Source organism: Emydura macquarii, unplaced genomic scaffold (assembly GCF_026122565.2).
Source record: "Emydura macquarii macquarii isolate MOO-44397 ecotype Brisbane River unplaced genomic scaffold, CSIRO-AGI_Emac_v2 contig_67, whole genome shotgun sequence".
Taxonomy (NCBI): domain Eukaryota; kingdom Metazoa; phylum Chordata; order Testudines; family Chelidae; genus Emydura; species Emydura macquarii.
In genome coordinates, this window is record NW_027130204.1 from 6,714,795 (window position 1) to 7,001,366 (window position 286,572).

Consider the following 286,572-nt stretch of genomic DNA (forward strand, 5'->3'; position numbering starts at 1 on the left):
GGAGGTATCTTTCATTGGACCAACTTCTGCTGGTGAGAGAGACAAGCTTTCAAACTTACACAAAGCTATTCTTCAGAGCCTTCTTTTCAAGCGCTGTGTATCTCGAAAGCTTCTCTCTTTCACCAGCATCACTTTTGTTGACGTTTGACTGGTAAGACAGCCCTATAAATTAACATATTTGACCCATAATCTACTTTTCCTCTGTTTGTTGCATCATGGAAACTCGCATTGCCTTAAAATTAATTCTGAGCACATTTCTGCCTATGATACAATATTCTAAATATAGCACTGCTCACCAGTCACTTTCCCAAGCCAAAATCAGCTTGTGTCAAAGGTTTGCTTTTAGCCTCTTGACATGTACAACACAGTGTGGAAAGTAATAGACAGAGTCAATGACTGATGGTTATTGCTGACAAAGCTGCTCTTTCTGCCACCTTCAGATGAATCTGTTGCACTGCAGCTTTGGAATGAACTATGGTCTTAGGTTTGGCACTCATAAGCAAAAAGAAAGCAATGTTTGCCAAGAGAACGACAATTCACAGGAGCTGAAAATCTTCCTATTGTAGAACCAGTTTATTGCATGAACGGACACATTTGGGACACATAAAAGCAACTACCTCTTCCTTGATTATGTGCGAAGTTCATATCTACAGGAGGTCAGAGAGTGAAATACTTGTGGATGTTTTCTAAAAGGGTCACATAATTTTAGGATCTATAAAACTAAAGCTGAGCCTGAACTATAAAGCTCAGATCCAAACTAGATTAGTTCATAACTGGGTCTTTGGTTTAGCTTGTCTTAGAGATAAAGCTTAGTTGTGAAGTTCCAATAGCTTCGTAAATAATGTAGAGAATGGCAAACAGAGCACACTTATAACATTTGTGGATGATACCAAGCTGGGAGAGGTTGCAAGTGCTTTGGAGGATAGGATTAAAATTCAAAATGATCTGGACAAACTGGAGACATGGTCTGAAGTAAATAGAATGAAATTCAGTAAGGACAAATGCAAAGTACTCCACTTTGGAAGGAACAGTCAACTGCACACATACAAAATGGGAAATGACTCCCTAGGAAGGAGTACTGCAGAAAAGGATCTGGGAGCCTTAGTGGATCACAAGTTAAATATGAGTCAACAGTGTAACATTGTTGCAAAAAAAAGTGAACAGCATTCTGGGATGTATTAGCAGGAGTTTTATAAGCAAGACACAAGAAGTGATTCTTTTGCTCTACTCTGTGCTGATCAGGACTCTGCTGGAGTAGTTCCAGTTCTGGGTGTCACATTTCAGGAAAGATGTGGACAAATTAGAGAAAGTCCCAAGGAGAGCAACAAAAATGATTAAAGGTCTAGAAAAGATGATCTATGAGAAAAGATTGAAAAAATTGGGTTTTTTAGTCTGGAGAAGAGACAACTGAGGGGGGACGTGAATGCACCAGACTGAGATGAGCAGTGTTGCCAAGACTTGAGCTTTAGTGTGAATCTATGACATTTGGTATGTTTCATAAAGCTCCAGCTCCTGGAGTCATGTGAATATGTGAGACGCTCTGCTTCCATTTTCTTTTAAGATGCATTCTAGCCCTGATGGTTGCACAGAAAAGCTTTAAAACATAACCCAAATGCACCCTTAAGGTTAACAGAAGATAAAAAGAACCCCAAATGATTTTAAGCCAATCTCACAATTATTAGATTCCCAACTCACGATTTTTGAACAAAGAGGTGGCCATGGTAGATGAAGGCATTCAGAGACTGGTGGGACCAGGCCCCAAATGGGTACAGGAAAAGATGATTAAATATTGAGTTTAACAGTGGATAGACAGAGATCACGTGGGTCTAGGATGCTACACAGCACTTTTCCTGCTTGGATTCAATTTGAAAATTTTTAACCACTCTCGGCACATAGGCCACACAACCTCCCATCTGTGTCATGTTCTGTTCAGAGAAAACCAGGGAGCGCCTGTAAACATCTTTGCATGGCACGTTGAAGTAGAGCTAAGTAAGGTAATGCTGTGTCAATGTGATGCTACATTACCTAGCGTCCTCTCATATCACAGAGGCAGGAGGTGTCAAAGCACAACAAGCATAACTTGATGTGACAACACAACACCGCTCAGATATTTTTGAAAGCACTATTCACTTTTTGGTACTTTGTTGTGTTTTAAATGGTGAAGAGGGAACTCTCCAGACACAAAGGAACTTTGAGTTCTCCCTGTTGTCATGGCAAATCATTTAGCTCTCTTTCTGCCATCCCCCGCACTGATCAGCCATCACCATATGAGCATGTCTCCATTGTGCACCCATAGTAAAAGATTTAAAAAGCCACCCTCCCCATAAATACTCTGCAAACATGCGACACCCTTCATTTTTCCTCGGATGGAGAGGTGGACGCTTGAAGCATGCAGGCTAATGTACAGATGGACAGGAAAAGAGATCCATGCTGACACATCCTCAGGGACGTGGGTTATTGTACTTTTTTTTACTGATTCCTGTCAGAAAGGATCCATTTTGCAACCCTGCTCTGTGGCTTGCGGGCATGCCCTCTTGCAGCAGCAGCACCACTGAAAGAAAGAAAGAAAGAAAGAAAGAAAGAAAGAAAAAGAAAATCCAAGGAAGCATCCAACCCCGGCAGGGAAAACATGTTAGTCTTTCATGTTCCATGTCATTCAGCTCACAGGTATTTTGTTCTTAATGATCTTTTTTTTCCTTTATCATAATCACAGTCTTAGCCAACTTTGTGTTCTCTTTTTTAAGTGAATGTAATGCGGGTGAAATGGGCCAGATTGCCAAACCTGGAGACTGACGTCCTCTACTGATTGACAGAGGCACTTCAATTTTCCCATCGAATGGGCTTCAATCCTGATCCGAAGGGACCACCTCTAAGGCTGACAGGTTAAGGCTACCTGCCTAGCTCTCTCTGCAAACATGGCTACGAGGGCCAGTATAGATTGGGTCAAGGAGCCAAGGAGTGAAGGAGACTGGGATTAGTTGGTAGACTGGGTGGAGGAGATTAGGCCGGGAGACTGGAAGCCAGGAACTAGGAGGACTAGAAACAAGGAGCTGGATGAGCAACAGAGGAGACAGGGACTGCCTGAATGGGAAGACCGAAAGTGGGTGCCAGGTGTAGGAGGGGAAATGGGGAAGACTGAGATCAGACAAGGAGTAGGGGAGAAACTGAGACTATCTGACCAAGGATACTGGGATGAAGAGGCTGGAAGAAAGACTGGGATGAGGTGCCCAAGGCGGAGACTTGGACTGGGGGGAAGAAGATGACTGGGATTCAGATGGGGACCTGTGAAGGGGAGATTGGGAAAAGGAGCTGAAGCTGTGGGAAGAGACAGGACTAGGACAAGGCAGGGATGAGGGGAGAGGGCAGGAAGGATCAGGCTTGGGGAAATGAACAGAAGGGGCTGTGCGCACTACAGCACACGCCCTTCCAGAGCCTCTCATGGAACCTCAGATTTTTGAGCCTCTGCCATCAACAAATACCTGTGACCCCCCGCGGCAAAGTGTGCACGTCATGCCCTGCTGGTGCCGGGCCACAATGGATCACAACCTACTATTGCTATCCGTTACAACACTAGCTCAACTGGCCAAGGTCTATGCGGTGGACCTAAAGATCCTAGCCCTGCGGATGATCCATGGGGCTGTTGATACGATTCCATATGATGGAATTTCTGTTTCTTTAGTTTTTATAAAAACCCTAAGAGATTACATGCACAAAATTACACTAAAAAAGATATTAAAGGTTGCAAAGTCAAGCACTCAAAAGTTAGGAAATGCCAGAATTAAGATTGTCTGGGCAACTTTAATTTGGCCTCTTGTGCATATGCATTATGAGACAGCCTTTAATTACATGATCATGTACTATTTTTTCCCCACAGGTCCCCCCGCCTCATTCAGTACAATTCTTTAAACGTAGTTTTTTATGTATTATTATTATTATAATAGAGATCAGGGTCCCCTTGTGCTGAATGCTGCATATACACCTAGAATGAGTCAGTCCCTGCCCTGAAGAGCTTACAAGCAAAACAGATGAGACAGACAATGGATGGGAGGGGAAATAGAAGTCCCAAGAGGTGAAATGACTTGCCTGAGGTCACATAACAGGTCAGTGGCAGCACTGGGAGCAGCAAGAAAGCCTGTTGAGACCCAGTCCAGTGCCCTATCCACTGGAGCGTACTGCCTTGGTATGAAGATGCCATGGATTTGCCCCACCTCTAAAAGCCATTGTAAGGGTTCTCCGCTGCTGCCCCTCTGCTTTGGCCACCTTCTTGGTCATGAATGACTCCAAGACCCTCTGGTTTAGCAGTCCAGTGGAGTTTATTTACAGAGTGCGCTCCCACCACCTTCTTACAACATACAGCTTGGCTAGCTGTCTCGGGGCTCCAGCAGAACCTCTACTCCCGCTTCCACTCCCCAGCTTCTACTTCTGTCACCTGGGCCTGTATATAGCCCCTGGCTAATTAGGCAGACAGCTGCTTCCCCTTCACCAATCAGGTGCAGGCATCCCTAACCAGCTCCAATCTCCCACACTCAGTTGGGGCTGGTGTGACAGAGGGCTGGCTAAGGGGTTGCTGCCCAGCACTCTGTCACAGCCATTTACAAAAAATGTACTGGAGAATCCTTAGTTACAGAGCATCCTCTTCTAAGCAATCAGTTTTTGCTCATCAATTGTTGTGCCAGCCGCTCCTGCCCCTCTGGGGTAAGAGTTTTCTGGGTCAGGCAGGGAGTCTGATTTGGTGGTCAGAACCAGCAGGGGGAGCCTTTATTCACCTGCACAATTTAGAGCAGCCTCCGGGATTGGAGAGAGGGCCAAAAGTAGCTAAAAGCTTCCTCTGCCCCTTTCCATCAGGAGTCACCGGCATTGATCTGGCTCACCCGGGCACCTTGCCATACACCATTATTTATTAATAAATTATCAGCAACAGCTTTAGCCTCATTTTGGTCCTGCCTTTGGTGAGCCAGCGGGTGCCTTTCTGAGAGTGGACTGAACTCTTACTGAAGCTGGCCCAGCCCCTGCCGAAGACAGCAACGGACGGAACATCCCGTGCTCACTGCTTTGGCCGCAGAATGTTCCTTTCTCCAGTTGCCTCCTGAGCTGGCTGCTCTGCAGGGTTGCATGGTGTTAGGGTTCTCCCGTTCTCTAGCAAATCCCAGGGGTGTCACTGCGCGTTTATGCCAGACACATCATAACCTTTCAGGAGCATTTTTTTTTTAAACGGCAGCATTCTCTATCGGTTTGGATAAACACGACGTGCCCTGAATTTCGCAAGCAAACTGAAAGCAGCACAAAAGGCTAAACTGCTTGAATCACTCTTGAGGCCTCCAGCACTCCCTTTGCTGTGGTACAGATTCGCGGTGATTAGGGCTGGCACATCTCTTGAGTGCCACTGCAGCGATTGACTCAGCCTGTGTACCGTGCGTTTTAGGGCCAGGCATCAATGGGCTGATGCTCTTGTGCAATTAGAAATCCCATTGCTTCAGGGACCAGCCACTGGGTCCACCCCCCAGTTCACTGATGGGATGAAAGCTTGGGCATGTATTGGGAGTGAATGTTACATTTAAATAGTTAAGACCCAAGAAAGGGTGAATACTGGTTTATATCAATCCACTGGGGATCTGGCTTATTGATTCCAATGGGGCAACACTGATTTACAGCAGCTGGTAAATCAGTGTAGCACTACTGAAGCTGAGGATCTGGTCCTTAGAGTTCAGGTTCAGGATGGAGAAACTTCACCAGGGCGCAGTGGCTTGTCAGTCACAACCTCTTGAGCCTGCAAAACTGAACTGTAAATTTCATAAGAACATGCTCTCTTGCAGGATTTCTGGCACACTGATTCTGTTTTTACCTAAGGTTCTGATCTGGCCCCCTTCACCATAGCTTCTGAGCACCACGCAGTCCTTAATATATTTATCCACACAACTTCTCTTTGAGGCAGGGCAGTGCTGTTATCCCCACTGTATAGGATAGGGAATTGAGGCACAGGGAGACCAAGTAATTTATCCAAGGTTACACAGGAAATCTGTGGCAGAGCAGGGAATTGACTCTGGGTCTCCCAAACTAGTGCCCAAACCACTAGACCATCCTTCCCTCCTATTGTAGGGTGACCAGATATCCCAATTTAATAGGGACAGTCCCAACATTCGGGGCTTTTTCTTGTATAAGCATTTATTACTCCAACCACACATCTTGATTTTTCACACTTGCTATCTGGGCACCCTACTCATATGTGAACAACCTCTTCATAGTATTTCAGTGTTTTCAGGTTGAATCTAGCAGCGCTGAGTCCTTAGGGGAAAAAAACAATTGGCCAAACAGTTCCAAACCTCATGTTTAGAAATGAATGCATAAGCCAAGGTTCAACAGGGAGCCAAAGTTCAAGATTCCAGTGACTGGGAGTGAAGCTAGACAAGTTCAGATTGGAAATGAGCTGTACATTTTTAACACAGAAGGTAATTAATCATCAAAACAATTTACCAAGGTGGATTCTCCATCACTGGCAATTTTTAAATCAGTATTGGAGATTTTCTAAAAGATCTGCTCTAGTTCAAAACAGAATTATTTAGGGGAAGGTCTATGGCCTGTGTTATACAAGAGGTCACACTGGACAATCGGAATGGTGACTTCTGGCCTTAGAATCTATGAATCTATTATTAGACATGGCCAAAATTCTTTTGCTGGAAAAAAAAAAGGAAAGCACAAAAGGTTCAAAAGAAATTTTCAAGACTGAAGCTCAAAAAGCTATTACCAAAAGCTGATTTTTTTTAACTGAAAACATTTTTTGTTTCAGCTTTTCATCAAAAAAACTTTCATAGGAAATTTCAACAAAAATGACAAAATTGATTTCCCCCCTCCCAAAAAAAAATTTCCTGAGAGGAAATTATTGGTATTTTTCACTTAGCTCAAGCTATTATTAGAATTGATTTTTTTTTTTAAAGGAAAAAAAAGCATGTCTAGGAAAATAATTTGCTTCTCCCCGCCCCCATCATCTTATAGAGTAGTAGAGATTTTTTGAAAATTCAAATTTGTGACCAAAAAAATCCCATGAAATATTTCTGCAATTTTCTATCACCTCTGGTTATTATATTATCTAAACTCTACCCTTTTAGCTAATTTACATTCGTGTGTGTGAAATGAGCTACATTTAGACTAGACCTACATGGAGATGCTGGAAGAAGAAGGTTCAAGGAACGGAATGCCTGCACCACTGCCTACAAAGGACACAGGCAGAATCTGAATTACTGGTGAAGCAGATTCCCAGGCCAGATCATTGTGATCATTAGTCTGAGCTTCTGTATGACATAGGCCACAGAACTTCCCCCAAAATAATTCCTGTTTGAAGTAGTGCTTTGAGGAGAGCTGGGGTTGGCTAGAAGTCAGTCATCACTCCAGGCCACGGAGGGGTCATGGCCAGTCAGGTTAGGGGCAGGACCAGAGCCCCTCCCCTATGCACCCATTGGCAATGGTAATGGGTTGATGCATATTCTTCATTTTGGAAGCTGTATGAAAAGGTTGGGGGTGAACTTGCTCCTTCTCCCTGGGCTATTCTTGCATCTGCAGCAGGGCTTGGAAAATCATCAGCCAGCCAACACTTGTCTCCAAGGTAAAGCCAGAATTTGGCCCCCTTGTGTATCTTTGTTATGTCACCCTGTAGCTCTGCCTGTTGACAGTTCAAAGGGATGTAACCACGAGACGCATCCCGCTCCTACTGATCCTCTTTCAAACTGTCAATACAATGGAATTTCAAATACACTGAAAAACAAAAGTTCTATTTTAGTGCATCAAGTCGAATGTCTCATTGGCTGGACACCGTCGCCAGACATGACCATATGTTACCCAGTGGTATTACAAGTAAATCCTAATTGAGTGCAAATTATGAAGATTAAAGTCAGCTCAGATTTAGCTGCATTATGCTGAGGCAAAAGTATTTACACAGTCCCATTCAAAATGCTGGTAATTGTCACTACTGAAATGAATGGGCAGTTATTTCTTTGGATTTAATGGGCTGTTTCCAAATGTTCTGTGTTTCTAGCTGAGACACCTTAGTTGCAGAATGTCACTACAGGCTGTTGCAGACAATGGGCTGGAAAATACCAAGGACAGAGAATTATAAATAATCACCAGGGCAAAAATATCAAATTAGCTGCTGAGCTAGACCAATTCAAAATGTTCCAGGTATTATTTTGCTACAAGTGACAGTAACAGGTTGGATTGTTGCTATTCTAATTGAGGTTCTACAGCAAATGGCTTTGCATTTCAGGGATTTGAATGCATTAAGTCTGGAGCAGTTTAAAATGGCAATGGTGTATATGCTGAAAGTAGTTAACTGTCAGAGGGAGTCCTAGGAATCTAACCGCTTGCTATAAAGGTCTCCTTGACTGAACTTGGTGACTGTTTCATAAGAGGTTTGTAAAGTGGCGTGATACTGAACTTCATCTATTGGTGCACTTTGGCTGATGCACTCCAGTTTAATGAGATTAAAGGTTTAATGCAGATAAAAGACTCAGCTATTCGGTGCTCCCAGATTTAACACTGGGCTTTCAGTGCTGATTCACAGACAGAGAGGGTCAGTGGAGAGCTAAACTCATCTAGATCTACGAGTTTCTTTGATTTATTTTCAAGGTGCAATTCATTTTCTTTCCCCTAATGATTCAAAATGAAGGGGGGACAGCTCTTCTTGGTCTCAGCTCTGGTGTTCTGCCGTGTACATGCTGAGGAACTCTTCCAGTCAACACTGGTACTGGACATGGCCAAGATCCTTCTGGATAATTACTGCTTCCCTGAAAACCTGGTGGGGATGCAAGAAGCTATCGAACAGGCCATCAAGAGTGGCGAGATCCTGGACATCTCAGATCCCAAATTGTTGGCTAATGTCTTGACGGCTGGAGTGCAAGGTGCCTTGAACGACCCACGGCTGGTGATCTCCTATGAGCCGTTAGCTCCCGCAGCTCCACAGCAAGATGCTGAAGCTGCCCCCACTCGGGAGCAGCTCCTGGATCTTATCCAGCACCTGGTCAAGTATGAACTGCTGGAGGGCAACGTGGGCTACCTGAGGATCGATTATATTATCGGCGAAGATGTCGTGCAGAAGATCGGGGCTTTCCTGGTGGACAAGGTGTGGAAGACATTGATGGGGACGTCTGCCCTGGTGCTAGACCTCCGCTACAGCAATGGGGGGCAGGTCTCCGGCATCCCCTTCATCATCTCCTACCTGTACGAAGCAGACAAGGTGCTACACGTGGACACCGTGTACAACCGGCCCTCCAACACCACCACGGAGATATGGACCCTGCCCAAGGTGCTGGGCGAGAGATACGACAAGGACAAAGACGTCATCGTGCTGATAAGCCGGCACACCTCCGGGGTGGCCGAAGACGTGGCTAATATCCTCAAGCACATGAACAGAGCCCTCATCGTGGGTGAGAGGACAGCCGGGGGTTCGCTGGACATCCAGAAGCTGCGGATCGGTGCCTCCGATTTCTACGTGACTGTGCCTGTAGCGTGGTCTGTGAGCCCTCTGAGTGGGGGTGGGCAGAGTTGGGAGGTCACAGGGGTGCAGCCATGTGTGGCCAGCCAGACGGAGCAGGCCCTGGAGAAGGCCCTGGCTATCCTGTCAGTGCGCAGAGCGGTGCCTGGCACTATACGCCGCCTTATGGACATCCTGAAGGACAATTACACCCTGGTGGAGCGGGTTCCTGCACTGCTGCAGCACCTGTCAGCCTCTGACTACTCCGCCATCCAGTCTGCGGAGGACCTGTCCGCCAAGCTCAACGTGGACCTGCAGACGGTGTCCGAGGACCCACGCCTCCTGCTCCGGGTCACCGGGCCAGGCCAGGCTGCCCCGTCACCAGGGGATAAGGTGGTCCCGGTGGCTGCTGACCTGCCTGACAATGAGGAGTTGCTGTGGGCTTTGGTGGACACCGTGTTCCAGGTGTCGGTGCTGCAGGGCAACGTGGGCTACATGCGCTTTGATGAGTTCGCGGAGGCCTCGGTGCTGGCTAAGCTGGGCCCCTATATTGTGCACAAGGTGTGGGAGCCCCTCCAGGCCACTGAGAGCCTGATCCTGGACTTGCGCTACAATCCCGGGGGCCCATCCTCCAGTGCCGTGCCCCTGCTGCTCTCCTACTTCCAGGACCCCGCCGCTGGCCCCGTCCACCTCTTCACTACCTACGACAGGCGCACCAACCGCACGCAGGAGCACAACAGCCAGGCTGAGCTACTGGGCCAGCCCTATGGGGCCCAGCGTGGTGTCTATCTGCTCACCAGTCACCGCACCGCCACCGCCGCTGAGGAATTTGCTTACCTCATGCAGTCCCTGGGCCGCGCCACGCTGATCGGCGAGATCACAGCGGGCAGCCTCTCGCACACCCGCACCTTCCCCCTGCTGCAGCCAGAGGAGGACGCCACCCCCGGCCTCATCATCACGGTGCCCATCATTACCTTCGTCGACAACAACGGGGAGTGCTGGCTGGGGGGCGGCGTGGTGCCAGATGCAATTGTGCTGGCCGATGAAGCACTGGAGAAGGCCGAGGAGGTGCTGGCTTTCCACCACGTCCTGGGGGCACTCATGGAAGGCACTGGACAGCTGCTGGAGGCTCACTATGCCATCCCAGAGGTAGCTGGGCGAGCCAGTGCCCTGTTAAGCACCAAGTGGGCCCAAGGCGGTTACCGCTCGGCTGTGGACTTTGAGACATTGGCCTCCCAGCTCACTGGTGACCTCCAGGAGGCCTCAGGGGACCACCAGCTGCACGTCTTCCACAGCCACGTGGAGCCGGCCCCCGAGGAACAGTCTCCCAACACAATCCCCACCCCAGAGGAGCTGAGCTACATCATCGAGGCCCTCTTCAAGGTCGACGTGTTGCCAGGCAACCTGGGCTACTTGCGCTTCGACATGATGGCCGAGGCAGAAACAGTGAAGGCCATCGGGCCGCAGCTAGTGCATATGGTCTGGGACAAGCTGGTGGGTACAGACGCCATGGTCATCGACATGCGGTACAACATGGGCGGCTACTCCACCGCCGTGCCCATCTTCTGCTCCTACTTCTTCGAGCCCGAGCCCCAGCAGCACCTCTACACCATCTTTGATCGCAGCTCCTCTCAGAGCACCGAGGTGTGGACCCTCCTGCAGGTCACTGGCCAGAGGTACGGCTCCCAGAAGGACATCTACATCCTAATCAGCCATGCGAGTGGCTCAGCAGCCGAAGCCTTCACCCGCTCCATGAAGGATCTGCACCGGGCCACAGTCATTGGCGAGCCCACCATGGGTGGCTCGCTCTCGGGGGGCATCTACCGGGTTGGCAATAGCTCCCTGTATGCCTCCATCCCCAGCCAGGTGGTGCTCAGCCCGGTTCCTGGCAAAGAGTGGGGCGTGTTGGGGGTGGAGCCACACATCACTGTCCAGGCGACCGAAGCCCTGGCTGTGGCCCAGCAGATCGCCGCTTTACGGGCCAAGGTGCCCCGCGTGCTGCAGACAGTAGGAAAGCTGGTGGCAGACAACTACGCCTTTGTAGACATTGGGGCCAATGTGGCAGCCAAGTTCGCCGCCTTCCCCAGCAAGGATACGTACCGTAGGATTAACTCCGAAGTGGAACTGGCCACCAAGGTGGCGGTTGACCTGCGAGCCCTGACAGGAGACGCGCACCTGAAAATAGCCCACATCCCGGAGCACTCCAAGGACCACATCCCGGGCATCGTGCCAATGCAGGTAAGACTCTCACATACTCATCTAGGGACTCACTAGCCTCTGTCACAGGGGTTCTAGGAGGGCTGTATGCGGTGAGTTAAGGACCCCAGACACATTCCCGGCCCTTATTTCTAAACCTCACAGATTTACCAGGCTCCAGCATGGAAGGCCAAGGCCCAAATGGGCTTTGGAGCTTGAATTCCCCCTCTCCTCGCTAGACAGGTCAGGGTTGAGACGCATTAGCTGGGCTTTGTAGGGGGACCTTACATGGCCACTGATTTTTCCCAGGACCAGTGAATTCACATATGAACATGGAGGGCGGCCAGCCAAGGGGGAAGTGTACCACTGATTACATGGAAGACGTCACATATCAGGTCACCTCGGTTCACCTCTGACTTCTCAGATGCTATAGTTTTGCCACATTGAATTAAGTTGGCCTCAATAAATACATTACTTGCGTGACCTACCCTGATGGCATCGATTTTCCGATCTGAGATGAAGTGGTTGGTTCAGGGGTCTTTACAAAACACATGGATGTGTCTCTTGTTAATTTCCCCTCCTGTGTGTATCAAATGACCATGCCCACCTTCTAATTTTCTGTTACTTTCAGCATTATAGGTAACTCCCTCCACTCCTCACTTGTTCTCCTACTCAACATTAGAGCATTTTGCAGTCACCGAGCATTGCCTTGGAAACAAGAATCCTGTAGAGTGTGGATAAACGCTAGATGACCTCAAAGGGAATTTGATTTTTTAATAATCCCCTTTTGCCTCTGGTGTGCAGTTTGCATAGCAGAGTATCTGCGTTGTTCTCAGCTGGGCTGTTGGTACAATGGGGTGCCCCAGCCAACCCTCATCTTTGCTGTTGTGCTGGAGGGAGCTCCCGGCAGTCGCTTGTTAAAATTCTGTCTACAGATTGCAGGGAGAATTAGGGTAAATGTCCCTGCCTCAGATGAACTCAGCCCCTCATTGGCTACAGCTATATCTCTGCCTCCGACAACTTACCCTTGGGGCTCATAGCATCACCTTTGGAAGAGCACCTTTTTTTGCTTTTGGAGTGGACCATATTGTACCAAGTTGTCAGGCGTTTTCCTGAGGAAGGAGATCCTTGGGCTTCCACCCTTCAGGGTCTTTGGCTCATATGATTTATTATGGGGTTGACCCCTGTACCATACTCTCAATCGCTGTCCACAGGGACCGAAGCTGAGAATTTCCAGGGAAGGGCACTTGTTATAGGTTTGTTCGCCCAGAGGTGCTGCCCGTTCCTTGGCTGTGGGAAAGAATTTCTGCTCAAATGGGGAAACTAATCAACGGATTCTCCATTCCATTGCTCGCCCACCTCCCAGTGACCCCAGGGCCTGGGGCACATCCCAGGTTAAAGGGAAACTTTTGTGGAAGCTACTTGCTAAAATATGGGCCACACCTCACTGGCAGTCGGCTGTCAGTTCCCTAAAACCGCCCTCCAGCAAATCAACCACACTTTGCGTGTAATAGATATTTATGATTGGCTATTCTTGCATGAGTTGACATGATGGTTGGAAGCGGATTCATGAGACAAAAAAGTCATCTGACATCACCTCTTAGGTGAAATTCTGGTCCCGGTGAAGTCAGTGGGAAAATTCTACTGACTTCAGTGGGGCGAGGATTTCACCCCATGCTCAGTAATGCTTCTGTTCAATCCTGTAGTTTGTCGAGGGCAGAGATGGGAAGAGGTGGGGTGGTTGCTCCATGAGTGAGAAGGGGGAGAATGGAAAGGGGCTGGGAGCCTCCAAGAGGGAACAACGTATCTTGGGAGCAGAGAAGGTCTGAGAGTCAACAAAGGGTGGGCCTTGCTGCAGTCTGGGAGCAGAGTCTCTCACAGTAGAGTACAAACCAGGCAAGAGCAGGGCAGGATAAGGGGAAGCTGGGCTTGGACAGTTTCTAGAGGAGGGAGCAGGAGTGGACTAAGAGCTGGAGGTGAAAGCCTCAACCTTGTGACAATAGAATCTGGGACCACGATTGTGCAGAGCCCTGGGGCAGAAAGGAGGGCCGACGACACCCCAGCGATGTCCCCTCTTTACTGTCTCCGTAGCCAACTGCAACAGCTTCCCCAGTGCCAGCCGTGAATGGGCTCAGCCCAGAGTGGTGGATTAGCATCATCACTTGCCTGCAACTCTGAGACGCCCCACCCTCTTTTCAGGATCAACATTTGCCTCTGTCTTGCGATAGCTGCCCCACGGGGGATGCTGTTTACGCATTCCTCCTGAGAACTCCAGGCCACTATCCAGAGAATACATACCTCCAGGTCGTGTTGAAGTTGCATTCTCACATGGTAGCTCCATCCATTGTTGTAGATGAATCGTTCACAGGGCAGTTTCATCCACTGACATCACAACCCCTCCAGCTTACTGTCCACATCCTTCCTAAAACCCCTCTGAGAGAGATGCTCTCTTTTGATACCAACCTTCAGAGCCATCCAATCCCTTGAAAGTGGGATTTGCTCTAGACGAACTCTGATAACAAAACAGAACAAACGCAGCTAAAGGAAAGTCATGGTGTGCGGGCGGAAGAAGGGGAAGCAGGCAGGTGACATGCACGTAGCCGCCGTGTGTCCAATACATCGGAATAGCTGCAAAAGCAGAGTTTCAAGAGTGAAGCGGTCTCCTTTGTGATAGTGGCAAGGTCAGTCCTAGATGGAGTTCCCTGATTCATAAATGCCAGTCAAGCTCCCCATATGTTCACTGATGACCGGTCAGCAACCCCTGCTCCAACTCCCCCGGCCTACCTTTGGGTCTGATTCTCCCCACTCTCTCCCATAAACCACAGGCAGTCGCAAAGGACTTTTCCCTTTGTGTCCTGAGACATCCATGTGAATGGACACCAAGGCCATGGAATTTGTAAGGGGGCTGGGGCAGACAGGACATGCTGCCTGATTTTTCCATGTGTGATGCACCAAGTTCAAATGACAATGGCCTCAGCCGGGGTCCCTGATGCTGGAGAAGCATCATGGGAATTTGGGATTTCATTTTCAGAGTATCCAGCTGAGACGGGGGCCCCCGGTTGTCTCCTCCCTGCCTGTCTCTTGCTGCTGCCCCATTTTAAACAGCAACTGTCCTTGCATCTCAAATCTTCCGTTTCCTAGGTAAGCATGATGCATGCACAGTCTCTAAGCCTGGGGTGCTTTCTGGGGTATGGTCAGTGCTTGGGGAGGAACTTTGGGGGTTTATTGACAGTAGGAGAGGAGAAAGGTGGCTTATGTCCCGAGAACCTATGTCTTTTTGCTTGGCCACACTAATGAATCAAAGCTTTGCTTAAAGAGACAGTGTCAGGCTAGGCAGGGGGGAAAAGATCAATACCTACTGTATTAACAACTGATGAAAGAATTTAACTGTGGGCCCAGTGTAATCACATTAAAGCCAACGGAGCTATGCTAGTCTGCACCATCTTAGAGTCCGGCCCCTATATAAAACTAATTGACTTTTCATGCTGTTTATTTCCTTTTTGCATTTTGCTAAGTCTGGAGAAGTGCAATGCACTGACCCTTGCTTTTGTCTCTTTCTGATCCTCACACACCAGCACCATGCAGTTACATTTGGCATTTACAACAACGCAGAAGGAGAATTTTAAAAAAGTAAAACAAAACCAAACACATTCCACTAAAAGTGCCCATCAAGTTTTGGGTTTTGCGAAACTGATTTTGGATGAAAACCTAAATTGGATGAAAACCTAAAGTGTAGTTGCAAGTTTTTCTTTCAATGACAATATGCCGCTGGGTTTGTCTGGAAATAAAAACATTGCAAACTTTAACTCCAGCCAGAATGTTAATTTACAAGATACCTGTCACACCAGGCCAGCCCAATGCTTTGGCGCTATTTTGTTTGACTGCCCCCAGCTGGGGGGGATTAGAACTGCCCAACTGTGTGTCTATCGCTATTTGTTTCTTTTACCATGGCACCCAGAAGCCAGAGTCAGATGTGGGGTGCAAACCTAGTACCTGAGCTTGCAAACACTTGCTCCTTGAGTAACTATCCTGAAGAGTCCCACTGAATTCACTTGGGACCATTATTTCAGTGTTGCCGACTGTCACGAGGCTTGCAATGTTCGGTGCTTTTCCTTCACACTCCTGCTTGCGGAGGGCTGTGTTTACATGAGAACCTCAACTTCCATTTTAAAAACAAGTAAGTTTCTAGCCCTGAGGGTTGCAGAGAAAAGCTTGAAAACACAACCTGAGTGTAACTCTCAAGGTTTAAAAGCCACATGATAGAGAAAAAGAACTCCCCAAAATTTTAAATCTCAGGACTTTTAAACCAACCTCAGGATTTCAAAGGTGTACGGCCCATCATTTTGGGGCACCTGGAGCCTGCAATCCATTTATTTTCAGTACAGAAGCACGGCAAGGCTCCAACTGAGCTCCGTTGTGCTAGGTCTACACAAACACATCTTAAAAGACAGTCCCTGCACCCAAGAGATTACAGTCTAAATAGACAAGACAGGTAAAGGGTGGGAGGGGAAACTGAGGCAGAAAGAGGCAGTGACTTGCCAGGAATTGAACCCCACTCTTTTGAGGCCAGGCCAATGTCCTAGCTCTGCATTATGCCACAGTCTCATTCAAGTACAGTTACTCTTGTGCACTCAGGGTTTTCAGGGCAGGGCCCACAGACCTTATCCAGTTAATTAATGGCGATTCTTCTGTCACCCAGGCAGCGTGGGCCTGCTCTGTTAGCACAGGAGAAATTGCTGTTCTAACCCCCAGTGCTTGCCGTGTTCTTATTAAGGCCCAAAGAGCTTGTACGTAACAATTCAATCTTTTGATATAACTATTCCACGACCCAGCAACAAGATCCTGCTGTTAGCTGCAGCCAACTACAGCCCATCCTGCCCCTACAATCCAGAGCTCCACTTTCCAAAATGGAGGTGAACTTCAGACTCTGCAGTCACGCCCCACTCTTTCCAATTGAGCAAGAGGGAAACAGCCCATTATTGACAACCACCCATGTTTAAAAAAAATGTCAGGCAGCAGGCCCCTCAAAATCATGACATTTTAACAAATAAAATCAATGAGGGAGCTTTTTTATTTCCCTTCCAACTTTGGAGCATTAGAGTACACATATTTTCATGTTTTTCTCTGCATCTGTCAAGGCAAGGTTGAGATGCTCTCCTGTTCACATGACTCCAGGAACTGGAGCTTTAGGGAAAACACTAATTAAACACAAGACTCATGATGAAATCATGAGTGCTGGCAACGCTTCTAACAAGTGCAGAGTTCCTAAGTGGGCACAGATTCATTACAGCATGTTCAGTGAGCAGGTAGGCAGATGTATCGTAAGCCCTGTAAGTGTGAACAAACACAGAGTTTATTCTTAACTAACATGTTTAGGGGCAGTAGGCCATCCCTGATACAGAGCGGGGCCCCACCCTCAGCTCCCTCTTACTTCTCCCAGATAACTTGTTTGCAGCCCGAAGTACTTATAGTGACATTCCCCTACCCAAGGTCCAATTTACAGAGTCTTTAAATAGTTTCCTCTGGCTCTTCCCCCTGGCTAAGGGACTCCACAACTTTCCTTCTCAGGACTGTGAACGGCTCAAGCCAGCTTCCTCAGTAGCCAACTTCACAAAGCTTTGCTTCCACCAAGACAGCTAATAGCTAGGTTTTGATCCTGGTCATGAGGTGATTACCACCTGGCTGGCCCCCATTCATTAACTGGTCTGTTGCTCCCTTAAACATCTATTCCTTAAAGAGGCCATGTCATGGAACAAGGTGGGCTGGCCTCAGATGGGGCCAGATCATTGTGAAGGTATATTCCAAGGATCTGTGCTTACAGATGAAGTGTTATTTATAGGTTAATTCTTACTGAGAATAAACATCAGTTTCATCCAAAGATGGGTTTTTTTTCTACCTCTCCATTGCAAGGAGGGGGTCTTTTTTCTCCCAGGGGTTTAGTATTTGTGCACCAGACAAAAGCAGCATCAGAACAAAGCAATGAACACTGGCTATTTTCTTTAAACCCGCGACTCATTCCTCAAAGTACCCTGGGAAGATCAAGTTACGTCGCTGCCCTGGGCAAGCGGATTGGAAAGGGCAAGCTCAGAAGCCTTGAACTGGTATGTCGGCAGCCCAGGTACAGCAGTTATTTTTCATAGGTTGAGGCGAGAAAGGGGCACAGAAAGGGAATCCGCAAGTCAGCTCCCGCATCCAGGTCAGTAGCTTGTACCAGCAGGGACTCGGAATCCGCAGTCAAAGTTTTGGCTTCATCAAAGGGACTGGGAACGGTGGCAGCAAATATCAACCGCAAGAGCAAAGAGGAAGCAAAGCCCGGAGGTACCATGGAGCATTGTCTAATGGGCCAGTTAGTGGGCTAGCACTTAGGAAACCGGGGTTCAGTTCCTACCTCTGGTCTTCTGGGTGACCTTGAGTGAGTTACTTCCCCTCCTGTGCGCCAGCTGTAACATGGGGATAATAATACTCACTTCCTTTGTGAAGCATGAGGCGATCTGCTGTCAAAAAGTGGGGAAGGGAGTATTTATACCTGAATAGACAAAAACTCTATCAATAATGTACATTTACTTTAAACTACTTGGCAGCATTCAGTCTGTGCAGGCTCTTCTCATCACAGTCACAGCGGCATGTCCCGTCAACATTTATAAATGGAGCTTCTCACTGCTCTGGAGGTGGGGACGGTCACGTGGACTCTGTGGCAGAGCTGGGACTTGCATCCAGAGTCTTAGCCTGAGCACGTTCTTCCGTTCTCAGATGCATGCAGGCAAAGCACTGCAGTCTGACTATAGAGCCCTGCACCCCAACCCAGCAGGACCTTACAACAAGAGTCGAGTCTGGGTTGTGTTGGCTGGGAGAGCAACGGGATCCTCTTGGACCCAGCTCGGGTCAGCTCTCCTTCTCCTGCCTGTGGGGTTCTTATGGTGGCAGCTGCATAGGCCTTACTCCTGCCAGCCATTGCCACCTAGCTGTGCTGTGTGTGCCCTGAGGAGTCTTCTAAAATTAGACCCAAGCAGACCTCTCCATGGACACATTTCTTCTATTTGTTGGTTACACGTTGGCTTTAATTATTTGCTTTATTTGTATGCCCTGTAACATCCAGAGGAACAAAATAAAGTTAATCACTGCCCAGCATGTGAGATTCCAGACACATGTCCCACATATAAGAATCTTAGCACATGGCCACCACATGGCATTCCTGACACATGGCCACCACATGACATTCCTGACACATGGCCAATGTATCAGACTCTTAACACAAGTTCCCCACATGACGTTCCTGACACATGCCCACCACATGACATTCCGGACACGTCCACCACATGACATTCTTAACGCCTGAGATTCCTAACATATGCCCAACATGGGCTAAATCTGACACATGTGATTCCTTTCCAATCTCATGCCAAGCGTGCAGTGCCAGATAATCATTGTCTGCAAACTTTTTCAGGTCCCTTCCCCGGAAGTATTTGAAGATCTGATTAAATTTTCTTTCCACACCAACGTATTTGAAAACAACATTGGCTACCTGAGATTCGATATGTTCGGAGACTGCGATCTTCTAACCCAGGTGTCTGACCTGATGGTGGAGCACGTCTGGAAGAAGATAGTTCACACAGATGCATTAATCATAGACATGAGGTAAATTCTGGACAGAAATTCACCACATATTCTATTTAAGTATCGTTTTACTTGAAACCGTGAATTCATAGACTTATAGATTCCAAGGCCAGAAGGACCTCTCCATCCTGAGATGTTTTTAAGACTCTGCTTGACAAAGCCCTGGCTGGGATGATTTAGTTGAGGTTGGCCCTGCTTTGAGCAGGGGGTTGGACTAGATGACCTCCTGAGGTCCCTTCCAACCCTCATCTTCTATGATTCCATGACCATTGAGATCATCTAGTCTGAATGCCTACATAACACAGGTCAGAGAATGTCCCTAAAATATTTTGTAGAGCAGAGCTTTTAGAAAAACATCCAATCTTGATTTAAAAATTGTCAGTGATGGAGAATCCACCAGGACCCTTGGTAAATTGTTCCAATGGTTAACTAATCTCATTGTTAAAACCTTATGCCTTAGTTCCAGTTTGAATTTTCTTCAGAACTAGATGAACTGTCATGTCATGTCAGCTAACACTGAAGGGATGAAATAAAGAAAAGGAAAATTCAGGGTGAATATCCAAGGAAAATTTCCTAACACTGAGATCTCTTCGGATGTGGGATGGTGTCTCAAGGGAAATTGTCCCATCACCTAGGACATTTAAAACTAGATAGAGAACCTAGGAAATATACCACAGGAAACAACCCAGAACTGACAAAGGGCTGGGACCCCACAGCTGTTTCCATCTCTGATTTCTACATAAGAATTGACTGCATATGCCTCTGCTTACCTGCATGTCTTGGCTAATTATATATATTTTATTATAGGTGGGCAAGTGCTTCACTAGTAGAAAAACAGATACTACTATGGGCTGCACTAATTTACGCCAGGGGATCGGAGCATGGGCGTAACTTAGAGCCACCTTTCCAAACCTCCCTCCTCTGTTAGCCCTCCAAAGCCTGGTTACAGCAAGGCACTAAATCATATGCCTAACTTTAAACAACAACTTTATTGAACCTCCCAACGTATGAAAAATGCGACATGTTCTGAGGTGCCAGCTGTTACTGCTGCTCTTTTTCTTAGCAGCCATCTACACAGACGCAAATAGTTCTCTTTTATATAGCACACTCATCCGTGGTTTTCTTGCCTCAGCCCAGAGCTACTGTTCATGAGTCCACAATGCAACAGGCAGATATTTACTTAAAAAACAAACCCAGGGTAAGAAATGGTTTCAAACGCTAAAGCAGCACACGCAGCGATCACAGTCACGAGTCTCGCAGTGTTTGGTGTTTTGCTTAAAGCCCCAGCTCCTAGAGTCTGGTGGTTATCTGAGAATCATCTCAGCTTTCATTTTTTTTAAAAAAGTCGATTTCTAGCCTTCATGGTGCAGAGAGAAGCATGAAAAGGAGAAGCAAGTGTATGGCAGGGCACAGAATCCAATACACAGGACCCAACATTTATTGTATTTTTTTAAATCTCGTGACTTTTAAGCCAATCTCATGTTTCTTTGAGGGGCCCGACTCCTGAGTTTTCAATGCTTGGGACTGGCAATCACCTCATTATCTATGTATGGCCCCCATCACGGTAGCGTCTGAACCCCTCATCATCTTTAACAGATGTGTCCTCAGAACCCCCTTTGTGAGGTCAGGCAGCGCTATTGTCACCATCGTGCAGATGAGGAATTGAGGCATGGAAAGACAAAGGCCTAGATCCTTAAAGGTATTGAGGTGCCTAACTCCCATTGATTTCAAGGGGAATTAGGCACCTCAATACCTCTGACGATTGGGATGTAAGCATCTTGCCTACAGCTCAGTCAGGAAGTCTGTGGTCAAGCAGGGACTTGCACCCAGGTCCTCAAAGTCATAGCGTGCTAACCACTGAGCCTCCTTCACTTCAAGGCTGCATTTTCCACAGCAGCTTATTTTCCTAGCAGCAGGACATATATATAGTTAGAGAGATTCTGTTGGTCAGAGAGTCAGAGGTGCTAGAAGTAAGGGTGCTGAGGGTGCTGCCCCTGGCTTGAAGTGGTTTCTATCATATACAGAGTTTACAGTTTGGTTCAGTGACGCTCAGCACCTCCTCTATACAAATTCTTCCAGCACCCCGGTGTAGAGCAGAAGAATTATTTCTCATGTCTTGCTTATAACACTCCTGCTAATACATCCCAGAATCATGTTCACTTTTTTTGCAACACTGTGACACGGCTAACTCATATTTAGCTTGTGATCCCCTGTGACCCCCAGATCCCTTCCGCAGTACTCCTTCCTAGGCAGTCATTGCCCATTTTGTGTGTGCGCAACTGATTGGTCCTTCCTAGGTGGAGCACTTAGGTGGTCTTTCGTTCCAGGTCGCCAGGGCCTGTGCCACTTTCCCAGTTGCTGGTAGGGGAACCCAGGCTCGCTCACTACTTTGGGTTGCGGCCTGGGGACCATACGGCTAGCAATCCAGGTCTGCTCAATCTCTGTCGCAGTTGCTGTTTCCCTGGGCTCTTTCGTACCCCACTTCTCTATCTCCCTGCCTAGCTCTGGCTTTACCACCAGAGCTTCCTCTACTCCCCATGGCTACTTCACCCCTCTCAGCTACTTGTCAAATTTCCCAGTCCAGGGCAGGACCCCAGGGCTTACTCTCTCCCTGGATCTTCTCCTCAGCCCTAGCCAGCTCTCATTCCCTCTAGATCAGCAGTTCTCAAACTATGGGGCGGGTCTCCCTAGGGAGGCGTGGGACTGTGTCAAGGGAGGTGTGAGCTGTGTGGGTTTTGTTTGTTTTTTTTAAGAGCTCTGGCTGTCAGCCCCGGATGAATAGGGCTGTTCACACCCGGGAGGCAGGGATAAAGGGTTCAGCTGGAGCCCCACCACCCTGGGGCTGACAGCCAGAGCCCTGAAGCCTGGGCTCTTCTTCCCTGCCCCCCTCCATTCCTTCACCAGGAGGCAGTCTGGGCTCAGCTTCTCCTCCTCCCCCATTCCTCACATGGAGGTGGTGGGGCTCTGGCAGCATGTTCAAATGCAGGGCAAAAGGGAAATACTTGTAAATAAATGCAAGGATGCAAGGCAAAAGGGAAATACTTGTGGCAGCCTCTGGTTAAATCTCTGGCACACATTACATTAAAGTGCATCTATACCTGCTGTGCATACCATCGGATAGACAGATTAGAGATGCTTCTGACTGCCCATTCGGTGGTGCTTTACACCCCAGAAGTACGGCCCCTGTGGCATTTATTCACAGGAGAGAAATGGCTGGTGTCATTAATGGCTACAGATTTAAAAGGGCTGGTGTGTCTTTGCAGTAGGAGCTGCACCTGGAGTGACACATCTATGATTTACATCTTGAGCTGATGATGTGAAATTAAAAGGAGACTCTTAGTTTAAAGATCGTGGCCAAAATTTTCAATCGTGTGTGCCCTCAGTTAGGCATCAGCATTTAGATATCCAGATATGGAGCCTGCTTTTATGTGGTGCAGAAGGCAAACAGCTCCCATTGGCTTTCGTGGGCACCTCTTGCAATCGGCCCCTTCATCTGGTGCCTAACAATGAAATCCAGCGTCTAGCTTTACCTACCAAGGTTTGAGCGTATTGGCTCATTTTTAAATGCCTTTGCCACTGTTAGTAAGAGCCTTAGGTTAATAAGCCCAGGAGAACTATTAAACTGTCATGTCCCCATTGATGATCCTTGTTTCCTTTGTGCGTTTTGGTGGGGAGGCGGGGTTGACCAGGAAAATAGGCTAGCGAGTTTCACGTTTTGTTTCTGGGTAGGTTCACTTCCGGGTTCTCAAGCGGAAGCACAGTGCTGCAGCGTTAGGGCTGCAAATACTGCGGGGCAGACTGCACGAGGTACATGTAAGCAAGGATGTCTAGGCCATATTGTTGGAGGTGTACAAACAGCTGCACTTACTGCCATATCACCCCCTGCCATCAAGTCAGGGTACTGCAGGAATCATCACTTCTCGCACACTTGCTGATCACCTCTTTGGCTACTTCTGTGCACTGCTTAGCCCTCTGGCTCAGTCACCTGTAGTACAGCCCCCTTCAGGGGCAACGGACAGTCCCAACATCCAAACAAGAGCCCCTTTCACCCCTCTGGGGCTACTCCTCAACCTGTCCTCTGGGCTCTGACCTCAGCCTCACCCTGGCCGCAAATGTCCTGGTAGAGGAACTCAGATGCACCCTCTACTTTAGGTGCCAACCCAGGGACACGGGGCTAAGCACTAGGTCTGCTCCTTCAGACATGCTGCTGCTTCTCTGAGCCACTTCCTACCTCCCAGCCTCTTGTGCTGCTTCCCAGTAGCCTGCGGTTAACACAGCCTCTCCTCTGGCCCCAGCCCTCTCGGCCGTTTCCCTAGGTCTTCTCAGCTCCATGTTCCTCCCCTGCAACTCTGATCCCCAGGACTGCCTCCTTCAGGGCTCCCCTCAAAGCCTAGCTCCATCCCTGCAGGCCTTTTCAACTTGCCTTCACCATGTCCTTCCCGGAGAAGAGAACACTCTGCCTTTTCTGCTCTGGATTTCCTCCCGCTGATGGGTTCTCTCTCTCTCTCTGTCGTGGGCCTTGACCCTGTCACAGCTGGGTCACTGATGGTAATTAAGCCACCAGATCAGGCTCAGCTATGGGGGTAGCTTAAAGGGCCAGCCGGCCGGTGAGCAGGCACTACAAAACAGATGTGCGTGGGAGGGACACAGGCAGGGCAGGCAGTTGTACGATTTGCCACAAGTTTTCAGTCACGTCCTTACATGCTCTGGATGAGTTTTTTGTTTTGAAAAGGTACAATATCGGAGGCCCCACTTCCTCCATAGCGGCTCTGTGCTCCTACTTCTTTGATGAAGGGCACCCAGTTCTCCTGGACAAAGTCTATGACAGACCCAATGACACGATAAATGAGATCTGGACCCATCCACAGCTAAAAGGTGAGATGTCAAATGCCCATTGTGAGAGCTTTTCCCTTCAGGTGTTGATGTGTACTACCTATTTCCCACCCACTTGCAATGCTGGTTTCATGGTTGGTGCAATGCCGTTTCCATATCCATCCAACACAGTGTTTCCCCTACCACTAAACGGCCAAGCCTGTATGGAGAATGGAAAAGCAAAGAGCAGAGGAAAATTATATATGCCAAACGTCTGAGCGGGTCTAACACCCAGTGCTGAGCACTTTCTACTCCCCCTGATGGCCAGGGGATGGGAGGGCTTTCAGCATTAGGTAGCACCAGCTCCCTAGTGATAGTAAAAATGCGCTTTGAGCTCTAAACAACCCTAAATACTGATCTGTCATTTTTTTCCCTTTAAAATTACAGACAGCACTGGCCAAAGATGCTGCACTGAGGGCCGTAATTACTCATGGTTATCACTCTGGCACAGTGTGAATTGGTTAGCTTTTTGAGCATGCAGCAAACTCCGTCTGTTTTCATAGGCACCTAGAGTTGGGGTGGACGACAGGGTTGTGGTTACTATTGGCCCAGTCCGACTCCCATCAAAGAGAATGGACACAATCCCATTGACTTCAATGTGAGCTGGATCCGGCCCTACACATCTGCTATGCTTCTGGGAGATGTTCATTTGTTGGTGGCATGAACAATCCAGTTCAACGTTGCTTTTAAAATGAATTCAAGAAATGCCTCTGGCATGACGTGGGCCCCTTTCTAGCTTTCACCTAATTGGTAATTCTAACACCATGGGCGCCTATGACAGACAGATACTTAAAGAAGCTTTCAAAGCTTTAAAAAGACCAGATTTTTAAAGAAGCTTAGGATCAGATTTTCAAGTGATCAGCTCCCCTTGGGGCCAGATTTTCAAAGCGCTTAGCACCCAACCAGCACTCAGTGTGCTGAGCTATTTTGAAAATCTGGCAGCAAGAGAAAAATCTCCTGCTCCCTTCTGGTTATGTAAGGGACACGGCCAGGTCAGTTCAGATCCCAGCCAGAGACTGTCTATAAAAGGGTTTGGCAAAACCTGAGATCAATAGAAATGTTTCGCCTTTTTTTTTAATTTTGGTTGAATGCCATGGGAAGCCAGGCGAATGCAAAACATGCCATTCGAGCACAGTGGCAATCCAGAGAGGGAAACGGATTCAGCAACACACGTGAAACTGACCAGCCCTTTCACCAGGGGTCATCTGAGGGCAAAAAGCAAATTCATGCCATTAAAGCTGGGGAGCAAGGGAGGGTTTCAAAATGCTCCCAGGTGCTTTAATTAACAGATGGGAAGGGAAAGAGTTAACCCTTTCACTCCAGCAAGGCGTTGCACCTCAGCTCTGCTTTGAAAGCAAAGGTGTGTAATGACACTTGTTCTTGCCTCTCGCAGGTGAACGATATGGCTCCCAGAAGGGTTTGATCATCCTCACCAGTGCTGTGACTGCTGGGGCAGCTGAGGAGTTTGTGTATATTATGAAGAGGCTGGGCAGAGCTTTCATCATCGGAGAAATGACCAGTGGCGGGTGTCACCCCCCTCAGACATATCATGTGGATGACACCAATCTCTACATCACCATCCCCACCTCCAGATCCATCCACTCTGCTGATGGCACCTCCTGGGAGGGGGCAGGAGTAGCTCCGCATATGGAGGTGCCAGCCCAGACAGCTCTCATCAAAGCGAAGGAAATGCTCAACATGCACCTGCACAGCTCCAAGTAAACGGGCTGACATAGTGAGCGCCCAGCGAAAGGGATCATCTCGATGGAGATTTTCAAAGGAGTTTAAGGGGGTTAGGTGCCCAAATCCCACTGATTCCCTAACTCCCTTAGGCCCCGTTGAAAATTGCAGCCAAGGCTCAAAGGGGGTGTGAGGCACCCAGCTATGGCAGTGTTCATGTTCGTGTGATGGTATAGAAAATGCATCTCTTGTGCTTTGGAAAATAACATATACATTCCCCCTTCTGTGTCCTGAAGAGGGGGTGTGAAATAGAGGCGGGGGCCCAATTCCCAGCTGAGTTCATCTCCCTCCTGTCTTCTTATTAACAAGCTCCAAAAGGACCCTTCTTCACCAGCCCCAGCACAGCCTCCCTGTATTTCTGGAATTGCACACCTAGTATTCGCTACCCCAACCCTCAATCAGACGGGTGGGGAGTGGGTGGAGAAAAGGCAGTGGTGTGACTCTGCGTCCCAATGTGCCGGCCAGCATTGCTAAACCAATGCGTCAAGGTAGGGTAGGGTGGGGTGGGCTTCTTCTAGTCAAGGCCAAGAGCAGATTGTGCCCCACCAGGCCCAGGAGCAAGGGGGAAAGCAGCCTACCTTGTTGAGGCATAATTCCCTCCCAGGGCCCATCCTGGGGTCACACAGCTATATGCTTCTCTGGGCACGGAGTTAGTTAAGGGACAATCAAGCCTATAGCACCCAAATATGGTAATTGACATGGGCCCTGATCAACTCAAAACATCTCTGAACTTCAGGAAAATTCTGATCTGTTTGTCTGCCAGTGTGGGGATATATAAATACACACTTCTCTCTGCAATCTGGATCTGAGCTCTACTGCTCAACCCCATCTCCACCACATACCTGATTGAAGGCCCTGTAGGAAGTAGATGAGCTAGCGTAGGCAACCACTTTTGGAAACTGGTCTCCAAAAATTTAGCTAAACATTGTCTTTCTGCAGGAGGTAGTAGTTATGCATTGGGTTTGTTGAAAGTCACTGTGAAGATTTAAAGACAAAACAAATCCTGTGTTTTAAATACTGAATCACAAAGAATATCTTAAAAGATTTACACAGAAAGAGTTTTAACAATCAAATGGATTTTGTATAATTTCTGTGATTTGTTCACCTTTTCAGCATCATTCAGTGAAACTAGATTGTTCAGACTTCGCTTTTGTGGCTGGGTTTTTCAACACTTCAGGGGTCTGTTTAAATGGCTTAAAGGTTGCAGGACTTTAGATAGTCAAAGCTATATAAATGACAAGTATTAAAAACACTAAATTGGCAATTCTCACGGTTGTCAATGAATTAATAAAAAACACCATGAAAATATTTGCAGGCATACTATGTTTTGTAAAAGCCCCTTTTAAGTCTAAATGACCTAGCTTTGCTTCTTTCTTTCCTAAGCACAAGTCTGTATTTGCATGTGAACAAAGGTCCTTATGTGTGAACACTAGTATTTGTGATTACTTACTGGCTATTTTTTAATTAATTCTGTTTTAAACATTTCAGTCATCCAGTGAAGGGTCAGAAACTGTACCATGACACTTAAAAGTGATAGCACTAATAGCAAATAGAGTTAACACCCAAGGGCCAAAGTTTGTTCCCATAAACTACATGGTGACTATTTATGACTCACAGACACATTACGGAAATGAGGATCTGTTTGGGAAAAGAAACAAAAAGTCTGAATTTTCTAAGCTAATCTATTTGCAATAGATAACTCAGCCAGCTCTGCTGAATCCCATTGGATTTGTCTTCACTAGAAAGTTAAGTCATGTTAGAACATGACTTGAAGAATTGTGTTAACTTACACAATGTTAACCATGATTTAACACTCAATGGACACAGGTACCATTGTGTTTAACACTACATCAGCTAATTATGGTTAAACTCTACAGGAACTACAGGGCTTAAGATGGACCAGCTGATGTGGTGTTAAACATGGTTTAGCCATGTCTACACTGACTACTAAGTCGTGATTATCATCATCTTAGTTAACACAACCCTCCAATGTCGGAACATGACCTAATTTCTCAACAAGAAAGATGAGGTGCATTGAAAACCTTTTGAACAAAGAGAGATTTAAATGGCTGGGGCTGTTAACCAGAAAGAGGAGATGAATAAAAGGGGATGTGATAAAAATATGTAAGATAATGAATGGGGAAGAGAAGGTAGATCAGGAGCTCCTGTTTCCCATCTCATAACCCACAAACAAGGAAACTGAGAGGAGGCACAGTCAAAACAGAGAAAAAGGAAATATTTGGAAAGAGCAGCCTGTGGAACTCATTGCCCCAAGATGTCATTGAAGCCAAGAGCTCAGCAGGATTCAGAAAGAGACTGGACACTTCTAGAAACAATTATAACATCAGGAGTTAGAATAGTAAATACTAAAATAACTTTGGCTGGGATCTAAACCCTCCATCTTCAGGGTTTACGTCAATCTCCAACTGCTGGGAGTCAGAAATAAATTTGTCCTGGGACAGATATCCCACAGTTGCCTACTGCAGGGACCTTGCACCTTCCTCTGGTGCTGGAGACAGGATACTGGGCTGGGCTGGGAAGTCCCATGTTCCGAGCGAAGAGACCTGGTGCAAAGCAAGGAGCTGAGAAAGTCCAAATAGGTTGGGACAAGCAAGCAAGAGCACCCCTGGAAATAGAGCCAGGCCATGAATGGCAGCTAAGAGGCTTTGCAGCACTGGAGAGAGATCTGTGGAGGAAGAATTGCATTGTAAGTGCAAGGTGTCCTCTGACCTAGGAGAAGAGCACTGGGTCTGCCGTCCTAGTGTCACATAACCACTCCGGTCCCTGTCCGCAGGCGCAGGCTTGTCCCCCAGGCAGTGATGGGCATCCTAGAGCAGTGCATGCCCCAGGCCAGGTTTGTACCCTGGAGGAGAGAGGGGGAGAGCAGAGAAGGGAAAGGGGCCAATAAGGCCAAAGGAGAGCAGCTGCGAGGGAAGGGATGCAACAAAGGGGGAGTGAACAGACTGAGAGACGGGCTCAGAGGGAGGCAAAGGGCGAACCACAGACAGAATGGGGTGTAGGGGGAGACAGGCTGAGGGGAACAAACGGCAGGGGATAGAGGTTTGGGGGGTGGGAAGGAAAGGCAGAGAAAGGGGGCGGGAAGGGGAACGAAAGGGGCTGCAGAGTGAGAAGGGAAAGGGCAGAGTGGGGAGGAGAGGAGATGGACCGGGGTGTGGGGGCATTTATCGCTGTCGCACTTGGGCACTGCAAGTTCCTCTCTTCCTGCACTACAAAAATCACGGCCTAGATCCCAGCTGGTGTAAATGAGAACTGCTCCCATGAAGCCCAGGCACGCCAGCCAAGGATTACAGCTAGCCAGGCACGGGGGCCAGGGCGCCACGAGCTGCCGGAGCACGGGACAGGTCACATGCCGCAGTCCCTGCCTCACGGGGCGGGGGCATCTCACAGATCTGGCAGAGATCACGGTGGCACGGTGAAGAGCCGCTCGTTTTTCCCTCTGGTCCAGCCTTCAAATTCCTCACCTCTTGGTTTCCCTTTTCTCAGCTGCATCCAACTCTTGCTGCTTGGGGAGTCTGGCCCTGGGTTCCCTTGACCAAGCACACAGGGCAGGCGACAGGAGCTGCGTTCCGTGGGCCCAGCCAGGGAGAGGTTGTGAAGAGGATCACGTGTGGACGGGCAGCCTGGGACAGTGGCCAGGGCGCCGAGCTGGAGGCAGAAGATGCAGGCTCCCTCCTCAGCTCGGCCATTGACCAGCTAGGTGATCCTGAGCGCACTTGCAGACACGTTTTCCAGGACGGCCCGATTTGGGCGGCCTCAGTTTCCCAAACGGCAGCCGTTTAACAGCTCTGAAATTGAGCCGTGAGCTAACAGTGGGAACCCCTCAGGCCTGTAGAACTCCCCTAGGGCAAACGGGGACAGCAGAGATCTCCTTCCCGCGACCCCAACCCCAACCACCAGCGCATGTTCAGAGAGCTCTGCCTGAGTCTACTGACCGCCTTCTATAGGCTCCCCTGGTGCCTCCCACTGCCAAAGAGGCTAGGATTCCTGGCATGATGCTGGGGGCCACAGATGTCCATCAAGGAATGATTGCCACTTGATTTATTAGCTGCCATGGAGAGATAGTCTCTTTCTCGGGGCAGCGACCTTGGTGCTTCCTTCCCTAACCACAGCACGAGTCAGCCCTTTGACCGCACCTCCCAGCCAAGCGCCTGCTAATTAACTCAGCCACACAATTCCCCTGCAACAAGTGTCTCCCAATTTACAGACTGGGATGGTAAGGCAGAGAGAGCGACCTGACCGAAGTCACACAGGGAGTTAGCGGCAGGGCTGGGGTGAAACTCAGATCTGCTGACCTTCTTTCACAGCCTTTCTTCTCTATCTTACACATCCCGTTCCTTTCCTCCTGCAGCCTCTCCCGCCTTCCCGCCATGAGACACACTCAGCCCTGAGGCGACTGCCCAGAGCTAGCTCTTAAGGCCCATGCTAAGTCCCTCCACCTCCCCAGCCCTCCTCTCTGCTCCCCGGGAGTGCCAGCTGGATTTCCTTTCATCTGCACCAAGTTCAGTGTTCTGACTCCTAGACATGGCATGAAAACACTTCCCAGCTGACTGAGTTGCAGGAAGTTTGGTTTTGGGGTTTTGTTTTGTTTTTTTTTGGTCTCATCTGACTTTCTCCTTCCCCAGTGACACCTAGTTCTGGAAGAAATAAAATCCCTTCCATTATTGGGTGGACGCACTGGATTTTGTAACTAGGCTGAGAGGAAACGCTCTTTAAGCATGGATGTATGAGAAAGACATGATCCTTCCCTGCACAGGAAGCTTCATGTGATAGCTCATTGTACCTACTGGGGGTTAACCCCTGCTCTCTCTTACACTGACATCAGCACAGGTTGTCAGTTACAACTGAGCTGGGATCACCACATGTCCCATTGCTCAATGGTTTGTGTGCGCTCGGCCCTCTTTCAGGAGATCACTGCTGCCTGCACTTGGAAATAAGCCCGTGATTTGGTTGATTCCAGGTCTAAGATATTGATCACCATTTGTTGCTGATGAGCAAAGGCAACACAGCAGAAATCTGCAGTCTGTGCGCTCCCTACGTCCCACTATGTCTCAACCCTCATATGCCAGCAGCCTGCTTTTACTCACCCTTGCACGGGGGAGAAGGGACAAAAGAAGTAATGTTGACCAAAAGCATGCTAGCATTTGATGGTTTTCAATTCTGGATTGCAAGCTTGTTCTGCCACCATTCAGATCTGGTTCTATTTTCTCTCTGTGTCCCTAATAGAGCGGGTTGAAGGAACTTCAACGGAGTTATATTCCATCAGACTGTGCAGTTCTGTTGAAATCTAACAGCTTCATGAAATTCGGGCGATTTCACCAGAATTTCATCGAAGGAAAAACTGGAGGGAAAAATCCCAACAATGTTGAAACATCCCGGTTCAATATCTTCAAAATGAAACGTTTCCGGTTTTTGTTCAGAAACGATTTCTCACTTCAGTTGTTTTCATTTGGTGTCATATTGCATGTTGTACTGCAACATGCAACATTTTAAAATGTTAACATTGAAATTAAATATTTTGAACGACTCCAAATGAATTTCTTTTTCCCTGGAATGTTGAAATTGTTGTTTTTCATTTTGACTTGGAACAAAGCCTAATTTCAAAATCCTTCATGAAGTGAAATTTCTATCCCATCCCCCTACGCTCCCCCACACTCACAGCTTTAGCCCGTAAGGTATTTACATGGTGCTAGTGGCTGAGTTCCTGTGGGCAAGGAATTCCCACAAAGAGGTTAGCTAAAATATGATTTTTCTCCTCAGAGAAAACAACGGCATTGCATAACCTATGAAGAAAAGTCTTCAGGGCTTCCTTTGCCTGCAGACATGCCCTTTAGTTAGGTCTCCTACATTAAGCAGAGCTTGATTGTTTAGTTATTGGATGAGAGATCTATCCACTATAGGAAAAGATATCTGTTATCCCACGGGTGTTTCTTTTCTCACTGCAGCTGATTCCCCGCTGCCCTGCACCTTGTTAATCCTTGCCACCTGGGCAAAGTGGCTGTACAATGCTACCAGCCGGATCTGATAATGTTTTGCACTGGTGTAAATGACACCCAAGATGCAGGGCCCTACAGAATCAGGCTCTTTAAGCTGGTATTGAAGACACAGAGGGAGAGGGCCGCGTGCAGCTGCAGGTGCCAACTTCTATGTGACATGCAAGACCAAAGCCCTAACTGCATGGTCATTGAAGATCCATGGCATTTTTTACAAGAGCATGCCACAACTGCACAAAAAGGCCTTTGTCTGACTTATCCCAGGCCTGACTCTGATCTCAAAGAGACAGAGGTCAATCAGTAGTAACGCCCAGGACTTCAGTGGCTATTCTGGATTTACACTGGAGTGAGAACAGAATCTGACCCCCAAAAGCCATAACCCTCAACATATATGAATGCTACTACACTACTGAGTTCTTCATCACACTTTATGGATTTTGACTTCACATTAACAGACCAGCTCCCAACTAAAGCCAGATGGAGCTAAGTTTGGCCAAGGAAACTTTGACATAAATAAATTCCTGACGTGGTAAATTTAATCGGACACAGAAATTAGAGGTGGAAAAGATGAGGGGAAAACTCACATCTTGCTCTGCTCTATGCATGATTATTTTTTGCACTGCATGTTCAGTTTTAAATGACTCCAGGAATAGAGCTTCCACCACATCCCTTGGAAGACTGCTCTACAGTCCAACAGACCTCCTGGCCTCCATTTGCTTCCACTCAGTTCTAGATGTAAGCTGCAAGCTGTCACATGTAAGAATTCCCTTGCCTTAGCCTGGTGCTGTCTAGTCTGGCTTTTGGCTTGCATTTATACTGGTGGGAAACTTCCACCCATGAATGCTGGGGAAAAGACACCCTCCTGACTCGTGGAACTCTCCCAAGAGCTGACCCGGAGTGCAATAACGCATTAGAACCAACTGCCAGACACCTGAGAAGCACAGGTGTGCTTCTGACCACTCCAAATTTCACAAGGACAATGGGGGAATCAAACACCGAGCCACCTGCCCTCCCCCATATCAGAGTTATATACCTGGGCGTCGTTGTGGAGAGCACAATGAAAGATTCTGCTCAAAAAAGCAAACCAAGCATTGGACGGACTAAGGTGCAGTGAAAATATTGTGATAGCCTAGATACATCAGTGGGACATCTTCCGTTAGGAAACCGTGTGCAATTCTGGACCCCCGGTTCAACAGGCTTTGGTGCAGACAGAAGGGGTTCAGAGACAGGCAACCAGAAGTAGTGGTCTGGAAAAGTCACCATCTGAAAAATGAGACTGAATAAGTGGGAACTGTTTGTCTTAGAGAGGAGATGAATAAAAGAGACATGATAAAGGTATTCAACATCATGCATGGTATAAAGAAGACTAAGGACTTCTTTTTACCTTTGCCATAATACAAGAAAAAGGGGCCACACAGTGAAACTGAAAGGCAACCAATGTAAAACTGATCAAAGGAAACACTTCTTTTAAAAACACAACATACCATTAGCCCTTGGAACTCACTGCCACAAGATAAAGGTCAAGAACTGAGCAGAGCTAAACATTTCCAGCCTATAATAAGACCAGCCACAGTACCACGATATAGCATTTCTTTTTGTAAGAGACATAACCCTCATGTTTCAGGGAATAACCCTGGCACTGAGTGGGGCTGGAATAATTCCCCCAGAAGCAGGTTTTTCTGTAATTGTCCATTACTGGGAGTTTAATGCGTTTTTAAGAAACAACTGGCCCATGTCGGAAATGGGCTATTGTGCTAGATGATCTGATCCAGCACGACAATTCCTACATTTCCTTATTACTTTGTGAAAGAGATGCTAGCCATAGAGGACCTGTAACTCAGAATGGAGCAGTTCTGATTCCATCTAGCAGAGGGCACTGGTGACTCATACCCCCTGGCCAGCTCATTAACATGGCCAGTATTGAACAATGGACCAAATTCTGCCTCCACTGTATCTGTGCAAACCCAGCGAAGTCACTGGGGTTTCCTGGGTATAACGGACAGCAGAATTTGGGCCTGTGTCAATTCAGTACCTGTGAGCACAAGCCATCACATAGAGATCTAGATCTTGGTTTAAAGAAAGACATTTCTTCAGAGGTTGCAGAGTATGAACAGAACCCAGATCTGCTGATGCTCATTTGCAATCTCCTGTGAGTTTGGCTTAGTCCATTGCAGAGGAGGGCTGTTTACACAACTCAGATTGGAGTTTGGATCACAACTTCCTTCCACTGCCACGGGGAGGGCCAAAATCAAGGTTTCGTTTCAAGCCAATCACTGTAATCAAGTATTGGAATATCTATTCCCTTTAGTGTGTGCACAACCCAAGTTAGGAAAGCGGCACCCTCTAGAGTCCAGTCCACATAAGTGGATAAAGAGTCTACTACATCGTTCAACAAACCGAGTTATTGCTTTAGTTTAAGCATTTGAGTCTGAAGCTTTTTAATACTGAAAGTTCCAGGTTCAAGCCTGCTGGCATCCAATCCCTATTACTAGAGCTGAGTGAAAATTTTCTGTCAAATACTAAATTTGCTGAAAAATGGAGTTTCGGTGCAAACAAAACTCTACACAAAATTGGGTTGAATTAAAAAATGAGTAAACATTTGTTCAAAAAAGTCAAAATGTCACTTCAAACCGATGTTTGAAATGTTTTGTTCAACCTGAAGAAAGCATTTTCATTTTTCTGTTTTGGTGAGAAAAACAGGGGGGGAAATCAGTTTTCTTCAGAGTATAAAAATACCCAGTTATTCGCTCACTTCTAATCGTTAGGTATGCACATAACAGCATATCTCACACACATTTACAACAGGTTGTTGTCTGTAAAGCAGCAGCTTTGATCCCACACGAATAAAACATTTTAATTCATTTCACCATTTTATTTCCTCAAAAATATATCAACAAGGGCTTGGCTGCATTTTCAAAACTGACGACCCCTTCGGTCTCTTGTAAACATTATATATTTTTTGTGAAGCATCGATTCTAAATTATCGTAAACAGCTGTTTCCTATAGGAAATTAATTTAAACACAAAAGAAAAATAATAATGATACAAACGAATGTTTCCCCTCTTCCCCGCCACCCGGTCCTGGGGTTAGATCAGTCTACGTGGCTCTAATTATGAGAGGTCATGTGTCGGGATAAATGGTGGCGTTCCTGAAAGTACTCGTGGCAGATCGGACATGTCAGCTTCTCCTCCCGTCTCCTCTTGCACTGAGACTCAGTCGAGGTGTAGTCCTTCTTGTGATGGGACCGCATGTGGAAGACTAAGTCAGAGGTCATGCGGAAGGAGAGGTTGCATTTTGCACACCAGTTCTGGGCAGCCACCCCGAACGACGTGAAGGTGGGCGGCAGGAGAGTCAAGGAGGAAGAGGAGGTGGAGGTGGCAGTTTGTAACTGCCCCCCGGTTTGTTTTGGCCACGGTTCTGAGGTATATGGGAAAGCGTTGCTCCGGCTGATGCTCGTCTGCAGTGCCTGAGAATTACGCAAGTCACTGACAAAGAACTTGGCATTCAAAACATTGCCGTAGCACATGATGTCTGCCGGGGCGATGAAGCTGGACAACTCCCCCAGGCTCTTTGGTGACTCAGTCACGGGATGACAGGAATTCCCAGCCGCCCTGTCCACTAGTGACTTTGTGGGCTTGCTGAAAGCACTTTTCTGCTCCCCCCGGGCTCGGGCAGGCCATACGAAGGAGAACGCACTGCCTGAGGAGTTCAGCACCACATCTTTGGGCATGTGTTCTTTGCCCAACGGGTCCAGGCCAGCCCCTTGCTCCAACTCCTTCACTCTCTCATTCCTCAACCGGTCCTTCATCCTCCTGACCTCAGTGAAAGCGCTTTGTTTCTGCTCCAAGGCATCCTTCTTCACCGTCAGCTTCCCTGAGCTGAGCTTCCAGACTGAGCCAACCAAGGCGTGTCCCCCCTCTGCCTCCTCCTGGCCCCCATAGCTATACGCTTCCCCCAGGTTGTTCGTTTTCTCCAGCAGCACAGTTTTCCTGCTCCGGTTGCTCTCTGCCTCTTCCAGTTTCGTTCTCTTCTCCCCTGATGGCCCATGGGTGGCTATCTTGACCTCCAGATCCCTTGCCAAGCTGTGGAAGTTCGTGACCTGCTCAGCCGAGTCGCCCTTCCCAGCCTTCTGCTCCTGGAGATATCTCCATAGCGGGGCATTCTTCTCCGGGACACAGAGGAAGCGGACGTGGGCGACATAGGAGTGCTCGCATTTAAAGGCCTGCTCGCATTCCGGGCACCTCAGCTCTGCGGAAACAGAAAACAGCCATTTTGAGTTTCGTGTAATCAGAGTCACGGCCGCTCTTGCTGACACTGGTATAAACCAGGAGCAACTCCATTGCTGGGTCACTGGGGTCCAGCTAACTGGAGGGCAGGATCAGGCATCATCTGGCTATGGGAGGCACCTCGCACACATTTCCGTCTATACGCGCCACACCCCTATGCTGTCCTTTATGCGGCTAAGTCACGTTCTCACAGCAGAGACTGGCTTGAATCAACCCTCTGAATTCTGGGGAAGTTCAAAGCCCAAAACCTGGATCTGGGCCTGATTTTGCCACCAGGAAAATCATCTTTACTATGGTCTCAATGCAAAACCAAGCTCCAAACATCCCTGTGTAGCTAGGTTCCAAATGTGGCTTGCGCTTCTCTCTACTTCATAGGTCACTAGGGAAGACCGTGTACAGAGGACAGCCCTACCAGTTATACTGACGGAGTGATACTGGTATTCTTGGAACACCCTTATTCTAAGAGGCCTTTTTTCTATTTCGCTTTCATCCCCTCCCAAGCGACATAAACTAATCTGATAAAAAGACTGTCCTAGACCGGAAGAAGAATGTCTGCATGAGAGGAGGATTATACTGATATAATGCTATTGGTTTAAATTCACACTTTAGGTTATACCAAAAGAACATTCCAGGCACACTTTGCATCGATGAATTTCCAGGCCGATATAACCCATTTTCAACTGATCTAAATGTATACACACACAAGTTGCACTGGTTTCACTAAAATCAGTTTGAAACCAGATTGGGTGCAGAATCCCATGTGGACACACTTCCATCAGTTTCAAATGGAGTATGGCAGACCAGCAAACTTACCAAGACAAGCTAAACCCCTACAAGCCAGATTTAAATCTACTTGAGAGCCTCCACTCTGGGTTTTGCACCAATTTGACAAAGTCAGTTTAAAAACCACACCATTTGTTACGCTACAGCTTTGCGTGTAGAGGTGGTGTTAAAGCTGCCAATCTTTCCTGAAGATGTGGGGTTTCTTTAAAAGATTGCCCTGCTTTGTGTGTGACTCATTTTCAAAGCACTGACTATAGGGGAATCTCTCCCAGCAAAATGTGTTCCCAAGAACCTGTGAGAATCAGGGCCACCTGCACCTACCAAGGTGTTGGCTAATTTAAGCCAACTGAGCTGTATCAAGAAGTCTTCGGACCACAAGCCGTCACTGTAGCACAGTTCAGTTCCATCATTCAAGCAAGCTCTGACCCCAGGGCACCATCAGGCTTGAGCTCAGTTGGCTAGCCAGAGCAGCAACATCCACACAGCTATACTTAGTGTGCTCGCTTAAGTCCTGTTAGGCCAGGACTGCCTACCCTGAGCTGGGAAACTCCCTCCCAGCTGTCCCACAGACATACCTTCATTGACTCCAGCTCGGTGCACCAGTAAAAAGATTTGCTTCTAACTGCCCAGCCTTGACACCCCAGCCTGGGGTCTGAGAGTCAAGCTGGGCTTTTGCATACCTTCTCCTGGAATAAAGATTTTGCAGGCCAAACTCAGGCTCAATGACGCCCACGCAACATCAGTTTTTGGAAACTTTCCCTTCCAGACTCACCATTTTGAAGAGTCCTAGCTTTAACCTCGTTGAAACCCAGGAGGCTGGAAAGCTCCTCATCGTACCAAACAAGGAGCTCCTCGTTTTTGCATATTTTCCTCGTCGGTCGATAATACAACTGGCTATTTTTTAAGTAAGCTTCCAAGTTCTGTTCCTTGCTGTGGGCAGCTGCTTGAACAAGCCTCATCCAGGGCAGCCCAGCAGGGCCATGCACTGAGGTGACATCTACCTGTTAGACGCGAGACAAAAAGGGAGACAACAGGGATTCAGGATGCACAAATTCATCAACTCTCTTGGCAAAGCCTGTCCTTTCCCGTCTTGCACGTGATCCCACACTTAAGGCAATGGCGACGCAGCAAACACTTTGACAAGGGGGGGCCTGATCTTGTATGACATCCCCACACCCAACGGATCACAGTGTCTGCAGCCTTCCTGAACGACACCACACTGTATGAGACACCCCACAGCCACGGGAGCACAGAGCCTGCAGCCATGGGAAGGCTGGAGAGACAGTGAGGCCATCTGTATCAACCCTTAGAGCAGAGCCGTGACACCAAGACATGGCAGTCTGCACCACTCCTAAATCACACAGCATCCTATGCCATCCTGATGAGTGTTCCCAGCATTTCTGGATGCCCACCGCCTCTCCCTAATCTTCCTCTGCAGCGTACATGCCCTCGGCCCTGACACAGTCATTTGGGAAATCTCACCTGCCCACTTACCTCTCCTCAGGCTGCAAAGAGAAGGAGCCTCCCCAACACATACACACGTGAGATGCTTTCCCCATCATTTCAGTATAACCTCCCCTCCCCATCTCCAACAGGCCATGTCAGGGCAACGCTATCTTCAAGGGGTTGTGACACAGTGGCCCATTTGTGGTCCACTGCTCTGTGACGGCAGCTCTTGTCAGGCCTGGCACACTCACTATACCTAACACATCATTGTCATGATATATACCCACAAGGTGGCATGTAACATTTCACTGGAAAACTAATAACTCACTGATATTCTTGCGTAGTGTCTGTAGAGGGTGGTACAAAGAGTTACGGAGACGTGCTTGGATTACGTTCTTAAAATGTATTTGACAAGCCCAGCCTGCCCTAGACAAAGAAAGGAGTATTTGCTTGTTTGACCAGCCTGGTCGCCAAGCAGAAACAATGATGGCACATTTAAACAAAGCCATCAGCCTCGCAAGTGGGGGAAATAGCCTCTGGACTACAAAGTCAGGGGGCTTGAACCTCAGATAATAAGTAATTGAATCAGCTGACTGTAGACAAGAGTCCTATATTATAAGAGTGTATCAAGTGAGATCTCTTCTGAAAGTTAATGACATACGGGTGATTAAGATCATTGTGAAATGTCTGTATTAACCCTACAGTATATGAGGAATTATGGCTAGTCACTGATATTATGCTTTAAAGTCTGTGACCAAACACAGGGAGAAACAGGTTTTCTCCGAGGCAGGAGGGAAGGCAGCTATCTATTTGTCTCCAGTGAAATTAAGCAAGCCCTGTTTCCATACGAATCAGCTGGGACATGAGAAGTTCCCGGGAAGGGAAGCACTGCATGAGGTCATCCTGAGTCTGGGGACAAAACAGGGGAGTTTGAGAAAACGTAAGGAAAGAGAAGAAGCCATCTTGGACAGGCACCAGGGGCCAGAGCTCTTGCAAGTGGAGAAAGATGGGTCCTTCAACCAAGGGGGTTGACGTCTCCATAAAAGAAAAAGCTTACTATGAAATCTACCTCAAACCAAGGCTGTATCTTGCTGTGTTAAGGCTTCGCCATAAGAGAGCATAGTTTTTACTGTGGTTTGTTTGTTACCCTTTCTAATTTTATTCCTTCTCCTTGCTATCACTATGCTGTGGCCTTCTGTTAATAAACTTGTTTTATTTTTACTGGAACGCAACTCAGTGCTGTGCTAGCAGGGAAGGGGATATTTATCCCAACCAAGGTAATCAGCTTTTGTCTCTTTAAAGGAGCAACGAACTTTGTTCATTCTCAGAGTGGTCCAGGAAGGGCCAAGGGTTTGGGGGGAATTCGGCGCTGGGGTGAAGGGAGGCGTTGCGGTCACCCATGAAGTAGTAACCCAGGCTGGCGGAGAGCAGGAGCGCGCTGAACCAGATTTGCATGCTATACAGATACTCAGACTGGTACCTTGCCTGCTGGCTGGCTGTGTGAAGGCTGTGTACCCCAGCAGCAGAGCACTGAAGGCACCCCAAGTTACAGGGCAGGCGGGGACATAACCTCTCACTGGCATGGGCTGCCCCCAGCACATTGCCCTCCAGGCCCTGTGATGTGCAAAGAGCTGCCCAGAGCAGCTGCCTGTTCCTTCCCCTTCCCTGGGAGCCTTCTCCTCTTGTGCCTGGGGCACCATTTCTGCCAGCCAGCAGCATACACAGGGAGCTCTAACACTACCTGCTGAACTGCAGCTGCTGCCCACCCCCCCAAACCAGCAACCTGACTCCTGAGGTCCCCATGCCTGCCCAGCTCCCACCTGCCTCTGTCCATCCAGCCCTCCAACCTCTCCCAGTCAGCCTCTCCTGTTTCACCCATCACTCCCTATGCTTCCTGCTCTCCACTTGGCTGCCTGCCTGTGCCCAGCCTCGGCCCTTCTCCTGCTCTCCGGCACCCATTCACCTGGCACATTCAGATCCCCACCACTACTGTTCTGTCCTATCTGCTAGTCCCCCCACTCCATGGGACTGCACGGGGGCCTGCCTGCAAAGTCACACCCTCTCGATAGCCCCTTGACTGCCACCGATTTCCCACTCCCTCCCCCCCATTCTTGAATTTTCCCCAAACATTCAGGAATGCAGAGCTACTCACACCAAGCCTATCCACTCCAAGACAGGTCAGATGGGGAAGCTGAGGCAGAGGGACATTAGGTGACTTGCCCAGGGTCACGCATCAAGTCAGTGGCAGAGCAGGGAACTCAGATTCCTGGCCTGCTCTCTAATCAATGAGCCTCGATCCTGAAAGCATGAGTATGGTACTCCAGATAGAAACCAGAAACTCCATTACACTGTTCTCCACTGTCAATTCATTCCAGATGGGAAAGTCCTAGAGAATTTAATGGAAAGAGCTAACCTCTGTTTAGGCTATAATAAATTATCCTATAGAATTTAATAAATAATTAGATCCCTGCAACTGAATTCTACAGGATAGTTCAAAGCCCTTACAGAAATGTTCTCCTTCGCCATTAAATTATGGAGAGCTTCAGAATTATTACTACAGAACCCTATTAAATATCTGTACAGCCCTTTGGATTTACTAATGCCTATAGAATGTTTCCATACAGAATGTTATTAAAGACAACTAATACGCATTTATACCTTGCTCTCCATCTTCAGAAGTAGTGCAGATTACTCATATTTTGGCATCAAGTAAAAATTTCAAATGTATTTCAAGGTATCCATAAAGGACAAGTACTCAACAACTGCAGACTCAATTATTTCTGAAATAATGTGGTATAGTGGGTAACATCTACTTGCAACCGATGTGCAACACTACTTATAACCCCCATCCCTTCTTAAAAGAATTGTATTTAGGTTACAAAGTCAAGCTCTCAAAAGTTAAGAAATGCCAGAATTTAAGACTGCCTGTGCAATCCTGACTTCGCCCCTTGCACATCTGTATTATAATACGCTCTTTAATGACACGATACCATGCTATTGTTTCCACAGGACCCCTAACTCATTCAGTGCATGAAATGGATGATGCTCTGGGAATGATACAGCTATTCAATATTTCCTTTTATCCTCATCTTTTGATGTGCAGCCCCTGCCTTCTTCACTGCCCACCCTTCTAAACTTGCACTGAATAGGGAATTATTAGTTTCCTCCTGGGATTTCCTCTGGTGCTCATCTAAATATCTAAGCCTAATGGATATTAACTTATCTTTGCAAGCTTGAAAACTGAGGCACAAAGCAATTAAGGACAAAATTTGCAAAAAAACCCCACCTCTGCTAACAACTTCAGCAGTTGTTTTGAAAGAGAGAAGTTTGGAGGGGAAACATATTTAGCAATAAGCCTGATTTTAAATTTCCCCCACAGCTATTTCTCTCTCTTTGTTTCTCCGTTAAGTGCATTGCAGCTGTGGCAGGGGGTTTGTACTACCGATGGCGTTTTGGACATCGCTGCTCTGTTTTTGCCCCTCGGAATGCATGCAAAGGCATGATCACATTAGCAGCTTGGCCAGAAGAAGGAAATGTTGAGACCATTAGTGTAAGAGTTAATTAGTGCAAGGGAGAGAATAAATTAGCACGCCCTGCAACTGGTTCCCTTTAAACTATAAGGTGATGACTGACAAATATGGAAGTCTGACCTCCTCCCCCTCCCCCCCCATTGGTTGTAGCTAATAGCTGGGACAAAGCTGTCACTAATTAGGGCCTGGTTTTCAGGAGTGCGGCACACCGACTCACTGCTCTGAGCACAGTCAAAGGATGCACAGGATCTCTGGAAATCAGACCCTAAGAGAGAGGGCTGAACATGTGGAAAGGAGACAGGAAATAAGTGAGAGCGCCGGACAGAGCAGAGGAGACTGGAGCTGTGGAAGAGCATCAAAGCCTTTCTTTGCTTAGGGTGTTTTGGTCTGGATGTGGTGGGGTCCGGCTGAGCCCAAAGCCCAGCTGTGCAGCTGATGGGTGCCTCGGACAGGGTGTAAACCTGCCCTGTGTCTACAGAGCAGGGAATGCCTCCGTGCCCAGAGGAGCTCAGTCGCAGCTCCATTAGAAAGAGGCTTGGCTTTCAGGGCCCCTTGGGGAGAGAAGAGAAGGGACCTTTCAGGAGAAGACTGCCCGCACAGGATGCGGTAAGTGGCCGGGCAAGGGCCAGGAGTGGTTTAGCAGGCCTGGCTGGTTTGCTTCAGTGGAGGGGGACATGGGCTGGCTCAGGCTGGGAGAGCCCTGTTATTTCTTTGGTCTGGGGTACAGAAAGCCTCAAGGGATCTTGTTAAATTGAGGGTCCTCAGACTCCCAAGGGGACTGTTGAATGGGGGTGACCCACTGAAAAAACAGCAAGGGGAGGAAAAAAAGAGGATGCCCTTTTGGACTCAGAGTGAAAGGCGTTGGATAGTCACTGGGCCAGAGACTGAGTGTGAGAATGCCTCTATAGCCTGGTGGTTAGGGCACTCCTTTCGGATATAGGAGACCCAGGATATAGTCTTCCTGCTCCAATGGTTATTTACTTGTTTATGCACACAGTGGAGCAGCTTCAAGAGGAGAAACTGAGGAAGCCCTCACATTGGAATATCCCATCACTCAGTGGTCAGGGCACTCACCCGAGAGATGACAGATCCGTCTCCCCAGGAAGAGGGAGACATTAAAGCCAGATCTCTTCCACCCCAGGTGAGTGCCCAAGGCACTAGGTTAAAGCTCATAACAGAGACCCCACATCCTCCTCCTCCTGTGTGGCTGTGTTGCAAATCCTTTGTTTGCCTTTGTCCAAACGGGTGACAGTGGAAATGTCTCGACTCCAGCGGTTTTGGTTTTGTAACGCTGGAGCATTTCCAGTCCGTTTGAGGCACAATTTTTCCCCCCCCATCTTTTCGCTTCGCCAAAAATTGTCATAAAACATTATTTGACCCAAAATGATTTTTTAGTTTTCAAAGCTGCCAGCGAAATGAGAAATCCATTATTTGTCCAGCGCCGGTCACAACTCCCAGCCAAAATGCCCACAGAGTGTAACCCATGCTAGCACAATGTGTCTGCGTCACCCTCTAGTAGCTGGCCTATGTAACTCAAGAGTCTACTCCAGACTGGCAGAGATCCTGGGCGAGTTTCGCCTTCCTCTGCTGCATAGGGCACAGGTCGCTTGCTGGTTTGAACTAAAGGAAATGGTGGATTCTCTGCAACTTGACGTCTTTAAATGATGATAAATAAATACACTCCGGGAGCATCTTTCTCCAGACTGCCCAGATTCTGCCAGGAGCTCTGCTGGCAAAATCCCAACAAGAAGCCTAGTGTCTAGTTTTAGAGTCCAAACACATGAAAACAGCCCTGTCTTCTCCTTCCTGGTGCTCAGGCACCCTCCAGAGATCTGGCCACTAGAGGCAAAAGCAAATGGGGGGAGACCTCCCAGAGACTGCAGCTCCCCCCGCGGTCAAGGGAGAGACAGGGTGGAGAGATGTGCTCTGTTCACGCTCCTACCCATCTGGACAGCCAGCAGCCTGGGCCCATTCCTAGACTTCAAAGCACCACCCCAGAACCACTCGCTCTCCTTCGGTGACAGGTGGAAGGGGATGGCATGACCCTAGAGACATCCCTCCTCGGCCTTAAAGGGTGAGTAAGCCCCACAACAAGCCCTCTTGGATGTTCACCTCTGAGTGAAGACGTGCCCCTCATTCCCTCCCATCCTGGATCAGTTCAGCAGCTGAGCGAGGGTGCCTCGGCATTGAACAGGACTCAGCAAGGAGGATGCTTCGGACTCTTTCCCTACACGGGAACGGTCCTTGCTGAGATCCCCTTGGGATCCAGCCTCCAGCTCAGGACTGCGCTGGGCCAGTTTCCCCTGTCGGTGGAGCTGTTAGCTACGCTGAACTGGAAATAAAACTATATCCCGTGCCACTGCCACTGGCCAAAAAGAGAAATCCAGGCAGGAGGAGGGACAGCCTTCATAGTATAATATAAAACACCAGGTTCTCCTACCTTAAATACATAATGGATATTTCTTCTCTCAGAGCATTTCAGAGCAATAAAAGCGATAGTGTCCAGTAAAGTGTTCTGCAGCATGCACGGTCCAAAACTGGCTTCCTCTGGGATGTCTTGAGTGGTATGGACAGTTGCAAATACATCTGGGAAATGATGATGCAGGAGCTTGCTGTCACTCATCCAGAAAAGTTTAGGCAAAGATGTCAGTTCCATCATAAACCTGCAACAAAGCAAGGAATCACACTTACACCGGGGATAGGAAATTGAAAGGGGTGGGGGGATGAATCTGATCATGACATATAACACAAAGGCTGTAAGGAACTAGAAGTGTAACAGGGTTGGATCTTTAAAGCTAGCTAAACAGAGCTACCGGGGACCAGTACTTTGGCATTTGTGGCACATTGGAGCTTGTGGTGTTATTAATGTCCAGCCCATAAAGAGAAGGGCTATTCTGCACTAAAGCAGAAATCTTAATCTTGTGAATAAATCAGTCAATCTTTTCCAGGGCGTTTAGTCAGCTACTCCAGCAGCTCAGTTGCACCCACAATGTGGCCGTTTATAACCAGGAACTTGAAGCTTTGGGCACGGTAGGAAAAATCGGCAGTCAATGAAAAGAAAACCAGACTAGTCCAGCATAATCTCAGTCCTGTCTATTACAGAATCGCAGGCTGCAGGACTTTCTTAAGACATAGTCATTGTCCACTTCAGCCTCCAAAATGGAAATGCTGGGATTATTCCAAACAATTGGGGCTTTTCTTCATCAACTGACGATTTCCCCCACTGTGCATGCTGCCTTTTATGTCTTGTTTGTACTTTGTAGTGGTGTTAGCCCCAGCGTCCTGGCCAAATTCCAGTCAGGGAAATTACAGTCCACTACCTAAGATGCCCCTTGTTACAATTGGACACACAGTTCTCTTTATTTCCTGGCCTGCTTTGTTGAACTTTGATGCTGTATGCTGTTAAATGGCAGCCATGTTGCACCTCTGAGGTGGCTGCATTTCAATTTACATTAGATTAGCTAGTAAATAAAGTGATTTGAGATCCTTCCTGGTTAGGGTGAAAGGCATGGCATAAATTAGAGGTAGAGAAGAAGCAGTGGGTTTTGGTTTGGCAGAACCAAACTAGGGATGGTTTGGATCCAGATTGCATTCAATCTGCATACCCAGAATCCAGGAGGGTTGGATAAAAGGTTCATTTTGGTCCCATTTTAATATCAATGTGAGTTACTATGATTCATTTGTGACCATTCTAAAGGCCAGGGCAGATTGTAACTCCTTTGCCTATGTCCCGGCATGGCAATCTCAGACACTGCTAACAGTATAGCCAGGGCGGTATGCTCTTGCAGTTCAGTTGGCTTGCAGCTATCTGTCAGTGACTAGAGAGCAGTATTATGAAATGATTCAGAGCTCAGACGCAATCACCAGCAGCTTGGGCTCGAACCTGGGAATTCCACACATGGTTAGGGTGCAGGATTCGGCCCTTTGCCATTCCAAGGCTCTACGGGTTATTTCCTGAGACACCGTTCCATCAATCTACCACTGACGGAAGTGCAAAGATCTTCATTCACTCCAGCGAAAGCTGGATCAGGTCCATAAAGCAGGGAGACGGCAAGAGAACAGTAACGACGAGCAGGGAGACGAGCTGTTGGTCTAATAAACACTGAGATGGAAGGACTGAAGAGCCAATGGAATTGTTTTGTTACAGTGTGACGTACGGCTTGAGCTAACGTGATGTAAATCACTCAGAACACCAGAGCGTGGGACTGATCTACCTCCGGTTCTACCTCGATTTAGTTAAACCAGTACAATTTTGTCACGGTGGCGAAGTCTGTGTCCCCACCCTGCCAAGATTTAAAGACATGCTGAATGAAACATGCTGGGAATAGTAAGTCTTTGGAGGGTCAGGGTCTAAACAGACAAGATGCTAAGACAAACAAAAGATGGGAGGGGAAACAAAGGTGCAAGAAGGTAAAATGCCACGAGCCCAAGGTCACAGGCAAGATGGGAAACCTAGGTTTCCTGGTTCCCAGCGCCAACTCAAACTCACACATGCTGCCTTTGGCTGCATTATACACCTCAAGGATGATGAAACTTGCTGGACAATTTTGTATTCAGTTTATCCATTTCACATCCTGGTTCGCAGGTACTACCCCATTCCCACAGCTGTTGTGTTTGTGTACACCACCACAGGCGGATACTACACAGCCCCAGAATTGTTTTAAACCATGTTTTCATTTAAATGTGGGGTGGGGGGGGGAGGGGGCTACTTAATGAAAACATTCTGTTCACATTCATTTTTACATAGCACTTCAAAAGAAAACAACAGAACATTAAAAATATGAGCCTAAACTACTAAACAAAAACCGACAGGAACAAATTATGGGCCCCAGAGCAGATGCTTTGTCTAGGAAAGTTACTCCCTTATCAAAGAAGGCAAATGCCATGAGCTGGGAACCGTGTTGTCTCCCTGGTATTATTCTATCTACCTACCTACGCTTCTAGAAAACAACTCCCCACCCAGTGACCTGCCCGCCCAAAGAACTGGTTGTTTCTCTTCCAGCCTTGCTCTAGAGTCACTTCCCTAGCAAGGGGTAGCTGCATTCCAGGGCTCCCCAGTTGAGGAATGGCACAGGCTGACTGGCCCTTTAAGGCAAGAGAGTCTCAGGCTGGCCCCAGCTGATGGTGATGTGGCAACTGAATGATATAATCAGTGAGCCTAGCTGTGAAAGGCTATTCAAGGGGAGGGAACAGCCAGCTGGGGGAAGGGGCTGCAGAGAAGGCAGGGCTCTCCTGCAGGCAGAAGCCCCCACCCCCAGGGTGCAAGTGGGTGGGAGCTCTGAGACAGGGCCTAAACAGGCAGGAAGACCCACAGATGTAGGAATTCCTGGGCAAGGGCCTGCCAGGTGCAGGGGGATCCCTGGGGAAAGGGAGGCAGTGAGGGAAGCCTAGCTAAGACAAGAAGCAAAAGAGGGAGAGCTCTGTAGGAGAGGCCCTGACACAGGCTCTGTAACAACACCTCAGTGGTGCCTGGGAAGAGGGATAAGTTATTAGCTGGATGTTGATCTTGGACTTTCGGTTGGGCCTTTTGTTTCCCTGGAAGGAGACTGGGCTTTGTGTGACTTGGCCGGAGGGCTGAGCCACAGAAGAGCTGGTGATACACAGGCGACCAGCAGGAGGCACCAGAGACAAGGACCCCTTGCAGCATCACAACCTGACACTGGGGTGCTACAGGAGGTGAGCACACTACCTTACAAGGAAAAACCAGTGAAGCTGGGTATATTTGAAGTGTAATTTGCTTACTTATACACACATACACCAGTCCTGGAACAGAGGTGGTCACAAACTGCACCCAGACACTGCCTTCTTATGGAAATCTCAGCCCACGCACCAATGCTTCATTCCCAGGATGCTTCTCTGTCCTGAGAATTGCCTGCTTCCTGCCACTTCTCTTCACTTGACCTTTTCTCCAAGGACTATATACTGCAGCACAAAACCAACAACTGCAAGCCTGTCTTCCAAAGACTGAAAACTTGCTCGTGTGCTAAGAAAAAGAGCATGTGAAGCTACGTGTAACAGTGCCCATCTGCTGATGGCTGCCATGATATATTCCCCCAAGACCCTTGTATATCTGGAGAGGTCCACAGAGGCACAAGTCATCCACATGAAGGCCCAAGGCCTTAGCAGTGCTGCCCAGCATCCTCTTTGAATCCCATTCAGCAGCCATGCTACAGGGGCACCCCACTGAGCAATACCCTCAGGACACCCCCTAGAGGGGCCTTTCCCAGCTGCATAGGGAAAGTGGGTATGCTAATACTGACAGATCCACAGAGAGAGAGGGGGAGATGCAAATTCTGCCACAGGCCCAACTCACTTCCTCTCCGACAGATCCCAACCACAGAGGGTTTCCAGAGGTTTTGGGGACAGGAGAGGGAATTATGTCACAGAGAAAAAGCAATCCCTACTTCTGTGCCCACACACTCTATAGGGAAGGTTGCTGTTGTGCTCTCCTGTAACTAATTCAATATTACTAGGTCTTCTGTTACACTCTCTCTGCATGACGGAGCAGGAGGGGATGGAGATTGATTGGGAATCTCAATTCTCAACTAGTATCTGATTAGCACATTTTCTCCCCATCCCACCCCTACTGTCTCAAATGCAACACGTCAGCTTTGTTTGCTTGTTGCTCGGTGACTGAAATATCCAAAGATCAGTGGCAGTCAAAGAAGTCCCCAAATCCTACAGGAGTGGATGCTGAAGCCTGTGACAGCTATGGCTGTGTTCATATGCTGTGCAGAAAAGCTGGTTCTGAAAAGGGGGGAGGCACATGCTGTCTGTAAGTAGGAACCAGGCTTGTTGTGGCATATCTTACACTGCCTGCTGGTGCTGAAAGCCTCTTTAGATAGAGGTTGAATTATTGAGTCAATGCACCACCTAGTGATTTGCCTCGGCATAACATAGCATTTCTGAGAACATCAGGACAGGGCAACCTTCTAGTTTCTGTGTACAGGTTCTTATCTGCCCCTCAACACTGCTGTGTCTGAGCCCCAGATCCACATGGGTGGATCCAGGAAACTGGGGAAGATAGGAGCCCCTCCACCTAGTTCACCTGTAAGACGCTCACTGGGGGGGAAGATAGGCGCTCTTTCGCCCCTCGGGGGTGTGCAGGCATAGAGTATGCAGGGTGTGCAGGCACGGAGGAAACTCTTCTGAAAATGCAGCACCGAGTGAGTTTGGTACCTGCTGGGCTAAGTGAGGGATAAAGGTAAAGGGGCCTCAGCAATGGAATTAGCAAGAGAAATGAGGGCAGGCACAGTGCTGAGTGATAGAGATGAGCTAGACAATGTGGAGAGGAGGTGGGGCTGGGTGCATCTACTGGGGAACTACAGCGAATAGAGGGGTAAACATTTTTCAAGACAAAAAGTTACTCTAATTGAAAACAGGCTTTTTTCTGAACATGCAGCTATTGAAACTTTTGCGTGGCATTTTTCATATATTAAAAAAAATGGAAACAGTTAGTGCCATTTGTCATGCACAGAAAGCCACGCGTTGCTTTTTTTTATAACCCTTCCAATCAAAATTTCTGATTTTTAAAAAAACCACGCACACAAAAATTCATAAAACCCCCAAACTGGGGCCATTTCAAACCCTGCGAAACAAAAACAACTTCAAAATGTTTCACACACTTTTGTTTCCACTATTTGAGCAGCTCCAGCGGTGAGGGAGAGAGGAAGGGGAGGAGGAGGAGGGTTAGGGTGGGAGACACTGAAGAATAGAGGAAGAAGGGCAAAACTCCAATCTAGTTGAAAGGAACTAAGCCTCTGGAGTCAATTCTGCCTTCAACTAGTCCAGTGCAACCCCAATGGAGTCAGAGCACTGAAGTCAATGGTGTGGCAGAATAATTGTCTTTAGCATATGAACGGTGGGCTGCTCAGGGCCTAATCAGCCCAACACTTTTGCTGTTCTCCAACCACTCCTTGCAAGTCCAAGAAACTACAAACAAGTGGGGAGCGGATATATCCAAGGTCAGAAATGACTGTTGTCAAATAGGGATCTGCTAAATTCTCTGAAGCGGTTTTCAGCAGGTATGTGACTAGTCTATAGCAGAGTGGGATGATATAATGCAAAAAACCTGCAGCATAAGAGATGGAATGCAATGTGACAGCTTAACATTGCAAATCCACACAGCACCTTATTTAGCATACGCTGCCCCAGAATGAAATGAGTCTAACAGTTAGGTGATAGAACAAAGTATGATCAGTTAGAGATGGGTCAAAATAGAGATCGGAAACACAAATGCCTTTGAATTCTGGGGGAAGGTTAGATTCATATTCCTGGATCAGAATCTGCATCTGTGGGTTTGATTTGAGTTTGGATCCAAAGCCAAAAGGACACCTCATCTTGCAAAATTTCTAACATACAAGATAGCAGAAATTTCTTAGACCAGCTCATGAGCTTGCAATTATCTCAAACCTAAACCTAAAGCCTGGAATTTATTCAGCCACAATCACAAATTCTGAGCCTTAGCCTAAACCTAATCTGGGTCCTGATACAAATCTATGTTTGCAGCAGTAGTCAATAGTGTTTTGAGGAAAGCCACCATCATTAAGTGAGCACCATTGCATGCAGCCATAATTAGTAAAGAAGACTTATTAGGGTACCTAACTTCTCTTGGAAACCAAAGTAGGTGTATTGTTCAGAGTACAGTGATAAGCACAGGAGAGAGAGAGAGAGATCTCCTAACCATGTTCTCCACGGTTTTGTCTAATCTAGTCTTAGATGACTCAACTGATGGGACCACCGCCCTCTTCTTTACAGAGGAGCTATTTCCTGATATTCAACCGTCACTTCTCTTAGCTCACCACTAGCCCATTATTCCCAGTCATACCTCTTTAGAATATACTAACTTCCTCCCGTTCTGGCACTTGTCAAATACTTCAGTGACTGCCTTAGGGCTAGTCTACACTTCAAACTTACAGCGGCAGCCACTGTAAGAGCGCTTGTGTAACTGCACTATGTCGAGGGGAGAGAGCTGTCCCGCCGATATAATAAAACCACCTAAATGAGCGGCGGTAGCTCTGTCAGCAAGAGAGTGCTTGAGCCAGCAAAACATATGTCTCTCCGGGGGGTGGGTTTGGTTTTTTTTGTTTGTTTTTTTTTTGTTTTTGACACACTGAACACAAAAGTTTTGCCGGCTGAAGTGCTAGTGTCGGTAAGGCATTAGTCTTTGTTTGCCCAAGGTAAACACATCTCCTTCTCATCATTTGTTTCTCAGAAGACAAAGCTGGAAAGCCCTTAAATCTGTTTGCTTGCCCTTCTGTGAAGTTACTCTACTGAGATGTCTACAGCTGGCCGCAGTTTTGTCACACTCCACTCAGTCCTAGACTCTACACTGCCAGGTGCACTGAGGGATGGGAAGGAGTTCCGAAAAGAGCAACACAAGAGAGCAGGGAGCCAGGAGGCGAGATCTATAAGGAAAGGTAACGTGGCTTGTTTAGTAAAGTGACATCCAAGAGACGGTCCGTTAAGGTTCCAAATAGCTGAAGGCCCGTCCACCAGAGAGGAAGGAGAATTATCTAGGGTAGTAACAAGGGGACACAACTAGCAGCCAGCAGAGGAAATTGAGAGATAAAATGTAATAAATAGTAGCTATCTCCTGTACAGCACGTTTCATCAGTAGAACTCCAAGCACTTTACAAAGGTCAGTATCATCATCCCCTTTTACAGATGGGGAAATTGAGGCATAGAGGGGGAGGGGACTTCCCTATCATCACCCAGCAGCAAAGCCAAGACTAGAACCTAGGTGTCCCGAGTCCCCAGCCAGCGTTCTATCCACTAGGCAACACTGCCTCCCCGTGATGGGGCAGTCTGCCCTCTTAAGAGTAGTGCTGCCTAGGGGTCAGCCCCTCTCAGTCACATGGCATGGCCCTTTCAGACTCTGGGAGGCTTGGGTGTAGGCAAAGACCTAGGAAACAAGGGTACTGGTGGAGAGTAAGCAGTCATGGGAACAAGTGGCGTTTGGAGACAGTCCGTACCTGTTGCTTTAAAGGCCCTGGGCCAGGAGCCTTGCAGAGCACTGAGCTGGGCGAAGGAGGCTGGCACATATGTTGCCTCCTGCCTCAGAACACCAAAGACACCTGCAAGAGAGGGCTTCCTGCTGAGCCTCTGACTAATTAGGGAAAGAAGCTGGCTAAGGCCCGGCAGCTGGCCTGAATCCTAACCCAGCCACCAGCAGGAGGGCTGGGGACTCCCATCTCAAGGAGAGGGACAGCTGGAAGCACAAGTTGGCTCCAGGAGGAGGGCTGGGGCCTCCTGAACAGGGGCAAGGAAACCTACAGGAGCTCTTGTTTGGACCCAGAGAGGAAGGCGGGAGCAACTCAGCAGTGATCGAAGGGCTATAGAAAAGTCAAGGAACCGGACCCGGAAAGGGGACAGACATTCTGAACTAGCCTGGTCTGGGTGAGGGTGCCAGGGGCCTGGCACCTGCAGGGCCGCAAAGGCGTGCATTTGACGGCAGCCCCCCAATGACATTCCCCCGGCAGCTGCTTAGCAGGAAAACTGGCCGACCAGGAGCGATATTAAGGCCAGGGTGTAGCCCCCCATGGGCAGGGATGGAAGGACAAGGTCCCACGTTTTGACTACCCATGCGGGCCAAAGAGACATCAGCACTAGAGCCCCTTGCGCCCCCCCCCCCTTCTCCTGCTGCAGGCACGAACTAGTCTCCCCAGCAAACCCTGTATAGCTGACCCGTGCGCCCAGCGAGTGGCGTGCAGTTACGGTCGTAGCACTTCAGCTGCAACGTGCCCCCTTGACAATGACTTGCTGCAGCCCAGATGCCACAGTTGGGGAATGCTGTCACCTCCTGAAGAGACAGCACCCTGCCAGCCCCTCTCCCCCTTCGTATCAGCAACTCCCACCCCCTAGGGCTTCTCCAGCGGTGCAATACAATGAATATCGATAAGGAATTCGTAACACATTCAATGTGGATTGCCTATTAAATGATGGGTACTCTCCGAACTCTGTCTGTCCCGGATGAGCATAGGGGCTCCTCGACTTTATGGACTCCTCGTCCCCCGAGAGTATCTGATATACCCATGTGACGTCCCTGAGCGACAGATCTGGCATCTTGATTTTGGAGATAGCCAACAGATCTGTCAAACAACCAGTACCTGTAAGCTGGCAGCTCCCGATGGAGCGTGCATCTGGGGACGTCCCTGTGAACTCTTCACTAGATGGTGCGTGAAACAGAGGGTGCGGGACCCAGACAGTGGCTTGCTCACAGTCCCAGGAGCTTCTGCCTCTTTCTTACTGAGATCTCTTTCTGGGGGGCCACTGCTTATTGGGGGCCCTGTTCTGTTCCCCTCATTCATAAGATATAGCAGCCTCACTGCAATGGGTGGGGCTATAGCAGGGTAAGTGTAAGATACTCCTCTGAGAGTAAGGGTGGCAGAGGCCAGCCCGCAGAGCAAAGCTCTGGCTGCATCTACTCAAAGGAGCTGCCTTTTGCACAGCTATGCCATCTCAATCTGCCCTGGACCTGAGCTTCCCTGAGCATCAATAGTCTGAGAAATTTGGGGTGATCTACTACAGTCATGTTTGGCATGGATAAAAACCATATCTGGCACCCATAGAACTAGTACTTTCCATCCACAGATCGCACAGTGATTTATAAAGGGGTGTCACCATTGGACACATGGGAGAGAGGGGGAGCACGCAGACCAAGTGGCTTGCTTGAGGTCGGACAGCTAGTCAGGGTGGCAGAGATGAGAACAGAGCCTGGGTCAAAGCACCTGACTGTTACCCTGTGTCTAGGCATTTAGTTGCCCTCATCACCCCAGGACTGGAGCCCCTGCACTCATCAGCTCTTTGGAAATGAATAACACTGTACATTGATAAATCATCCCAAGAGGCTTTCCAAACAAGAGCCGATGTGCAAACTACATGCAGGGATTGCTTCGTCTGCCACCAGCAGGGTGAAACCGGAGCAGCATTGCACAGCTGGGCCGGCCGAAAGTTTTCCAATGGAACAACTACATCAGAAAAGGCTGATTCAAAATGTGGCACAGGAATGTGTTGATTCCATTGACCTTTTCTATGGGAACCAGGCAGGCAGGCTGACTGGCCGAGGAACCTACCTGCCTGCTTTCCTGAATGCCAGCTCACCTGCCCACCCGCTTCCCTAGACTCTCCAGCTCCCTGGCATCCCGCTGGCAGGCTCCTGGGTTCCCAGGCTACCAAACAGCCCACCTGGCAGTCTGCCAGCCTCCCTGGGCATGCCGCTGGTTCCTCTGCAGCCCACTCTGGGCTCCGTGAGCAGCTGACTGGCCGGCTCCCTAGGCAGTCTACCAGCCAGGAACCCTGGGATCCCTGCAAGAATCCTTCATTTCGGAAACACCAAAACGTTCCCACCACCTGGGCTGCCCCTGGAAAAATTCTAAGGTGCTTTTTTAATTTATTTTTTGTCCTTATTCAAGATGCATTCCCCTCCCCCCGAACCCATGATTTTTCACAGGCTAGAACAGTACACAGCAAAACTAGCCCTTAGGAGAGCGTGTCAAGCGGTATCCCACCTCCAGCTGAAATGGCAGGGGATTTAAAGCAGATCGAATCCAATCACATACACTGGATTCTGGGTAGGACACAAAGGCTTTAATGACCACAAATAGGCTGGACTCAAGATCTTAGGTTTAACACCCCAACCAAAAGCCAGCATCTTAAGCACTAGGCCAGGGGACTGAGTGGACACACTCTGCGGAAGAGCCCCAGATTATCCAGCCAAGTACAGCAGGGTTGGGGGCTGCCAGGGAGTCATTGACATCTCCCTGATTCTCGGGGGGGGGGATTTACACTTATGGCTACTCCCCCTTGACACCCCCCATGTGCACCCTGTACCAGCGCCAAAGTGTAGGGAAAGATGGCACAAGGGCTGGGGGGTTCTCAGCAAAGAAGATGGAATGCAACCAGATGCAATGCAATCCTGAATTACCAACACCACTTCCTGCAGCACTCCAGGTTTTCCTTAGAGGGCTCACCTCTGCTTCCAGACCTGACCTCACTTCTGTTGTGAGAGATGATAACACACAGTCATGGTGGCTGGCTACGGACACTGGGCCTTTAAGTATTTCCACTCTGTAAATTTCACTCTGTGATCTAAAATCAGTCAGCCTTGTTTTATTACTTCCTTGCTGTCGCTCAACAGTGAGGGGTTGCAGGTAGCCTGCAAACCCGGGAAGGCAATGATCACAACCACGAGGCCACCATCTGTTCTCAGTTACAGTGATGGAAACAGATTAACTCCACCGAAGTCAGTGGAAATTAAACCAGTTTAAAACCAATGTATGAGAGAGGAGAATTTGGGCCCTCCAACTTGCTGCCCACTTCTGGCCTTCATGACACAGAGCACCACATGGAGTGGCTGTGGGTTACATTTGAAGTGTTCAGGGGGCTGGAAAATCTGGCAGCTAAACTTAGAGGACAGAAAAGGACAGAGAGAAGTCAAAATGTGAAGCTCACAACTAAGACAATACTTTGTGTTTCCATAGCAAACTTCATGCAAGGATCTCATTGAACTTTCCAGGCAATTACTTAAGATCCACTACAGCCCTATGAGATAAATCAGCTCTACTACCCCCATTTTACAAGTGGGGCAAATTGAGGGGAGATGTGACTTGCCCAGGATCTCCCAGTGAGTCAGTGGCAGAGCTGGGAACGGAATCCAAGATTTGACACCCAACCAGTCAATTGTTTCCCCCTGATTTCTGGCCCTTTGCACAGGTCAAAAGCCAACTCAAGCAATCTACTGGGTTTTGTTTGCTGTTGTTTTTTCTAAAGCAGGGCTCAGTTGGAGGGGAAATGATTTCATATGAAGCCCAAGAGCAATTTGTCTGTGTTAAGACATAGCCCTGTCACTGAAATATTTTAAAGGCATCATGTTTCCTGACTTATATTATGACCTTCCTCATAATTTAGAACCAAATCCAGATGGGCCTGGCCTCTCCCAAGGCAGAACTCTATTCCAGTTATTTCCTCTCTTTCCTTGAAATGTCTCCATTTCCCAGTTCTTGCATTTCCTTTATTCCCATTTGCTAGAAGATCATCTTGGGGCAGCCTGGGAATTTTTCAGGTTGTTCCCTGAGATGTGAGAGCAAATACTTTTTTTTCAGGAATGGGAAAAAACAAAACAATGAATTCATTTTCTAGATCCCTGACTTTGCAGCATTCAACCTTAAGATGTCGCTACTAGCTCATCTAAAAAGTTGTTGGAAACAGCCTGACTTTTCAGATTTATGAAATAGCAAGTTAGAGGCAATCCTAACGGGCAGTCCGGCATCCTCCTGTCTTCCTAGGACTTGTCACCATGTAAAAGAGAATAGGGGCAATGTTGAAAATATGGCACTACAGTTTACTTATTTATGATAGGCAGGCCTGGCAGCACCACCTATTAAGTTTGTTCAACACTTTTCATCATGAGACTCTGTTTTCAGTTGCTTATAACTTGACCAAACTTTAACCATTTGAGCTGAATTTTCCATGCCAGGTGTCTACCTCAGGCTGAATTGTTTTGGGTAACTTCAATCAAAACAGTTCAGCTGCGGCCAAAAATGAAGCTAAGGAAAAAGACCATGATTCCGTCCATGCTATAAACTTTTGGTGTCCTTTTCTTTGAAAAGCTCTAGGGTCCCTGTGCTTTGGAGCAGGGATTTGACATTTGGCAGAAGGTGGTTTTTGCGTCAGGGATGGGCCTTTGGCTTCACTATGAAAGGCTGCCCAAATTTGGCCAAGTTACCTGCCCTTGAAGGGGAAAAAAAACCCTGCAGTTTGCACATGCTCAATAGAGACTTATTAGTTTTTAGCAGCTAAGTTCCCTCAAGATTCCATCTGCACTGGGCATGCTCCAGCACAGGGACTGTAATTGCAATTCTGGGTCCAGGGTCATGCACGTGAACTAAGAGCAGGGAGGCTGGCTCTTCTGTGCTCTTAACGACCCCTCTGCTGGGCCCACGCAGGGCAGAGGAAGAAGCTGATTGATTTGAAAGCAGGTGGGACAAAAGTCAGATGTGCAGCAGGGTTGGAGGGAGTAGATTGGGACAATAAGCCAGGGGAGGGAGATTTGGACTGGCTGGTCAAGGAGACTGAGAGTCAGGAGGGACATTGAAGTTGGATGAGGAACTCGAGAAGGGAGATTAGAACTCAGAGCTAGTGGGGAGCAGGAATGTGGGGAGGGGAGCCACTGGAGGCCAGGGTGGGGAAGAGAGACTGATTGGAGGAGGAACCTGGATTGGAACCCAAGATTCCTGAGTCTCACCATTCCTCAGTTTCAGCAAATATCTGTGAAACTCACAAGCAAAGCGTCCCATCCTCCGTTAGTGCTGGTCCACAAAACAGATGACAACCTACTACTGCTATCAGTTACTTTACTAGCTCAAGTGGCAGAGGTCTGTGCAGTGGATTGAAAGGTCTCAACCTTGCTGATGATGCATGTGGGTGTCAATATGATGCCACATTCTGGTTTTTAAATTTGCTTTTTGAAAAATCTAGGTGATTTCATCACACACACGTCTATGTTAAAAGAGCACTATTAAAGATTGAAAAATCAGACACTGAAAAGTTAGCAAATGCCAGAATTAAAGTTGTATATACAACTTTAATTGATACCCCTTGTGCATATGCAATAGAGAAGACAGCCTTTAATTACATGATCACATACATTTTTTTCCAAATTAAGGCTGCTTGGGAAGTGCCAGAATGAATGTTGCCTAATGTTTGAATTTTTAGCTGTGTTACTTTGATAATGTTCTTTCAACTTAGGTTTTGTGTGTATATAGTATGGAACAGGCAATCTCTGCTCCACATAAACAAATATGATTCTCCTCATAATGGGCATTTATTAAACTGAACTTTAAAATAGGAAGGAAAATGTTTCTGAGAATTTGTTTTTAAATTTGTATAAAATTGTGAAAATCTGCCACCTGTTTTTTTAATTGGAATATGTTGACAGTTAGCTACATCTATTGTCTTACTCTAACCCCTAATAAAACTCTCAGAGGAAAATAGTGAAAAGAAGAGGATTTGGAAAGCTGACAAAAACAGTAAAGGTTCACTGACTGATCTAACTGGTTACTTTGTCACTGTAATAAATTAAGATTACAAATCACCAAAGCACTTAAGCACATGCTTAACTTTAAGCCCATGAGTAGTCACGCTGAAGTTCAAACAGTGCTGATCACCTGTTTAAAGCTGCTTAAGTGCTTTGCTGAAATGTTGGCCAATTAACCTGTTACAAGAAACATGCACTGTTAGTGCCCTGATGAGCCGTGGCTGTATTAAAGAACTTATTATAAATCCCTAGAACTGGTCAGAAAATGTCAAAGATTTCTGAAACTTCAGCAAAAAACAGGGAAAAAAATAGCACATTGCTAAGTTATCTCAAAAAATGTCTTTGTTTTTTCCATCCAACTGTATAGAAATTTCATTGAAATTAGAGGGAAACTCTTTTTTTTTTTTTTTTTTGGACACCAGCTGTAGGACATCCCCATGAGCCATGATCCCAACTAAAGTTGGGCAAATCCAACCACAAGTATTTGCAATTATTATTGCCAGTTACCTTTGCTGATATTCACAAATACATCACTTCACGTTCATAAACAGGTGAGCAAACTTTTGTTTGCAAGAAGGTGCAATGGAAAGCAACGTCATCCTAGATAAATTATTGCATTTACACTGGCTGTATCTCCTGCAGCCATTTTGAAAACTTGATTATTCACACAGATTCATCAAATGATTTTGATTGCAGATCATATGTGAACAAAAAAGGAACTTTTATTTATAGTGTTCCATTTTCAGGTGCAGATGCCCTAACCCAGGCTGGCTGGATTAGTTTCAAATACCTCGGGGAAATGTTATTATGCAAATAGCTATTTCATAAAAGCTGGTTGGAAAAAGGAATTTCTGTCCTATGAGAAATTTTGAAATGTTGATATTTATCTTCATCCTGAATTGGGACAAAAATTTGAAATATTAAAATCTTTCATGGAATGAAAAGTTCTGATAAATTTCTAAAATAACTGAAATAGTGAACCTTTTTAATCAAAACAAAATATTTCATTTCAAAAAGTCAATTTAAAAAAAAAGAATTCATTTTCACTGTGCACTGGTGTTGTAGCCATGTTGGTCCCAGGATGCTGTCCTACAACTGCAGAGGTGTTAACTATCCACTTTACCATCAATGGGCTCTTGCAACATGTGTTAATTGCTTGCCCTTAACAATCTGTTCACTCTTGTTTTTAGCTGTGACACTCTGGATATGACTACACTGCAGATAAAACCCCATGTCAGGTCTGTGCCAGCTGACTTGGGCTGCAAGGCTGTTTCATTGAAGTGTAGACTTCCAGGCTCCGGCTACACTTGGTTAGGCAGCAGTTCCACAGAAAAGGACCTGGGGGTTACAGTGGACTAGAAGCTGGATATGAGTCAGCAGTGTGCCCTTTTTGGCAAGAAGGCTAATGGCATATTGGGCTGCATTAGTAGGAGCATTGCCAGCAGATCGAGGGAAGTGATTATTCCCCTCTATTCGGAACTGGTGAGACCACATCTGGAGTATTGTGTCCAGCTTTGGGGCCCTCACTACAGGAAGGATGTGGACAAATTGGAGAGAGTCCTGCAGAGGGCAACAGAAATGATTAGGGGGCTGGAGCACATGACTTATGGGGAGATGCTGAGGGAACTAGGCTTGTTTAGTCTGCAGAAGAGAAAAGTGAGGGGGGATTAGATAGCAGCCTTCAGCTACCTGAAGGGGGGTTCCAAAGAGGATGGAGCTAGGCTATTCTCAGTGGTGGCAGATGACAGAACAAGGAGCAATGGTCTCAAGTTGCAGTGAGGCAGGTCTAGGTTGGCTATTAGGAAAAGGTTTTTCACTAAGAGGGTGGTGAAGCACTGGAATGGGTTACCCAGGGAAGTGGTGGAATCTCCATCCTTAGAGATTTTTAAAGCCCAGCTTGACAAAGCCCTGGCTGGGATGGTTTAGTTGGGGTTGGTCCTGCTGTGAGCAGAGGTTTGGACTAGATACCTCCTGAGGTCCCTTCCCACCCTCATCTTCTAGGATTCTATGCAGCCCGGGCTCTGGGAACTCCCCCACCTCACAGAGTTCTAGAGCCCAGGCTCAGCCCAAGCCCGGAAGTCTACACTGCAGTTACACAGCGCTACAGCCTGAATGCCACGAGCTGGAGTCAGCTGACACAGGCCAGCCACAGGTGTTTAATTGCAGTGTAGACAGACCCTCTGAGAACCTTTCTCAGACCTGAAGAAGAGCTCTGTGTAAGCTCAAAAGCTTGTCTCTCTCACCAACAGCAGTTGGTCCAATAAAAGATATTCCCCTTTTGTGTCATCAATAAACTTTTCCCTGCAGAAAATTTCAATTTCAATTAAATCACATTTTCTGACAAGAAGATTTTTTTGAACAAAAAGTTTTAAACAGCTCTGCTGTTCCCAGTAACATTTCCACATGGGGGGAGAATCTTGAAAACTTATTTACATTAGATTCTATAAAAACTTTTAACAAATCCTTACAACTTACTTGCCACGCAGTTTGCGGTAGCATGGAAGTAGGTGGGTACAGATTGTGCTAACGGTTTTCAAGCATGACTTCCCGTTAATAAAAATTAGAAGTTAGTCTTAAAACCCCTGGGCAGCACATGGCCCAAAGTAAATACAATCTCGCCATGCCACCCTAGTCATTTTTCTGTGTGCTCTGGACTTTCTCTAGAGCTTTGTTCTTTATCAGCCAAGCCCTGCACTTGATGTTCTAAGCCAGGCCAGGAAAGCCCTTTATGTAGCAGAATCCTCATTTCCTTACATTTAAGTATAGAGGAAGAAGTTAAAAAGCTATGTACCAATACATTCTATTTTGCCACCACCCAGCGAAAGACCTGTGCCCCGGCATGTTAAACCTGCAATAGAGCTAAGTAGGATTTAAATGGTGTGTCTGGCTTTTGCTAACCCCATTGCACAGGTGTGAATCCTACCCTCAGAATCCAATCTTGCAGTCTTTGGGCCTGACCCAAATCACATTAGAGTCAATGGGAGTGTTTCCATTGACTTCAGTGGGCCTCTTTTATGCCCCCATCATGGTGAGAAGTGCCCTGACAAGCAGCCAAACCGCCAGCACAGCTGTGGTGAGTGTATTGTTTGTTGCGCCCCTGTCCCCTCTTTCCCCCCACACATGTATTTGGAGCCAAGGCACGTTCCTAGTTTGCCTATGTGATAATCCCACCTGTTGGCAGGTGGGGAGCAAAATGTGACTGTACCATCCTTGCTCACGAGAACAGCTATTCCCATGGGATTGCCTCTATTCCCACCTCCCCTCATCCCAGCCTCCCCTGCTGCAGCCACCCACCATTGACTTGGCAGCTTCCCTAACAAAGGCAGTGGCGGGAGCAGCTGGCTGGCACACCCAGGAGAAGGGTGGAAGGCTTTGAGTGGGGACCCAGTTTTCACTTCTGCACCTCAGGAATGGAAACTGCTTGGATGGACATTGGCTTGTTCAGCGGGAATGGGATTCAGTCTAAAGCTCCTACTCCAGATCCAAACACCGCCAAGCCTCTAGGGGCTCACATCTGAGCTGCTTTAGAGCTACAATGTCTTCACTGTTCAGCCCTTGAGCAGCTGTGGCTTGCAGAACCCCACACCTTTTGATCTATCTCCTCACCCTGTATTCCACAGTACTCACTGTCCAGGCAGACACATTAGGATGAACCATCAGATCTTGGCTAGATTCCCAGCACAGTGACTCTGAACTGAGCTGCCAAAGCCGTTCATTAAGTGCCACCTCTCAGACTGCAGTGGTGATGCTGATGAAGAGGGCAGATCTATGGATTAGGGTTGCCACCTTTCTAATTACTGGTAACCAGACCGCCTCTGCCCCGCCCCTGCCCCGAAGCCCCGCCTCTTCCCTGAAGCCCCGCCCCTTCTCCACCTCTTCCCCCAAAACCCCACCCCCATCACTTGCTCCTCTTCTGCACCCCCATCATTTGCTGGATCATCCCAAGTAGCCTGCCTACAGATAGGAGGCAACCCCAGCTGAGCAGGTGCTGGTTCAAGTTAATGACCCGGTGCATCCCCCGCACCCCACGGTAACCGGAGTTTTGGTTTGGGTGCCACGTAGGGTTGCCAGGTTCCCGAAAACCAGGCACCTGGTGACCCTAAATGGCACCTGGACACAGAAGTCAAAAACCAGACTGTCCGGGTAAAAACCCTATCCACGGGTCTTGCTAGAAAATGGACAAATGCCTGGGGCACGATGCCTAGTTTGTATACAGGCCTTGCAAAATTCAGGAACTTTTTGGAGGTGAGGTAGGAGAAGGGATTAAAAAAACAGCTTCCAAGACCCTTCCTCTCTTTCCCTGAGATCAGTTGCAGACCAAGTGGAATCTCCCCAGGAAAGGCTGCAGGGACAGCCAACTTGGAACAGAGTACAGGGGTAGAATCTGTGTTTCAGGGGGTCCCGGCTGCAAGGAGGCAATTTCATCTTCTGAATCAGACCTGGACAACTCCCCCACCGAAGTGACGTTTCTGAGACTCAGCACCCACAGGCCCCAGGGTGAACTGCCTGTGACATTGTATAAATAGTGAGCCATACCCACAAATTAAAAAGGCTGGGATTTGAAAAAGGCCCAAGGGGCCCATTGACTTTTAAATGGAATTGGACATCTACCTTCCTTTGGCTCCTTAGGAAATCCCAGGTAGAATATGAACATTATTTAAAAGTGCAGCACATGGTACAGAATGGTTCTGTCTTCCCCTAACAGCCCACTACTGCTAGAGCTAACTGAACTATTAAATAGAAACAATGTATCCACTGGGTTTCCCCCTCTTTTAATTCCAAGGCCTATACACCACTCAAGTCTTCAAAATAGGTCTTAACTGGGATTTCCCACTGATTTTGTGCTGGCCTTGTGCCTAGGTTACCCTTTCATGAATTATCTACTAACAGAGCTTGAATTGTATGAATTGGTTTGTTATTTCTAATTGTAGGCTGAAGGCTTTTTATGCACTTATTTGAGTTTCTGGTTATTTGCAAACTGTTCCCAGCAAGTAGTCCTTAGTATCTGAAATTCAGTATTTGAGCTGTGTGCCTGGCCGCCTCTGTTGCACGGTATGGTTTCTGGTTCCCCTGTTAATCTGGGATAATCCAACCTTTATGAACACAACTGCCTGACTAAATCTTTGGGGTGCTGGATCACGCGGGGAGCAAATAGGGAGGGAAACAGCAGGTCTAAGAATTGTCTATTAGCATTTTAAATCTTTTCTGTCCTCTTTTCTGTGAAAAAGAAATTATATCTTACTAAATACATGGACCTTAGCTTTTAAAATTGCACAGAGCTCTTTTTTGGCTGTGGGAAAGAGAAAGCTATAGCCTTGATTTATTTTGTGTGTGTGTTTACAGCCAGTGCCTTATTTCGCTCATTTAATTTAAAGTCCCAGGGTTCTGGCCAGGATGGTTTGGAAAACTATGTAGAGCAACACAAATGGCTTTGTATATCTGCCAACTGCACAGAGTGAATTCACTACTATTCACTATCATCATTAGTCACTTGGGTGCTAGCACGCAGATAACTGTATGGCCCCAGAACCATCTGCATTATTCCACAGAGTGGTTTCCCTCAAACACTGATCTCTCTCTGTCTAATGTCTTATATATATATCTATGGGTAGTAACAGGAACAATCACGGAGTGCCTTCAGGCAAAGGACCTGCCTGCTGTTTGAGCATCCTGCCAACCACCCTACTCCCCCCTCTTATGGCTGCTCATGCTGAGGGATTGCTCAGTTGTTTGCGTGGAAAAAAAAATCACTGGCTCTCATTCTCCTGCTCCAAAACACACAAAACCGTATATGCAAGGTGGCCACAGTGAACGCTTCCAGTACCAAGATCCCTGTTCTCACACAGATAGGCATGTTCACTCACTAGACAAATTGAGACTGGAACTGAGATGTAAATTTTTAACAGTGAGAGTAATTAGCCGTTGGACCAATTTACCAAGGATTATTGCTGACAATTTTTAAATCAAGATTGGATGTTTTTCTAAAAGATCTAGTCTGCTCTAGGAATTGTTTTGGGGGAAGTTCTTTGGCCTGTCTGATACAGGATGTCAGATTAAATGATCACAATGGTCCCTTCTAGCCGTGGAGTCTATGAATAGCTACATGTAGCAAACATCTGTGCAAACAAAAATCAGGGTCATGAATATTCATAGAAAAATGAATAAAATGGGTGTCAACAAGGTCAGATTCAACCAAAATTTGTAACTGATGAAAATGTTCACAAATCATTTTCCTTCATTACTCTATAAACTATCAGTTTATAGTCCTCTTTTTTTTTAATACATGAAAAGGAATTTCATCCTATTGGTTTACAAGATTTTTAAGCCACATTTGTGTTAAACAATATTTTTAAAAATCAAGAACTACCAAAGATACCAGGATTATTATCGGATTGGCTGTCCCTTTTTGAAAGTTATACGCATAGCTGTGTAACCCTTCCTCAGCATACATATGTACTTTAAATATTATAAATGAGTCTCATTTTCTCATCCCGATGAGGGATAATCTGAAAGCTAACATGTACGTGCCTAACACTAAAGGAATGGTTGTAGTGAATATTACTATGTAATGTGAAGGTCTGGTGAACAAGATAAATACTGAGTTTAAATTACTACAATGAACAATTTTTATTTTCCTATGAAAGATTTCTTTACAAGAAGCTATGAATCTGACCTAAAATAACTTATGATACAATATCTGCTTTTTCCCTCATGATAGTCTAAATAACTTGTTGTAAAATAAGCGGTATTTCACTGTCATGGGGACATAATTGTACTTGTATTAACAAAAATATAATTACAAATGTAACAAAATATATACATATAATATGCTACGATTGTAGCTAGCCGTTTTCTAAAAAAAAAAAAAATTGTTTTCCTATTCTCTTGTTAAAATATATTACATTCAATTAACAGAATATAGAGTATATTTTAACTTTGCATTCATTTCATGGAAATAATGCTCCCCTCTTTTTCTATAGGATTTTGGTTCCATTTTGCAACTGCCTTGAAATACTGTAAGTCACTTAAATCCAATCTATTTTCTCTTAATGATCCAGTTTTTGACTTGATTGGGTTGCACACATAAAAAAAAAAAAAAAGACTGACCAAAAAAATCTCAGTATTATTCTCACAGTCTTCATATTGCCTAAGGAAAAATCTCTCTCCTCCTCTCTTCTTCTCTGGTACCAATTAACTTTATTAAATGGTAACAAAAGCTGTCAAGCACCATATTTAGCAATTTTTGTGAAAAAGATTGAACATAAGGGATAGTTCCTGAGTCATAGCTCACATTCAAATACTGCATTAACTGTATAATTGTACTAATTTTTTTTTGACAACTGAGCCTGTAGGAAACAACTTTAAACTCCCTCCATCAAATGTCTATTGAAATCTGTTTCAAGCAGCACATGTCTGATAACAGAAGACATTATTAAGATGTTTCAAACATCCATATCAGACTATTTTATACCCAGTAAACTCTTCCATGGAAGGATTGGCGGATCTAATGAGTTTTTTTTTTATTGACAATGGAAACATTTTCATATTTAGTCAGACAGGAGATTTTTGTGTCTAAACCATGATCCTTTTGTTGTGATATTGACCTGATATTGTTTGATGAGCTATTGTGGTTATAAAGGTGACAAGAATTTTAACCAAAAAAGCAAGGGAAAATAATTATTTAAACTGCTAGATTAGAAAACGAGGGGCGGGGGTGATACTTGGTTAAAGATTCATGGGGGGAGAGAGTTAAAATAGGTTGTTTTTGTGGATAACTTTCCCAACGTGCCATTCTTGCTGCCCTGTGAGAGGAGGGAGGGGAAAAAATCTTGTTTGCACACAGACAGATTCTATAAAAGGAGCATGAAGCTCCGAAAAACACTCCCAAGGGCTAGGGAGAGAATTAAGTTTTTATTAATAATGTGAGCTAATTTGGTCGTCCTCTGATCATTCTTCCTGATCCCCACCAGTCACATCTGCCCCTGTAGAGATCTTATCTGCGGTGAAGGGAGTCCCCCGCCCTCCCCCCATCCTTTCCCTGGCTTGATTTAAACAGGCAATTGCAAGGAAAGGCCAAGCGCACGGAAATGTCTGGGTCAAGAACTGCTGCAAGAGAGCAGCTCTCTGTGCTTTCACCTCCGCTGCTCGGTGCAGGGAGGCAGGGCTCGTCCCCACTTCCTTCCCAATCCTCCGGGAAGACTCCCGACACAGGGTCGGTCCCTCCAGGAAGAGGCACCAACTCTGTCCTGATCCAGAAGTCCCAGGCACTGGGGGAGTTGCCTTTAAATCCCACGCTGATGCCAGGCTGCTAAGCCGGGCTGCTGCCTCTGCAGCCGTTCGTGCCCTCGCCCCCCTCCAACGCCAGCAGAGGGCGAGCAGCCACAGGCGCGGCGAGAAACCAGCTCGCCAGAAAGATCAACTTTCCCCCAGGTGTCCCGGCCGGGGCAGGCTGCGCTCCCGCCTGCTGCCTTCCCCTGGGCCGGGGCTCCATCCCTGAGCTTCCCACCGTGACCCGACCCGTGGGCCCTGCCAGCCAGGGGGGCGTAGGAAGGGGCCCGGCCCCGGACACCCGGGGACCCCGCCAGGCGCAGACACACGCTGCAGCTGGGCCACTACGGGACCCACTCCAGCCCTCCGGCCGCTCGCTTACCGGCTGCCCCCGCTGCGGTTCCGAGGGGGGGCTCTCAGGGCGGCCGCTCAGCAGCGCATCCCGGCCTCACGCCCAGCCGGAGCAGGAGGCACCGCGGCCCCGGCCCGCGGCGCGCCTGGAGGAGCTGGGCGGCCGGACCAGCAGCAGGAGAGTGACAGCGCCGTGCGCTCCGGGCCAGGGCTGCAGCCTGCGGTGCCGGCTGGGCTGGGCTGGGCTGCCCCTCGCTCGCCCTGCGCCGGCCCGGCTGGCCTGGCGGCACTCAACAGCGTGACAGCACCGGCCCGGCCCGCCCCCGCGCCCGCCCCCCGCTGCACAACTCCCCCCACACTTTCTGCAACCGCCCCCCCCCACAGCACAGCCCCACCCCCTGCTCCCCCTCCCTCCCCTGCACCCGCACACCCCCACTCCCTGCACCCGCCCCGTTTCACCCCGCCCCCTGCACACACACCACTTTCCCCCTGCTCCCACCCTCCTTCCCCCGCAGATCGCCCTCCCCCCGGCTCTCCACTCTCCCCTGCCCATCTCCATCCCGCTCCCCATTCGACAGGTCCCATCTCCTGCTTCCCTACATTTCTTCTCACCCCATCTGTGGTCTCCATCGTCCCCACTCCCTATTACAGGCTTTGGGTCTCCCGTGCTCCCAGCCTCCTCCTGCCTCCGTCCACCCCACCTCCCCCCTCCCCCGACTCAGTCACTGTGCCCCCCCCCCCCCCGTCACCTGTCTCCCTCCCGTGCTCCCCGTCTACATCCCCGCTGCATCCCGCCCCCACCTCCCATCACAGCACCCTCTCCCGCGATCGCTGGAGCTGGCACCATCTTCTCAGGGAATTGGCTAAGCAACGGGGTCTCCAAGCCCCTTCTTGGCCTGGGCCCCCGGGTCTTGCCCTCCCCAACACCGCACCCCACTGGGATCCCCTCCCCCAGAAACACTTCCACGAGCAAGGAATTTCTCCGAGTCCACCAACAATTTTTCCCCCCATAAACCCCTTCCCAGGAACACTGCAGTCTTCTCTCCCAGAAACGCCTTCCCTCAGGTCCCCCCTCCCCTCCCAAGAGCCCCATCTCTTCCCCCAGGAACTAGACTTCCCTACCCGTCCCCCTCCTCCAAGGAAATTCTCCCCCCAGACCTCCCCTGCCTTTGTATATTACAGGGCGCCAGCACACCCACTCTTCCAGAGCAGCTGGCGTTTGCTCTCACCTCTCAGCTGGTGAGCCATGACCTTTCCCAGTCCTGCACTGGTTAGACTGGGTCCTAGCCACACACTTCTTGCGATCCGCAGAAGATTAATGGGGTGAAAAAGGGATTTCGTTTGGGTGTTTCTTAAAATCTTCCTGTGAATCACAGCTGACGGAATGCTTTGCTTTACGGGGCTGTTCTAGGAACTAGAGACACTTAGGGTCTAATGATAACAATTGTTTTACAATAAAAAAAAAAAATCTTGCCTTATCAGAGGCACTGACAGGAAAGAAATCATTAATCCATTGGGTACCAAACGATTTCTGAAACAGCGGGTATGTAAAATATAACCATCAGATGTCTTGTCATAGTCAACTATTCCCTAAATCTGGACTAGCAACATTGCTTTTGAAAGATGTCGTTCCATATAAATGCCTTTAACGCCTGGTAGAAAATTCTTATGAACAAGTTGACAAATGAAATAACCCGGGTTACTTGATTAACGTCCATGTAATCTAACTAGTGACTTGTTCTGAGAAAGGAAATGTCAGCTTCGTAATGCTTTTGAAAGGACGGCTTTTCGCTGCGATTCGAGAGTCATCTCATACCAACAAAGGAAGTGAAACATACACCACGCCAAATGTATTTTAAGGGATTAAAGAGAGGAGAGAGCAGGGATTTTAACTTTCTGTAAGAATTCCGATCATGCAAAACATGCTGACGTTGAAAAGGAACATAGAGAATCTGGTAACAGGTCCAAGTATTGCATAAAACTATTATTCCAGTATCTAGTCACCCATCAAGGGTGGGTTTATCTGATGCTGGGGCCTTTTAATATCTCTTTGGACACATTTTCTGAGATTGGGTGTCTGTGGCAGAGAAATTAGATCAGCAAATTCCCACTGCCAGGGCTGTTTGTTTGTATTTTGCAATCTCCATGCAAATCGGTTAATAATAGACAGGAAACTAGTTTTAAAAGATCCCGCCTTTCGCATTAGGGAGCGTGAACTATTACAAGCAAATGTGCTAAGATTATTGGTATCGATTGCCTGAAGGGAAGAGGATCTGGAGTTTACTGTCAGATCAGCTGATGGCACGGGATGCAGTTGGTTTGATTTGATTTCATGTTGAGCCATGCCTGAGCAAATGTCGTATGAGCAAATGGTCTTGTCATTTTCAGCTGTGCAGCTATCCACCCCACTCCTTGTCCTCTCCCGCCTTTGCTCCCCCCAGTTTGGTTAGACAAAAGGGATAGACGCCATCTCACTGACCCGCCAACTGAAATGAATGATGACATTAGAAGGAAAATAAATTGTGCTTTTGTAGCTGCTACAAAGAGATGGTACAGATCTATTTGTTGTAAAACAACATGGAAATTACTTATAGCTAATAAAGTTACCTGAGGAGTGTAATGCTAGTTTACTTTCTGAGTATATCTTAGCAATATATATATATATATATATTGTTTTAAAGGATTGCAATGTACTTTAACCATGCATAGCAGAACAATTGTTCAGGAAGACCTTCTGAGTTCGATAGTTATAACAGCATTGTTATTATGCGAGTCCCAATTTTATACAAGCCTTCGAGTATGCCCTCCTGATTGAGTACAGCGTCCCAATAGCTATTCATATATAGCCACTGAGCTGTTTGGGCTATTTATTGTCTCTGCACGTATGCCGGGTATATAAAAGAGCCATGCGATCGATTCTTTATTTGGGATCCAAAATGAAAAACGTTATACTCTGCAGAATCGGTAAGAAAAATAGTGACTATGCACGAGCCACTTCTTAAATGTCAAAATTCACGTCGAAATATACTGTGCTTTATTTCAGGGTGAAAATGATACCTGCCGAATTGACAAAAATCAGATCTTCGTCCAGCACAAAAGGGATCTGAAGCTGTGAGCGTTTGTATTGGATTTTAAAAAGCAACTGGATTGATTCCAATGCACTTAGGGGGGGGGGGGTGAAAATCTGTTTCTGATCAGAGGTTGGCACGTTTGCCGTAGCCCGGGAAAGATGCGTTTCCACAGGAAAGGGGGCCAGCCCTGAGCTCCAAGCCTAGGGTGGTGTGGGAATTCTCACTGCCCTGAAGTCACTTGCTCATTTTTTGTGCATGTCAACATCTAGGATGTGGGTTGCTTTTATTTCCATCTCCATGGGATTGGGGTTGAAAAGGCCAGGGCAGAAAGTCCCTTTAAAGTGGTTAAAACACAAGCAAATAAGCAATGCATTCAACTTCAGACGGTTCGTTCTGCTAAAACCAGCTGAGCCTCTTTCTTGGTGACCCGCCTACAGCCAGGGCGGTCTGATTTTCTGAACCGGGTCGAGTGAGGAAACGGGAGAGGAAATCGGAGCTGGTTGGCTCGTCGGAGCTTAACCGTTGGCTCAAGATTTTCTGCGCCAGGGGAGGTGTGTGGCTCCGCGCGTGTGTGTGAGAGTGGATGTCTCTCCGCCCACAGGTGACTGTGTGTGCTTGTGTGTTGATTTGTACTTGTTGATGTGAGTGCGAGTGTAGGCTGAATGTGTGTTTGACTGAGAGGTGAGTGTGTGTGTGTGTGTGTGTATAGGTGAGAAGGCTCTGTGGGGGGGGGCTGTGTGTGTATTTGTAGGTGTGAGAGGTGTGCGGGTTGGCTGCGTGTGTGTGTAGGTGGGAGAACTGTGTAGTGTGGGGGAGGGAGGTCTGTGTGTGTATTTGTGTGAGAGGGTTGCGTGTGTACAGTTGTGTGCTGCAGGCGGTGCTGGGAGGGGGCGGGGGATGTAAGCGGGCCGGGGCGGTGAGTTCCCGACGCCGGCCTGTATCTAGGCGCTGCGGTGACTTGCTGGCCGGGTTCCCCCTTGGCCCGGAGGGGAGGGGTGCGCGTGCTGCCAGCCCCGCCCCACCTCCGGGCAGCCCAGCCCAGCCCAGCCCAGCCCTCCCGCTCCCGGCCCCGGGCGGCAGAGCTGCCTTGTGCGGGCAGGCCCGTGCCTCTGCTGTGAGCACGCACGCTGCTACACCCCCGCCAGACACACACACACCACATATACCGCAACATGGGCACAGTCCTGCACACACACAACACACCCTTCTGCACATATGCACACAATGCAGCCACAGTCACACAACAGCCCCAAATGGCGACACAGACACACACCAGACAGTTCTGAACGCACATAGCACACACTCCTACACACACCATACACAAAACACACACCACATGCACACATAACGCCCCCTCTGTGCACATCACATGCCCTCCCAAATAGACACAACACACACTCCTACACATACACACCAAATACTTCCACCCGCACACTCCACACACTCACCCACAGCACGCACCCCTATACATACACACTAAATACACACACACACACAAACACAACACACACATATGCTCCCTAGCCATACATAGAGTCAGCCGCAAACATACACACTCCCACCCTTCTCACACAGAAATACACACTACGGTGCTTACTCCGGGCGCTCATAATTACACAAACACAACACAGCCCTACACATTCACACGCCATATTCATAGACATAGCCCAGGTTCATACACTCGCTGGCAAATCCACCACCACCAAAACCTAGAGCAGTGGTTTTCAACCCGTGATGCGGGAACCCCGGGGGTCTGCAGCCGGCTACGTCTAAGATTTCCAGTCGAACTTTTGTAGGGGTCCGCAAATGAAAAGAAGTTTGATTAGAGGAGTCTTTACAGTGGCTCCCCCAGGATTACAGGTGGGAGCACCAGACTGCTCGCCAGATCGTTTCAGCCCTAAAGAGGCATCAAGGGGTCCAGGCGGTAGCAAGAGGGATTGAATTCCACCCCAACACGCACGTCAGCTGAGAATTGTGCTTATCTGTTGTGTGACCCAGGACAGAAGATGCTGATGTGACACTGTGAAACGGTCGCTCTGGAACAGATCCAGGCTCCTCTTTGTCACTGACAGCAGGGAAACAACCGAACCCTCCTCTTCCTTCTCAGAAACCGCTTTCCTCTCTGGAGGGGGAGCGAGCGGTCTTCCTTGGGGTGGTGAAGAGAGACAGGCGAGGAGTCTTTGGGGCACTATAATTGGAGCAATTTGCTTTCCAACCCCACGGTCGCTCTGGATTCGCACCCTGGCAATGAGCCTTCTCCAAAGAAAGAGCAGTCGTCCATTCCCAACTCTCTTATCCAAAGTGACTGTACTGGCATCCCTCCCTGGGGCTCCATTCACTAGCCAGGTCATATAATCCTAGTCCCGCCTCGTGAAATTGGACTGGGGGGGGGGGGGGGAATGGGCGACTAAAAATTGCTAAGTATTCAAACGTGACATGCGACATCCAGATAAATGGGGGGGGGCTTGACCAGTTCTTTAAGGGGGATGCTTTTGTAACTCTTGTCTGTGTGGTCCAGGTGTCTGTTGTTTTGTAAAACCTCAGTTCAGTATTTCTTTGAACATTACCTACACTACCCACCCACCCACCTATATAACACACTCCCGTGTGTGTTCATTTTTTTTCTCATTAGATGAAATCATTGCCTTGTGGCATCGGGGGGGAGTAGGGGGGGACGGCAGCTGCCGGGCATTTCCCTTTGCAAGCGGGATAAATCTTCCATGGCACATCTCGACTGAAACGGTGAAACTCGATGTTTGCAAAGCGTGTTCGGTGTTACACCCGGACGGCCGATTTTCAGTGCCCTACCCCCGCCTCTTCAGGTCTACAGTTCGGGCGGGGGAGCCATTCCTCGGGCTCCATCCTTCCATTCGAATATCTGTTCACACGTACCTGGCTAGTGCTGCGCTCTGAATCCGAATCGACAAGGTGCCTGACAGTGGCCAGGTGGGTTTATAAGGGCCGTTGAAATAGGCACAGATTCGTTGTATGTGTCTTCGAAACAGCAACGCTGCCTCCCAGACGCAAAACGTTTGCGTTTACAGTCGGGCCGTTGCATCCCGGTCTTGCAAGCTAAAAGAGAGAGGAAAAATAATTTCTTAGTCTGTCCCCAGGACTTCCAATGTCGGTGCATCCTGAGGAAGAGGAGAGTTTGGCCGGGCAATCCTTTAACATTGTATTCGGGAGCATGTGGGCATATACAGCCGTGCCCCCCGCTGCCGAGTGTGAACGTGAGTGACGGGACTAAAACCCCAGTGCTTTGCAGGCCAGATGGGCGTTAATTTCAGCACCGCTCACAACACAGCCCTCATCCACCTCTCTGCGGAGGGGAAATCGCGCTGCACCGACGGTAAAGAGCAGCAGCGAGGGTGCGGCCGAGTTTATTAGGCTTGACCAGAGGTGTTTGGGTGACTTTAATCGATGTTAGGGCTATGTCGATTGTGTTACGAGCAGCGCTTTAAAACCAAGCGGTAGCTCTGTCGGGGCCCGGCCTGTTTTCATGACACTTGTGATGGTGGCAGCCGTGTAATGATTAAAATCGATTCTTCTTTAAACAAAAGGGCAGCAGCTAAATAAACCTCAGTGAAGTCAAAAGCCCCTTGCCATGAATCGGTTCCCAGTGACCGGGTCCAGACAGATCGCTGCGCTTGGCTCTCTGGGGGTCTGGACACGTGCGCTACGGTTCTTCCTCCTAGCCCTGGCTTTTCCCTGCTGCACCAGTTCAGAACTGATCCTCTGTGCCCAGCAAAGGCACTCAATGCATAGCAACGCGGTCCCTGCTTCAGGGTCCCTAAACACGGAGCGTGGCTGTCAAACCAGCTGCCTCCGACGGGAACAGGGAGGCTGCAAAAAGACCGGAGTGAGAGATTAAAAAAAATGCCAGCAAACGAATCCAGAGCCGCCTGCAAGCGAGGGAGCCCAGGCAGAGGCGAGCTGTACCTTTCCAGGGCAGGGCTCTGGTGTTTGGGGGCAGAGTGTGTGTGTGTGTGTGTGGGGGGGTGCCTCTCTTTGCAAAGCTAGTTTGCAGCTGTGCTCTCTCCTTTCCCCCTCTGCAGCCCGGAACAGGAAAGTCCCGGCTCACTTTCCCCACCATCAGATCCTGTCTCCCCCTTCCTAACAATCTCTGGTCACTTCGGATTGGAGAAGGAGGCACGCAGGAAATTGGGGCTGAGTTGCTAGAAACTCAACCCAGCCTGGTGGCGAGGGCCGGGAGGGGGGATGGGGCTTTAGGTACCATCCGTCCGGACTCCTATCCCACGCCCCCCCCCCCTTCCGCCAAAAGAGTCTCCCCCGCCCCCAGCAGCAACTCTGCCCGTGCATTGACCAGTCCTGGGGGGGCGGGGGGCAGCGGAGATCTGGTTCTTACACCCGCTTGTTTGAGCGGAGATCATCCACTTTTTCTTGGGGGGGGGGGGGGTTTGCTTCTGAACGGCCTCTGAGGGCTGCGTGGGGGGGGGGGGGGGGAGAGAAATTAAGGAAGAAAATGGCGAGTCGCGGGAGTAGCGTGGAGAGAGCGGCTTTCCTCTGCGCCTTCCTGCTGGCCGCTTGCAGCCTGGCGTCCTGCGCCCAAGCGGAGCCGGAGGAGGAAGGACGAGACGACCAGCGCGCCTGCCACGGTGCCTTCGATCTCTACTTCGTCCTGGACAAGTAAGTGACAGTCCCGCTGCAAAGCGCTTAGTCACTCTCCACTGCCTTTTCCCCGCTGCCGCTGGTCTTTTAGCGGCTGCTGCTGGGCGGATCGCCGGGGCACACGCTCCCCACACCCTGGGCACAAAGGGAGCGCTGTGCAAAGCCGGGGCACCGCCAGCAGAAGGGGAGCTGCCTCTCACACGCGCGGGCAGAGGAGTTTTCGGAGCCCCGGCGGCCCCACAAAGGCAGCCACGCTCGGGAGAGGCGTGGAGTCCGCTAACGCCTACTTAGTAGCGCACAATGCGCGCCTTGGGTTGGTTCTAGGCCCTAACCCAGGGGATCTGGGCGGGTTCTAGGCTGTCACTCAGGGGATTTGGGCGGGTTCTAGAATGTAGCCTATGCAATCTGGTTCATTTTGAAGGATCCAGCAGTTGTTTGTCGCAATTGTTTACAGGCTTGGTTTAACATATTTAAAAAGGTGTTGGCTGGTCATGGTTAACCCTGGGGGAGTTGTCCACAAAATGTTAGTTTAAAACATTTTGACTAACACATTTTTAGACAATGCCTCTTATCCTAGTTTCAACACGGCCTAAGGTATGTCTACACTTGAATTTAACACATGGTAGTCAAGCCAACGGTAAATTCTAGTGTAGACTCTGTGTAAGTGTTTGTCAGTGGGCATGGATGCTGATTCCTCATTGTGTTTAACTCTAGGGTGCAACCTAAGGCTCAACATGACAAGAAAGAAATGTTTTTGTCCCATCTACAGTAGAATTTACAGTTGTGCTAGTCAAGATGCTGTAGTTAGCGCATGTTATAACATGACTAAAGATTGGAGCTTTTTTGCAATGTGCATCTGACCAGCTGATGGCTCTTTGTGTGTGCCCATCTCTAGCTGGGGAACTGTTCACTCTATCAGGCCTTCTGCTGAATTTTGGGCCAAAAGGCACCTTTTCAAATGATGATGTTGTTTTGCTCTGAAAGTAAAAGGATGCAAAGACTTCCTAAGGCATTTGTTGTTGGTTTTTTTCTAGGAACATGCATCACAAAATACCCTAATGCCTACTGGGGTTTATTACAGGGCTTTCTGACTCTAGCATCAAATGTACTCGTAGCAAGATTTTGAATTGTTAGTGTTAACGTTATCATGCTGTTCTCCAGGCCGTAATCAAAACAAATCTCAGTAAAAATGGATATTGGTGTTTGAGATTGGGGTACTGTCTATGGCAGGATATGACCTGTATATAACTTTATACAGTGTAATTTCCTTGCCTTAAAATGTCATTGTTGGATGCCTAGTCAAATCTAAGGCTTTAGCCAAGGTACAGATCTTGGTAAAGGTACCATTGAACCTATACGTTGGAATTGTGTTGTAACTTGATCCTCTGACTTGATTGTGACTGTGGTAGGGTCTTTGTGTAGGGTCCAATCCTGCTGCCATTAAAGTCTCAAAACTCCCATTCACTTCAACCATAGCAAGATTAGGCCTTGTAAATGTGCAAGAGAATAAAAGCAGAACTGTTCAGAATGAAAAATGCAAAAGAGGTAATTTGACCATTTAAGCTGAAAAAGTTATTTAAGCTCTCAACTTGCTCCTACTGAAATCGATGGTGAAATTCCTGTTGATCTCATGGGGAGTAGGATTGTGACAATCTGCAAGGATTACACAGTTTACAATCTATGGGCTATGTGCTGCCCTTCCTCTGTAGCAGAATGTCCAGGGGTGGCAGTGGGAATTGTGCATACAAGCTGAAGTTGTATTTGGCCCTTTCTCTTTTCTACATCACTGGTGGTATGGCAGCAAGAGGGTTTCTGAGGACAGATCTCAGGGATGGATGGACTCTGGCTTTTGGAACAGTTTAGCAGGAGGGAGCCAGGTAATAATTAAGAGTTGATTGACAGTTTGGAGGGTATCTCTGGCTGTCGGAAAGCAGGGTGGCCAGTCAGAGGGAGATGGGTGAAACTGAGAATGTAATATACACATTTTTGGAATCGCATTTATACAGATGTGAATCAGGGAACATTTCAGGTTCCAACTTCTAATGGGGTAACCCCCAACAACATGCAGCACTAGAGACCGTCTGCCACAGGGTGTTGCCATCACATCCTGTACAGCACCTTGTGGATTGTCTTCCTCCATTTGTGCCTGGCCAGTTTGGAGTTAGAAACGCTCAGTCTGAATTAGATGGATAACACTGAGGTTGAAAAACAACGTTGCCTTTATGAAATGCCCAGGGTTGAGTCCTATGGTTCTGTGAGGCACACTCTGGATGAATGACAGGGCCTGTCTGAGAAGTCAGCCTGGGTGAACCAAATGACTTTAAGTCCCCTCTGTTGCTTTGCTCCCTTATGGGAAGCTGTTATCTCACATCAAAAGGAGACAGACTGGAAGAATACAACAAGTTTCTTCCCTTATTCATGCAGGCACTGTACATTACCACAATGACTTTATCAGGGCATGATTTCCTTTTTCATCTTGCCAGCTGGTGTCTGTGGGGATCAAATCCTCAAGATATCAGCCAGCAGAGGAGAAAAGATCATGTGCGGGTGAAGTTATTGGTATAATATATGGTGCCAATTAGAAAGACAAACTTGCTGAGTTCTTGCAGTTTTTCCTCCTCCTGATGGAGATTACATCTTCCTATATTAACTCTATGAGATAGGCAGCTTCAGAGGAGAGGGACTGAACTGTGGGTATATGAAGGCCTGACATGGGACAAAAGCAAAGCGCTATCTCAGACCTTCTAGACGGTGTCAGATGAAACAAAGCAGAAGGTCAGGGTAAAGCTCTCATCCCTACAGGTGCCTAACTGGGCAAACCTCTTGAAGGTGGACCCCTGTGGGATACAGGGTTTGCCCTCTGGGTTCTGTATCCTTACCATGTTGTGCTGTCATCATGTCAGCCTATACAAGCTAAACAGCAATCAGCCTGGGTTGGCCATTGGAGGGGAGGCCCGCAAGTTCTAGGCAGCAATGCTGCTGATTCAGAAGGTTACAGCTGTTCTGGTTCACACTGACCGATGCCCAGTGTGATGCCCAGGAGGAATGTTGGAAGGGGCATAGGCCACTGAGAGAGGGAGAGAGCTGCTATCCAGTTCCATGCATGTTTGTACAGTAATGCCCTGGTTTTCCAAGATGCTGACCACCCAGAGTTCCTGCAGAAGGTGAGGGGAGCTCAAGTTTACTAATTCACAGCTGTTTGGGGTCATGGCCTCCAAACTGCACAAGACTCCAGCTGCCTGTCCCTGAACCACATCCTCTGTTGAGCAGTCAGCTTGATCCCTGGGAACACATGGGGGCGGGGAGCATCCTAACGTGAGAGGCAGCCTGGTCCAGCCCATTGAGCACAGGATTGAGCAGGAAGGACTTCTGCACTCCCATCCTGGTTCTCTGGGGCCTTAGAAGTTACCCACCTCACATGGCTGCAGCAGTGATTTGGCTAATGTTTGAACCCCCACATGCGGCCTGATGTGGCACCCGTTTACCCAGACAGGAGCAGCGCACGGACCCTGGGGCTGGGGGACGCTGGGTGATGAGGGACTCCCCGGCCCCTGGTTTATTTGGACAATGGCCCCTGGCAAAATGTTTCTAAATGTTGGAAACTCCCTCCTGGACAGATGCCAGCACAAGTGACTGGGCTTCGCTTCTCCATTGGGTGGTGACCTGAGGACACTTCCCACCCCCCTGCAAACCTTTTGCATGTAAAGTGAATCAGTGAACTATGATGATGTCCCACGGCCTCATCTCGCTGACTCTCCCCCAGACCTTTGGCCGGGTCCATTGCCCAGTGAGGTGGTCATAGCACATGGGAGTCAGTCATGTTCAGTTTGGGGTGCCGGCGTGTGAAAAATTGCTTCTCGGTCCCATCCAGAACTGCTGAGGCCAGCTCTGCTCAAGAGTTTGGTCGCTTGACTCTCTTCAGATCATGTGGTGACCTCCTTCCATTGTGCTGTGTTCAAGTCCCCCTCTCCTCTGCTATGTTGCGGTTGACATCCAGATCTTGTTTGCAATTGTATTGAAATGTATTTGTACTGCAAAAAAAACAAAAAAGACTGACCTCTAGTGTTTTCTAATTATAGCCGCGCCTTGTAGCATCATTATCATTGTCTATCAGTGCAGCAATTATAAGTCCTTATTTTAAAAGGGTTTCTAATTCTGCCATGACAATCTACTCCAGGCTAGAGCTTGACATGACAGGTCGGAGCCCTGTAGCTATTTGTAATTTTATTTACCGAACACAAAGAAACCCTTTTGGTTATTTTTGATCTATGTGGCAGGAGAAAGAAGGAACTTGAGATTTTCCAGAGACATTTTTGCATTCATCGAGCTGGGACAAAGATCATTTTATATTTTAAGCACAATTGAGTTTGGCAGCTTTGAGGTTTGCAGACTTCTGTTTATCCCCAGGACAATGATTGTGCAAGCTTCCCCCGCCATGTCTTGGCCAGCCTGAATCAACTTGCTCTGGAAGAACCCCGTCTCTGAGAATGAGATAGGAGTTTAGCCTCCATAGCCCATACCCTCCTTGGCCTCTCTGCTTGCACTTCCAACATCTAGTCCTCTGTGGAAGTGCATTGAGACTAACTCATTGCATCCGGGCCACACAGTTGCCAGATGGGAAGGTCTTTCAGTAATTACTGCCCGTCCTGGGTTAGTTTTGAACTGATGACCTAAAGGTTGCTGCAAGCTCCAGTTGCCAGTCTCCAGAGTCATCCAGTCTCTACACTCTGTGCTTTATTTAAAAGGCCCAGATTGGCAAGGACATTGCGTGCGCCAGGAAAACCAAGGAAAGCATAATTTTGTTTCAAACGTTCCGAGTGAATCCAGAACTCACAGAAATGATGGACTAAAGGCACTGGTGCAAGTAAATAGGGATTGTGCAGGTTTCCATCCCCAGTCCTCTCTATCAATCTTTACCCATCTTTCAACACTCCCTCTGCTCAGTCCAAGGATTTGACTTAAGCATAGACTATTGATCTGTCTCAGGTACTTCCGCAGCCTCTCTCTCTCTGGTGTCTCAGCACTGACCACTGTTCTGCGTAATGGTTGTGTGCACTGGACTAGGGAGAAACCATTATATTTAGGTCAAAATTATTTTAAAATGGATGGCTAAATCCAGGCTTGGACGCCTAGGACAGTGGCTAATGGAGGATGCTGGGAACTCAGCATATTTGAAAATCACACCACTAAGTTAGGTCCCCCAGTATGGACTCAGCCACCTAACTTTAGCCACCCATTTTTGAAAATCTTGACCTCATTTTACTCGTGGCCTATGTCAGGATGGGAAACCCACCTGTCTAGAAGCCAGAGCATTAATTTGCTGTGCCACCTAACCCTGATTCATCAGTACATCTGGGATTTGATCTGACCTCTTGATGCAGACAAGATTCTAACTGAAATGGACAAGAAATTCTCATGTAAATAAGGCGAGCTGAGTTTGCCCCTTAAACTTAATTGATTAAAGCAGGTTTAAATTTCTGAATATGGTTGTAATCTCTCTCTGTCTGTCTCTCTCAGCATAATCTAACCTAGTCATTTATACCAAAGGTATCACTATGTCTGAGGTCAGATTAGATGATCACAGTGGTCCCGTCTGACCTTAAAATCTGTGACTCATGGAATTTTATCTGAGTGCCTGCAGGCAATATTATTTATTATTATCAAACCCTGATCTGCTGGTATTTTTCCTATATGCCTTTCATCACTGGGGGTATATTGCAGATGATGTTTTGATTCTGCGTAACCAGGTACAATAAGCTGGAATGGTCTGCAACAAATGTTTGTTCTGTTTTGGACATAGCTTCCTTATTGGAACCAGGCTGTGTTTATTTGTGTTTTGTCTGATATTACACTGCCTTTTGGCAAACAGAAAAAAAATTATATCCAAAAAAAAAAAAGTTTAAAAACAGCACAGAGCAAACCAATGAGTAGGGATTTTGTTAGATGGCATGTGCAGAGCTAAAAAGGGAAGAAAAAGGCATAGCAGCTTGTCAACATCTCATCTGCAGTATTTAAATAAAGGCATCTATATGTATGGAACTGCATTTAATACAGTAAGAACCTAAGCCGTACCCAAGGAAGTAAATTGTAAGACTTCTATTGACTTCAGTGCATTTTGGATCATGCTCCATAAGCATATAGTAGGTGGGAGTGAGCCATCACTTCTGGCTGTGAGCTTGCATGCCTGACTCTCCTATGCACCACAATGTGAGTTTGCACAAGGCATGCGAGGATCGGGCCCTTTATGCACAATTGGAGGGAAGAAGCATGACTCTTGCGAGCTACGCACAGCAGAAGTGCCTTGTTTTGATGCTTCCCAATCAGTGGTAGTGCTTCCTGAGTGACAGATAGCAGCGCGGAGTAAGGGCCTGGGCTTTGCCGAATAGAATCAGAACTGCTTAACTGTGTGTCCTATGCCCTGTACCGGTAGTAGTTAAAGCTCTAAGAAGACTGGTAGGATGTCTGGATAAATTCTGTGTCTGGCTTTGGGTTTCCTTTCCCCGTGTGCTGCCCATTTCTGTGGCTAGATGTTACAGAAGTTGCAGGAGGGAGCTGGGTTGGCTTCATGGTCAGACTGCTTGTGATCAGACCCTGTGGCAGTGTTTCAAGGGATGCCCACAGGCTAAAGAACATTGTGGAGCTGGTTAATGTGCCAGCCATTTTATTGCATGGGAGAAAAGCTATCTGCAAAGGGATAGTGTCATGGTCTGGCACTGGCCCCCCTATTAAAACCTTTTGATCACAAGTACCTTGAGAGGCAGCATGCATCAGCAGCTAGCCTGCTGGACTGGGATTTAGAAAATAGAGGTTCTAATCCTGACCCTTGACAAGTTGCTTTTCGGTGCCTTTGTTTCCACTCCTACCCTTTGTCTTGTCTGTTTACATTGTAAACTCTTTGGGGCAGGGATTGTCTCCTACCATATGTTTGGACTGTGACCAGCACAGTGCAGGCTGATCTCAGCTGTGGGGTCTAGGTGTTTTTGGAATACAAATACCAGTGCCTCTGGGTGCTCCATCCACAAAGGGTCCTTTCCAGGCCAGCGCTTGGGAGAGAAGGATCCTTGTCACTTCCAATACTCGACTAGCTCAGGGGAACGGATGAATGTGCATGTGCATGTTTGAAACCACAACAAACTGAGTGCCCTGAGGGTTGGATTTTATTACATAGCCATTGTTACCCATGTGCAGAATTCCCCTGCTGTCTAGAATGTGGTGGTGGCTGCAAATAGCTCTTGCCAAATAACAAAGCTCCAGATTTCAGAGCAACAGGCCCTATTGAAACACACATTCGTTCTTGTGACATGCTGGGCCGGCTTTAGTGCTGGGATAAGTGGGTACAGTGCCCTGGGAGTGAGATGGGAGCTGTGCATGCCCGGAAGCTGGGCATGTTTATAGAACAATGTGTTATAAAGATGGAGCCACTTCTTGCTCCGAGACCACCCTAGAATGTAGCCTTCAGCCTGGCGCACTTCCGTATCTGATATAGGCAAAGGGGCAGAAATCCAGCCAAAAACCTGGTCCTGCCCCCTCCGTTTTCAACCTCCCCACTCTTTTCCCACTGTCAGTAGCGGGGAGCAGGTCTTTGACATTACCACCTGTCTGCCCCCAGTTCACGCACCGCCGTTTCCATGTGTCTGCTGGCTGCAAATACAGCAGGAAGAGGGATCGTTAAAGGCAGCACAAGAGGGGGTGCAACTGCAATCAAAGGAAACTTCAGGCAGAATCTTCCTGGCATTGTTATCTAGTGTGCTGGGGAATGAGCTCCCCAAAGAGGTGCATTGCTTGGGACATTTAAAACTAGCCTTCATGAAGCACTGGGAAATACATGCCGGATCCTGCGTTTACTGACATCATAAGCAGATTTGCAATTGATTTTAACAGCAGCAGGATTGGGGCTGGGATAGATGATTTGGAGAAACAGTCCCTGTTCCTAAGTGTGTCCTATTAGTCGTAGATGATCAGATAGTACTGGAAATATGACAAGCTGGCAAGACCCAAGACATCCACTTTCTCCAATAAAAAATGGAGCTCATTTGTACTGTACCCTGTTGGTGTTCTTGGTTTCTTCAGGGCAGGCCCTGCCTATATCATGAGTCACATATGTTCCAGGACAGATTCTATGCTGCTTCTCCTGAGAGGCACAGACCAGAGGCAGAGGGGGAAAAGATGGCTTTATGGAGAGGTGAACGGGAGTTGGAGCAGAGATCAACCGCTCTATTTTCTGCATGTTGCTGTAAACCAGCCCTGAATGATACTACTTCTGTGCCAACTTTGCCAGCCTGGTTTCAGGGGGTATCAGCTCCCACCACCACTTGAGGAGTCGAGTTCTTATTGGGATCTCACAGTCAGCTGTGGAGTGTATCTCTAAGGACACGCCAGGCCTGACTGTAATAACAACCACCCCGGCTGTTACACGGATATCAAATTCCATTGACTTAAAAGGAGTCACTCCTGATTTACTGTGGTGGAAGCTGGAGCAGAAGCAGGCCTTGCCTGTCACAGTATTTCCTTTCCACCACCTCAAATACTGATTCATCTAAGCCCCATTGCCCCAGAATGGCATCAGTGGGAAATTCCGGCCGGCGGCAGCTGCTGCCCGGAGCTCTCAGTCCCCCATGGGACAGGGAGTGCATTCTTTGCTATGTTGTGGTTTGCTGACTTCTTTTTGTCTCGTGTGTGACAGAACAGTGCTCCCAGCGGTGGGAGATCGCTTGCAATACATGGCTTTTGTGGGTTTTTGCTTTCGTTGGGCCTGCTTCTAGTCTGGTCACAGCCCCGCCAGCCTGTGGTTTCATTGCGATCCCTCTGGGTTGACAGTAGAACCTGGCCCGGAATGTCTCCTCCGGTACGTTACTGCTACACCAGCCGTCTGCTACCTTGTCTTCTGCTCCCCTGTGAGCTTCAGGCACAAGGAGGGGCGAGGAGGGGCAAAGCGCTCCCTGCTCCTGGTAAAATGTTGTCCCGGGCTGGTCGGGCTGCTGCTGCAGGTGCTGGTGGGTCTCTTCTCTTGCCCAGAAAGGAGCGACACAGGAGCCAGGGGGTCCGTCATTGTCTGTATGAAATTTTAGTTTGTACTGACTTCCCTAGTCTTTTTACATAGCCTGTTGTAAAATTAGGCAAATATCTAGATGAGTTGACGTACCCCCTGGAAGATCTCTGCCTACCCCTAGGGGTACACATACCCCTGGTGGAGAGCCACTGCTCTTGGATCAAGCATAGAGAGGCACCCAGAATGCACACTGACCAGTGACTGACCGATGCACTGTCTGATTCCCATGTCAGGGAGTAGCAAGATTTCATGTCTGCTACTTCTTCTTGTGACTTCCACTAAGGTCTGTTTGGGGTTCAGGACTGCAATTTTCAGCCCTACCATTGTCTCTGCACAGTTAGTATTTTTCACATGGATTTGCTGCATTGCTGGCATTCAGGAACCTGACTCTTTCTCGGCTCTTTTCTGCAGGTCTCTCGGAAATGTGTCATTTCGCTGATGATCTGGCACTTGAACAGGCCAGGAGCTGTACCTTTCTGTGGGGCTATCACTGCTCAGGCATCACAGGACAATAATCTAGCCTTGTCAGTGGCAGTTATCCAGTGTTCGGTTGCTGTTCATTTAACAGCCTCTGCTACTCTCCTGTGATTTTAAGGGACTGACAAAAGCAGCCAAAAGCAACAACATTCCCATGTAGGCCCCGATGTGCAAATGTCCAATTATACCTACAATGCTTTCATAGATTCATCAATCCCAAGGCCAGAAGGGACCTTTGTGATCATCAAGTCTGACCTCCTGTAAAACACCAGCCAGAGAACTTCCCTGCAATAATTCTTAAAGCAGAATTTTTAGAAAAACACCCAATCTTGATTGTCAATGATGGAGAATCCAGAACGCTCCCTGAGAAAAACACACACCTACTTTTTGGTGCAAAGCATCATTCAACGGCTTGCCACCTTGGCTACCCACAGGCATTAAGATGGGTTCGGAATGGGTTTTGCCAACCTTATATGCTTGAGTTAAGACTTGCCTTGCAGTTGTGAGATGCTGGTAGAAAGAATCACTGATTCCGCAGCACTAAGGACCCAATCCTGGCAGCTGCTGAGTACCTCCGTGATTTCAGTTTGAGTTGAGGGTGCTCAGTTCCTCACAGGAATCACTAAGCACCTTGCAGAATGGGGCCTCAGTGCATAGTTTAGCAAACAGTTTACTGTTGTGAGCCCTGTTCTTGGTCCTATTACACCTGTTGTTGACAACAGTGATGCAGGATTAGGCCTTCAGGATAACCAGTATGGATATTTATAGATCTATATCAGGACTTATATATGAAAAAACTAACAAAAAGACACAGCAAAAACAATGACCTTGCAGGTCAGCTCTCTGCTCCAGCTGGATTTGATGTGAATGACATCACCCATGTATCCTATACTGGGGCAAGAGACGACAAATCTGGACTCGGAAGGATGGGGCGAGGAAGGGTCGTTTGATGTTAACTAGGTGCTGAGCACTCCTCAGGGTGCTATTTATTTGAAGACATCTGCCTGCTGATTTTAAAGCTGCTGGATTTCCTGACACCTATTTGCAGCTACCACGAGTGGTGCTTTCCAGGTAGCAGTAATGGAATAAGGGACACATTGTATGGAGGATGCCCCTCAATGGCAAATCACACCCGCTGCCTTTTTGAAGTGCCTGCAGCCGAAAGGTGGTAAAGCACAGGGATTGGAGCATACCCTTCAGGAGCATTGCAGATTCCCTGTGAGCGTCAAATATAAGGACTCTGGCCCACAACAGATCTCACTTGCTTTTCATGGTTAATCACGTGTAAATCTGATCACCGTCATTTCCATTTACACATACCTAGGTGTGCAAAACTCCAGTTGGCTTCAACTGGAGTCACACGCGTGTAAGAATTCCAGGATGGCGGCCTTTGTTATAGGCAGAGCGCATAGCAGTGGCTGCCTTGCTTAAGCATTTCTATTCTAAAGGGCTTTTTTCAGTATCTTAAAAATTTCTCAAGCTTTCACCTTCCAGGCTGATATTTACAGGTCTGTTCTCCGCCAGAGAGTGATTTTTTTTTTTTTTTTTAAAGTTTGAACAAAAATGCTTCAGCCATTTTTGAGTCAGCAGTGGGTGAAAAGGATACATTGTGGTTATTACAAAGAAAACCTGTTGCAACCATTTTTTCCCAATCGCCCTAGCTCCCCAACAGTCTGGGGTAGAAACTTGAAATTTACAGCTGGGAAGCTGACGCACAGAAATTTTTAAGTGACTTGCTCAACGTCATGTAAACCCGAAACAGGCTCTAAATTGGACATCATAAAAATTAATAGCAGTGATAATACCTCGCTCGTACACAGCGCTTTTCATTAGTAGATCTCAGAGCTCTTTACAGAGCAGGGCAGGATCATTATCCCCATTTTACAGATGGGGAAACCGAAGCACAGGTAGTCTTGTTTCATGCAAAGATCCATTGAAAATCTCTTTGGGGTTACCTGATCTGTAATGGCTTGAGGTAGGTTTTCAAAGGCGCCTAATGGAGTTAGAACATACTGCGCACATGTGCGCTGACTATTCTTTTAATTCACAGGAAAGGGTTCCTTTGCCAGCATCACTCCACGGTCACTGGACATGCATGTGGAAGGGGTGGAGTGGAATTTCCCTGTCAGCGTGCAAGTTCGGGTGGAGTCTGATCACTGAGCGTGCACAGAGGCAGCACTCCTAGCTTGCAACATTTATCTGTATCCCCACTGTCCAACATGGTGCCGGCTGTTTCATTTGTTACCTGGTATCCAGTTTGTGCAGTGAATGAGGCAGACCCCCCGCCAAGAAAAAAAGCATGTGATCATATGGCCCCATTACCTCAGTAATGGATTTATCTTCAGAATGCCCCTGTGAGACAGGACCAGGCTATTATCCCCATTTTACAGATGGGGAACTGAGGCATAAAGAGATTAACTGATTTGCCCAAAGTCACAAGAAAGCCTGTGGTGGAGTGGGGAATTGAACCCTAAATCTTAGGCAAGCACCCTAACCACTGGACCATGCTTTCCCTGTCATTGCCTGCTTTCCCCATGTTCTAGGGCTAAGGTAAATAAGATTGGCATGTAAAGTAAATAGAAGTTTACTGTGTCTTGGTTGGTGGTGGTTATGCTTTAGCTTTGGTTACTTCCTTGTATTTCCCCGTTGCATAGCGGAGGAATTCACATGGTCTGAGACCTCGCTCTGTGATTCTTCGGCAGATGTTGTTTGTTTATGTAACCTTCTGCCTGTGGTTTGTGTCTCCTCTGCTTGTGATTCAGTGCCTGAGACAAAGGACACACAAATCTGCCTGGCAAAGAGAGTGAATCAGCAATTATTTGCATAATCCAAGCGTGCTAGACAGAAGAGTCCAAAGGAAGACTCCAAAACACTCTGACAGCTCATCCTTCAGAGACTTTATTATGGTCTGAAAATGTTCGCTGCTACAATATAGGGGCCAAATACACCTCTCATACTCATACAGTGGAAATGTACATCTTATTTGCTTTATGGTAACACCTAGGAGTCCCTCTGTGCTAGGTGCAGGTGCTGTACATACACATAGTAAGAGACAGTCTCTGCCCCAAAGAGTTTACAGTCTAAATGGATGAGACACTGGAAGTGGTGTTATCCCCATTTTACAGATGGGAAGCTGGCGCACAGAAACTTTTAAGTGACTTGCTCAACGTCATGTAAGAAGCCGAGATTGAGCCAGGAATTGAACTCAGATCTCCTGAGATCTAGTCCTGGACATTAGCCACAATATTAGCCTTCCTCTCCATATGACTTTGAAAATCTGCTCTAGCTTAATGAGCAGTAATCCATGGATAGTTTCTCCCATACATGCTGGGAGAGCAGAAAATCAGAGCTGAGATTCTTCAGTGAGGCTCCAGGAGCAGCATTGCGTCCCATGAAAGCAAATCCTTCATTTCATCACAAGACTTAGCAAAATAAAATAAAAAGAAATTACAGTTTTAAAAAAAGGACATGAATGTTTACGCTGTAAAAACAAACAAAAACAACCAGCAGAACACTCTCTTCATATGGTTTAAAATACACTATGTACAGTAAAATATTTAGGACCCAATCCAGCTTCCCTTTAAGTCAGTGGAGCGTTTACCATTGATTTCAATGGCAACATGATTGGGCCTATTGTTAAAATGTATAATGGAGTTATGGAATAAGGGCTGTATTTTAGTGAGTTAGTTGCCCAACTCCCATTGATTTTGAATGGGAGCTGTGGACCTAACTGCCTTAGAATAGCCCAGCCGAAAAAGTCAATGTGTGGCACTGCAGGGGAAATTAACCTACCTGATTATACTTTGCATTTAGGTCTGGAAGCGTCAGAAACCACTGGACAGAGATCTACTCTTTCGTTGAGAGCCTGGCTGAGAAGTTTATAAGGTAGAGTCTGCACAAGATGAGACTTCGGTTAAAATACATTTAGTTTTTCACTTGCTGCTTTCTCAGAGGCTGCTGAATACGCTGAGACAGTCGTGTGTGTGATGTGGATTTGTTCTGTCTGTCTCTTTCAGTCCAATGCTGCGCATGTCCTTCATCGTCTTTTCCTCGCGAGGCACTACGCTCATGAAGCTAACAGAAGACAGGCAAGTACTTTACCTCCTTCATCCATGTCGAGCCAGGGGCTCCTTAACAACCGCCAGAGCTCAGGACTCTGGCTAACATCAGCCTTTAGACTCCGGTGCCTATTGAAATCAATTGCAGCGCTTCCATTGGGCGCACGATCGAAGGCCACATGCAGAACAGCGCTTTGGTCTCCCATGACTGAGCATTTTCAGCCTCATGGCAAGCAGGTCGCTCAACACGCCAGTGCTCTGTCAAGCTGCATGTCAAAGGCAAGCCCTGTAGTTGCAATCCAGAAGTCAGGTGCCCACTGTAGGTGCACCAGCGCCGCCCCCCTCATTTCAGAAGGGCAGTTCTGGTGTAAGAGCGAGCAGGCCCTGGCGCCGTGTCCACAAGACATCGTTTAATGAAGCGCGGGAGCGTTCTCCTGAAGCCGCCCACAGCATTGCTGTGATCAGTCCTGCATGGGCCTGGACCTCTGCTAATGGACACTGTAGTATATTGTTTGACAAGAGATGCTTCCTACTCCCACCATCGGCCTCCAGTGCCATGCAGCTGCAATGCCAGCCATATGAGAATTCCCTCTTGTGCTCCCGTGAGATAAAGGGGAGACTCTGAGACTGCAGCAAACCCTCTTTTTCTTCCCCCCCTTTGCAACCAAATTCAGTCTCTTTTCATTTACTTAGGGCTGAATTTTGCCCTCACTCTGCTTCCCTCTCCCCTCCACTCCATCTGTTATCTACAAATTTTTCTCTGGTGTGAACCACTCTCCTGCTAAGCCCTGTCCACTGGTCATCTCTGCCTATGTGTCAGGTGCTGGTAAGTCGCTCTGAAGCACCTCCTAAAGGGAGGGAGATTGGATGGTCTTACCGACATCCTGAGACAGTCTCCCAGTTCCTCCTCCTGCGTCTTCTAGGGCCTGACCCGAAGCCAGTCGGAGAGTTTCCGTTGACTTCCGTGGGCTTTGGACCAGGTCCCAAGTGTGTATCTAGGAAATGAAGCTAGCATGTATTTACCTTGCCCAGGTAGATTTGCCCTTTGCAAGGTGAAAGGTCGATACTAACCCTGTGGCGACATTGGAAACCAGCGTTAAAATGTTCCCTGATCTCAACCCTCCCTCGCCCCGCTGTATGCCATTTCCCGAGTGGCATTTCAGCTCATCTTACACTTTAAAAGGGCAGAATGAGTTCTTTGCCCCAAGGACATCCCTCCTCACAGCCTCAAATTTCACACCTGGCCCACAAAAACTCACACTTCCTCGCTGGTTAGTACTATGCCACCCAAAATGCCGGATCACAAAAAAGAGTCTGTCCTCAGTGTTTAAGAAATGTTTCTCCACATCATCTGAGGCTGACTTCTGCATTTCCTAGGTCCTTCCTTTCAGGTCTTACTTGCACCCTGTTGTTATTGGTTGGCTCAAGTCGGGATCAGGGCGCATTTGTGCTCAATGCTGTACATACCCATACAGCTATTATTCTGATAGCCTTATGTTGAGTGGCACCTTCCCTGAGTGGCCCTATTGACTTTGAGCGAACCGTTCCTGGAATAAGGTGCTATTCAACATGAGTGACCCAAAATAAGGAACGTTCTATGCCCAAGGAGCTTGTCAGGGGAAAGAGGGTTGATCGCTTCTCACTGGGGCAAATTAGGAAACCCGCAACATTCAGACCTTATTTTCATACACTTGCATCTATTGTTATTTGGGGTCAGACCATAACTCAAGATCCAAAAGCCCTACGAGTTGTCCGAATCATGAGTTTTGGTTTGCCCTTTATAATGATAGGGGCCGTCAGAATGAAGATTTCAACCCTGACTGAAGTTTGCCAGAATTTATATCTGTTGGGTTTGTTTGGTTTTTTTTAATTTGGTCTGATCCCTAATTACAACATACCTGCACTGCAAAAACAAAACAGGATCCTTTTTTATCATGATGTTATATCCTGGATCCATCTCTATGCTCCGTTGGGTGCCTGGCAGCTTTCAGACTGTTCGGTTGTACTTCTACTGATGCCGTTTGTGACCGACCCTTTGGCTTGTGTGTCTGTGTTGGTGCGTTGTTCTATTCTGATCAAGTGCTCTCAGGGGCTGCATATCTTGCTGGGTCTCAGGAATGTCTCAAAGCAGAAAAATGAGATTTTTTTTTTTTTAATTCTTCGTTTTTCAAGGGAAGCCATAAGACGGGGGCTTGAGACTCTTCAGTACGAAGTGCCTGGAGGAGATACATTCATGCATGAAGGATTTAAAAGGGTACACGCTGCAGAACCTTCTCGCTTTGATTTATACTTCTTAACTTCTCCTTCTCTTGCCCCTGTTGGAATTAAAAAGAGAAAATAATGTCTTACACTTTGTTGCAGGCAAATGAACAGATTTACCATGAAAACTATGGAGGTAGGAACACTTATCACTGCCATAATTGATTTTCATTGAGAAGCGGGGGATGATGGGGTTGTCAGTTTGAGCTGTAATTAACCCATGGGAGAAATAAATGGTGGGGGAGGGGCTAGTATTACACTGTTTTTACATTTCATTTTGATTAAAGCCCTGCTTTCAAATTCATAGATTCTAAGGCTAGGAGGCACCATTGTGGTCATCTATTCTTGACCTCCTGCATAACACAGGCCTGAGAATTGCAGTGTGCTCAGTAATTGCTCAGCTGATTGGATGCAGGCTAGAAGTATTAAGCTTTATATGAATCATTCCATTTTGAAGCACCCAATCCTGTCTGCCTTATACACCCAAAACTCTCATTTTTAACTTCTCCATTGCTGTGAGTGCGATCTGACACCCATTGCATTGAGTAGGAGATTCCTCATTGATTTCAATGAGCTTGGATCACGCTCTCAGTCCTTCTGAACTTAAAGGTAACTTAAAAGGGGAAGAGTATGTTTGTGTCCTTTCTTGCTTTTGTATATAAAGGTGGCCTAACATTTAAAGAATGTATTTTTCCTGCTCGTGTTTTACCTTGGATATGTCAGGGATGTCAAGACTTTTCTTCCTTGTGTTGCTGGAGATCTCCTGGAAGGATGCAGAAATATGGGTTAGGTGTTTTCTAGACCCCTAACTGAATTAGTGGTGGTTTTAACAAAAGTTCCCTTCTCGCAAGTGTTTCTCTGGTATTTGAGTTAAGTAGGTGTTTGGAAAAATAGAGTTCTGAAGAGCCTGCATAAAAATTGTCTCCCCTCTCTTTCAATCAATGAACCTATTAGTTCTTTAGTTTTCCAGGGGGGTGGCAGGTGGGGCGGAGAAAGAGTAGACACGATTTCTAAAGTAAAGTACCGAGAAGAAAAAAATAATTAAACATAAAATAACAGCAACAATCTTTCCAGCCTTCTTCAAATAGAAAAAAAAGCATGAGGTCACGGGCCATTTTTTTTCCAGTTGCAGATCACCTTTAAAGCTTCATGTCTGTGCCTATGACATGACACGGAAAGGACTATACAGCATAGGAAAGCTGTCAAAACTCATCAGTCTCTGCAATTTCAGATAACGCTGGAAAGACATTTGACACTGAAAGAAATTATTTTAAAAAACAACATCCCCTATGTCCCCTGCATCCAGAAAGCAAATGCTTGTATTTTAACCCAGGACCTAAGAAGTTACATCAAATGTGTGTAAATGATTGAACCACAGTTTAGGTACTAGTTGTGAGTAATTTTGCTACAGCTCTATATTTGGCTATACAACACCACTTCTGTATCCTGCACTGCTCACTGTGGCTAAAACTCACCTGGAACAAAGCCTACACAACATTTAAGCCCTATTGTGCTGGAGCTCCACTTGGATGACCAGACAGCAAGTGTGAAAATTAGGGACGGGGGTGAGGGAGGGTAATATGTGCCATTTTAAGAAAAAGCCCTGAATATCAGGACTATCCCTATAAAATCAAGACATCTGATCACCCTAAGCTCCACACATGGGTGAATTTTATCCCCTCAGCCTGATCCTGCGTTCTTTGTGCACCTGGAATTCCCTCTGACTTCAGTGAGCGTTCTTGCACATGGAATGCAGGAGTTCTTGCACAACCCCTGCTCACTATTCTCACCTGAGTAGCCCCTTTGTGGGGGGGGGGGTTGCCCCCCTCCAACCTGCAGGCGGAGGCCTGGGGGTGGCAGGATGTTTCCCTTAAGGAGATCACCCCAGCTTGCTCTATTATGGCGCAGGAATTGGCGTCCACTTCTCTGAAAGAACCCCCTGAACCACAAATCCCTGCTGCTTTTCTCTGCAGTGGCCACACTCATAAATGTTTGCCAAGGGGCGATTCCCCTCTCCCTTCTCCCTCTTGCCTCTCCCGACTCCCACTGATACCGTGGTGCTACTCGTGTGATGAAGACAGGCAGATTTTGTCTCATAACACACAGTTATGGGGCAAATCCTCAGCTGTTGGAGCTTGGCCTAGCTCCATTGAGGTCACTTTACATCAGCAGAACATCTGGCCCTTATAGCTCTGTATTCCTTTGTCAGCAAAGAAAGATGCATTGCCTATGCTTACTTATCCATTGCTGAAGCATCTGTCTCCTCCGTTCATAACTCCAGCCTCTTTAACTCTCGCCAATGCAGGACTCCGGACAGCTAGTGTGATTATTGCTTTGACTGATGGAGAGTTGCAAGAGGTTCAGTTTTATTACGCAGAAAAAGAAGTAAGTCCTCCCCGGGTTTACCCAAGTATCTAAGGGTGTGTCCACACTGCAATTCAACACCCTGGGCTGGCCCGTGACAGCTGACTCAGGCCTGTGGGGCTGTGTAACTGCGGCATGGACGTTTGGGCTCAGACCGCTGTCCAGAGGATCCTAGAACCCGGGCTATAGCCTGAGCCTGAACGTCTATACAGCCGTGAAACAGCCCCACAGCCTGAGTCAGCTGGCATGGGCCAGCAGCAGGCTTTTAACTGCAGTGTAGATATGCCCTGAGTGGTTTGTGTCAAACTTGTGAGCGTCTGCGCTTGGTTCAGCTGTTTACCTGGCCTTGCATTTAATGGTGTCTTTCACATAGGCCGACAGAGCCAGAAGCCTCGGAGCTATCGTTTATTGTGTCGGAGTGAAAGATTTTAATGAAACTCAGGTAATTTGGGGACTTGGTTTTGTTTCGTTTTGTTTTGTTAATTCTCCCCACCTGTTAACAGCGTCAGATGAGGTCATTTGCTTAATTACCGTTGCATAAATTCTTCCCTGTCAGAGCTCTTCCTGTCAGCAAATGTGGAGAGGCTGAGTTTTATACACTGCAATTTTGTTTTCCCCGTGCATTTATGATTGTCTTTCTTTGCAGCTGTCGACAATTGCTGACAGCATTGATCACGTTTTCCCAGTAATGGGTGGCTTTTATGCCCTAAGAGGCACTATTGATTCGGTAAGTAAGGTATTCTGAAAACAAGTGAAATGCACCCTGTCTCGTATTAATTAAGTGGCAAAACAACCCTGGTGATCAAAAAAAATCCCATTATCTTAATCTCTTAGATTCTGAAGAAATCCTGTATTGAGATTCTGGCAGCTGAACCATCGAGTGTCTGTGCGGGAGGTGAGTTTATATTGAAATCAAATGATACAGCAAATGAGAGTGAAATTACAAAATGTCTAATAGCTTCCTACAAAAGAACCTGATCCAAAGCCCATTGAAATCAATGGAAAAGCACCCAAGTGACTTAGGAGCCAAAGTCCCATTTTCCAAAGTGTCTTATGGCCAGATTTCAAAGGGAACTAGGTAACTAAAGATACAGATAGGCAGAGATTCTCGAAGGGTTTTAGGCTCTTTATTCCCCTTGACATCAATCAGAGTTGGGCCCTCAGCTTGCATATGTGCTTTTGAAAACCCCACTAGATACCTGCTTGCATCTTTAGGCACTTGTGTACCTTTGTGGTTTTGGTCCTTAGCAACCAAATTTTAATAGAAAGGCAGTGGGAGTTAGGCTTCTGGGTGCTTAAATCATTATTTAAAATGGGACCTAGACTCCTGTATCCCCCAGCCAGTTTTGAAAATGTCAGCCATTTATGACGATATTAGGATCTGCTCCTATTGCCCTCATATACATAAGCAATCTTTACTCAGGTGAGTAGTCCTGGTGACTTAAATTACACTCCTTAAATGAGTAAAGATTGCTTTGTCCAGGCTTCTTGTTCCTGCTAGCCCAGTTCTGGTTCTCTTGCATCCACAGGCCAGCCTTGCTTAGCTTGAAAATTAAGCATGGATAAAGTACCAGGTAATTTGGCTTCACATGCATCAGGAGGAGATATTTACACAAGGAAAGATTTGCAGAATCAGGTGTTTGGTCAAGTGCTACAATCATGAAAAACATTTTGGAAAGTACTTTGCATTAAATGATTGTTTTGTGTGGCCTAAATCCTACAGTCCTTACTCAGGAAAAATCTCCCTTGAAATCAATAGGCGGTATGCCTGTCTAAGGACTCCGTAGTGTGACAGTAATAACAATAAATTAAAACTATGAAGCTGGTGATGAAAGCAAAAACAAAATGGTGAACAATTTTTCAAAAATGTTTCCTGATTTGATTTGATTTTTTTCAGTTCAAAAATGTTTTGACCAGCCCTATCATTGGCCAAATAACACAGGGGAAATTTAATGGAAATTTTGTTTAAATTTTTCCTGATCTTTGCCCAACATATTGAAATACTGTCAACATTTCAAATTTCAAAAAATTGTGACCGGCTCTAAAAAGAATGAAAGTAAGAATGAAAACACCTTGTCTTGCCTTTCATCTGAAGAATGCCAAAGTTGCTTCATGTGCATTGTGTGGACATACCTGTGACTTATGCTCTGCCAAGTGTACTGTTTATTTTCTGAACAAAACACCCACTTACTGTACCAACAGATTAAAACCTGTGTCACAGTTTTCAGGAAAAATCAGAGTGTTTGGCTCCATTAGAAACGGCAAGCAATCAAAGCAATGATTTTGTAAAATGCACACGGATGATTCAGGTTTAAGAGAGAGGATTGGCACTTTACTGAAACAGACATAATGAACTGCATAGACCAAGATACCTAGCATAGTTTGTAAAGTGTTAGCATTTTGCATGTTCATAATGAAAGAACTGTTAGTGTGTACCATAAATGCAAAGACTTCCTGGGGAGCTGCTAATAATGACATGGCTTTTGTGTTTGGTATATTTAACATGTAACCCTTCTGGTTTGTGTTAGCAATTCATTTGCTGTGTTTTTGTTTGTTTAGAAGACTGTTGCAGCAGAGTAATAATGACACCATAGGCTTGCTGTAAGGTATAATTTGCAGCCTGGTTATTTAGAGCTTATGCTACTGTCTTGCAGTCATTTGCTTATGTATTATAAAAATGAGCACATGTAAAACAGCAGTGGTGCATGAAAGCTGATCCTTAGCATGCCAGACCAAAGATGTAATTTGAGGAAAATCTAGTAAATATCACAGAGAAGAGAAATTGCTCACTCTTCATTCCCACATGTCGATTGCTGGAGGATACTACATTACATATTTCATTTTAAAACATCCTTTGGTGTTTCCGCTATTCTTCTGAATATTCCCAAAGGAGAAAAGGCGGAGAAGATATTTGCTACAGGACATTATCCATGAATTATTAAAAATGGAAGCTTACTGTTTAAAAAAAAAAAATCCCGGTAGAGCTGATCAAAGAACAGGGAAACAACTTGGTGAAAAATCATGAAATTGCAAAGCTGTTTTCATTTCACAGGGTTTGAAATGAACCCATTTTTTGTTTTATTTATTTTGCAAACATTTTTAATGTAAATGTTTATGGAAATGGTTATCAAATTTGTTTGTGTACTGAAAACCTGGCTTTTGTCAAATGAAAAATTTCAATAACCACTTTAATAACATTTTTATAAAACAGTTATGAAAATTTTGTGAAAAATTAAAAATTTTGAAACTTTGACAGTTTTTCTTGAACAAGCTCCATTTTTAAAAAAAGCCATGTTTCAAGAAAAATTTCTACCAGTTCTCCTTCCTGGTTCATTAGTTCTACAATTTTCCCATTTTTGCTGATGGAAATAGGGGCCCAATATATTAAAAGATTAACTGAAATATGTATGTGACTTTTGAGGTGAGCAAAATGTTTAATTTGAGCCAAACTGATTTTTTTTTCCCACTTTTTGATTTGCTGAACATTTTGAAAAATGTTATTTTTGGGTCAATCCAAAACCCTTTTTTTTTTAAATTTCCAGAAAAAATCAGTTATTCAGATAGGGCTGGTGGGTAGTTTCACTGAAGCAAAGCCCACTGCTCATGGTACTGTGTGAACTCTGTGCATATTAATAAATGTCTGCAGGGCCAACCCTAAGCCTAGGAGATATTCTCCAAAAACCTTGATAAAGTGGCACTTTCTTACCTGCATCAATATCCCTGGACAACAGTACACAGTTGTTACTTAGTTTAAATGCAGTGTAATTCATACAGTTTATTACTTTAACTTTATTAACATCTAACTCACATACATATGCATGCACACACAGAAATATATAGACAAAAAGTCAGATACACACACACACACACACACACACACACACACACAGACAGACGTGTTTGTATAAATTCCTATCTCTAGATCTTTTGGAAGTTTCCTTAAATCAACAGAGAAGCTTGTTTGCTTTCAACTCTGAAATATGCACATCCTGGAGCCAGCTCTGCATTTCGCATGAAATTCACCAAAATGTGGGCATAATGGTTAATTGGGGGCTTATTAGTTATTCTTACTAACAATTTTAATCTTTATTCTATAATGCCAGATCCTATGTCAATGAGGCTTTTGCTTGAATAGGGACCTCAGCATGTTTGTTCATTATTAAAACTAATTCCCATTATATGTGTATTTAGCAATGATCTCAGCTTTTTGAGTTGCCAGTGGTTTTATAAATTGCTGAGGAAATGACTTCCACGTGGCGTTAGCTGAATTCTGACTAATTCCAGTCTGGGGGTTGTATGTCTGAGACGGAGCTAGCTGGTACAGCTGTTTACAAATTGATCTAGCCGGGTTATGACAGCTCTCTGATGCTTAATGCTTTTTGACCCTACAAATTTGTAGTTCCTTATCTGGGGAAATGTACTTAGGTCTTTCTGTTCCCTCTGATTTAAAGCGACCACGACATGCAGCCTGTAAACAGGCTATCAGTGTGGAATTGGAGGTGCCTGCTACACTCTTTGACAGCATCATTGCTTTGATTATGCTCACGGTACGCAGATGTGATTGAAAGGTTTTGCTGGATGTGGCATCCTACTGGCCACGTCAACTGCCAGGTGTGGATGCAAGCAGTCAGCTCCTCATCAGAGTCAGAGAAGCGAAGCAGACAGCACAGCCAGCGCGCACCAGCTTCAACCCACCATCTCGCTGCCAGCGCTGCCCAGTTATTTCACTGTTGACCTTTTTCCCTTCGCTGTCCTGTCAAAAGCTACAATCTATAATCTGACAGTAACTAAGAAAGAAAAGGACGCAGCCAGAGCCCGGGCCCAAAATTAAATAGAATTAGCCATTTCAACAGGCCATCATCCGGAATAGATTAATGCTCCACAGCATCTAAAAGGGAGATTGCTCAATAGCAACAACAAAATCCAGCCTCAGTGTTTCCATGCAAGACTGTTATTGAAACTACACTGTCCTCTTGTGCTCGTGGATAGGTTATTATGGGGAATGTGTGTTGCTTTAGCAAGTCTCCGTGCAAAGTTGCAGTGACAGTGAAAGGAAGGTCAGGAGAGAGAAACTGTCTTGACAAGATTAAACTCCCAGACATGGCCATTACTGCAAACATTTTGCATTTATAGTCCTGTGTATTCACAGTGGTGGTGGGCTTTTTTTTTTTTTTTTTAAACCACTAACATTAATAGCAATTAAACCTGGGTGGCTGCTGTATTTTCAAGCGTGTTATTTCAGAAAAGCAAGCAGCCGTTTCATTGTAACAGGTTGCTTTTATAGCAAGACAAAAAAATACCCTCTTATCCAGGTAGTGAGATCATTTTGGAGTTAGCTGGTGAAGCAATGTCAAAATGCAGACTTGGCATACAAGGATATACATGTGCAGCTGCCACGGGAGAGTTCTGTGTACTGAAAGGAGAATGTAACCCATGTTCACATTCTGAGTCCAACGTTGCTGTCCGTTACTTTCGTGTCAAAGAGAAGGTTCTTATTTTGATCAAGAGTAACTGCAGTGAAGTGAGTTGGTTTATGTCAGTGTAAACTGGTGCACAATATGAATCAGGCTTGGAGTAACTCGGTTATAGTCAGTGGAGTTACTGCAGATTTATACGGGGGCAACAGATAATTGAATTTGGTCCTCGGTCTGTTTTAATTTATTTTAAGGAGCATTTGTTGCTGATCAGAATCATGGCATAAGCCTTCCCTTAATAAACAGGCCCAGTTCTGACACTGGTCTTGTGCGTTCAGCTCCCATGGGGCGAGGTTCTCATTCACACTAGCCTTCTGCAGCAAAGCACTAAAGCACATGCTTAACCTTAGGCATGTGCTTGAACCTCTCTGACTTACACACATGTTTAAAGTTCAGCATGTATTTAAGCGGGGGAGGGAGTTTCCAAAGCACCAAAGGAATTTAGGTGCATCAGTCCCATTGGACTTGTGCATCTAAATCCTGCAGGCAGTTTACAAATCCTCTCTCTAAGTGCTTTGCTGAGTAGGGATGGGTTTAAGCACATCCTTAAATATTTTGCTGAATTGGGGCCAGACAGTACAATTTTCAAAGGCTTCTAAGTGACTTAGGAGCCTGTCTCATTGACTTTCAATGGGATTTAGCTCCAAAGTCACTTAGAAGCCTTTGAAAAATTTGCCCTTAGTGACTTTGCTGGGAGCAGAATTTGCGTAACTGATGATAGAATTTGGGCTAAACACATTAATACACCATACTGAAGCCACTGCAGATATTTCCATTGTGCAGCTCTGCTTTTGCGGATGGCCTATTCATTCCAGTAGCTTCTTTTTCTCTCTAAAATATCTTTCCAGCTCTTCACAGTTCCCCATAAACCTTGCACTGTCTCTCTAGAATACCAGAGCAGAAAACCAGTGCCCTCTTCTAGCATGCAGTTTTAGATCACGTAGTACCAATTCACACAAACTCTCAGCAGTCAGCTGAGCCACTATCTTTGCAGGTACAGATGGGACTTGCTAGTAAGCATAGGAGTATTTCTATGTCCATAAGGCAGTGTGTTTTTGGGCCTTAACATTTTGGTTGGAGGGCTAACTTGCTCACCTAGCTGATGATTGTCTGCCTCTGTAGTTCTTAAGAACTTTGTATGATACCACATTTGAAATACATTTTATGAGAGTCACCGGAGCCCCATTACAAAGCCTTGGCCTAGGACAGGAAGGCCTGATCCTGATCTTGTTTGCACTGGGGTCACTTCAGAGGAGTCACTCCTGATTTACTCCAGTGCAAGTGAGCGCAGAATCAGGATGAGACCCCTGTGAGCCTGGGCTAAGTAAGGAGAATGGCTTGGAGCTTGCGCACGGGTTTTCAGTTGCTGAAATAAATGTCCTGGGGAAATTGTTTAGTCCATTATTAAATGTGACAAACAAAGGCATGGTGGGCCTGATTCTGATCTCTCTCAGACTGGTGTAAATCTAGTACAACTCCACTGAAGTTAGTGGGCCTGATTCTCATCTCGTTTGTATTTTTCTGCCCCAGGGTGACTGTTGACTCCCATGCCTATAGCCCTGATTTACGCCGCAGTCACAGGCCCACGGATGTCAATGGAATTCTACCCTAGTGGCTACAGAGCACTCTGAGCCTAGCAGGAAGATTCCATCCTCATGCCCCCCCCCCCCCCGACACCCTGGGGGTCACACTGGGCTGTCCTGGCATGGTACCAGTTCCCCTGAGGTGGGATGAGCATATGATGGGCTGGGGGTTGCAGCTCCTGTGTCAGGCTTCACCTCTGTATAGTGCGTAGAAAAGAGTGGCAAAGGGTGGGGTCACAGTGTGACTGGTTGGAGCCTGGAGGGAACAGTGCGTCCACGTCTGTTTGGCTGTGATTGCGGCCAATCCCTAGCCCCCGTGCCGCGTGTCTTCCCCGTCATGGTGAAGGGTTCCGCAGCTCTCCAGCCAGAGCAATCCCAGCAGGAGCATCGACTAGTAAAAGGGGCGTTTCTGTCGCATCAAGGTTGACGCACGTGCTACAGAGACAGGGGAGGATAGTGTGGTGCTGGGACCTTTGGCTTGTTTGTTCTGTAGGTGTGGAGTATTTGCCATACTGAAGCTCAGTGCTGGGACCCTGCCCCTAGCAATGGTCTGTGCTGGCGGCTTCGCAGGAAGCCCAAAATCACCCATCTCCAGCCCTTGGGCCAGAACTTTAGCTGGGGTAAATCACCATCACTCCAAGTAAGTCAGAAGAGCAATGCTGACAAGTGAAATTGACAAGCTGCTGCGGAAATTGACAGATCAGCCCGAATTTTCCATGGAGGGTAAGAGACAAGGGGAAACTGAAAAGATAAATGTTGCTCTTTGCGGCTTTTCATCTCTGACTGGTTGGCCACCCCTAGTTTATGACTATGAGAGTTCTGCATGCCCAGCGAGAGCAAATCGGCCCTTTGATTGTACAGTCCATAAGCAGCTGTTATTTCTCATGAGCACACGGTAAGCCGGTCCTGTGGTCAATTGTGCTCTCCTGTCGATCGAAGGTTTAAACCCCTGAAGGGGGAGGAAACAAATTAAAAGAAAGACTCAAAAAATTCACCCTTCTTTTTCACTGCACATAGTCAAGAGCACTAAGAAGTGAAGATGGACTCATGCTACAGAACTTAGATTCAGAATTTTGGACATCCCAAGGTTGGGGAAGATTCGGCTGGAGATCTTGGGTCAGTGCAATGCCTATATAGGGTCCCCTTGCAAAATTCAGAATGGTACAGCTAGATTACAAACACCCACTGAATTCAGGGAAGCTCAGGCTCTGGGGACTGGATTTAGCCATTATAAAGACATGGGCTGTTTGCAGATCTAGCTTCCAATTTCAAACACATCAATGTCTGGGTGTGTGTCAGATCTAGGATTTCGGTTCAGGCCCTGTTAGGAACAGAGATGTGTCTTAGTCCTGTGGGATGCAGTGCTGAAGTTCTCACTGAGTCGAAACTTCCACTGACTGCCAATCTGGGTTTGCTAAGGGGAGAAAGGCCAACCATCTCGAAGAATGGCCACATCCCTCATGACCTGGAGTGTCTGAGCATCTCCCAGTCACTAATTATCTGTGCTGTGGGGGAAGGACACTCCCTGTTTTAGAGCCAGGGAACTGAGACACAGAAGAAGCTACTGACCCAAGATCTCACCAGCCGCTTGGAGCAGAGATAGAAATTCAACCCGGGCCCCCTGAGGCCCAGTGCAGTGCTCTGCCCAGTAGACCATCCTGCCTGCTTTCTTCTTGCCTACCTCCTCTGTTCTTCAGGTGAAAACAATTCAGCTGAAAAGTCTGACTAGGAATTTCCTGCCTAAATGAGCAAAGCACATTTGCTTACGAAGGAAAAATATCACAGGTTGTTTTTTTCCCCCTTCACGACAGACGCTGCATAAGTCAGAGCAGCAGCTCAGGGGCAGCTTTAGCATGTGCTGGCGCCCCAACCTGCAGAGAGCTGGAGTGGGTTTTATGTGGCTGGCCTTTTTCTGGGCCACTGTTTGTTTCTGCTGGGGATGGGGTGCAAGAGAAAGCATGAAGCAAAATGGCAGCTGCCAGTCTTTGAGCAACTATCACGTGAAACTGAGGCTCGCACGGGCTAGCCTTGGTGTGGACGGAAAGGACACGTTTCCCCAGAGCTTGTACTGAGGCAAAATTCTTCTGTCTGATCTGCACAGGGGGGGAATCTCCACTCTGCCATCTCCAGGGAATGGAGCTGCTGTTGGGATAGCAGCGTATTGGCAAGGAGATCTACCATGTAGATCTGAGAGAAGAATCACACCCTGGGTTGTCATGCACATAGGGCCTGGCGCCTCTCATTCATGTGGGCATAAACCAAAATGGAGTCACTCAGGAGGAAACCAGGACTAGTGCGTTCCGAATCAGGCCCGTGATGGTATCGTAGCACCTTTCGTCTAGACGCTTTCAAAAGTCGCTAAATGCCAAAGAGTTGGTCTTGTTACCTGGAACCTACCAAACAGGAAACTCTCCCTCACCTGCTACAGGTCTCCCGGCTCTTGAAAAGTCATTCTCCAGCCTCACTGAGGGAACTCCATTGCACAGCACTGAGATCCTGTAGCCGGACCCTCCCCATGCCAGTTGTAGTGGCTTGGAAGAGTGGCCGCTGCAGAAAAGCCAGCATCACTTCCTCTAGCACCCAACAAGGCTGTTTTCTGGGTGGTCTCCCATATAAACACTGAGCCAGGCCAGATGCTGCTTAAAGATCTGACAAGGCCACGGGGGCAAGGAGAGCCAGCTGTTTTCAAGGAGAGTACTCTCTTGTCTTCTCTGTTGGCAGGAAAGGAAATGCTACTGGGAATGGGAGACAAATAGGTGTGCGAGTTGGCTGAGTGGCAAGGCTGTGTCATGGGCATCCAGACCTAGTGGTCAGAGCCAGAGTCCACAATAAGCAGGCGAGCGTCAGGATATGTCAGAGGCAGGAGACAAACCAGAGATCAGAACTGCAGGTCAGGATGCCAGGAAATCAAGCCGGGGAAGAAGCAGGAGGCACAAGATACACAGTCCAGAGCAGGGTGAGTCCCGGTTGTTTGGATAGCTTCCTGTTGCTGACTTAAATAGGGCCAGTGGGCCAATCAGCTGTGCTGGGACTCCACTAATGGGACGTCAGGGGCAGAGCCTCAGACTGGAGCTGGGCTTCCTGCGTCGTGGGTCAGCAGTTGTCAGCAGGCTGCCAAGTGGAGGGTTGAGTTCTGGGTTCGAGGTCCATGGCTCATGACACTCAGAAAGATGAAATAGGTTGAGGCTATCCTCTAGGTCTCACCATGCATTCTGAGTCCAGTTCGCATCTGCTGGATTAGCCTCTTGGCTCCTTGGGGCTTGTCTTGTACCAGGTCACATGCACCAGCCCTGACTCCCACTGACACAAAAGCCACTCTGGCAGTATAAAGGGGCCTTAGTGTAAATAAGGCACGGGCTCTGCTGGTGCTTAGTTGATAAGGATCTAGATGCAAAGCCCACATTTTGGATGACTATATTATGGGCCAAATTCCCAGCCGGTGTAAATCAGGGTAGCTCTGTTGACCTCAATGAAGCTGTATAAATTGACACCAGTTGAAGAGCTGGTCCTGTGTTTGCATTGATAGATCATTTTGATGTTGAAATACTGGGGAGGAAAAAAAGCTTGGGGAAATGAATTCACAGGAGACAAAATATGCACAACATTAAGAACATTACAAGCAAATATAGTTGGAGCTGGTCCTGGTGTGAGCAGGAGGTTGGACTAGATGACCTGTGGTCCCTTCCATCGTTAATCTTCTATGATCCCTTAGGGTACTAAAAAAAGTCTTCTAGTATTGTACAGCATGGTCCATAAACCACTAGTTTGCACTAGTGACCGTGAAGTGTCTTGGGCTATTACTGCAGAATACTGTAGTTGTTTATCACAACATGGTCAGAGTTAATCATTTGATTCCCATAGAGCAAGAATCAACGGCTGTCATGTCATACTTCAGATCCCCCTGGGATTCGAATGAAATGCAGTCTGTGAGCGGGGAGGGGGAAAAGGTCAGCCATTTGTCGTAATTCATTCTTTTTTACCATTGCAGAATCCTTTCAAGTTGTAGTAAGAGGCAACGGCTTTTATCATGCAAGAAATATCGATCAAGTCCTCTGCAGCTTCAAGGTCAATGACACCATTACAATCAGTAAGTTGACAGGCTGGCGATTTTATGGCGTAAATTGCTCAAGGGCCCCACCCAGCTCCTCTTGGCATCTTTGCATTGACTTTGATGGGCATTCCCTAGTCCCGTGCTAAGGGTGAAGTTCGTCTCCGTGCAGTCCCAAGACCCATGACTCACTTTAAACTCTGAAGGTTTAAATAGGAGGTAGGTGGCGCACAGGCTTTGTGCTGGGTCTCTGCACAGGGCAAATTTCATTCTCACTGCAACAGTTGAGATGATTTGATTTTCTGTCCACTTACATGCAGCCCGCCTAGTGCCATGGGGGAGAGAAGTCAAATTGCCCTCTGTTCTCATGCCTGTTAATAACACAGACTGGTGCTGTCCTGACTCTGGGATGCTGATCTCAGACAACGTCACTTTCACTGGCTCAGGAAGTAGTGACCAAGGGCTGGTGCCATCTGAGGATTATTCAGTTCCTCTGTTTGATGAATTGATCTAAAGGGTCCATGCCACACAAACCCAGCACAACTGTGCTAATCTGGGCCTCTTGTTGGCAATTTCAGCACCCAGGTGAAGGACTGAATGGGCAAAGAGATGCCCCTCTCCCCACCTCCTTCAGAGGTAGCCCGTGTCCATCACGAGTGAGGCACATGAGTGGGGGAGTTTGCCCACTTCTGTTCACACCATCCCTATTGGCTGAATGCAGCAGGGGCTTTTATGTGCGGTGGCTGTCAATCAGTCAGCTGCCTTTCTCTTACTTACAAGAAAAAACACCTGCACTGCTGCTGCTTTTCCTCTTCTGGCTCTGCACCCAGACGCGGCCGTCAGCAAACGGATGTTCTCCCTCCCAGTCTGCTTTCAGATGCCCTGCACCTGAGGCTGTTCGTGTCCTGTAGGGTTCCGGGCGGCACAGATAGCCAGACAGCGGCATCTCTTGGGCTTTCTCACCATTCTCCCTATTATGAAGCACCTCAGCTGTCTATAGTTGATCTCGGCAGAACTGGTGCTGTTGTATGCACAAAGAAAAGCACCCTGATTCTGCCTCCCTGGTGTAAACTGACATAGAGATGCACTGATTTACACCAGCTGGCTCTTCATCTGCAGTCAGCCTGGCCCTATAACTTAGCACCATTATTTTCCCCGTTGCAAGACTAAAACCAGGGAGGGCCAAGGAGCGCATGGGCCGTGGAGAACACGCTCCTCTCTCAGCCCCAGATGAGTTGGGTGTGACACGCTGGCCGAGGGGCCGTGCGGGGAAACTCACAGAGCTGCTGCTGCTGTGGCTGATGCTCCCCTGTGGACAGAATTTGGCCTCCAGGATTGACATCGGCTGGCACCCCACGCTAGCCCTAAAATCACACCTGGTGGGAGCTTCCTTGGGGCTGATGATGGGCTGCTTCCTAGCCAAGCCTGGCTCCCTCTCTGGCCACACACCTCAGCTGCTTTCCCGGCCCGGCCCCGAATTCTGAACCCAGGCTGCGTCTGAGCCTGCTTTGCACCGTACATAGCAGTCCATGACTTCTGGCCTGCAACTTGGCCTTGGGTACACCAACAAAAGTTGGTCCAGTAAAAGATGTGACCTCACCCATCTTGTCACTCTAATATCTGGGGATCAGCACAACTACAACACTGCATACCAGATGCACAATCCTAAGCCAAATATGTAGGTGACCCATCCTGATGGCGCCCTTTGAATGTTTTGAGGCTGGCGATATCACAGCGGTGACGTGGGATAACAAGTAAGACAGCCCCAAAAGACGAGGATGAGCTTTGAGCCTCATCCGCATTTGGCCTGTGTGATGGGATCCCCGGGGTACAGCCTGGAACTTGAGTATTGCTTCAGCCTGGCTCTCTCTCATGATGCTTTACTAGTGACAAGCAGCAAACCCCTCCAGGTGCTGTTATCACTCAGCCACCAACTTTCAAAGACACCCCCAGCTAAATTGTATGCATGCCTCCTAAACCACTCGTGAACTATACAGAGGGAGACACCAGCAAATGCCCTCAGCCACCAGCCTTGTGCCCCCTGAAATGTACCTTCTTACGCTCCGTCACTTGACCAAAGCCAACTCATCCATTAGTTCACCCCTGCATCACAGGAGAGTGGACATGCACCAGCCTTTGTAATCTGAGCAGAATACCCAAATACTTTAGACAAACTCCCTGGTAAGGCTAAAATATCGAAATAAGTTTTTTATTTCAGAAAGATAAATTTTAAGAGAATATAGGTGGAAGACATAAAGTTCAGAGATAGTTACCTATGAAATAAAAAGTAAACATGCATTCTAAAGCCTAAACGTTCAGACTAAGAAAGATTTGAATCAAACAGCTTTTCTCACCCCCCTCGATGTTGCAGGCAGGTTATAGGTTTCAATACACGGGCTGAATTTCCTTCTCACTCTGGGACCAATTTCCCCAGTTCAAAGCCTTTGTCTTCCTAGCTTTCTTGTTGCCTTCCGAATAGGGGGGGGAGGAAAGAAGTGATCTCATGGTGCCATGGTCCTTTATTTTATACCCTCAGTCATGTGCCTGGAAAACTACTGGCCCGACATGTCATTGTGGACCTTGTTGAGTCACAGAGTTGAGCAAGCACTTGTTTGGTGCTTGTGCAACTGTTTCTTATTGAATTATAGATCTCTTGTTTACAACTCCCCTGTTGGTCAATAGTCGTTTAACGCCCGCCTTGGTGTGGGTCACCACCTTTGTTGCCCCTGGAGAGTTTGCTCTGGGCGTCTCACAACATATTTCAATAACAACAATGTAGCAAAATCTCATAACTTCATACACGCTAACAATAGACATATTTTGACAGAACAATGAGTTTCAGCAGATCGTGACCTTTCACGTGATGCCTTACGAGGCATGCTTTGTGTGAAATAGCACATCCACATGCAAATGATGAATACGGGGGTTACAGGGTGCTACTTTGAGGTACAGCATGTCACAGCCTGGTCCCGCATCTGCAGCTTTCTTTGATGTCAACAGCACCGCTCAGGGGTTAGGCCCATTCAGGCTACACAACCCTTCCTGTATATTACAGTCTTTCTTGTTTCCCTTTAGATGAAAAGCCAACCATTGTTCAAGACACCTATTTGCTTTGCCCTGCACCAGTAATAGAAGATATTGGACAGTAAGTACTGATCTTCAGCCTGTGCTGAAGGAGAAGGGGCTATGGCGGTGGAATCAGTAGGTGTTTTACCTAAAAAAGACTAAGCAAGGAACTCAGGCCTGTGCAGCTTTTAAGGACATTCATTGACAGCTGCAGCACCATCCCTTATGGGCCAGACACTGCCCTGGAGTAAAATCAGCATAGCTCCATTCTAGGCTGGGCTCAGGCAATGCAGGGTCCTGGGCACACTTCACACGGTCTTGGCCCAACCAGTGTTTGAAGTGGTGGTGGTGGGGGCTGCAGCATGCCTTTCCAACCTACATGCCATAACTTGACAGTGCACTCAGTCGTTGTGGTGCCTGCCTCCTGGAGGCCCTGGGCCCTGCACGTGTATCATGCAGAAGGGATAGGCATTGTATATGTGACTGCGCGATGTTTCACATAAACGCACAGGCAGCGCATTGCATCTGGGTCCAGTGGTAAAAAGAGAGTTGAAAACAACATACCGGGTGTCATGGATCCACAGGATTGGTGCTGCAGCCCCAGCTTTGGAACAGTCGCTGGGAGGACCCCTGCCACGTGCTACACCCTCCAGGGGTCTCACTTTTCCCCCAGAGGAAGCCACATGGCTTCACCACCTCCTTAGACTGGACCTCTGGGCCTTCTGCACTCCTGCTTCGCCGCAGGAGTGTCGATCAGCAAGTCCCCCTGAGACAGACCCCTGAGGGAGACTTGTGCAATCTTAGGGAGCAACACACCTCCTTCACCGACATCTGCAGTGACATTCAGCCAGCGTTGTCAAACAGCGGGGTTTATTAGGTGACTGGAATGCAGCATAGATCGGCCTTGGTTAGCATAGAGGGATGAAGGTGAAAGCACAGTCCATTCTGGGTAGCCAGAGCCCAGCCCAGCTGTAGCAAACCCCATTGTTCAAGCTCTGCCTCCCCGTCTGTCTGATCTCCTTTGCCCTACTTCCATGTGTGCACCCTCCTTCCCCCCCGCAGCCAACACTTCACTTGCACCTCATCCTCTGTCCTCCTAGTCCTTGTGCCCATGCTGGGGAGATTTGGTTTAGCCTCCCTACTGAGAGGCAGGGAAATCCATATCTTGTTGGTTGCTAAGTGTCCATGTCTGGGCAATTGGATTTGCCTTTTGTCTTCTCAAGAGCTCCATTGATATGGAATTTACGACCCCAGACAGGTGGGCCCCATTTTGACCTGTGTCTTAGCCTGATCTGAGAGCAAACATGCCCTGTTCACCCACATGCAGCATAGGGGGGAAACTGAGGCATCCATCTTCATCATAAAAAGTCTTGCAAATAATTCCCACTTCATCACATTGGGCTTGAAAGTTATGCCTTCCATATCAACCATTGAATAATCGCCTTGGGCACATTTCCCTCACCTCACACAAGTTCCCGCTGTTTATGGAGACACGGAATAGTATAGATGCATGAGAGGGATGAATTACTGGGCATTCTTCTGCTCTCATGTATATTGGTGTAAATCAGGAGAAACTAATGAAGTTTCACACTAGCATGAAATTAGTGCATGAGGGTGTAGAATAGTTGCATTCAGGAGTCCTGATCAATGCCTCACATCTTGTGTAGTCAGTTTCGCCGGAGGAAAAAGTGGGTGCAAAATGCAGCTATTCTCAGCTGGTAGCATTCCACGTCCAATCTGCCTAGGTGCAAAAGACTACACAAGGTGCAGGGCAGAGGGGTATTGAGCTCACTGGTTCCTTTAGTGCATCACAGTTAATAAAATTCCTACACATTCACACCAACATAACTGAGGACAGAATTGAGCCCTCTGTCTCTGCTTTGGCAAATGACCATGTTCTCAGTGCAATGCTATTGGCGTTCGTGGCACTGCACCAGGAGATGTGAGTGTAGTCCAGGCGTTTGAGCTGGGTGGAAAGCTGTGCAGATCTCGGCCGTTTGATTTGCAGGGGTCTGTACAGAACTTTCTTTCAGCTTTTCTTTGGGTTGGTTCAAATAATCACGAAATCCAAAAGCAGAAAACTCCAAGTATTACCTGGTTTGACCCTGCAACTGCAAATTACACATGGTGCCACAGGAACCACATAAATCAGCCCATGTTGTGTTTCAGCACACCCTGGGCTAGGTTTCAAATTTTCAACAAAGCTGGAGCTAGGCTAACGTCACATGGTTTCCGGTTTCATCTCACCGACCTCTAATCAGGCATCTCATCTACCTTCCGGCCTCATGGGAAGTTTAATTTAATTCTCCCTAAACAATTGCTGGTAGATGAGAGACTGCTTTGTGTGAACTAGACTACTGAATGGAGGAGGAGAATTGCTTTGAATTTTGAGTACACGTTCCATCAATTTTGAATGTCAACTAAATGCATGTGATTTCCCCTCAGTTACCCCATTTTGCATCTAACTCTGGAGTTGATTGAGATTGTATTGAATTTCAAGCAAATTTCAAAGTCTGACCCAAAAAAAAAGAGAAGGGGGATGATTTCAGGTGTATATTTATTTATTTATTTATCAAATTTTGTTTCCAGCGTTTGGATCCACTCTGCTCTCTCAAACTATGGTGATTTCTCCACCTATCTTAGCAGCTTGTTTAGTTACCCAAATCCCTCTTAACGTTAAAGAGTTGAATTGTGCCCCATCTTCCCCCCTTGCAGCCCCATTGGGTGCTCAGATACTATAGTGAGGGTGGCTAGGAAAGTATTTAAATAGCTAGGTGGGGTTTAAGCAAAGGCAGAATTAGACTTCTAGGGACAGGTGCTACACGCTGTGCTACATACTCCTAGGGACAGGTGCTACGCACTGTGCACTGTCAGATCTGCGGTGGAAATAAGACAAGCTGAGAACATGACCTCTAACCTAGGGCCAGACTCTGCTCACAGCCTCCCTGGTGTAAATCCAGAGGAAGTCTGTTAACCTCGGTGGAGTTGCTCAGGGTTCCTACCTGTGAAAAGGTGAGCCAAGTTTGGCCCCAGATTGTTCCCTGCTGCAGCTTAAACTGTAGCTTCCCATTCTATCACTGGTCTCATTGCAAATGTCTGAGCCATAGCATTTTATGTCCCGGTATTAGTGCCCTGTAGCCCCAGGTAGAATGGAGTCGCTTAATAAAGAACATATGCCCCAACTCAGTTTAGCCAACATAAAAATGTTGGCTTTTGGGCAAGTAAACAGCCAAATGTAGGTGAGCACCTGCCGTCACATAACTGCATTGACTTGGCAGGACGTGCTCTCAGAAGCCAATGGCTATAGAGTGGCCAGGAAGAAGGGGAACAGTGGGTATAAAATGACACTAAAAATAAATGTATCTGTTTGTGCTTTAGGGTGGTTTTCCTGCAAGTCAGCATGAACAGCGGGCTGACGTTCATCTCCAGCTCTGTCAGCATCACCAGCACACAGTGTGTAAGTATGTGACGGAGCAACTGGAAGCAGCTGGGAAAGACAGGGCTGCTTTCCGGGGAAGAACTCTTCTCCATTATGATTATAGGGCTGATTCCGGCCATGCATTAAAAACCAGCTCAGGGTTGGATGAGATCGGTTCATCAGCAATTGCAACCCAGGAATGGATCGCGACTTACTTACATAATAAATAACAGCAGGCACATCCTCCCCCCACCTCAGGAAAGAGAAAGGGAGAACTGCAGATATCAGACCTGGGCTGGAAGGGAACCATGGGACGCCTCCAATACTCCCAGAAAGTCTTGACGGTCCACCGCATTATCAGTTCCCCTGTGTAGCTCCTATTCAGTAGGGGTTTGTGTTTGCCATTGGTTGGGGTGAGGGTTGGTCTTCCCAGCTGTCCTGGCAAGGACCATAAAGAGGCAGCAGCCCCAAAATCTGTCACCCAGCCAAGGGAGAGCTATATGTGCCATTGATACTGATCAGAGAGGGGGAGAGGAATGGTTGGGATACATGGCTTACCCATGGCTGATGTCAGGTGGACGTCTGTCAGCCACGGGGAAGCAGGATGGGAGTCAATAGCCCCAACTGACCTGTTAGGGAAGATTAATTTTAGAATCAGTCAAATAATCCAAGCTAAGGAGCCAACTCGTGCGTGACTGAGCTGTCCACTGCACCTCAGGGGAAAGAATAGGCCAGATCCCCCGCTGACGTAAATCAGCATAGAGCCATTAGTTTGCCCCAGCTGAGGATGTGGACCCATGAGTGGAAGTGACAGGAGATTTGCCATAATAACTGAATATCAAGCATTTTATATCAAGGTCAAGCTGATCATAGTTCCGGTCAGTGTCGATAGCACCTGAAGGCTAATGGATTGGGTTGATGGGGTGCCTAAATCGACATGGCTGAGACCTCTGACTGTTTCAGCAACCAAGCTGGAAAATTTTATCCTAGAGCTGTGGGAAAGTGACCGTGTTTAGACACTTAGAATTTAGCCAGGGACATTTTTGATGTTTCCCTGATTTTACAACCACCTCCAAACTTTGCAAGAATTATGATGAGATGGGGATTTTACATACAGACAACACAGACTTTACACCTACATCCCCTTCAAAACAATCTCAGGTTGCAGCAAAATCTTTTGCAATGGTAGGCCCAGTTTTGAGTCGGTAATGGACTGTGAATTTTAACTCTCTGTACATTTAGTTACCAGTATGTCATGTGCTTCAAATGGAGATTGAACTCTTAGCCCTAGTGGGGGTCCCTCCAGGTAAGAGCTGAGACACGCTGATGGGGAAGACTTGCCTTGCCATTGCCTTGGGATAAACAGAAGATTGCAATCTCCAAGGCTGTCAATCTGGCACTTTTCACCAGCACTGCAAGTCACTTATAGCTTCAAAACAAACAAGACAAGGTTCTCAGCTGACGTACATCAGCCTAGCTCCATTGAAATGAGATTACACCAGCTGGGGATCTGGTCCACTCTTTGAAAATATGGTTTCAGGCTTATGCAGAATCTGATGCATTCAGTTCTTTCTTTATCGTTTTAGATAATCCTTCCGTTTCAGTTCTCTCCCGTTTCCTTTGCTGTGAAAGGCAATAAGATGGCCTTCTCAGCCCTCCTTCTCAGCTGGCTCCTCTGTTCTTTTCTTTATAGTAAGTGTCTTTTTCTTCACCTTCCTCCCAAGGCTTCCTGACTCCTATATGATCCCTTGCTCGCCTTTCCACTCAACCACATGACGTCTGCTCTTTCCTTCGAAAGTCTCATTTCGCTACAGTGCTTCATGTGTGTGTAAGCACTCTGTACTTGAGAGCCCCTGGAACTTAGTTGGGAGTTTTATAGTTGAGAAGATCCTGAGAGACTACAACTCCCATGATGCCTTGGGGAAAAAGGGAGAGAGACTCTTCCTCTTCCAGGGAGCTCAGAAAAAAAGCATGTGTGGAGTCTTGGACTCCATTTTCTTTTTTGGGGGCCAGGCATGGAGCACAGCCGAGGCTGGAAGCTGCTGCTGAGAGCCTGCTGGAGTTTTGATCATGCCGCCAGCTTCGGAGTTTGGTGGCATTGCCCAAGCCAGGGGCTCTCAACCTTTCCAGACGATTGTACCCTTTTCACGAGTCTGATTTGTCTTGTGTACCCCACGTTTCACTTCACTTAAAAACTATTTGCTTACAAAATCAGATATAAAAATACAAAAGGGTCACAGAACACTACTGCTGAAAAATTGCTTTCTCTCTCATTTTTACCATATAATTATAAAATAAATCAATTGGAATATAAATAGCATGCTTACATTTCAGTGTATAGTATATAGAGCAGTATAAAAAAGTCAATATCTAGATGAGTTGATGTACCTCCTAGAAGACCTCTGCGTACCCCCAGGGGTGCAGATATCCCTGGTTGAGAACCACTGGCCCAAGCCAGGGCAGGGACTGAGCCTGGAGCTGACTGAGGTGGGCCTGCAGTGAAGGTGGTGTAAGTGCCCCCCTAGTTGTTTGGGGCAGGGCTTGTAAAGGAAGGGGCACAGCAGAGAGACTTTGACTGGACCTGAGAAGAGGCAGAGAGATAGTCTCTTCGAGTCAGGGCCAGGACTGCAGACATTTGGTTGGGCCAGCACCAAATCTTCAGCTTGATGCCTTGGCTGAACTGATACACTGAACCAACAGAGTGCTGTCTCCTTCAGATCTTCAAGCACGCCCACAGAAGCAAGGGGTCAGGGCTCTAAAGTCTAGGGGAGTGTACACTCAGGAGGTGGGGTAAATAGTGGCAGTGTAAATGCCAGCTAGACCAGTTTAATTTATTACTGTATACTGTTTTTATTAATTGATTTATTCAACGGCCCCTGTGGATTTAAAATAGTAGTGATGTTTAATTTCAGTCTGTTATGCCATATTTCCTTAATTCGTTAAGTAAAGGTGTGTTAACTCTAACTTAAGTATACTGGATATTTAGTTTGCATAATTGGTATTTTTTGAGTTAGACCCATGCCTCAGATTATTATAATTATTAGACTAGGTTTAGTCCTGGAAGCTCCCAAGGCCCGCTATTGAGCATGTGCAGGGGCCAGCCAGGTGGAGGCACTGCCAATTATAAACTCCTTTAGGAGTAAAGGGACTGCAGCAGAGGGGTGGATAGAGGATTCCCACCTATCCTACATCATCACTGGGATACTCAGGATCTCCTTTGTTGTCAGCAACCTTAGGCATCTGTGCACACAGGTGAGTGTCGCCTGCTCCCAAGTAACCCAGAAAAAAAGGGGTTACATGCAGGATCCTTGAAAGGGAACATTTTAGCCTCTTGTTGCCAGGTGCCCCTGAGCTCCTGTGGGCAAGTGCATCAGTGTTTTACATTAGCCCTTAGTATTGGGAAATCCCAACTCCTGGGGACAAAAGGTTCATTCCAAGGTGCTCACGTCTGTTTGGAATAACAGCTGTGACTGTGTATGCATGTATGATGGAGGTGCAATGTCTGCTGCTCTGCTGGGACCAGCTTGCAATGAGTATAGGGACAAATCCTAACGTTCTTGCTCAGCAAACTGGCTCCATTAGGAATTGCCTGAGAAAGTACTTATCAAAATCTGAGTAAGGGCTTCAGGAGTTTGCACAACCTTTACCAGTAGTTATTAATTTCCCCTTCTGGTCTCTTCTCTGTCTGAGAGGAAAGCAAATGATACTCTAGCAAAGTAAATCCCATTCACCTGGGGCAATAAAGGAAACTCTTATTGTAAGGATGTGTCAGATGTGAGTTGGTACTTTCTAATTTAGTGAAATCAACATATAGATTTTAAGGAGATAAATCTCATGGATTTCAGCATCCAGCAAACCTGCCTTGGAATCGGTTCCTCTTCCATTCATCCCACGCTCTGTCCATGCTTGCAGAAATCTATCCTGTCTGCTCACAGTCTCTTCCAACCTGTTCATAATCTCTCCAACCCCTCCTCCAACTTATTTCTCCTCTTATTTTACCTATATTTCCTAACAATCTTATCTAACCTACTGCTAGCTCCTCCATTTCACACGCAGGTTTTGTCTTTTCAGCTGGCTGGCCCCGTTGCCCTTATGACACTGAGATCATCCAACACAGAAACTCTGATATAATATAACTGACATTGAGGTGGTTTCCATTATCACTAGGGCAGCAGGGCTAGCTTTTATCATCACCAGCAGGCCTGATGCAGCCCATGGAAACTACAGATCCCAGCATGCAACATTCCATCCTGTAGCAAGGGTTATGTTGTGTTGAAAAGGCTCTTTGTTCATTGAAGAGGTTGTATTGGGCTGCAGGCAGTACACAGGGGCCTGTGTGGTGTCAATTACGGTGAGTGCTGTATTACAGAAAATCTGCAAAGGAACACAGCTAGTGACTGGTTTTGCAAGACCTTCCAGATTAACCCACTAAGGCCAGAATTCTCAGAAGAGCTCAGAATTCACAATCCAAAGAGCTCGGCTCTACTATAGACACCAAAATAAACATCCGGTTTTTTTTTTTTTTGGAAGATCTGAGTTGTTTTGGGTGCATGTTTGCTTTGAAAGTCTGCTCAGATGTCACCTTGGGAGCCTCTGGGTGCTGGCCCCTTTTAAAATCGTGGCCCCACTTATGGGTGCTGAGCCCTTGACAATGTGGCAATAAATGCCTACCAGGCTAGAACGTTGTCTATCCCAGGAAGCCGACTGAAAACGAGGCAAGAATGTAAGCTCTTTGTTCCAAAGATTGCCACAGTGTGGATGTCAATCATGGCACCTGCACCGCATTTATAGCCCCATTAATGAGAGTATCATTAGCACAGATAAGGGATCAGAAGATACAGTTAGTCATGGCTAGCAAAACGCCCCACCAAAGACACTGGGGAATATTGTCTGCAGGATCAGATCCTTAGGTTCTGATTTAGCAAAGCACTTAAACACGTGCCTGAATCCTACTGAAGCCAATGAGACACAAGCATGTGCATAAATGTCCTTGCTGAATAGGGATGCATTCCAGTATCAGGGCTTGAAGTATGAACAAATGTCACTGGACATAGAATCCAGTCTCAACGATAATAATGATTAATCACCTATTCTTGGTACAATCTGATTAAAACCTACAGTGAAGAAAACCAGCTCCTCTTATCCAGGTCTAATAGCGTAGCCTTCGGGTCTCCTGATGTTGTTAGCCTGCCAACTTTGTGACCATTAAGACAACCTGGAAATAACTGTCTTTGTTTGCAGCTCAGTGGGACGATCCTTTTCATCGCACTCTTAATTCTATTTCTGTTGCTGGCCTTGGCGCTGCTTTGGTGGTTCTGGCCTTTGTGTTGTACAGTGGTGAGTATGGACTTCGATCTTCACGACTTAGTTTTATAGAATCATAGAAGATTAAGATCAGAAGGGACCTCAGGAGGTCATCTAGTCCAACCCCCTGCTCAAAGCAGGACCAACCCCAACTAAACCATCCCAGCCAGGGCTTTGTCAAGCCACATCTTAAAAGCCTCTCAGGATGAAGATTCCACCACTTTTCTCTGCTCACTGGCACACACTGGAGTTAAGAGCCAGAAGAGATGCTCAGTAGACAATGAGAGGAGTAGAGAGGAATCTGCATCTTCTTAGGATATAAACTGACCTATCTGTAAGGCCCTGATTCAATAAAACACGTGAATGTGTGCCTGGTTTCATTGACTTCAGTAGAACATAAGTACATGCTGAAAGTGAAGCAGGTCATTCAGAGGTTTGCTAAATCTTAAGGGAGATAGCATGGTTGGTTTATTAGAGTATGGGACTGTTACTTTCATTTGAAATGCATTCTACAATTTTTCGTATTATGGACATTTCAACTCATGGGTGAATATTTTGCTGTCATGTTAGACTCAAGTGACCTGCGCAGTTAAGAGAAAGTTTGAATAGAAAATCTGAGTCTATATTATGGGTGATTCAATATGGTGTATATGAATTGGTGACTCATCTATACCAATTTGACCCCAATGTCACTACACAGGCTTCAGTGTCATTATTCCTGACTGCTTGCCCAGGGGGAAGTAAGAAGCGAGTCAGGTCCAGTAATGTGCCAGTCTAGATGGACAGGGCTGGTGTGGGGACAGTTCAGTTCCTCAGCATGCAGGAGAATCCCTGTGACCACATCTCCACCAGCTGGCAGAGACCACCCATTCTGCACTGCATGCCAGCTGTTGTCCCAAGGAAAGGTGCCAGCTATCCTGTTCTGCCAACTGTCTCCTGCCAGCTGATCTGTTTAGTGGCACTTAAAGGCATTGTCCAGGAAGCCAACCTGGCCTGCTGAATGCTATGGCATCACTGCTGAAAAGAGTGGGATGATAGAATGGGTTAAATGGGAGAGAGAGAGGACAATCCGAGGTAAAATGATGGGCGCTCACCTAAAATTAGGCCTGGCCCAATTCAATTTTTATTTTTTTTATAATGGCAATGGATATTGATGTTTATTTTTAAGCTTTTATTTTTATCAATGTAACTTTTCACAGTTGCGGGAGATTGGGGGGGGGGCAGACAATGAGTGGGGTGCAAACAATGGGCGGGGGCCCGACAAGAATTTATTGTCGGTAGACCTTGCCGTTCAAAGGGTTAAAGCTTTATAACCATTAAAACACAAATTGTCAACATCACATGTGAAAATATACAAAGTAAACGTCCTTAAATCAAACACTACTAAGTTCTCAGGCAGCATTTTTCTTAACTTTGCCTAGCTGTACATTTCAGTTATTATCACTGGAAATGTTTTTTGCACTGGTTTGTACATGTGCGGTGAAATTGAGGTTTATCGAAAAATCTAATTCTTCTAAGCCCACCTGTAATGTGAGCCCGGGGGGACAGAGAAGGACAGAGCCAGGGGCACATAGGCAGTGACAGGGGTATACAGTGTATCTTTAACTCTGATTCTTTCCATTGCTTGCATGTCCTAGGTCATCAAAGAGCCTCCACCGCCACCACCCCCAGAGTCTGTAAGTATTTTATTTTTCAAACCATTATGCTGTCTGCAGCTATTGCAATGTAACACGTTGACTAGGAACTTCAGATCCATGGTGGGAGTCATAATGATGTCTCTGAGGTGATGAAAGAATGTTTCCCTGGCCGGAATAGGGTTATATGTGCCATCAGGTCGCTATATATGCACACAGACGTTCTTCATCCATGGAAAAATACTTGTATAACCCATAGCAAGGTGCCTACAGAATCACTGTTTCGGTCAGACCTATATTTTGTTCCATGCTGCTGCGCATCAAGCACGAATGAAAAAACTATATTCCCTGAACTGTGACGACATCATGCTCAAAGCTGCAGTCCTTGCTCGGGCAAAATGAGGAAGGAGTAGAGGCTAGAGTCCATCATTAGGTACAAGGGAGTATGAAGGCTGTTGTCTAGTGGCTAGGTCACCAGGCCAGGACTCCGGAGACCTAGATCGTCTGCCTGGTTCTGCTACTGACATCACTTCCTTTCGCGCCCTTTTGATTGGCAGCTCTTTAGTGCAAGGGTGGGCCACGCTGTATGTATGCACAATGGGGCCCTGCTCGCTGGGGAGTGTCCTGCCTGTTTCCGCTCCTTACACGCGTGCACAGAGTTAATCCGCGGAAAACATATGTGTGTAACCCACATTTGGCTGCTAACTCACTATACGTTGGCCTCCATCTGAGAGCACAGCTGCCATTTTGAGGTTGCCAAAGGTCACCATTACTGTCTTTGTCAGCCTGGGATTTGTCCCGGGGAGCAAGTCAGTGGCAATTTAACATGTATGGGGGGGCACTATGGAGATGAGCCCTTCTCTCTGTCATATGCATTCTGTGCACCACCAACTGGTGTCAGGGTGAGAGCTTCGACTGGTAGAAATGGGCCCAGTGCTACTGAAATCAGTTCAATCTCCTCAGCTGGGGTAAACGGAACTGAAGCCCCACTAATTTTCCTCAGCTGCGGATCCACCAACCCGTCTCCAGGGATGTCACTGCAGAGTCTTTCACTAGCTCGGAATTAGGCTGAGCGAGGAAAGAGCAAGGACTCTGAAATAAAACCCAGATCCGGGCCCCTGCACATGTGGGGTTTATTTAAAAAAAACAAAACAATAGGTCCGATCTTTATAATGGGCCGGATCCAGCCCCCTAGATCCAAGTTGCCCGAAAGTTTAGGGTTGTACAAAACCCTGTGCCAGATCTGAATGGTCCAGCTCGATCCCATCACTGCGAAGAGCCAAGCAGGGCAGAGAAGCCGGGTGCAGCTGCGAGGAAAGAACATTAGTGACCTCACAGGGATGGCCTTTTCCCCTGGTAGGCGACATACAGTTCTCAAAGCACAGTTAATAAAGGGTTTCATTTGGTTAAGTGATGGACATATTCTGTGTAACACAGCAGCAAGGCCAGTATAATGTCCAATTCATCTCCACTGGGCTTTCTACTCCCTTAAAAGGCAGTTGTGATTTTTGAAGCTTTATGCACATTTGACTGTAAATAAAAGCAGCCTGAAGAGATGAGAAGACGGGAATAGACAGTCGTCTTTGGCTTCCTTAGGAAAAATTGCAGCTGCAGAGACAAGGGTCTTTTGTTCGCTGTCAGGACATAAATATAACATACAAAGTCAGATAGCCAAGGATAGGGCCATAGGATGGTCGCTTGTTTACATCCCATGCTGTTTGCATGAAAACAACAGTCACCTCTCTCCTTTTTTCCTGTAGGAATCGGATGATGAAGATGGATTGCCAAAGAAAAAGTGGCCAACCGTGGATGCATCTTATTACGGAGGCAGAGGTGTTGGTGGAATTAAGAGGATGGAGGTATCGGGTGCTTTTGTTTCCTGAATTGCAATAAAAACAATCACAATGTTTAATTGAAAATCACGGCAAGACATTTTTTAAATGGTTTTTACAGTGTGATGGTGATGGAATAGAGAGGCTGGTTTTTAATTAGGACACGTCTGCCTAATCACACCTGCCAGCCCAGTCGTCAGCCATCAAGCTGCCATTATTTGCCTCATGCAATTAGTTGTGTCTGAAATTATTAGTGAGTGCAAATTTGCGGGTTGAGAAATGGGATCAGGACCAATGAGTTTTAGTTTATTGGGTCAGCTCCTCAGCTGGTGTAAATGGGTCCCACCCTATGGCTTCAATGGAGTGAAGCCAATTTATACCAGCTGAGGATCTAGCACTAATTGGCCAAATTGAATAGAAGTGACTGTTCCTTAGACCTAGGGGTTGGGATTTTACAATCCGGCTCTGAAACCCAATGCACTGTCTGTTTGCCATGGGAGATTCTGACTCTTGAAACCAAGTGGCTAAGCAGCTGCATAGGGCAAATCCTGCCCTTGAATGTATGCACACAGCTCACATTGAGGTCAGTTGGAACTCAAGGGCAGAATCATAGAGTCATAGGGGTAGAAGGGACCATAGAGGTCATCTAGTCTAACCCCCTACCAAGATGCAGGATTTGTTTGTCTAAGACAGAGGGTTGTTCAGCCTCCTTTTGAAAACCTCCCGTGAAGGAGCTTCCATGAACTCCCTAGGCCATCTGTTCCATTGTCCTACTGTTCTTACAGCTAGGAAGTTTCTCCTGAGATTTTAAAAATGTACTCTTCTATTTTTTGATCGGAATTAAGATGTATTATTAGGGGAAATCCAGCCCTCTTCTATGCAGCTATGGAGAGTCCTTTCCTGAGGAACCTATTCTAGTGAACTAGTATTAGCTGCCCACCAAGTTTGAGAGCCACTGCCCTAAAGAACCTTCAGGGTTCTTGCTCATTCATGAATACTTTTGTCACCTCTGAGTTGGAGGACTGCAATGCGCTCTGATTGGTGAACACCCTCCCAAGAACGTTAGCTCCTGCAAAGTGCAGCGGCCTACTTGTTGAATGGAGCTGGCAATGTTGAGCATGTTGTGCATGATCCATTTGGTGCACAGACTTCCCCAAATGAAATGCAAAGTGGTTGGTGTTGATTCGTCTTGGTGGCCATTGCTACCCCGCCATCAGAGACAATTCATGGCATTCTTGTTACCCGATGATGCAGCCTCTGGTGGATTGCTGCCAGGCTTTTTTTAGTGGAGGATCTTTGGTCCTGGACCCTTCATTGACCATGTCTGATGACCTTCAGGGCCTAGTGTAAGATGCATCTGATTAGCCGAGGCTTTTGCCCAAGTAAAGATTTGGATGGGAGGTGGCTGATCTCTAAACAGCTGGCTGGGAAATTGTGTGAGGAATTGATTTTTTGGAGTTTCATCTTTATTGTGATTGTTGATGATTAATTAGGGGATTTTCCTTGCTCACTAGTTGGTGGCTGCATGTCCCGATGGATTGTTCAGACAGTAATTTTGCTTTCACGGAGGTCAGTCCTGCCAGAGGCATGAGCAATAGGTGCACGTTTCATAGACATTGAGATAAATAAATAGATAAATAATAGACCTGACTAGTTCAGACATATGCCAGATGTCCTCACTGACACTTCTGCATCCACAATGTGCCCTTACAACTTCAGGTACGGTGGGGAGACAAAGGATCGACAGAGGAAGGGGCAAAATTAGAGAAGCCCAAAAACGCCATCATTAAATTGCCAGAACAGGAGTATGAGCCGTGGGAGCCGAAGCCGAAGAAACACAACATGAGAAAGCCACCTTCCCAGAGGAAATGGTACACTCCAATCAAGGTAACGCCTCTGCACGACAGCTTTAAAATGTGGGGCGTTTATGCCATGCATGTTAGCACATACAGGTTCTGGAGCACAAAATTTCTGAGGGTTGGCAGTGGGGCTGGGAGAACTGTTGTAGATATCCCTGGACCTTTGTTCATTTCTGGGGTTAGACATCTCACCAGGCAGTGAAGGCTTGGGTAGCTTCTTTCACCTATTTTCGTGCCCTCTGTACAGACTAGATTCCAGCAGGAAGTGCCCGAACTCTGTTCTCATGGCAGCCCCAGCTCAGTGATGCACACCCAAGAGGAGCAGACAACATAGAGGAGGTGGGAAGGGCAGCCATGTGGTTGTTGCCTTGGACTGGGACTTGTGGATTTCAGCTCTGTTCCCTCCCAGCTGTACCAAAGACCCAGTATGTGACCTTGGTCCACCCACTTAGGGTCAAATTTTTAAAGGTCTTCAGGCACCTAAAGATGCAGATAGATGCCTAGAAGGATTTTCAAAAGTGCCTTTGAAATCACTGGGAGTTTGTTGCCTGTCTGCATCTCTAGGTTTCTGAATACTTTTAAAATCCGGCTCTTATCACTGAGAGAGAGAGGCTGCTGCTGCTGATGATGACGAAAATGATGCATCTTTAACTCCCAGGGTTGGCTCACTGATGTTCGTGTCATACACTGAAATCCTCGACTGCAGGGCCCAGTGAATTTCAAAGTGTTGCTATTAAGACTGAATAAGCAATCCATCTTTTGGATGTTTATCTACACCAGATCTGCTCTCTTATCCTTTCTGGGACCACCCATCATTAGCCTACCCACAAACGTCTTTGGTTCTTCATCAGGTCTTTTCTTAACGCTGTCTAACCGCATTCACCTGTCTAAGTGCACCTGCTGGTCTATGTTAATTGTTCGTATGAAGCCAGATGCACCCTGGATGTAATTCCAGTCGGATGGATTTGTTCCATTGTGTGCAATGGCTGGTTCCCCGAGGCACTCAATATTACAGTGATGGGCATGCTGTAAATACACAGACAGATAATGAGTATACAAAGAGCAGGGGCCTCCGGGCTGGCCTGTGTGTGTCGACGGCTAAACATACAGTAATATTGCAGCAAGTCAACTGTCATTTAATTTCACATTGTTATCTCAAGTGCTGTTGGTCATGTCACGTATTTTTGATTCCAGGGCAAACTTGATGCGTTGTGGGCTCTGGTTCGCCGAGGCTATGATCAAGTCTCTCTCATGAGACCACAGCCAGGAGATAAGGTAAGCTGTCATGGACACACTGTCATGTCGGTTCTTTGTTGTCAGCAGTAATGCTCATTTTTTTCCTCTTATTGAGAGCTTGTCTCTCTCTGGATTACCCTGAGGCTAAAATCCATCACTATATCCTAAGGTTTAATGATGAGCTAAAATGTTTGTAGTGGCATCTATTTAAAAGTATTGCCCCCAATGGTCAATCACTGTCTCTCTGGTGCTGTCCTTTGAGCAGATGCAGGTAGAGACTGGGTTATTTGAAGATGCAGATTCATCTCTTGACTGCTGCCCATTGCTAGGGTAGAATCTGAACTACTTCTCCATGATGCTGTTTCTTGCCTTCCCTTCCATAAAGAGCAATGCCCTGGAATCAGAGGTTGTGCACAATCATAGGCTGTTGTTTTTTAGGTTCATATGTAATACTAAGTGTTAATGGATATTGTTCCCTTCATACCAATGGCTCACAAAATGTTTTACCCATTCAATAGCAGAATTAAATGACAGAGAGGAGAAATCATAAATCACACAGAGTCCCACCCTGCTGGGAAAATTCCCAGGAATTGAAGAGAGAATAACCTGTCTGTGGGATTCTAGTGAAGGGCTATAGTTCTCTGGCATAATCCACATGTGGGCTTTAAAATGCTAGAGAGAGGATCTCCTGCTTTGTTCAGTTCTATGGGCCAGCAACGCCGACATGCACCCGCGGAAGATCTGGCACTGTAGGATGTATAGAGTGTAATTTCTGAAGGATCCTGTTGGTTTCATCCCTATTACATACCGTCGGATTTTTCTGTAAGGCAAGAGCCTCTCTGCAGGAATAATCCACATAGGAGATGTTTGCGCTCATCGGTTTTCCTTCTTGTGCGGAGGTACGCCAGGGAAGTGACTGGGAGTTTCTCCCCGCCCTTGCCCCAGATCTTGCCGCCAGCCCAGATGCCCTGCACCTGCATACAACCTCCTTGGCAGCAGTTCAGTCAGGATCCAGGCACAATCAGGCACCGTCATACCTGGCAGGGTAATACCAGGACCTGGAACAGTAATGCCAGCTCTGTCAGAGCTCCTCACCTTGGCCCTTCCACATTCTGATCTGGATTTGTGCAATGGAGCTTTAGATAGGCTGCGAGGAAAAGACTTTGAAACTATTTCTCCACTTTTCTCGCCCTGGGTTTCGACACCCCAGCTATCAGAGGGAGTGTTTGGCATAGATGCCGAATCCTGTAGCAGAGTCACGTCCAGTGCAATAATAATCCTAACAGGCCTCTCTTAGGGGCTGATGTGTCTTCATGCTGGGCTTCCGCACATGGGAGAATTTCATCCTTAGTAACTGACATAAAAGATGGCTTCAGTTTTCTTTTAAGGCAAATTAGGTGCATCCGTCCTGCTCCTGGCAAGATGCTGCTGTGCTCTTGACTGGGAACAGCTGAGCACTCCCACTTCAGGATTTAGCCTTCAGTGTTCTCCATTTTTCTTTGTGCCATAAAGGAACCGAGAGATGAAACTCAGCTTCCTACGCTGCTCTGTAAAATTGCCTTTTAACTGGTTTTATCAGCCTGCGTTTCCTTAGGCAGCTGCACTAGAGGCACTTATTTACTTCTTAAGCATGGCCCTGGGCTTCTGAATCGACTATTTAGTCCCAGCTGTATTTTGATAGCAGGAACATTGTATAGTAGGATTCTGTCCTCTGCCTTTCACTTGCTTCATTGGTGGGCTTCTAGCCGTGCAGAGCACAGTCCTGCCACTGTTAGTCAGAACAGTCAAGAAACATGCAGGGGGCCAACTCAGAACAGGGGTTCTCAGTTACTTGCCTACAACTCTGCTATGTGCAGAAGGAAAAGCAACCAGCAAAGAGGCTCTTTAAAATGGAGCGAGCTGAAGGATTGTTGTATTCAAGGGAATATTAGAAAATCAACCGTGCATCTGGGGAATAGGCTGGAAAGAATCCTATTGAGCTACGATTAGTGGAAGAATAAGGGTCATCTCTGTTCTATGGTCTGCGAAATTAACTATTGCTGAAGAATATTGAAAGGGAAACAAAATGACTAAGCATGGTTCTGTTTTCCGTAAAAGGCCCTGGGAGTTTGCACACGACTGAGACGGGGTGGGGAGTCCTGTGCAAAAATACAGACCCAGACCCTGATCTGAAGAGCTCACAGAGTTGCAGGACTTTTCATGTTGATAAAAGTTGTGTAAACTTCTACCACGCAAGCTAAAGGAATGACACAATTAGCTAGGAGTCTGTAGCAGACTCTTAACCTCACCTGAGCCAACCTCTAGCGGGCGACATGGTCATTCTCTCACTTGCACACACGCTGGCAGTGCTAAACTGATTTTCTCATTTCATTCTCCCCCAGTTCATAGGATGGGCTCACCAGGAATCAGGGTTAGAACTGGTCAGGATTTTCCAAATTTGGAATTTTTTCATAAGAATTTTGACAGATCCCTCCAAAAAAGAGGGTAAAAATGTCATTGACATTTTTCCCATTCTCACTTCTCTGCCCCCATTTTGCATTGTTGCCAACTCTCATGCTTTTATCACGAGTCTCACAATATTTGGGGTTTTTTCTTCAAGCCTCAGCTCCTGGAGTCAAGTGATTATGTGAGAATTTCAGTTTTCTTATTTTAAAAAAAGAATAAATTTCTACCCCTTGTGATTGCAGAGAAAAGCTTGAAAGCATGAGTCCTAAAAGCTGAACCCCCAGAAGGCAAAAAGAACACATTTATTATTGTTGTTTTAAAATAATCTCATGATTTTTTAGCCAGTCTTGTGATTTTGGGGGATTTGGTGTTGGTAATGCTGCATTTTGTGACCAGCTTGAATCATGATATTGGGTCAATAGATTCAGTCTTGCGGGGCTTGTGCTACCACACGGAAAACAACTGTGTAGACATCGCGGCTGGGGCTGGAGCTTGAGCTCTGAAAAGTGCCGTCTACACAGCTGTTTGTAGCGCCAATGTGCGAGCCCCTTAAACCTGAGTCTTTCAACCTGGATTGGAGGCTCGCTGCTGCTGGCTGTGTAGACGTACCCTATGGAAGTGTGTTAGGCATTGTCCCCTGCTGGCCTGTTTCCCATCCCACCCACGCGGAGGCTCCCTTCCTCTCCTCCCTGTCTTGGAAACACCAGAGCCTCCAGGCAATGAGCAGCTTGCCAGGCCCGGGCATTTCAAAATCATGAGCTGGGGCCCCCCTGGGTCACGAGGTCAGCTTACAACACAGGAGATTTTTTTTAATTAATAATATATGGGGGGCGGGGGTAGGTTTATTTGCCTTGCCTTTTTTGAGGCTTCTTTGGGGAAGCTGCCTGCATCACAGCTTGTGGGAGCAGCTTAGGATCCAGTTCCAGCGGACAGCTGTTCGCAGAAGCGCAGAGCTCCTTGCTGGCTGCTGGGAGGGGTTTTGTCTCCTCCTCCACTAACCCAGCTACCTCTCCATCCTCCTCTTTCAACACCATCCGGCCCCGACAGTCACCTGCCCCCATGTTTTCCCCTCCCTTTCCCTTTCCAATATCCTAACCCTGACACTTTCCCTCTGCCTCCCCTTATTCCCCCGCACCCTCCTCAAGCAGCTGACAAGTCCCCTTCCCACCTGCACGCTCAGATCCCCTGCCAATGATCGCTGGTGAGAGGTGGGAGCCTGCCCCATTCCTTGACAGCAGCTGGTTCCAAAGTGGAGGCCCCAGCATGGTCCTGTGCTGACATAGTAACAGAGCACAGATCGTCCGTGACAACCAGCCCAGCCCTCTCTGGACTGAACAGGTGTCAGAGCATCCCATGAGCAATCAGCATTTTCTTAAGAAAAATCCTGGTCCGGGATGATCCAATGGCCCTGGCTCAAACCCATCCCTGCTGCCCCACAGACATTAGTAGAGTGAGACGGGGATGGATTTACCCCTCCTCCTCTAAGATCAGTGAGCAGAGAGGCATGGCCCGTGCTGAGTGTGCTGGCTGGGGAGATGAATGATTATAACCAATCCCTTGTGCTCCAGTAGCACCTAGAGGCGGCAGAAAGGAAGAATTATCCCCATTTCAGAGGTGGGAACCGAGGGCCCCTCTGCCTCAAGCATCTGTTGCTGAACTTGCTGCTCACCCGAGTTGTGAAACGTTCCCTGTCAGGAGTTCCTCTTCCCCAGGATGCGGACAGTGACGGGGGAAGACACCCTTGGTGTTGACCAGTAATTGCCAGGCATGCCGTTCTTTTAATGGCTTCCCTGGCTTGGGCTCATTGCAGGGCTGTCCTCAGTGGAACGGTCTCAGAGGGGCCTGGCTGCTGGGTTGGTACTTACGTTATTTTAGTGCTGGTGAAAGGTGCTGGCTTGACAGCTCTGGGGACTGAGATCCTTTCGATGCGCATGGCGAGGAGCGCCTGCTGGCCTTGTCCAAGCGGAGGCAGCATGGCACTGCGGATAGGGCGTCAGAGTCAGGACGCTTGGGTCCTGTTCCTTGCTGTCATTGATTTGCTGTGGGTAGCTCACTCTGTGTCTCAGTTTCCCCACCTACAGAATGAAGAGAAGGACAACCCCTCCCCCCTTTGGAGAGCACAAGTGGGTGGGTGTCACGTTACGATCAGCAAAGACAGGGAGCACTGTCTCCCCTGCAATCGGGCACATACTGCCCTCAGTCTGCAGGTGGAGTGTTTGGAGCAAGCCAGGAGGAGATCAGAGTGGGTGGGGCTGGAGGGGCGAGTGGTTGGAGCACAGTAACCCCCCAGCTCTCCAGCACCTGGTGCCAGCCTGCACTGGGGGTCACACCAACTCCCAGCAGCCCTTGTGTGGGGGAGGGATCAGCCATGCCCCCTTAACCCATGTAGTGCCATCACGGGCCTGAGTTGGGGACTTCATCTCCCCACCGTCCCCTTTGTGCTGGGATGAAGGCGAGGTACCCTAATCCATGGGCCGGCTTAGTTGCTGCTTTCAGCAAATCCACTCTGGTTTGCAGTTCAGCACATACTGTGTCAGGAAATTTTCCGCGGCTCGGTTTACCAAAAACCTCAGTTTAAAAAAAAAAGAGGCATTCTTTTCCTCCAGCCGAATGGCTCTGGGTTACTGGAAGCTTTTAGAAAATGATCTTATTTTTGTCTCTGAAAATGATCTGCAAGGAGGTGAGCTCTGTCATCAGACCCGCCGAATCCTGCCCTTACTTACGCCTTGGGTGATCCCCAGCTGTGAGTCAGTGACATTTTCCCAGCATTGGCTGGAGGTTTGCAGGTTCAAGGCTCATCACAGGGCAAAGGCATTAGCAACTGACTTCACAGGAGAAGCTGAATTTAGCCTGGATTTTTCTCATTCTTCAAAATTGGACAGTAGTGGGGAGCGGGGGCAAACGTTTCAAAGGCATTAAAGACTGGCTGGCTAGGAGTATTATACTGGCAGCCAGGACTCCTGGGTCCCATTCAGAGCTTAGTCCCTGACTCCCTGTGTGAGCTTGAGTAAATCACAGAGGCCAGAATTTGAAACAATGGCCTGAGATCGTGGGAGCGTCAGTTGCTGGATCCCTGACTCTGTCCACCTTGGGGCTGCGTTTCACAGGGGTTGAGCCCCACACTGACTTGGATGGAGTTGTGGGTGCTCCGTATTTCAGGGACTCAGGCCCCAGGTGTCTCTTCCTGTCTGCCGCAACTGAGCGGTTACTTTTTCAAATGTTGGCTTTAACTGCTCTGTGCCTCAGTTTCCCCATCTGTAAAATGGTTACGGGGGTGCTGGGAGGCTTATTTAATTAATGGCTGTCAGGCACTTAGGACCCCTCCAGTGAAAGATGCCATAGAGAGACAAAGGATTATTAATTGCTAATAATTATTTCCAGGCTGCTACCCACTGGGGCTCATCAGGTTGGGTCCAGCTTGTCTTGCTGGCTGCCTGCAGGACCGTGCTGTTTGGAGCTCATTCTAATTAGCCCTTTTCAAGTCCCAAGTGGCCTCTAATATGATTTGAGTCTGATTTCCTGCCACTTGCTGGGAGACGTGTTGTAGCTACCCCAGTAGTGATTGGCAGAGCTACAGGGTGGGCTGGGACTGCAGGCTTTGCCTCTTTCAGACTGCCTTCGTCTGAAATCTCTGCCTGGATCTGGTGCCTGCTTTCTGCCCTTAACCTTTGCGGAGACAATTACCTTCAGAAGCTGCTGAAACAAGAAAGACACAGGGGATGTGGCCTGCCACAATAGGTGATCTCCCGTTGACACTTCCAATGAGCGTCTGGCACCTGGGTAACTTTGTACAGTGGTGACCAGTGTCTGGAAAGCTGGGCTCAGCTGTAACAGGCACCATGGGAAACAAAGATCCGTGGCCAGTTGCCCTAGTGCTGCCACAGTTTTATAGATGTGCTGAGCACACAGCTGGAAACGTCTCGTCTGTGACCTAATGAGTTTCCTGTCCCGCAAAGCGCTCACATGCTGGCACGGCCTCTCTCATATTATTTCTGACTTGGAAAAGGAATCCACAAGTGGGCTTGGCAGCATCTATCCGTCCTGGGTATATCTAGGGACAGACATCTCCGGAAACCAAAAGCATTCTCTGTAATAACAGCTCACTCCTGAACCTGCTGCAGGCTGGAGAGTTGATAATAGGCACAGAACAAGGCCTGCATTCTAGGGACAGATGACGTCTACACTTCGAACAGCACATCCCAGGGGAAGGCAGGCTGCCTCCACACTTGTCGCTGCGGTGTGTAGCTACATGCAGCAGTGAATGGCTCTGCTGGGGAAAGGCAGCAGGGAACGGACCTGCAGCGGGACACTGCACGGCTCAAAACAGCCATGTAGATGTGGGAGGCACTGCTTGGGTGTGTACAGTGCCCCTGCAGGGGATTTATCTGGAGATTCAGACATGTAGGGCACTCTACTCACCTAAAACATGCCTCGCCGTCTACACTGCTATTTATACCCCTGCTAGCTGTGGCTGTACTCGACACCCCGCTGCAAGTGTAGCCGTACCCCTAAGCATGAGCAGTAAGTGAGGAAGGAGGAGCTTGTGGGTAAGGCATTCCTGGCTCTGCCACAGACTCCCTGTGTGACCTTGGGCGAGTCACTTCACACCTCAGTTCCCCCTGCCTAAAATGGGATAAGAAAACATCCCAGGAGGGTCAAGAAGATCATCCCATTAATAATGTTTGTGGGGCACTCGGTTACTGCGGGGAGGGGGCAAGTAAACAGCTCGGCTTGTCTTTGTAAACCTCTGCTAGCACAGGGATCGTTCTAGCACACAAGGGGGCTTACCCGCATCAAACGCGCTCCGTGAGGAGCCAGCAGGCCAGACTCTGAATGCTCCCAAGTAGCTGGGCTGTGGAGTAGGAAAATGCCATTTTTATCTAGTCCCTTATTAAACCAGAACCCCCATTTTAAATCGTCCGACATCTCATTATCTTCAGGTTCCCAGCAGGCCTGCACTGCAACTGTGCAGTCATACTCCGGCATTCTTAAGTGCAACACCCATAGGCAAGACTGATCTTGATACGTTTATGGAGGGGATGGTACAATGAGGTTGCCTACCATTGCATATGGCCCATCTGTGACTGTTATTAGCAAATATCTCCCAACGGGCAGAGATGACACGCTAAATGAGTAGGGCTCTTGAGCTACTACAGAGAATTCTTTCCCAAATGTCTGGCTGGTGGGTCTGGCCCACGTGCTCAGGGTCTAACTGACTGACATACCGTATTTGGGATCAGGAAGGAATTTTCCCCCAGGTCAGATTGGCAGAGATGCTGGGGGGGTTTTGACTTCCTCCGCAACATGGCGCACAAGTCACTTGCTGGTTTGAGCTAGAGTAAATGGTGGATTCGCTGTAACTGGAAGTCTTGAAGTCATGAGTTGAGATCTTCAGTAACTCAGCCTGAAGTTAGGGGTCTATTACAGGAGCGAGTGGGCGAGGTTCTGTAGCCTGCAACATGCAGGAGGTCAGACTAGATGATCATGATGGTCTCTTCTGCCCTTAACGTCTATAAGTCTAGATCAGAGAAACTGGGCCCGGATCTCCAGGTGATACTTAGCTATACCTGGCCCCAGTTTCACTTATTTATTTGGATTCTTCCTGGCTGTTTTGCCATTTTACTTTCATGTTTATCTCCCCTAGACAGGGAGCTCCCTTCTGGGTCTGAAAGGCCACATTGGGCACAGGAAGGAAAACCACAGCTCTTTTGATGTTACCAAGCGTAGCAGCAGCACGTGACCTCTTCTGTAGACATGAGCAAGGCATGAGGGTTCTGTGGAGTGGGCCTCCGGCGATCTGGGAGGACGCTTCTCCCACCCTTTGTCTCTTGAGTTCCTGATTCAGGGAAGCACTTAAGCATTCTACTCCAAATAGGGGGTGCGTAAGCGCTACCCCAGACAGGGGATGTGTAAGCGCTACCCCAGACAGGGGGTGTGTAAGCGCTACCCCAGACAGGAGACACTTTCCTGAACGTGGGCCCTGTGGCAAGGCAGGGATGGTTTTTACTACGAGCATATCTAGACTAGAATAACGGGTGTGTTCTGAAATGCATTAGCTGTAGCCCTGCTCTCACTCATGGCAAAGAAGTGCTGCTGTAACAGATATCGTTAATAATAACGGGGTGGGTGGACCAGCTCACATTCCCCTATGATCATCTTCAAGCTGCTCCTCATTGGGCCGTCTTTCATTTTGCTATTTGAATCGACCTTAGGTCCTTCTGGGGCTCCCACTGCTGTGATATCTGAGCTCCTCGCAATCTTTAATGTACTTCTCCTCACAGCACCCTTCTGAGACAGGCAGGTGCCATTATCCCCATCTGTGTTCTGTGAAACTAGCTCCATTTGTTTAGGAAGAGGCCCCATAAGAGAATAAACAGTTCAGAAAGGGGTGAAACGGGTTTATTTTTCAAATGCACCGGGGGCGGGGAGAAGAAGAATCACATCTTCCTTGTAAGATATCAGCAGCTCTTTTAGCTTTGGTGTTTAAATTCCCTCACTCCAGTCCACTTCTGTTGATCGTACCATTTCATAATTTGCAGATTGCGATTACCAGGAGGCACCTTACCAATCATTAAAAAATAATTACCCAGGAGAAAATGCTTCTTAAGTTAGGAGGTATTTAAAATGTCAAACCTCTGGGTGGACAGGGGGGAAAAAACCCAAACCATGTATGGTGATTATTTTTAATGCTCTGAGTTGAGACATAATAACTGAACATGCAAAAAATGATTAAAAGCACAATCCACAACCAAGCTGCAACTATTTTAAACCTCTCACATTTTTCTTTATGTTTGATAAGCTTTTCTGTCCTTTCAACACAGAATCAAAGCCCCAGCCAGCAGTTTTCTTTAGTAAGAGTTATTCCAATCCTGCCTGCAATCCAGGCATACTTGGTTTAAGTGACAAGGACTTTCATTGCTCCACTAATTTCTAACCCTTACGCTGCTATGGGGGTAATCAGTGCAATTCCAGGGAAAACGGGAAGGTTTTAATGAGCCGTGACAGGTTCAGCGCACAGTCAGCATGAAGCGATGCAAGTGCAAGGAAGCTTTTGGCAAACATTGACTCCCATAGATTGTGGCTCTTTGAAACCACACACTACCGGCCCGATCCTGATGCCATTCCTAAGCAACGTGAGCAGCCGGTGCTCAGCACCTCTTTGGATCAGCTCCTTCCTTGTGAAATGTTTACACCCAAAACTGTTTTGTTGCCTGATTCATGAATTAATCAAGTCAAAGCCACCCATTGATTTTCAATGGACTTTGGATCAGGCTCGGATATATTCTGAATTGAATTTTTAGAGAGTTAGGTTCAGGTCCTGCTAACTGGGGAGTTCTTGATACCTTCAATCGCTTGTTCACTAAAGTTTCCCAAGAATTAACTTCTTAACATTAAAGTTAAGCCCTGATGCAGACGCACTGAGGTCAAATGGCTTTGCCTTCCCATTGATTTAATTGGCCTTTGAACCAGGTTTCAGTTCAGTTAAATTGATTTTGTGACTCAGCTTATACATCCAGTCTCAAATAGCTCCTGCTTTGTAAATGGAAGTGTCATTTTATTTCTAACAGCTGCCTGTTCTCCTTTTCTTTTGGGTTGGTAGATAATATTGAGTAGCTGTTTGTATTCTTTTGACCAGCCAATCTGTGCTTTCAAATAGAAATATCAATGAGATTTTGTTTTTTAAAAAGCAGTTTATAGAGCGTGAAGATGAATGTAGACATACTGTGTATATCAGATAAATTTACCCTCAATAAAAGTCCATTGACATCAGTGAAGATAAAATAGTGATGAATTTGACCAATTTATTTACAGGTACCCAAATGAAATTGCATTATTCCCAGTTGTTAATTTCCTAAAAGTAGCATTTTGGTTGGTAGCTACGTAATGTTTATTATTTTTATTTATACAGATTATGTAGATATACTGAAATATTGTTTTATTTTATAGTGACCAAACTTTAAAGGGATGCTTTCAATTTAAATTTTACCCTAAAATGTAAAGGTAAAACACAAAGATTTTCTAAAGTCTAAGCCCATCAGAAATGTTCCCAGGGCTTAAAACAAAAATTCCAGTGGAAACAACTAAAACAAATAAGTATTCCCTTCCCTCAAGTCAAAATTGTGGTACTAAGAATCTTTAAATGAAATGGACTATAAATAAAAATGAAACTGACTTTCTTTGCTTTTCATTGTGCAAATTGAGAGAAATGCAGAAAGTATACGAAGTGGCAAATGGAGTAGACGTTTAAACTTCTTTCCCTTTTAATAATCAAAGGTGCTGTTAGTATCATAAGAAAAGACATTTGTTTGCGTACGACCCATGATTTTTAAGTTGTTGATGTCCCTTTAAATACTTCTTCCCATTTTATTGAAGACTTATGGAGTAGCAGACGAAAGAGGGTTGTGAAGCAAACACTGGGAGTCTAAACATTCTGCACTGTGGTGAAAATGACCAAGAAATAAGATTTAGTGGCTTTCCAAAGCTCCCCCTCCCCATAAACCACACACAAAAAACACTTCCTAGGTGGTCAAAGAGGCAAAAAACTACACATTGAATTGAATGTGATTGTTACACTGGGATAAAACCTGCTTTGAATAGCTCTGCTTGATCTGGCTAGAGTCAAAACGAGGGCAGATCCTGCTGCTTCAGTATTTGTACCTTTGAAAAGCTAATTTGGCGAACAGCATAACAAGAGACAGACAAGTGGATGGGCATATGGGAAGGCAAAATAATAGTGTATTAGAAATACTGTGCCGACGTGAACTGCAGTGAGGCCATAACTCCATATGGTGCATTGCTGATCTGCAGTTGCTCCACAAATGACAATAAGATTGCGGGTCAGACCATCTGAGAGATTTCAAGCCAGCAATGAGGGTGACTCCAGAGAGAACTGGATTTATTCAGATCACCTGCTTCTTAGAAAGCAACAAAGCAGCTACCAACAGCTGTCATGGTTGGGATGAATATGAGATTACCACAGCTGGCAACTCTGATATTTTACCTTAAAAGATTTAACACCGCCATACTAACGCCAAATAATGCCATTTCCACCACTTCAGTGCTTGCAGCTGTCAATCCCTATTAATCAATCAAATTGATTACACGAGCTCCGGCATAGGTGTGTGTGGGATATAAACCTGAGGAAAGAATGCAAAAGCTGTATTTAAGTTAAACTTTATTCAAATGCACTTTACAAGCTGTTGAGGGGGAAATTACTTAAATCCAGTGTAGGGCGTGAAAACAATCCTATAATTTCTGTCTCATAATAAATGTTACTTAAAGTGTATACTAACCACAGGCTGATCTGTGCTGTGTCATAGGACCGTGTGACAAATACAAGATCCTGCCAGCCTTACTCATGTGCGTAATCCTTGCACACAGAAGTAACCCTGTCAGTACCCTTTGTTTGATTACAGATTGCAGGATGTGGTCCATGGCTGATTCTGAGGCCAAATTCCTCAGTGCCTGTAAAGCAACTCGAGATCTTAGGAAGGTGCAAAGCGTGATTTATCAATAGTTACTATTTGCTCCTCCTACTCTCTCTAGACTCTGTAATTCTAATGCAAGACAGCAGTTCAGTTTGATTTATCACTGGCTGCTGCAAGTGCTCGGAACAATTTGCTTCAGTGCTGGCCGAAAACTTGTTGACATACGAGAGCAGAGTCTTGCACCGATAATCTTTTCTGAGGAAATGTCACAATAGATACGTCGATCATCCCAATCGCTCTCTGTCAGACTCCAAACCCGACCGTATTTTTCACGACACAGTGCGGTGCGTGGCCTTTAAATTACCCAGCTGTCTGACAGATCAAAAAGTGTGGCAGAACCTGGCAGCAGCTTGACGTCGCCTATCACGTTAACTGAAGTGAAAGTAATGCAAACAGATTTCTGGTATCCCCTTTGATTATAGACTATGAATACATTTGGGACTGATATTTGGGGGTGAGGAAGAGCACTGGGGCATGGAAGACTTGTAGGCAAAAATACTGCTGTGTGTTTGTAGCTTTGCACTTACAGAGGGGAAGGGCTTTTATTAATCTAGTTTTACATCTGACTTTTTCCATTGGTTGAGCAAATAGATTTCACTCCCAAAGCAATTCTTCTAAACCCCACTGTTTTTTTTTTTTTTGACCCATGGCAAATGCACGACCTTGTAAATGTCAGAGAACCGAGTTTCATTGAATACAAGGGCAGAATCATTCATGTACTAATGATTTTCAGGGCTTGCTGCGTGGATTTAGATCTTGGTGGATTTATCAGGCATCATTTACTAATCTAGCAGAGAGCAGATTTTGAATATGAAAGAAGCCAGTGGAAAAGAAGAAGACAAGTGGCCCTTGGAGACAAAGAACGGTGATGCAAGGGTTTGGGTGCTAACCTGGGACTCAGAAGATCTGCTACAGGCTTCCTGTTTGACCTTGGACTTGTCATCACTGATGAGTAAAGCCAGGCTCTTTTCTGTAGGTGGACAAGAGCAACACTCAGAACCTCTGGCACAAGTGTCGTGGTGTTTCAACCTGGACTACCTGTCTTGGTGGGCCTATAACTAAACCCTGAGTGTTGCTTTCACCAGGCCTAGGAACCTGCCCACTTTGTAGTGAGGACACAGGATAAAGCACTGGAGTGCTGATAACCCTCTAGTGCCTTCCTGCACTTCTCCCAGATGTCCAGAAGGGCAGGCAAGTTTTTTTCACGATTCCCTGGGAAAGAATCACAGAGCAGCTCAGCTCAGTGCAGCACAAACAAGCCTGGGAGGTGTCTTCTGAAATCCTAGCCCCTCACGGGGGTGAACACAGCACTGGTGTGTCTGCTCACCCCCCCAGGCAGGACTACCCCGGGTACTGATCACCTGCAGTGAAGACATACCCATAGGTTCTCTGTGCCTCAGTTCCCCATCTATACAATGGAGATAATATCCTCATTCTGCCTCACAGAGGGTTCATGAGGATAAACTCAGTGATGCTTGTGAGGTGCTCAGACACTGTAGCAGTGGAGGCCCTAGACAGAAAACTGTGTGTGTGTGTGTGTGTGTGTGTGTGTGTGTGTGTGTTTAAGTTTAAACATAGCTGCCAAGTTTTGTGCAGCTCCATATGTGATAGTCAAATATTTAATTAACTAATTGGCATATAACCATAAACTTGAGCTTCAAACGCGGAAGGCTTTAGTGCGGGTGAAAGGCATTGGTCCTTTGTCTAACTACAGGCTGGTTAGCAGCAGGGCAGGCTCCCCACATGTGCTGCTCTCAGTCCCGGTCTGGGAGCAGGGGTTCGTCTAAAGGTAACAGGTGCAGCTCAGTCTCCACGGCCCATTTGGGACGTGGCCTCTCTGTTCCCTCAACCAGTTAATGCAAAACCTGGTGCCAAGTTTGTGATACGGAAGCTGGAACTGAGACCCACCAAACTCATCTCATATAGGGGCTACCAGGCGTCCATCAGAAGGGAACAACTTAATCACTGCTGAACTGGGCTGGATTACAGGGGAAAAGCTCTGAATCTCATTAGCAAAGTCCGGAGACAGCCAATCAAGTGTAATAACGTCCCTTGGCTAGCCCTAGGACTTGGGCTAGTTTTGGGGCAAGGGGTATTGCCTTTCTGTCAGCTCAGAGCTGTCATGCTTTCTTCAGTAATATCTTGTATGCAAAGAAGATGGGTAATGTTAGTGCAGATCTAAGTGGAGAAGCAAGGCAAGGCGTGGAACTCCTCTGCGTTGAGTATCCATTGACTTGTACTGTATATATCAACGATCGTTAGACACAGCGAGGGCTAGTGGTTAGAGTAGGGCCTGAGCATCATGAAACCTGGGTCCTAGTTCCACTTCTGCCACCAAATCATTGCACGGCCTTAGACAAATCCGTCCCCACTCTGTGCCGGAGTTTTCTCAGCTGTCAAATAGAGAGAATACTGACCTACCTGTGTGAAGTGCTTTGAAATCTGTGGCTGACAAAGTTCAATGGAAGTTCCAAGTTATGTCACATTACCGTGATAGAGCCACTCACTCGGACAACCCTTTTCCAAACCCCCGCACTCCAAGCCCTGGGAGAGTTCAACTCAGGATCTGAATTACAAGGTGTGCTTTATTCGCCTTAACAGGCTCAAGCAAAACCTGTGTCAGAATCCCCCACTCTTTGGTAAAGTGAAGGTCTGAACTTTGCTGAATGTCTGTGGATGAAGATCTATAGGCATTTCTGTAGCAAAAAGCAGCATTACTGCACTGCTGCCTCAGATCCCTTTGGCACTGGGTTTGCTAGTTGCTGCAAAACACATGGAGATTTTACAAATAACCATTTTTCTTTTAACCAGGGAAGATGCATCAACTTCACCCGGGTGAAATCAGATGGAAGCACTGCCCCCTACAGTCCGCCGCCAAAGACCATCGCCAGCCCTTTCAACAACGCTCCCAGAAGCCCATCTCCTCCGGCCTCTCTGCAGCCTCCTTCCAGGCAGCCACCTCCTGGACCACCCCCATCCCGAGTCCCCCCGGGACCACCTCCATCACGCCCACCCCCACAGCCTCTGGCTTAGAGTGCAGCAAAACCAAGATTGCTCTCTGCTGAGCACGGCATATTTATTGAGTCTTGGTTTACAGTCAAAAGATGTCGAAGTTTGTTGCTGGTCAGCAAAAAAAAATTTGCCAAGTGTCAGTTTTACTGTATAAATATATTTATGCCACACGTGCTGAGTAAACATTCAGTGGATAAATCTGGAGCTACTGGATGTAGAACAAAACCAAAATGATCATCTAGACACAGTAGCAGCATTTATATATATATATACACGCACACACACACATTATTCAGATTTATCCATACATGATGTTTGTATGACTTTATATGTCCTATCATACATGAAAACCTGAGTCAGATATACATGCATCAGTCAGTCGAAAGGTGCCACCTGCAAATGAGTTGGGTAAATGTAGTGAATTGAAAGTCGCTCATTTCTCTGCAGACAGTCACGCACCACAATGCTAACAGGGAGCAGTAATTACAAGGGTGAATTCTCCTTGGTTTGTTCTGCAGGTGGAACTTCCCTAGATAATGATAACAGAGCAACGTGAGGCTGTGGACCATGCAGTTCCAGTGACTTAGGGTGTGGGATCTGCCGTGTGCTTTTTTCCTCCTGAGAAGATCACCATTGAAACCAATCTCTTTGGTTTTAGTTAGATTTGGCCTTTGTTCTTAACTTTCATCAGACACTGGCCAAAAAGGCTAGGTTTGGGTTCTAGAAACCCCAGACTGGGCAGATCTTTCCAAACTTCAGGGGAATTTGGAGAAAAGTTTCTAGTGTTTTTTCAATCTTTGATTTCCATTTACATAAAAAGGTCTCCCATATGGAACAGAAGTATATGTCCCTTATATGTGAACGCTACTGTATATAAGTAGCCTATGTTTGATACATCAGACATATATGGGATCACATAGGGACTGATCCCACTTCTATTTCCCATAGACTTCACTGCTGGCAGGATTAAGCCCTTTTGTGATGGACACAAACAAATCTGAGCCCTTTTATATACCACAGACTGCCCGTCCTCATATGGAACATTATCATCTCTCCATGTTTATAAAACACACAGGATCTGACCTGTCACTGTGGGTTTTTTCTTTTGGCTTTTCTTCTTGCCAAGCCTAATGGACTCCCAAACATTTGTAGTTTCCTCATGCCAGTGACCAAGGATGAGCCTCAGTTGTGTATGACACTAGGCAGAGACACAAGCGCATGTGGGGAATATCTGACGTGGGATTACGGGTTGCCTCATGACAGGTGCTTGCTAAATGCTAAAGCCTGAGTGGGTTGTACCCAGATCATCCCTAGGGAATCAAAATAACTCAAGGACTTACGTTGCTCACCCCATCGTGCCTTATACTGATTCAGCAAAGGTGTCAGCAGAGCCATGTGTTTTTTAGCACCACCATTGTTCGTGGTGTTAGTGTCGTTGTAGAGAGGACGTCCAAGTTGCATTATGTCTTGTTGGCATGGTATTTGTGTGGGAGAGCATATAACCTTGCACCTGTTCTTGGCCATATTATCCCAAGAGGAAACAATAGTAATGCCTTGCATTTGCTCCCTCTTTATGGCCGCTGTACTGCTGGAGCAATGTAAAAAGTAAATGAGAATCAGGCTTGTTCTTTGCAGTGGAAATGTCCAGGTGCTCTCATCCTACTATGCTGATCATCATTCCATGCCATGCCGAGCAGGAGATGCTAAATGCTCCTACAAGGCCTAACTGGTAAAGACACACAGACCTATGGCATTCTCAGCTCATGGGAATCAGTGTAACTCTATTGAAGTCAGAGTCATTTACACCAGTGGAGGATCTGGTCCCACTGACGGCACAGGAATGGCTCCTGATTTAGAGCTAAGTCAGCAAAGCACTTAAGAATCTGGTTAACTGAAGCCTGTGATTAAATTCCATTGATGTCAATAGGATTATTCATATATTCAAATTGGGGCCTCACATGGCACTGAGAGGAGAATCGGGTCCATTACTTATCGCTAGGCCCAATCCTACTTCCCTTACTCACATGAGAATGGTCTGCCAGGTTGGGCGGCAGGTGGTAGAGACCGGGGAAATGGCTTGTGGGGCTTAACATCTCCACTCTTCTGTCTGGATTGCTTCCCGCCACTTAGAGCATTTGCTTGGTGAGCAGCACTCCGGCAAATGGAAAGGTCGTCTGCAGCCCGTGTGATGTCTAAATAGTCATCGGTGGTTTGTTTTCATTGCTTTGCATTGAGATGCAAAAATCATGTGGCTTATTCTCCGTTTCAATGATGGCAAAACTCCACTGTTTTCAGTGAAGAGGACTGGATGAGCCAGGAGTTTGGGAATAGGCTATCAAGTTTTCCATGGCAAGATTTCCCCTTTAGCCCAGACTGGTAGTAACTGGAAGTTGATATTGCCTGATGGCTCTTTGGAGGCCTCTGTGAAACGAGTTTGGTAGGTCTCTGCCCAGCCCCTAATGGACAGGTGTCTACATTACAAAAAACATCATCGCAGTTGGCATTAACTGGCCCTCTTGTTGGCAGTCTCAGCGGAGGCTGATAATTAAAATGACCAAGGGTACTGAACATCCCTCCCAGCCTCAAGTGCTGTCATTGAGATCTGGCACATCGATGGGGAAGCTTGCGCTGCCACTGCCGTGTCTGCCTGTGCACATGGAAAGGACTTCAGGGCTGTCAGACCAACACTTCATTCGCCAGCATGGAGGATTGAGGTACCACTGAGACCCACAGCTGCTCCAGTGCTGGGAGCAGATAATGTGCAGGAAAAATTAGCTTATGAAAATAGGGCCTATATATAAATTTTTTTTGATGGGTCAGGACTACTTTTAGCCAATGAGAAAAGCAGGGTGCCAAATTCTGTCATCACGCCTATGTAAATCCAGAGTAGCTCCAATGACGTCTGTGGAGTCACTGCAGATGTATACCAGTGTAAATGCCAGCAGAGTTTGGCCCAGGGGTCTGTGTTACATATACCATCGATGAACAATGATGTGTTAGTATCTAGAGGTTTTTCACATGCTCTTCAAACAGCTGACTCATCTGCAGATTGACAGGTATCAGAATACTCAGCGGCACCTTTACCTTTGCAAAAAATGTGTCTAGTCTTGGCTGTGCAAGGAATCTGTCTTCAATAAACTCATGTGCACAGCTGAGTTTGCAATTGTCTGAGATTCCAGATGATGAGATCTGTTAGTAGTGCTAGATTCGCTGCTCCATTACTCTGGTTTTACACTGCTCTGACTCCAGCTCTTTTAAAACCACACCAGCATACCTTTGCAGGCGGGCAAGGTGTTTCCATGAGTATATAGAACTAGATAGCTAAATTCCTATTAAATCAGCTTTTTGTTTGCATCTCAAACCTTCCCCTGCAGTGTCTGCAACCCAAGCACTACAGCCTTGTGTGGGAGCTGGAAAGTGAAATTGGCGAGAAGCAAACGTGAAACTCACCGGTGTATTTTCATTGTTCAAGCTGAATGCAGCACTAAATGTAAACCCAGAGCACTGGCTGCAAAAAGGACATTTGGACTTGTACAAATCATTTCCACTTTAATTATTTCAGGATTTATAATAGCACAGGTGAAGAAATTTGGGCTTTATTTAGTGTATTGGGCCAGATCCTCACCTGATTTAAATTGGCATTGCTTCATTGACTTCAACAGAGCTATGCTACTTTGCACCAGCTGAGGAACTGGCCCTGGATTTTGAACCTGACAATGTCCCTTTCACTAGCCTGACAGTTGAATATGCTATTGTTGGTTTCATCTGTATGTGTGGTCACTTGTGATTACAGCGTTCCATAGCAAACACTACAAAGAAGTTTTTCAAAGGGAATCTGCCTTGGAGCCTCGGCTCTCATTTTTACCTGTGTACACTGAGTGGCTAATGCTCTCCTTGTTGTGAGTGGAGAATTTGGATTTGGTAGCCTCTGGCACACATTTAACTCTGGTGTAAACAGTAATGCAAAGTGCAAAGCAGTGGAGAATCAGACTCCAAGTGATCAGGAGTCATCCAGGACCACTGCATTGAGATCTGTGTCAGAGCTCTGCTGTGGGTCAATGTACATTTTACAGTCCTGAATGTAAAAAGGTCATCTCCTCTTATGAATGAGGGAGCTCAGTGCTGAACTGATTCATGAACTGTACCAGTTCAGATGCAAAGGCACCTGTTGCTCTCCAAGCCTTTCTATTCTTGTTAAGGCTTTTGACAATGTGGTCGGTACCATCCATCAACTTTTTCATTTTTTTAAAAAAGCATTTCACTGAGAAAACATCCCTGCTTCTGTAAATAGAGAGAGTTTAACACAGAGGAGACAGGACATTTCTCAACTTTACTGCTGGACAGTTAGAGTAATTTATTAAAAGGGGCTTAAGATGAATAAAGCAGGTGGCCAAGGATGCTATGCATGTCAGTGAGATAATGCGGTACGGCATTTTCAAACTGTGCTCTGTAGCTTTGGGAAGTAGGAATTATTGGATACTTCCTAGTATGTTTAGACATTTGTTACTGATCTGATGCTTTTGAGTAATGCGAAAATATAGTGTAATTAGGAAAACCAGGAGATTTTTAACCTTTAACAATGCTTGAACAGACATGTAGGTAATCATAGATTTACGTTTTTGGGAAGAGAGAAATTGCTTGGTTTATAAGGGAAAACAATGTACTGTACCAATATTTTCTACAAAGATGTACGGTCTCAGAAGTAGCGGGGATGTGGGCTGATGTGACAGCCATTAAACGCTGGGATGGACACAGAGGAAGTTGATGGACCATGTCGGATTTCGGATTTCTAAATTTTTGAGGGGGTTCTAGATGGGGGTTTCTTGCTGGTACATGTGGTGCAACTTTCTGTAATTAACATGCTGCTTCCATGTTATCACTGTATAACCTTTATGCATTTTGTGCGCCTGCTCCATTTCTCCGAAAATCCCGGCAGCAATAATACCTACATGCAAATGTGGGAAATGTAGCCACAGTCTCATAATCCAATGTAATGTAGTCTTAATGGATTTAAAATCAGCAATAAAAGTGCTTAATGGTTACACATTAGAGAGAATGATTTCACTTCAAGAGATACTTTAAGCAGCGGCAAGGTTATCTGACCCTTTAGTACACTGCTCCACATTAGTTCAGTCATGTTGTGGGCAGAGCAAGGAACTGGAGTCAGAGCTTCTGACTGCTATCGGCTGCTCTGCCACTGCATGAAGGAGTTTTTCTGCCTCTCAAGGGACAGCCAGGTGTTCGCAACCAAAACAGACTGGGGGCAATCAAGGCGGATTCCATGCTTCACCCTGGGACTGACTTATTTAAACAAAACCAGGGAGCTAGAAGCTACTCAGGTTGTCGGGGGATGGAGGTGATCTCCCTCTCTGTCTCCCAGGCTCCAGGAGACTAACCTGAGCAAGCAGACTTTGTCTGAAGACTCGGGTAAGGAGCTTTGAACCCGAGGCCTCTGAGCGGTGCTTACTAATGCTCCTGCCGCGAAACTTTATTAAAGGAGACATGCCTATTTTGACCGTTTGGTTTTGGTTTCCCTTGGCCCTGATCCTTTACAGCGGGAATATTTTGAGGCCCTAACTGGGGAAAGCAAGGTCAGGCTCCCCTGCAGTGCCATGCCTGATCCAGGGGCATGTGCAGGGAAGGCACAAGCCTTTAGCTGCTGGCTCAATGGACAGCTGTGTGCCAGCTGCTTGTTCTGCACCTCTCTTTTCCCTCATGCTGAATGAGCCTTACATCCCTTGCCTATCTCACAGGGCCTAATTACTTAGGAGCATAGTCTAATCTCAGGTGCATGGCAGTAAATTCAGAGTAATTCCACTGAAGTCAACAACCACGTCAGTCACACGGAGGTCATAATTTCAAAGTTATTTCTGCTACCTTGAGAGCTAAAAGCATATGAGAAAGAAAGAAAGCTGAGATTCTGGAGCGTAATCCTGCAGTGTGGAGCAAATTCTACAGATGTGGAATCACAGGACACACAGGGCTCTTCTCGTGGGCAAGATTTTGCATTCCTCACGTAAGCAAAGCTCCTGCTGATTTTAAGTGTCTTGCCTGTGTATTGATGGAGGGTTTGGCCCTGTAAGTTCCCCTCCCACACAGCCTAGGAAGCCCTTTATTTTCTTGCTGGGAGTGCTTCCTCTGAAGCTCTTTGCGTCCCAGTGGGGATAGAGACTGGGGCTTTCGCAGAGACACACCAAGAGCGGAGAGGTCACGGGGGTAAGCCACAAAACATCCCCAAGCTCGACAGGCCGCAATTACTAACAATCAAGGCTGCCTGTTGCAAAACTGCTGAGCTGCACTCTGCGTACAGGCTGCACGGCATGTCAGCCACAGCCCCGTATGGAATGAGCGGGGAAGAGTGGCCAGGAAGCTGATGCGTGCAGAATATCTGAGTGGGCAGATGCAAGCACATAGCCAGCTGGATAGGGCGGAGGCCACAGGAAGGGAAAGCTAAGGAGCACAGAGAGCCAGATTCAGCTGTATGCGGGCCTGGGAAGTGGCCTGTGCCTTCCCTATTCAGGGGCTTTAGAGGGCTGTCTTGCTTCACAGTCCACACAGGGCTTTGCCGGGGCACAAACTGGGAGCCGGCGGCGGGGGAAAATGCCCTGACCATGACCCCTCTCTGCCCCATCCACCCCTGCCACTCACTGATTCCTGCCCATCCCTGAGGCTTCTGCAGAACACCTGGGTGTAGGGGGCTCTGTGAGCCAGGGGCGGGCTGGGCACTCGACCTCCAACCCATTTGCTCTGTAAAAGGGGCTGCAGGGTCAGGGAACTGCATCTCTGACAGACAGCCGGGCCTTTCCCTAATCCTCTCCCCCAAGCTGGCACAGGACACAGTTCACCCAATTGGGCTGTGCGGCCGCCACAGTTTTGCCCAGCTCTGACTAATGTTGTTCCGTTTGGTTGCTATAGGAAAGGCAACCCAGGTCTTGAAAGAGCTCAGATGAACAAAAGCTCTCCCAGAGCCAGGGCGCTGGGCACTTTTATTCCACAGTAACAAAAACCAGCTGTTCACTGCAACTCTTGCTGGTTAGCATTATCCTAACACTAGCTACAGGGCTGAGACGCAGCATTCAGCTCTGACCTAAACTCCTTTAACCAGCAGGAATATTTGGATCCAGGGCTTTGGTCCCAGCCTCTCTATAAATAGCCTGTTATGTTGATTTAGCTCCTACCAGCCCAACACAGGAGAACAACCTATATCATATACACAAACTTACTGTCGCCCGCTGCCCCTGGAATCAATGGCAAAACCCTGACTGCAGCAGTTTGGTACGGGAAGTGAAAAAGCCGGCCCGTTCCTGATGGAACGACAGGCCAGCTGTAAACTCCCTACATCAGCACCTGGAAAAAAACCCGTGCTGTGATCTTGACTGAGAATGAGTGCTCTCACCATTGTAAATAGTAACAGCCAAAATTCACAGTGCCCCTAGCACCATGCGGAGGTATTGACTCAGCACTAATCGGTGGGAGCCTGGCAACCCATGCCATGTGCTGTTCTGACTTTCCCTTCACGTCCCACCCAAGGGTATGGCTACCCTTACAACGCTACAGCGGCACCGCTGCAGATGTGCGGCTGTAACCCATCAGTGTAGACACTCGCCACTGCAACAAGCGGGGTTCTCCCGTCGCTGTTGTGAATCCACCTCCCCAAGAGCTGCTAGTTAGGTCAACAGAAGAATTCGTCCCTCGAACTAGCCTAGCGCTACCTTAACCAGAGGTGGGGTCAACTTAACTGTGTCACTCACGGCTGTGGACGTTTCACACCCTTGTGAGATGTACTATGCTGATGTAAGGTTCTCAGGGTAGCCCAGGTGTAAGTATCAATTCAACCCTACTGACGGTAGCTTAGGAGAGCTGATGGGACCACAGATGGAGGGAGAACAGCTGAAAACATCTCAATGAAAGGATCAACAGCGCAGAAAGCCTGGGTAGAGGAATGTTTTGCTTGTGTCGCTGGTGATGAGAGGAGGGGACCATTCAGCTGTTATGAGGTTCACCCCTGATAAATACTTCATTAAAAGTGTGCTGGTGTCTCCAGGTGCATCTTCCCCACGGTGTTAACTCGAGTGATCTCCCCTCAAGTTATGTGCTTAGTGCTAGCCGATCACAAAGAACAGTCAACTTGTCATAAAGTGACTGTCCAAGCCCACCGTTATCCATAGGCTGATGATTCTCACTTTCATAGGCGTGCGCAGCACATTTCATTAGGGTGTGCACCCAGGGAATTTCCGTTAGGGTGTGCACCCAGGAGCGTCAAACTCAATTCCACCAGCAGGCCACATTTGAATTACCCACCAGCGGACTTCTCGCCACGTCCTAGACTCTGCCGCGAAATATCACGAGGAACGATATTTCAACGGCAGGTCTGCCGCAAAATCTTGCAGCTTCTTCTTCCTCCCGCCTTGCCATCCACCGAAAAATCGCGCGCCCTCCGCTCTTTCGGCAGCAGATGGAGCCGCGGGACGCAATCAAAGAGGGCTGTATATGTGACCCCCCTGCATTAGGGTGTGCCTGGGCACACCCGGCACACCCCGTGCGCACGCCTATGCTCACTTTGCCCATCTTGCCTAGGAGACCCTGCTAGATTGGTCTTCGCCTTTTAGGGAGGCAGAAGTGATATCACCAGCTGGATGCATCGGAGTTTGGAAGACAGATCTGGTCATCGGAAACGGAGTCTCTGTGTTCACTGGATACATTATCCTGGGGAATGATTTGCTCTGCTCTAGGTGCTGGGCTCCCTTGCTTGCTATTGAAGTCAATGGGTGTGGAGAACCTTCAACCCTTCACGGGCCGTGTGCAAGTCCGGGCTCTGACATGGTAACTTGTAGATCATAAGTCCAGCTCCTCACTGGGAAATGAGCCAGCGGGGTCACCACTCTGGGATGAATATCAAAGGCGGAAAGAAGGCATTAGTATTTGAGGGAGGGCTGGCTTGCTTGCTACTTCCTTTCCTGCAGCCACAGGGCGCTTGGGCTGCCACCGTCTCCCAGGAGAAGGGCAGGACTGAAAGCCCATTTGCGTACATGCTGAGGGGTTCCTGGCAAAATACAGAGCCAGCAACTGTGAAGGCAGCTTGTGTTCTGCAGACGATAAAGCCAGCATCTTCTCTCCAGTCGTTACTCAGCTCATACTGAGTGCAGGGGAATTTATTTAATTCTCTGCTCTTCGTGGTTTAATGAGACCTCAATCATTTAAGGCACATTTTGCATCAGAAGCCATTAGAAAATCCCAGTGGTGAGCCATGGATGCCCAGCCCCACTAAAGATCAGGCCTGTAAATGCTCTGTGCCTCAGTTTCCCCATCTGTGCAATGGGGATCATGGTCCTGACCTGCCTGTAGAGATCTGCAGAGGGAAGGTGCTGCCTGAGTGCTCAGTGTGAGGGCGAGTGTCACTAGTTGGGAACTGCCATCCCTCCTGGAAGTGGCCTGTTGAACACAAGAGGGAACACAAGAGGCTCTGTTACTGGGCAGCTGGCCCTTTAAGGGGAAATGGCTTTCATCCTCACCTGGGACACAGCCCACACTCCTCCCCAGGTGGGAAAAATGAAGATCATGGGACCCAATCAGACTGCAGGGGTAGATAAAGGAGAGGCTGGGGGTGGAGGGTGAGACAGGACCTGCTTTAGAAAAGTAGCTGAGAGGAAGATTTCAAACCAGTATCCAACCCCAGCAGGTGGCTGTGGAAACAATGATCTAAAAGAATGATTCTGCAAGCTATGGAGATGAGGATTTAAAGGCTGCTGTCCCAGGAAGGAGGCTTATTTTAGGAGCTGGACTAAGTTAAGTAAACTACTTCTTCCTGCCCCCCACACTTGAGAGGGGGAATATTGTTTTAAAGCCTCTTTACTCTGGGTGGATTATTTCTGTACACCTCAGAAACTGAGGCAGTGTGTTGCCCTGAAGGTGGTAACCCTGTTATAAGCCCATCTCCCTCTACACTATGCATGGGAACCAAGGGGTAGGTTGGCCCTTTGCTCCAAGACACCTGATCACATGATTAATTAAGCTCCTGGCAGGACAGTGTCCTAAGAGACCCCGGATTCAGGGGGTGCTGGTGCCCCCTGAAGGATGAGAGGCTCTGAGATGATTCTGCACTTGCTCTAGGTCCTTTGACAGATTTCCTTGTATTCTTTTATGGGAGACACTTGGTTGGGCTCTCTGCTCTGTATAGGCCTGATCCAAAGCCCATTGATGCTCCCAACAGACTGCTGCTGATGTTGGATCAGGCTCCTCTGTTCCTCTTAGTGCCCACCTGCTGCTGCCTCTGTCCTTGGGCTGGGGCAGCTCTGAGCAGCAGGGCTGGGCTCATGCCAGGCATAATGCTTGAGAAGGACCAGCTAAGGAGCCAGGGCTTTGCATGATCAAATCAGTGCACAGGCTCATCAATCTCCTCTGCCCCGCCCCCCCAGCCGCACAACTTCCACTCAAGCCAGCAGGGGCTGCGTCAGCTCAGAACCCCTTATCATTCGCTCCTTTTCATTTGGGCGTCTGGATGGGGATTTTGGGTCTTGGTGCAGTGACCGTGTTGTGAATGTTCTCAGAGGCTGGGGTGTCCCTGAGTGTTCATCCTGGTTATGCCACTAACTTACTTCATGGCTTTGGCCAAGTCAGTTGGATTTTTGTGTGTGTGCCTCAGTTTCCCCTCCTGCAAAGTGGGGCACTCCAGCCTGAACCTGTGGGCCCTGGTTCTTAGCACTGGCTGTCCCAAACAGGAGAGTTCCTAGCAGTGCTCTATGGGCATCAGCAGCTCTCCACGTTCGCTCAGTGGCAAAGAAGGGGAAGGGCTGGGTTCCCTGAGCTGCCCTGAGGGTGGCTCGTATGGTGGTCGTGCATTGCGAGCTGCCCGGAGGCTATAGCAGGAACCCAAACGAAGCTTGTAAGTGTGTTTGCAGCAAAGAAAAGAGTGGGGTGTCTGTCTGCTCTCCTGGGCTTTGCCATCTAACTCCAATGTCGCTTTCCCCCACAGGAGGCTGTAGCGGTCTGGAAAGCATGAGGATAAGATTCTGGGGGGGAAATACTACCCCCCCCCTTGATCTTGCTGCTCTGTCTTCTCTGGCTCTGATGCTGAGGGGTGAATTTCACCCTGCCATTGTGTTCCTGTGGCGCTGGCTGTGAGCTCCTGGCTGGGCATGCAGGTTTGGAACCTTGCTTTGTTACCTGGTCCAAAAGAGATGGAGGAGACTGAAATCACCCCTCACCCAGGGACTGGGGGTGGCTCTCCAGACCTACCTAGCTGCTCTTCCAGGCCCTGAGATGGAAAAGGGGCTGGAGCCTTTCACACCTCTCATGAGACTGGGTCACCGCTGGCTCAGATCAATCACTGACTCAGTGGTCGGACCCAATCTCATCTTTCCTGCCAAACCCTCTCTGCACTGGGTTCTGTGGTGCTGACGTGGCCCGGCTCTCATGGGAGCCTTCAGTGCCTTACAGTCCCACTGTCTCAGTAGCGAGGCAGGGCTTTGCCATCTGATGTGCGAAGGGAAGGATCACCCAAGCCGCAGTCTGGAAAGGGGCTGGATTAAGACCCCAGGAATTGCAGGATTGGGGCGTCTAGTCTGGTATTCTGTCTCGGATGGTCACCAGTGCTAACAACTTCAGAGAAAGGGGCAAGAAGCCCTGCAGTAGGGAGTTGTGGGATGATCTGCCCTCCCCCTGGAAAACTCCTTCCTGACCCACAATAGCTAGATGTCAACACATGCCCTGAAGCAGGTGGATTTCTCTCTTCCAAAACTCTTGGGTATATTCTAGTCCTTACTCTGGCTGTTCTTGTTATCCTTATAAATTGTTAACCTTATAAATGCTGTGGGTGGGGGGCTGTTTCAGTTGTCTCAGTGCTAGCAAGGGGTAGGGTAGAGAGGGCCCAGAACAACCCTTCTTGCCCCCATCTGAGCACACCTGTGGCGATGAACCTTTGGTCTGCCCAAAATGCTAGATCTAGCCATCAGGTGTCTTCGTGGCTTGGGCTCACTTTACAATCAAAGCTGCATGTTCCCCCTCTTCCTAACAGCATGTCTCTACCCATGTGGAATGTGCTGGGGACTTCTCCATTTCCCAGCTCAGTCCCTTTCCCTGATTTTCGGCAGACATTGACCTACACTCCAGCCTTAAACCGCCCCAGCTGCATGGCAAATTCTGCCCTCTGATAATAAATACAGTGGCCTTCAGTGGAAGTTGCAGTCCTTTAGATAGGGACAAAAAACGGGCTTCTTGTCTCTGGGACATTGACACCTTGCTATTTTTAGATTAGCCACGGGAGGCCAGTACACGACAAAATATTGACACCAAACACAGCAAAGTCCTGATGTTGAAATTAATAGATTTCAAAGCCAGAATGGGACCATGGTGATCATTTAATCTGACCTAAACACCTGCCATAGGCACCACTGGGCTCTGAACTGAGAATCTCCTGTTTATGGGGCTAGTACCTTAACCAAGTAAGCTACAGTACCCTCTAAAAGAGCTTCACTGATGTACAGAGAAACGGCACTTACCTGCATGCAGCTTGTGTCTAGGAGAAGTGTGTGCTTGCTAGAAGGGCTTGTTTCAATTTATTATTGAGTAATTTATGGAAATTACAGGAGCACCAGTCACGGACCAGGATCATTGGACTAGGTGCTGTACACATACAAAATAAACAGATGCTCCTGCCCCAAATAGCTTACAATCTAAGCAGAGTCAATATTACTTCAGCAAGGCAAATGCAACATGCTCTAGGAATAGTCCAATTACAAAGGAACAGTGCCAACTTAGCAATACGTACCACAGCCCACTGGTGACCTGCAGCATTTGGAAACACCCATACTCTTCCAGACTATCAGATGTGTTGGTATCTTGCTTGAATTAGTAGAGCTGGGTGGAAAGTTTCCAGCAATGTGTTTCTGTTGGAAAATACAGATTCACTGAAATTGACACACAATACCTGGTTTCACATTAGCTCACCTTCCTGGCTCCTCAGCAGTCCAGAAACCCCGAGAGCCTGTTCCAGAGTCCCTGAGCTGGCCAGGTCTTTGCCTAGTGGGCCACCAGGCAGCTCTCAGGAAACTTTGGAAACATTTCAATAGAGGAAAAATGAAATGTTTGGGTTTTTCTAAACAAAATTTTGGAAATCCCTTTCTTTGGATAATGTCAGAATTTCCTATTTTGTTTTGTTGCAGTTCAGAGCAGAGTGGTTTATTAGTTTGTCTTTAATTTTGGAATTTCCCACTGAACAGGATTTCCAGTTTCCAGCCACCTCTAATAATGACCTGCCCTCTTCCACCAGGCAAGCCGGTATTTTGGGGAATCCACAAACAACCGTGACTTCTTGTTGTTTTTATAACTCATGGGTGCTTGCAAATAACATATTTCTTCACCAGTACTCTCCACCTCTATGCCACCATGGTAGCATACTGGCTTGTTGTTATAGGGTCCATTGTGAGAAACAGGGATTGTATAGACTAGATTGTTGCTGTAGAGTTGCTTATGTAATGAATACTAGACATAGGTGATCAAACATCCCATTTTGGCTGGGACAGTCTCCTTTTTAAGCCCTCTCCTAAATATCCTGACTGAGGGGGGAGGGTGGGTCAGACAAGCCCTACGTGTTGTCCTGTTTTCCCTTTGGGAAATATGGTCACCCTAGCTAGACATAAGGAACAAAATTCTCTGCTGGTGCAAACTGGTGCTGTTCCACTGAAGCTAACTATCAGAGGAGTGAAGTTCTGGGACAGCCTTCCAAGGGGGCAAACAGCAGTGCGGGCAAAAGATCCAACTGGCTTCAAGACTGAGCTTGATAAGTTTATGGAGGGGCTGGTACAATGAGATTGCCTAAAATGGCAGGTAGCTGATCTGTGGCTGTTAACAGCAAATATCTCCAACACCTGGTGATGGGACAGTAGATGGGGAGGGCTCTGCATTCTACAGAGAATTCTTTCCCAGGTGTCTGGCTGCTGGGTCTTGCCCACATGCTCAGGTTCTAACTGATCGTCCTATTTGGGGTCAGGAAGGGTCAGATTGGCAGAGATCCTGGGGTTTTTTTGCCTTCCTCTTCAGTATGGGGCCTGGGTCACTTGTAGGTTTAAATTAGAGTAAATGGTGGATTCTCTGTAACTTGAAGTCTCTTAAATCATTATTTGATTTGAGGGCTTCAGTAACTCAGCCAGAGGTTACAGGGCTCTATTACAGGAGTGGATGGGTGAGGTTCTGTGGCCTGCGATATACAGGAGGTCAGACTAGATCATGATGGTCCTTTCTGACCTTAAAGTCTGAGTGTAGATGCTCCCACTCCCCTTCTATAAGTATATTATACATCAGAGAGCGAGCTTATACAGTTGCATATGTAAATACATCTGAACATGTCAAGAGACAGTATCTCTGTTCCTTAGTTATGCAAACAGCTATTTTTTGGTGTAACATGCTCCTTGCTTTGCTCGCACATGAATTGTGTTAGTCACTGAAGTACAACACTATGGTTCTCCAAAGTCTGAACAAGCTGAATGTATCAATATTCGACTTTACAGAAGCCACTGCAGTGATTCAGCAATGAAAAAGTAAGTTACCATCTCAGTATCATTGGGCAGCACTTTCAAATGTGGGTGCCCACACCTGGGCATATGAAGCATCTAAATCAGAGCAGTCTGGTTTTTTTTCAGAGATATTCTGCTCCTGGTTAAGTTAATGAAGCTGGAGGCGCTCAGTACCACTATGTTATACTGTATAACTCCCCATATGGACACTCTCACTCCAGAATAAGAATGTCTGCATGGGGAGCTATACCAGTATAACTTCAGCAATATAACAATACCAGTATAATGCTGCTAGTAAACTTCCCCATGTAGATAACAGCGGCCTGTTGTTCAGGGTTCATTTGGATGCCTAAATATGGATTTAGCCTAACTTTAGGCTTCCAAGTTTGAAACGTCTTGACATGTACAATACTTACAAAAGATTAGAGCTGAGAAAGTCACCGTTTTTGTTTGCGTGTTTTCATTTCCCATTACTTCCTTTTGCATTTTGTGCAATTTTGCAACCCTTCAAACTGAGGAAGGCGGGGGATCTTGTAGCTAAGGCAGGGGGGCTGGAACCCGGGAGATCTGGCTCTGACTCGTGGCTTGCCCTCTGCTGTTGTGAGGAAAACCAATTAATGTTTGCAAGGTGTTCAGATACTAAGGTGATAAACTGTGTGTCTTTATATCATCCTATGGGAAGCTTTTCTTTTTAGCAGCAAAGCCACTCTTTAAAAAAAAAAGTCTTGGCTGCAAAAGCAATGTCCACTTTTTAACAGCATTTTTTACCTATTTTCCCATCTCACTCAATTTTCCCCCCAAAATCAGCCCCCTCCTTTTTGCAAGTTCACAACAAAAGGTTAAAAACCCTGTATTTCAAGTAGTTTTGCATTTGTGCAGCTGAAAATCAGTACAAAGGCGTTGCCTCAAACAAGACTGTCTGGATTTTTTTGTCCTACAAGTAAGCTTCCATGTTATCAAGAGATTTACCACAAAGAACCACCCATACCTTTTGAACTGCAGGTTAAGTACAAGGTACTGCTAGGCAGGGTCTACTAGAGAGAAAATGAGCCCTTACCATTGCAGGGCCCAGTTCTCCAAGCCCTGCATCTCAAGGGGACACCTCCTGTGACAAAGGTCAATCGGATTTCAGTGAGGGTTGCAGATTCACTCAGAGGGGAAAGCAGCAGCGAATGTCTGTTTGTTCCTGTCTCCCACTGCCAAAGGCTTTTGATAATCAATTATCAGGGAAAGGCTATTGCCCTGATCAGCAGAACATCTGCATGTATAAAACTGGAGGGCCAGATTCTGATCTCCGTGTAAGTGGGGCATAACTACACTGACTTGGTGGTCGTTCTGGTTTGCCAACAGTGGAAGTGAGAGGAGAATCTGGCCCACAGAGCTTAGGATCTGGTCCAACACCCTTTGAAGTCCTTGGAAGTGCATCCCTCAGTTTCCATGGGCATTGGATCAGGTCCTCAGGGAACATGGAGAAGTAGCTGCTAAAGCAACTGATTAAAGAATCTTAAAGGCCCGTTTCTTCTGCTGAAGACATGCATTTATATAGGATCTTATAAGATTGTCAGCTCTTTGGGGCAGAGACCATCTTTTTGTTCTATGTTTGTACAGCACCTAGCACTCTGGGGTCCATAACTTGGGGTGCAAGATGTTACTGTGATATTTCTACTAAGGATGTACAATGTTCCTAAACTGTTCCACAAACCAATCCCAAATCAATCCTCTGCTAAATCACTCGCTACCCACAACCACATATGGAACAGCTGCAAATTCTTGCCCTGTGCTATACCCCTGGAAATCTCTTCTGCTGCAGCTTAGTTGCAGCCAGCTTGGAAGAGGAATGCTACAATTTCTTAACTGTTCTCAGCAACAGTGCAGTTTTAGGACAGGAGCTGAGGAAGGATATTAATATGATTAAAACTGCATATAAGCAGGCAAGGAGTAGTTATCACAGCTGGCTGTTCATAGCAGCACTGGAGTTTTTCTTCTAGCCTTACTCTCATCTATATGGGGCAGGCTGTTAAAGTCCTCGTTCTCCAGTCCTGTCTGTCTTGAAGCAGTTCCTTGGAAACTCCTGATCAAATCCATTTATATGACACCCATCCAAGTAGTTTCCAACTCTCCTTTTACACTCCACTTCCAAGTTTAACACCCTGTTTCCTATATGTTCTTCTGATCTTCTTTTCACAAGCCTAAACCATTTTAGCCTGGATTTCCTCAGCTCTCCTATAATTGGTGCCACCTTCACACTTCCCCTAACTCGTTCATTAGGAACACGGTCCATCCTTGTGACTCCAAGTATCCAGCTTAACATTTTCAGTTCCACTGTATTCAAGATCTGCTCCTGTCTCTTCCTCAGTGCCCAGCATTTACACAGGTACAGGACTAATTATTGTCCTGTAGAGCTTACTTTTCTGTTTGACGGGCATCTCTTATCACAGATCATTCCACTCACTTCGCTCCATTTAGTCCATGCCTTTCCTGTTCTGCTTATAAGTTTGTCATTGAGTTCACCGTTATCCTGAGCTATTGAACTTAAGTACTCGAACTTCTGCACCTTTGGCAGTGGCTAGCACCACAATGCTGGCAAGTAGCCCCTGTTTTTACCAAAGGGATCCTCCATGACCACAGATAGTCTTGATTTCTCTTTTCATCTACTTCACGATAGAACGTTATTGATGGTGTAATGAGCCTGCTCGCTCGTTATTACATGTAACAGTAACTTGTGTCCCCATGATCATTTACAATGTAGTAATACCCTATTGTTTTTTTTTTTTTTTTTTTTTTTAAAGTGTCTCTCTTCAGATGGATCAGTGCAAACGTTAAAAGGCCGCTACTAGATTGTCTTAGGCCGCAAATTTGGGTTTTGTAGCAACACGAGGGCTAATTTGCTTCCTTCTTATGTCCCTTTACATTCGTGTCATCATTGACTCGCTCCTAATTCTCACCATTGTGAGGGTGGAATCGAGTGTCTGGATTTTACTAAGCCTGTTGTTTCCATGCTCTCTGAACTTTCTTCTCTGCTGTTTGCTGTCCTAACACAGCCGTGTTTGACTCGCCTGGTGCACCAGTCATGACAGCAGGAAAGTGAATTTCATGTCCTATTTCTAGTCAATCTTCATTGTGAAAAATGCACAAAAGGCAGCAGGGAAGTGGATCATGGCATGGGAGTAATCCGAGTTTAAATAAATCATTACAACTGAAAAGTTTTAAACATTACATAACAGCAATGACAGCCTGCTGCAAGCTACCGCCAGCACTCTGTTCTGCCTTCTGCCGTCCAAATCCCCCATTAGTTTGTGCAGACACACCCACATCCTTACACAGCAATGAGAGCTACGCCACACAATGATCTCAGGTGCTCTTCATAACAGAGGTAAGGAAATTTGTTTAAAAATGTAGGGTTTTTTTTTTTTTTTAAATGGACGACAAGTGGTGCCACGTTTTCCTGTGCAGTAAGATAACCCAGAAGGCCCACTTAGCTACCTGCCAGCACAGGGGACGTGGCTGGGGGAAGGGGGCATGACTCTGCTGTCACTGCAACCTAGTGATCCTGCGGATTGTAACAGGCTGGACAAGTTAGAACGGAGCAGCTCTAGGTTTAAGGGAGAGCAAAGGTCTCTTAAAGCAGCCATAACACTTTCCCTGTTTTAAAAATATTTTTAAATCTGTTAAAATTTGAGCAAAACCTTGTCAATTGTGTTTTTTTTTTTTTTTTTTCTAATTCACCAGAGCTGACAGTGGGGAAAGCAGTGCTGAGTTTAAACACCACAGCCCCAAGCTCCTGGTTGTCCTAACAGCACAACTGAGAAAAACCAAGCACGGACCTGACCTCTGGGGTGGCACAGAACTCCCAAGACCCTGACGGTTTGGGACTGCCTGCACAATAGGTCAGATGCTGGCAACTTCTGCATGAACCTGTGATGATCATCAGAGGAAAAAATGTAAGGGGTGGCGCTGCGGTTGGATGCTTTGTTAGCTAACTCAGGGCGTGCCTGTTGCTCTCCAGAATGGAATGTTACTTAGACAGTTATTGACCCTGGAAAGCCGGGTGTCACAGTGGGGTGTGGGAGAAACCATTCCTTTACAGCCCATTTTCCAAAGCCTTGCCTGTTCCGCTGTTCCCAAGCTGTCAGGGTGAATTTGTGCTGTGTTTATGGTGACCAGGTAGCAAGTGTGAAAAATTGGGACACCTTTTTTTGGGGGCGGGGGGACGTTTTGGGGGGGTATAATTACTTATATCAGACAAAGCCCTGACTATTGGGACATCTAGTCACACTAGCTGTGCTAGCCATCACCTGCTTGCCTAATGTACATGTGCTTACATGTCCGGGTGTCACTGGTACACTTTAGGAAGGCATGGGAACCACCAACACAGTGCTTCCAAGGAAGAAAATAACTGCAATTCCCACAGGTTTACTTGAGCGCCTGGGGTCTGGCCCCAGTCTCTGGAAGGGAACAAAGTCTAAAGCGAAGATCACTCTCTCCAGGTTACGCTGGGCTGCCTAAACCAAAGGGGTCAAGGCTGAGGGGGTGGGAGGGTTGTGAGGAGCAGCCAGTCTCTCACTAGAGAGGCCTTATAGTTCAAAGGAGTCCAGTCCTTGATATTTATTGGGCTGCCTGCCATTTTGAGAGCTGTGGGCCCCATTACACTTATATCCATCTTGCTCATGATGGGGTGATTCCCCAAGAAGGTGGGTGGAACCAGATTTGAGTATCCCACCAAGGGATTCGGAAAAGCGCCAAAGCTGCCCTGTTTGGCCAGCTTTGGCGCGGGGAAGGGTTCATAATCATTCTCCATCAGCCCATCACCTCGGGAGTTAGTGATAGCAATGGCGTCTCCAGGGAGTTGCAGGGTACCTGCTCTGATCAGTGTAAGTTACCCATGAGACACGGTACGCCCAATTTGCAGATCAATACGGTTTAATACACAAGGATTTCTTAGATAGTTAGTTCAATACAAAGCCAAAAATTAACTAGAACATATCCATACTCACTAGACCCAAGGAGTTGTGCTCACTCCAGAGGCTGTATATAGGAATGGCTTTTTTCAGGAACCCCACCAGGTGATCAATGCAGAAGCATCTTCTGCGGAATCAGGTGGTGATGAGGCACTCTCCCTTGTTTGGGTGATGACTTTTACACTGTTTTTTTTTTTTTTTGACCCAACATTCATTCATTCACCTGTCTTAGGTGACATTTTCATCTCCTTCACTTTCCCTATCCTTCATTGTTAGTAACAACTAATATTCATGTACTCACCATGATAAATTGGAGCAAAATAACATCTGGCAGTGGGAGAAGTGGCGGGAAAAATGGCCCCAAACGGTGGGAAAGAGCACCCCTTAATATAAAATGTATAAATTCTTGTCCTTGTTCATCTTTCTCTATGTGCTGTGTTGTGCCAAACCCCATTAGTTGTTGTTTTGCTGCAGTGTGCAGAAAGTGAGGCACCAAAAGGTTAGTTAGCAATCTATTGGTCTCTGTCAAATGTAAAAAGCAGTCAGGCTGCTGAGGGTGCTAGGCCTCAAATGGTGGTCAAGCTTGGTCAAGCAACTCAGGGCAGGCTAGGCCTCCAACACATGGGGCTACACCTTTCAGCCTAGCCAGAGGCTGAAGCTGGTGTATGATGAAGCCACCTTAGGGATGGCAGCGGAGTTTAAGGCCTGAAGGGTTCTGTTAGATTAATCTAGATGAAATATATGGGCCAATGGTGTTAACAATGTGAGCCAGTCACAGTCCAACACCACATATCATGAGACTCATGATAACATTGGGGGTGTTGGCAACACTAGTTGCTTTGGGCCTGTGTTAAACGACCACTTCTCACATCATTCTGGTGCTGCTGTGATTGTTGGAGGCCCTTGAGTTTGGACACCTTGTTACAACAGAGAGGGTGCTTCTGGCAAGGCCTTCTCCACACATGGCTTGGAAATGCCCTTTCCTCCTGGGTCAGCACATCCTGAACTTCATGAGCTTTGGTGCAAGCTGTCGGGCTCCTTTTTTATCACAGGCTTTTCTAAGAGGGATGGGACCTTGGGTGGGAATAAACTGAGGGAATTGGTGTCTTTTTTTTTTTTTTTTTTTTTTTAATTGGAGTACAGGTATTGATAGTCCTTAATAATTAGACAGCAATAGATGTGAGTGTTATACGGTGCTCGGGCCTCAATGGCACTTCGACATTAGCTGGCTGACAGCCCCGGGTGCTCATACAATGTGAAAATAAGACAAGCAGATTGTTAAAAACTGGAAAGGGAAATTCAAACAAGTTTGAATGTGAGGCCCTTAACAAGGGAAGTCCTGTTACTAAGCAACCTCATCTCTGTCGGTGAGCTCATACGTAAAAAAACCAGGTCGAATCACATCTTTAGGGTGTTGCCTTGTGGAGTTTATAGAAAAGGAAGGCACATATTTGTACATTTTTGGTGCATAGGTGCCAGTTAGACCCTGCAGTGTCCGGTGTGAATAGACATCCTGAAAGCAGAAGAAATTATTCTTCCTTTCCTTTTATTTTCTAGTGGTGAGTTCGCAGGGGGATATTTTTTCTCTCCAGTTCACGTGTGCTCAAAGTCTCTAACTTTCAAAAGATCTAATATGCGTAACTTGCTTTATTTTATAGGACAAAGAATTGCTACCAAGTGTACCATGGCATGGTGGAAGGGCTGGGTGAGTATAGGAAATACTGGAGTGTGACACTTTCTGTACATGGTAAAAAGTTCCAGAGGGGTAGCCGTGTTAGTCTGACAAAGTGGGTTGCAGCCCACGAAAGCTTATGCCCGCAGAAATTTGTTAGTCTTTAAGGTGCGACAGGACACTCGTTGTTTTTGTCTCTGTACATGATTTTAGAGGCATAATGGTGCCTGAATTATAGAATTTATATATTGTGTAGAGACAATGAGTAAAATCTTTCCACTTACAAACTGACCACACCTAATTCACAATTACTCTGTGTGCAAGTGTGTGATTATGAGAAATTTGTTAGATATGTTTGCTGGTTTTAAGAAATGGATTGGCACTTTTATTGGCTGTTTCATTGTGAGAGGGTTAGGTGGGTGTGTTGTGTGTGGAGAATTTATTGAAGGACAGCTAAGCTGAGAAACGAGTTCTGCATTTAGTTCTGAGAGCTGTAAACTCTTTGGTCAGCCTTCTCTTGTGGGAGTGAGTTCCATAGTCTAGAATGTTTGCAGGCATTGGACCTAACTCCCACTGTCATGAGCCTCTTGATTGGTTGATTGCTCCAGATGTGATCATAGGTCCCGGTCCTGGAAGGAGATGTGGTCTTAAGTAGCTGAGCCATGGCAGGTTTGGAATATCAGTACAGGGAGCTGGACTCAATGGGGAGCCAAGACCACAATGTTCCTTAAGAATTCACATTACTTTGAAAATGTGTGTTTCAAATCTGGTCCAATGGTTTTCACTGAGGCAGACCCACTGTGTAGCTAAGGGTCAAAGTGTGGAGGGCAGTGATTGATTGCGGGTGTGTAAAATCTTGGCTCCGTTGAAATCAGTGGCAAAATTCCCCTTTCCCTTCAGTGGGATCAGGATTCCACCCTGTAACTTTCTACTGATCTACCAAGAGTTGGAGATAAAGAAGAGACCTACATAATGATGATGTGACATGGAGAGCTGGTCAGTGGGCAAGAGTTTATTTCCTGAACGCGAGTTGCCAGGGGCCCTGTCCACATTAGAGCAGCTCAGAAACATTTTGATGAAACATTTTCATTTGTTCCATTGAAAACTTACCTGGTTTCCTGCCAACTGGGCCATCCAGCTTCTCAGGGATCCACCTGGCACGCTAACGGGGACACAGGGAGATCCGGTTTCCCACGCTTTGAGATTCATGCACCCTTGGCAGCCTGGGTTCTTGGAGCTTCTGGGCTCTTCACCTCTGGGGCTCCCTGCGAAGCTGGGCAGAGAATAATTCCCTTTTGCAGAGAACTTCAAAGTTTTTGGCTTTTGTTCCAAACTGGAATGAAACCAGATTCTGAGATCTCAAAATCCTCCACGGAATGGAGCTCCAGTTCTCCACCCAGCAACGGGCAGCCGTGTTCCAGACACCCACTCCAACCAGTCACCCTCTTTATTGGTTTTGGTCCAACATCTTCTGTTAACTGTTTTGTCCGAATACCTCCTCTCTTCTGGTCAGCATTGCCCTGAAGTTGGGCTCTCTGGTTCTCATGTGGTATAGATCAATGTACGCCCCAGATCGTGTATATCCTAGTGCTTTTACTCCATCCAGTATGAAATATGGAGAAAAGTGAGGGCAAAGACAGAGCAGGATCCCAGTTTAAGTGGGCACAACACTTGCTTTGGTTTTTGACTGTGACCGTCACTGGTAGAGCCGGTTGGGAAAAGGACAAACCATTTTATGAAAAATTTCAAATTTTGTTTCCATCTTGCAGGGTTCAAATACAACAGGTTGCTGTGTGGGTTTTTGCTCAATGTTTTGCCATTCTCCCCCTCTCTTTTCCTCACATTTCTCCATGAAACTTTTGAAATGTCAGCATTCCCTTCTCCCCCCTCCCCCCATCTGCTTTTGCCACTAAGTCCAAGAAGATGAACAATGTGGGTGGGGGGAGGGCATGACTTTTTCCTCTTTTCTTTTCATTGTGGGATTTGTTTTGTTTTGCCACTCTATCACTCTTCCAAAGTTGAAGGCACTTTGCAAAATTAAAGAGGAAGCAAAACAAAGCCCTGGAAATTTGTTCTTTCTATTTAAAAAAAAAATACGGCGGGGAGGAGGAATGATAACGTTTGAATTTTCTTTTACTTTTTGAAAAACAAAGTGAAAATTTTTAATGCAAAATGTTCATTTTGTTAGGAAACTTTCTATTTTAAAAAAAAAAAAATCTGGGCACAACCCGTATTTTCCCAGGAAAAATGTAGTTTTTGGACAAAAAGCCACTTTTCAGTGAGGGAAAAAAAAACTGTTTGGAAAATTGTAACTAGAGCTGGTCACAGGTAAAAAACTTAAATTAGCAGCATGTCAGGTAGAGTCAATTCCTCTGCAGGCTTGTCTAAAAGTCTTGCTCATTATGGCAGTGCCACGTACAGTGACTCATTTCAGTCCACTGACTCAGCTAGCTATGTGGAGTCACTGGAAATAGAAGACTGGATGAGTCTGAGCCGAGTTCCTGTCCTAACCTGAGATGGCCACACCTTTCTCACTCCCTCCGCTATGATTACCAGAGAATGCCAATAAAGGACCTCTGTGCTGTGAATCATGGCTGATTCCTTCTAGCCAGAACTGGCTCAAATCCCTGATTGGGATTTTTTTCATAAAAGGATAATTTTCATTTGTTTACCTTGCCCCCAAATCGCTCTAAAAGAAAACTACTCCGCTCCCAGCGTCATGGTGCACCAACCTAGAGCACTCCTCAGGCTGCTCTAACTCACACAGGCTGCTAACAGCCCCGCAGGGACTGAAGCCATAGCCAGCTGTGGGACATCCCAGCCTTACCTTCTTTCTTTATCCACGTCCCAATTGCCCGGAGCAAGGAGCACACTGCGTGAGAGTTTTGATGTTGATAATAAGCAACATCGGGGTGGTCCTTCCTGGGCCAGAGAGGCCTGATGGATGGCCAAATTCTGCCAGAAGTATAGCACCAGGCAGCAGCACCTCACCTGAGGAGCTAGCCCTTCGCAGGGCTCTGGAGAGCCTTGAAAAAGAGGACAATGAATCTGAATTTCTTGCAGTGGAGAAGTGTGAGCGGGGGGCGGGGTGGGAGACAATGTAGTCAGAACAACAGAGAGGAAGATCTGTTTAGCAGGGCAGCTAATTTTGGATACCCATAAGGGGGTTGATGTAGATATCAGGACAAAGAGAAATAAAGAGAGAGAAATAGGAATAAACCTAATTCAAACTATGGGCTAAGTAAACATAACCACTGTTAATTAAATCTAGACAGAGGAACTCTACAGGCCCCTAATACAGAAAGAACCAAGCTTCACATACAGGGAAACCTACGCAAGTAACTCTCACTATTCCAGCTGATTCCTGTCCTAGGCTGTATGTCAAATGGAGCTAGATACAGCAGCATGCACATATGCGGACAACCTTCTATGCACACAGATGTGTTCCTTCATTTCTTCTGCACAGAGCAAGGCTGTCCCAACAGCTGCTTTTCAGGACAATGCTGGCAGGAACCTTTTATTCATAGAGAATAAGGCCAGAAGGGGCCATTATGACCATTAGTGAGTCCGACCTCCTCCTTCATGACACGGGCCACTGCATTTCACCCACTGGTTCCTGCTTATGTATCAATCCCTTCTGCTCTTACCACTGGTGCAGTCTAGGACTCCACACCTCTTCCTAGAGATTTACTGAGCAATCCAAATTCTTCCCACACAAAACCCCGCTGCTGCTCACATCCTTCCCGTCCACACCCATCTCCAAGTGAGCCTGGCCCAGTAGAAGAGCTTGAAAAAGATTCCTCCAGGACTCGCATGCCTGGTTTCTAGAGAGATTTTGCAAGTTTGCTACTCCACATTCCCCAGCACACTGCTCCACCCTAGGAGTAACTATGGGCATGATTCCCATTCTGCTATCAGGCAAGGAGCACTAACAAAAGCCGAGTACAGGTGACTAGCTCTGCACTGGAAAGCTGAATCCAGGGTCGGCAATTACCTCTTCTGGAGAAGAAGAATGTAATTAAACGCATCTGACTAGTCAAAGAAGAGTGCTGACTTCCCTTGAAAGGGTCGGGCTTGGCTTGGAGACATGATCTGAAAGTCTAGAGAGAGACAACATGTTGCTTCCACAAAAGCAGTCTGAGTCCAGCTGGTCTGGAGACTTTGGGGTCGTCTACATGGGAGAGTTTCACCTATTATATTGATACAGCTATCCCATATGGACTATTTCCCCTGGTCTACACTTATCTGGCAATTCAGCGGCAGTCAACGGGAGTTATGCAAGCTACGCAGAGTAGCTTGCGTGACTCCTGTCGACTGCTGTACTTCCCTTCTGCACAGCATCTTCACTGCACTGCGCCGACGGGAACCGCGTTCCCAATGATGCAGTGCTACGCCACTTGAGGGGGTGGTTTTACAGCATCGACTTCTGGATCGATTGAGCAGGTCTTCACTGACCACTCAATTGATCCAGAAAGGTCAATCTGACGGAGCAACTTTGCCACCATCAGTGTAGACATACTGCCATGAGTGTCTTTTCTGGGTTTAGCTTTAGCTTTAACCCCTCCCCAAGCAACATAAACTAACCTGACAAAAGGCCCTCTTATACTGGAATAAGGCTGTCCACACAGGGGTTATGCCAGTACAACTATACTGCTGTAAGTTCACACCTGATTTTATACCAGAAATCTTTCCTATGTAGACAAGGCCTAAAACTCTAAATTATCAGAGGTGAATCCAAGCCTGTCCCCTACTAGCTGCATTAGGTGAACCCTATGCTGCCAGGCTGGTTTGGGATGTTTGCATCACAAGGTTGGGATGTGTTGCAATGCAAACGTCATGGTGTCTTTCAGCACAGGGAGGAGAGGGCTGACCGTTTCCCTGCGACTTGCCAGAAAATCCCTCTAAGCCAAGACCCCAGGCCATGGATAGAAGAAAGAGGTTCTGGCTCAAGCTGGCTAAATATGAACTTCTCCAGATTCATCGCCCCTTGCAAAATACACAGGGTTCCTCGTTCTTGGCCTCTAGCACTCCTTTGGGATGCCACACACTGTGAAGCCAGTCACACCCAACTCCACCTCAGTCGGGAGTCAGGCAGGTGAAGCTAGGGCACAGAAAAGCCCACATTGTCAACAGGGATATGCCATGAAACAGATGAAGTTATATATAAACCTACCCTGCATGATAAAACTCTAGTTATAGCAGCGGTATAATAGCCCACCGACAAATACTCGATCCTGCTCATGATTTACGTGGTGTTTGGAACACTGTGTTAAAATTGCAAGATATCACTTTAAGGGCTTTCTTGGTCCTGCTTGCAGGCTAGGGGCTCCGTAGGGAAGCTTGTGATCTGGGGCTCATAGAGTCAGTCTGCAGAAAGGCAGCCTAGAACAAGGTAGGGTGAGTTGTGCCTCTGTATTACGGAGCAGCCTACTTTGTCTCTTTCTGGTTTGGGTTCTCATGTATTATCATTCTGGATTCTAAGAAATAAAGTTGTGTTACATTGCAGCCTTTCCAGCAAGAGTATTTTGTGTGTTTATCTACCTTCTCTGTGGGTATGCTATGAATATAACAAGATGCTACCTTTCATGGGGAGAGGAAAGTCCAGTTTCAATGCTCTCTTCAATACTCTGTCTTTTTACTGGAACTGCCATTAGGGGCCAATTAGCACCTTCTGCAAGAGTGTAATTTGTGCTCTAGATCCACTGGGACCTGGACTGAGCCCCATCAAACTCATTTCACATGGGATACATAGTTGCCTTTTCTTTCAGCGTGATGAAGATGGCAGCTCCGTGAAAGGCGCCCTGCGCTTTGACCCCACACCTGACGCTCAAGTTCTGTATAAAGCCATGAAAGGAATTGGTGAGTTGACTCTATCTTTTACCAGCCACGTATTTAAAACATTCTACACTTCAGTTATAGCATTAGCACAATTCCTTACAGAAAACTACAGCTGTTTATGCCATCACCTGGGGATTCAGAATCAAAGCTGCTCCAAAACATGACTAAATCCCCTCATTGTGTCAGGGCAGTGTGTTTGAGAAGGTTGGAGGGGTAACAGCCATGGGATTTTTAGACACGTTGTGGCTTATTTTCCTCCACAGTGTGTTTACATCTTATCGTTGTTTGTTGCCAGGGACCGATGAACAGGCTATAATCGAAGTCCTCACCAAACGGAGCAATGCGCAGCGTCAACAGATTGCCAGATCATTCAAGGAACAATTTGGAAAGGTCATCCATAGAAAGGACATGTTTGATCAATTTTGTCTTTGCACTGAATGAGGTTCTGCCTGGGAAGGGAGGTATCAGACAGCGGGAGCAATACCCTTTGCTGGATGCAATGTCAGATGTAGATGAGTGTTTACATCACCCATTGGTTATTTGCAGTGGTGGTGTCACCATGTTGGTCCCAGAATATTAGCGCGACAAGGGGGTGAGGGAATATCTTTTATTGGACCAACTTCTGTTGGCAGCAGGGACAAGCTTCCAAGCTCATACCTTTCACCAACAGAAGCTGGTCTAATAAAAGATATTCCCTCACCCACCTTGTCTCTCTAGAGCTATTTTATGGAAGGGTACAGAAGCGATAGGCACTTACACTACTACAATGGTGCAAATCTATTTTCTTAATGGAGATCTGTGTCCTTAGGACCAAAGAGTCTGAAGGCATCTATCTATGGCACATATGCAGTACAATTAATGGCCATGATGTTCTAAAGCATCCAGATTTTTTGTCAAACATAAGTCCCTGATTTATTACAAGGTCTTGGCTGGCTAGGGCATGTGTGAATGAAGAGCTGAGCTGGTTGGAACACCATAAACTTTCCTATGGGAGATTTCAAACATTTGGGTTTGTGGAAGGGTTGCAAGAATGAATTTAATAATATTCATGAAGTGCCTGTATAGAACAGTTATTGGAGGGGGCACTATAGACCTAGACAATCCACTCAAAGATATGCCTCCTGATCATCCTGGAGGTGCTTTTGCAATAAACCAGTCAACACAACATTCCACATTAGCTGTAGGTCATGAGGGTAATGAACGGGGACTCGAGGAAAGTGACGCGCAATGAAGCAAGCACTGGATGCACTCTTTCCTTAATTATATCTTCCATGTTTAACAGGATCTTATTGCAAGCTTGAAATCTGAACTGAGTGGCAACTTTGAGAGGCTCCTCATAGCCCTGATGTACCCACCATTCAAATACGATGCCAAGGAATTGCATGATGCCTTGAAGGTAAATCAATTGCATGCGGTTTATTACATGGTAGAAGAAATACTGTGCTAATTTCCTGTGCTAATACAAGTGCTTAGTAACTGAACCTTTGCACAGTATCGCTTCTCAGCGGGCCAGTGTTGATAGCAAATATTGGGTTGGATACACTATTAGAATACTTCTTTGGTGGAAAGGGCATCCTTGAAAAATATTGTTTAAGCTTCTTATGCCTTTGTTGACTTGGGGCCAAAAGCAGAACTGTGCAAAACTCCCTATTTTTGGTGAAGAATGATTGCTCAAAAATACAGATCTCTGGTTTATTGCCACTTCTTGCTCTATACAGTTCCAAAGATCCATCCTCTTCTTCTTTCTGTCCAGACAGCCACAGCTCTCACCTAGGCCCTCCTCTGCTATCTTGACAACTGTAACCTCCTGCTCTCTTGGGCTTTCCTAATAATGTCAGGTCCCCACAAAACACAGCTGCTCAGATCTTCATCCTTGCCCATCGATGACCATGTCACCACCTTCTTTGAATCCCTCTATTGGCTCAAGTTCAAAGTCCTTGTCATCACTTTCCAGGAACATTACAACTCGTCCCCTATTGTCTATTGCAACCTACTCATCAAACTTGCTCTGCCAGCCACTCATTCATCAGCTCCTAACACAAACATCCCTGCAACTACTCCCATCCTGCCCTTTGTGCCTGGAATGCCCTTCTTGGACCAATCCATAAGGCTACTCCTCTCTCCTCTTTAAAATCCCTAACCTTTGACATTAAGCCCATAATAAATCAGCCAGTGATGATGGCTGGAGGGGCAGGATGGGGTTGATGTCTTCTTCCAGGTCAGAAGAGGTGGGTGTGGGACATTTGCTTCCCAACATTGTGATGTGGGACTTTATTTCTCTACTTCTAACTAATTGTAAAACTACAAGTGGAGAGAAGTCTATGAAAATTGTATGTAGGTGCATAGATTTGATTGCATCCCTCTCCCCAGTTGTCAATAAAAGCCCTGATTCTGAAATGCATTGTACGAGGGCAGAGCCCCAGAAAATCAACCTCAACTCTAGGATTGCTTAGAGGAGGCATGAGCTTTAGTGAACAAATCTGTCCTGAAACTGAGCAAGTTTTGTGTGGTTCCTGGATTTCTAGCGACGAATTCTCACAGCTTGGCACACAGCCTGTGATAACTCTCAGACATGCTGTTCTGATGAGACCTTCTTTTCTAAAGATGGCTTTAGCTGCATGTCAAAATAGTTTTCTCTCCCTCTGTTTCCTTTTCCATTTAAAGGGCCTAGGAACAAGCGAAGGTGTCATCATAGAGATACTGGCATCTCGGACAAAAGTGCAAATTAAAGAGACAATCAAAGCTTACAAAGAAGGTAAAGCAGCTTACACTATACTTTGTGTGACTGGAGCACTGCAAGGCTGTTTTGTGCAACTTGAATTAACTGCTAATATTTTGCACAGGAAGGTGGGATCTTCAAAAGAGCTCAGTGTTGGCTTCACAAAGGAGTCAAAAGGAGCTGGGCTGATGCTGGGTGCTTCTGAAAAATCCAGCCTTTCAAATGTTCCATGTAGTAACAGACAAATCTCAAAGGTGTCATAGGTTGAATCCTGGTGGGTAGCAAACAAACCACTGTCAGTGTAATGGAATCTTCCTAGATGTCTGTGAAGCTTTATTAGTTCACCTGTTTTGGCTTTCCTGGGACATACCCCAGTTGGAATCTGTCAAACTTTGGTGAATGCCGATCCTTCAATACCTTCAATCCCAGGGCAGCATTTGGCCTTGAGAGAGGGTTTCAGAAATTAAGGCCCATATTCCATAAGGATCTTAATTAAGTACATGCCTGGCTTTTAAGTGTGTGATGGCCCCTCGACATCAATGGAACTACTGATGTACTTAAAGTTCGACACATGCTGAAGCATATTCCTGAGTCCAGGCTAAGTGAGCTGCTCACAGCCATGTGTTTTCCCCAGGTTACCTTCTTGGGGCCTGCCAGGCATTCACTTGTCTTTGGAGGGCTTGGTGACGACTCAATCATTCATTGTGCCCTTCAGTGAGCACACGTCACCCCTCTCTTCTCGGTGCTCTTTCCCTTGTAGAATATGGTTCCAGCCTGGAAGAGGACATCAAATCGGACACCACTGGCTACTTTGAGCAGATATTGGTTTGCCTCCTTCAGGTAAGGTTGTGAGGAAAGAATGGGGAGCCAGGGGTCTTCATCTCCATTTCTTCCGTCTGGGGCTAGCAGTGAGTACAGGCCTCTTATCACAAGCCCACCTGCTGCAGGTAACCATCAGGATTACTAGATAAATCACCTGCATGAAGAGACCCCTTGAGCTAGATCTCTAGATCTCTGCTTCAGCTTCAAAAGCACACAACCACTCCTTCAGCACCAGTAGTTAGCCTCCGTAGTTGCTTCCGTGAGCTCAGCCACTGGGGGGACCATCACTGATTCAGGGCTTTGCTCTCCAGCTAGTATTAAGTGATGTACCCCACTTGCACTATGACCTCTTTCCATACCCTGCCCCCCAGCCTTGAGAGAGCATCTCAGATACAATCTCTGAGTCAGAATGATTGACCCGAGTGAAGCAGTAGCAACTCATTGGCTCCTCGTCATGTGAGTGGTTTTAGCCAGTCACGAACAAGGGTTTTTCTCTTGTATTGTATGTAACAACGTGGCTTACCTACCTAGCAGGGATAAAGGTCTGGGAAGATGAATTCATCTGTCTGTAAAGTGCTCATGAAGGCAGCACTATAGGAGAGCAAATAACCATGTTTCCATTCTTCCCTCCTAGGGCGAGAGGGATGATCCAAGATGCTATGTGGATGCAGCATTGGTGCTTCAGGATGCTCAGGTATCATCATTTAATGTGTTGCAGTCAGACACGGACCTGAATCCAGTTTTTCCCAAAGTTCAGGAGCATTTGGCCTAGTCCATTATAGAGAGAGGAGCTGGAGATGCAGGGGATTAGTTCGGCCACCTTTCATGTTGTAACTATCACCAATCAAGGTCCAGTTCCATGTCACCCTGCTGTAACAATTCGTTCTTGTCCCAGTTTAAGCAAAGGCAAGGATTATGTGATGGAAGGGGCTAGCTCACCTGGTAGCAAGAGGCTTTGTGGTACCATAAAACTGGTTATCCAACCAGCACAAGCAGTGCCCCAGCACCCATCCAGCGGAAGCGGAAATGCAGCTGTACACAAAACAGTATGGACCCCCTCCTCTGTGAAATCCATGCATTGAACATCACTGTGAGCTGTAACCATTGTGTTTCAATCACAGGCTCTTTACGCTGCTGGGGAGAAGATACGGGGCACCGACGAGATCCAATTCATCACCATTCTGTGCACCAGGAGTGCCACCCACTTGCTGAGAGGTACAGAGCAGGGGGGTCCATTCCCATGCACGGGGGGGCAGCTTACAAAATGAGTGTCACCCCAAAAAAACAGAGGGAGGGGCCAGCCTGGGCCAACCAGGACACTTGAAGTTAGGCACCTAAATCCACATTTAAGCACCTAAATACATACCCTGCTTTTTTTTTTTTTTCCAGAGGTGCTAAGCATCCATAAGCTCCCATTTACTTTGGTGGGAGTTCTGAGCACCTCTGCAAATCAGTCCATTGATTGGAGAGTCAGGTACCGCAGCGACTGGTGCATTAGAAAAAGATGGCTGGAGAGAGAAAGACCAGGTGGGCGAGGTACAAGCTTTCAAGCTTCATAGCATTCTTCCTCAGGTCTGGAGACAATAATCACTCTAGGCATCTTCTCCAGACCTGAGGAAGAGCTCTATGAAGCTCGAAAGCTTCTGCCTTCCTCCAACAGAAGTTGGTCCAATAAAAGATATTACCTCTCAGACCGAGGGAGTGTTACTTTCTAAAAATGCATTACAACATGCTGGCCCAGCCCAGACACAGTGTAGAGCTGACCACAGACTCTTCAGCCAATCAGAGAAGAGCTTGAAAAACAGGCTTTGTTACATTGGCTGATGTGCCCAGGTTCGGAACAGGTCAATCACCTGGTGCTAAGTTGGACCATGTGCCTACAGCAGGTGGACCTGAACTTTGCCTCGCTGAGGTCTTCTGTGACATCATGCTAGGAACCTGAGGCCAACCAGCCATTGCTGTTACCATCTTGACTTCCTCCCCTCTTCGCTTATTTCCTTTGGTCAAAGAAGGGCTGGAGGGTAAAAAGTTTGAGATCCACTCACCGAACTAAAGATATCATGATTCACATTCACACAGGACATTTATATTACTTTTTAAGGTCAATACATTTGATATACATATTAAAGAACCTTAAAACTGTATCAGTCATTCACGAAAGTGATGTCACAATAAAAACAATATGGGTTTGGTTTAGCCTTCCCTGATTTCCCCCATCACTCTGAGAGCCGAGAAATGGAATCCATTCAAAACTCAGTTAAGTTCAACTCTGTTCCATCTAAACTTATTTCTGATATAGGCCTGAGCCAAGATGATCATCCCCATCTGTCTGTCCACACCTATTAGTGTCTTTCACCATAATATCTGAGCACTGAGGTTTGGAGAGTTAAGCTTGAATGCTGCCCAGATTTAGATTTGAAGCTTGCTGTGTTACATAGAATCATAGACCCAAAGGATTAGAAGGGGCTGCAGTCTAACCCTCTGCCAAGATGCAAGATTTGTTGTGTCTAAACTGTCCTAGACAGAGGGCTGTCCATCCTCCTTTTGAAAACCTTCAGTGAAGGAGATTCCATGACTTCTCTACTACACAGCTTTTCTTTAACTGCTAACTCTGTGTGCAGGTCTAGAAGTCAAACTTGAGGTCTAATATTCCATACCTGAAGTGTTTACACTCTACATATAGAGAAAACAAATCTCCATTGCTATGGCTGAACATTTACTTTATGCAGGAAGCTGAATAAACCCACACATCTTACCTCAGTATTTTTGCTCATGTTTTCTCACTTAAGTGATTTTTTTGAATGGCATCAAAAGAACAAGTTCTGAGCTTTCCCTGGTGGCTTTCCCCCCATTCAAAAACTGAGCAGCCCAGATCTTGAGTTACTTCAGCTCCCTGAGCCAGTGACCGCAACAAACCGAAAACTGAATGCGAGAGCCATGCATACCCCTCTGGAACCTGATACAGATCAATAGTCAAAGATGGGGATCAAGGGTCAGATTTCTGAATGAATGTACAAGGAGCAAACCTGTACTTCCAAATGCAGATCGGTAATTATGTATACCAGTTCCCATCTTCATGCAGACTTATCCGTTATATGCACAAGCAGATACTTACCTGGATTTTCATGGTGCCAGCATTTTTGTATCTTATTTTTGGAACCGAGTGAAAGTCATTGAAGTCAATGGGAATCAGGCCATCCACTTCTATGGGCTTTGGATCAGGCCCCTCAGAAGCGCAACCAGTGGAAACAGGGCACAAAATACCTGGGGAATTGGTTGGCCTGGATTTAAAAGTGCTCTGTTTATTTCCCACAGTCTTTGATGAATACCAGAAGCTCACCAATAAAAGCCTAGAAGACAGCATCCGGAGCGAAACCCACGGCTCGCTAGAAGACGCCATGCTGGCTATTGGTACGGATTGCATGACTCCCTTACTCTTGTCTAAACTTCTCTTCTACTGTGGTAGCAGGCTAAGCATCGTAAAGCACAACCATCCCATAATACTAGAGCACCTCTGAGCTGCCGTGGGGCCTGATCCCATGGGGAGGTTAGGAGGGCAATAGGGAGTTGAATTATTATCGTCTGCTGTCCCTGGGTTAGGCTGATCCTGGGCTCTAACTGAACATTCTCCTCCATCTAGTGAAATGCACAAGGAACGTCCACAGTTACTTCGCGGAGCGGCTGTACCATGCTTTGAAGGTAAGACTGTGCCAGTGCAGGCTATTCAGAGCGCGCCTGCTTCTCCTCTCGCTTTGCTCAGAAGTGCCGAAAGGGCAGCGAGGTGCAAGTGAGAGCAGAATCAGGCCTGGCCCCGTGGGAAGAAGAGGGACACGTAGGGTTGAAGTCCTGAAGGAGGGTGCTTCTGTGGAGTTGAGACTGGCACAAGGAATCCAGTTCCGCCCTCAGCTACATAAGCGCAACCCCCACAGATGCCATCGGATTTGCACTGGCTATAAATTACGGCCGGGTTTTGTCCATAACGGTGGTTGAATCGTTCTGGTAGCAGTACGTTTGATGATTTTTTAGGATGCATTTTTCTCAGTGCCATTCAAACAAACAAAAGAATTCCAGTGGGAAATCCATGAAAACTTTGGGATTGAATGTGTCAGAATTAATGGGGGTCTTCAACCCATAGATCATAGATATAACAAAGCTACGTGGGCCTTCACAGTCCAGCAAATGAGAGAGTTTCCCCCCAAGTTTTTTGATGATGATGGACTTTCAGCTTCATAAGGGGTAAAGGACTGAACAGATGGCTGGAGCCATGGGCAGATGCTGTGTAATGCTATCACACTTAGCTGTGCTGTATGCATCAATAAACCTCCATTCCTGCTTGCATCTCTGCAGGTCTCTTGCTCCTGAGTTTTTAATGCACAAAGATTGCCCGTCTCACCAAACTGCATGATGGGTTTTGTGACATGAACAGTGAGCCACCAGGGACCAGAATGAGAAGCAGAGATGTGCTAAAATTCATTCCCAGCAGGATCTGAAACCTGGTCTCTTCCATCTTGGGCCAACTTGCAAACACTAAATCTTACTTCCCTTCCCCCTCCCTGAGCCCAAAAAGAGAGAAAATGAGCTCATCCCAGATTCATGCCAATGCCCGGTGGCACTGCCACAGTGATAATTGTGTCATTGCAGGGGGCAGGCACTTGTGATGGGACCCTTATACGAGTCATGGTTTCCAGGAGCGAAATTGACTTAAATCTCATCAAGGCTGAGTTCCTGAAGATCGCAGGCAAATCCCTCTCCACCATGATTCTGGTAAGCAGCGGCTTTGCTATTGTTATGAATCGCTTACGTGCATCCCTAGCACGTCCATCACCATGGTGTCTGGTCACTGACATCCACCAGCTGGCCTAGCAGGGCAGTTTGGGGCAAGCAGGGGCAAGACGGTCACCCATTTAATCTCTGGGGTTTTGCAGACAAGTGAGGGAGCCAATGCAATTGTTTTGCAGAGGGCCAAGGCCCTGCTTGGATTGGCCAGAAATGTTGCAGGCAGTTTCTTCTCCCAGCTAGAGCCAAGGGACATGGCTCCATGGACCAGTTCCTCCCTGGGTGTACATCAATGTCGTTCTGTCACAGATCCTAACCGCCCCATTCAGCCACTCCCTAGGACTGCAGCGAAGGGAATGCCTATTCCGGGCTCTGGATTGCCTGGGTTTTAAGCCATTGCCCCAGTGCTGGGTTTCCTAGGCATACTCTCAGGACACAGATCTTCTATCTGGCACCTCCTGTGCGGAACGGGAACTCGCTGTCCTGTTGCCTCACTCGCCCCTGGGCATGAAGGTGACTCTTCAGACTCCATTGTGTTTAAACACATCCTGTCCCAGAACTCCACCCCAAACTCTCTCAGGGGCACACAACCATTCACACACACACTGCACAGAGTACCGCATTTGTGCTCTTTTCCTTAATCGTGTAAAGCACAGGAGGGCACAGATCCTATATAACAATAAACGCTAGATGCATGGCCCCTGCCTCAGTTTTCTCACCAGTCCAGGGCATTTTTTGAGCTGGGTAGAGACCCTGAGGTTGTCCTGAGTTGTCCTCCTTCAGCGTGTGGCTCTTGGGCTGCCACATGCTGGGTTTCTTCCCTTCATTGTGCTACTCTGATTTACACCAGCCAGGAATCTGGCCCTTATACTGTGTATGACCAGTCTAGAAACTGAACATTTTCCAACCTCTCCCCCATGGCTCCTGAATGCCTTGGAGTTGGATTCTTCTTGCCTCCAGCCTGGTCGCCCATCCCTAGTAAAAAGCTGTGTTCTGCACTGGGATTGAAATCCTAGTTGTCTCCCACCCTGTCATTCTGGTTTGTTCCCTTCCCCTGTGCAAATGGCACAGAGGCCCCCATACGAGCAGTCCCCTGGGAAATCTTTCTGTAATTAAGGCCCCCTCTTCTAATCTACATTGTCAGCCTCTGTCATGTTGATTAATGATCGGTCGTCGAGGGTCCTGGCTGAATAATAATTCTTACTGAGAAGTTGCAGTCAGCCCCCAAAATACCCAGAGAAGATGAAATGAGCATCTCCTCCCTTTCTCACTACCGCTCCCCTGCATAGACTGAGATTTGTCTATTTCCTAAGCCTTTGAATTACGAAGCACGTTGACCCAAGGAAGAGTTCTGTGCTGGCAGTGATCACCTGGGCTCCAAAACTTCAGTGGTGCCATGTGATAATCAATGACAGACGTAGACTGAACATCCAGCCAGGCCATTTTAAGAATGCTCAGTAGGCTGGTGAGCTGCAAGCAGCTGCACCCCTTCGGGATTTGCAGCGATGAGGATGACAAAAATGTGCTTCGCAACAAAGTGCTTCATATATTCCCCTCCAGTGAGTGGGGAGAATGGTACACAAATGCTTGGGCAGCCTGAACCTGAGTACAAGGGGCTTGAGTCTACTTTCATTTACATGCTGATTTTATCCCTGAGTTACTCCATTGTCTTAGTGGAGTTAATCCTGATTGGTTGCAAACCAATATAAGTGAGAGGAGAACTGGGCTCAATATATTACATGAGAGGAAAATATATTAGACCTGCTTCTCCTTTCACTTACAATGTGGTGTAAATCAGGAATAAATCCACTAAAGACAGTGGAGTCTGCCTTTTCTCAAAGTCCCTGTTGTATATGAATTTATCCTATGGAGCTAGAATGCTTGCATGTTCCTCTGTGTTCCATTCTGTTGTTGTTGTTCCCTCTGCCAGGAAGACACAAGTGGTGATTACAAGACAGCCTTGCTGAATCTCTGTGGCAGTGATAAATGAAGAAATCTGAAGGGAAAAGGCAAGATGTTGAAATGGAGGCATGGAAAACTTTGGCAATGAATAAGTGTCTGGAAATGGATGTCTAGGAAATCCCTAGCATTGAATGAGTAGAAAATGGAAAATCTTCTTGGGGCTAAGATTTTTTTAAAGGAATCTATGGATCTGGGTGGCCAGTAAAGAGCTGGTTAGGAATTTTTCAACAAAACCTGTTTTTTCACAGGAAAATGCTAATTTGTCAAAACTGACGTTGTTTGCAAAAGGGTGTCAGTTCTGACTCCAATTTTTTTTTTTTTTTTTTGAAAAGCTTCAGAGTTCTCCAAACATCCCATTCTGACACTTCCTGAGCAAAAAGTCTGGTATTTCAATTTGAAATGACTTTTCATTTTGAAATTGTAGTAAACTTAGATTAAAAAAAAAATTTGAAATCAAAATTAAACCTCTTGAAACGCTGCAGTTGACCTGAACCAATTTTTTTTCCACGTTGTTCATGAAAAATTTTGAGATTTCAGACTTGTTCCACTTCAGAACCTTTCAAATACACACAGGTCAGGAGACCCATTTTCTGCCCAGGGTTGAGCTCAATATCCATAAAACCAGCATTCCCTAGGCACCTTTAGAAACCTTGCCATTAGTGTTTAAATGCTTTAGCTTCCCTTTTCTTCTACTGAGAGTCCTTCACTCAATGACTTCAAGTGAGTGTACGCACACTCAGGCCATGAGCATATGTGCTGCCAAGCCTTCAGTAATCCCACTGACTTCAGGACGATGGGACAGTGCATAATGCATCCATTAGCTCTTGCGGGATTGGACCCAGAAAGAATCCCAAACATGCCATGGGCTATCAGAGATTGGCTTTGAAAATTCAACCCCAGGGGGCTGGATCTCACAGCCTTTATTTGCAAGAGGAGGCCCTAAGGTTTCAATGGGACTCCTCACATGAGTAAGGGCTGCAGGAGCAGATGGGCATTGAATGCATAGTTACAAAACCAACGGAGTTGATTTCCCCTCTTACTGACACCAGCATAAATGGGGATAACTCAGCTGACATCAGTGGAGTTGCATCAAACTAGTGTGAGATCAGAATTGGGCCCAATCTGTTGTTTGCTGTGATCACACATGTTTATCCACTTTCTGGTCTTAGTGGGCCTGATTTCCATTCCCAGCTACAGAATAGCTCCATTTATCTCAGTGATGTTCTTCTGCATTTACACTGCTGTGAGCGAGATCAGAGTGTGAGCAAAATCTGGTGTAGCAGCCAGACAGTGGTGCAGGGAGAACACATGAAATGTTCCTGCAAACTTGGTTCTGCTCTGACCAGCAGTTCACCTCGCAGCTCCTTCCTTGTTTTGAGCAGGCAAATTAAATGTGTAATTACCAAAAGCCATTATGTTCAGCCTGGTGATTTTTATGAGGGGGCAGATGAATCTGCCTGCAGAAGCCAGACTCCCTTTGTCGCATGCCTGAAATTAACGAGAATGTATGCATTTTTGATGGGGGTAAGGGAGCTAGGCACCTAGATCCCCTTCAGTTGGGTGCCCCACTCCCTCAGGAGCCTTTGAAGATGCCATCCTTACACACGACACTCCCCCCCCCGCACTCACATCCCCAAGGTGGTTGTGCTTGAAGATGTTCACATAGATCACATGGACTGAAATGAGTCAGACACAATCTCCTTGGATCTGTTTCTTCAGTGTAAGGTTTTCATTTAGTTTTATAAGGGGGAGGAGAGGTGGGAGGATGATGGGATGTGCCCCCTGCCTGGGGAGCTCAGCATCGCCTCCATGCTGTGTCAGTACCATGCAGCTCCCACTCCTCACCATGCACCATTGAAGCGTGAGCAAGTGTTTCAACCTGCTGGGTGGGAGGCAGGGAAGCTACCCAGGACCTGCGAGCCCCCTATGTAAATATTTCCCTCCCTTGTGGGAGCACCAGGGCAGGAAATCTGCAGGGTTGGGCTCATGCTTGGTATCTGGGGAATGCTTGTGGGATTGGTCAGCTGGCAGGGGTTTTGGGGGAATGAGGTGTGCAGTGCTGTTCAGCAGCTGGGAACCCTCTGCTCTCCTGATCTAGAGGTTCGAGGTGGGGGGCTTAGACCACGACTCCTGCACTCTAGCCCCCACTGCCACTGACTCATGCTGTGACCCACGGCATCTCATGCTGCTGCTCTGTGCCTCAGTTTCCCCATTTGTTCAAGGTCGGTATTACGTTTACTGGTGCTGTGGGACCTAACGCCGCTCTGCAAAACACTGTGATTCGCCCAGGGGCAGGAGAAGCTCTTCTGAGCTGCATGGCAAAGCAGGGCAGGCCAGACTGTGCTAGCAGGGTTCATTCCATGTGGTGTTCCACCAAGGCTGGGAGAGACCAGGGAGCAGACAAATGAGAACAGGGCCACACACCAGCACCAGGCTGCTCTGGTGCAGACGAACGGGGTTGGGGTCACTTACGAGCAGGAATCTAGTCCCACCCTCACCAGCCCCAACTCCAAAGTCCTGCCAGCTGGTGGCTCTTGAGTGTGGGACAATGTGATATGTGTACAACCTCCAAAGTGCTACGCACCCATCAGACTACACAGGACAAGGCACAGTTTGTGCTGTGGCCGAATCAGCTGTTGTTTTTTAGATGATCCTGCTGTCATTGAAGTTGATGGCAAACCTCCCACTGACTGCACCTTGGGCAGGATCAGGCCCTTAACTTCCAAATAAATGGGTAAAAACCCAGCATATTTCTAGGAATTCAGACCAAGAGATGAGCAGGTCTGGAATGCTGGATGTTTGATACTACAAAACAAAATTGTGCTTGCAGTACCATCTTGTGGATATCTGCTGTATATACAACCCAAGCAAAGCACACTGAGTGTGGAGAAAAATAACCCACGTTGGGAAGAACCAGATGTGGGGTGTGGGTGAAATTTTCAAAGGACTCTGGACACCCACTTTCCAATAAAATTAATGGGAACTGGGCACCCAAATCCCCCAAATGACATTGAAAATCCTACCTGCATTCTCTAAAGGAATGTGAACACACAGCTTCCCATGGGAGCCCTGAAAAAGAGGTGGAAGCAGCCATATTACCATAACTATTATGATTATTCATAGTGTGATAGTGCTTAGATGTCTCAGCCAGGGATCAGGCCCCTCCCATTGTGCTAGGTGCTGTACAAACACACAACAAAAAGACAGTCCCTGCTTGCTTCACTTAACCAGCTGAATGATAGAGAAGGGTTTGCCACAGGTCTTTTTACAGGGAGCACATATTTATCTAGTTGAATTTATTTGGGATGGTCCCCTCCCTCCCCACCTTATTTAATATAAGACCCGATTCACATGTGCACTAAGGCCACTTTCCGCCTCTTCAGCACTGTATAAAAGCTATAGGCCCCTTTACGCTGCCAGATCAGTGCCAAAGAATCTTAGTGCAGATGAGAAGCACAGGCCCTTAACATTTAGGATCTGCTGTTATCTCAAAAAGGGTCAATGCAACAACACAGCTGAACAATATTATTTATCATGAGTTGTATGATAGTAGCAGCTAGTGACCCCCCACCTAAGATCTGTTGTGCTAGAGGCTGACCAGATATATAGTGAGAGACAGTTCTTGCCCCCAAGAGCTTAAAATCAGTTCCTCAAAGGGATTTAAGCACTTAACCCCATTGGATCTAGCCTTACAGTCTAAATAGCCAAGACAGACCAAACTCTTTGGGGCTGGGGTCATCTTTTTGGTCTGGGTTTGTACAGCGCCTGGGACAATGGGGTCCTGGTCCATGACTGGGGCTACCATGATACAAATAATTAATACTCAAGGGTGGGAGAGAGACGTGCCCAGGGGTCCCACAAGGCATCAGTGGCAGAGCTGGGATATGAGGATGGTAACAGATCAATGGAGGGAAGCCTGGCTGCAGCAGCACAAGGACTGAGCAACAGCCTGGCTGTAAGACAGCAATAACAATTTAATTATGCATTGATTGTGAGTAGAACAGTCTCTGGATAAAAAGGTGCTTTAATAAAGCGGAATCAATTCCTAACCTCTTTGAGCTGGTCTTTTCCAAATGCAAATATTTACATGGGGGCCCTGCATTTCATTCACCATTTAATTAAAATACTTGAGATAAATGCTGGGAAAAACAAAACACAAAGTAGCCTTTGGCATGGCATGGGCGCTTTGGCGAATGGTCAGCTGTGAATGGTCCTTCCACCAAGAAGACTGGAGCGTGGGAGCCTTGGTGAATGATCAAGCGTAAGTGATGCATCTAAAAACTACCAGACTGCTGAGCAAATGGCATATTGCTGATACAGTACATGCGCTCAGGACCCATTAAACTCCATGGGCAGATCATCAAAACAGGTCCGGCCCTGATGGGAAAGATGCGGCTCAATCTCACACTCCAGCATCTCCTATGAACATGGACACCTGATCCAGAGTGTGCTGGCTTGATGACTGAGCCTTCGGACTCCTGGGACAAGTCCTCCATCCTCACAATGGTCATGAAATCATCAGCTGGCTCAGGCCACTCGTCAGCCCCGTGGGGATTAATATCACCAGGCACCTCGGTGCCTTCAACACCACGGCAGTGAAAGCTCTGCTGATTTGCAGTGCCCAGATGTCATACCCTTCAGGCCCAATGTAAACAAGGCCGTCCACCTTCCCACCCACTTTGGTTCACGTTTCATCCGATTCCTGGTGGGAAGCAGCTGTGCCTCCATCCTGCAGTATCATACATGCAAAGCTGGGACCCTCATCTCTTAGCAGCTCACGAGCGGGTTATGTTATTCCCTGCTGACCTTGCGTTAAGCAGCACAAACTGAGGGTCCCCTCATCTCACTCATCACCCTCTCCTCCCACAAGACAACAGACCCGGCCAACAGCCCTCCAAGACATGCCCTGGATTCCCACCTGAGATTAATCTTCCTCTGACCCAGGGAAGGAAATGCAGCCCAGCAAACCAAACGAAGGGGTGGGAAAGACTTTCACTAGCACGTCCCCCACCAAATGAGTCCCCTACTTTCATAGCTTAGACACCTCCCCTCAAGCCCCTGGTCACCAGCCTCCCAACCAATCTCCCCTTCCCCAGATGACATCAGCAGGGGAAAATATCCTCCAGCTTCCTCAGCTAATGCAGATGGGGGTGGGCTAGGGCATGTGCCCTCTTAATGCAACTCTCGCATAGAGGACTCCCAGCCTGTCGCTAGCAGGGGTAGCGGGAGAGTCCTGCGTCCTCCACCTCAGGTCACCTGCAAGCCATGGGGAGCTCTCAGGGTGCTGCTGGCAGAGAAGCATTCAGTGTACGAGCATGATGATTCACCAGCTCTTCACCTCTCGGGCCCATTGGTTCGGCGTGATTTTCTCTCTTGAATGTGATCAGCTCCAGGAGCTGATGAGGGTGCCTTGCTGCACAGTGACTGGCCTCGGCTCCTGTCCAGATGGGCTCATCTCTCTGTTTGGAGGAGATACTCGTCTGTTCAGGATGGGTGGGTGGGATGTTTGCTCCTGTTCTAAAGATCAGCTCCAGAGTGTGACTGTGTTGTGGAGAGGAACAGATATCGCCCGCTGGAGGCCTACCATTGGCAATTCTGATAGAAGGTTTAAGGCCGTTACAGCATGTGTTATCAACATGTGACTATTCAGGTCTCTGGGCCTGTCCAAAATAAACAAACAAAGTCCGGTCATTGATTTCATTCTTGCCAAGATCCAGGCAGTGTTTGCCAGCCAAACTCCACTTAAAAACCCTAGGTTTAGTTGGTGCACTGTCCAGAGAGCTAGGGGATGATCCCAAACCACAATGACAGTATTTCTGCACATTGATATTCCTTTCTGATTCCTACAGTTCCAAATATACACAAATCTTGCAAGCATTTGTTGTGCAAGATAAATATGGCGAGACAGCGTTCAGCATCCCAAGTACGGACAGATGTGCAGGCTGTAATGCTTCCCAGCTGCTTACAATAGTTCATCTACAATAAACCTAGGGGTCTTCAACACCATAACATTTATCATTGTTATCAGTTCCTCTAGGAAACCTGTAGCACTTGGAGTTCTGTAGACTGGGGAATGTCATGATGAGTTTGTCTTTTGACTCAGCTACATTCAAAGGACTTTGCAGTCCCTGGAAATCCTTTTCTGCATTTCCAGCTGGATGGAAACAGCTATTGTGAAATGGACGGAGGCATATTTCCCTAAATTCCATAAGTGAAGCAAGAAAAAGGAAGGAATATAACATTTGGCAAGATAAGTAGCTCACAGTCACCCAGAGGAAACAGTGCTGGTCCCCCAGTGATGATGAAGACCAGGATATGTGGTAAGCACCCTATTAATAAAGAGTGAGCAATACAGTGAGCAAAGCAAGTCTGTAATTGGATTCAGCATTTCAGATGAAATTGCTCTTTGGGGTGATAAATGACAATGAGCCTTCAAATAAAGTTACTGTCTGGCCAGGAGCTGAATCACAGATGGTATTGTTCTACTGGGTAAAGACAGGTGGAAGAAGGCTTATTTGGCTTTCCACGCAATTTCGTGGGAGTCTAAATCCACTCTTGAGTGTACAAAAGCAAAACCAAATTTCAAGAGAAAATAAAATAAAAAGGAAAACATAAAATTCAGCTAAACTTTTCATTTTTCCAATGTTTTCCATCCAAAGATCTTAAAACACTTAAGAAACACTTCCCAAATAGCTTATTTGGCTTGCTTTGTTCTTTACCTTCTAGACTTTGACAGATTGTTCACCTTATTCTTTGTTCCATTATTTTATTAGGCTCAATTGTGATAAAACCACTTGGAGTTTATTTACTGCTTTCCATGTGACAGCCTCAAAGCACTTTGCAGTCATTAATAATTAAGCTTCACAGCCATCTGCAAAGTACAGTAGATAAGTCTCGCCCATTAAAGCTGGCTGGATAAGTTTTTGCGGATAATATACCCAACATATGTAGCTCCTTTTGTTTTGTTTGTTTGCAAATCATCCCTAAAGCAGTTGTGATTTCTAGGAATGTGTTCACAATTCATCCTGATCACTGAATCGGTTGATCGTTTGTACACACAAGGGCTGATTTTCATACACCTTGAGGCCACTTTGTGCTGCCAGAGTAGGATCCAGGAGCCTTACTGTAAATAAAAATATTAGTCTCCATGGCCCAGATCCTTGAAAGTATTTAGGCTCCTTTTTATCTTTGAGGATCTGGGCCTACATGGTTTACACACTGGCTTTATATAAGTATTTGCCATTCCTAATTCACACTTCATGGAGTGCGATTGGTCACCTCAGTCATATGGTGCAGTTTCTATTTTTTGATTGGACAACCTAAGCTTCATAAAGGGGAATCTTGTCTCTAGTTCTTATCACATCCTTGATCACTTACTGGTAATTATTTGATGGAACTTTTGGGCAAATAATAAAAGAGCTTTTCAAAATGAGTGCCAAAGAATTCTCTGTGTAAATACTCCTGTGAATGTTTATTCATACTACTGGCGGTTTTGCTTGCTTTTTTGTGAATAAAACCTAGCTCACTCAAATGTTCATGAATAAATGAGTGAATAAAAGGGTAAAAAGAGTTACCAAGTTTTATTCCCAAAACTACTTGTCAGTGCTTTTGCTTCTTTAACACATTTAAAAATGAATTAGCTGATAACAGGCTGCCTTAGGAGAGAGTTAAATGTATTAAACCCTGTCTATACTAGTTGCTAACATGTTTTTAAACAGCACTTAATTAAACCTGTTAGCTAACAAACCTTTTTTCCTGGACTAGACAAGGTCGGTGATACACTAGCAGAAATTGGAAGTGAACCCAGAGAATCCCGGCTCCTTTTTCTAGCTACAGGATGTAAAGGTGTGGGTAGTCCCTGCATGACCCTTTGCGGCCTGTATTGGCACTGCAGGTGTGCCTTTTAATTTCCCCAGACAGGGGCAGGAACAGGTTCACTTCAACAGCTGAGGTGGGGAGAAGCAAGAAGGAAAAGCCAAAATGCACTGATAAAACGTCATACTCTCTGTTAATAAGGCTTCAGGATAGAAGCAATGACAACAAACAAGGCCCTCAGCTCAGGTTCTGGTTCATAGAATCATAGAAGATGAGGGTTGGAAGGGACCTCAGGAGGTCATCTGGTCCCACCCCCTGCTCAAAGCAGGATCAACCGACTAAATCAGAACTCCCAAATACAACACCAAGTCTTTGAGTTTGGTGGACTGATCTCCTGGACCCCGAGAGAACTGCCTGCAGTCCATATAGTTTCTATTCTCCCAGCTTTCCCTTGCTGTTTATACAATCCAGCCCCAGGGTGGGGCAGGGCCTCCTGGCTTACCCCCCGGGGGTGATACTCCATCACGCCAGCCCACACAGTTGTCACCTGCGTTTTGGGTGCTGCTTTTGTTACAGCTGTGCCTCTGGGCAGTGAAACCAGCCATTTCGATTGACCTGAACTGGGGGGTGGAGGGGAATTGCTTTTTCTGTTTGTGACAATTTTTGAGACTTTTCATCCCAGTTTGGGATGGGAAAAATTTTTGAACTCTTGAAAACATTCCCAGGAAGGGAAAACCATCTCCTGCACAGCTCTAGGCCTTACAACCCAACAAACGTGTGGGGTTAGGGACCAGAGCAAGCCCAAAAGGTGCAGAGCCCTAGAGGAGAACTCCCGGTAACAAATCCCTCTGCAGCTGAAATTGGAACAGATGTCCTCAGGACCAACACACTGGGGACTAAACTAGGGGCTTCCCAAGCTCCACACTAGTGCCGTAGTGCTTCACTAATCCCTAGCAATTTGAATTGTAGTATGCAGCTACCATGCCCCAGTATGAGTCATTTTGAAGTGTCTCGCTGGATAATCTTTTCCCTGTAAAACCTCCTGAGCTGGGGCACACAGGAGTCCAGGTAGGTTTTGGCTAGCATTCAGATACTAGCATTAGCAGGCAAGGAGGCAGGCTGGGCCCTTCTTTTCCGCACTGGTGCCACCAGTCTGGATTTGGCACTGTCTGTAATACAAGTACATGAGCATCCAGTTTTTCCTGGCTCACGGGTTGTTTTGTCTTTGTGTGTGTGGCTGGGGCGGAGGTCAATGATTAATAGAAACAGAGGAAGGGAGCTATGGAAGATACGGGCAAAGGGAGGGTTTTTTTCCTCTCCCCCCATCCAACTTGAATGGGCCCAATTATCCCTGTGTAGCTGCAATAGGAGTGGGGGAGAGAAGGATGTGCACACAGCAGCTGTTTGTAGGCACCAGAGAGTGCTCAAGCTGGGGGTACGAGCCAGATCTGCCTATGGCCATCAGGACTCCTGGGTGGGTGGTGCTAGGGTTGGACTCTAGCCCCACCTCCTTACAGACCACAAAAAACAAACCAAAGTCACCACGGGAGAAGCCCCTTCCATAAGCTAATATTGCCCAGCACCCCTGCTCAGGCAGTGCATCTGTCCTCTTCCCAGGGATGCTCTGCCTCATCAGAGGCCTCATTAAGCCCACTACCGTTGGAGAAACAAGGCCCCACCTGGACAGAACACTGTTGTCTTTTTTAGCAAAGGAAATGGGGTTTGGAAGGTGAGGCGAGGAGAGTGACACCGAGGGGGAAGAGGGGCTCTTGTTTGCTCACCAGCTGCATCCAATCTGCTCACCGCACCCATAAACCCCTCTCCCTTCAACCAGGCAGAGCGTGGCCCAGCTCTCTGCAGAGCTTTTGTGATGGTCAGTAAGTGCCCGGAAAGCCTCATCTGCGGTGCTGGAGTCTGTTCTGCATCCAGTACAGGGGGAGGGCAGGGGATTCAGAACACGTCACTACAGCCTGTAGAGAACAACTGAGATGCGCTGGCATCCAGGGACTGGTGGGACTGTGGTCAGAGCCAGGAGGGGATGGGTGGGTGGGTGGGTGAGGTGAGGTGAGGTGCTCACTCCACCTCAGCCCAGAAGGGGTTAGTGAGGTTGTGAAGGGGCCAATTAACCCAATGGGCCCCAGCTGAGGGGAACTGGGTGGCCTGAGGAACCCTGAATGATGGTGGATCCCAGCTGAGAAGGAACCGGTGGGGCTAGGTTAAAGCCAGGAAGCTGGCAGTACAAGGGGGTAGCAGTGAAGGAGCTTGCAACTGTTCTCTGGCCATTGCAGGGGGAAGGTGGAAAACCTGGGGGCGAGGGTGCAGGAAAAGGCTAAGGGAAATGGCAGCATGCTTTAAGGTGCTGCAGACCTTGGCTGCTGAGTAGAGGGTCCCTGGGCTGGAGCCTGGAGCGGAGGGTAGGCCCTAGTTCTGCTACCAGCTACTGGGGAAGTGGCACAGTCAGGGCAGTGGATGGGAAGACTGCTGGAGATAGTGTCTCTGGAGAGACTTTGGTGCCCCTGGCAGGAGAATACTACAGTGGCCTGGCTAGCGGGCCGTGCCACGCAGATAGAGCATGCTGGAGAGAGAGTGCCCGAACCAGTGGCAGAAGGGGCCATCGGACCTGAAAGGAGCTCTCCTGGTTCGTAGTTAAGCATGTGTTTTGGTGCTTTGCTGAATTGGGGCCATAATATAAAGCCAATAGGGAGCTAGATTTTCAGGGGGGCTGAGGACCCACAAGTCTTGAGGGGAAGTCATAGGTCTGCAGTGTGAGAGAACTGGAGTCATTTCCCAGCTCTGGTCCTAGCTCCCGGGGCGCCCTTTGGCATGTTACTTAGTGCCTCTTTTCCCATCTGTCAGAGGATAATGCTAGATCTGTAGTGCACAGGGGCAAGTGGTGCAAGGCTAAACTAATTAATGTACAGGAGGTGCTCAGATGTGCTGATGGCAGGAGACCATATAGATAGAGAATATGCCTGGTGTAAAACAAGCCACAATGTAGATAGGATGCTGTGCAATTTTAGGGGTTGGGGGAGCAGATCCTCACCTTGTCCCAGATCAGGGCAACTGCACCTGTATTTCCCCCATGAGGGCACCCACTCTAGGCTTCTGGCCCCAGTCTTCATCTCTCTCCCTCTTGGTCTGGGTTTTTCCAGGCTGCACAGTTCAATACCTCCACAGGGAAGTCCCCAGCAAACCAGACTGCCTAAACAGGCCAGTATTTGCACTTCACTTTCCTCCAGAGGCTAGGACCAGCTGTAACAGTCTCCCATGTGGAAGCCTGGCTCCACAAAGGCACATGTGTGTTGTGACGCTGAGCATCGCAAAGCCTGATGTCTAGGTACCCGGAAAAATCACAGGCGTGCAGTGCCGTCCCCAAAGCCTGAGTCAGCCTCCTAAGCTCCCTCTACAACACAGGAGGACAGGTAGGCACCCGAGAATGGGACCCAGCCTAAGCTAGCCAGTGAGAGATGCCAAAGAGAGGGGTGTGTGCTAAGTCTCACCCTTCTCATGGAGATCAGTGCTAAAGTCCGAGCTGCTGGGAAGCGCCTGGCTCTCCTTGCGATCCACAGCTGGGAACCCTGCTCCTGAAGCTAGGCAGCTTAGACCTCTACATCACTGCTGGTGAGAATGAGTCTGTGGGCCAGAGAGTGTATGTAGTCCCATGGCTAGGGCACCCCCTTGGGAGGTGAGACCCTGGGCACAGTCCCCCTATTCCAATCACTCTTTAATTATTATCCACTGTGGAACAGCTTCAGCAGCAGAGACTGAAGCAGCCACATATCAGCATAGCCCATAGCCTGGTGGTTACAGCCCTCCCCTTTAGGCAGAGGGGGGGATTGAACCTGCATCTCATGTCTAAGGTGAGTTATAAGGTGGGCATCAACCCCAGATTTTGAATGGGACCCTGCTGGCTTGGGCTCCACAAGCAGGTTAGGTGGAGAAAGTAGGAGCATTGCCAGCCTTTCGAGGAAAGTGATTGTTCCCCTCTATTCAGCACTGGTGAGGCCGCATTTGGAGTATTGTGTCCAGTTTTGGGACCCCCACTACAGAAAGGATGTGGACAAATTGGAGAGAGTCCAGAGGAGGGCAACAAAAATGATTAGGGGGCTGGAGCACAAGACTTATGAGGAGAGGCTGAGGGAACTAGGCTTGTTTAGTCTGCAGAAGAGAAGAGTGAGGGGGATTTGATAGCAGCCATTAACTACCTGAAAGGGGGTTCCAGGAAGGATGGAGCTAGGCTGTTCTCAATGGTGGCAGATGACAGAACTAGGAGCAATGGTCTCAAGTTGCAGTGGGGGAGGTGTGGGTTGGATATTAGGAAAGAACTTTTTCACTAGGAGGGTGGTGAAGCACTTCATTGGGTTTCCTAGGGAGATGGTTTTTTAAAACCTTAAAGTTTTTTAAGGCCCAGCTTGACAAAACGCTGGCTGGGATGATTTAGTTGGGGCTGGTCCTGCTGTGAGCAGGAGGTTGGACTAGATACCTCCTGAGATCCCTTCCAACTCTCATCTTCTAGGATTGTATGAGAAATGCCTCTCTTGCCCCGGTTCATGAATCATTCTGGGGCCAAGGTGCCTGGTGGGAGGCAGCTGTGCTTGTGCCCAGGGGCAGAAACGGAGGCACCTAGAGGCCTTTGACTGCAGATGCTTAGGCACCAAATAAATGTCAGCACTTACAGGATTAGGCAAGCAGGAGTTTTGGGAATTGTAACGGATCCTAAAACTGGGACATAGATGCCTAAGTCTGGGGTGTAGTGTCTATGTACCTTTGGGGCTAGGACGAAGGGATCACTGAACAAACACCACTGGGCCCTGGATGAGAAGTGGGGCTTGGGATTTAATGATCAATAATGTAAATCCTCTCCTCCTGTAGCACGTAGCCTTGGAACTAAGACACTAAGGTGCAGCTCCTCCTGTTTTATCTAGCTCACCATGATTTGAACCTGCAGCCCTTCTCCTTTGCCTCTTTAGTTTTTTCTGCATCAGTGTTCTTCTGGGAAAAGGTGCGGATCTGGCCACTGAGGTGCCTGAAGTCCATCCTGCACTCAGAGAACAGGTACACCAGTGATTCAAGCTACCTACACACACATTATATATATAATAAATAAAAACACACACACACGTGCTTCAGGCAAGCCAGGGTTGGACAAAAAGTTAAGAACACTTTTCACACCACTCTAACCTCTGAATCCCTGTGTAAAATGTTACAGTAGCAGTAAACAGGGCAAAAAATAATTGCCTCAAAAACATTGTCTTAGCTCTCCCATTAGCTAAGAAATATTGTGGCTAAAAACTGGTGGCATTTGGATGACCTTCCTATTGCTGTTCCTTCCAACTGATCCTAATACTCGACTCTGATCTAAACAGAGGTTGCTATCAGCAATAATAAACTCTGAAATGCTATTGCTCCATTGCCAGCATCTGGATGCTTCAGGGATCCAATGTAATTTAAAAGGTAATAAATTGAAACAAAATCAGTCCGCTGATGGGGCTGTCTATGGTATCTTTTAATTTGGTGTTGTATTCATTAGGGAAGAATTAAATTATCCAATTCATTAGAGGCAGTGGTGATGAATGGGGCAGCATTCCACAGGGTTGGCATTATTAAATCCTCATGAGCACAGATGATATCCCGGCAGGAAACAGGAGAAGACGGAAAAGTTTGAAGAAGCAGGTCTGTAAATAGGGCAATAATAAGAGGGCTATTGGATGGCTAGGATTGCTGGCACCAGCTGAATGCTTTTTTTGCTGGGTGATTTAAAGAGCAGTTGTTGTTAAAGTTGCCCCAACCAAGATCAGGGCCCAGTTGTGCTGGGGGATACACAGACTCAAATAGTAAGTAAGACAAATAGTAAGACACAAATAGTCCCTGCCTGGAACAGCTTACAATCTAAACAGGCAAGACACACAAAGGGTGGGAGAAGACAGTATCATTATCTACAGTTTGCAGATGGACTTAATGGAGAGTAAGAATTGACATTTCAAAAGCACTTGTGTGACACAAGAGCTGAAGGCCAGATTCATCAAAGTATTTAGGGACAGACTTATTCAGGCACCTAAAGATGCAGACAGGTGCCTAACAGGCTGTGGAAAAGCACCTAAGTGAGTTACTCACCCTGGGTGCTGTTTGTTGGGAGTAGATTGCTTTATTGGAAATATTTTTGCTAATAATGGGCCCAAAATAGATCTTTGCAATGGGGCAGCCCTAAGCTTTTGAGAACAGGAGTTGGGGATCCAAACCCTTCTTCAGATCTGAATTTCATAGCTGGTCCCTGTGGGTGAGATTTGGTGCTGGGCATCTTAGAGGCACACCATAGGGCTCCCTGTCCAGGGAGAGGAGAAGCTAAGGGGGCTTTAAGCCACCTTTGTGCCCTCCAAGTTCTGGCCTCTTATGGGGGCCAAAACGTTCCCTGGTGTAACTTATGCAGCCCATCTCCTCCCAGTCCAAACAGCTCCTTTCTATCCCTGGAATCCTTCTATTCTGGGGATGGTTACAGCTGTCCAGAGCCAAACCTGCTCCAGGGGGATTCTCATGGGTACAGCTTATAGGAGCTGTAACTGGAGGGAAACCTTCTGAGTGGTTTGAGCCAACACTTTGGACCATACACCCCCAAACATTGAGAGTGGGATGAGGGATAACGACAACTGGTGTTTAAATAGCGCTTTTCACCTCTAGATCTCTCAGCACTGTAAGTATCATTATCCCCCTTCCACATATGGGGAAACTGAGGCACAGAGCGGGACATGACTTACAGAAGATGACCCAGCAGGCCATAGAACCCAGGTCTGCTGATTCCCAGTCCAGTGCACCCTCCACTAGGCCATGCTGCCTCTGTTATTTACACCATTTTCTTTTCTTTACAACACGTTCTTTTCCTAATGTAGCAGTAGGAAAGTGCTTTAACTTCTTCTAACCTCTTTGTTTAAGCTATAATAGCTACAAACTGAATGACCTGGATCTCCATTAAAAAATAACCATTTCAGGGCACTAATTTCATCAGCAAGTTAATTGCAACTATTGCATCTCGGAACATTTCCAGCCATCTGCAGGAAGGGAACATCATAGTGCTTGAGAGGCCTCTTGTATTTATGATTATGTCTTGCTGATAAATAAATCTGATGTAGGAAGTTTTGGAAGTCATAAGTGTATTCACCAAACACACCAATCTTCTTTGTCAATCTAAGGTACTTATATGATCCCCGTTACCATTGCATCTGAACACTGATGAGCCTGCAACGTATTACCTTCCCAACACCCCTCTGAGGTGTTATCCCCATGTTACAGATGGAGAAACTGAGGCATAGAGGATGAAATTCTAGCCTGACTGGTGCATGGAAGTCTTGCGATTGAATTCAGTGCAACCCAGAGAAGCTGAGTGAGTAGCCCAAGGTCACAAATAAAGCCTGTGATACAGCAAAGAATTGAACTCAGGGGTCCTGAGTCCCTGACCATCCTTCCTCCCCACTTTCCATGACTCCTAGCTAAACATTTCCATTTCCCAAGCATTTCTTCATTAGAAGGGAGAATCAGGTCAAGGAGTGAATGGAACAGGAAGAAGAGCTCTCCCTTCCCACCCCCCAGAGGTGGTCTCTGAGACAGCTACAGGGCAGCGTGAGGAAAGCTTGCAATGTCACTGTCTATGTTGTATCTGAACTGAGGCTAAATGGAGATCTTTACTGGCCATCTCTCTGGTACCTCTTACTAGCATCAAATTAGGTAAAAGGGAAACAATTTTTAAACTAGTTGTTATGGCAGAAATCAGCAGGTAGCACTGTTACTTAGACTTGCAAATGGAGAGTATACTTATAACATTTGTGGCTGACTTCAAGCTGGGATGACTGGATTAGAATTCAAAATGACTATGACAAATTGGTCTGAAGCAATAAGATGAAATGCAATAAAGACAGGTGCAAAGTACTTCACTTAGGAAGGAAAAATCAAATATACAACTACCCAATGGGGAATAACTGGCTAGGTGATAGTACTATAGAAAAAGATCTGGGGTTATGTGCATCACACAATTACTATGAGCCAACATTTACCCAGCAATTAACCTTTGGAACAATTTACCAAGGGTCATGGTTGATTTTCCATCTCTGACCATTTTTAAAACAAGATGGAGTGTTTTTCTAAAAGATCTGCTTTAGGAATTATTGTGGGGAAGGTCTCTGGCCTGTGTTATGCAGGAGGTCCAACTAGATGATCACAATGGTCTCTTCTGGCCTTGGAAGCTATGAATGGGATGCTGTTGCAAAAAAGACAAGTACCATTCTGGGATCTATATTAATATGAGTGTCATATGTCAGACAAGGGAGCGGGAGGTAATTGTTCTGCTGTAGTTAGCACTAATGCAACCTCAGCTGGAGTACCGTGTCTGATTTTGGGCACCACACTAGGAAAGATGTGAACAAATTGGAGAGAGTCCAGAGAATGACAAGAAGTTTAGAAAACATGACCCATGAGGAAAGGTTCTGAGAACTGGGCATGTTTAGTCTACAGACAAGAAGGCTAAGGGGAGACATGATAACAGTCTTCAAATATTTAAAAGGTTGTCGTTCTCCATGTCCACCAATGGCAGGACAAGAAGTAAACATTTGCAGCAAGGGAGACTTAGGTTGGATATTGGGAAAATCTTTCTAACTCTAAGGCCAGTTAAACACCGGAACAGGTTTCCAAGGGAGGTTATGGAATCCCCATAGTTGGAGGTGTTTAAGAACAGGCACCTGCTGGTGATGGTTTAGGCCTACTTGGTCCTGCCTCAGTGCAGGGGGCTGGATTAGCTAACCTCTTGAGGTCCCTTCCAGCCCTGCATTTCCATGACTCTCTTTTTCTTAGCGTGCAGGCAGTGTTCAGACCCTGAAGAAAATGCTGAGTCAGTGGTGGGTTTCTGCTCTGGTTCTCATCAGGGGAGCTGTGACAGTTTGCTGCCTGCCTTAATCTCACCCATCCTTGACACAAGTTGCTCCCTGGGAACCAGGCATTGGTTTGTGGGCTGAGATCCCTTAGAGGGATTTGCCTGCGTGCTGTTTGTAACCACCTCTGTTCGAGGGCGCAGGTGTAAATAACACAAATTACTCTAAGAATATGCTCAGATTTGGTGCCATTGTGTTGTTTTTGTTCTCCTCCCCTCCCCTCACCCCCAGGCTGGCAAGGTCCTGACATAGCCCACTGTTTGGCAAAGGGGCAATTTAACAAATAATCCACAAGATTCTCCTGACTCAATCCCTTCTCCTGCTCCCCAAACTGCAGCCTGCAAAATGGAGCAGGAAGGAACGCATAGCCTGGCAGTTCGTCACAGCCATGTGCCTGCTTATGAACCCGCTGGGTTTGGAGGTCAGCCCATCAAGGAGCTGGGATGTTGTAGTAAGGCGCTGTGGCCTTCCTCGGAGCCTGGGCCCAAGGAAGGGTCGCTCTGCCCCCGCTGGACAGAACCAGGCCCTGCAGGCCCAGCCACCCAGAAGCAGAGGGGTGGAGCCAGGCCCAGGGCTGGCAGTATAAAAGACAGGTCCAGCAGCTCAGTTAGGAAAAGGCTGCTGCAGGAGGCACATGTGTCTTCCTGGAGGCTGCAGCCTAGGCCTGATCCAGGCCCTGTGGCTGTTTGGCAAAGATGCCCTGCTGACTGGAGCCTCCAACCCTGGCCGGACCTGCCAGGCCCAAGTGACTGGAGGGGGCTACCTGACCCTGTTGACTGGGTAGGGCTGCCCGGCCTGGAGGACTGGGTAGGGCCACTGAACCCTCGTAGCTGGGAAAAGCTACCCCTGTCTGCTGGATGGGAGAAGCCCCCTGAGTCTGGCCCTGATCTGGAGGAGCTGCCTGGAGTGGAGGACCCACTGGTGTGGACTGGCCCTAGCAGACCAGAGGAACCCCTGCGACCTGGAGGAGCTACTGCTCGCCGACGACCCCCAGGTGTTTCTGGTGAGGGACTTGCTGGACACCCACTCACCACCTTCCCCAGCGACCCGGAGGGAAATACATGGGCACAGGTACCGGGGGACCAGGGGTAGGAAGTGGCCTAGGGACATCCATAGACAGTGGCTAAGTCAGGGGCAAGAACCCCATTGGTGTGTTGCGGCGGGAGTCCCGCTGACTTGGTGGCAAACACCTTTGCCACTGCCAGGGCCCTGGGCTGGGATGTAGTGGAGAAGGGTGGGCCTGCGTCCCTCTCCCTGCTTCCCTAGCCACCCTGGGTGAACGTGCGCTCCCTTAACACTACCAACAGTGGAGCCACTGCTGCTTGCCTGCCCTGCCTTAAGGGCTGGGGCGATAGACTGTGTAAACAGCCCACCTGTGGGAAGGCCGGGGCTATAGACTCTTAAACCAGCTGCTAATTCCCCTCAGTAGCAGCGCTGTGGCCTTCCTCGGAGCCTGGGACCAAGGAAGGGTCGCGATGTCCCAGCCGGACTGTGCCAACCGTTTCTACAGATGTTAACGATGCTGTGGCTCCCATTTTGCCGGACCCCAGAGCCCTTTAAAGCTCAGGCAAACGTATTTCCAAGAATGTTTGTTTATCATGGGTTCAGTCCAGCATAGGGCTTGTCAGCTTCGAAAACCTCCCTTTGCAGCAGCCCAAAAAACGATCAACAGAAATCCCTCTTGCCTCAAGAGCACGAGTAAATGTCTTTTTGCAAGGACTGTAAAGCTTGAACTATGACTTGGGCGTTCTGCCAAGCACAAGAGCATTGCTGCAGTGGGACAAGGTCAAGTTCTTGGAGCTGGGCTGACAGCCAAATAATCTCAAGAACTAGGGTATTCTGGCCAATTTGGCAACATAGCTCTTAAAAACATGCCCCATTTCCCTACGGGCTGAGCCCCCAGAACAACTTTTGCCTATTCCATGTTTATTTTAGCACACGGCTGCAAGGGCGAGCTTGACCCCCTGTGAAAGGGGAACTGAAACCCATCGTGCAAGTAATTGACTTTAAAAGGGTTGAGCACAGACCCCCGAATCCTGTAAGCCGTTCTGCCCAGACAGACCTTGCAGCCACACTGAGACCCTTTAACTTGAATCAGCCTCTGCTCTTACGGGTCTGATTCCAAGGGGCGATGAGTAGCTGTGATTCCTGTGGGCATCAGCAAGGGCGGTGGGAGCTGAGCACCTCTCACCATCAGGCTCTCACAGAATAGTCATATGTAGATGCAAGGACACAGTAACTGCACTGGAGATGTTGGGCTATTCTAGTGCAATGGAGCTACATTAGGGAACCTCTCGGAAGCATTTGCAAGTGCAGAACTTGATTTGTTGCTCAGAGAGGGGCACTTGCCCTATAGATCACGCTATGCACATAGATCATGCAATGATCCACTGATGTCTAAAGCCCTAGAGATGTTCCGCCCACCAATGGACTGGCCTGGGAGCAGAGCTGCTTTTGCTAACAGTGCCTGCTTTTTGGAGTCCGAGACAGACAATCCTCTAGCCCTCAGACCTGGAATTTGTTTCCCCTGCTACTCTCACGCAGCCCAGGTTCGTTGGCCGTCAGGTCCCTGTGTTTTCTGTACACGTGGCTTCAGGCTATGATGGGCAGGATTTTGCAAATCCATTAAATAAGGCCAGATTCATGAGCCATGTTCAGGTTCACAAACCCCACCAATCTGTCCCTTTTCCTAGCAGTAGCCCACCTAGAGAGACTGCACCTTGGGTCGGAGTAAAGTAGATTAAGGGACCCCTCTCTTGTGGACCCCCTGAACTCTGCAGCAAAGGGGAGAAGCCCAGGTGGCCGTCACCACTCTCCGCTGCATGCCGTCAGTTAGCTGCCTGCTAATTGTTGTAGAATCATGCAGACAATCAGGACCCCATTTTGCGAAGGGATGTAGAATGCACGGGAAAACATACTCAAGGTATCTACGCTCCAGTTCCTCCTCTTGAGTTAGCCTAGCTCTAGTGAGAGCAGCAATACTGGGCATGTTCACTGCATCGTAAGCCTGGTCTGTAGGACCCGGGCTTGTGGACTCACTGGTTCCAAGCCCACACATGAGCATCCACACTGCACGGTAAATCAGCTGTTGTAAAATGGCTGCAGCTAGGGCTCATGGCTGTGCTAACATGTCCATGCTGTACTCTCGGACCTTCTGAGTCAAGTCTGTGGCTTGAGCTGTGTCCACACTGCAAAACAACAGGGCTTGGACCAGAGTCTCAACAGGACTTGGGCTCTGACCCCCCGCCCCCCCAGCTGGACCTAGATAGTGAGTACTTGCTGACCTGAGTCAAACTGATTTGTGTGCAGACAGAAACGGGGTTTAGATTTGGACTCAAACCTGAGTCCGAGCCCAGGATTAGTGTGCAGTGTAGACACACCCACTGCAAAATCCCCCTCCAGCTGCTGTGTCCAGATGAACGCTTCACTCACTCACATCTGACACTAGGACTGCTGTGGATGCCACCCATCAGTCTTTGCACTGCAGCAAGCTGAGTGGCTCTGACTGCTTTCTCAGGGAATTGTGGGAGAACACATCTGTCTTTTCAGGGTACATTGAGGGAATTGTGGGAAGTCAACAGAAGACTAGCAGCCCTTGAATGGCTCTAACTTGCATCCACACAGCCAAGCGGCAGTGTTTGCGACTTTGCAGTGAAGACAGGCCCAAAGAGCTAACTCCTCAGCTGTGATGAATCGGGTTGGCTCTGCTGGGGCCAGTTCCATTCATGGTAGGGGAGGAGTATTTAACTAACTGCAGTGGAGCTCTGCTGATTTGCACCCACTGAGCATCTAGCTGTATCTCAGCAAAATTTCAGCACCAAAGGTTGAGAAAATTTACAAATGACTGAAAATAATATCTAGATTTTACATAGTGTTTTTTCATCAGTAGATCTCAAAGCACTTCACAGTCTTAATGTATTTAGCTTCACAACACCCCTGTGAGGTATGATAGTGCTGTTTACCCCCCCCCCCGCCTCCCTTAATACGGATGGGAAACTGAGGTACAAAGAGAATAAGTGACTTGCCCAAGGTTTCAAATGAAAATGTTACTGCAATCTTCCTATGGGGGTCAGTCCTGCTTCCCCTCTAATAATCTTGGCTTTGTTGCTATGGCTGTTGGTTGGCATTGTTAATGTTTGCAATTCACCTGGTGATCCTCTAGAAAGATGCCCTATACCCACAAAGTGCCGCTATTACTTTTTAATGCACAAACATAAACGAGGAAGTGGATCAGCCAGAGTTCTGTGGTGAGAAGCGGCCATAAAATCATCAGCTCTGAGGTTGGGGTGTAGGGAATGGGATAATAAAGCTCAGATCTTGTTCCCATATAAGGTGATGGAAACCCTGCTGAGCGATTATTGCATGGGGAAGGTGCCTGAAGATTTATCTTCCATCTAGGCTGCAGCAGCAATGGAATTTAGGCTCTGCAGCACATTCGCTGAGGAAGTTGGATGTGAAAGTAGAAAAGAAACTGAGCCAGTGGTGTGGGATTGGCGTAAGTTGTTGCTGTAGAACTTTTGTATCTTTCATCATGGAGTAAACGGAGCTCGATCTGGAGACCAAGGATTCAGTAGCTTATCATTTTCGTTGAACTGGAAACTTCCAGGCTTGGTCCCTGACTGAAGATGTCTCTTTTTTCACTCTTGAAAATTTATAGGAAACTTTCTTGTGCCCCCAAAAAAAAAAAGATTCCAGCGGCTGATGCTCTGCACTGCTGAAAACCAGACCTGGGTCGTCTTGTGCTGGGAATGTGGTCACGGAGGTGCCTCCAGTCAGTGCATGCTTCTGAAAATGTGGCTGCATGTCATCAGATGATACAGATAGAGAAACTGAAGCACAGCTGATTAAAGGACTTGCCAAGCTCATTTTTAAGGAACAAGATTGTGGCAAGGCTGGGAATGTCACTCACCTGCCAGCTCTCAGTCCCGGGCATTGATCAAATGACAACATATCATAGCGTTCATCTGCCATGCACACCCTGCTTGCTGGAGCTGCCCTGTTCTTTCCAATATGCTAAAGGCTCATAACTTTTAGCTACATTTTGTGCCAGAACAGTTTCCATTGATTGACTGGTCTCCTGGGACTGACAGCTTCCAAATCTGTTCCTCTGACATTTTGAACAGTAGGGCTTCCTGGGAGTACTAAGAAAGGATGGAAGGGTCATGAGCTAGTGTAAACTGGGGCAGGATCTGTGTGTTCCCACATCTGAAGGAAGCACTGTGAGAAAGCACATGGGTAAAGCAATCCATGTAGGAAAGCAGCAGCGTTAGTGGTTAGTCAGCAATTGCCACAGTTCATAGAATCATAGATTAGCGGGTTACTCTCTAGTCAGTGCATAATATCTTACGCTAACATGAAGAAAGTATGGCCCAAGGGTTAGGCTGTTGGGTTGGTTCTGTGGACACCTAAGTGCAGGGCCTTGATGTGCCCCAGATTCCTGTAGGACTTTAGACAAGATATTTAGGCCCAGATCCTAAGGTACCTTAGGTTCCCCACTCCCACAGAATTCAGTGGGAGTTAGGCAACTAAAATACTTTGGAATATCTATGCCTTAGTCTCTCTGGGTTTCAGTTCTCCATCTGTAAAACAGATGCCAGCACCCCCTACCTCTCAGGGTGTTGGGAGGATAAATGCAATGGAAGTTGGAGGTACTCAGACACTGCACACCTGGGGTAGAGATGGGTAGAACTCTTGGAAAAATTATGCGTGGTGAACTTTGCTAACTTTTCTGTTCACTAATAGTTTACAAAAGTCCCTGTTGACACATACATTCAAGTCCTCATGAGTAAGAACCAACTGTCAGCCTATACATTTAGCGTGAGCTCCTTGCTTCAGCTCTCTGCTGTTTGCAGAGGATGCGTTAACAGAACACAAGGCTAGTTTCACCAGTTATATTGACTTGTTCTGAATTATTCACCGAGCTGCCAGTGGGAAAGTAGCAGCTGTTTAACATCACCCTAACAGTTTAGGACAGGGGGTAAGAAGAAAGATATCCTATTCCATTGACACTCCATGCAGGAATTGAGGTCAGCAGAACATAATTAGCTATGACCAGGTTGCCAGACACAGCTGGTGAAAAATGCCACAAAGTCTTTAATGACAAGAGATCAGGACCTCGGCTCTCTAGCTCATGGGAAGGAAGGACTGGCTGGCTGGGACATAACAGCTAATGTGAGCCATTCATATGTAGCCTCATAGCACCAGGTGATGTGATATGAGTGGCTTAACTGTAGTCTGCTAAGCAGAATCAGCCTGTGCTGGTAGTGGGATGGGAGACCTTTAAAAGGATTCCAAGTGGTGTTGGGAATTCAGCAGAGGGTGCTTTTTCCCCTACTCAGTATTGAATCATTGCTCTTGTATTGTTTTAGGGGCTGCTGTAGATGCCATCTTTTTGGTGCACTCTTAACCATTTGTAACAATTAAGACCCCACATCATGTCCACCACCGCACCCCCAAAGTAGAATTATTAGTTAGTGTTTTTCCAAATTCCAGCCTAGGCAGAATGTAATCCCCCATCTATAATAACTTCTGCATTTTCAGTAGAATACGGTATTCTTCCGTTCCCGCCCTAAACTGTTGTACAGTTTTGCTGAGTGTTGTTAAGCAGCTGCAGTGTTTCACCCCAGAGTTGGCTGCATTTCAATGACAGGTAAAATGATTCCTGTAATTAAAGTTTCAAAATGTTTTTAGCTATTACAATTATAGCATCCTCTGTTTAATGAGGACAAGCTTTATCAAGATAGCTATTTAAGTGGGACATATCCCAAGGAACCTGAGTTAACCTAGGGGTGTTAGTACTTTGTAATCAGGACAGCTTAGGAAAAATTCTGCTTTTTAAAAATATAAACGGGGGGGGGGGGGATAATCAGACCCTGACAGAGGAAAAGATAATCCAACCTCCTTGCTAGTTAAGATTCACAGCACACCATGAGTTCAGACAGCATGCTCCTTAAAGTCACAGGACAAATTTGTATCCATTCGCCCTTGTACACTGGCTCATATGCCATATGCTCACCTGACTTATTTGTAGTGATTTTGGTGGAGTTCTGCAGGGTCAAACCGGTGACTCCAGCCCACGGACGCCATATTAAGTCCAACGTAAAACGTACCCGCTAACACTATAAACAACGGTTGTAAACACCGTCATGTTTTAACCATAAAACTATTTGTGAGTTCAGAAATAAAATTACAGGTGCAGATGAAGAAATAAAGGGGGAGATTTCAAAGGTGCAGAGGGCAGTTAGATGGCCCATTCTCACTGAAAGCCAGTGGGAGTTGGGCACCAAAGTCTCATTTATGCCTTTGGAAAAATCTCCCTCTAAATCGTTTTTTTTTAAATCCATCCCATTATCTCTATTTGCTAGGCACTTCACGTTCAGCTGCAACCATCTAGCTAGGGGGGTTTATGGACACCATGAGGAAGTTAGAAATGTTACCACTTAGGCTCAGCTCAACAAGGTACTTCAACGTATGCCTAACTTTATGCCTTGACGTCAATGGAAGTATTCACACACTTTGAGTTAGGAACACGCTTCAATACCTTGCTGAATCATGGCCTTTATGGCCCAGGATCCAAGACAGGTAACAATAGCTGGAGCAACCTGCATGGAACTTGGAGGGAAGAGCACAGGTTCCAAGAGGGAAGAGTTTGGAGGATGCACCAGGAAACCAGTCTGTGTGCACATGGCTGGAACGCCAGCTGCAGCACCTCTGGAAGAGCCAATTTAGTTTTAGAAACATGGAATCCACCAATTGTTGTTACCCAGCACGCGTCATATGAAACAATAACCCTAGTCTGAGCAGCACCAGAGCTAGCACTGGGGCAGGAATTGTAAAGCGCAAAGACGGATTTGGCATGAACGAGTTCGGGACAGAACCTCAGCGGCTATAAATCAGTGTAGTTAATAGTTCCATTGAAATCACTGTTGCTGCCCTGATTTACACCGCTGGCCCTAGGACAGTAAAATGAATCAGTGATACTTTGCTTGAGAAAGATCTCACTTACTCCACAGTAACACCTTCCGCTTCCTTACGTTGATTCATGCCGCTGGAGAGGAGGTCAGGCTATGGCCCAGGAAAAGCGGAAATAGCTGCAACCTGTTTTTAATTAAAAGATGCAGACAGTGTTGTTCAGCAGTACTTTTTATGGATGGTTCATATGGACTGAAACAGTGCGTGCAAAGCCAGTTCTGCCTTTCCTGGAGCGGTGAAGGCCATCTAATAGTTAACAGAATAGAAATAATCACGTGCATTCTCTGAGGATTGGATGGCTCATTACCACCACGGAGCCTGCAAGACATGAACTAAGTGAATTACAAAATCAAATGGCTCCCCAAGAAATGCACCTGAGCTAATTGTGTCACCTCAGAATCTCAATAATGTCACCTTGTGCGGCCTTCTCATAATCCTCACACTTCTTGTGTCTAGTCTGAATTGTAGACTGTGAAGTCTTTGGGCCAGGGACTGTGGTTTTTAGTTTGAGAGGCTCAGGCAGTCCTCCAGACACCAATGTATGGACAAGGGAGAGGCAGGCCAGTTCACGTGGTTAAATCACTCACCTAGAACTGAGGTTTGAGTCCCTGATCTGCCACAGGTTTCCTGGGTGACCTTGGGTTGTCAGCTATCCTCTTTGTGGCTCCATTCTCATCTGGACTGTACATTGGAGATCCTAGCACTGTTCCCCCTCATGGGGGTGTTGGGAAGAGAAATACTATAGAGAGGGCAAGGTGCTCAGATAATATGGTAACGGGGGCCAGAGAAGTACCACAGAAAGGTAAACAAAAGCATCCTGTCTCCAGCCCTGTCAAGCCAGCATCTTTCAGGGCCACTAAAAAGGTTTTCCTGGCTAGATTACCCATTATCGCTGGCCATTCCAGCTCATTTTCACACCATTGCTTTCTGCCATCATTAGGACTAATGGTTATCTGTGGGGTGAGGGGAGCAGGCAGGGATGCTTTGTGGGGTGGTGGCAAGCATCTGTGGCTACTGAGAGAAGGGGACCAGTTAGGATTCCTGGGTGAAGGCCCTCCCACTTCCCCTCCCATTTCTTTGTTAATAAACCCAGCCCACAGCTGCTGATCCCATGCAGGATCAATAACGAAAGACTCCTCGGGCCAGAGAGAGGGAGGGAAAAGCGAGTGGGAGAAAGACTCTGGCCTGGAGAGCAGTCACCGAGAGGCAGGAGAGCTATGATCCAGGCCCCTGCTCCAACAACTTTTTAAATTTTTTTAAGTTTTAACTTTTTTTACTTATCCGCAGTGGAACAACTTCAGCAGGAGAGAGTGAGAAACCTCATGTGAGCACCCTCACCCCAGGGCTAGACATCTCCTCCACTGCGTGTTTTGTTTGTTTGTCTATGGAGCTCTGAGTGTGTTAACCGGATCAGGCCCTGCAGATGAGTTAGGCGGAGTTAGGCCTTTCTTCCCCCACTTCAGGAATCGCTCTGGGGTTGAGGAGTCTGGACGCCTCAAGTGGGGCTGCAGGGCACGTACCCAGAGACCGAAACATCGGCGCAAAGGGAAGTTGGGCCTGATTCATCAGCGGCTGAGTGGGGCTTTGGTGAATCCCATTGAGGCCTGATTCTGGGATTTAGGTGGCTAACGGGGCAGTTAGGTGCCTAACTGTTGGGGCAGTTAGGTGCCCTTTTGTGAAGAGAGCCCTGAGTGTGTGGGCTGTGCTTAGAACATATGCTGCAAACGGATAGCCAGACAGCTCCCTGTCTCTTTTTTATTTAAACAATCCGGGTCAGATTTTCAATGGGAGCAATTTAGTGTAGCTCCATTGAGGCTCTATGCTGATTCACGCCCCCGAGGATCTGGCTTTCTATCTACGTAGACATTCCTTGTCTCTCCACTTCCCATGACACTCCTTTCCTCTTACCCTCCATATGATTTATTATGGGTCTCATAGTTACACCTAGAGGCCAGGGCTCCATGTGATGGTCACAGCCCATGTCTTCTCCCTGGTATTTTTCACTCTGATCTTGCGCCTCCATTCCCCTTTGAGCCGCGGTTCAGCGCTAGGTGCTGCAGAGGGGGTTGAGGTCATTAGCAGATTATCTGACTGGTCAGTGAATCTGGCATCAGTGCCGGGGGTATGAGCATGTGCTTAGCAGGAGCCCATGCAGGGGGGAGTGAGATTTATTTCAGTAGGACAGGAAGAGAGGCCACCTCACAAGGAAATCCATGCCACAGACTCAGGGGTGACATGTGGACAAGACAAAAACACACAAAAACACACACACACACACACACACACACACACCCCCCCCCCCCCCCCCCCAAGGAAAATGCTAGTTGACTTTGCAGGAGCTAAGCTGATTGACATCAGCCAAGGATCTGGGTTCTCAGTGCCCTGCTCTGTGGTGGGAAGTGGGTGAGACAGCTAGTCCTGAGAGCAAAGACGAGCGCATACCCAAAACACAGACTGGAAAGAGGGAGGAGGAAGGTCCATCTAGCATCAGAATGCACCTCGAGTGGGACTACAGCTGGTCAGGAAATTCAGTGGCCTACCAACGGGGTTCATGGCCCTCGGGTGTCAGCCTTTGGGGGGTGCCAGATGGGCCCTCAGAGTTCTATGGGAGGAACTCTCAGCCTCCTTCGTGCAAACTCCAGCCACCCACAGCACAGCTGGAGTCAGACCTGCGGGGCGCTCCACCAGGAGGGCATGGGGGTGCCTCACTCACGGTTCGAGTTCCTGGGGAGGCGTTTCACCAACAGGCTGGCTCAGAGCCAGGCTGCCAGCTCCAGATGGAGGCACAAATGCAAGCATTGGCCCCCGGGTGCCAGAGACCTATGGTACACCACTGAGAAAATTGTAAATCTTTTGAAATTTCAAAGAATGAGAAGTTAGGGGGGAAGATCAGTGACATTTTTGCAACTTTGTTTGTTTTCTTTCTTTCTTATATATATTTTTGCCTCCTCTAAGTGGGATGGGTTTTTGGCCAACATGACAGCTTCCCAGTTGCTAAGCTACACCACGCATTGTCGATCAAGGGAAGTGATTATTCCCCTCTATTCAGCATTGGTGAGGCCGCATTTGGAGTATTGTGTCCAGTTTTGGGACCCCCCTAAAAAAAAAGGATGTGGACAAGTTGGGGAGAGAGAGTCAGTCCAGCGGAGGGCAACAAAAATGATTAGGGGGCTGGAACACAAGACTTATGAGGAGAGGCTGAGGGAACTGGGCTTGTTTAGTCTGCAGAACAGAAGAATGAGGGGAATTTGATAGCAGCCTTTAACTACCTGAAAGGGGGTTCCAGGAAGGATGTAGCTAGGCTGTGCTCAGTGGGGGTAGATGACAGAAAAAGGAGCAATGGTCTCAAGTTGCAGTGGGGAAGGTCTAGGTTGGATATTAGGAAAAAGTTTTTCACTAGGAGGGTAGGGAAGCACTGGAATGGATTACCTAGGGAGGTGGTGGAATCTCCAGCTTTAGAGGTTTTTAAGATGCGGCTTGACAAAGCCCTGGCTGGGATGATTTAGCTGAGATTAGTCCTGCTTTGGGCAGGGGGTTGGACTAGATACCTCCTGAGGTCCCTTCCAACTCTAATCTTTTATGATTCTATGATTGTCATGCTGTTACTTAGCTTTTTGTCCAGTCTGGAGTTATTCAGTGGAGTGCAGAGGGAGCAGTATATGAGGGGTTTTTTCTTTTAATTTGGAGAAGCCCCTGTCTGGTTTTATGTTAAGGGGTAGAGCAAGCAAAAGAGGCAGAAATGAAGGACGTGTCCCGTCTTCCATGTGACTAGGGAGAGTGTGTGATTGCTACTGTCCGGTAATTACAGAACCTAAAGCATTTTTGCTCCGCTGTGCTACAGAGAGGCTAGAATAGCAAGGTTCATTCCAAACAGGTCACTGATTTGAAACCCCCAAATCTGCATTCACCTAATTTGTCCCTTCTTTTCAATGCAAGTTACATAGCTGGGGGAACTGAATCAAAGAGACAAGAAGGCTCAGATCCTTAAAGATATTTAGGTGCCTGTCTGCCTCTTTAGGCACCGAAGGCCACCCTTTACGCTCCCCTGATATTTTGAAAGCCAGCACTCAACCGCCGCCTAGTCCTGTATGTAACCCTTCTGCCAGACTGCGTCGGCAGCAGCAAGGGCCGGGTTCTATATCTAGGGGTCCCTCTCAATGATACAAAACCAAACTGGCTCGAGCCCCCACCCAGTCACCTGGGAAATTACACACTATTCCCTGGGTGCCCCCAAAGGGCAATGCTTCTCCTCTCGCAAGCACAGAGTCTGAGTGCAGAAAGAAACCTTTTAATAGCAAAAGAGAGGTAACACAGCACTGGTTTGGGGAACAGTGCAAACAGAGTTCATGAACTCAATGAACCAAACCCCTCCCAGAGTACAGGGCGTGTCCTTCGCCTCTCCCTTCCTTCTTCCCCCTGTACTGACCAGCGTCGGTTCCAATGTCCACCTCGTGGGGTTGGCTTCACCCCCTATGCCGCTCCTGTCCGACACGGGCTTGACCAGGCCCCCTCTGCTGCTGTCTCCTACCGCCTTCAGGCCTCGCTGAGTCCCCGACCGCTGGCAGCGACCACGCCTGTTTCCCACCGACCTCTGGCTCCGACTGCACCTGGCTCCCGCTGACTGAATTGGGCTGGCACTGACTGTGCCACCCCCTCTGCCAATCACTGATCCAGCTGGCACCGACTGTGCCAGCCTCTCTGCTGACTGCACCGGCACCAACTGTGCCGGCTTCTCCACCGACCGCATCGGGCTGGCACCGACTGTGCCAGCCTTTCACCAGAGTAGCCTGGTGCTCACTCAGCTCTGTTAGTTGTCAGGCAAGGTTTCCCAGATCCTCTACTGGTTCAGCTCTTAGTGATTTCAGCTCATGGGTAAACCTTCTGCTAACATACAGGCAATGTCCCTGCTTTCAAGAAACAAAAGACTCCAAGATGAGTCATTAATTCTATCTTTTAACAATGGGGAGAGAGAATCACTCCATGCCTGAGGGCAGCCCTTTACCAGGGCCAGTGTGCTCCCAACAGGAGACTGCTCCACCTCTCCCCCCTTTCCAGGCTGAAACATCTGTCTGCCACCCTTGTGGAGCTCTGTGTAGTTTAGGGTGCAGATTCTATCATAACAGACTAAGCACAGTTTTGCTGACATCTGTTCATACAATTGCAGGACAACATTTCATTACCCCAGTAGTTAACACAAAAGTGGTTTGTAGCCCAAAACCAGCCCTGCTAACCATTTCCCATCATGCTCAGCACGTAGGTAAGTTATGCTAAATACTTAATTGTACTCATGCAGATACAAAGCCCATGCAAATAAAGTGCCCCCCTTTCAGCTGTTGAACAGGGAGAGTGTCACTGAGACACTCAGACCTGGCTTACATGTAGGTGCCCTAGGACATGTCTACAATGCAGTAGAAAACCCATGGCACCACGTCTCAGAGCCTGGATCAATGGACTCAGGCTTGCGGGGTTAAAAATTGCAGTGTGGATGTTTGGGCTCAGATTGGAGCCCAGCCTCTGAGACCCACCCCATTGCGGGTCTCAGCCCAAGCCGGAACGTCCATCCTGCAGTTTGATAGCTCTGTAGCCCGAGCCCAGAGAACCTGAGTCAGCTGACCTGGGACAATTGCGGCCATGCTGCAGGTCTTTGATGGACCCTAAGCTTCCACCAATTGGCATTTTCAAAGCAGCTCACGTGCTCATGCCATCCCATAGCTAATGAGTTGCTCAGAGCGTGAGAGGAAGCCCTGGAGGCCTTGAAGCAGGATTTAAACTAGGCAGGGAAACGCCTAGCTCACCAGTGGGGCCTGATCCCGTAGGTGTGCTACAAGCAGGCCTAAGCCTGGTACCTGTCAGATCCTGCGGCAGGAGGGCCAGATGCCAGTCATTGTAGGTGGGGGCACCGTGAAACCTCACAACACTTGCACAAAAGAGAGCTGGGGGTACAAGGAAACGTAAGGTGAGTGTGAGAGGTCTCAAGTGCAAGCAGGAGATTGACACAGAGAGAGAGAGAGTTTTGGCTGCTAGGACATGGGCTGCGTAAGCCAGGCCAGCCACTCAGGTCCCTAACTCCAGAAGAGGTGTCATTGCTGTGGTCCGTCACCCAGGCAAACCAGGTCAGCCACTTATAATGTGTCTAAGTGCCTCTCCTCAGCATTTCGCTTCTGGCTTGTTTCGATGGCTCCCCACTCAACTTGCTGGCTTCCTTAGGTACCTAACTCCCCCATGCATTGCATGGGCACCTTGCTCAGGCCTGCGGGGCTAGGCCACCTAGGGAAGTTAGGCAATGCTGCGTGGAGCAATAACTCCGTACCTCTGCAGGTCTGGGCCGAAGTGACTGAGCTGAGATCACAATGGCAGAGCTGGCAATCCTGGTTCTCAGTAACCTAGCTGAATGTGCATCCCAGAATATTCTTCAAAAGATCCCTGATGCCCCAAAGGGGAACAGAACTAACTGCAGAGGTGCATCCCTGTAGAGACAAACACAGAAACGCTAAATTTGATTATGCAGCATTGACCTAGTCTTCTTGTGCCTCCGTTTTCCCATTTGTAAAATAGAGGTAATGTCTATCTACTTTTAAAAGCAAGGTCATATCTATGGATGAAAAATGCTCTATGAAAAGTGAATATTATTATCTGTTATTTGCTATTATTTCCTGGCATTATTGGTAGCAATATTTGTGGTATTCATTTAGCTGCAAAAATAACTGTTCTTCCCCTTTTATTATTAGTGTCAAATGGGGATTTGTCACAGACAAGGATATTTTATGGTAACCAGGCTAGCGCAAATTTCCATTCCATATTAGCAATAATAGAATATTGAGATCAACACAAACACAGCCAGCCCAGCTGATGGCGAAATCATAGCAACCGCATCAATTAGTTTCCAGGTCTAAAAAGCTAATAAGAACCCCGTGTAATCTCCTAGATACCGGAGAGTCTTTTACAGGATCTTAAATTGGTGTTTTACACTTAGCTAATCCTAAAGAAAAACGTAACCAAATGTGACTTTTTTTTTTTTTGGCAACTATTGCTTTTGGAATGACTTATGTTTGTAAAAATGAATATCTATTTAAGATAGCAATAATCAAAAAGCAAATGCCTCTTATTGTATTAAAGGGAGTGCTGATTAACTGTGTTATACTGCACAAAACTGTGCCATTTACTTAAAAATCCAGGGACGTGACTGCATTCAGGTCCCTTTTATCCTGCAATATATATCAATGTCTCCCAATTTCTTTGTGATTTCGTTTCCAATGGAAGCAAATGTTTACAGTTTTAAACATACAAAATACAGTACAGCAGGTTGGCTGAAATTGAATTACGCTCTTTGTATGTCACATCATTATTTTCTAGGGAACACTCAATTGATTCTGTTCCACCTTTTTGCTAAAAATGGACTTTGTTTCTTCTTTTCTACTTATTGCTGGGAGATGGTCAAAATAAAAACCACATAGATTTCTAAAATATCTTAATACTATTTATTGGGCCAAATTGTGAGAGATGCTCAAAACCGGCCTAGGTGTCTAATAATAATAGTAACCTATTCATTGTTGTTGTTCCACTTGTGGTTTATAGAAAACTGTAGCGGTGACTAGTGTTCTGCCGGACAAGCTTGCCCCCCAGGGATCCTATCCAGGAAACACTGAGGGCCCAATCCTGCGAAGACTTGAAGGTCAATGGACCTACACACAGTGCACAGAGTTAAATGCGTGCAGGATCAGGGCCTTATTTCCAGACATGATGCTTATTATTATTATGGCAAAGCACCTGCCTTCTGATTCTGCTCCTGGTGGGTGCTCCTGTATCTGGCCAGCCGCAGCCACTCACCCAGATATGGAACACAATTAATGCAAAGCTTTCCATACAGGCACATGCACAGAGGATGCAGTCATCTTCTAGACCACGGGTCGGCAGCCTTTGGGAAGGGGCGTGCCAAGTCTTCCCCCCACCCCCCTCCTTTGTGCTGTGGGCCCAGCACCCTGACTTACCGGGTGTCTAACAGTAGTAACAGTGGCGGGGGGGTGTTTGTCTGTGGGCCCGTTTCCTGCACTCCCCCTTCTCCCCCCCCCCCCCCACTGTGGGGTGGGCAGGGAAGGGACAGTGAGAGAGGGAAAGGCTGCCTGGCCCCTGTGCGTCCGGGGTCCCCACTGTTCCTGCCCAGCAGGGGGATGGAGGAGGGGCCAGGAGGATGGGAGGTTGAGGGTCCACTTGGTTTGGCACTCCACTGGCCCTGGCCAGGAGCTGCTCAGGTCCCAATCAGGGCCGCGCAGTGGCCACTCCCCGGTTCCAGCCCAGTTGTGCCCTGCTGGCTGAAGCCGTGCCACTCCTGTTGCAAAGCAGGGCCGCGTGGCGGCCACTCCCACCCCCCCCCACCCCACTGCCAGCTTTTCACCGGCTCTGGCCAGGGCACCTCTGGGCCCATGGGGGAGGGGGACAGGGCCAGAAGGGGGGAGCAGCCACCACGTGGTCCTGCTTGGGGCTGGGAGCAGCGTGGGGTGCTGCTCAAAATCATTGCGCATGCCACCTTTGGTACGCTTGCCACAGGTTGCCGATCCCTGTCCTAGATGGATAGATGCCGAGGCCAAAAGGTGTCTGTGATCCTCTAATCTGACCTCTTGTTTAACACAGGCCAGAGAACGTCCCCCACAATAATTCTGAGAGCAGAACTTTTAGGAAAACATCCAATCTTGATTTTAAAATTGTCAGTGATGGGGAATCCAGCCCTGGTAAATTGTTCCAATGGTTAATTCATCTCACTTAAAAATGCAGGTTGTATTTCCAGTCTGAGTTTGTCTAGCTTCAACTTCCCGCCATTGGATCATGTTATCCTTTTATCCGCTAGACTGAAGAGCCTATTATTAAATATTTTCCCCCCAGACTGCAATCGAGTCGCCTCTTAACCTTCTTCTCAATAAGACCATGCTCCAGAGAGGGTCACCAAGAAAGAGGAAGTAGATTTGCCAATTGCAGCTTTAATAAACCAGGAGATTCCAGAAGATCACTTTATGTTGTCTGGAGTGATGTTGTTTGTACTTTATAGGACACATGTGTACCTTCTGACATATCTGGTACATGTGGGATTTATGTGATGTGAACATTGTGAAATTTTTAGGACACTATTTTTTATAATTGAAACAGTTTAGCTGTAACATGATGTGGAATTTGGTACAGGCTGAGATTTAAAGCGAAATGAGTATCCAAATTCCTTAGGTAGCTCTGAACATCTCAGCCATGTCATTTTTATAAATGGTTTTGATCACTTTAAATAGGCTCTCTTGCAAGATCTCTGCAATGGTTGCTTTGCAAATGTCAATAGAATAATTGATACTACAGGTCAAACGGGGCTCTCTTTAATGTGCCAACACGTTGCAGTAGTTCCACTGGCTTAATGGAGTTACTCTGGATTTCCTCCATGTAACTGAAACCTGAACTTGACTCAGAATTTGAGTGTAAATAAACCTGGGCATTTCTTGCCAAGGAATGGAGCTATTTTTGTGTTTGCTAAAAGATAAAGAAAAATTTAGTCAAAAGCAAAAGATTTTCATAGATCCATACATTTTAAGCCCAGAAGGAACCATCAGGATCATCTGTATAGCACAGACCAATGAATTTCAGCCAGTGACTCCTTTTAAAGTGTACTGATTTGGACACCAAAGTCCAGAATTCAAAAATCCGAGTACGTTAATTTTCACTATAATTACCTGCAAGCATTTAGTTAACTTTCCAGGTACATGAATTAATGATAATTGCTCTAAAAAATCATAAACACAGTGTAATTACACTGTCATTACAGCTACTGTATTATAAAGTGTAACCAACACAAACGTTTATGAAGGACTGTGGAAACCCATTAACCCAGCTCTAGGTGGCAGGAAGGCTTCTTATTACCATGTTCTGGCCAGGGGCATTAATTATACTTGAACTAAAGTTGGTATATGCTAAGAATACAGAGATGATTAGCTGGAAATCTAGCTGCAAAATATTACTCTGTCTTTCAAATATTAAACTTCAAAGTTCTGCGTTCCATTTGCTTTCACGTGACAAAGGATGTGTGTCCACTATCAGACACTTAATCTTGGACCTAGTAGAAATAGACTCTGTATGTAGAAGACGGTGAATCTTCATTCATGATTGTATGCAAAAGATATAGATTCATATTATTATTATTTCTGCACTTCTGCTTAAGTGACTTAACTCACTACTTTTTGAATATAAGTACAGACCACATATAGGACTACATGTTTTTATATGCCCTGTGGCTTACTTGTTGTTCTTACTAAGACAATTATCCTGTGTTGTAATAGCCAGTGAACCACATATTTCCTACTGAATGTGATTAATAATATAAATTATTCAGCTGAACAACTTGTGTAAACAATCAGATTGGCCTGTAGAGCTTTATCGATTTCAGTCCAGCAGAAACCACTGAGGTTTAGTTCCATACCAGGCAACTACCAAATAATCTCGCACTGGGACTGGGTTGCATGTTTGCTGATTTTTTATTAGGGACACAACAAAACAGTTATAATTCATAGACCTAGCAAATATTGTCTAGCAGAAAAACATTGCACCAAAGTGCAATCTCAGCCTTATCCTCCTTATGATATGGTGTGTTCAAATCACCACCTTTAGAAAATAAACTATGCTAGAGATGGCGAGAGAGGCATAAAAGCTACATGGATCTGGAGGATGGAGTAGATTGCACCCTCAGCAAGTTTGCAGATGACACTAAGCTAGGGGGAGTGGTAGATACCCTGGAAGGTAGGGATACGATACAGAGTGACCTAGACAAATTGGAGGACTGGGCCAAAAGAAATCTGATGAGGTTCAATAAGGACAAGTGCAGAGTCCTCCACTTAGGATGGAAGAATCCCATGCACAGCTACAGACTGGGGACCGATGAGCTAAGCAGCAGTTGTGCAGAAAATGACCTGGGGGTTACAGTGGACAGGAAGTTGGATATGAGTCAGCAGTGTGCCCTGGTTGCCAAGAAGGCTAATAGCATATTGGGCTGCATTAGTCAGAGCATTGACAACAAATCGAGGGAAGTGATTCTTCCCCTCTATTCGGCACTGGTGAGGCTGCATTTGGAGTATTGTGTCCAGTGTTGAGCCCCCCCACTACAAAAAGGATGTGGATAAGTTGGAGAGAGTCCAGCGGAAGGCAACAAAAATGATTAGGGGGCTGGAGCACAAGACTTATGAGGAGAGGCTGAGGGAACTAGGTTGGTTAGTCTGCAAAAGAAAAGAATGAGGGGGGATTTGATAGCAGCCCTTCACTGCCTGAAAGGGGGTTCCAGGGAGGATGGAGTTAGGCTGTTCTTAGTGGGGGTAGATGACAGAACAAGGAGCAATGGTCTCAAGTTGCGGTGTGGGAGGTCTAGGTTGGATATTAGGAAAAAGCTTTTCACTAGGAGGGTGATGAAGCACTTGAATGGGTTACCTAGGGAGGTGGTGGAATCTCCATCTTTAGAGGTTTTTAAGCTGCATCTTGCCAAAGCCCTGGCTGGGATGATTTAGCTGAGGTTAGTCCTGTTTGAGCAGGGGGTTGGATTAGATACCTCGTGAGTTCCCTTCCAACTCTAATCTTCTATGATTCTATGTTGGTTTCTAAAGATCTTTGACTTGATTTTTCAAAGGGGCTGAGCAGCAACTTCTACTGAAGTTCATGGAAGCTGCAGGTGACTGACACTTCCAAAAATCAGGTCAATACTACATGAACTGGAAGCTCTGGGGAGGGGCATCAAGGCCAAATGTGTGAGAAGATAGATCATAGCAGTCATGGGAACAGGAAAGTCCTCTGAGATCAACTGGTCTCTCTCTCGTTCTCGGATGGGTCTTTAGTATAGGTCTTCTCGATATATAGACCAAATCTCAAAGAGTGTAGTGAGCTTACTTTGCTCTGAGATGATGACTGTTCTTGGGGCAATTTTGTTCTCCAGATAGGTCCCAGGTGCACAGAATGAAAGCCCTTCAGTCTTGGTAAGTTCAGAACTTGATTCAACAAATTTACCTTCCCAGAAAACAGCCTGCTTCTTAGAGGATGTAGCTTTAACTCTCCTTGGGACTGGCTAATGAGCTTTGGAGCCTTTCACCTGTAGGTCACCAGTTGGAATCCAGCCCAGCTCAGCAGAGATTAAAAGACATTTCCATGTAATGGACCCCTGGTGGCCCCATAGGAGATGAGTTTGGTGGGTTTCAGCTCCAGGTCTCACATCACAAACTCACCCCCTTGCTTTGCATTAACTGGCAGATGTAACAGAGAGAACAAGCCCTGCATGGCCCATGATTCCCTTGTTATAGATACACTTGGAGCAGTGATGAAAGGGTGAGCCCCAAACTGAAGCAAATGCACATGGGCAGTCGCTTTGCTCTTGCACTTTTACCTCAGACCCAGCTTCCTTGTTTGACTCCTTTAGGCATGTGCACAGCAAATGGTGGCCGCAGAGCTACTGGGTCTAAACACATTCTTAAGGGACATCATCCTTAGAGGTTTTAAGGCACCCTGGTGAGTCCCCCCTCCCCCCGGTACACCCACCTTTCAATCCTGTACTGGACCCAGCTCAGCTGAACAAGTTCCAGCACCCTGACTTGTTTTCTTCCCCTGAACTTCTGAACTTAACTTCTCCCCTCACTGATTTTCTATGAAGTCCTTGATGAAGCCAGCAGGCTGTGTTCTGTGCTATTATCCATGCCGCAGTAAGAAATGTTTTCAATAGCTGGTTCTGCCACTTTTCCAGCATCATTAGCCATTGGACACTAACCTGCAGGGATGGTGCTGGGAACATCTCTTTTTATGCGTCTCATACAGAACCAAATGCATTGTTGGCAGTTAGCCATAGGGAATCAGAGTCAGAATAGTTCCGGGGGGTAGCTGTGTTAGTCTGTATACAGCAAAAACAACGAGAGTCCTGCAGCACCTGATGCATCTGACGAAGTGGGTTGCAGCACATGAAAGCTTATGCCCACAGAAATGTGTTAGTCTTTCAGGTGCTACTAATGTCAGAAAATTGTGCACATTATTGGTACTTTCCATATATAACATTTCCCCTTAATTAATACAAGGATCTCAAAGCATGTGATAGCCAGTAATTAAGCTTCACAGACTCCCATGAAGTAAGTAGTATTATCCCCATTTCACAGATGGACAAACTGAGGCACAGAGAGAGAGTTAGCCAATATTTTTTTTTTTTTTTATTTTTGAGATCCCCAAATTGTGCCAGGCACCTCACAGACATAAGTAAAGATAATATCCTTGCCCCGAAGGGCTTACAGTTTACATTCAATGTGTCACAACAAGTGGGGCCATAAAAAGACAAAGTGAGGCAAGAGGAAAGGACAGACAAAAGTGACAATAATCATAGCTTGTGGTTATTTAGTAAGGCATGTACACATGTTGATGAGTCCATGTCCTCTGCGTTTCTCATATTAATAAAGCTGGTAATAATATCCCAAAGCATCAGTACAATACACAGTAAATATAATAGAGCCCAGTGCTCCATTACCCTGAACCTTGTTAATCATTGACACCTGTACAGAGCTAGTTAAAACACTACTGTAATGACACCCCAAGTCAGAGGGCATTTGTGGGGTTTGAACCCAGGGTCTCTACAGCTACAAGCATTTCTGCTACTGGTTGAACTAAAGGACAATGTAAGTTAAGAGCCTAAATACCTTTGAGGGTCTGGCCCAAGACCATTGGTTCAGAGCAGATTCACTCTAGTCTAACCACCAGAGTGGGACAAAGCCAGAGTGTTAGCATAGCTTGTGCTACCCCTCTGATCTGTTAGCCCAGTGTTTCTCAATTGGTGTTCCGCGGAACCCTGGGGTTCCGGGGGAACACTGTTAGGGTTCCGCGAGCAGCTGTTCTCCGCACCGCCGATCAGCTGTTCTCCACCGCCGAGAACAGCTGTTCTCCGTGCCGCCAATCAGCTGTTCTACGCCGCCGAGAACAGCTGTTCTCCGTGCCGCCAATCAGCTGTTCTACGCCGCCGAGAGCAGCTGTTCTCCGCGCTGCCGAAAAAGGGAAGATGTCCCGGATTTTTCGGCGGAGGATATTGAATGTAAGTGTAATTTAATTGAGAAAAGCTGACCTAGTTGTTTGTATATGACTTACTTATTTAGACATTTTTTTTGGCCCCATATGTAAAAATACTGTTAAGAGTTTGGGGGGTTCAGAAATTATTTATCGAGTTCAAAAGGGTTCCGTGGCCAAATTTAATTGAGAAGCACTGTGTTAGCCTTTTACATACACTTTGCGCTCACAGGTGTAAATGACTGCACAAAGTGCAGGGCAAAGATGAGTTAGGGCCAGCAGATAATTCCACCCATCAAGGAATGCATCTGAAGCCTGATGATGCTGTACAATGCAAATAGCGGTGCTGAGGTAGCATAGTTACAGCCATATAATAAGTTCTCTGTCAAATAGGCTTCACTTAGCATTGTGTTCTTGGTGCTTTTGATGCTAATCAGTGACAAACACAAGCCGTATGTACAATGCACTCTGCTTAGAAGCAAAATTTCCATGACTAATTGTGCTGGTCCCTTTAACAGACTGGTGTGTAAAAGATCACATATTTACAAAGGGCTACAGATCAGATCATCTTCTGTGCTGCTATGTTATCAGAGCCTGACATGCAGGTCTTAATTAATATTAGAATTCTAACGAGTGCAGGAAACAAACAGAATTACCCAAGGCTAACGGGAAGAAATTCACCCCAAGGAAGAAGCCCAGCCTGAGACCCAGGCACTACTCAAATCCTACTTTAGCCCTTGAATAAAACACAGTTTATATAAAGTTCTGATAAGTAAAGGACATCAGTCGGAATGAATTTATTTTGGGCTTCACAGCCCTGATTGGTAGTACCATTCTGGTTTCAGTTGCTGTTGAGCTAGGGCCATGGCTACAACAAAATGAGAGCCCACTTGGTCTGTTAGAGTACAAAGTCTTCTAGTGGACTCAATCGCTAGCCCAGAAGTGGCATCCTCTCCACACTACTCAAGAGAAACAAATTCTCATCATGGTCATGATGAGTCATATTGAAAGAAGACTGCAGAAAGCTCATCTGAAAGGAGCAGAAATGTGTGTGTTTTGCAGATTGCAGATCAACAAGTAAAGATACACAATGAAATCATGCATGGATCCTCTGACTGAAGCATGCAGAATTCTGAAGGGAATTGAAAGAATAACTGCCTCCAGACAGTTTGGGCATGAAAAACTGTAAGGTGATGAACATCCTCAATTTCCAATGAAGTCAATGAGTCAGAGCCTCAGCTGATGTAAACTGGCTCCATTGAACCCAATGGGGCTGCTCCCATTTACATCACCTGAGTATTTAGACCACTGGATATTAGTGGCTCTTGCTACTTTGTAGCATGATATGGTTTAGCTCCTGTCTTCATAAAATATGACCTGAAGAAGAGCTTGGTGTGCTTCCAAAACTTGTCTCTCTCGCCAACAGAAATGGGTCCTATAAAAGATGTTGCCCTCACCTCACCTTGTCTCTCTAATATCCCGGGACTGAAATGGTTACCACCACATTGCATTCCCAAAATCTGTCCAATATGCTGTGGTATGAGAGAGAACGTGGCGGGGTCAAATTCTGCCCTAACCTACCACTTCATCTAGGTAGGTAGCTACCTAGTGATCATACTCCTAGGACTCTGCTCACCATAGTATCGCTATGCATTAAATACCTTCGACCAGATGCAAGCCCATTGACTTGGGTGAGATTTCACAGGATGTCAAGTCAGGACAAAACATGATTCCTTATAAGTCTTTAAAATTGACTTAGTATCTTTTATATGAAGGTGCTGGTCTCCTTTTTGACTTGCCTTTACTTTCAGCAGTGCCTAAATATTGGCTTCCATCCTGGTAGTAACAGGTTCTTGTTTCCCAGCAGTAGCTGCAGAGCAATGTCTTGATAAAGAGAGGAATTCCGGCCCCAGAAGCTTGATGTACTATTCTTTTCAAAAGAATAATGAGTATTATGTTTCTTATGGTCAGCAAGTAGGTTGCCCAGACAAAGGGTAAAAAATACCACTAAAGTTAGAAAGCACAAAGCTCACCTTCCTGACACGATTGACGACACATTTGATTTATGAGTGGCTTAGATTTAATGTCTGACTCAATCCCTTTCATGTATTTTCATTGCTTTTCCATAGACTTTTCACAGTTTCCACATCACTCCTATCACTCCTTCCATCAAGGTCCTTCCTCTGCTTTTCAAAATGTGCTTCGCTCCTCAGGAAATGTCACTGCTCATCACAACGAGCATTTCTACAACAGAAGCACTTCTCCACATCCATTTGGTCCTTCCACATGGGAGAGCCCGTGAGCAAAGTGAGATGCTGAGCAAACAGTAGGCATGACGCTAGCTAAGTGGCACCTCAGTCCCCCATTTGAGATCTTTCAAAGACTCCAGTGATCCAAATATCTTAAAGTACCAGAGTTTAGTAGCATGGAGGTTTAGGATCAACAGCCAGAAGAATGGCAGCTAAGTCAATAGGACGCTTTCCTCTGCAGCATGGGGCATAGGTCATTTGCTGGTGGAGTCTCTGTACCTCGAAGTCTTGAAGGACTTTGAGGACTTCAATAACTCAGTCACAGGTTAGGAGTCTATTACAGAAGTGGGTGGGTGAGGTTCTGTGGCCTGCGTTGTGCAGGAGGTCAGACTAGATTATTATAATGGTCACTTCTGACCTTAAAGTCTATGTGTCTATAATTTTCTTTGTAAATCTGTGATTGTTTTTGCATCATCTTAAAAGTGATGTGATCTGCATAGTCTCAGTGAGGTGTAAGAGAGGTAATGAATAGAGTAACACCTTCCACTGCTGTCTTTCATCAATAGATGGTGCTAGCTCTCAATGCACCTTGGTATCGAGCAATGTTTCTGGTTTGTGCTAGTTCAGTGTATTGTGTGTTATAGTTTTCTGGCTAGCATACATGTAATACTGCCTTCAAAAAGTTGGCCAAAACAGGATATACTAGAAGTCCTGATATGAACAGAGATTTCCTTGAAGCTCAAGTGATAGTAGCTTGTGGTTTTTGAAGTGACAGGTCCATGGTTGTATCCCCATGCTACAGTGCAGGTTTAATAGCCACCCCCAATATCTGTATGTAAGCAGTTAAGGATGTGTTACAGGCTGGTACCCATCTGCTGGATGTGAACTGCTGTGAATCTCATCTGCTGAGAAGATGAGTGTTACCTAACAGTGGGCGAGATGAGGGTCAGTAATGTACATATTATATATACCCATGCACCTAGAGGAAAGTAGGGAGATAAAACCTAGGGCTGGAAGGAACCTTCTGGGTCACTGAGTCCAGTCCCCTGCTGTTGCAGGCAACTCCATCATATAATTTCATTCGTAAACTTCGTGGTCAGCCTACAGCCTGTAAGTGTCCTCCAGATACTGACAGGAGAGTTTTCACTAACTCAGGTGTTTGAGCTCTGTGGTGTTGGAGTTGAAAGCCCCAGGTTCTACCCTCAGTAATAACGGTGTGCAGCTTAGCTGATGACCCTGATGTCTGTGTGCAACCACAAATTGGTTATTAAGTTGTAAGAAACAAAGCAACTTCTTGTGCACAAGTCACATCTGCGGGAAATCTGTTTTCAGAGCTGTGTCCCCTCAGCTACACACACAACTTGGTATCCTCTTTTATCTTCCTTGCTTATCGATGTTGATTATCTTTCCTTGCAGTCAATGCTGTTCTTCCAACAATTGGACAGCAGCTGGCTATGGTGCACATGTTGGAGTCAGACTGTGGTGCCATCTCTTGCTTTCAGCATCTACGTGTAGTGACCTTCCTGAAGTCTCTTTAATGGAGACTTCTGAAGATGTTCCCTAGTGATTAGATGGAATTATGTCGACAGCTCAACTTCACGGAGCCTTTGGAGACTTCAGTCTGCAGGGTTGAAAAAGGTAAATGTTCGTATTCTTCCGTCGATGAATTATGCTGGCAGTTCAGAAACAGCGACTTCACTTCTTTTTTGAAGTTATTGTTGAGGAACCCATAGATAACAGGGTTGACACAGGTAGAAGTCATGGCTACCAAGTGGCACAAGGAGAAAATCAGGTTGTGGTGGCAAGGGGAAATGGCTTTGTAATCCCAGTCCTCAATGCTATTGAAAACGTGCAGTGGTAACCAGCAAACAGCAAATGCGACCACCATGGATACTAACAAAATGTTTATCCTCCTCAGCTGAACTGCCCGGCCACTGTATTCGCTCCTCTCAAACATGTCCTTTCTCTTCTGCAGGCATAAATAGATATGCAAGTAGCAAACCAGGATAAAGAAGAGAGGGATGCAGTACTGGAACAGCAGCAAGGTGGTGGTGTAGATGAGTCGGTGCTGGTCAGAAGGCCATAAGTCCATGCATATAGCCTTGTCGGCAGAAGAATCCGTAATATAAGAGAACTGCTTGTGCAACTCATATGTCAATATGGAGGTCGTCAGAAAGGGCAGGGACATGAGGCAAGCTATTGTCCAAATGACTACAATCCCTAGATAGGCTTGGGGGATGCTTGGCCTCCAGCCAGTTGGTTTTGTGATGAGCTGGTGTCTTTCCAAAGCAATGAGGACAAGAGAGAGAATTGACACACTCACAGAAGTGCACTGGATGAAGGAAGTCATTTTGCACATGACCTCACCAAATATCCAGTGGTCCATCAGGGTGTAGACGATGGTGAAAGGCAGGCAGACGACACTCATGAACAAGTCAGAGACTATCAAGTTGGTAATGAGTATGCTGGTGACATTGGCCTTCTCCTTCTGCCTGGCTATGACACTAATCAGGCAAATGTTTCCCAGGATGCCTAGGATGGTTTCTAAGCTATATGAGGTGACTAGAAAGACGGTGAGGTCAGTTGTGTTTCTGCAGTGATCTGGGATAAGTGTGGGAAAGCCTTGCTCTGAACTCCAGTTCTTATTGAATGGTAATGGAAGGACCATGTTAGGATCTTTGGTCTTGCTCATGCTGAAATCAGAAAGAGAGCTTGAAAGATGCAGGGAAACGAGGTAGGATCTGGTCTTCAGGACCCTACCATAAGTTCTTCTGTTCAGCTGTGTAGGGACTCTGGAAATACCTGCAAAGGAAAGAGAGCGAGTGTTATAATAGAGGAGCTAAACAGAATTTTCTGGGGCGGGGGGTGATGAGCTTTTTCTTCCCCTCTGAACACTTTTCCATCTTCCTTTGGTTCACTGCTTTAGGCCACAAACGGGAGTAGTTTGCTGGATAGTGAAATGGGACCAAATGCACTACTGGAGTAAGCAGGTTCAATTCCACCCGAGTTAGTCGTATTGTGACTGAATAGGCCAATACGGAGATTAAACCAAAACAACTTCCTGCAAGTCAGTAGCACTGCAGAGCTTCACTTCAAGCAAGCCAGGGCCAAATGACAGTTTTGGGGTGTAAACCATGTGAAACTCATTGGAAAACCATGTGAAACTCATTGGAGTCGCAAGGCTATGCTAACTGAGTCGGCTTTGGCCATATTTCAGGTTCACTGAAGTCAAAGTGAAAACCAAGAGGTGCAAACTTCACCAAGCAGAGTCAAAAAAACATGCGGCATGAGTTGTCCATGAATGGAACACACTTACATGCTTAACCCCACTCCCCTGTTTGAACTGGAAAGTAGCACCTTACAAATATTCACACCCAAATCTTCCTCTGGTATAAACTGGCTTAACTCCATCAAAGTCAAAAGAACTATGCTGATTTACTCCAGCTGTGGAATTGACCCTCATTTTTTGCAGGGGTTCAATATTCAATCATCCATTTTGTGAGAGTGTCGCAAAGACTGAAATTGCTGAGTCGCAAAATCAGAATGAAATTATTAATGTCTTTTTCATGCAGCCTGGTGTGTAGCTGTGTCACCCCAATTCTTCACTCCTGGGCCCCGACTTACTCCACTTTGCTGTGTGAACCACCCACTCCTGGGTCGGCCCACACTCAGCCTCCTGCGTGTAATCGGTCCCTCACCTAGTGAAGGAGCACTTCTGGCCAGTCAGTCCTGGGATAGACCCCCAGCAAACACCCCCAGTCCCAGATGCAACCCCAGGAACTGCCGTCTTGCAGGGTTCAGTGCTGCACACTGCACCCTGCAAGCTCATTTACACTTGTCCATCAATTTATCAAAAAAATTGATATGCACCAGCTCTGTCACTCTAAGTGAGGTCTCTGCACACACTCGATACACATGCACTATTTTAGATAAAACAAACAAATAAGTTTATTGACTACAGCAAGATTTTAAGTGAATCTAAGTCAGATTATTAATAAGTCAAGGAGTTAATCACAATTAACTAAAAGATAACTCGCTTCTTAACCTAAGATTAATATGTCAATCTGCATTCAGCTTATCACACAGGCTGGTTGCAATGCCTCTTGCAACCAGGCCCCCCTCCCTGTGGGTAGATTCTCAGTTTTTGGTGTTGCTTAGAAGCTGCATTCCAGGGGAGAGCAAAGAGACAAAGCTTTTAACAAGTTTCCCCAACGCCCCCTGGGGTCAGGTGATCAGCCCTGTCCGGCAATGGGCATGATTTTTCCCACTTTAGCCGAAGTGCTCACAGGTGCTTTGGCCAGTCCATTGTTCCTGTATGCATGCCTCTGTGTGCCGTGGAAACACAGTCTTGTGTTCATCTTCATCTATTCAAACCATGTGAGACACACATTTGGGGATATGACACAGCAGAGTTTCATATCTGTACATATGTATCTGTTCATATCTGTACATATGTATGACATTGCAGGAAACATGCTATCATAACAATAATGTTCAGTATGTCATGAGCATTCCAGTAAGACCTTACATGGCATACTTTGCAACAGACAATACACAGTTACACCGTAAGGGTGAACATGATAGGGTACAGCGTGTCACACCTGGTAAAAAGTTTTTAGTCAGTTCTGGATGCTGCAAATGGAAAACTGACCACGAGTGACGTCAGAAAGAAAGAGAGAGGCAATTAATGAAATAGTGAGATGCTGAAGAGATTTATTTATTATTAATCCACCCATACTTTATTTTTAAATAAGGTTAGACAATAAAGACCTGATTTTCAGAGGTTCTGAGCACACACAGCTCGTATTGACTCCAGCAGGAGTTTGGGAGGAGGCACTTCTGAAAATCAGACTCTAAATCCTTTTCCAAATGGTGGAATTAATTTTTGGCACAGCTGGAGTTTCCATCAGATTAGTTCATTTGAAGGAATAATATATATTAGCTTTTCCTTGTTTTTCCCATTGTTATTTAGAGAAGTAATAGAATGAAGCCCATAAGGGTATATTTTTCAGTGAGTTGTGTATGTAACTGGACTCTTATCAGTGGTAGCGAGGAGCTGCATAGCTGATTCTGTTTTGCCCTTTGCAAATTTCTGTGGGAAAATTTCAGTTTTGCCAGAAGTTTTCAATTTTCCAATTGAAATATTTTGTTTCAGGATGGGCCAGCTTGAATTGAAGCATTCCATTTTGTCCAATACAAACATTTCATTTTGGGTGAGTTCTATATTAATCTTTTTCTGCTTGTGCTGCTGCAGTGTCTCCTGCGCATTATAGTTCAGGTGCATTATGCCTCCACTTTCCTCTATGGGCTAGGCTCCATGGCTGGACTACCTATCCCATGATGCACAACAGTCTCCCACCCTGAAGATGGATGCTCCCATCATAGTAAAGCATGGAAATCTATTCCGGCTGGGGAGCCCTGCCCATAGAAGAAAAATGGGGGTATGCATAACCCAAACTACAACTCCCATGATGTAGTGCAGCTACTCAGGCAGATGCAGTTCAGTGTTGAACTGACCTGAAATGAATTGTTTTAATATTTCCAACTAGAAATTTTTTTGCAACATTACATTATGTGAAAAAAAATTGATATTTTGATCTTTTTCAACCTGATTTGGAATGACAACAATTGTCAAGATCTTGGAATTTTCCTCCCAGCTCTAGAGGTCAGGATGACCCCAGGAAATGAGACTCTCAGCATTTTGGGTGAAATCCTGGCCCTGCTGAAATAAATGGCAAAATTCCATTAACTTAGATGGGACCCGGTTTTAACTGCCTATATCTGGGTCACTAATTCAATAACGACTAGCCACTGCGTGGGTAGCGACTCCAAGTTGTTCCCACCTGACAGCAGGTTGGTGACCTGCGTGAAGTGAGATGAGGTGTCCATGCAATTCCAGCACAGAGAGGTCCAAGCACACACTGCCACTACGTTAATCTAATTGGCACATAAAACTTTAGCCACATAGGCATGGAAATTTGCCTTCCCTCTGACCCCTATGGGTGGGCAGTGTGGGACAATGCAGTATGTGTTGCATCACTCTAGCTCCTTTCATTGCATTCACCTTAATTGCTCAAGGCCCTGCAGAGTAATGTTCGATGGCACAATAAGTCACTGCTCCAGCTTTTCATCTCCTGAGTTCCAGGCTTCCTTTTGAGCACAGGTGCAGACGGTGGGATAGGTGATCTTTTGAGGTCCCTCCTAGGCCTACATTTCTATGGCTTTATGATTTTGATGGCTTTATCCTAATTCCTCGTGAACAGTTTATATTTGTTCCCATTGTGAAACCACCACATAATTTGGCACAATGGGAAGTCCCTAATCAAGGGCAGCCCTGTATTGTAATAACTACATAGATAGTGGCCCTTGGCTGTTACTCCAATGTATTTTCAAAGGGGTCCAAGGGAGGTGGGCACACAACTCCCATTCAGAATCAGTGGAAATCCCAGCCATGGGCTCCAGTAGTGTCCGTAGCCCATCTCTGCAGATGTGGGAGGATTCCGTCCCTCCCAGCTCCAGAGCAAGGCCCATTTACTATGGCTATGCATTCCATTTCTGCAGACATTCACTCCTCTCCTCCACTGACCTAGTGCCATGGTGCCATGCTGGAGTCCTAATCCTCTGATGCAACCTGGCAGGGAAAGAGAAGACATTACCCCCACAGGGAGCTCACCTGAACAAGGAGGTTGCTACGTGGAGTACTGAGGCTCGCAACATGCAAAGTAAATGTATACTCACTGAAAGCCATTATTTACTGATTGCATAAATTTTTACTCTGCAAAAACTGCTCCTCAAACAGGCTTGTGAGTTTGAGATAAACTTTTTAGCGCTGCAAAAAGCAATCGTCAGAATATTACAGTGTCAATAAAATGGTATAGCAAGCTTATCGCGTTGTTTGAGTAACGTTTATTGCGGAGGAACAGCATGTGCTGAGGTGCACTGGGACGACTTAGAGGAGGGACAGCTCTGCCATTTATTTTCATCTTTATTAATTGTATCAGTTGGGTCAGAAGATGCTGCCTCTCAGGAACCGAAAAGAAAAGTTTCAATCAAAAATGGAATGTTCTATAAGGCAAACAGGCAAAAGTGTCTAACTGTGATATTCAATCACATGTGTAGGAGTTGGTGTTATTGACTCTGATTTGTCTTAAAAGCGACATTAATCTTTGACTTAGATTCCACCCGCTCCCCATTTCCTTTGCTCTCTCTCTCTTTCTACCTCTCTTTTCTTTGACATATTACGTGTTTGAATAATTCAGTCTTGGAGTGAGTGGAGAATGTGGAAAGTGTCCGTATTATTTCTAGGAAGAGTATACATGTCTCAGCTTCCTCCTATTCACTTCTGTATTGTTACCACCTGGTGTGAAGAGGTTATTTTCCTTTCTGGGATGGAGGATAAAGGAAGGCAGTGACTGGGTGCGAGACAGGACCTGAAGAAGGGCTCTGTCCCTTTCACCAATGGATGCTGATCCAATAAAAGATATGACCTCACCCACCTTCTCTCTGATATCCTGGGACCGACACGGCTACAATGCTGCAAACAGCCTGTGAATGGAGCTCCGTAGTAGATACAATGGAGGCCAACACCAGACCATTTATTTTTAATAACTGTTGGCCCAGGACGTGAAAACAGCACGGCTAGGACTTGAGAGACCATAGAACAGAAGATCCTGCCGTACCAGGGCAGGGATGCAATCTTGGATGTCTGAACAAGACAAGTCATGCTGCCAGCATGTACATAGGTCTGTAGCCTTGTGTTATCATTCTAACCTAATGACCCTAACCACTGGATTCCAGGTGACTAATAGAAGATGTCTCCTTTTTGAGAAGGCTGTCCTGTGTCTCTGCAACCATCTGCTGGTTGCATCGCTCCCAAACGGGAAAGTTTCCAATGGGGATCCAGGTTCATTTGGACCTGCTGCAGGAGACCTGGTGAGAAATAGAGGTGCTGGAGCTCAGAACCCAGTCTGGGGAGAGCTGGGATGCAGGGCTTCCCCTCATAAAAAGTGGAGGCCCAGGACCTATCATGAAGGATATATTTGCACTGCAATCACTAAGTCTAGTAACAGCTCATGTATACGTGCCCTGGTTAACTTTGTGATTGCAGCGTGTGCAGACACATGTGAGTTACCAGCAGCACTCAGATACATAGCCAGGATCCCAAGTGGGCAGGGCTAGTCCATGCTGCTGCAGCTTCGCTGCTGCTGTTACTCAAGCTAGCTTGGATCTAGCTAGATCAAAACTAGCTCAGCTATGTCTGTACATGCTACAGTTGCAGTATAGATGTACCCTAAGAAGGAGATGCTCCCAGAGGGGCTATGTGAAGGTCAGAGGCAGAACACACCCTGTAGATCTGTGACAGAGAGCCTGTAAGGTGGGGACAAAGAGCGTTATCATGGAGTGTATCTAAAAATTCTGCAATGCATTTTGCTGCATTAAGAGTTCAATATTTTTAATACTTTGCATTTCTGTAGCACCTTCCATTGGATGATGACTAAGCGCTTCCTAGACATTTATTCTCACAACACTCCTTTGAGGCAATTGAGGAATTGTTACCCTCATTCCACAGAGGTGGGAATCAGATACAGGGAGGTGAGAAATTATTTGTCCAATAACCACAGGGCATCTTTTTCACTCTATCCAGGTTCTTATATCTGGCCCATCAGCCTGCCATGGGTGGCAGAGCCAGGAATAAAGCCTGCATCTTTTGGGATCACAGTTCGGTGCATCCCTTCCTCCAGTGACCATAATGTAAAAAGTAGTTCTAGGAAAACAAGGTACCTTATTTTTATGTCCTACCTTCTCCCGTGAAGGATCTCAGGACTCTGTCACCTATTCACAAGCATTGCTTCATGCATCACACATGGAACAGTAAACTGTGAAAGGCTCAGTAAGCGCCTCCCTACTATCATCAGCCTGCCTGGACCATTATTTATTATTATTAATAATCGTGTTTATTACAGTAGTGCCGAGGGATCACCCAAGAACAGATCCCAATTGCACAAGGGTTGCTCACATCGAGAGAAGCAAACAATCCCTACTGCCAAGAGCCTACAATCTAGCTAGCAAGTCAGACAAAGGCTAGAGGAAAGGGCTGTAACATGGAAAGAGAACAGCATCTATTGCCATTTCCCCACCCATGTCACTCTCTTGGGACCTGATTCAAAGCTCGTTGAAGCCAATGGGGGTATTTCCATTGACTCTAGTGGGCTTTGGATCAGGCTCTAGGAGTGTTTTCACCTTTGCCTCTGGATTGGGTTTGAATCCTAAAAAAACTCGCAACACATACGCAAGGGACTGAAGGGCTGCACAAGAGTCCTTTGTTTCTGGGACTCTGACTTATGTAAACCCTGAATTCCCTGAGCATCCCTTGATTTCGGGCTGCACACCCCAGCCAGCAAACACTATTTATAATTTAAATTCAGATTGAATTAGACAATTAGAGTAAACAAGCATAGAGGTACATTTGGACTGCTAAAAATGCCAGTCACTGGAGCACTGTATTGCAAAGCAGTCTAAACTCTAACATCTTCCTTCTAGATTCTCCTGTTTTAACATTTTTTCTCTCCTAAAAGCCTCTAACAAAACAATATGGCAACAACTCCTACTTCTAACCTAATCATTTCACTCGTAAAGCCTGGTGGACATATCATAGTGCTTGTACACAATGCCACTTGCCCGTGGACTTGAGTTCAGATCTCTTGGCAATTGTTTTCTGATAGGAAATAAGGCAAAAATGCCTACTACAAAGAGGAAGATCAGAACAAGTAACAAAATCATGATCACAGCATAAACTGTCAACCTCTCAACTCGCAGTTTAATGGAACCATAGCTTTTAAGGTCAACAGGGACCATTATGATCATCTAGTCTGAACCTGCTACAAAGTTGAAACAAAGTATTCAGAAAATTCTTACCTGGTAACATCCATACTGATTAAGAAGTTTGCTGCTAGTGCTGGGTATCTGTGGCAGAGCAAAATAGAGGAACTCTGTAGCAGCAGGGAAGATATGCTGTCCTCTCCGTGTTGCGATGGGCAATTGGGGAGGCATCTCTCTCCCTCTCTGCAAAGGGAACTTAGCCAATGAGTTTTGTTCTATGCTTACGGCCCAACTTTGAAGTTCTAGCTCCCTCTGTTGATTTATAAATGTATGCATTCTACTGATAGTTAAGTCAAACAGCAGCTGCACGAAAGAGATATGAAACTATCTGAAGTACGACATGGCAAAATGACAGGCTCCTGCACTATGGGGGACAGATATACCAACACAAAAGGAATAAAAATTAAGATATAGGCCCCAATGTTGTGTTCCTTACCGAGGCAAGACTCCCTTTGGAATCAATAGGGGTTTTGCCTACTGTGCATGATCAGGCCCTACTGTTAGACATACCAGACACTTTCCAGCTTTACAATCCACTCCCGCACCTGGCTGTGTATAGTCACACTACAGAGAAGCCCAAGCTGCAAAATCTTCAAGATTCAGTGCGTGTAGAAGGGATTGTTTGGGTAAAGTGCCTGTAGGTTTGGGGGTCCTGAGGAATTGCAAATTATGGGGGGAATTTTCCGATGCACCTTAGGGACTTAGAGCACAAATGCTACTGGCTTCTTTTTGTCTTCTGAACCAAAGCCAGTGCCAGGAGTGGTACCATGCCCAGTTTGGACCTTTAGCATTCAGGCATTAGTGGTACCCGTGGCTGCTTTTCCTCTTCAACTACTAACCTGGCAACCCTGCAAATGAACGTTACAGGAATTGTATCAAATCTGTGTTTCCCTATATAGACCTCATAGGTTTGCACCAGGGATTGAACTAAGGACTTTCAGCACCAAAAAGCACCAGAATTTGTTATCTGAGCTAAGGAGAAAACTATGGGAACTGTTATTAAGTTGCAGGGTCTTATACTTTCCAGGACTGGCCATTAGCCAGGGACAGGATGATTTACACTAGACCCTTGCATTACATACTTCTTGACTATATCAGCCAGCCTTGAGTACCTGACGTCCATGGGTCTGCAAATAGGGTCTGACCCAAACCCACTGTGGTGTGCCAGTTGACTTCAATGGGCTTTGGATCAGACCATGTACAATAGAGGGAGGTGTCCTCACACACTCTAAGCCAGGCCCTTTTAAATAGTCTGTTCCAAAAATAGAGTAGTGCCACTATTGTAAGTTCAGGTCTAGCAGATGTTGAGTCATAATGAAAATGTCCAAGGATCTTGTCACTGGTTTAGGAGAGACCTATGCTCTAGTGCACAGTGGCAGATAGATGGATACTTACTCTCCTTTGCCTATTAAAAAAGCTGAGGGTTCCAGTCTGCCTGGTCCACAGGTATTGAAAGCCAGAGAATCTGAGATGGTTTATTTAACTGGCTTGTTCACTTCCGCCCTTAAACTTATTTGTTCATTATCTGTCTGTTTATCTGTTTTACTGTTCAGAGCAATAAATAAAGTGGAGATATTCTAGAGCAATGTTTCTCAACCTTTTTGATACCCAGAACCGGCTTGCTGCCTTCCTAAACTGTATCAGGGAAACCTCAGGGACTGGTGCTGGTCCACGGACAAGTCATTGAGAAACACTATTCTAGAGCATAGGCAGTCCTGTTATTGGAGCAAAAAGAGGCTTTGGAAGCTGTTCTTCAGACATGTTTCATTGAATTGTTCTCTCTGTCTATCCCCCTCTGCCTGAATTACTCCGTAATCAATCTTATCTCTCCTGAGTCCATACCTGGTAAGGCGTTTGCCAGGTTCCTTTATTCTCTCAACTAGAATCCCATGGGCAGAGTCTGCAACTAGCAATTAGCATCTGCTGTCTTCTTAAAGTGAACATAAAACAACTGCAATACCACCTTCTGCAGGCTGAAAATCTTAGCTCTGCATCTGGACTTAACTCATAGCAGAATTAAGGTCCTGACCACTTTTTGTTAGGCAAGTGGTGTTAACCCTGGTGTGTTGGCCAAATTCCAACTGAGGTAATAGACTTGACCTCATACACTCCCTTGCATTAACTTCCCAGTTGAATATGGCATATTTCTCTACTTCCTACTGTGTGAGGTGGCTGTGTGCTCTTAAACAGCTGATGCAGGACTGCACTTGAGTGGTGAATAAAATGATTCCTACACTGAATATAGTTTATACACTCTGGCCTCATACAAAAAGCGTTGGTCCATGCTTTTAAGCAGACAGCACAAGTTGAGGATGCGTATTGGGACCAGTCTTCTATCCATATGCCTTATGTAACAGGAACAAACAAGCGTGCTAGAGATTAATAATTTTTACAGACCTCTGTTGTTGTGAAGCACAGTGAAAATACTATACACTTGGCTGCTACAATGCATGCCTTGAGCCTGATACAAAGTTAATTGAAGTCACTGGAAAGATTCCCATCAACTTCAATGGGGAATAGAGTGGGCCCTATTTGCAGCAGACAGTGAATATGAAAAAAGAAGCCAAAACAGGATGATAAGAACATACCACCCTGGTCCTCCGCACACTGCATTAAGTCCTGGAACAATATCAGCTCCCAGTTAAGGTCCCTGAGTGGGATGAAACCTGAAAACTCAGAAACCGACTCTCTTTCTCTGTGATTTCCTCTGTAGGACAGCTGCACGCCCCAGAGACATCAGAACTGACTGTCTCAGGGTGCAATTTGCATGTCACGGGGAATCAACCTTTGTGGAATGGGGTTTGGAGCTCCCTTCCGCAAGATGTTTGTGTCACCATGCATTTTAATATCTCCAGAATAAAATGTGCATCTGCTGTCCTCCAAACGTCCTGGAATATAAGGATGAGGGCTTGAGCTTTTTGTAATTTTGGCTGTGCTCACATTCTACAGCAATAAGCATGTTATAAACTCAAATACCTAGGCTGGATAGTAGCTAGAGCTGATGGGGAAAATGCTGGGAAAAAATGTTGTGTGCAGTGTTCTTGCAGCTGTGTGAGTCCCAGGATATTAGAGAGACAAGGTGGTAAAGTAATATCTTTTATTGGACCAACTTCTATTGGTGCAACAATATGGCTCATCCCTTATTTGGCAGGAAACTGCATAAGGGATAGTCTCCATGATCCACTCCATTTTTGGCTTTATTACACAGCCCTACAATGCTTCCAGTTATGGTGATGTTTTCTGGTGTGCTGCAGAACCTAGGTAATGGACTAATCACACTGGAGATATTTCACAGTAAGTCAGCCTTCCTGAATTCAAACCAGACAAGATGGCCATGTGAAACCAGTTACCAGCTGCATCCCCTGCCTTGGCAATAGAAAATGCAGACTAAGCTTCAACTGATCGTTGTGTGGAATCACATTGCTGGGGCGTGGCGGGCATTAGACATTGCATAATGCTAGGGCTCCTGCAAGAGCCAATGCTAAGCAAATAAAAGAACTGCCACACTGTTCTCTTACAGAAGAGTATCCAATATCTTGTTCAAGAGGGCGCTTGCTGAGGCTTGCAGTGCTATTCCGTGCCATATCTCTCTCTGTTGGTGATGAAGATGGGTGAACTTCCAGATATTTGAGGCCAGGTGAGCTTCACACACTTTTTTCCAATCAAAGCCATGCCCCCAACCTCCTGCAATACATGTGCCCCCTCCCTGGTCACCTACAGGAAGGTCACATGTGTCTTCCCCTTCCTACAGAGGTTAGCAGAGGGGCACGGCTGTGAGGGGAGGAAAGAAGAGGACTGTGGTCTAAAGAAGGAGCCTGTCGGGCCTGGGCTGAGGTCAGGGCTAAAGGAGGAGTATGACGAGTCTGGGCTCCTGAAGGTAGAAGAGATTCCCATATAGGGGAATAGAGGAAAGCCCACACCTTGCCTTTGCCCATGATTTGGGCTTCTCAAGCCAGGATCACTTCTCCCGTGCCTGGGAGGAAATGGGGGATGGGCTTCCTGGGTGAGGATCAACTCTCATCCCCAACTAGAAATGGACAGACACTAGGGGGAAAAAAACCCTGAGAACATTTGTTCCACCAAAAACTTGGCGTTTTCTGACAGACATTCACACTGGTGATATTTTGTTTGCCGAAAGAGAAAGAAGACTTGTGCCAATGTGATTGCTCTGAGAAATGTGAAAGAAATTAAGAGCAAATGATCAAAGCAACAGTTGCAGTGAAAAGTTTGTAGGGAAATTTTTTGGCACAGGGCCTGATCTGGTGACTTGCCCAAGTCCTGAGATCTGTGCTAGGTGGCTCCTGGATCCCAAACTCCTGCTCAAATCACTGTTGCTTAGGCCTCCAAGCAGGCTGTGGGAAAGCAAGGGTGGCAAGTCTGTGATGATGCTATGGAGCATACTGGGGACTAAGCTGGTAGTGCTTGATTGCATCCCAGATCTGTATATAAACATGGCAGGAGCGGCACCAACCCACAAAAACAAAGGACTTCGGGGCTGAGGTTGCTCCTGGCATTTCACTGTACTCCACTGGCTGCAGGGGGGGGTTGGAACAAATGGGCCAGGCCATGCCAACATTGCTAAAATTCAATGGGCTGTGATTGAAATGGGGCAATTGTCCTTAATCATAATCCAGAATGATTTGTGGGTCCTGCCCAAATGAAGCTTGAGCCTTTTATTGCTGCCTTTGTTCTGTCTCAGTGAGTATCATTTGGCTGCCTCAGGTCTGTTCAGTCTCCCATTGAAGTCAATGGAAAGACTCCTATTGATGTTGGGGGTGTTGAAAAGGGTTCCTGATTGGGCTCCCAGCCCCACCAATGCAGAATTCTCCCTCACAGCGTATTTTCCATCACTTCCTCCATTGTTGTCTGAAATGTGCAGAGACTGGTTTAGGGCACTTACCCAGAACAGTTCTTTGTAATGCTGCGGAAGATCGTCCCAGTAATCCAGGGGCTTAGTCCATGCTGGTGACAATGACATAATGCTTCCTGGGTTTTTCATCAGAAATCTCAACAACTTTACAGGGAGCACAAGTATCATTATTCCCATTTTGCAGATGAGAAAACTGAGGCACACAGAGCAGAAATGCCTTGCTCAAGGTCACAGTGGCAGAGACTGGACTAGAACCTGGCTCTTATGACTTTTAGTTCTGTGATTTAACCACTAGATGGCACCACCATCTGGGTGCTGTCCCAATGCTATGCGACCCTGACATAGTGAGCCAAACCATGGGCTTCCTAACATGCCTGCATTGCAATCACAGTAGTGCATGGCATGTTAGTGGAATGAGGTCAGGTGCTATCAGAAATTACATGATCTTGTGTATAATTTCTTAGCCCTGCTTTCCCCTGCACTCTGGAACCCCAGTTAGTTCAAGTCACCCAGTGCTTTAGCAGCAAGATCCCATACGAATCACTGTGAGGTGAACACTGTGGTGAAACACTCGCCAGTCAGGAACACCAAAGCTGATATTGACATGCGCAGCCTTTTCATAGAGTTTCAAACCTCCTGTCAGCCTTAATGCTGTTCCCTTGTGCATATGCATTAAGATACAGGGCCGGCCTCTCTGGTCTGCTAAGTCCACTATGCATGGCTCCGGGAGCATACAGTGGATGCAGACTTCCTGGGCCAGTTGTCCTGGCCACCCACAGCATAGGGGAAAGGAGGGGACACCTCAAGGGCGTTGGGTGTGAGTTGGGAAAGTCACGGTGAGCTCTGCTATGCTATGCCCAATCCATCTCCGACATAAGACCATCGAGGCAGGGTCCGTACCCGTGTACAGCTGTCACTAAGCAGATCTGGTTTACAACAGAGCTGGGTGGCATAGGATTAGGTAGCTGCGATCATTGCTATTGCTCATGGGACCCCTCCTCAAACTGACTTAAGTTCCAGTTTTCCTTTGGCTGGATAGATTTTCTTTAAAATATGGGGACTCTGTTTCTTCACTAAGTGATAATGTGTGTACAGACTTTATACTTGTATATTCCTGGCCTGAACACTAGCACCATACTTTGAAAGGGAATTTTGCCATAAGCAGATATAAAAATGTGGTGGTGTTTCCAGGTGCCGTTGTATTATGCTGAGACAATGTATTTAGAGTTCCCTGGAATGAATGAAGCAACAGGGTTGTAATTATTGACTGCAATGCTGCTGTAGTTTGATTCTAAAGACCTGTCTGCACCAGCACATTTTTCACTATTGCTCTGTACATTGTTACGTTTGGTCTTTATTATATTGTCTAAATATATTTTACAGGGTATTTTTCATATAGAAGATTTCCATAAACTTTGTGTGTCTTGGGTGCCAAGGAAGATTATACCATGAGATGCTACTCTTGTATATAAGGCTGTAGAAAAAATTACATAACGTCTTTTTCCCATAGGTTGGACTTTAAGGTGTGGGCTTGCTCCTGCTTCTAATATACAACATGTATCTTGGCAAATCTGGTTTGCTTGTGCACCTGTACAGAGGACCTGATTTTCACAGGATGAGGGGGAAGAGTTCAGAGGACTCTCCTGCTTTGTTTCAACCATTCTTCCAATACATTCTTGCATATACTACAGGAAACATCAAATGAGGGAGATACCACAAAGTATCTATCTATCTATTTGGTTTGTATAATGCCAGCTAACATAGTATCTAAGTAACTCTCAAGTAAATTAGGTCTGCATACGAAGGTTCTTAGTGAACTTCATGGATTCTTCCACAAGACCATACATTAACTGCTTAGAAGGAAGAAAGAGCTTGACACTTATGTCTTTATTTAACTCCAGATTTCATCAGAGATGACGTTACTGTAAATGATCTTTGATTTAATCAGTTGCATATCTGTATGTAACAAGAGAAGTCACTGCAGAGCACATGTGAAAAGCATGGCAGCACATAATTAGAGCTGTGAAAGGGGGACGCAAGCCTGTTATTCCTGAAACCATGCTGATTCGCTGCCTTCTTCTAAGGGAGTGATCCAGGGTCTGTTCAACTTGCAAGCAAAATGTTGAATGATAAGACCACTTCAAACCAGTCTTAACCAACTCCAGCAAAGACATTGCAGAGTACCTGAGGATCAGTCTTCCACACCACACGCATAGAACAACTCTTCCTATGGAACAAGGCAACGCAATTCTCTCGGTCGTAGTTGATGGGTCTGAAAACACTGTCAGTGAGGAAGACAATGATGAGGTCAGGACATAAGACATAGGTCAGGGGAAAAAAATCATATTTACTGGGCCAAATTTATTCCTGGTGCAACTCCAGGGGAAGTGACTTCAGAGATGAATTTAGCCCCTAGTACATGCAGGTATCATTGACTATTGCAATGGAAACACAGAGCTCTAATCTCCAGTCTTAGCAGGTGAGTAAAAAAATGAATTGATATTTCAAATTGTTTTTCTCAAATGTAATTCTGTATAGTAGCTTTGCTAGGAATTAAACATATAGAACCACAGCCACCCCAGATCTGGCACAGGTGCCCATGTAAGGCAAGAGTGGAAAGAGCCTTTGCTTCCCCTGTTCAGAGATTGCCAAGGAGTGGTTCAGCCCGGAGGTCTTTGGGTCCTTGCCATTGCAAGGACACAACAGCCAGCACGTAAGAATTGCCCAGACATGCCCTTTCCTGCCCTGGCTAAATCCCCTCCCACTCCAGGAGGTGGAAGATTGGGGGGATTGTCTGTGAGGGGTCCTCACTTACAGCTGGGGAGGAAATGATTTTCCCATGCATATTTTCCACAGAGTTCTACATTTTTCCTGTTTAGAATCAGGACAAAAAAAGTTGAAATCTCAAAAATATTTGTGAACCAAAACCCCCCCCCCTTTTTTTTTTTTTTTTTTTTTTCATTTTGGGTCAATCAAAACACTTTGTTTCAATCGTTTTGAAAATTCCAATCTTTTTTTTTTTTTTTTTTTTTTTTTTTACTTTTTTTTCAGTCTCGTTAGCTTAAGTTTCTAAAGGCGTTCTGAAGCGGGAAACTGGAATTTTTCATTGCTAAACAGCAAAGAGCAAGAGTTTTGAAACTCTTCTTCTCACCATTGTTCTGAGTTGGGGAATTTGTCAAACTCTACCCCATTTTGCAATGTTTTGGTTGCAATGAATTGGCATTTTTCAGTGACATAACAATTTGTCCAAAAATTCTCAACCAGCTGTATCCTTGCTCAGTATTCCTACCACAAGCCCCCTCCAGAATCTTTTCCCCATCCACAGGATAGGACCATCCAGCTCTCTGTTAGGATGATCAGCCCAGGACATAATCATGATTAAATTCTGGAGGGCACAGCTAACCTGGGCAAGGACATAAAATGGGATTGAGAACATGGGTTCTTAACCTACGGGCCATAACCACCCTGCCGTTCCTATACAGGGGGGTGCAGTGTCTCGGCTAGATACTGACTAGATGGGAAAGTGGTCTGGGGGAAGCTGGTCTGGAGAAGGCTGTGAGGAACTAATCTAGAAAAATTAGGTTGAAGAGATGCATGCAGATAGAACCTTGAGACTGTTCAGTGACCCCACTCCATACATATGCTTTATTGCATGTTGAGGGCTCCAGAGTTGGAGGGGTGAGTCGTGCACCTCCAGAAACAAGACTGAGAATTTCAACCCGCTCTTATGCTTAGTACCAAAATAGTCCTAGTCTGCTTGAACTTACAGGCTGCAGCAGATCATTGCTCGCGGCTGACATTCACATTTGAAACAATCCTTGGTCTTCCATACTACACCGAAGTGATACAGCTTTCTATTTTCAACACAGCCTGGATACACACAAGAAAAAACAATGCCCGGTAGATCGATGGAGACACTTATAGGTAAAATACAGTTCTCTGGCTGGGCACAGTCAGTTAAAATGCTGGCTTCTTGGAGGAAATTACACCAGGGATGAATGTGGTCTTGTGTTCTATGTCTGGATTCAATGCCATTGCTACTGCAGCGGCTAGGATGTGGATTAGCAAGGTGAAATGTTATCTGCTGCATGCCCTTCTTTAGCAGAGAATGCTATTCAAATAGTGTAGCAAGGCTGAGAAATGCTAATATTACTTTAAGCATCGTTCTGCTACTATTGATACTCATCTCATAAGGCTAGATGGTGACTTGGATTGCACACCTGTACTGTGTTACACAGTCCAAGGCATAGAGGAATAAGCAGGCCTGGCCCCCTACCCCTTTGTTCCCTGAGCAGTTGAGTGGTAGATGGACAGATTAGTGGCTCAGGTGTGTCATAATTTATTGCTCATGTAAGCCAGACTCAAATCCCTATCCCCCACCCCTTCCCAGAGCAAAGGGTGGGAATTTGCCTTGGAGGGGTTCCTCCAAGTAACAGCACCTCCCATGGCCACTCCAGGACTAGGGAGGAGTACGCACCACCCCTTGCTCAGAGCTGTGCCCCGAAGCATGAGCCAGTCCATAATGACTTTTGAGTTCTCAAAGCACTTTAAAGACATCGGGTGAAATACTGGCCCCACTGAAGTCAGTGGGAGTTTTGCTGCTGACTTCAGTAGGGCTAGGATTTTACCCAAGTGTCATAGGTCCACATGCTTAAAGGTATATAGGCACCTCTCATCAATGAGAGTTTGGTACCTAAATATCTTGAGGATCTGGGTCTTAAGTTCCACAACAACTTAATGAGACTTGGGCACCTAAGACACTTTGATGCTTTTGAAAATCTAATAAATCCTTACAGCAGCTGTTGGAAGTAGGTAATAGCATGCCCATTTTACAGATGGGGAAACCAAGGCACAGAGCAGTTGAAAGACTCAGTCAAGATATCAGAGCAAGTCAGCAGCAGAACTAGGAGCAGAACCCAGGTTTCTTACCACCTAGTCCCCTGCTCTAACCACTAGACAAGCCTCCCTCCTGTCACAATAAAGCTGGCAAGAGACAGAGCTTGAAAAACTAGTTCTTCCATCCTGGTTTCTGTATTTGACAATGAGTAGTAATGGAAACAAGTGATGCCAGGATGGAGAGGAGTCAGCCTTTTCGCATCTCTTGCTCTTTCTCTCATGTGATATGCTCTTTTTTTAGGCAAGAGCTCATAGCCTGCAGCTCCTCAACTCAAAGTCCAGAGGGAACTCTGCCATGTCTTTCAATCTGGGAGTATGTAGCTAGCTAACTGTCTGGCTGGAGACACTCTTATATGACATTGGATCTAACTGCCTATGTAGCTTCACCACGCTCCACCTGACAGCGTGATCCCCGCGTTTCTAAGCCTTTCAATCCATTAAATGAAAGTCCTGAGCATGGCTGCAGGATATATTGCCATTCTCACCATATTCGTTGGGGGGTCTCATGTAACACTGGGCATCACACAGGGACCCCAAGATGAGAAGGATGAGGAAGTTGAACAGCAGGAAATTCTGGAAGAGAAAGGGAAACTCATTGCAAAATTGGCTGGTTTTTCAACAGTGACATAGCCCGATTCATTCACAGCAGGACAAATTGGATTATTCACAAATAAACAGAGATAGGAAAACCACTCTGGATCACTCAGACTGAAGTTACACAGACAGATGCCACCAGACAGGGACTTACCATAGTGTAGGCAACCTTCCTGGGCCACTGGCGGATTGCTGGGAGGAGCAGGACATATTTATAGTCTGTGCAGAAACAATGGTTGCTCAAGGGCAAGCAATGAAAACATGAGCCGACTGCAGTGGCTAAGTCATGCCAACGGCTGCTCTAAACTGTCCCAATCACTGAGCCGAAGGTCTGGCTTCAAGCGGCGTCTTTGGACGTGAACTTGAAGGCAAGTTTTACCTGTTGACGAATACATCAGGGGCAAGAGTCTGATCTCAGTCACAGTGGTGTAAATCTAGAGTAACACCAATGGCTACTACAGAGTGACTCTGTAGTGACACCAGTGTAACCAACAGAACCTGGTTCTGCACAGCTATGCTGTCAGCCCTGGCAGGCCATCAAGAAACAGTGGGGAAAAGTACATATTAAGCAAGGTGGCTTATTATTGTTCCCTTGACCCGTCACAGTGAGAGCTCCGCCGACTGGCATAGGGAACAGGGCATTCACGCGGTGCAGCAGTGTGGAGAGACCTCAGTTCTAGGACTGATTTATTGATTATACCTATTGATTAACTCTCACCGGTATTGGTCGTGTCTCTGAAAGGCTTGACGCCTACAGGGACTGGAAACGTGGAGCCTGGCACTGTTGGGCCACTGATTCAAAGCCAGGCTGGGTTGAGAGAGTCTGACAATTGACGGCCATGAGATGAGCTGGTGAGTCTCTATCCAGCCCCTCCCGGACAGGGCCCACTGCAGTAGAAACCGCCGTCCCAGTGGGCTCCATCACAGCAGAGAGGAGAAGCCCAAATTCCCAGCTCTCTCCCACAGAGCTGGTCACTCCAGAAGAAGGTGCAGGACTGTTGTACGGGCTGTGGGAGAAAGTGAGGCCTTCCCTCTCCAGGGCTGTCACACCACCACTTTCCGCTAGCTGCCCCCAACTGACACTCACATTGAACATTTAACTCCGTTCCTTTTTGTTTTCTCCCCTGAACTGAGATGTCCCGAGGTCCTGCTAGGCAGCATATGGCAGCTGTGCTCCAGGACCTGCTCTGGCTACCCATCAGTCTCGGGGTGCAGCATACGGTGTTGGTTATAAAGCCCTGAATGGCCTGGCATCAGCTACTTGCGGGCTCACTGCTTTCCCCAGTCCATACTGCCATAGCTGTGGCCAGCAGGGGTGAATGAGCCGAACCCCCCCATGGTATAAAAGAGAGGGGGTGGCTGGCAAGACGTCCTCTAGGAGGGCTGCCCAATTCTGGGACTTGTTGCCCACCCATGGGTGTAAAATAGCCTGGATCTGGCAACTGGGCATGCTGCAGCAGACACTTGTGTGAGAGGGGTGTTGAAGAGGGCCAACGGGGTGATTCCCAGATGATGGAGGGGCGGAAAGGAGTTTTGTAAGTGGCTGGCTGACAGCTCCTTCTGAATTGATACTCTCAATGCTACTGGGACATAGTGTATTGTTCATGCTGTGCTAGGCCTAGAGCCTTAGGTAGGCATCTTTTTATTCATTTAAATAAATATTCAAATAAATATTCTGCACTCTGTTTATAATGGTCTCGCCTATAGGCCAAGTGGGAAGAGGACCCCATTGGACGAGGCACTAACGCCTAGCTCTTCTATGGTGCTTTTCACTATAGCACTTTACGAAAGAGGTCAGTATCATTATCCTCATTTTACACCTGGGGAAACTGAGGCACGGAGCTGGGACATGACTTGCTCATGGTCACTCAGCAGGCCACTTAGAACCCAGCTTTCTTGAGGCCACCTGGTTCTAGCTAGTCCCTGTCCCCCAAGGAGCCTGCAGGTTAAATAGACAAGGCAGGCAAAAAGGGTGGGGGGGGGGCTGAATGATCAGCCTATTAGTGCTACCATGTAAGGGGGAGAGTTGGAGGGCTTGGAGGGGATTTTTGTTGGTTTGTTTTTGGTTTTAGAGTCTCTTGGTTTAGCTACAAGGAGTTTTGCTAAGGACAAGAGAAAGGCGAGGGCGTGAAGTGATAGGGCACGGGGAGCAGGGAGGGGAGAAGGACAGCAGTGGGGTCTGTGCGGTTGCCAGGGCCAGTCAGCTTGCTGGCCTGGGGCTTTGGTGTAACACATTGTGCACGGGACTAGGTAGCTCAAGGCATAATGGCTTATGCTCCTTGCATCAAGGTGCATTGCCCAGCATGGCTGTCCTTAATTGTGGACTTTGATTGAGACACCTGAGCTCCTTAGAGCCCATGTGATTGACAAGAGATGAGGCCAACCTATCGTTCAGGGGAGAGGTGACAGAGTTGTGATGGAGGTAAGGCTTTGGATAAAAGCTGTGATGGGGGTAAGTGCTCTGGTGGACCTGGAGCAGAAAGGAGGAAAGGATTGTGGTAGGAGTTAATGGTGTGTGTATGCACATGCATGCAGCTTTGGTAAGTCTATTCTGAGGGTGGGTTAAAACAGGAAACTGTTGTACCTCTGTGTTATTTGGCTTTTTTAATCTTGCAGTGTGCAGGGAAGATAGCTGCTCTGTATCGTGCCTGTTTTTTTGTGACTTGTTCCCTGTGCTTGGCTTTATTTTGAGCAATAGCTCTTCTGAGGCTGATGGTCAATTTGTACCTCTTCCTATAAAGTGCAGAGGAATAACATCTGTTAAATGTAGTGCAAATCTTTGGGGGAGGGGGAGTGTTCCAATCAAGCTCTCTCTAAAGCCAAACACTTGGTGAAATGTCTTTAAATGCTGTTCTTAAAATCTTCCAATGCAAATAGTCCTGTCTAAATGAAATCTTTCCTATGCTGTTTGAAATCCTGATGTTATAGCACGAAGAAGCTGAATAAAATTGACTATTGATGGACTTGACTACTTAAATGGAGAGAAATGCAGACGGTGACCAAAAGCAATGATCGAGATCTAAAAACCCCTTCCCTTACAGCATCCAGAGGTGGTGGCAGTAATATGTGCATGTCTTACAACACAACTCTGCCTGAAGTTCAGTCACCCTTTAAAATATAAAAGGCTTGGGTAGCTTTTCTTTTGTTTGGATTATGATCTTCTGTATCTGCCAGCAGATATAAGTGGAGGGATTACTTTGACTAACTTCTCCTTCCCATGTGGTTTCCAAGTCTTGCCAAACCTTGTGGTGCCTTCAGTCACCCAGACAAGTGAGTCATGCTAGATAACAAATGTAATTAAGACTAACTCTCGTGAATATGAAACTAGCTTTTGACATAGTTGGCTTATGCATGGTGTTTAAATAACTTATTCTCCTAGCTAGGGGACTTATGCCCCATTGCAATATCTGAGCATCACAATCTTTACTGCTTTTATTCTCACAACACTTTTGGGAGCTAGGGTAGAAGGAAAGGCTCAGATCCTCAAAGGGATTTAGGTGTTGAGATCCTTTCAGGCACCTAGAAAATCCCAGGAACAACTCTGCAGTCCACCCGTCTTGAATTAGGCTCCTATACAGTGAATGGGGAGAGAGAAAGAAGCATTGGACTATGATCCGCAAAAGCCAGCCTGCGAGGTGGGGCACAGGGCTGCTTCAGATAGCCACTCAGAGATGCTGCTGTGAGCGTAATGTCTCAAGCCCTGCTCGTCTCTTGGAGATCGATGCCTCCCTGAAGAGCAGACTGAGGCAACTATCTCTGCTTAGGGAATGGGAGCTGGGCATAGACACCTAAAGCATTTCTTGTGGGAATAAGTTAGGAGCCTGCCTTGCTCCACACTGAACAGCAGAAGGTGCTGGTGCTGCCTACCTTAGAAAGCTTATCCCAGTGGTTCGAGCACTCCCCTGGGACGTGGGAGACATTGGTTCAATTCCCGTCCCCCTGGGACAGGGTGGGGAGGAAGGTGGGAGTCCCCTGTTCAAATCCTCTCAGGAGGGGGTGCTCTAACTACCGAGTTATGGGCTATTCAGAGGTGGGGTTCCCTCAATCCCTCCTGTTGAAGCTCTTCCCCAGTGGAGATGTGCTTACATAGCCATCAGGGCAGAGAGAAATAGTGAGTCTGTTTCCCGGGGGTTAGGGCACTGAGGTGGGAGACTCAGCAGCCAATCCAATTTATGTGCAACACTTTAGAAATCCACATCCCTGCAGCATGCATTTGTGCCCCATGTGGACAAGCCCCTAGATGCACCTCTCCAGGACTCTGTGTTAGCTGACACATGACCAATCCACTGTGACCAAGAAACAGGTCAAACCAGAATGCCCTGTGGCACAAGTGTAAATACACTGCACCTTCTTCCCTGTGAGCAAGCTGGCAATGCAGCCTGTGCAGTGCTTATTGTTAATGAAACAGGACTTGAGTTAAAAATCTGTCTCTCCACCCCCGACTCCTCCTGATGTCACTTGCCTAGCTGCTCCCTGTTGCAAACTGGCTGTAATGTGATTGCCAAGCATCCTAAAGCTGCTTTTACTTTTTTTTTTCCCCTCTCTCTTTCTCTCTCGGGGCGTCTGGTGCTTGCTGGATGTGTAGTATTGGAATGGCTCTCTAAATGAATGAATACATCTCTCTGGATGAACTTTGACTAACACAAGCTACCTGCTGCTTCAGTGCTAATAAGCCTGCTGGAGGAGGGTGTGTAGAAGAATGGAGGCATTTCTTCAGGTGTGGAGAAGCAATAAGAAGAGAACTTCAAATCTGACCTGTTTCCCCTCTTACCCAGCTGCTGCATTTATCAGTGGCACTAGTAAAACAATTTTTTTAAATAGCATAATGAAAATGGTCATCTTTCCAGCTTAGAACCAGAGGATTAATTCTCACAGGCACAAACACTGATAAACTTTTGACTTTATGGCTTCCAGGGAGCTGAAATAGGGTGCTGACTGGTGCTGTGCATCCATCTCTTAACTGAGAGCTTTGTACCATATCCTCAGGTTCTTAGACCCCAAACTTCCAAGATTTCAATGGAAGTTAGATTCCAAAATATCTTTGGACAATCTGGGGCCTTGATACCAAAGAGGAACTCAAGCCACAGAATTCTGATGCTGGTCTCTAAGGAAATGTCTACACTTCATGCTGGGGAGGGGCTTCCCCGCTCAAGTAAGCTGTGTGACTTCCTGAGCACCTTGCTACCACCTGCTCTTAGCCTGGTACCTGCTGTGGGTCTGCTCCCTGACTCCACGGGCAACAGAAAGATGCACCTTTAGGCCTATGCAGGCTCCACTGTTACTTCACAGGTTAGTGATGGGTACACCCCAACCTCCAAGTGTCCCCCTGGAGAGTCCGACCCCTGGTGCAGACTCTGCTGGATGCTTGTGGCATACACCAATTCTCTGCTTCCAAAGAAGATGCAAATCAGTTCCACCTCGGAGCACCACTCCGCTTATGAGAGACATTTGTTGTGAAATCCAGCATATGTTTATTTAGCAAAGTATGGAGATACCAGTAGTAGCAAGTAGAAGTCATGGGAACAAGCCATTACATATCACATACAATCATAATGCATTCTAGAGCAACTTCAGTGGTTACTGAATTAACCTGATACGCGGGTAGAGTATGGCTCATCCAGAAGCTTTGCAGTGCTTTATAGTCAGGCTGGCTGGGACCCTTTTGTCATGAGACATCCAGGCTGTCAGTTTCCCTCCTCAGTATAGGACTCAGGGTGTCTTTTTGCACTCTAGGTTGTCCGAGACCAGTCCATCTTCATTCATAAACAGGACACATACCCCCATTCCCTGCTGTTTGTTTCTTCTTGCAGAAACCCTCTTGTGGATTTTGCACTCAGTTAACCCCGGCTCTGTATGCAAAGGCTCACAGTGTGAGGTTTACAATACACAAATAGCCAGACAAGGAGATGGGTTCTATTACCTCCTGCCTGGAAAGGACAGGTCCAAGGCATGTCCCCTCCTGGTGACCTGCTTTAACTCTAAGAGCTTAAGAATACTATTTTCAGAATAGTTACACAACTCCTGAATTCTGCCAATTCAGTCTACATAGAAGCTGGAGGAGGACGGGAGGGGAAATCTAGTACTGTAGCTATTTTTTTTTTTTTTTTTTTTTTTTTGTCATTGTCTGTCTCCATCCATTTCTAGACAATTCATACAAGGGAGCATAGAGCACACAGCAGTCAGAACAAGACCTTTCAGTCCGTCCAGGTCCAAATGTAGGAGGCTAAAAATGAAGGGTACATAAACTATTCATTCAGAAAACATAAAATGCTATTGGATTTTTTCACCTCTAGGTTGAATAACTTTCTGCTGTCTTAGCATCCTGAGCCTCTGTTTCTGACACACTTTGCATAAGTGAAAAGACACCAAATTGCTATGGAATACAGGGGACTCTGGGGCTAAAGTGAGTGACACTGGAGAGAACAGAACATACTTTGGAAACATCTGCTTATGAGTAAATATAACTCTATTGCTTCTGTTTTACAACTATAGTGCGTCTGTCTGGCAGAACAATACTGAAGCTGTTCATTTGCTGTGTTGGGTAGATCTCTTCCTGGCCTCAAATGATCCCATCCAGCGACATGACTCTGTTCTCTCATTTCAGTTGAGTCTTGTATCTTCAACACTCACGGCACCAGGCCTCTTGGATACCAGAAGGCTGTCAGGAGCCCCAGTAGCAGCCATGGATGTCTTCTTGATGATCCGCCGCCACAAAATGACCATCTTTGCCGATGCCAAGGAGACGACCACCGTGCAGGAGCTGAAGAAGATTGTGGAGGGCATCCTGAAGAGGCCTCCAGAGGAGCAGCAGCTATACAAGGATGACTGGTTGCTGGATGATGACAACCGGACTTTGATGGAATGTGGGTTAAGTAGTCAGAATTCCCGTCCCCATGCACCAGCCATGGTGGGCTTGGCCTTATTTAGAGCTGGTGAGGGTTCCTTTGAGCCACTGCACATTGACCCCTTCTCCAGCACCCCCGAGCTGCCTGATGTTTTGAAGTCTCAAGATTCTGGCAGCAGCTCCGGCGAGCAGCCCATGCAGTGAAACCAGGGTCGGCTGCTCCATCACACTGGTGTGGTGCTGACATGAGCCAGTCACAACCGTGTATTCGTCTCAGTAGCAGCACTTGGAAATGTAACTTGACTAATTAATAAAGCTTTGCTGTTAAATTCTTCTGCCTCAGTCTCTAGGGAGCCAATTGACAATGATTGTTTGATGGCTTCCTTGCATCTTAACCTCTTCTCTTATGGAGATGTGGTGGGGCAAGTGACAGTCCGTGTGACAGTCTATGCAGGTAACATTTAAACTTCCCTGTCCAGCCCAATGTACACAGACTTCATCTCAAAACTTACTACTTCCAAGAACAGTGGCACGAACAAACTCTGGTCAGCTCTCCTATAGAGTCTTGTTAAATTTGGTGTCTTTACCTAAAGCCCCAGCTTCTGGAATAATGTGACAACATCAGAATCTTGACTTGCGATTTTTTTGTTTTGGGGTTTTTTGAAGTCTTCTAGACTTCATGGTTGTGGAGAGAAGTTTGAAAACGTTAACCCTCATGGCTGAAATAGTAGACAAACAAAGAACCCCCACATCTCATGAATGGCTTGAAAATAATCTCATGACATTCCGGAGGTTGCCTTGGGAATCTTGGAACACCCAGGGTGGTGGTATTGTGCCAGTACAATGTATGCGGCAACAACTAACTATTCACTCTAGAGGGAGCTGTTTGACAAAATTATTACACAATTGAAGAGGGAGCAGCCAGCATGTTAATTTACCAGGGGATGTTAAACTAGGAGGCTAGCAAAACAATCCAAGTACACCCACCCACCCTGCAGACAAGGATATAAAGGGAAATGAGCCTCTGACAGCAATGCAGCTATTCTAGCTTGGTGCTAATCTTGGGGAATAAGAAAATATAGGCATTCAATGAGAGAACTAGAGATGGCAGACTACAAATTAGACCTGAGATTGTAATGATGGTGGCAGAAGGGTCAGTACAGCTGTGGGTTGCAGAGGCATCACATGGCGTTAGAGTAACAGCATCTCCTAGCTGGCAAACCACATCTGGAATGGCATTCTGGGCACTTCCATTAGCCAAGGAAGGAAGCTCCGAGGAGAAAAACAATTTATTAGCAGGTTGGAGGGAATAACTTAATTCTTAGACTTCCTTTGCTCTTTACTTGTCTCTTGGAGAAGATATAATGTGGTAAGTCTACAACCGGAGGTTTGAGAGATGAGCTGATCTAAGAGTGTTTGAAATTTGGATCAAAAGTTGTCTTGAGCCCAATCCTAATAGAAGTATCTAATGGGTGTAAACGCTCTGGGATGAGGGAGGGGAGGACTTTTAGCTGGGTGGAAAAAGGAGATATAACTAGAAGCAGTGGGGTAAAATTGAAACTAGCCTTCTTGGAAAAAGTCCCTGACAGGGAGACTGTCAACTATGGAATGGTCTCTAAAGGAAGTGGTGAAAGCCCTATGACTTGGTACATTCATGCCTAGAGAAGACAAAACACTAGAGACAGTATCTTGAGGGAGCAATCCTGTATTGGAAGGGGATTGGTGAATGGAACGATCCCAGCTCTAGATTGTTCATTAAGGCTGTGCCTCCTTACTTTAACAAGCACAATGGGATTTCATTATTCTTTCCAGCTGACTCAGATTGGTTGACATGATCCTAGAAAGCAAATGCCCTGACTGTGTGCTCTGGTTAGTTTTCTGTTCCCCTCTTCCTGGGCTGAGTCTTGTGCTAATATTTTAATTCCTGAATTAAGTTTTGAGGAGATGTTGCTGCTTTCTCATCCTCCCACTCCGCTGTAAGGTATAATTCATACTTGTCATTCTTCTGGAACAGAAGGCATTACAACTCCTTTCCTTCCCTCCCCTGCCCCCCTTTCCCCCCATGTCTGCTTGAAGGCTTCAGGTACAGTAAGCTAAGAGGAAAAATGAGAGTTCTGTAGCACTTTAAAGATTAACAAATTTAATTTCAGCAGGCATAAGCGTTCGTGGGCTTCAGCCCACTTCCTCAGATGCAGTTGGTAGAAATAATACAGTAAATATTGGCAACAAATATAGGAGGCAACATATACATAGCCAAAGCTAAGAGGGTATCTTTAAAACAAAAATGCAGGCCCTGAACATGCAAGCATTCATGTGAGCAGTCTGAACAAAAGCAAATGAAATACCTATGTGCTCAAAATTAGGCAAGTGCATGTTTACAGGAGCAGGGCCTGGGTTTGTATGTATGGTTTTAAAAATACTACAGAGCTAAGGTGCCATCTAGTGGCTCTGAGGCAAGTGGCTCTCAAACTATGTCCATGGGTTTGAAAAATTAGAAATGAGGTTGATACAGAGGCCAGTGAGAGGTTTGAGGCCTATTGCAGTTGGCTATTCATTCTTTGTCCCGTCTCGGTCTCTGCGGATCCAGTACATCCTTCCTTGTTTACTAGGATGGAGCAGTCTCCTATCTCACTTTATACCTTCATGGCCAGAAAGCCGGGGTGGAGTACTAGAAATAGACTCCTCCACGAAGGAGGAGGTGAGGAAGTAGGTTTTCCCATCAGAAGCAAAGCAGTGTCATACAAGGCAGATATCTTCATACATCAAAGTACTATGGCTTAGCAGGTATGCAAGCTAGTGATGGCTGGAGCGCCACCTTGTTACACTATGAGTCTCAAGGGGTGACTGTCTTAACATTTTAAGGCATTCTTTTATCCGTAACAAACATGACTCAGAAAAGGGACTTGCAGCTAAATCACCCAGCTCTCGACCTCACAGTTGCGAAGAGGATTGGCTTTCTGCCTCACCTGGTAACTGCATGAGTCCCCGTCGAAAACAGACTCGCATTTCTCTTGGTCATAGCCAACAGGGGTGAGGGCTCTGGCATTGGGAAAGAGAACAAACAGCCCGGTAAGAGCAGGCTAGCACCTGGATCTCCACCAAAGGCTGGGAGAAAAGCCCCCGAGGCTGCTTACACTCTAATTACTCCAGCCCTACAAGAGAGATTCTAAGAGCCACTGCTGAACATTGAGATTTCCCCTCGTCTCTCTTTCTCCCTCCTTTCCCCCCTAGAAATAAATTTCTTTCACTCTCCTAATTCAGTTAAAAAATGCAACAACATGTGGACACACCAATAAACTAAAATTCCACTAACTTTCTGGGTAGAAACAACGAGAGTTCTGGGGCACTTTAAAGACTAACAAATTTAATATTTGCAGACATAAGCTTTCGAGAGACTTCAGCTCTCTTCTTCAGATGCAATAATACAGAAAATAGGTAACACACCTATAGGTAATGCACTTGGATATCTATAAGATGCCTCTGTTACCTATTTTCTGTATTATTGCATCTGAAGAAGAGAGCTGAAGTCTCTCGAAAGCTTATGTCTGCAAATATTAAATTTGTTAGTCTTTAAAGTGCCCCAGAACTCTCGTTGTTTTTGCTGTATACAGACTAACACGGCTACTCCTCTGGAACTATTTCAGGGTAGAATCACTGTATGCTTTTTCAGTCTTTGGTTTTTGTTCTCTTCCCCCAACCTCACCACCTCCTCTTTGTTGTGCCCTGTATTCACCCTACTAATTCTCATGGGAGAATTTGAACAAACTCTCTGTACATGGATTATTTAGTCTTCATTTCCCTGGACTGGATTTCTAACAAAGATGCTTTAAACAAGTACCGATGACCCCCAAGCTGTTTGGGTAATTACCAGAGACTTTCTGCAAATTAAGAACTTTGCAACTCAGTTTATCATCTCTACTTTGAAACTGACCTATTATCTGTATGTATAATCATCTTTTAACTAATATTCCCTTGCCTTTCTTTTTTTAATAAATATTAGCTTAGTTAATGAGCATTGGCTTTAAGCATGTCTCTGTCTAAGATCTGAACTATTCATTGACCTGTTCAGTAATGTGTCCAGTCCTGGAACTTTTTTATATATGATAGACAAGATTTTCAGTAATCCCTATCATATTTGACTTGGCTATCCGGCTGCTAGCCAAAGGGCTGGATAACTTTAAGGGAACTATTTTTTATCTTCTGAATAACCAGTGAGGTGAGCAGAAGCTGTTTGCTGGTTTGGTTTGGTACATTGTAGGAGCAGGGAGGTGTGACCTCCCTTGGAGACTGATGGAGAGGGAAGGTCAAATCCCCTGGGGGGGGGGTGAACCTGGAAGTCCACCCCCACCTGAGTGGAAGCAGAGAGGCGGGACAGGAAGCGGAAGCATAAAGAGCAGGCCTTCCAGCTCAGTTGACAGAAGGCAGCAGAGGAAGAAGGCCATCTCTCCCTTGGGGCTGGGGCCAGGGCCTGAAGAGAGGCTGCCAGGACTGCCAAGTGACTGGGGCCTTGAGGACCTGCCGGAGCTACCTTGCCCTCTGCAGATGGCCCTGAGGAGCTCCTGGACCTGCTGCCCATCGATGAGGCTGAAGGGTTCTGGAACCTCCGACAGTCACCCCGAGGAGACTGAGGGTGACTTGAGGGACAAGGTATTCCAGGGAAAGAGGGGAAGGAAGGAGCCTGGGAAGCCAGACACCAGTCTGGCTGGGCTATGGCCAATAGTCAAGGCAGCGTGTTTCGGCTGAAGCCCCACTAAGTACAGGACACCCCCTCACTGCCAGAGCCCTGGGCTGGGATGCAGTGGAGTTGGGTGGGCCTGGGTTCCCCTCCCCCCTTCCTACCCTGACCATGGTGTGATCACCCCACCTTGTGCTAGAGACTTGTGGCTCTGCCTGCCCATGGGCCGGGGCTGTAAACTGCTTGTGTGCCCTACCAAGGGCTATAGACTACTGGCCTTGCCTGCCTTGCCTTTAGGCTATTTGCTTGCCCTTCCTAGGGCTACCACCCTTTGGGCCCCAACCTGCTGGAGAGCCTGGGCAGTGAGCTGTTTAGAGACCGCTCCCCTTTGCCTGCCCTGACCTGCCTGAGGGCTTGGTCAGTGAACTGTTTGCTTACCCTGCAGAGGGCTAGAAGCCTCCTACCTGGCCTGCCCAGCCCTGACTGTGGGTCCAGGCCCCATACTACTGGATCGCCCTGCCTGAGGGTTGGGGGGGGCCCAGGATTGTGGGTTTGCCTGGCTGGGCTGAAGAGGCCTGGAACTGCTAACTTCCCCCTCTTTTAGCTGGAACTCCCCTGCAAGACATAGGGGCCAGCAGGTGTAGCCTCCCTCAGAGATTAATGGAGAGGGAGGGCCACCACCCCTACCCACGCTGGGGACATACATCCTACCCCATTCTTTGCAGTTTTGCCCTCTTTAAAATATCTCAGCGTGGCTCCCCTGGAGACCAATGTCACAGGCCTGTAGCTAGGCAGAGTAGGAAGTGGTCCAGCAAGACAGCAGACCTTAGCTACTTTCAATGGAATCATAGAATGGGAGGACTGGAAGGGACCTCAATAGGTCATCTAGTCCAGTCGCCTGTACTCAAGGCAGGACTAAGTAATAACTAGACCATTCCTGACAGGTGTTTGTCCAACCTGTTCTTAAAACCTCCAATGAGGGAGATACCACAGTCTCCCTTGGCAACTTGTTCCAATGCTTAACCACCCTGACAGTTAGCATGTTTTTCCTGATGTCAAACCTAAACCTCCCTTGCTTCCATTGCTGCTTCTCCTATCTGCCAAGGTTAAGGAGAACAATTTTTCACACTCCTCATTTTATGTACTTGGACACTGTTATCACGTCCCCTCCCTCAGGTTTCTCTTCTCCAGACTAAACACACTCAATTCTTCCAATCTTTCTTCAGAGGTCATGTTTTCTAGACCTTAATCATTTTTGTTGCTTTCCACTGGAGTTTCTCCAATTTGTCCATCTTTCCTGAAATCTGTTCAGTTCTGGATGCTATAATACTCCAGTTGAGGCCTGATTAGTGCAGAATAGAATGGAAGAATTACTACTTGTGTCTTGCTTACAACACTCCTGCTAATATAGCCCAGAATGTTTGCTTTTTTGTAGCACTGTTACACATTTGACTCATATTCAGTGTGTAATCCACTACAATCCCCAGATCCCTTTCCGCACTACTCCTTCCTAGGAAGTCATTTCCCATTTTGTATGTGTACAACTGAGTGTTCCTTCCTAAGTGGAGCACTTTGCATTTGTCCTCATTAAATTTCATTCATTTACTTCAGACCATGTCTCCAGTTTGTCCAGATCATTTTTTAATTTTAACCCCATCCTCCAAAACCCTTGCAACCCCCCATCCTTCCCCAGCATGGTATTGTTCGCAAACTTTGTAAGTGTGCTCTCCCATTGTTTGAGCTAGAACCCAGAGTAGAGGGTGGGCCTGGGTTCCCACTAAGGACAGTGGCCCAGAAGTGCCCTGATATAAGGGAGTTAAGGACCAACATGCCGTAAGTGGGGCTGAAGCCCTCGTGAGGTCATTGGACTGTTTTGTTCTTAGAGGGTGGGGTAGGGACGCTGTTCACCCTAGAAGTGGTGGAACAGAACCTGATTCGCCTAGAGGACTGAGTCACTGGAGCAGCCATCAGCTGGGGCAGCCGGAGGAGGAGAGCTGCAGGGGTGGGTGGGCTAGCTGAGCAGTCACGCTTCTACTGAGGGCTAGAAAAACTACATTCTTATTGACTGGCAGTGCTGGTGGGGGGGAAAAAAGGGCCCAACACAGTAAGGGTATGTCTATACCACAAAGAAATACGCGTGAGCCCAGGTAAATTGACTCAGGCTTGCAGAGCTCCGTCTGCAGAGCTAAAAATAGCTGTGTAGATGTTCCCAGTCAAGCTGGAAGCCAGGTTCTGAAACTCAGATTGGGAGGGCGGGTCTTGGAGACCAGGCTGCAGCTGGAGTGGGAACAACTAGATCCTATTTTTTTGCCCCACAAGCCCAGCTCAATTGACCCAGACTCTGCAACATGATGCTGCCTTTTTTTCTTGTAAACATACCCTGAGTAAATTCAGGAGTCCATCACGGCACCTGCCTTCTTGTTAACTGCATTGTTGACCCTGGGCCCAGCTCAACAGCCTAGTCTCTGGCTCATCAGAGTTTCTGTAACTCTGCACCGGAGCAGCCTGGTTTTCTCTCCATGCTGTGAGTGTGGGACAGCCGTGCAGTCAAAACTTAGGTGGTGGAAGAGCGCCCCAGCTTGGCAACTGAAGGGCAATTTGTAACACTTCCCCTCCCATGCCACAGAGGCTATCCTTGGGTTACGCATCCTGGACGTTGACGTGCACATGAGAAAAAGGGGGCTAGAGCTTGAAATCCCATCTCTGAATTGAGAGGGGGGAATCTCTCCCTTATGACCATCTTTCCTCCACCAGCCATGCCTGTGCATGCTGAAGAATCTAGAGCTTGGGAAAGTGGCAGAAACCTCTCCAGGGATGATAATCCCTCAGGAGGCATGAACAAGCCTAGGCAAATTGTGGAATGGCTTTTATTACCAGCGTGATGTGTGTATGTACAGGACCTTGTGGTGCTATGGTAATAAAAATACCACACTCTGATAATTCAGGCTGCTGCTGTTCTGAGCAGGTGGTGATTCTTGAAGGTGAAGGCATAGTGAGAATCACAGTGTACTCTGGGCACATTTAGTTCTCCTAGCACACTATGGCATTTTTTAAAGTTACTTTCTATGTTGCTCTTCACTAGAGAGAGCTCTGAGCCACAAAATCTGGATGTGGAGAGGAAGGACAATCCAGGGGCTAGGGCTAGGATTTGGAAGACCTAGTGTCTGTGACAGCCTGTCTGTGCCATAGTAAAAGGGAGTGAATTACTGTTAACTATTAAATTTTCCTACTTCCCTGGGAGGGGAAAGGGGTTGGGATAAATACACTAAAGATTGTGAGGTGCTCAGACCCTATGGTAATAGGGACCAAATAAATGTTAGATAAGCAGTTGAGCTGTGTTCTTTAGGGTTGTCGGGGATGTGTATATATACCATGAAGACTGTAAAATCAAATCACCCAGTCATTTTTTCGCACTCACATGTTGCAACAGGACACTACTTCTCGGCTGCAAAAACAGCGTAAGCAATCCTTGGTGTACCAGAAGGTGTCAAGGTCATGGATCACTCCATCCCTAAAGCAGCCTGGAGAGATGAAACATAACACAAGTGGTGAAAATACAGAATTAAAAATAGTTGGTCTGTGTGGGGTCGTGCCTGTGCCTTGAGCTTGACTGGGGTGCCAACATCTGATACAGAAGCATAAATAAGAATAACGTACCTGGAAAGAATTTCACCCCCAGTCCTGGCCCTAATAACCTCCTCCAAAAAAACTCCCCCTGCAGCTGTTGCGTGCCTATGACCACTTAGCAGCAAACAGAAGGTTCACTGAAGTATGGCATGGCATTCTTACAAGCCAGTGTAAGCAATACATATTGCGGTAAACACTCTAGTCCAGTTCCACCCCTACTGGCACAGACACTTGTTCATTGCCTAGTCGAGTCCCCCGCTAGCATAGAGCTTCTACACTAGCCCCTTCTGAGCTACCAGTTTCCCTGTGTCTCGGGATCCCTTGGCTGCCTGAACAGCAGTTGTAGACCGCCTGCACATACTGGAGCAGCCTTCAGGCTATTCTAACTTGCGTCAGGGCTTAGTCCAGGACCAGAGGAGGGCAGAGGTGTCTAATGCCTCACCTTTGCCCCCATCCATCCTGAGTTGTGCCAGGAATTCTATGGATGGACCTGAAAAATCTTGGTCTTCTGCTTTGTTTCTAAGGTTGCTTTCTGTCTCCAGGAAAACACAACACAGTGGATTGACTCCAATTACTATAAAGACTGTTACTGCCAACAAACCAAAGCTAGGATCCTGAACCAGATCTCCTGAGAGTCTGACATCCTTCATTATACTTGAGTGAGGGGAAATCTTTCTGAATGCTTGTGCTGATGCTCCTTGTTCTTCCAAGGATGAATTTATTACCCTGCCCTCATTCCATTCTTTTTTTCACCGCCACTCCCCTTTGTCCCTTCCCACCTATAGTGAATGGATATTGACTAAAATGGACAAAACCAGAATGGCCTTTGGCTCCTGTTGGAAGTGGCTTCTACAATGTTGAACATAGAATAGTTGAGGGTTTGCAGTTCCTACCTTTTTCACTGGATGCTTGCTTATCTGGAATGGTTTCATAAAAACACTGGGCGTTGGATAAGGTCATTGCACTGACAAAGGTCAGAAGGAAGCCCAAGAAGTGCATCTGTATGAGAGAAAGAAGAAGCATCATCATAATAATTAGGCAGAAGCTAAATGAATGATAATTAGTAGTAGAGTTGAGTAACTTTCAGTGAATAATTATCTGCTTAACATAGCCTCTCTTTCTGCCAGCAAGGTAACCATGACCAGATCTCAATTTCTTCAAATGTACTTGTTGTTGAACTATTCAACAATGGGTTGGGTGATTGATTATCACAAGGAGCTCTCTTAATTTATTCTCTATTTGATCTGCTTGGACTAATCAAGATGAGCTAGATAGTCGCCTGACCTTATTTCAGGTCCCTGGGCCAGAAATAGCAACGGAGCAGATGGCTATGCATAACTGCATTGGCTTTAGCTAATAACTGGAGTGGTGAACGCCTCCAATCCATCCCATCTCTTCCCAGGGACCATCCCTAGTGAGACAAATCTGGAGACATCTTGGGCAGTGACAGGAGCAAGACAGCAGGTTACCAAGTTGTAAGACAGCCACTAAAACCCCATTGCTCAGAGCCCGGGTCAGCAGAGACATTCCTCTCTGACCACCACCCCCTCCTTCCTCTGATCCACAAATGATACAGATGCAAGGTCAATTACAATCCATTTTCTAATTGAACGGGTCCTGCTCTCTCCACAAGTCACTCAACGCTCTCCAAGGAGTTAGTCATCGGCTTGGCATGCCTACCAACTTCCCTGCGAGAACCACCTGCCACGTTGACCCAGTGAACGCAGGATGGAAAAGACCTCCCCATCCGGAAGATCGAACAAGCACCCTACCTGTAACATGCCAGACTTGGCATAAAACCAATCACAAAGGTGTTCAGTGGCTCTACATGGCCCAACCAACAGCCTGAGAACTAACCAGCTGACACAGGATCACGATGCACTCAGCAGAGCGTGTTCTTTCCATGTGCGCACTAGTGCAAGGTATCCAAGTCTGACCAGGCCCTTTCCCTACAGCTCAGTGGAGGAAGGATGTGTGTGACGCTGTGTTCTGACCCCACATTGTGCAGAACCAGCTGGGCAGAACCAGCTGGGTGGCCAAAGCGCTAAGAAGCTCTGCTGCGAGCTTGTAGAAGAGACTGTGGCAAAGGTAGGAGGTGGTCCAGAGAGGCAGCAAGAGGTCTGGAAACTCCCTTATAGCGGGAGGTAAGGACTAGTGGGTCCGGAGTGGGACTGAAGACCCAGCGCGAGGCCGACAGACTGTTGTTAAGCCGTTTGTCCACCCCAGAAGGGGTGGGACTCTACACGTGACCTGGCCAGAAGGCTGAGGTGCGAGGCGAGGCGGATGACTGCTGGACTGGAGTGGCGGTCTGCAGGGGGTGTGAAAGGAGGAGTGCTTGCTGTGGGGCGCCCAGCCACAAGGAGGTGTGCCAGCTGGTGACTCCCTCTCGTCCCACTGCTGGTGGGAATACAGGTGTATGGTTTTAAAGTGCAGTTTGTACGACTCTGACATTCCCTTTTCCTGACCATGCGTGCCAGTTATGCTTAGTCGCCTGGCTGTTCGTGGACAGCAAGAGCAGGCAGGGGAGAGCATGGCTAAAGCGAGTTCTTTGCTGCGTTCTCGTGAGCAGGACAAAGGTAAGATGTGGCATCGCCCACAACTGCAGCTTAAACAAAGAAGTGCCCACGGCAGCTGCAGGTCTGTGTGTCTGGACCCTCCGGGAAGAGCTCCACGCACACGATGACGCTCCTTCTGGTATTCTCCAGGGTGACAGCGAGCAGATTCAGGCTCAGTGGGCTCGGATTTTGCTTTCCATTGTGCTGGTGCAAATCGGGAGTTGCTCCACTGACGTCCATGAGTTACAGCCTTGTTATGGAGATGAGGATCTGGCCCAATGGAATTACACTGGTGCCAGACTAAACCAGATAAGAAACAGACCCATTTGGTGCAGTCCTTGAATCCCAAGTCAGTTCAAACACCATTAAAAAGAAAACCAGGACATTCAGTGACGCTAGTGCACTGCGATGGCTGAGGATTTAAATGCCTAAGGGACAGGAATTTAAAATTATGGGGACACAGCAACCACAATACTGCTGGGTAGAACTTTATTAAGGCATGAAGGGAGGAAAGATGGTCTAATGGTTAGGGCTCTACCCTGGGGTTTGGGAGACCTGAGATGAATTCCTGTGTGACCTTGGGCATGTCATTTAGTCTTTTGTGCCTCAATTTCCCATCTGTAAAATGGGAATAATAGCACATCCCTACCTTGCAGGGGTGTTGTGAGGATAAATACTTTTAAACATCATAAGGTGGGAATGGTAGTACCTAAGAGATAAAATTTCATGTCTAAGATTTTCAGATCTAAAGTTAAGCTCCTAAATTTAGAGTTGGGGTCCTAAGGCATCATTCTGATTTTTCACAAGCACTGAGTCCCTTGTAGCTCCTGTTGAAGTAAATGGAGTTTTTACTTATAGCCAGGGCTGAATTTGGCGCACTATGTGCAAGATATGGTACTGAATTAATGCGGGTGATGCCGCTGTGCTTGTAAGTTTGAATTTCCTACCTTTTCTATTTAAAAGTTAAATTCTTAAGCCCAATCTTACAGTGATTGTGTGACAGGTTCCATAGCAATCAGTGCTGTGGAAAAGTTCAAGCAGACAGAAAAAGTCCTACAGAGCATATGCTTAATAGCAGTTGCATGTAATAGATACTTAAAGCAAAAAGAAAAGCCTGGTTTTTTTACAGGAGCATGGCATCTGCAGTTCCCTTGACTTCTGTTACAAATTTTCAGCACCTCTGAATTCAGGCTAAAAATGAATGCAGGCAAAAGAAGTAAACTTTAGCCTTGCTGTTGAGGTGGTCAATCACAATGGTGTCTTTTAGGTATGTGGATCCCTGTCTACTAAGAAATAGACAGAGGTCACAGGAGATTGAGACAAATAAACAGCCTGTCAGATGGTAATGATTTTCATCACTACCATCTTGGATTGATTCAAACCAGTAACCAAGAGATAGAAAGTGTAGAGACAACACTGCATGTTTATTAAGTGCACACAAGTATCAGATTTGATGAGGTGGAACTCAAACCACACATACACATTCATATCCAGGACCAAATTTTCCCCTCACTTGTGTGTGTACAACTTCCACCAAAGACAGTGGGAGTTAAACATGTATAGTCAAAGGCAGACTTTGATCCTTCATCTTCCATCAGACCCAGCGGCATTGACTCAGAGTGAATCTTCCAGTAGCAAGCCTCTAATTAGCCCCCTATAGTCTTCTAGATCAGTTGTGTAAGAATCAGAGATACTTTTAGCATCCTAACTTCTCCCAAGAGTAAGTTGACCATACATCCCGTTTTGGCCGGGACAGTCCCATTTTAAAGCCCTCTCACTGGCATCCTGGCTCTTTGGCAAAATTGGGCTTTTGTCCTGTTTGCTCTTGTGCTGCCCCTCCAATCAGGGAGCTATGGGATGTCATGTGCTCACTCTGCAGCCCAATCAGAGGGTAGCGTTGTCAGGGTCCTAATTCAAACTCTTCCCCAGCTGAATCATGGAGCCACAACTTGTGGATCCTGGGCCCTATGGGGCAACCTGGCTGGTAAGTGTCCGACCAGGTCCAACAGCATCCACTTGTGCTGGGGCATCAAGCATGGCACGGCCTCCCTGGCCACCCCCTGAGCGGTCCCCAGAACCTCCACCCTGGCATCGTGTCCTCCCCACCCACCATCCTTTGGGGCCAGTCCCCTGAGCCTTCTCCAGCCCCCTCTCCTGCCCCAGCTAGCTTCTTTCCCTCCCCAGTCTGCCTCCAGTTGCCTGCTTCTGCCACCTCCCAGCAGTGACACCATTTAGGGAGGGCAGTGGGAGGCATGTGCCTCCCCCGAGTTTCATACCACCAGTTGGGATCGACCCCCCCCCCCCCCACTCCATCCCCCACTCCTCTCCCTTCTCCCCTCACTGACCGGGAGTGACCCCCCATCCCCATACCAAAATCTGAAATGACATCCCTGCATGCTGGCCTTCCCCCACCTCCCCAGGGCTGCTCTCTGGATTCTCTTTGGTCCCTCCTGCTACCCAGAGTCTTCTTCCTGCCTCTCTGCTATCCCAGCACCCAAAGGGGGGGCACCACATGGCTAACTGGATCATAGTCCAATAGCTTCGCCTCCCAGCTCTGAGCCCAAAGGTACCCTCACTCGCAAACCCACACCCTGCTTTGCCACCAGATCCCAGTCCATACCTATTCTACTCCCACCCTGCTCCCATTTCTGCTACTTGGCTCAACTGGGGGTGTGGAGGACTAGCGGTGATGCCAGGCGGCTTGCGCCAGCCCCGCACCTTTTGTTTTCAATTTAGGGAAATATGGTCACCCTACCAAGGCCCATCAGGTGACACACACATAATGTATCTACTGCAGCAAACATTTTTCAGGTAAAGATATTAGTTAAGATATTAAATACATCAGCTTTGACTAATAAACCCATAGGGCAACACTGAAATAAATAGCAGCATTTGCCTCCGTCATACCTTTAAAATCTGGAGTGCACCCTTTGACTTCCTTCTGCAAAATGCTTCTCTTCCAAAGAGTGCACAGATGTGTTTGCAGAGACTATTTCAAGGATTTCCCTTCTTCCCACCCCCAGCACTCGTTGTGACCCATTTGAATATTAATCCACGCTTGCACAAAATCACTTATCTTTGAGCTAAGAGGCATAGCAACCAGTGCCCCAGGACACCATGCTGCTCTAGGATTCAGGGACAATTTCAGGGTCTCTAGTAACAGTAACGAGGGGAAAACTCTTAAAACACTAAGACTTTTTACTTCTTCCACGCTCACATCCATGAACAGCAGCCAAAGGCAGAAAAAAGTCAGAGGTGGCTGTTTCATGGCTTGATAAAATGTTTTATGGGTGCTAACATCTAATTACTGGAGCAAGGGTAGAGATTGGTCACTGCTGCAAAATTCAGATTGAGTTCTGGAATCTCCCAATGTATAAAGGGTATATGGAGCAGGGGACTTATTGAGATAGAGACCAGCTGTGAATTTCAGATCCTGACCTGTTTTCTGAACCATCCCCACCTGCACCTTCTGGGTTTGGGTCTGAGGCTTTGGTTTAGGCTCGAACAAAAGCCAGCGTCCCTTTTGTTAAGCATTGCCCAACTTTCTATGCCGCTGGTCTTGGGCTTCTGACCAAGAACTAGTTTACTCTGAGTAAAGAGTGCAGGATTGGGCCTTCCATGCTGTGTACTGTGTGCAAAGGTGGTGGAAATTGATGGCATTCAGTTGCACCTGTTTCCACTAGCTGGGGGTTTGGTTTGTGGAGTATAACTACAGTTTAGAGAAGCACAGAAGAAATGTAATAATCTCTTTGTTAACAGATCCGTCCTTTAATCCATTAGCTCTTCTGCCATTACTTCCTATCACTTCACCAAAATCCGACAACCCCCAGGAATGTGATCAGCAGAGAGGTACCCCCTTCTCCCCCGTGCTTGCACTTCACAACATCAGTTCATTCATACCCTTTTGTATCCATATCCATATGGCAAACCCACCATCAGAGCATAAAACTGCTCCGGATGACTGGTAGGACAAAACATCGTCAGAGGGGGAAAATATTCCATTCACCTGAGAAATGTCATGAGATGGCAAGCTAGACAACGGGATCAGGACAGTCTGGTATTTCCAGCGAAATCATTTGGAGACTGGTGCCTGGGGGAAAAGAACATTTCCTGAACACACAGATTGTAACAGAAGGAGTTTTATGCTATCTGCTCCTACCATTAAGGCTAAGTTTCCACTTTTGGGTCTGTGGCAATTATAAACTGGATTGTTCTTTAAAAGGGACCCTTTAAACTCAAAGTTCAGGTTCTTAATCAATTTCTTCCCTTTCATGTCCACTGACACACCTAAATTGACCCGCTTCCCTGGGTTCTAGAAAAAGAGTCTTGTTCATACAACCTGTCAAAAAGGTCTTTCTTTGTCTCCCCATTCAGGGCTATACAAAGCTAAAGCAGAATTTCTACAAAATTGTAAGTTTTCAGCTGTCAGTTTGTTCTCTGTCTTGATGGATTGATGGTCCTGCAAGCATACTTTTAATTCGGAATTGTTTGGTTTTTCTAAAAAAAGGTTTTCATACTCTTGTTCTTAAATTATTATTACTAACTTGCAAATTTATCTTCTTGTCTTTCCATCCATCATCTCTTTGTCTGTCTGCCTGCCTGGGTAATGCTTTTCTAGTGCTTTCATCACCAGGGTATATAGGTGCCAAAAGAGCATCACAAAGTTTTTTGGCTTGTTTGTTTTTGTTTTAACAAGGAATTTCCTTACCTTTTTAAATAGTGTTTTGTAAGAATTGCTGTTATTACCAGCCCCCCAATGTACTTTACAAGTCTCTGGATGCCGAGCTGTAGCTCCAGTGGAATCTCTGAGGCCTACAATACCCAGCAGCATGTTTTTTACCCTGTCTACATTAAACAAGAACTTGATCAATTATTGTTTTATTTAATCAGTTGAGTCTTTTTGTTAATTACTTTTCTGCTCTGGGACCAATGACTCTAGCATAGTTTAGGAATGCAATGGCCTGAACTCTTGTGTGTTAGCCTGCCAGACTTGGGGAGAACTTTATAAATGCCATCAGATGTTTGGCAAACTTGATAAAGTTAGCAAGACTTTTCAGCCTGGATCCAGCAAAACACTTACCTTGAACCATCAGAGTAGTCCCATTGACTTCAGCAGTTAATCCTGGGCTTAAGTATAGACTTACTGCTTTCTCAGAGTGGGGTGCTGGTGAATTTTATAAAGTCTGCCAAAACCTGATGGAGCATTCAACCATTCATAATGCAGAACTCCTAAATAAGTGTCCTCTCTTGCCAGAGAGTGTCCCATCTGTTACATCTCACCAAAAACTCTCCAGTCATCTGTTTGACATTTCTAGGCCTAAACGTTTTTGAGAAATGTAACTGTTGTTCATACTGTGGAATGTTGTTACTACTGCAAGACTGTGATGGCTGCCCAGTGCCGCTGTTTCTGGAGCACCGATGGCAGCAGCACTGGCAGAAAGCACAGCTGCTGAGTCAGCAGACCTCGATGCTGTTCAGAAAGAAAGACCACAGGTTCGATTCACTGGTGAAGGCACCAGGTTTATTGTCATGGTCCTAGTGCCCTGGCTCCATATTACAGATACACTAACACATGTATGCCCATGACAATGGTACCAGTGCAGTCAGCACACCCAGATGCTGTCCCCTTGACGAGTGCAGAGATGCCCCTCCTATGACTTCTCCTTTCTTACACTTATACAAACAAGTTGCATATTACATTCCATACACTTCTCAGTACTGCCCTGTACCTTATACCCGCAAGTTGGAATGAAAAACTTCATCCATTATCCTATCAACCCTTCCTTATCTTACGACGGGTCTGTGTATCCCTGTCCCATCTGCTAGGAATGTTTTTACGCAATTACTTGAGAACTCTGGGTGTTCCTGTCCCATCCTCTCATCTCAGGAATGTGCTTACTTGGCATTGGCTAATACCTGGTGCATTGCTATTTTGCCAAAGCCAGGCCTATGTTGGTTCACAGCCTTTGGTCCATACTGTTACTTATGCTTAGGGCTCCAGCAAGGCCTGCATGAATGACCAAGAAGAATTATAAGAACTTTCATGGAGAATTACACCTATTTTTCCTAAACCCTAAACTTCAGACTTGGCTTGTCTGCTTGGCCTCCAGATTTGGCCAGAAGTACTCTGGGGACTGCAAGCCCAAGGTAACAATGTTTAAGCACAAATGACATCAGTGAGGAATCAAGAGGATGACCAAAAATAGCTTATCGTGGGAAACTAGTTACAGCCTTAATGCTCAAGTGACGGATGATGTTATTGAGAGATTGTAATTTACTTACGCCTGCAGCTCTCTATAGTCATCACTGCAAAACAACTAGGTGTGTCCATCAGTAGAGCACAACTGTCCCTGAGGCATGAACACAGTCTGCTTGTTCTGGGAAAAGTAATTCAGAAAAGTTCCTAATGTTCTTTTCCCTCATGATTTGGACACGAAACATCCTCACTGCAAAGAGCTAATGTTACTGTGCTCCAGTCCCAGTCTGGTTGCCTCACAGAGTCATAGAAGTCAAGGCCAGAAGAGCCCACAAGGTCATCTAATCTGACCTCCTGTATATCACCGTACCATCTGTACCCTCAGCCCAACAACTGCAATTAGATGAAAATATTACAGCCCACAGGAGACTAAACTATTATGAGACACAAGCAGAGACTAAGAGGAAGCGAGATACACCAGTGCTTGAAGCTCCCACAATGGCAGGGAATTGATTACGTGAGATATACCCAGATAATCCTGGCCAGTGAGCCGCACACTGCAGAGGAAGGCAAAAAACCCCCAAGGTTGCTGTCAATCTGACCGGGAGGAAAATTCCCTCTGATCCCACCTATGGTGATCAGTTAGACCCAAGACATGTGACCAAGAACCAGTCAGCCAAGCACCTGAAAGAGAGACTGCTCAGTGCCCCCTTAGAGTTGTGACCCGCCCCACCCAGTGGCCTATCTCTAGCTGTGGCCATCTCTGATGCTTCAGAAGAAGGAGACCAAAAAAACCACCCCCAAAATACACTGGGGAAAAATTGCTTTCTGACCCCTACATGTGACCAGATTTTGAGCTGTGGGAAAATAAGGCATTAATTAGGGGGGACCCCCAGGGCTGCAGAGCCCTTCTCCTCACATCACAAGCAACACCACCATATAATGTGCCTCAAAACAGTACCCATATTCAGCCCCACCCCTCTGCCACGTGGGCCCCCCCAGTGGTTCCCTGGCTGCAGCCAGTGCAAAGCAGGCGGGGGTAGGAGGGAGTGGCCACCGTGCAGCTCCTAGCCAGGGCCAGTGGCGCACCGATCCAGCCCTTTGTCCTCCTATCCTCCCGGCGCTGTGTTGCGCGCATCTAGGGAGCCACGGGGACCCTGGGCACTCAGAGGCCAGACAGCCTTCCTCGCCTGCTTTGCACCAACTCCGGCCAGGGCAGGGCACCGCTCGGCCCACGTGGGAGAGGGGCGAGGCTGGAAGGGGGAAGTAGCTGCCATGCGGCCCTGCTTGGGGCCAAAAGCGGTGCTGCATGCTGCTCAAAATCTTCATGCGTGCCATCTTTGGCATGCGTGCCATAGGTTTCTGATCCCTGTGCTAGAGATTTGTAACTTGCTATCAACATCAGAGTGTGAAGGACACCCCAGGTAAACATTCATGCAATCTAGGGTTTGAGGCGCCGCTTGCTGCTGGGCTAGGTGATAAAGAGCAACCGGAGGGGTTTGCTGCTTGTCATGAGCAAGGCACTGTGAGAGACAGCCCAGGCTGGAGCATTAAGGGGGCACAGCAGCACCCCAGGTCCAGGTTGCACCCTGGGGGAACCCATCAAAATAATCCCACTCATAAATGTGTCCACCTCTCTCTTTAAAATGAAGTGCTTTGCCACCCACTACTCCTATTGGAAGGCTGTTCCAGAACCTCACCCTTCTGACGGTTAGTAACCTAGAACCTCCCCTGCGTATTACCTCTTCCATGTGCTCCCATCCATATCTCTTCTGAAGTTTTACCCACCATCAGGTGCAATTTAAAGCACAATGTTCAGTGGTAGGGCCAAGACATAGCCACTTCATACCCTCGAGGATAACTGAATGTAACTGTGGCAACTGTTGGTGTCTCTTTTTATTCAGCCCAAATTGCTGCTGCTGCTGCTGGATGGCAATCAGCTTGCTCGGAAGTTCATTGTGCTGCGGTAGCAAACCTGGCTCCCTCCAGCCAGAGTGAAGTAAGAAACAAATCCTGGTTTGAGACGCTACCGTGCTAGCTGCGTGGGGCATTTTTTCAAAATTCCAATACCTTTGGCATAAGGGAAGCATGCTGAGCCTATCAGCAGCCAGCGTCAGACCGGTAAAAGGTGCGGTGCTCTTCTATCATCACAGTGCGTGGATTGCATAGAAATGAACCTCTGTGACTTGAAAATGTTCAGTGCAATAAAATTCAAATAGATCAAAAAATACTGAGGCAGCTTAGAACCAGGCCTGGCAGCTTGGATTCAGCTCTGCTAAACTCACAGGTAAATAACCTGAAGCCAAACTCTTCTATGATCAAATGGGCAGGAGAACTCAAGTGATCAGAGTGAGCTATAGTGGGAACCAACAGTCACTGAGTGCATCATTAGGCTTGGTGTCACAGTAAAGAGGGGGACGAGTAACTCTTTAGGACACCCTTTGGATATGTATATGTTGTCTCCTATATATGTTGCCAATATTTGCTGTATTATTCCTACCAACTGCATCTGAGGAAGTGGGCTGAAGCCCACGAAAGCTTATGCCTGCTGAAATTAAATTTGTTAGTCTTTAAAATACTACAGAACTCTCGTTGTTGGTTTTTTTTAGGGTTAATCAGTGATATATTTACCTCTGGGCTAGGACAGGCGTGACTCTTCTTGGGGCTGTGTTTGAGATTTGAGGTTCTGAAAGAAAATCCTCCAATAACATTATGAAATCGAAAAACCTCCAGGTTTTCAAACTGTCCTATCTGTCAGAAGAATGCAGTGATGTCCTTCCCCGCATCCCAAAAGACCTCTGCTCCAGCAGTGCTGACCGGCAGGCTGATCGATTCCATTCAGCCTGATGTAGATTGTCAAATCACGTGTGTACCAAAGCTTGCTTCAAAATCAGTGTTTTCTCCCGTCTTACATGTTTCACAAACACACACAATTTCTGTGTTTTGAGGATGGATTTTATCATAGACTCTTAGAGCATTTTAAAACATACAGTATTATTGCATTGTAACTTCTCAGATCACTTTGGGCAGCTAGGTTGGCAAAGGCAGGAGGCTCTTTAGAATAAAGTTGTTAATGTTTATTATTCCCCTCTTAGTGGTGAAATTGAAGCATATTGTGTGTAAATTTGATCAGCCTTCTGCACACCAAAAACGTGTTTTGGGCTCGGAGATTTATAGAGGCCATTGCTTGACAAGGAGAGGGTCTAAGCTTATTTAATGCTCCTGGAGCAGTGAAAACTACACCAGCCTGCCTTCAATGGACAGGTAATGGACCAGTAGAGGAGAATGAAGCTGGAGTGAATTACCTGATCCCTCATAAGACGGGTATACTCTACTGACACAAACCTTCTGTGAGAAAGGGGAAACTGGCTGGAAGGCAGGCAGGAAAAGCTCTCAGTTGTGCATGCGCTTTCTCACGCACAGTAGAATATTTTTGGCTGGGCAAATCTCTTCTGTTTTAATCTGATGTGTGGGCTGAAAGAAGCACTTCCTGAGTAATTAGGAGTTTGTGCTTTGGCTGCATAAAGTCTCTGTGAAAAAGCCCTTTTTCTCTGTGAGATGAGGTGGGGGAGGCAATATCTTTATTGGACCAACTTCTGTCGGCGAGAGAGGCAAGCTTTTGAGTTTACACAGAACTCTTCTTCGGACCCACTTCGTCTCTCAAATATCCTGGGACCCACACGGCTACGCCACCACCTTTTTCCTTCTGTCTCATCAGCTGGAAGATTGGGTCAAAGAGTGATTTCTTTTCTCTCCAGTATGGAGCTGGTGTCCCAGCAATCTGTATCTCTCTTGACTTGCAACACGGACCCATATAAGCCCCAAGAAAGTTATAGCAATTCTATCTTAGTCTGTTACGTGCTGCCAATATTTTAGCAAATATCCCTCCTTCTGATAAGACTCATGCCATGGGTCCAAATGTGCTCACACAGATCAGGAGGTGAAGGACTGGGAACTCTTTTCTTTTGTTTGCCCATTTTAACATACTCCTCTTCTCTTAACTATAGGAAGGGAGGCAGCACCATTTGGCAAACCTATCTAGGAAGGGCCACTGCTGGAGAAGTACAGAGTCCAGCACAGTGTATTGAGAGGGTAATTGGACGTGGGAGCAGAGGGAATTGAAGACTTCGTGAGAAGGGAAGGACTGCTATAGGTTTTGTTTTTAATAGGATCAAATCAGATGTTTGTTGCACAGAACAGACAGAAAAACCTTTTAATGAACCCCAAGACATCCTCCTCTGTGACAAGGATTATTTAGCCAAGGGGGTAGCTCCTTCAAAGGCCAGGAGACCCCCCCCAACTTTTCCTTTCTAGTGGTGGAACTCTAAAAAGAGTCAGGAAAGCCCTCAAGAGTTCCCTCTGTCACTCAGCTGCCTAATCACAGACATAAAATCCTATTAGTTTCATTTGATCCAAAGAGGCTAACCAACTTGAGGTTTATGCTGTCCTAGCAGATCTATTACAATACTGCAGAAAAAGTTCAGCAATTACAGCAATGTCCGAAGGAGATAAGGAAAGTTGGCGTGCATCAGCTGCAGAAGAGATTGAGGGCATAAGCATTAAACAGGGCAGGGGATTGTATTAAAGGCCATGGAATGCACATTGCTTGTAGTGTCCAGGTTATCAGTCCTATTGTATCTTCAAATAATGGTGGAAGGGTACGGCATCTCCTTCGTCGGAAGTTTTCAAAAAGATGCTGGATAGCCATCTGTCTCGGACAGGTATCTTGGCAGGAGGTTAGACTAGATGACCCTTGAGGTCCCTTCTAACCCTGTGGTTCTATGATTCTAACCTTGCCTAGCACTTGCTGGAAATAGATATGATTTTTAACCATTCATTTGACCATGTACCACCAACACCGCATTAAACCTGCTTCAGTACCTGAAGTATCTAATTTGCAATGTATTCTGATTTCCCAGACCAGATGCATACTTAAGATCTATACATGCTGCACAAGGCTTATGTATACAGCAGACAACAGTGTAAAAAGCAATGAGTTGGTATGGAATTCCCTTCCCTAGACTTATCTTGGGCTTTGCTAACAAATGACTTTGCACTGTGCTACTTCTGTAGGTGACTAAATAATGTCTGTACTTTTGAGTTGAAACAGCTTTAATTACAGGAATGATAGGTTACCCCAGGCCTTCATGTCTTTGCTCTCAACGTTTCCTCTGCACCCATAGAAGCAGATGTTAAGAATGGACTTGCACTCCCTATTCTTCAGTCGAGATTTGGTCAACCCCTAGAGCGCCTCCAGCTAGAGAAGTGCTAAGCACTCTGGGATATTTCTCCAGTAATCCTAGAACCAAACATGTATCAGTGCAGGGCCACCATGGACGTGGCTATGCTGTTCTGGAACGTTTGTGGCTCTGCAGACGGTGCCTGCAGACGGGCTTGCCAAGAGTGGTCTCATATGCACGGGATCCCAGACACAGGTACGCTCTGCAGAGCGGACATCCTTCCGATCAGCCATGTGCTGTTTCACCTTTCTGTGGAATGATGACAGGTGCTGTAGCCCCCCATAGGTCTGGTTCAGGGGGAAAGTAGGCTGCCTTCACAGCTGCACCACTGGTGCACTGTGGAATTGTGCGAAATTCACTTCACTTCTCTACACCTCAGTTTGCCCCTCTATCAAATGGGTCAATAACATCTACCTTTTGCTTCTTGGCTAAAAGATGCTATCAAAGTTGAAAGAATCGTTTTTATTATTTTTACGTAAAAATAGGTTAGAGCAACACAACATACCAAGCTAGAGGCACAATGGAGAAATGTAGAAAGCTAAATTAAAATGTGGTTTTGTGTGTGTGTGATGTGTATGAGTAGACAGGATATTCCCCAGGTTTCTTGCCATTGTAAGGTGGATGGGAACATGGCATTTTCTAAACTACCTCAGACCAGAACTGTGTCTAGTCTGGTATTCTGCCTCTGGATGCATCCAATGTCTACTGCTTTAGAGGAAGGCAAAAATAAAAAGCCATAATGCCTCTGGATGACGGCGCAGTGCTGCCCACATGAGTGGGTGAATACTTTCTGTCCACAGTAATTTCAATTGATGCCCCAAAACATAATTGTTTGGAAGCGGCACTGTCTCCTGGTGTTAAATCATGCCTTAAAATATGATCTGATTCTACTTTCTGTAGCACGGGCAAGCGAGGAGGCAGTATCAGGTTTGTGACCAAGTAACCACCAAAGCTGTGTCTGGCAGGTGATTTCATTGGATATTACTTGGTTATGTGAATGAGAAGTGCTGCATTGAACGGTCCAAGCTGCGACAATGTGGGCAGGTGAGCAAGTCTGTAACCACGGGCTGAAATGAAAGAGGAATGAATGTCCATGACGGTGCGAACTAGGTCCAGAGGCCCCCTGCTGGAGGTCTCAAAGCCCTGCCACCTGGCCCAAGAAAAGGGCAGTAGAGAAGTCCTCCAAGCTGCCTAGAGCAGCTGTGTGGGAAGCAGCGAATCAGAGAGGCTGCAGGGAGCAGCCAATCAGGGTCGAGCAGCTTAGTATAAGACTAGCAGCACTGCCAGAGTGAGATCAGTTTCTTCCTGGAGCTGGAGGAATGTGGATGGTGTGCCTGGCTGGCTGAAGGCACTACAGGGCCTCGGTGAGAGTGGTGCTGGCAGAGACTGTGGGAGAAAGAAGGAGCTCTGGGCTGACTGGTGGGACTCAAACAGGACAAGGTCCTGAGGTAAGGGTGAAGAATGTGCTAGGGCCACAGGAAAGTGGCCCAGGGAATCATAGCAGCAATGCAGTGTAGTTAAAGGGACACTGTGAACAGCTGGGACCCAAAGTAGAGGGCAGACCTGGGTCCTTCCACCAGCCTCTGGGAAAGTGGCCTGGACTTTAATGCACCCCAGAAGGGGAACTGAACTCTTTTAGTGGCCCAGCAGGAGAGCTGCGTCCTGAAAGGCCCAGAGGGGGATCCCTGGAGTATGGCTCGATACCGGAGCCGAGACCATTTAAAGACTCGTGAATTAACTAAGGGCCTGAGCCCAGGGCGGGCTACAGCAAAAAAAAAAAAAAAGGCCAATGGAGGGTACTGGAATAGGCCCCCTGTCAGACTGTTTCCCCAAAAGGGGTTTTTAATTCACATACAGACTGTGTGTGACTCAGCCAGAGGGCTGAGTCACTGAAGACCCACCACAAACTGAGTGAGAGACTAGAGTACAGGCACACACACTCGGACAGGGGCACACGTGAGTGGTGAGCATGCCACCATTACAACGTCACTAACCAGAAATCACACACCTCCTCTCCCCCCTCCCCCCCATGTAGGTGTGTGCACCCAAAGATCCCAGGGAACAACCAAATCCTACATTTTCCAATGACTGACTAATCTGGCACCAGATACCACAGGGGCACATCAGGGAGAGTATATGAACTATCAACTTCATATTAGCTCATGGCTCCTCATTCCAGCTGTATTGGGTTGGACTTACATTTGCCCATAACCAGGGGATCAGGAGAAAGGGGAAAAAAATAACCCTCCTTTATTTCACCTTGTGTGCAGCTACCTCTTCCACTGTCTCATCCTCTGAGCTCTGTTTACACACACACCCCGCTCATCCATCTCTCTTCTCTGCCTCTCCCCCAACCCTCTTCTCCTATGGTGGACAGGAATGCCTGCTTGCATTTGCCATCTTCCACAGGGAGCCAACCCATCTTCTTTGGTGCACAACCAGACCCCTGATCTTCTTTCATCATCCCCACTGATCACTATAAATCTCCAAGAAAGCTGAGTCCGGAAACAAAAGCCCTTCATTTTAGCCTTTTATGTAGCCTCGGAGCCCTGGAGTACGGTTAACCTTCCCCTTCCAATCGCCTCTCTGAGGCTATGGCTACGCTGATGGCGGCAAAATCGCCGCTGTTGGATCGATTTCTCTGGATCAACTGAGCAGTCAGTGAAGACCCGCTCAGTCGATCCAGAAATCGACGTACTAAGACCATCTTCTCAAGAGGCGTAGTGCTGCATCATTGGGAACGCGGTTCCCGTCAGCGCAATGCAGTGAAGACGGCGCGCAGAAGAGAAGCAGAGAAATCGACGGGAGTTACGCAAGTTTTTTGCATAGCTTGCGTAACTCCTGTCGACTGCCGCCTAATCTCAGAGGTAAGTGTAGACAGGGTCTGATGCCATGAAGATCTCTGAATAACTTCCACATGACATGGTACATAACTATGGCTACCATTGTTACACGGACATTTTTAGTAAATTTCACAAGAGAGGTGCACAGAAAAAGAGAGAAGTCATGGAAAAGTCACCAAATGATAGGATTTTTCTATATCAACATACACAAGAGCTTTTAAGTATTAAGAGCATCTGTTAGTAACATGATGATCAATGTTAGTAAAAGTGCAATTAAAATCAGTAATATAAAGACTACTGTTTTTGACTAATGACAAGTTGACCTGACTGTAGAGTACAAAATGGTGGTTGCATTTACAGTTAGTCATCCACAACTCTGAAGCAGCGTGTTGTACATCATGAGGTTGTTATCCTTGAGTCCACATCTGTCTTCTCGCTAAACCTCTTTGTACGAAGAACCATCTCTCTTGCTGTCGACGTTTTTTCACCCTGATTTAACTCCAGAAGGTGCTGAAAGGTGAGATGGAAGGAGAGTCAGGGGGGATTGGAGAGCGAGCCCACTGCACACTCCCCCCTGCAATGGTGGCTGTGTCCCGCAGGACTGGGCCTAACTCCCAGATTCAGGCATTGTGACCTGGCACGTGTTGTCACAGCGCTTCTTAGGACTGGCTCGTCCACCCCTCTGTCGGTGGAGATGGAAGGGTGGGCGGGGCAAACCTGATTGTTCTGTGACCCCACGGGCCAGTTTGTAACTATCATAGCCCTATTCATAGCGAGGTCTAAACAACACACCCAGCCCTGTGCCCGTCCCGCGTGTGGATTTCATTCTTATGAAGCCGAGCGTTGAACAGGATAATGGGCTCAGCGTCCTTATTACCTTGTTGATGCACATGTGGCTTGGGCACAGGCCCAGGGCTCCTGGCCTCCCAGATTGGCCCAACATCTGCTTTGTCTCCTGCAGCTGGGAGGCAGCAGTGAGGCCTGGTGCTATAGCGGTGGCCTAAAACAGAATCAGGCACCTCCATGAGATCACACTCTGCCCAGACTCCTGTAGATACCCCTGGGGGTCTGCTCAGCTCCACCCTCCTGCTCTGCTTGTGGCACTAACTGGGCCTGGGTGGAGCTTCCCTCAGCATCGTGCCCGTGACGTGCTCTCTCCTTTTAATCTACTCACAACATCTGAGGGAAGAAGGCTTTAATTCTTAGGGACCCCCAGGTCATGGAAGTCTAAATCCCATCTTCAGAGGAATCCTAATCATCAGCATCAGGATGACAGTCACTCATAGGCTCGTCTCATCAAACCCGACAGGCAGGAGATAGGAAAAGCCCATTGTGTTCTTTTCGCCATCCCCCCCTCCAGCCAGTGCAGTTCTGTTGCCCTCCCTGTGTTGCCTAGCTTAGTTCTATATTTCTTTGGCAAAGGAGCTTCTCCAGGGAGGCTACCCCATCCCCTTTGGGCCACAAGGCAGTGAGGGGCAGCGTGCAGGACTCCACACGCCAGCTGCCTCCTGAAAGGTCATTTCACTGATCCCTCCGCAACGCCTTGTCTTAGGATGCCCTCAGGAGAGCGGCCTTGTATTGAGAGAGAAAAGGCTATGAGCATCCAATGGGCATTCAGTACACAAGAGAGCTAATGGCCTAGCAGCGGGCACAAGGAGCAACTGATTTTCAGTCTGAATTTGTCTAGCTTCAACTTCCAGCCATTGGATTGTGTCATACCTTTGTCTGCTACGTTGAAGAGCCCATTATTAAATATTGTAATCAAGTCATCCCTTAACCTTCTCTTTGAGTCTATCGCTATAAGGCAGGTGTTCTAATCCTTTAATCATTTTCATGGATCTTCTCTGATCCGTATCCAGTTTATTAACCTCCTTCTTGAATTGGGGGCACCAGAACTAAACACAGGAGTCCAGCAGTGGTCACACCAGTACCAAATACAGAAGGAAAATAATCTCTCTGTTCCCACTCGCGATTTCCATGTTGATGCATCCCAGGATCGCATTAGCTCTTTTGTCCACAGTACTGCACTGGGAGGTCATGTTCAGCTGATTGTTTATCATGACCCTCATATCTTTTAGTGTTTCATTTAGTGTTTGATGCTCTACAGATCATTATCCATAGAGCAGTGAAAACTTCTCTTGAGACAGCTGTGTTTTCAGGGTATGATTTGGGATTTTCCAAAGAAATCTAATGTGGTTTGAATCCTGCAGAAAAAAAATCTGTGTATTTAGTTTGTACGCACAGGCTGCAGCACTCTATTGCTTGCTTGAGACAGGTATGTTGGAAGCAATCCCTGGTCTTCCCTGTCGTATTAAATTTATGAATGGCTCCATCCTTATCATGCCGCCTACAAGCACAAAAGCAATGTTGAGTTAAATGTCAATTTATTTTAAAATGTCTCTCACCCGGGCTTGATTTTTGTACATTTGGTGTGAGGCTGGAGGATACCTGTTTGTTTTTATTTGTACATATTCCCCAGGGATCCTCACACACTGCTTTACAAACAAGGATAAGACCCAATCTCTGCCCAAAGCAGCTGACAATCTAAACAAATGGCATATGAGAATAAACCAAGGAGTAGGGAGCGAAGGGATGATAGATGAGGTGAGGAGGGACTGCTAATTCTCCTCTCATGTTGATCAGAATCAAATTTTTGGTATGTATTTCATGGGCTGATTCAAAGCCATTGAAATCAATGGAAACATTCCCCCATCTTCAAAGGCCTTTGGGTCAGGCTGTGCACATAGCATGTTTCAAATTCTTGTGGTTTTCAAGCACTGGCCTGGGAGTCAGGAACCCTAGGTTACATTTCCAGTTGTACCACAGACTTCTTGGGTGATCTTGGGCAAATCACTTATGCCCAAAGCTTGAAAGGTATTTAGGCACCTAACTCCCACTGAAATCAGCAGGATGCCCGTGCATGGGGTGACCCTAAATCTCTGACTGCTAAAAGCCAGGAGTGGAAGACAGAGGTGGATCAATCCATAATTGCCCTGGTCTGTACCCTCCTACAGAAACTCTGGCACTGTTGGAGACAGGAAACTGGGCAAGATGGACCATGGTCTGATCCAGTATGGCAGCTCTTATGTTCTTAGCTACTTTAAAGATCTGGGCCTTAACATCTCAGTGCCTCAGATTCCCCATGTGTACAATGGAGATAATAGCCCCGCCCTACCTCACAGGGGTGTTGTGACAATAAATCCATTAATGACCACATGGGACTCATATTTTATGCTTGCAAAAATTGCTGTTCAGAGCCAGAGTTTAGTGCCTTCTAAGCCCCATGATTCTGCTTCTGCTTTTCAGAGATCACCCACAGGACTTTCTGATCTTCTGCATTTGGATTAAGCTTTTCTGCAAAGCATTGTGCATCACATAATGTCATGGGGAGGACAAAGCCCAGGAGGAAGCTGGAGCAGTACTTCTATAAAACATGGAGAAGACTCTTCATGGTAACTCAAAGGCTAATAGTTAAAATAGTTTCGTCTCGGTTATTTCCATACAAGTAATCTTGTTACTCATGAATAAATTCAAACAGGAAATCTGTTCCCCAGCCTGCAGAATACCCAATCCTGGAGTCAGGAGCCTTTTCCACAGTGGCGGTGTTGAGCGCTGCTGAAAACAATCTAGTAGATGGATATGTTGGGAGTTAGAGGTGTGCTAGAGGACTGAGCTGTTAGCGTGACAGGTTTCTGTAGCATAAACCAAGCCAAAAAGGTGTCCTTTGTTTGGGAATTAAAAGGCAACATTTACACACGCACGACCACCTCAGGTGCCTATGCTAGTGAGTTAAGGGTCATATTCTATTGTTTCTTTGACCTGCCACAACAAGTTCTCACCAACCAGAATGCAAGTACAGGTCATTCATACAGTGCAGCAGGGTGGAGCGTTCGAAGACTGATTTTTTATTCTAGAATTAGGTGCTTAATCTATCTTTTGAGGAATGCCCACAAGGTGCTGACTTTCAGAATGTTCCTGAGAAGGACTTTTAGAGGAACACAGCAATTTGACACATTGGTGTGCATTAACTGGTTCGAATGTGACTAGAGAGATGAGGTGGGGCAGGTAAAATCTTTTATTAGACCAGCTTCTGTTGGTGAGAGAGAGACAAGCTTTCGAGCTACACAGGACTCTTCTTCAGGTGTGGGAAAGATCTTCCAAGTGTCACAGCTAAATAAGAGATTGAATAAATAGTATAGCACAGTGGCCTCCAAATTTTTGGGGTTGTGCCCCCTGTTTACTTAGTCCACACCCACCCCCCAGGAGCCGCAATTGGGAGCGGAGCCAAAGCCATGGTCAGGGAGCCGGGAGCCAGAGCATGAGCTGCAGGTGGGACCAGAGTGGGGGCTGGAGCTGCAGTTGTGAAGCTGGGAGCAGGTGGCAGGGCCCGGGGGAGGGGCCACAGATGGGAAACGAGGCTGGGGTTGCAGCTAGGGGGCGGGACTGGAGCGGAGATGGAGGTAGAGCGGGGCTAGGTTGCACTTCCTCTCCACTCCTGTGTGGGCTGCCCCAGGCCTCGCTGTGCCCCACCCCTACGAAGGTTCCTTGCACCCCACAGTTTGAGGACTTCTAGTTTAGCATAAATAGTTAGCACGTATTCTAAGGGACCATTCAAGGTAAAGTGACCCATTAACACCCCGGAAGTCATAGGACAAAACGGGGGGGTTAGTGGGTTATGGGTTGTAATAAACCATAAATCAAGTGTCTTTATTAAGAGAATGGTTTTTAGTGTCTAGCAAAGTTATGAATTTAAGCTCCCAGGCTGTTCTTTTGAAAGTGTTGTGCAGGTTCCCTTTTCAGGATGAGGACTGAGAGGCCAGATATAGAGTGATCACTTTGTGAAAAGTTCTGACTGCTAACTCCCTCCTCCCCAAATGGAATGAATGAAATGTTCGTATAATAAATAGTTACAGAGCAAACGGAAAGGCACTCAAAATAAAAACATTCTGACAGTAGAGAATGTTAAGTAAAAGTGATTTGGAATTGCAGTAAATGATTATTTCTCCTTGTATGGGTTTTCTCTGTTGTTCCTGTATCTACAGGCACTTGGATTCTGCTTTTTCTTAATAGCTTATTTATAAAACAAGCATACACTTAAAATAGAATCATAAAAGATGAGGGCTGGGAGGAACCTCAGGAAGTCATCTAGTCCAACCCCCTGCTCAAAGCAGGACCAACCCCAACTAAATCATCCCAGCCAGGGCTTTGTCAAGCCAGGCCTTAAAAACCTCTAAGGATGGAGATTCCACCACCTCCCTAGGTAACCCATTGCAGTGCTTCACCACCCTCCTAGTGAAAAACTTTTTCCTAATATCCAACCTAGATCTGCCCCCCTGCAACTTGAGACCATTGCTTCCAGTTCTGTCATCTACCACCACTGAGAACAGCCTAGCTCCATCCTCCCTGGAACCCCCTTTCAGCTAGTTAAAGGCTACTATCAAATCCCCCCTCATTCTTCTCTTCTGGAAGCTAAACAAGCTTAGTTCCCTCAGCCTCTCCTCATAAGTCATGTGTTCCAGCCCCCTAATCATTTTTGTTGCCCTCCGATAGACTTTCCAGTTTGTCCACATCCTTCCTGTGGTGGGGAGCCCAAAACTGGACACAATACTCCAAATGAGCCCTCACCAGTGTTGAACAGAGGGAAATAATCACTTCCATATCTCTTTCTTAGCATAGTAATGTGAAGTGTCAGACGATAAGAACTATCTCTGCATGAACAATCTGTAGAATATATTTGAAAAGACATCTCTAAACTGCATTTAGTATTTCTCACCTTATTGCTAGCGCTGACTTGCAGACCAAGCAATATTATTTGGTGACACTAGCAATGTGTCCCCGAGACTGCAGAGCCTCCCTCAGTGTGCTTTAATACTAGGTTACACAACAGATGACCATTCATAGGAACTTTTAATAACTTCCCATGTTAGACAGCACTCTGCTGAATTAGTATTGGAGGTAGCTATGTTGTAGCTAAAGTTGATATGGTCCTTCCCTTCTGTTTTTATTTGTTCATAGCTTTTCAAAGTGTTCTTGAACCAGTCAATGTCCAGCTAAATCAAGGCATGCTCTTTCTCCCTTGTTCTATTATCATCTTCACCACCACAACTGTGGGTAGCTGGCCTCCCCATCAGGTTTGAAACACTTAGATTTGTTGTGCAGAGGCCCAAGCTTTAGGTGGTCCAAGATAACAAAAATCCAACTCCACCTGTTACATCAAATCATTTATAAAAGTTGTCAAAAGTTGAAGGCAAATGAACTGGGACAACCTGGATTATTTAGATGTAAAGATGTGCTAAGAGATCTTCAAGGGTCTAGGTAAAGTATGCGTTGGCACGACAATGAGCTAAAAGATTCTAGAAATTGGAGGAAATGTGTATCCGTGAAATCACCAAAATGCATTTTTGATTAGCTAATGTTGATGGAATAAGATCCAGGGGTCATGAAATCAGAGCATTGAGATGGATGGGCTGGCAGGCAGGCGCTTTGCACACTGTCTGCTGGGACCCCAGAATCCACCCTGCCACCAATGGACCTGTGTCACATTGATCCAGAAGGACATCCTGACCAGACAGAACAAGAGAGGAAGAACTAAATCCTGAACAACACCAGGGATGTGACACATAGGATCCTTTGTCACTCACTCCCTTGAATGATATTTTCCTTCCCCACTTTATATCTGTCCTCCATCTCTCCTTCTGCCTTCTGTTTAATAAGAATCTGATTTAGCCAGCCAACACTGCATCTCTTACAATACCACAGTGCTAACACCCAGAAAGGCAGCTAAAAGCAAAGCCCTAAACTGCTTGATGTTGATAGTTTGTTATGTCTGGAGTGGCTGAGAAGACTAGGTGCTGTACCTTCTCTCCATCAGTGAGGTTCCAAGTGAAAGTCAGCACCAGAGACAAGCTGCATTTTTCTCTCTTCTTTGTGTGTTTGTTTTGTCTTAAAGAAAACAGGATCAAACTTTATCCACAACAACCCCACACCATGTTAACTAACTTCTTCCCCGCAAAGGGCAGTTAATACCATCGAAAAGATTGTCCAACAAGGGTAGCGGGTCCTTATCAAAGGTTGGGAATACGTAGCTGCTGCCTTCGTGCCTCACTGTCTGGATTGGAGCCGTGATGCAAACTCAGTTATTGCACCAGCCAGGAAATGGAGGCTTTCCTCATGGCATGCCAAAGATCAGTGTGATCTCATGGTGTGCAGCACTCTGCCTGCGTTTGACAGTTTCCGGGTAAAAAGCACCACCACCAGATGTACTGATCCTCACAGATGTGCAGACTCTTCTGCTGCTTCCTCATCCTCTGGCTGCGCATATCTGCTGCAACACTGTTAAATTGGTCTGTGGTGCCTGGCCTCCTGGGTTCACAACACCCTCTTACTGGCCACTTACCCAGATGAACATGAGAGCAGGAGTGGAAGGCTTCCATCAGCACTGTCCTATGTCTTGGGTATTGTAATGGGCTGCTGCTACTTGTAGACCATTGGCTGAGTCTGATCCAAAGAATGCCACAGCATTGGACAACACCAGGCCATAACTTTGAGGTGGGTTTGGGAAGAACCAAAGTTGTCCAACAAATATCCTCTGCTCACTCGTGAACCTGCAGCAGCTGGGTCCCCTGCTGGAAAGAAAGTAAAGGCTCTTTCAGAGTCCTCTATAACATGTGTACTCCTGCCACCTGTGTCCAGTGGTTCCAGTACCAGTGATGGCAAGGGAGAAGGGGCCCCACCATCTAGGTAAAACCAAATTCTTATTAAGGAGATGCCCCAAGAGACCTTTGATGCTTCATCTGGAATTTATTTTAATCTAATGATCATCAGAAAAGAATTTACAAGCTTTGTGTTCATAGCTCGATTATGCCACCACCGAGAGTAACAGAAACACATTAGAATCAAATACAGGGCTGGTATTCTCACACACTGAATTGCTTAAAAACACTTGGGATTCAAAAGGATTTGCCCGGACGATGATCTTGATTCTGAACGGGTTGTTTATTAGCCCACAATACCACGGACCTCACAATGTTTAGAGGGGTCAGCCTTCTCCACCACTGTGTAGCTACAGGTGTCCTCGTAGAATATACGTTCACATTTCTCTTTGTCGTAGTCAACAGGCGTGAAAACACTGTCATTGGGAAAAGCAAATTAAGCACAAGTGTGTGAGATAGGTCAGGATACTAGAGAGAGAAAACAGGGTGTCTGGCTCTCCACTTGGTACTCTGGATTTATGCCAGTGTCGATTCACTGTAGTCAGTAGGGAGTTATGCTGGAGTAGTAGAGTGGAGAATCAAGCCCTTAACCTCTGCTGTGTATCTGTTTTGCAGACCAAACGCTTTAACTGTTGGTAAGTGGCAGTTATTAGAATGGTTATTGTGTTTATATGTCCTAGCCTCATGCTATTTCATGTTTAGTGGAATTCATAGTGAGCTCCTCTATATTCTAGGACACATTTCTCTTTTTATCTTCTCTCTGCCAAACCAAGAGCAAAAATCCATTTTTATGTACCCCTGTGTATAAATGCCATGTCTGGGTGAAAGCCTCCAGTGTTAGGTTCTGACATTCAGAGCTCCTACAACACTTCCCTTGGAGGTTAGTGAGCAGACGTTGGTTCGTTGCTATTAGCACTGCCAATGTTCTGTGCCCCACTGAAGAGGAAGGAAGCTAGTGACACATACGTGCTGTACTTCACTGGGATTGCGTGTGGGCTAACCAGCAATCAGAAAATAAATCAGCTCATACGTGGTCATTATTATTAGGAGTAGAATGGCGGCTCTGTGTCAGCATACTGAAATGAATTGAAGAGGGGCTTTTAGAAATGCCCTGTGTGGAAATGTATCTTGGGTGTAATTCAATATTTCAAATGGTTGATTTGGTGCAGTGTATTTCAGGAGCTTTTCTCATTGTAGATCCTCAGATATGTTACTAAGGGTTTTCCCAAGATGTGTTCTTGCAGGTCACCTGTTTTAATACATCTCCTTACAACATTCACAACTTCTCCCACAGCAGATTCTCCTACAAACAAGCATCTCTAGTGGACCCTCATTACCTCCCAGTGAGATATGGACAACTGGAACTTTTTACTTTGACAGGGTTACAGGCCTAGTGGATGGAGGGAAGCAGTAGATGTGATATACCTTCATTTCAGTAAGGCTTTTGGCACAGTTCTACATGGCATTCTCATAAGAAAACTAGGAAAATGTATCTTAGATTAAATTACTATAAATTGGGTGCACAACTGGTTGAAAGATCATACGCAAAGAATAGTTATTAATGGTTTGTTGTCAAACTGGGAGGGCATATCTAGTGGGGTCTCACAGCGGTCGGTCCTGGGTCTGGTACTACTCAGTATTTTCATTAATGACTTGGATAATGGAGTGGAGAATATACTTATAAAACTTGCGGAGGACACCAAACTGGGAGTGGCTGCAAGCACCTTGGAGGTCAGGATTAGAATTCAAAAAGATCTTGACAAATTAGAGAATTGGTCTGAAATCAACAACATGAAATTCAATAAAGAAAAATGCAAAGTACCAGCCTTAAGAAGAAAAAATTGAATGCACAACTACAAAGTGGGAAATAACTGGCTAGGTGGTAGGCAGGCTGAAAAAGATCTGGGAGTTATAGTGAATCACAAATTAAATGCAAGTCACCAGTGCGATGGAGTTGCAAAAAAAGCTAATATTCTGATCTGTCTTAAGAGGAGCGTTGTATGTAAGACATCAGAGGTAATAGTCCCACTGTACACTGCACTGTGACAGTGGCAGCAGGAGTACTGTATGCAGTTCTGGGTACTACACTTCAGGAAAGATATGGGCAAATTGGAGAGAGCCCAGAGGAGAGCAACAAAAATGATCAAGGGTTTAGAAAATCTGACTTGTGAGGAAAGGTTAAAAAAACTGGGCATGTTCAGTCTTGAGAAAAGAAGACTGAGAAGGGACCGATAACAGTCTTTAAATATGTTAAGGGCTGTTATAAAAAGGACATTGATCAATTGTTCTCCATGTCCACTGAGAATAGGACAAGAAGTAAGGAGCTTAATCTGCAGCAAAGGAGATTTAGGTTAGATATCAGGAAAACTTTCTAACTATCAGGATAGTTAAACTCTGTAATACTTCCAAAGTAGGTTATGGAAACCCCATCACTAGAGGGTTTTAAGAACAGGTTGGACAAACACTTGCCAGGGAAGGTCTACGTTTACTTGGTCCTGCCTCAGAGCAGGGGGCTGGACTTGATGATGTCTCGAGGTCCCTTCCAGCCCTGCATTTCTCTAATTCTGTGCCCATACCTCAAAGAGTTCTGGATCAGATTAACTCAGATTCAGTTTCACCTTTGAGGTGAGACCAAGCCAAGAATGTTACATGCGTGCACACACACAAGGAAAATATTTCAATTTTGGGCAACTAAAAACAGGTGGTGTATGAAGTTAAAGAAGGCCCTGCCTTCTCTATCTCAACTCCAACTACTGTGAACCCTACCGTATGTTGTAAATTACTGCATGATCAGTCAGTTAGGGTTGTCTAGTAGTTGAAGCAAGGGATTGTTCATGTTCAGAGTGTTTGAAATCACAATCTTGAGGCACATTTTGCACCTGGGTCCATCTTTGAACCCAAATCTGAGATCTGAATTCCCCCCAGATTTGGGGGGAGGTTATAAATCTTACTCTTGATCCAAATTGTTGTGGCTTAAACCCACCTTTCATTTATTTATTCCTTAGTATAATAACTTGTTGAGTTGACAGCAAAACTTTCTCCCAGGAGAGCTGTGTCTTTGGAGTATTTGAACAGTATTAGAACTCATGCGACTATAACCACTAAGCGTTAACAGGCAGGCTAGCTACCTCCTCAGCTGCAGCTAATTGCTGGGGCTTTGGCAGCTGGAATAACAAGGCAGGGGCTAAGACTGGGAGTGGCTGCTAGAAAGACTGGGAACTCTGCAGAGGAGATGTCTCAGCAAGCAAACTGGCAAGAAGCTGACCAGGAGTTGGGTTTCTAAAGAGAGACGGAGAGTCTGGAGGATGTAATGTTGTGGACAGGTGGAGCAGGTAGGAAGCAGCCCAGGGCAACAGCAAGAGATTGTAAGGAGCAGGTCCTAGCTGCTTAAACCCAGAGCTCCTGGGCAGGATCCCTAGAGGCAAAGCTGGTCCTGGATTCCCCTGCCGTGCCCAGAAATGACGATAGGAAAACCTCTCTGCGGCAGAGGGTTCAAGGCTGAGGCTGATGGACTTTCAGCCTGTGCATTTATTTTATACTCACACGCTGCAGCACTGTATCTCTTTCTTGGTACAGGTACAGCTGTAGCAATCCTTGGTTCTCCATTTGGTATTGAATTTGTGTAGCACTCCATTCTTATCGACGCAGCCTAAAAAGGCATAACCAACTTGCTGGTATACATCAATAGTACATTTAACTTCATTTTTTGTTATCAAATCAGGGCTTGATCTTTGCATATTTAATATGAGGCTGGTGTGTAATTTGCTTTTAAGTCTTGTGTAGTGCTATAAACGCTGACACCGGTTGACAGATAACTTCCCTGCCCAAAGGACTTACCAATTTAAACAAGATGAGACAGACGGCTGTAAGCCATTGGGCAATTCAGGAGACAGTGAGGATTGCAGACGAGGACGGATTTCTTGGAAAGCTATTCCTCCTCTCATCTCCTCCTTAATCAAAGGATTGGCACACATTTTTAAAGCTTGATCTAAAGTCCATTGAATTCAATGGCTAAACTTCAGTGGTCTTTGATTCAGTTCCTACTATATTTCAAATCCCTTAATAAGGTATGGGCTTGGGACTTAGGAGATGTAAGTTCAATTCCCAACTCTTCCAGAGTTTCCTTGTGTGATCCGGGGTAGGTCAATTAATCTTTCTGTGCCTCAATTCCTTATTTGGAAAATGGGATATACTTCATCACCCTGGAGGTAATGTTTCATTTTGGCTCTGTTTCCTTACCTCAGAGGGGAGTTGTGAAGATAATTAGTGTTTGCAAAACACTGAGATATTATAATAATGGGAGCCGCCTAGAAGAAATTTTTCTAACAGATCTATCAACATGTTTTTTCGACCAAAAAACCCACAAAAGAAATGAAAACTTTCCATGTGAAAATTTCAGTTTAGCCAAAAATATTGATTTCCCCTTCCCCCCACTCATCAGGCTGGGCAAAGCCAAATACAAATGTTTTGGTTTTCCAAACCAAAATGTTTCATTTAATGTCAGACTGACCCAAATCTGTGTCCACCTTGAGCTTCTTCGGTGCCTCATAGGAGTTGTAGTTTGGATGCTTCATGTCTCCCATTCTCCTTTCAGTCACGTCACCCAGGGGGACTACATCTCCCATGCTGCACCATAGCATTGCCATTGGTTGAACCACTGCAGTGGCACATGGCCATGGTGCATCATGGGAGATGTAGTCCAGCTGGGAGACTGGACTACAAATAATAGCGGTTTGAGGTTCAGTGGCATCTCAGGAGGGGACAGATTAAGGCTGAACCAAGCTGAAATGAAGTGTTTTGTTGTTTCTGAATCATTATTTTTATCAGCCAAATTTATAATCTCAAACAAATCTTAGTTCGTTATTTGATAAGACCTATTTTCTATATAACAGATTTGACTGGCATTAATTATATTTCTGTCCTCTGATTCTTTATTGATGGAATCCCACCTCCGCTTTGTTGATTTGCCCAACAATTATGCCAGGCTAACCCTACATATAATTATCATCCCACTTGTCTTTTTTCCATATCAACGGAACACTTGCACTCTTCCAGTCTTCTGGAATTTCTCCAGTATGGCAAGATGTATTAACAATGGGTCAGATCCCCTCAGCCAACTCTCCTAGGACTCTTGGGTGCAAGTTATCTGGGGCTGCTGATCTTAAAACTTTTATCCCTAGCAGATGCTGTTTAACATTCTCCTTAGTTGTTGTTGATCACATATTACCATAGTGCTTACCCCTTTGTGCTAAGTGCTGTACAAACATACAACAAAAAGACTGTCCCTGCCCCAAAGAGCTTACAAGTCTATGTACAAGACAAGGGACAACAAATACAGACAGGTAAAAGGAAACAATTAGACAAGATTGGTCAGCATGATAGGCAGTGGTCTCGGTACACCAGTACTCTAACCCAATGTCAATTTTTTGTAAGCATCATGGCAAAGGAGAATTATGAAGAGGCTTTGAAGGTGGATAATGTTGCTTTGTGGATGTTTGCAGGGAGCACCTCCAAAGTGTGTGGGGTAGCATGGAAGTAAGCACAAAGGGGCTCGTTTGAACATTTAACAAGTGAGCAATAGAGGCTGGCATCATGGGCCAGTCAGAGGTGAGAGTCGACATTTTGATAAATAATGAGAGATGATAGGTAGGGTGGGGACAGATCATGAATGACCTTGAAAGTAGTTCCTCCTCCTGTTAATACATCCTCCTGCTGCTTTCCAAATATGAAACAGAAATATTTATTGAACACCTTCTTTGTATTATCAGCAACTTTACCATTTCATCTAGTAATTAACCTGCACAATTGTTAGGATTTCTTTTGTTCCAGATATACTTTAAAACAAAAAAACAAAAACAAAAACAAAAACCTCCTCCTTGTTGCTCAGCGCCCTGCCAGCCATGGATTCTTCCCTGATATGCTTTAGCTTCCCATATCAACTTTCTACAGTACTTCCAATTTATATTGATTGCTATCTATTTCCCCTTGTTTTCCAATGTGTTTTATGCATATTTCTCATTGCAGCCTTCAGTTCTTCTTTTAACTTAGATGGGCTTTTTAAGCAAAGCTTTCCCCTTTCACAATTATGAAAGTGTGGCTTGTTGGCCATCCAATACATTCTTCTTAGTCAATTCCTAATTATCATTCGAAGTTTTTTGTCACAATTTTTCCTCCCAATCAATTTTGCTCATAATTTTCCTCAGCCCTGGGAAATTAGCCTTAGTTCTAATTGCTATGTAGCTCCCACTTCCCAAGAAAATACCCTGGAAATTAACCAACCACTGTCCTGGAAAATCTCTCCCCATCCCTTTGCAATTCAGCATTTTCCTTTTATGGTTCTAAATAGGTTACTTCTTGACTCAGATAAAATAGAAGGGTAAATGCTAATTAAAATAGGCTCTAACTTCATGCAATCAGATAGATCACCCTCAAGCTTGTTTACCAGATCAGATCCATTGGGGGCTGAAATTTCAAAATTCCCATTCGGTCGTTCAATGACACCTTTATCCATTCATGTTCCTGCTACCTTAGAATGATACCTGCATTCAGTAAACCCATGGACAGGCGTGAGCAAGCTGAAAATTTATGCCTGACAAGAGCATGTTCAAGACATGGTCACATGCACAGCAGAGAGACTTTTTAAAAACAGGACTCAGAACCTCATGCTGCCTGCTGTGTCTATATCTGTTCAGGTGCACCATCTAGCCTGGCCTTGGTAGTCGTGAGCGCAGCCAGAGTGCAACGGGGCAGGACTTGGTACTGCTGGAATGCCCCTTTTTACAGGGTAGACAGAGTGCATTTTAAAATAGGGCTCTCCACTAGTACACGGGGCATGACATGTCATGCAAAAAGGTTTGTGCAAGCTACAGCCTGGCTGACTCCAGTGCTGTCTCCAGTTTTCCTGCATCTCTCATCTTCTCCTGCCTCTTCTCTCTTATCCACCCAAGTGCAAACAGTTGCCAAACTGATGTTTGTTCTTGGGCAGCTGCCAAGAAATCTGCTAGCCTTTATCTCCCACATCCCCACAAAGTCCTTGTTTCAGATGCTGCCTCTTTTGAACTGCAGTGGAAGCCCTCCAGTTGGCTGTTGGGCCCTGAACCTTCTTGACCCCACAACTGGCTTGCATTTGTCTAAATTATGGTAATCTCATCCTATCCAATTCTGAAAATAAGAGTTGCACAACCACCCCCGGAGCCAGCCCCCTCCCCCACCCCAGTCTTTGCCCACTTGTGCACACCCTTCCTTTTGTGAACATGTGTCCGGCTGTTCCTGTGAAAAATCTCTGTACAAGGGCATGCCACTTGTGCCTCAAAATCTGTATGTGTGAGAGCTCTTTGGGCTGTGCAAGTTTTCAGAAAACTATCCCTGAAAGTGTGGCATCATTGACACTTCCCCAATCCCCCTTTTTCTCATGGCCTCAGTTTACCACCTTCCTCCAACAATAGATCTGTATTCTCATGACTCACCAGCCGTCCTATGTCCCTCCTCATCTTCCCTTGTTTCTTGTCCCTGGTTATGTTCAACAGACAAGTGCTAAATGAGCAAAATCACATTTAACAGACAATTCTGTTCTCAGTGGTATGCATAGAGAGGGCCAGATTCCATACTGAAATCTGCTGAGGTGGTGCAAAGGGGCAGGGAATTACCCTGGCCTAGGGAAACTTTTTGCTGGCTTCACCAGGGGACAGTGACACTTATCCATCAGTTCCATAGGGTCCTTTAAGAAGGCTACACTAGTGGTTTAAAGCAGCATCTCAGCTGCTCTAAGCTTTATTGGGTCAGTGGCCAATGCAGAGGAGCCTTCAAGATCCATGATGTTCCCTCTCCAGAGCTTGGGCATAAATGATGATCCAGTCAGCAGGATTTCTTACCTCGTGCATCAGCTTCATTCTTTTCCAACCAGCATTGTGCATCGCATAGCGTCACTGAGAAGACAACGATAAGGAGGCCCAACACATGCATCTATAAATGACAGACGACTCAATCATAGTCACTGGAAGGCTTATAGCTAAAAAGAATTGCTTATTGGCACAGAAATAATCAGGGGCAAATCTCATTGCTGAATAAACTAACATGGGAAAACTACTCCCCAGCAAAACACGTAAGCATGGACTTAATTTTAATTGAACTTAATTAACATGTTTACACCCATGATTATTTGCTCTGGTGGATCAAAGCCTTATAATCTCTTTTACAGTGGTAGAAATCCCTGGGAGCAAGTGTGGGTGGGAACCATATCTTCATATATTTAGTCCATTTATTACATTAAAATCCCATTTTGCCTGGTTGGAGGATTTAACTCCACCCACCCTATTTCTTTGTTTAGTTATGCCCCACCCTTCCTGACCTCCACACCAGGACATCAACTTTCCATGCTCTTCACTTCCACTTATTAATATTCCAACAGTTTGCACCGCTTCAGAATTCCCCACAGGATAGCACTTGACCATTTAATAAAAAACATCAGACTGGGAACTCTCTGCACTGTTGCATCATAGAAATGATTTATACTGCATTAGGGTCAGAGAGAGCTCATTGCAACCAGTCAAAGGAATAACAGCATTTTACCACCTTGCCTTGGGTGTGCTCTTGCCTTTTCTTTTCAGCCTGCCTATGCTGAGACCATCATCGTCTGATGTCGTCATGCATGAGCGCTTTTCACTTTATTCCCCTGACTAGAGACACACATTGGCCTATCTACATTAGAGATATTTAGCACATCAGAGGGCCTGCGCCAAACAAAGACTACCAGTGTTTTACTTGATATACAATTACAGTGAATCACTCCTCCATTGTACAAAAGCCACCTGATTCTAAGACTCTTTCCATCACTGAGTGTGGTGCAAAGGGGCCAGAAACTGGCTGCATACAGGCAGCAGGGATTTCCCTTGGCAACAGGAGAGCTTTCCATTTACAAAAAGATGTTGCAGCCAAGTCCTACAGGAGCTTCCTCCCAACGCTAGTGTGGGGCCAATGTTGGGGCGGTGACACCTATTCTCCCCTAGCATGGAGCTGACACAGTGACATAACCTGAGCAGCCCTTCAGTTGCTCTGAGAGTGATGCAAACTGAGGAACCATAACTGGTTTCTTGGTTCTCCCCCTCCAGAGCTTGGGCACAGAAGAGGATGTGACACTGAGACAAGATCTCTTACCTTGTGTGTCTGTGTTAATTTAGAACAGCAATATCTATTGGTTTTTCTTCTTGGGTTCTTAATTTTGAAGGCTGAATCTGATGGCCACTTTAGGCTGAGTTCTTCCTGGCTCCATTTTAGAGGTGCTGGTCTGGAGGCTGTGTAACCTCTCATCACCTGACTGAGTTTAGTGCTAGTAAAACAAGGAATAGATGGCCTCTGCTGAAATTGCCAAGAATGGCAATTAATGGTGGATATAGTGCAAATGCTCTTCCATTAGGAGCTGTCTTGAGATCAGAGCTGGCCTAATACTTCACTGCAAACAAGATTCTTTACAAATTTGCCCACCCCCGACAGTTATTTTACAAATGAATTATTCCAGCTGAGGGTCCCAGCTCAGCTCCCATAGGCGGCAAACAGCTTTCAAGTGGTATTAGCGATCTGTGATCCCCAACTGCCCTGTGAGGGAGCTAAATCAGTGTCCTGAGTCTTCTCTGCATCTTTACATGGAGCTGAAAAAAATGTATGTCCCTGATGTGACACTACTGTGTTAGAACTCCAGGGTAACTTTTGTACGTGAGCCTTATTTTAATATATCTAGTCTTCTAGGTGTGTTTCGGGGAAGCTTAAGCTGAATCACTGTAATGGCAGGCTGTATCAATTAAAAATCTCATTCGGAGTCCATCCGAGTTTAGAAGCATGTCCAGGCTGCAGAGTTTGGCTCTTTGCTTTCATTTATAATATGAGCTAATCTCACAGGAGTCAGCCTTTTAGATCCCTTTACATGAGACAGAAGAGAGTGATTCTAAATATCCTTTCAATCAGGCAGACTTTTAAAGTGCTGGCAGGAAAAACGTGTGTGTGTGTGTGTGTGTGTGTGTGTGTGTGTGTGTGTGTGTGTGTGTGTGTGTGTGTGTGTGTGTGTGTGTGTGTGTGTGTGTGTGTGTGTGTGTGTGTGTGTGTAAAACTCACAGCACCTGCCACCCTTCTTTACCTTGTCATTTTATAATTGATTTAAACTTGAAATTGCCTTAGAGAAGGAAATACACAAGTCAGAGAAGAAGTTCTGTAGCAACTGGGAAGCTTTCCCTAAGAAAATCCAAATCGGTCCTTTAAAAGAGCAAGAGGAAAGGTGTGTTGACTCACCATTCTTGCAGTGTGTGTTCCTTCCAAAGCCTGCATCCAACCTGCAGAACACCTTTGCTTGCAGTGAATGATTGTGTAGTGTGGAGAGTCAGGAGAGAGATGTCTTACAAAGACAAGCCTGTGCAGACCACAGGAAGCAGCTGTTACCTGTTATGCAGCCTGACCTCACATTTATAGGCACCAGTAATATTTGGCCAGTCCTGGTCCTGCCCTCTTTCAGAAATGGTGCTGTGGGGCAGGATTTGGGGTGTCGTAATAAGGCCTCCAGGCTCCTCTGCATCCAAGCAGGTCATGGTTGGTTGCAGGTGAAACAAAAGAGTAGGAAGAGGGAAGGGGGTCTATTGTTCCTGTTGTCACACAGGTAACAATAGGTTCGTAAGAAGCATCCTTGCCAAGACTTCCCTTTGCTAAGGTTAGCACTGAGGCTAACATTTCAGCACAATGAGCAGAGGTTGCATTCAAGAATGCAGTTGTACCAGTCATTCTCTCACATGGTGCTGCAAGCTTGGCCCTAGGAGAAAGGATTATTTCAACAAAGGGAATGTTTTCAAATGTACTTGTTTCTTCCCCCAGTAGCTTTGTCGCCTTGATCTCTGCAGGAGGAGTTGTTATACAGTACATACAAAGTGGTCACTTGATTAAGTAACCCTTCTGTCAATGGTGTAGGTTGCAACAAGGACTGGGTTCAATAGCTAGGGGGTCCTCTTGGCAATATAAAACAGAACTGCCCTAATTCTCCTCACCCCCAGTAATCTGGGAAAATTAAACCCCACCTCTGGTGCCTCAAAGAGGCAATACTTCTCCATTCACAAGCACTGTTTCTGTATATAACAAAAGAAAACTTTTAATAAAAGAGAAAGGGAACCCAGCATTAATGGGGGTAAACCCCACAACTATGACTCAAAAGCATGTAGCCCTAAGCAAACACCCACCCCATGGTATGTTGGACAGTGTCCTTTGCCTCAGTTTCCCACCTTGCACAATAAAAGTCCCTTCAGCATGTCATCAGGGCCATTTTAAGACCTTCATAGGCCCTAGGCACACTTCCCTTCGTAGGCCCCCCTACCGAAATAACTCATTTTATTTTAAGCTATTAATAAATAGTTTTTTAAATAGAAATAAAAAATTATATATAAAATTTTTTTCATAGGCCCTGAAGGTTTCGTAGGCCCTAGGCACTGTGCCTATTGTGCCTAATGGATAATACGGCCCTGCATGTCATTCTT

General features: G+C 46.7%; 8 protein-coding genes across 14 annotated transcripts; 4 read left to right on the forward strand and 4 right to left on the reverse strand.

Moving 5' to 3' along the window:
• Positions 1-2,359: 2,359 nt before the first annotated feature.
• Positions 2,360-25,864, forward strand: RBP3 (retinol binding protein 3). The gene is made up of 5 exons (XM_067531361.1): positions 2,360-2,667; positions 8,657-11,698; positions 19,101-19,291; positions 24,003-24,145; positions 25,536-25,864. Exons 1-5 carry the CDS (start codon positions 2,428-2,430, stop codon positions 25,862-25,864), a joined length of 3,945 nt encoding a protein of 1,314 aa, XP_067387462.1. The 5' UTR covers positions 2,360-2,427.
• Positions 25,865-34,744: 8,880 nt separating this feature from the next.
• On the reverse strand, positions 34,745-66,849 carry ZNF488 (zinc finger protein 488). Its single transcript, XM_067531466.1, has 4 exons — positions 66,625-66,849; positions 44,379-44,601; positions 37,735-37,963; positions 34,745-36,141 (listed from the first exon to the last, which is right to left on the reverse strand). Exons 2-4 carry the CDS (start codon positions 44,595-44,597, stop codon positions 35,000-35,002), a joined length of 1,590 nt encoding a protein of 529 aa, XP_067387567.1. The 5' UTR covers positions 44,598-44,601; positions 66,625-66,849; the 3' UTR covers positions 34,745-34,999.
• A 7,018-nt stretch (positions 66,850-73,867) lies between these two features.
• On the forward strand, positions 73,868-141,935 carry ANTXRL (ANTXR like). Its single transcript, XM_067538992.1, has 18 exons — positions 73,868-74,311; positions 87,633-87,704; positions 87,836-87,907; positions 90,050-90,131; positions 90,239-90,272; positions 92,442-92,521; positions 92,874-92,942; positions 93,147-93,227; positions 93,335-93,395; positions 103,546-103,644; positions 106,681-106,750; positions 110,050-110,128; positions 115,331-115,426; positions 117,031-117,069; positions 118,788-118,886; positions 120,579-120,746; positions 121,913-121,993; positions 136,699-141,935. Exons 1-18 carry the CDS (start codon positions 74,148-74,150, stop codon positions 136,918-136,920), a joined length of 1,668 nt encoding a protein of 555 aa, XP_067395093.1. The 5' UTR covers positions 73,868-74,147; the 3' UTR covers positions 136,921-141,935.
• A 5,951-nt stretch (positions 141,936-147,886) lies between these two features.
• Positions 147,887-175,633, forward strand: ANXA8L1 (annexin A8 like 1). 3 transcript variants are annotated; one of them, XM_067531662.1, is made up of 14 exons: positions 147,887-148,040; positions 155,139-155,350; positions 158,026-158,072; positions 163,808-163,898; positions 164,173-164,267; positions 165,160-165,273; positions 166,542-166,632; positions 167,357-167,436; positions 168,053-168,112; positions 168,540-168,633; positions 170,734-170,829; positions 171,059-171,117; positions 172,060-172,182; positions 174,125-175,633. In XM_067531662.1, exons 3-14 carry the CDS (start codon positions 158,052-158,054, stop codon positions 174,182-174,184), a joined length of 984 nt encoding a protein of 327 aa, XP_067387763.1. In that variant the 5' UTR covers positions 147,887-148,040; positions 155,139-155,350; positions 158,026-158,051; the 3' UTR covers positions 174,185-175,633. The 3 variants fall into 3 exon arrangements, with proteins under 3 accessions (XP_067387763.1, XP_067387843.1, XP_067387685.1); XM_067531742.1 differs by lacking the exon at positions 155,139-155,350; XM_067531584.1 differs by lacking the exons at positions 147,887-148,040; positions 155,139-155,350 and having other exon boundaries at positions 157,970-158,072.
• Positions 175,634-216,616: 40,983 nt separating this feature from the next.
• Positions 216,617-217,805, reverse strand: LOC137144342 (neuropeptide Y receptor type 4-like). The gene has a single exon (XM_067534605.1). The coding sequence runs from the start codon at positions 217,803-217,805 to the stop codon at positions 216,705-216,707; it is 1,101 nt and encodes a 366-aa protein (XP_067390706.1). The 3' UTR covers positions 216,617-216,704.
• Positions 217,806-237,794: 19,989 nt separating this feature from the next.
• Positions 237,795-242,549, forward strand: LOC137142443 (elongin-B-like). Of its 2 annotated transcripts, XM_067531929.1 has the most exons (3): positions 237,859-237,916; positions 239,962-240,093; positions 241,981-242,549. In XM_067531929.1, exons 2-3 carry the CDS (start codon positions 240,076-240,078, stop codon positions 242,422-242,424), a joined length of 462 nt encoding a protein of 153 aa, XP_067388030.1. In that variant the 5' UTR covers positions 237,859-237,916; positions 239,962-240,075; the 3' UTR covers positions 242,425-242,549. The 2 variants fall into 2 exon arrangements, with proteins under 2 accessions (XP_067387962.1, XP_067388030.1); XM_067531861.1 differs by lacking the exon at positions 239,962-240,093 and having other exon boundaries at positions 237,795-237,916.
• Positions 242,550-245,044: 2,495 nt separating this feature from the next.
• Positions 245,045-256,028, reverse strand: LOC137142590 (beta-microseminoprotein-like). The gene is made up of 4 exons (XM_067532016.1): positions 255,985-256,028; positions 251,416-251,521; positions 250,314-250,416; positions 245,045-245,259 (listed from the first exon to the last, which is right to left on the reverse strand). Exons 2-4 carry the CDS (start codon positions 251,519-251,521, stop codon positions 245,130-245,132), a joined length of 339 nt encoding a protein of 112 aa, XP_067388117.1. The 5' UTR covers positions 255,985-256,028; the 3' UTR covers positions 245,045-245,129.
• Positions 256,029-275,146: 19,118 nt separating this feature from the next.
• Positions 275,147-285,415, reverse strand: LOC137142663 (beta-microseminoprotein J1-like). 4 transcript variants are annotated; one of them, XM_067532336.1, is made up of 5 exons: positions 285,347-285,415; positions 282,940-283,030; positions 282,535-282,577; positions 278,612-278,717; positions 275,147-275,484 (listed from the first exon to the last, which is right to left on the reverse strand). In XM_067532336.1, exons 2-5 carry the CDS (start codon positions 282,979-282,981, stop codon positions 275,355-275,357), a joined length of 321 nt encoding a protein of 106 aa, XP_067388437.1. In that variant the 5' UTR covers positions 282,982-283,030; positions 285,347-285,415; the 3' UTR covers positions 275,147-275,354. The 4 variants fall into 4 exon arrangements, with proteins under 4 accessions (XP_067388437.1, XP_067388371.1, XP_067388229.1 ...); XM_067532270.1 differs by lacking the exon at positions 285,347-285,415 and adding an exon at positions 284,222-284,321; XM_067532128.1 differs by lacking the exon at positions 282,535-282,577 and having other exon boundaries at positions 285,347-285,409.
• Positions 285,416-286,572: the final 1,157 nt, after the last annotated feature.

Excerpts from the sequence above, each read along its gene's own strand:
- LOC137142590 (XM_067532016.1), bottom strand. The coding sequence starts at position 251,521 with ATGCACTTCTTGGGCTTCCTTCTGACCTTTGTCAGTGCAATGACCTTA. Across the intron at positions 250,417-251,415 it reads GCAAGCATCCAGTGAAAAAG|GCTGCTTTAGGGATGGAGTG; the intron begins GTAGGAACTGCA and ends TCATCTCTCCAG. Across the intron at positions 245,260-250,313 it reads GTAGTGTCCTGTTGCAACAT|AGCCCTCACCCCTGTTGGCT; the intron begins GTGAGTGCGAAA and ends TCCCAATGCCAG.
- LOC137142663 (XM_067532128.1), bottom strand. The coding sequence starts at position 285,382 with ATGCAGGCTTTGGAAGGAACACACACTGCAAGAATG. Across the intron at positions 283,031-285,346 it reads GAACACACACTGCAAGAATG|ATGCATGTGTTGGGCCTCCT; the intron begins GTGAGTCAACAC and ends TGTCATTTATAG. Across the intron at positions 278,718-282,939 it reads GAATGAAGCTGATGCACGAG|GCTGCGTCGATAAGAATGGA; the intron begins GTAAGAAATCCT and ends ATGCCTTTTTAG.
- LOC137142443 (XM_067531861.1), top strand. The coding sequence starts at position 237,896 with ATGCACATGCATGCAGCTTTG. Across the intron at positions 237,917-241,980 it reads TGCACATGCATGCAGCTTTG|TTGAGTCTTGTATCTTCAAC; the intron begins GTAAGTCTATTC and ends CTCTCATTTCAG.
- LOC137144342 (XM_067534605.1), bottom strand. The coding sequence starts at position 217,805 with ATGGTCCTTCCATTACCATTCAATAAGAACTGGAGTTCAGAGCAAGGC.
- ANXA8L1 (XM_067531584.1), top strand. The coding sequence starts at position 158,001 with ATGCGTAACTTGCTTTATTTTATAGGACAAAGAATTGCTACCAAGTGT. Across the intron at positions 168,634-170,733 it reads TGCCACCCACTTGCTGAGAG|TCTTTGATGAATACCAGAAG; the intron begins GTACAGAGCAGG and ends TATTTCCCACAG. Across the intron at positions 171,118-172,059 it reads GGCTGTACCATGCTTTGAAG|GGGGCAGGCACTTGTGATGG; the intron begins GTAAGACTGTGC and ends GTGTCATTGCAG.
- ZNF488 (XM_067531466.1), bottom strand. The coding sequence starts at position 44,597 with ATGATGGAACTGACATCTTTGCCTAAACTTTTCTGGATGAGTGACAGC. Across the intron at positions 37,964-44,378 it reads ATATCCATTATGTATTTAAG|GTAGATGTCACCTCAGTGCA; the intron begins GTAGGAGAACCT and ends CGCGTCTAACAG. Across the intron at positions 36,142-37,734 it reads AGCTAGGACTCTTCAAAATG|AGCTGAGGTGCCCGGAATGC; the intron begins GTGAGTCTGGAA and ends CTGTTTCCGCAG.
- ANTXRL (XM_067538992.1), top strand. The coding sequence starts at position 74,148 with ATGGCGAGTCGCGGGAGTAGCGTGGAGAGAGCGGCTTTCCTCTGCGCC. Across the intron at positions 87,908-90,049 it reads ATGAAGCTAACAGAAGACAG|GGAAGCCATAAGACGGGGGC; the intron begins GCAAGTACTTTA and ends TCGTTTTTCAAG. Across the intron at positions 93,396-103,545 it reads ATCGAGTGTCTGTGCGGGAG|AATCCTTTCAAGTTGTAGTA; the intron begins GTGAGTTTATAT and ends TTACCATTGCAG.
- RBP3 (XM_067531361.1), top strand. The coding sequence starts at position 2,428 with ATGCTGACACATCCTCAGGGACGTGGGTTATTGTACTTTTTTTTACTG. Across the intron at positions 11,699-19,100 it reads CGGGCATCGTGCCAATGCAG|GTCCCTTCCCCGGAAGTATT; the intron begins GTAAGACTCTCA and ends AAACTTTTTCAG. Across the intron at positions 19,292-24,002 it reads GCATTAATCATAGACATGAG|GTACAATATCGGAGGCCCCA; the intron begins GTAAATTCTGGA and ends TGTTTTGAAAAG.